Raw genomic sequence first — 229,219 nt, forward strand, 5'->3', positions numbered from 1 at the left:
CTCCCTTCTAAGGTCTTAACTGAGATTACCCCAAGCTTATCCCTCAGAGCACAGAACCTGTCTTTAGCAAGTGCTTTGGTGAAAATGTCAGCTAGTTGCTCCTCACTTTTGCAGTATTGCAGGTCAATTGTTCCTTCCTGAATTGCATCTCTGATGAAATGAAACTTCCTCTTGATATGTTTAGACCTCTAATGGAATACCGGATTCTTTGACATTGCAATTGCTGATGTGTTATCACACATCAAAGGAGTTAGTTCGATCAATTCTTCACCAAAATCATGCAGCACAAATCTCAGCCATGTAGCTTGAGTGGTGGCTTCTGAGGCACTCATATACTCGGCTTCAGCAGTTGAGAGTGTAACACTATGTTGCTTTACAGAAGCCCAAGAAAATGCACCACTGCCAAAACTGAAAGCATACCCTGATGTGGACTTCATGTCATCTTCATCTCCACTCCAATCACTGTCACAAAATCCTATGAGTAGAGCTGCATTTCCCTTTTCATACTTAATTCCATAGTCAACAGTTCCTTGCACATATCTGAGGATCCTCCTTGCAGTGCCAAGATGTTTAATGGAAGGACAGTGCATGTACCTGGCAAGTACACATGCTGAGTACAAGATATCAGGCCTTGTTGCAGTTAAGTATAGCAGGCTGCCGACAATTTTCCTATACAATTCTTCATCTGCAGCTTCACTCCCATCACCTTTCCTTAGCTTATCCATGGGAGATAAGGGTATTAAGACAGATTTGCAGTTTTTCAAACCAAACTTGTCCAGTAAACTCAGTGCATACTTTTTCTGGTGAATAAAGATACTCCCTTCTTGTTGGATTACTCCAATTCCAAGAAAATGATGCAACAAGCCTAAGTCGGACATCTCATACTTGTTCATCATATCACATTTGAAATCTTCAATCATTTCTAAACAGCTTCCAGTATAAACTATGTCATCCACATATATAGAGACAATCAGAGTTCCCTGTCCATCCACATGTTTCACATATAAGGTGGCCTCACTTGGACTCTTGTTAAATCCACTCTGCAGCAAATGAGTATCAATATTGCTGTACCAAGCTCTGGGAGCTTGTTTTAGACCGTACAACGCCTTTTTTAACTTATATACTTTGTGTTCTTCTCCCTTGACAATATACCCATCTGGCTGATCTGTATACACTTCCTCTTCAAGGATCCCATTCAGGAAAGCAGACTTTACATCTAACTGATACAGTTTCCACCCTTTCTGTGCTGCCAAAGCAATAAGTGTTCTTATAGTGTCCAATCTAGCCACAGGTGCAAACGTCTCATTAAAATCAATTCTGGGCTTTTGAGTGTACCCTTTGGCAACTAATCTTGCCTTGTGTTTTTGTACAGTGCCATCCAAATTCAATTTGGTTTTGAAGATCCATTTTACCCCAACAATTGGTTTGTCACTTGGCCTATCAACCAATCTCCAAGTGTTATTCTTCTCAATCATAGTAATCTCCTCATCCATTGCTTTCTTCCAAGCTTCATCTTGAGAAGCTTCAATGTAGTTCTCAGGTTCAATGACACTGAGTCTACACTGAGCAAACACTTCATTCAGATCTCTCCACTTCTTTGGTGTGTTGTCATAAGTTTCTGTGAGTGGAATTTCACTCTCCATATTCACAGTGTTAGGAGCATCATTGTATACACTGGAAACATACTCACTTCTTGTATTTAGGCAAGATAAATCAGAGGAACTAATATTAGTTTCTTCACACACACCATTTTCTATCTCAGTTATGCTTATACCCTCATTAGCTTCTAAGAAAGGTACAGAGAAACGCACAGTTTCCATATTCTCCCAATTAAGAGCAGCATCTTCATCAAAAATAACACTCCTTGAGACAATGATCTTGTTGTGTTTCAAATCATACACCCTGTAACCCTTTTCTCTTGTCCCATATCCAACAAATACACCTTTCTGTCCAGTTTCATCCAGTTTCTGTCTTAACTGGGTTGGCACATGAGTGTAGCAAACAGAACCAAAGATTCTCAAGTGTTTTACCCCTGGTTTTCTACCACAGAATTCTTCAAAATGAGTCTTGTTCTCTAGTGCTTTGGTAGGACACCTGTTAAGCAAGTAGACAACAGTGTGAACTGCTTCACCCCAGAACTTGAGTGGTAATTTTTTTTCATAGAGCATGGTTCTTGCCATCTCTACTATGGTACGATTCTTCCTCTCAGCAATACCATTTTGCTGGGGAGAATAAGCAACAGTGAGTTGCTTTTCAATACCAACATCTTCACAAAAATTTTCAAATTCTAGAGATGTATACTCTCCTCCTCTGTCACTTCTGAGTTTCTTCAGTTTGTAACCAGTTTGTAGTTCAGTCATGGCCTTGAACATTTTTAAAATTCTGAATACCTCAGATTTGCACTTCAGAAAATAGACCCAACACATTCTGGACTTGTCATCTATGAAGGTGAGAAAATACCTGCTACCTCCATGTGTCTCATTCATGGGTCCACACACATCTGTGTGTACAAGTTCTAAAGGCAACTTTGCTCTCCATTTCTGTTCTTTGCTAAAAGCCTCTCTGTGAGCCTTTCCAGTAGCACACCCTTCACACACCTGATTGTACTCCTTTAGATATGGCAGACCATACACCAAAGAAGTGGAGAGATCTGAATGAAGTGTTTGCTCAGTGTAGACTCAGTGTCATTGAACCTGAGAACTACATTAAAGCTTCTCAAGATGAAGCTTGGAAGAAAGCAATGGATGAGGAGATTACTATGATTGAGAAGAATAACACTTGGAGATTGGTTGATAGGGGGGAGTGTTAAACTGTCCCACATCGGTGGGGTGAAGAAAACCAAAGGGGTTTAAATAGTATTACCCCACTCTAACTAATACCGAGGCCTTTTGTGGTAAAACCCCACACCTGAGGATTGTGCAGGTGGTTAAGTGGGGACAGTATCGGTGTCGTTAGAGTGGGGCGGGCCCAGCGATCCAAAAATTCCAACATAAACTAGCATGGCCATTAGGGATGGAAGCAAATGGCAGACTTCATTTGGCTATAAAAGGCGACAATCCAGATCACCCACAATTGGTTTTATTTGATCCCGAGTCTATCCAAATTAGGGTTACTGGAATCGGGTTGAATTGCGAGTACTTAGCCTATGTTGATATCTATACTGAGAATCTAACCTTACTAAACTGAAGTTTAATTTTGACTTTGATCCTGAGTTACATTATATATGCATGTATATCTTTTTAGATTATCGTGTGTTGAAGTTGTTGAGTTTTCTAGCCGTTAACTGATAGGGTTTACTGCTAGGGTTCCTAGTTTTAGGGTTGTTAATCACGTAGGAGTCCAATAATCCCTATACTTGAGGGACAAGCTGCATTTTCATGTTTTGACGTAGTCTTTACTACGATTATAGGACCTGTAAAATCGTGGGCAGTTGCTTTTATTTCTGTTCAAGTGTAAGGCTATTTAATAGCCATGATAATTGCTTTCCATTTATTAAGAATTCTCCCTGGTTTTATGTAAGCTTTCGAACTTTGCATTACAGTAATTCTTTGCAAGTTTCTGGTTCCAACATCGTGAACCTTTAGCAAAATGTACGGTTGGTTTGGTGCTGTGTAATCGACTCGAATATTTTAATAAAAATGAAATTTTCTGCTGATACACTAAAAGAAATGGCACTTATGACTATTTTTGTCTTGCAATTTACCCATTCCATTTTAGCAATCTATACTCCAAATCGAATACTTTCCATTTTTTTTCACTCATATATAGGAGTGTGTGAGGCTAAAAGGAGTATTAAAAACTCACTAATTAACCATAGTTGTGCTTCAAAATCGTCCCTGAGTTTATGTTGGTGACTGATATACACCTTCACAATGAGGGCTTATTCAAACTTCATTAAAGAGAGAAAAGGAAAAAAACCCAAAGTAAGAGATGATGCAACGTGGAGAGGAACAGAATTATTACACAAGGTTCCAATCAGAATTTTTTTATTTTTTATTTTTATTTTTATTTTTATTTTTAAATAGGGAACAAATTCAAACAACCAAAGAGAAGGTAGTAGTAATTAAACATAGTACAAAATCCTTTTTTCTTTATAAACAGTACAAAATCCTTATGTAACCATCATCCAACTTTGGAAATATATGCCATAGTGTTAACCCGAAAAAAAAAAACGATATATATGTGATACTGTTAGGTGTAATATTTTTTATTTTTTTTAACAAACCATTAAGTGGGAGAGGGTAAACTTAGCCTCACAATGAGCTAATAATAATGTTGTTCAAATCCGCCTTTAGCGAGAATCATAAGACCTTTCATTTACAAGTGAAGAAGAATACCACTAAATCATAGAGTACTAAGTGTAATATTTATAAGCTTAAGCAATTCGTAAATTGTCTTAGTATATACGGTCATCTTTCTCTTTGACTTCACTGTGTCTAAAGTTCCAACTATATCCCTCTCCCTCTCCTTACTGAAGTATTTAGAGTAGACATATCGTTTATAATAAAAATAAAAAAAGAATTATAAGCTTAAAGTTTTCATTACTATTAGCAATGTCTGTCAAAATAAATATTGTCCAACATGAACCAAAAACCTAACAAAATAACATTGTCAGGTAAAAAAATGAGGTGTCGGATTTGGAGTTAGATGAAATAATTCGTATCGTGAATGGCCTTGGGAAAGTAAAAACAAAAAACCAATTTTGAGAAGCCTACTTCAAACCATAGAAGGGATATTGTTCTAATGACATTTCAAGTGGATGTAACATGTATTATGCATTATTTTATCTCCATGATCAAAAGCTTTTGGAACATCCAATTGATGAAAGACCAACATTGAGTAGCAACAGACACTTAGTACTACGATTTAGTAATATTTCTATTCATTTGTAATTGAGATGTCTTACGTTCGATTCTCACCAAAGACAAATTTGAACCACATCCAACCTTAGTTTGGCTATGGAGTTAGAGTCTCGTTTTCTCTCATGGTTGGGTTTTTCTCTGGGTTTTTGTTTCTATGATTCTTTAGCGCGTGTTTATATTTTAGTTCATCAATTCCTTTCGGGGTTTTGTGTTGATCATGCACTTCTCTTCCAACCTTTAAAACAGTACAGTTCCCATTTACCTACCCACACCTTATTGGCCCTTTTAATTCAATTTTTCTCCGTTGTTGGTATTTTACTATTTTTTTATCCTTCCTTTTTGGTTTGGTTTTTTTTTTTTTTTTGGGACCTTTTATCCACATTTTTTTATCTTTCGACACGAGTTACAAACACACAACCAAAGAGAGTGCTTGGTCCATCACGGGCCTACTTTCAGAAAGATCCACTTGATTGTATGGGCATACACATGACGTGGTCCTCTAGGCAAAAACAAGAGTTTCCCCCTTTGAAGGGGTCGTCAACATGTTAATTTAACACCAAACAACAATGGGTGCATAGCTTTGAACTGGAATAAATATAACCCTTCAGTTTTATAAATACAGGCTGCAACAATAGAATTTATAATATACAAATTCTGCTTTTCAATCTCTATGCATATATAGGCAACTCCAGCATTTTGTTGTCAAAGATTGTATTTTCTAAGCTCTGGAGAGGTTCTTGAGGGGCGAATTATCGATTTAGTATACGCAATAGGCAAGGCAAGTAGTTTCTTAGCTTTGCTTACATAAGCCCTTCTTGTGAAGTTGTTGTAATCGTTAGCTTCTATCTCGTCCAATATTTGGCGATACAGGAGTAGCGACGCCAATACCTGCAACGGTTTAATGTTTTGATCAGATGTTTTAGAAAAATTTGGACGGTTGATCGGATAGACACAATAATTTTTCGTGAAAGTTTAACTAGAACCAAGTAGGATCTCATATCTTTGTCAGTTTTTGTTTCATATTTACTAAACTTGCGAGGCTTACCGGCCATCTGCTGGCTTCACTCAACTCTGTCACTCCCTTCTCTGCCTCGTCGAAGAACATCCTTGCCCTCTTAATTTGATCCTTCATGAAACTCCTCCATTTGTCTGTGACCTTTCCAGCATATATATCAGCGTCGGAGAGCCCTGCTTCTTCAAGCTCATCTTGGGGTAAATAAATTCTTCCTCTCCTTGCACTGCTCAAGAGAATGTTTGTCAGTGGGATACAAACTACAACATTCATGAAAGTGATTGCTCCTAGTACTAATATCGAGAGTAAGAGATCAAGAGAGAGTGAGAGAATGAAGTCTGTTATAAGATTCCAATTGCATCTCTGTCTCTTCTCTCGCTCTAATTCAACTAAAGTTAGAGAATTGTGTCTTGCAGTCTTATGTGACTTTCGAAAGCAAGCAGCTAAAATATCAGACTTTGTCAGAGCTATCTTCAATTGAATATACCAGCTTACTCTATAGCTTTGGGCACATTTGTTTCAACAATGTTGCTAACATGACTAAAATGTTCAGTTATAAATCGTTAATGTTGTATACTTACTCCTCCCCAACATCACGGAGTATGTTTGTTAGCTGATTCGCAATCCCTAATGCCAAGGCAGCATTATATACACTCTCCGTTGTTGCTTGCGATTCAGGTGAAATGCCCATAACTGGAACACTCATTAATCCAACAGTTCCGGCAACATAATAGCAGTAAAGATATAGTTCATCGAAGTTTTGGTATCTTGACTTCCTGAGGTCCATTCTCATTCCTTCTATCATATCTTTGAATGGCTACAGAAAGAGCACAAGGTGGAGTCAGAACTCAGAAGTTACTCAAAAAGCAAAGCCTTCAATTAAATTCACAAGCTTTCCCGTTGTTTTGATTTAACTATCAATCAAATTGGAAAGGGAACTTTTCGGTGGATGAAAATGGATACGTATTCAACTCAAATGTTTCTAAGTTCCTTTTCACATTTCAAGATACAGTTTCAAAAGAAGAAAGATAAAAAGACAAAATTAGTATCACACATGCAAAAACTAAGTCTTTAAAGATGAAAGCAAAAAACTTAGGCCTTTTGACTTTATAAAATCTTTGAGCAGTAATTCTAACCTGAATGTCAACCGGAAATTTGGTGACCGTATCTGACAAAGCAGCATCAAGCATATCAAATGGACGACCTTGGAACAGATCGTCCAATCTCAATTCCCACCTATCTAAAGCTGTGGGTGTTATGTGTGAAGCATTAGGCCCATCAACAAGCTCATCCGTCCTCCTGCACCACACTATATGTGCAAGAGATCATAAGGCAATATGTTTTGTCACTTGTGCTGAAGTGAAGAGTAAGCATCCATGGAAAATATATGTTTCACAGAAAATGTATTATCTGAGAAGAACAGAAAGGACTAATCTCCTGACCACCTCTGTCATATGCTACTCAAGCAAATAATCAGTATAATATACGCTGCAGTACAATTTCTACTCCTCCTATTTCTCCTCTCAATCTCTTTTCTGTCCCTCTCTCTTCACAGAAAGGATGTACATTAACTTCGCTTCACATTGATGGTAGTGCATGGTGTTTTCGAAGTTTGAGAAGAAATTTTTGTAGCGATGCAGGAGTTCACAACTCGCAAGAAAATTAATCATTTAAGGAGAAAAGACGAACAATACATGTTCTCACTTTGGTTCATTCAGATAGGACATGTGAAGGCTGGTCTTCAATATTTAGAAGATGATGAATTTTCAAGACCTCTTGTCCTTAAATTGAATTTGAATTCGGACAAGTTGAAGACAATCAAATCATTCTTCGTAAACACAGATTCAGTGGACAAGTATTACTTTTATGATCTCACAGTTTCGCTCTCTGCTAAAGGTAACCTACCAAATATATGGAATGTACTTTTGCTACCAAAAGGAATAAACGCTTCATTTAGGATTCAGTCCAAAGTATCAGAATAACAGTTATAGTCACTCACCATATATTGCCCAGATGGCCCTTCTTCTTTCGGGCGTCATAAGCAGAGTACCTGAAAAGTGAAAAAGAATAAGAATTAGGTAACTCCAAAAGATTAGTAATTGCAGTTAGACCACTACTTTAGCTGCAAAGTTCAACCAATATGCCTTTAAACAGCCAAACTAAAAATTATGCAAGAGAGGACCAACCGAGGTAAAAAGTCTTGGCATACTCTGCACATACTTCTCCACATCGATCATAAGCTTTACTCAACAAGCTCAGATTCCCGGGAACAATAATATCCGGCTTCACATCAAGATATCCATTAGACCTCAACTGCTTCTTAACCAGGGATGCCTGCTTCAGCACCACGTCATACACCTTCTGTTCCGACGAGACAGCTGATTCTCCAAGCGGGTTGGCCACCATGCTTAATGAAACTGGAAATTTGGCTTCACTCCCTAAACCAGACCCTCCTACTGATGAATACTTCACATCTGTGCAGAGAGAGCACGATTTCCAATCCTGTTTCCCACCCATCTTTGCTCTAATCGAACTTCGATTCCCCAAAACAAACCTCGATGAATCTAAAATCCCATAGAATTTGAACACCTCGGTGTTGGGGGAAACAACCCAAACTAATGCCACAGACATGTTTGTTTCAACTTGAAAACACCAACCTCAGCCCACCAACCAAACAAACTCTAGCCAGATATGCCTTGTCGTCTTACACTTCTTTCTCAAACCTTAATTCACACAAAAACTCATTTCATTCAGTTTCATCATCCTGTTTGAAAGCAAAGTATAAGCCCACAAAAAATGGAGAAAAAAAACAGCCGAACAAACTCTAACTACTTGATTCCTCACTTACCCAAAACAGAAAAGCAAAGGCTTTTTTATTCGGCTCCCGAATCCCTCTAACTCGATTTTAATCTTACTTTCTCCCTTAAAACTCAAACTTCGCCACTCAACTCCTGTAACTCGATCTTTGTTTCACTTGTAAATAAAAAAGCATTAACAACAACAACAAACATAAATTGAAACTAAAATGGTCAACAACTTGACAAGCAGATAATCACTGAATGCCTGAAACAAATATTTGTAAGCAAAAACTGTGCCCACTTTTGTAGCATCAAAGAGGGGAAGTAGAACAACGGGTTCTCTACCTGTTTGTTGGGTTTGTAGGATGCTGCTTTTGCTTAGAGACCCACTTCCACTGTCTACTTAAAGAAAAAGCAGCATCAGCATCTTCCAAAAAACCAAGTTCAAAGCGTCACCATCTTCCCCTAAAAAAATACAAACTAACAACGGCCATTAAGACGTTTTCCTCCATAACCCGACACCTCACCTCTCCACTCTTCCAGACTCTCTCTCTCTCTCTCTCTCTAGATTCTCTCTCTAACTACAATGCGTTTGGTTCTTAACTTGTTTCTCTGTTTTCCAATTTCCTACAAAAATGTATTTTCTTCTGGTTTTCTAATTTTTGTTTATATATTTTTAACCCTAAAACTGAGATTTGGCTGATTCATTTGTTTCTTGTGCATTCCCTCAAATCTTGGTTTTTTGGATTTGGTTTGTTTGTTTGTTTTTTTTTTTTTTTTTTTTTTTTTTTTTTGGTAAGCAAGTTGCGACCTTTCGTCATAAGATAGGGCATGAAATAAAATGCTGCAAATGTTTCATCCCTTTTAAGTTTCCTTCAATTTCAACTCGACCCGTTTGCAAGTTCGGGTTGACTTGGATTTTTTATTTTATTTTATTTTTTAGAGTGCTGCTAGGTCCGTCTGCTTGATATATTTTTCCAACCACCTCATAGGCATTTATCATGAACATTTAGATGAGTCCGTTTAATGAAACAAATGCGTGGACATAGTAGCACATTTTTTTTAAGTATCTATGGACTGTTTTAATATATGAATTCTCTGCGTTTACTAACATATGTAGATCAAAACACTCGATAATCAAATACTTTGCAACAACTAAATAGTTCTCTACATCTACTTTGCAACACTTGATCGTTGGCTTTGATGAATCACACGATATTGATCGAGGGTATGCTGAAATGCGTGCATCCTTAAAAAAAACTGTCGTGTCAAGCCACCAACTAGTGCTCTTTAAAATAAATAAATAAATAAAAGAAAACTGAATTCTTCACATTTACGAACACCTAAAATAAGTGACTAGTCGAATTCTCATTACTTCCTCCATCTCCAAGTTCTCTAATTCTTCACATTTGATAACAATATTGTATGATATATTGTTATTGCAATTAGTGATTTCAAAATTTAACATATTACCTTCATAAGTTTTGTTTCTAGGGAGTTTTAACAAAAACCACATTTTTACCTTTTCCTGGTATTATTCATTAGACCTTTATTTGTTATTTTACATTAAAACTAAAGTTTTTTTTTTTAACTTTTCATTAGTTTTCCTTTGTTTTCTATGCAAAGTTATGATCACAATTTAGAGACATGTTTTGTTTTTAGGAGTAGGATTCTCTTCCCTCTTTTTTTCCCTTCTATTAGGATTCTCTTCCCCTTTTTTTTTTCCCTCCCATTACCGCTCCTCTTATTTGAACGGTTAGGCCATCTCCAACCGAAGGGTCCAGAAGGCCGAAAATAGCCCTAAAACCATCTCCAACCGAGGGCTAGGCCAGAGGGCTTTGGAATCTAGGAGGGCCCCACGGGATCGGAGAAGGCTGGAGGGTTGGAGGGCTGGCTTATTTTTTTTTTAATGTTTTCTATTGCTGTCGGTTAAAACCGACAGCATTGAAGAGGTTTTTTTTTTTTAATAGTTTGAAATGTTTTTGAATATAACGGCTAGTAGCCGTTGGATTATTAGGCCTCTTTTTTTTTTTTTTTTTTTATAATGATTTTAAACTTCTTTTTTTTTTTTTTTAATGAATTTAAACTTCTTTTTTTCCCTTTTTTTTCCTTTTCATATGAATCAAATTTTGTTTCATATTTTTTTTCCTATAACTTCTATTTCACAAAATTTGTTTCATATTTTTTTTCAATTCTATTTTTTTCGTATAACTTCCTAGGCCATTTATACAACATTAAATTGTAGTTTTTAAATAATAAATTATGTTTGGCCCTATGGCCCTTTGGCCCTCGGTTGGAGACGGTTTTTTGTGACAGGGCTAAAACGAGCCCTTTGGCCCTCTGGCCCTCGGTTGGAGACGGAGGCAAATATGGCCCTGTACTGTTCATTAAAATATTAATATATTGGGGAATCTTGGAGGGCCAGAGGGCTCAAACGAGCCCTCTGGCCAGCCTTCGGTTGGAGATGGCCTTATGTTAAGTCAAGTCAACATCTTATATTAATTTTTTTTATAGAAAAATAAAGACAAAATAGAGAATGTGAAAGAAGTTGATGGAAATATGAGGTGAGAGATTTTAAAGTATAAAAATGGCATGTCGGTTGCATATGACACTGTTTTTATTCGAAATAGGTGGACCAAATTAATAATTTATAACTTTGAAAAGTCGGTGAGTTATAAAAAGGTCCGAACCCGTACCCGGACAAGAGACCCGAGAGTAAGAGTCAGCACTTTATCCAGAAAGCAAGAAAATGGCAATCCAATAAGGATGACAACGCGGAAAAGCCGCCCAATCACTGGAGGATAACCTTATCAAATGCCAAACAACAGAAAGGTGATGGGTGGGATAGTCCACGTGGCAAATGCTGAGCATGCAATTGAATCCTTTCACTTGATTAGGGGAGAGGAAAAAGTTGTGTGTAAATGAATCCAAGTTAGGTATCATAACATTTCCCGTGTCACGAGTGTACGACAAAGTTGATACATTTCAGGTTTTAATTCACATCTTATACGCCATACGGAAGAATAAGACATTACGTAACTGTATTTTAAGTACAGTGAAAAATTGCTATAAAACTAGGAGATATTTTTGACCAAAAACCCTTCACGAGGTGTTTCTATGGCGGTGCTATGTTTATGTTTCACATTTTATAATTGAGTAAACAACCATGACTCATATATTTTATTTTAAAATATAATTAAAATAAATATATTTGTTAAAATCTAAGTGAATGATAACACCACATAATATGTTCCGGACACAACAACAACGAAAAAAAAAAATACACTCATGTAAATAGTGATGCCACATGCATAGCGACTATTGGACCAATTCGTGAACACGTGACAAATTTCTAATCAAGCGCGCAACGCGACTGAGATTATGCACTATTTGCAAGAGAACACCTCTCAAAAAAAATTAAGCGAGAAAGTGCGAGTGATGGTGTGGCGTACTGTAGCATTGTGGGTGTGAAGTCATCTGGTTGGGTGATTGTCGTTTATTATTTGCCCAACTAAATATTCCAAAGGAAAATTAATTAAAAAAATACTTGAAAACTTTGAGTTTTAACGATAAGAACAAAATAAAAAGTAAAGTAAATAGTACTAAGATTGACTTTTTAATGTAAAAAAATATGATTTTTCGTTAAAATGAACAAGATCGAAAATTTTTCGTTAAAATTCTTAATATTCAAAGACAAAAAGTGTGAGGGTGGGGATGTGAGTGCGATTGTCGTTTTGCTTTTTAGTGTTTGCGTATTTGTATTGGACATGGAGTGCAAAATTGCGTCGGAAAGGACTGACATAGCTTTGGTGTTGGGGGCCCATTGTCCACAAGTTTCGGTTGAGGATTCGAATGTCAGGTATTTGGACACGTAGTCCTTTTGCACTTTCTCTGGCCTTCTATTGTTGTATGTACCACCAATAATTCGTCACCATGCTATTTTTTCCCTAATACAATCATATATTTACGCATATCGGATGAGATGTGATTAGTCGTATAATCAGTCATAATAATTTGATTTATATTCCGTCTAAGATCGTAGTACTAGTACCGAGTTACATCCATAACCATGCATTTGATCTCATGTTAGCTAACTAGTCGTACAACCATGTGGAGGTGTGCCTAATTTATGTGTTATTTTTCTTAAAAGAGAATCAACCGGTTGAGAAGTCAAAGCAGTTCATATTTTCAGAAGTTGAGAGGAATCGCAAAGGCATTTGAACCTTTTTCTTGTCACCATCGTGTAATTTACACACATAAAAAATCGAACTCAGAACCAATCATGTGAAATATGAGTCGGAAATTTGTCCCAACCATTGAATCATCATATGGTGGTTCTAATCTATGTGATATTTAAAAATGGGGCATTGGAGAATAAACACTTGGAACCAACGAAGATGACTTTTACCAGCAAAATGCTGATTGTGTCATGTGATATGTCACGATCCAAATTGAGACAGAATTTTGAGACAGTCCAAGTTTTGTGAACTTGTTCATTTATCAAGAACTCTATATTCCAGATTATTTTCTTTTATTAACCCCTAAATCGAGATTAGGGCTCTTTTTCTTTGATGGTGCTGCTATAGTTTGATTTGATGACGTCAACTATTGTTTTGTTGGATGGTGATCCTTTGATGTATTTGTTATCAAAGCTTTCATACTTAAATTATAACACGTGTATATACTTTAAAAGTAAAATAAATCAATTATGTTATTATAATGCGTAAAATAATACACCACGTAACTTATGTTATAAGTCTCTATATCCCCCTCTACAACTCAGTCCAACCAAAAGGCTCTCTCTTTTTTCTTGAAAACCCAGAAGGCTATCTTGGATCAAGCCAGTGGGATGAAAAATGGGTCCAAGATAGAGGGAGAAAGTGAGTTGGAGAGGAAAAGGATCCGGCCCGTGATCTTACCCCGTTCATCGTACATCGTACGATCATAAATCATTTCAAAATTTAAAATTTAAGATCAAATATGAATAGTACTTAACAAAAAATGACCGCATGATATAGGATGAATATGTGAGATCATGGGATCCTTAGGATGGCTAGGAAAAAGGATCCTTTTCCGGTTGGAGAGCTCCTTCTGGCGGACTTGCGCAAACATTACACCAATTGGGCAATTAGCATGACGACCAATTTTTTATACTTGGTTGCAAAAATGATCAGGTTTATCTTTGTTGTGCAGTTGTTTGAGTACACATTATACGATATCATTATCAAAACTGATTATTTATGCAACTAAATCTCAAAATTTGATTTTCGAAGAGGTTAATTTTCTTGTCGGTGTGTGGGTTCAAATTCGGTAGGCCGACCTTAAAACACAATCTTCATTAAGCAGGATACACTCAAATTGTACCAATTCACGGTTTCTCGTCACACAACAGATGTTTTTGAATGCTCAGATTGTACCAATTCAAAACATGTGAAACAACAGCAATGTTTTTCTTTAAGGCAGATATATGAAACACATCATAGATACTACTAGATAGGTAAGGTGGAAGAGCTAATCTATAAGAAACCTCACCATCACCAGCTAGCTTCAAAGCTTCGAAAGGTCCAATAAAACGGGGAGCAAGTTTTTTGCCGTTGCCAAACAGTTTAATTCCATAACATGGCTTAACCTTAAAGAACACACGGTCTCCAGACTCCAACCTCTACGTTCGGTGATTGCCTTCTTTGTTTAGCATGACTTTTCAAACGGCTTTTGGGTTGTGTAGACTGTTTCTCTGTTTTGATAGCCTCCCTAACAAAGTCAGCACACCAAAGAAAATAAATAACTGATCGAAACTTCGTTAGCTTTTGCATACCCTACTTACAGAAGATGATGTATTTTTAAAACTAGTGGGGCACAACATAGCCAATTTATATATTTCATATTTGCATTTTGTTTAATCAGTGGGAAGTAACAATAATATGCAGGTAAACAAGTTGTATTGATCCATCGAGCAATCGGCATGCTTTTGAATCAATTCCTCAAGCGAAACATATAACTCGGTCTTTTATAAAACATAAAATAAAAAACTGATTTAAGTTCTACTAACTTCACCATCAATGATTGATACGAACAAGTGGAAGTGTAGAATCTGTGACAGAACTAGTAACCTACAGTATGACAAGCAAACGAATTTGATGCTTCTTTGAAATACCTACAGCTTTCAGCAAAATTAGTAACTCGACAGTGATCTTGTATTTTGAATCAGATGGGGTGCATTGGTTTGAATGGATTCATCAAGCAAGGTACATTTTACTAGATGCAAATATATGCCTACAAACTTCACCTTGGCTAATTGACATGAACAAGAGAAAATGCAAAACATATGCAGCAGAAAACAACCAATTACTATAGAACAAGCCAATTACAGTTTATCTAGAATTGGTCTCTATAATTTTCAAACAACGGGTTTTTTGTAGTTTTAAAAGTGTTCAAGCAGAATTTCTCTCTTATTTTTTGCCAAATGCTCATGCAGAATTGACATCCTAAACGAAAGTTAGAATTTTAAGTAACACACACATGTGGAAATGACCAATTACAATTTATCTAGAATTGGTATCTACAATTTTCAAACAACTGGTTTTTTATGTAGTTTTAAAAGTGCTCAAGCAGAATCTCTCTTTATTTTTCGCCAAATGCTCATGCAGAATTGACTTCCTAAATGAAAGTTAAAATTTTAAGTAACAGCACACACATATATATGTATATGGGTGGGTGTACATGGTGGAAGTAGATACACTCACCCAGAAGCTGATGTTGATGTTTCAGGTTTATCTGTTAGACTGAGGGACGATAGCGGCTTTGAAAGGAACTCCACAGGATCAGCTTCATGGTAACTACTAGAATCCACCGGCCATCTCATTGGAATAGCAGTGCCCTTATCAATACATTTGTGTTTGCAACGATTCATCGTATCCACTGTATAACTCCCAAAAATGACGTCAAGACGCTTTGCTAGTCTAGGTATATCTGAAGATGTCACGATAGCCCAAACCTTCATCACCTGAATGTAATCTGAATTCTCTTGAATAATATCCACAGTCCAAATGAGATTCAGCAGCCTATTGACTTTATACGTCTCTAACAGTTGAGAAGAAGTCCCGTCATGAACTATCATTCCCTTAGCCTTGTGTGCTTGACGCCATCCACTTGAAAGCTTCGTTAGTAGATTAAACACTTCTCGTTGAACCCAATTGTCTTTTATCTTTACTATGGATTTCTCAAATTGATCAGTGAAGCAAACCTATATGGAATAGATTGACATACAATATTGTAACAACCGAACATCACACTGCATTTTACAATGTAAAAAAGAAGAAATTTTCTTTAGACAGGGTTGATCTCCTTTCGTTCTCCTCATATAATTTACAGATGTTCTTCCTCTCCATCTTTAGAAATTTACAGAAAGTTAAGTAATAAAAAATCTACAGCAAATTAACAGAAAACTTTTGTAGGCCATGACGTTGTTTAGTTTAGAACAGCAACATATAGAAAATAATTAAATGGACGAATAGCAGCATACCTTCCATCTTGCATTTTTGAACAGCAGAGATTCAATATTAAGTAGACCATGAAATTGGTCAAGCTCCAGCAGGGCAATGGCAATAGCCTGTGCCAAGTTCTTGTCCTCGTCAGCATTGTGAAAACAATTGCGTCCCTTGGCATCAAGTACTAGCTTCGTCCAGATAGAGTCACTGTTAACCAAGGTCGACGCACTCCCCAATATCCAAAGACAATACCTACACAGACACAATCAAAACCACTAAATTCAAAACCTCCAGTAACTCAGACATTCCAAATTAAGCTGCAGCATGAATGATTCTACGTAACGTAATTCTATAAAAGTACTACCGTGCACGTGTAAGTGCAACATTTGCCCTTTGACGGTTGGACAAGAAACCAATTGAACCATTCACATTACATCTGACAGTGGAGATAATTATCACATCCTCTTCACCACCTTGGAACCCATCAACAGACCGCACATTTACGGAGAATCGAGCGTCACAATTTTTACTGTATTTTTTCACCCTCTCTTGAATTGCATAAACTTGAGCCTTGTATGGTGATATGACTCCAATACTAACCTTCTTCTTTGTGCCGATGAATTCTGTAGCCAAGAAAAAAAAATTAATAAGAACTAGTTTTTTTGTATATTTATATACAAACTTCCTACGATAATTCTCAAAATAAACATATCAATGAGGTTAGACAACAATAGAAATACCTTTGTAAAGTCTTGCAACTATCTCAGAGACCACAGCAACCTCCAACATATTTTTCCGACTATGACCATGATCAAATTCATCTTTTCCATTGGCTACATTTATGAAGGAGTAGGATTGGTACATCTTTCCCTCAAGGAAGCGCCTCTCATAGCTTCTTTCAGTGACATTCGGACCATCTAATATCTGATTGTTATAAAACTCCATTTTCGGAAATAAGCTGATGGATGGATGCATCCTATATTGGATATTGAGAAGATGCTTCCCGTATCCCAACATTGTCATCCTTTCGAACAAACTTCTTCCAAACTCAGCCGCTGCCGCTTTCTAATGATATGATCCAATTCATTATTATGATATTACAATAATATACAAGTTATTATAGTCATTTGAAAAAGTAAAGAACACGAAGGATAAAAGTAACACCTCGCTTATAACCATAGCAGGGAGTTGCCGCTCATCTCCTATTAGAATAGCATGGCGGAGACCAGGCAGTTGTAAAGGAATTGCGGACTCACATTCTTTAAGCTGAGCAGCTTCATCAACGACTAACAATTCCAGTGGTCTCTTCGCTGATGCGTTGTGCAATTTGGCAGAAGAAGATGCAGTACAAAATATTAAGCAAGCATTTTGCAAGCAGAAACTTCTTATTGAAGGAGGGCTAATAATTTCTGGGACACTGAATTCCTGAGGAAGCAGCTTCAGTTTACAAACACACTTTTTTCCCAACTGTGTAAAGCAACAGGCAATGCTTCCTGAAACTTTGAAATCTTTTAGGACTAAATTTAAACCTTCCTTAGCAACACTGATACTATGCATGGAAGATTTAAAGGACTTGAGCAAACCCAAAGCTTCAACCATGTCCTTCACCACCTTCAGTGAAATGCAAGAAGTTGGTAAGTGAGTGTGCAAATTTACCATACAAATCTTCAGTGGCTCAAAAATTGAATCAAATTCTTTCTTCACAAACTCCTCAAACGTCAATGGATCATCCTCTTTTACACTTTCGGTGTTTCCTTTAGTACCCTTCCCATTTCCTTGAGCACTCTCTTTGTGTTTTTCTGCTCTCTTCATGTTTTTCTTCTGATTTCCTTGAGCACTCTCTTTGTGTTTTTCTGCTCTCTTCGTGTTTTTCTTCTGATTTCCTTGAGCACTCTCTTTGTGTTTTTCTGCTCTATTCATGTTTTTCTTCTCATTTACTTGAGCACTCTCTTTGTGTTCTTCTGCTTTCTTTTGCAAATACAAAGAGTACTCTTCTTCTGGTTCCTCAAGTAGACGTATCATTGATCTTAACAGATGCTTCCATCCTGACAAGGGCGCCAAACACTTGATCAGGATTTTAATACGATGATCAAGAAATACCTCAAGAAGGTCAGCCTTATCATCAACCTTCATTCGCTTCTTGTTCCCAAAGAGAACTATATCTCCAAGTCCGTACTTTCCAAACTCAAGTGACCGATTAACCAAACTCCTGAGCCTGGCTGCAACTTCTAACACCGCAATATTGGTAGGAGCACATGTTAGTGTTCTGCACTTGAGCATAAAGAGGGCAAAGAGAGACAGACTGACTGTCTTTGTCTTCCCAGTACCTGGAGGACCCCAAATTAATTTGACATCATTCTGATGATGGCATTTACTCAAACCAATAAAGTTTAAAACTGCAGCTTCTTGGGAGTCATTTAGATTGTGAGAGGAAATAGTGGGCCAAATGGTAGAAAGGGCGGGAGAGCACCTTTGTATGGGAGAGCAAGTAGTACAAGAACTCACAACCTGTACAGAAAGAAACATAACATTTGGCGAGGAACTAATGTGAATTGTGAAGCTTAAAAATAAATGAATTGTTGAGAGAATGAATATGAGTCCAAAGACAGATACATACATATGAATTGGGTTGCAGAACTTTCTTAATAATATTTGTGTTTCCCTCTTTTGATTTCAAAGCACACCACACGCGAAGATTTGTTGTCATGTTCATGAGATAAACTGCAAAATGTTTTTGTCTCTTGCTCTTTTGTCCGTCTTGTTCTCCATAATCGATAGGCTTGGATGAGAGTATTGTGAACTCATGAGCATCAGGAAATTCTTCCGGATCAGGTACTTTACTAACATAAGCAGCAACATAGTGTCTTGGGAACCTGTTCAAATCATCAATACATTTCGGTTTAACATCCGTCAAGGCAATGAGATCTCCAACCTGTGGCTCGTACATTAATCCATTGTGCTTCTGATCCGCTTCTGTATCTATCTTATATGCAATATCATAGACCAAATTTTGGGGATTTTTATGACCTTTTGAACATTCAAGAGTCAATATTTCACAAGTAGGTGCATGCGACAGTTCCGTGATCATATTTGAGAGTAAATCAGCATGTGTTTCCTCGATGAGTGAAGGAACAAATGATTTCAAATAACTCGTCACATTCAAGAAGGTCTCAGGAATCCTAGGCACCTGTTAATTAAGTGAACAAATCCAGTAAAAATTTGACCAAAAAAAAGGAATCTCTTCAAGTTTCCATCAAACTAATACATGCCACGATCATCAAATATATACATGGTGAGAAACCAAATGTCATGCATGCTGACAATGATAAACCCTTCTTTTCAAACAATAACAAGGAATACTTATTGCTATATCTAAGCTTTTTTTTTTTTTTTTTTTTCGGAAGAGAAAGTGGCCTCAAGCAAAATAGATTGGTGGCCAAGTGGGCTAAGGATATGTGCTTCCCTTCCGCCTCTGAAGCAAAAATTTGAATCCCCATCACTTTTTTTTCACCTTAGTTTAGACAGATTTATTAGAATATCACTTGAATCAAATTCTAAAAGAGAAGGAAATTAGGAACCTGATTTTTGTAAAGTTTGTTGTTGAGAACATCGCTGAGAGACCAAGAGAAAACCAGATCGAGGAAGGCTTTTTTGTCTGTAACTTCTTTCTTGTTGCTCACGTTAGTCTTCTCCATTTCTTACACTTGCTCTATTTCTTCAGTGGAGTAGTATCATCGATTTTCTGGCATTCCCTATTCAAATTCCATGGTTTGTGGGGGAAGGGGTGAATGATCAGGTTAAAATAGAAGGCGGACAGGAAGTTGAAGAGACCAGTACACTCACCTTCCAATAGAGGGTGAGTCGCATATAACGATATGATTAAAGATAGCTTAGGGAAGACCAAGAGTCTATGTATGCCTCTCGATTTCTGTTTTTACTTTTTTATCTTCTTTACTTTGTAGCATAAATTCAGTAGAAAAATCAATAAGAATTTGGAAATAGTAGAAAGTTGTGAGAGATCAATAAGAATTAGTTCTTCAGAATCAACAAGTGAATTAATTCTTTAGGATTTTTCACACCATAATATATACGATTCACACCCAACTTTGGTTTAACTTAACAGTAACAATTTTGTCCAACTTGAAACCCTTTCCACGAAGAAAACTCCCAAGTCTTCAGCTATACCATAAGATAAAGGGAGAGCCTTCCATTATTGTCCTTTGCAAAAAGAAAAGTTGTGGAAACCGGAAAGGTATTTAAATTCCCCTCGAGACTAAGTAATCGAATCAGCGTCCAAGCTGATGTAATTGCCAGTTAGCCAGTCTTCTTTTCGTACAAATTCCACCACTAAATATTTACCACTACATATTTCCTTTAACTTTCTTATTTTACAAAAGTTTGAAAACAAAAAGAAACACAATTTAATAATTCAATTGAAATAATGCAAAGTCTTTGCTTTTCGTACAAAGCTCATGCTCCTGCACACTCATCAATTATAATTGGTTAATTTTTTTTGAAATGTCATATAAACTAATATACCTTTTTTTGGAATTTTTAGGCCATTTCAACACTTCACTGCCTTTCTAATAAGTTGCATTCGAAAAAAAAAAAAAAAAAAAAAAAAAAAACTCCAGGGTTTCTTAAAAAACACCAAAAAAAGGGGTTGATCTAAAAAACAATATTCTGAGGATTTTTCGTTCAAATAAAGGGAACGACCTGCCCTCTCTTCTCTATGTGTCATTTTCAAGATGACTAATAAATAAAATCATTGGGACCCTCCAATCTATAATTTTTTGGATGAAGAAAATATCGTGAACTTTAAGCAATCTTTTACCATTACTTAGTGCCTTTGATTTTGAACATGATAAAACAATGGACTAATATTTTTGATATGATAGCAATAAAATGAAAGAGATTGCCATGATTGACAACATTTTATTGTGTGTACATGATTGATCACGTTGAATTCTCAAAGTTTACAGTTAACCACAACTTCATGTTAGTGAGTTTAATGTACTCTTTTAATAGTTCACATAAGCTTTTAGAACAAACACAACATGTTTTTTGGCATAATTAGATTGTCATCCTTGAATAGGATGCGTTTCTCATTCAAACCAGGTGTATAAGATTGAATATTGAATTTGATCATTTTCCTTAAAATTAGCTGATTAATATTGACTTTTTGAGTTGGTTTTCTTTTACATTTCAAATTGATTCTTAATTAACGTTTGCATTTTACAAGGTCATTTAAAGGTCTAATAAATATTGGGTTTCCATATAATATGAGCTTTTGCTCTTACAATTTTGGAGGTATCAAAAAATATCGTGGCTGTGATTTTGAGAATAAGAGCAACTTGTTCAATTCAAATCCATCTTTCTCCAAATATTCATACCAAATCCCAGAATTCATGCCAGTAGATACTTCTTCTTGTATTTTTTATATTGTGCACTTGTGTATTCTTTTGTTGAGTTTCTTTCCCTATTTATGGACCTATATGTTTTTAATATTTATCTATGTACTTGTATGTCTGTACTACATATTTTTGTGTACCGAATATCCGTATCTTTTTTTTTTAGTATATTGATATTTTTACATTAAGGAGATGAGGAGTTCGGCAAAGCCACACAATGAGTAGCCTAATTTGGTATCGAATTCGTCATCCGAATATCCGTACCTTAAACATATGTGGAACTATATAGTCATCTACTAGAAAATATGCCCAAGCATTGTTGCAGGAATTGAATATAGTAGTCGCAACATGCATGAATAATTTCCACACAAACTAACTTAAACGACAGTGTAGTACCTAAGAACCAATGAAGTAAAACTTTGCTTGCTATATACGGATATGCATGCTATAAGAAAGCATTCATTTGTAGATCGTATTGTGCCATCAGTATTATACTCATAGTTTCAGTGCTTAGCCTACCATGTGGGGAAAACACACAGAAAAGGGAAAGCAGAAAAGTAGAAGACATAATATTTGAGCATCTGGCAGGAATGGTAAGTTTCTGAAAAAATTGTTAAACCGTCTCACAAATTCAATCGTTAAACATTACACTGTGACCTAAGATAAAGATAAAGTATATAGTTCGTTCACAAATCAAAACAAAGTTCTATCAAAAGAAAATGTTTAAGATGATGAAAATAAAAAACTAGACTCGGCAACCATATTTTCCATTGGTAACCAAACGAATAATTTAGAATGATACAAACCCAATTCTAGCTCATCTGGTTGCTCTCATCCTCAACTCTGTATTTCAAAGGCTAAGTAGCCATGTTTGCAGAAGTTGCCAAATAATCACCATCTGAAGATTGAGAATAACTCACATTGTTCACATCGCACAAAATTTATAGAAACGGGGACAAATTAACATATTTAAAGTAAGCATTAAGATGTAAACATATTCAAAGGCTGAGTAGCTGATTGGATTCGTTTCATTTTTCGAATCCAATGAAAATACAAAACGAAAAGGAATTAAAGAAAAGTTAACAATTTAAGTATTTCAAATTAGTGATTAATCAACCAGTTAGTCAGTCTCAATGATCTATCAATACCATGGACATCATACAGAAATTCAAGTAAACCCCGTAAACTATCAACTCCTCAACTCCATCACTCTTCCACCATTGTTTCTAATTTACCTCACCCTTACTACTTTATATAAAGCAAATTGAACTGTCCATTTCAAATCAAATATACATGGGCAGAAAAGCAAAACCTAAACTCCCACCACATAAATTAATCAATAATCAAACAAAGAAAAATTCTTGGAGACCAGAACAAATCCAATTGGATTTTCATGCGAGTGATTGTAATTGCCAAACAAAACACATATATTTAAGTGCCCAAAATTTAAGCTTTACATCATAATCTATTCTTGTAACAAAAACAGTTTCTCAGCCGTTGGGTATTTTCTGTGGCTTTTGATCAATAGTTGTACTTATATAGAAAAAAAGTAAAATAGTCGAACAAAAATGAAAGAAAGACGGATCAAATTATTAAGAAATCTAAGTTAGAGTTGTTAAAATTCACTTTCAGGTGTATGATTCAAACTTCAACACATTTATTATTACATTTTACCAACCGTCAGACATTGCTAATTGCCAAGATAGCAAGATAATGAATTCCATGAACGAAAAAAAAAATGACATGCAACTTCAACTTACCATGCCAAAGAAGCTCCATAAGAGTAGCGGCTTCCTCCTTACTGCATGTATCAAAAGCATTGCAACCGTAGATCCTGGAAATTATAAAAAAAACATCCAGTCAATAGACAATATAATAGTTGTGGGAAGGTGCAGTTGTGGGAAGGTGAGTATGCAACCAAGAATCTAAGATATACTTGGTTTGTGATTCCATTATAATTTCACACAAAAAAGATCAAATTTTGATTGAAACATCAAACAAAACAATCTCATCTGTTACAGATTGGACCAACCAAATAAAGAATCTATTGATATGGTTTTCAGCCTAACTATAAAGGAGTTTTATAACAGCGCAATCAATATCATTTGAACCCAACTAAAAAGAAACTGATTGTATGTTATAAATTCCATGGGTAATTTGATTTTGCAGATTAAAAAGAGTCGAAAAATATTGAAAATTACTAAACCCCATCACAACATCGCATCAGCAAAGAATCAAATCCAAATGTAAACTGTAGAAGAGTGACAATTGCATAAAGAATATGATAATAGGAAGCATAAATGGGATATTGAGGATCTCAAGTAAATTCGCAACAACACAAAACCCAACCAGCAACAATTCGTTCATGACATCTTAAAACACCAAATTTCGTCCCAAAAACAGGATATTTAATGCACAAAAATTAAAATGAGAGCGTTGCAATTCTTATCTTTAAAGGCATGAATGGTAAACTTAATAAAAGAATAAGAATATGCAATGAACTAAATAAAAACACAATTTCTATAAACATTATTGCACAAAAATTAATTGTATTGAGAAACTCACCATCTCACTTCTCACGATGAAGTATGATGATAAAACCAATTGGTGGGTGCACTGAAATATATTCAGAGGCCCATTAAACGCACTAACATTATACAGTGAATTGCACATAAAGTACAACATTATCAAGTATACCTCGAGGCGGCATTGGATACGATCATTATAAAGTCTTCATCTCTGACACCAAGAGCACTCAGCATCTTAGAATTCCTCATCTCCCTACCATTATATAGCAGCTGCTGCTGCTGAAGCAGCACCCGTATCTGCTCATGCGCACTGAAAAACATACCACGCATTTGTTATATATTTCTCTATTAACTAATCAACTAACTAAATTTAAAATTAGCTTCCAAACCAAAAAAGTTCTGAACTTTTAATTCTGCAATCACATTCAGTTCTTCATCTCTTACTCTAAATCCCAATTACAGAAATATCTAAGCATTACTTCAATTTAATATTGTTTTCCCCCAAAACAGCACAATCCCACAAACAAAAAAAAAATTTAAAAAAAAATTAAAAGATCATGAATTAAGTTAAACTTCTCACCTCCACCTCCAGCAGAGCTTTCACATTCTCAACCTATCACAAAAAAAATCAAATCAAATTCAAATTAAAAAAAAAAGGAGATCTTCAACTTCCAAATTAATTGAAAGAACTATAAAATCAATTAAGGGTTTCTGCTGAAGTGAAAAGTAAGGGTTTTACAGTCTTGTGAGAATTGACGTTTAAGGAGAGGATCTGTTCATCTCCGGTCATCACTGTGAACTTCATCTTCTTCAATCCGTCGTAAAAAAAACAATAATAAATCATGAATTAAATTAAACTTCTCACCTCCACCTCCAGCAGAGCTTTCACATTCTCAACCTGTCGCCAAAAAAAAAATCAAATCAAATTCAAGTAAAAATAAAAAAGAGAACTTGAATATAGCAACCCTACTCCCCCTCTTACAGTTTAATATGTAAGGATGTTGTAATCCAATCATGTTAAATTCACCCTTTTAAACGCCACAATTTATCTAATAAAAAGAGAAATTGAAAGGAAAAAAAAAACCTAAAGCGGAAAGTAGTGATTGAAAGCTCCCTCTACTGTCAATTTTTGCCTAAACTTCGTGAATTAATCGGAAACGAAAGAAAACTAAGAACTTGATTAATTGAGTGATTAAGAAAACATGGACTTGGTTAACTTGATATATGAAAGCTGAATTCATTTACAGATGCTTCACATACATCACGCATCCACTGTCTATTTCCAGAAAAATGATATATTATCTGGATAACAGCACCTGGTAATGAATTGATACTCAAAAATCCCACAAAACCATCCACAAATACATATTTCACTATAAAGCATGAAAAGAGAGATTAAGGCTCAAAGGTACCTGTTGGGTGAAGTGCAGCAAATTCGAATGATGGCGCTAGGTAAGAGGACCTTGTTTCGGAAAGGAAGGATGCTGGGGCTAGTGGGAAGCTCCACCGATTCCGCCACATTTGCAACTTGTAGTGAGAGGAAAGAAGAAGAAACAGAAAGGAGAGTCAGAGGAGGAGCTAGAGAACACAGGTATTACCATATAAGTGCCCTAAACCAAAAACAAAAAAACTTAACACAAAATTATGGATGTCGTTGGAGACCATTTTAAATGAAACAAATAAATATTGGGAAGCACTGATTGTCAAACTAACCTGACGAACTTCTCTTGTTGAAAATTCATGACTACAACTTATTTTCTAGAATCTCCAAACGGAAAGTTAACCTTTGAACGTTTGGATAACCCGAAGAACTTCCTCATGCACCACCATGTTCCCAAAAGCAATCCCTTGACAACGATTCAAAGTGAAATAAAGTGAATTCAACATAGAAACTTCTATAATTTCACATGTTTCCTAAAATTACTCGGCTACGTGTTCATAAAAGGGGAAATTTTTTCTGAAGTCCAAGAGCAATATCAAAGTGTTATTTGCCCCAATTCAAGAAGCAGAAATCACACTAATACTAAATATCCACACAAAAATATCTTCATTTGAGCAATATCCCCCTAAATTTAGCATCCACCGTTTTCATACATTCATAAATTCATTGCTAACAAAAAAATGTAATAAATAAATAAAATATAAAACAAGGTCAAAAATGGACCAACAGGACCCCCTTGGATTCAAAATTTTGAACCAAAAATCAAATAATTTCAACAAAAACATGACATTTTGGATTTCCAATTTCATATCCTTTCAAGAAAAGATCAAAAAACTAAATTGTTAACATTCCCAAAAACTGAAAATCCAATCTTTGGGGGAAATCCATGAGAGCATGCAGTTGCATCAGTCAAAATATATTCTTTACCTTAATTACACATCTAGAGTTATCAGCTATAGCGAATCTTTTATCTCCAACCTTAAATATTACTCCCTTAATTAGGGCTTCTTTTCAGACCACAACATTGAATACGGTGGTGATTTGTGAGGACCACTAGACTAATTAAATCGTACAATACAATTTCAAGATCTAATTGCAACAACTTGAAATCATAGCAAGACGATCAATCGACGTAAGAAAGAGACCTTAAGAGCGGGGATCATTTTTCCTTGAATATGAATCCACATCATGTACCCAACTAAGATATAAATCCCCATAAATCCATTTATGGAAAGAACTAAAACACCCAAAACAAATATATATATATATACACACACACATATATTATATATCAGTATGAATATGAGGGATTGGATGAGGAAGTCTAAATATACCAGTAATGGCGAGTGGTGAGGATGAGCTTGATACTGACGCCATGTTCTTGGGCTGCTTTCAGAACCTTCTCAGGTTCAACTGGATCCACAACCGCTGCGTTTTTTGGTACTCTCGTCAATAATTCTAAACACCAATAACAATTGAATTTAGAACTGATCAATATTTAAGCCTAATTAATTAATAAAACCCTAATTAGGATAATCAGAAATTGAGATGAAAAGGGTGGATACAACCTTTCTGCTTTTAAAAACATGTTATAAATTTGTTCCGCACTTAGAAATACAGGAAATTAGAGAATTTTAATCAAGTGTTCGCAAGCATATAACATTAGCTGCATCCTATTCATGAAACCAAGGCTTATACACCCAAACTAAAAGGCAAAGCCCTTGAACACATCTCCTGGGGCCAAAACCAACAGAAAAAAGTTAATACCTGATTATTCGCATTTATTTATATATCATATACCAACACGTTAAACTCATTACTAAATCGCCTATTTGGGAGAGAGAATCTAGCATTGACATCATAAGATTGCTATATAACAGTGAAAATATGCCTACATTCCCCACCATTGAGTGCAACAAAATCCATGGTCTTGGGTGTGAACTTACCCTTCACTAGCGTCGTGGGTGTTCTTGAGAAGTCGGAGCCTTTGGAACAGTTCGGGAGCTTCTCTGGGAGGCTGAAGCTTCAGCTGTCCGGGAAGCATGCTTGCAACGGGTGTATCAGAACCTCCTAGATTAAATCAGTCGCAGGAAAACATTGCCAAGAAATGAAAATCAAACAAAATGGGCAACTCAGATGTTAAAAGAGAACACAATTATCTAAGATTCCCAAACTCCTTCAAACACATAAATTTTCTAGACTAAAAGAGAACTGGTACTTAGAAATCTGTACCATGTAATTGGGGCTGTACAAGGGCTCCATTTTGTACATTGCCGTGTTGCACAGAAGCAATACTGGAATCCTTAGTGTTTATAGTGGCTACACTTGCTCTGGATTGTCCTCCATGTGCATTGTTATTATGCTACTTAAAACTGAATATTTGAAATAAAAATTATCAAACCCTAAAATTTCCAACAATCTCAAAAATTCCAAAACGCATTAAAAACCTCAATTTGAAATAGTAATCCAAAGCAATATAATTGCATAGATTGTTAAAAGTGAAGGAAAACTGATCAGGAACAAACCCTACACAAAAACACATATGTAAATATGTAGATACCGACACACACACACACACACACACACACACACATATATATATGCACCTGCGGTTGGAGGAGATGGAAGGGTCGAGCCCACCGGCGCCGGTGCCCATAGGGTAAGCAGGTGAGTATCCCTTGTGAAAAATATGAAACCTTGTGAAAAGAGCGCATGTGGGAAAGAACGATATCAGCATCGAACACATAGAAACTGCAGCAGTAATAACATTCAAAAAAGTCTTTGTTCTATACGACACAATAAAAGAAATAACAGTGACCATAAAAAGTAAAAATAAAAAATTGGGGATTGTAAATTGTAATCTAATCACCCAATAAAAAAAATAAATTAAGCACAACAATATCAAAATTAAAAGGAAGGAATAATATGAAACCTTGTGCATAGAACGCTCGTGAGAATGAATCAGACAACAATCAAGGGTGGACAAATCACAAAAGTGACAACTAAAGGGCACCTAACGGACACCGACATCCCTCTCTCTGCAACGGACACCCCCGTCTCTATCTTTCTGCAATTGCAGAAATCCCTCGAGTTTCAGGAAGCAAATGGAAAACGAAGTGCTTTTCCATCCCCTACCCATACCCATACCTCCCTTACCCGTCTTTTTACCCTCGCAGAAAATCCTCACATCTCTTTCTCACCCATGTCCCATCTCTCTATCTGCAAATCGCAGAAAAAAAACCCTAAACAAATCCATGAAATCCCTCGCATAAATCCTCCCACATCTCTCTCGGACACCCCCTATCTATCTCTTTTCAAACCCTAAACCAAATCTCCTAAATCCTATCTCGGACACCCCACAAACAGCCAAGAAGCCAAAGATATTAAAGTAATCTCTACATAATACTTTGGAACAATGAAGCAAACGGGTACTTACTTGTTCCTTGTCCAAAACCGTTGGTGGCGCCGTACATTGTTATCAATTGTGGGTTTATCAAATCTTTCATGGCTTAGACTGCATGAAAAATTAGAAACAAAAAGATGAATGTATGCTGTAAATCATCATATAAATGTAACTGCATTTGAAAAAAGAAGGGAATGAAAAAATCGAATTCTATTTCATCGGTATGTAACTGCATGAAAAGTTACATTGAATGCAGACTTAATCAATTTCCCCAAAGTCATTGTTAACCGAAAATCAATACCAAACCCATACATACCACCATTGAATTTGGCAAAACCCAAAAATAAAATACAAAAATTTACTCATATAATCACAGAAAAACATGAAATTTGAGCACCCATTTGGCCAAGTTAAAGGATAAAGGCACTCACATCATCGAAGTACTGTTTGAGAAGACCTCCTAATACTGGTTCTGCCTTTTTCGTGCTCTTTCTCAGAACTGCCATAAAAAAAGGGGAGAAGCATACAAATTCAGAAAAGGAAAGGTCCAAAACTGCCATAAAAAATCCAGAAAGCAAACAAATTTATCAAAAAGAAAAGTTCAAATTACAAAAACCAACTGATGTGAGTGAGTAGTGAGAGGTTGTGTTAGGCACCTGAGACACGTTTTGGTTTCAATTGAGAAGGCCAGAGCCTTGCATGCGAGGAAGATGACGCTAGGATTCCAGAGACAGAGAAATGAGGAGTAAGACGACGAAGGCGAGAGAAGGGAGACAACAGCGAGAGGATGATAAGACCCAATTCTCAATTCCCTTAATCAACCTGCAAGTAGCATAAGAAAGCTATGGAAGAAGAAGGAAGGAGAGATGAAGGAGCAGAGCTCCAAATATTTTTGTATTTAATTTCTTTGTTGTAAACTCTGATCTCCTCAAAATACTGAGAGCTAGTGCTCTTATACAAGTTACAAATTATCATGCCAGCTGGACAATTATAACAAACTACATTAAAATATGAATAAGCCTAATAATCCCAAGAATTAAACCCTTAATAGTGATTAAGCTAATCACTACTTACAGATCATATCATTATCCCCCCTTAAAGAACAACCTTGTCCTCAAGGTTAAAGAAAGAAAAACTTGTTTTATTTCTGCAATGGTCTAATGGGGTAGTGACTGTTGCTGCACTTCGAATTTTGACAAAATCGTGTGTCTCCAGAGTCCAACAAAATTGACAAGCAGGTCAATCGCAGAACCATCACTTTCATGGTTTGAACTGGCTGATTAGAATTTGTACCATAAAAGGCACACTCAGCTAACTCCTTCAGCTGTAATTCAGTCTCTGTGTCAGTTATGGACTCCAAACCCTCATCAGCAGTATGCACTACAGCCTATATGAGCAGTTGATACCGATTGCGCACAGAAGTCAAAGATCCTTGAACAAAGACAGGTGCAAATTTAGCATTTTCTAGTGCAGCAGTTTGGGTGGCACATGTTTCGTCAGCAAAGATCACAGGCTTCCTAGAAGACACCGTGCTCGAGCCTTCCACATGAAAGTTCTTAGTATTATAACAGTGTTTGCCATATATCTTTTCGGAGTCCACCAAATATAAAGCACAACTGCAACAATAATTGACATCCACAACTTCCCATTTGCCCAGCAGCCTTTCACGCTTTTCTTTTCCATAACCAATTCTTCCACCATAGTAAAGCAATAAAGTAATAATTCTTTTGTTAGTGAAATATGCCAACACTAAAGCAATGGACTCAATGGCAGCCCTCGATTTTATAGGTTCTTTTGAGCTTCCCACCAAATTGACCACATAGTGCATCCCAACAATTCCAAGGATAAGAATTAACAAGCAGCAGAATGCATATATAAGCTTCACACTAAACCATTGTTGGCTGAAGGCATCAAATAAGGATTCAACAAGGGAAATACTTCTGACAATATTGAATGCATATTGTCGAACAGCTTCAGAAACATCCACAACCTTACTAAGGGTTGGAGTTGGGTATTCTATCACTAATTCGAGAAACTGATAAGCTACAGTAACTAGCTTGTTAAGCTACCTGTATACATTGGTTATTTCTTCTGGGACAGTTGGAATCTGTTCAAGTGGGATCTCAACTCCAAGGTCAACTCCCGCAACCTTTAGTCCATCCAATGCCTTTATAATTTCTTCCAAATTCTAAAGGAATTCCAAGTACTTCTTGAAATGCATTCCATCCAACAAGAGAATTAAGATTGAAGCAGTTGTTGTTTCATCTTTCTTCAAAGGGAGATTAACCTCAACCTTTAAATTCAGAAAACTTGTTAGATGGTTGGTAATCATGGAAAAGATTTTCTTGAAGTAAGGGATCTGTGCATTCATGGAGGTGATTATGTCGTTGATTCTATCATGGATAGCCTGATCCGTCATAAAAAGTGCAACCCATGAATAAAAAAGAATACACGCCATTCTTAGTTGAAGTTCAACAGGACTAAGAAATTCCATTGGTGCTTTTGCAAAAGAAGTAATTCCTATAGCTTTCATCTCAGAGACCAACGGAAAAAGCAAGTCATTTGAAACCCTATGAATTAAGTAGACCACATTTATAAGCGAGTAAAACAGATAATGTGAAATACTCGAGCATATGGTTTTAGGAAGGGAATCAAGGGGTTCTTGTTGCTGAAATTCTTCCCAATCTTTTCGAATCTTCAGACACAAGTGAGCAAGCATCTGGTCCTGCATGTGTTGAGGCTGCTGGAAATATTTGACATCGAAGTCACTTGGCACACCATTTACAGTGGCTCGTAATTTTGCAATAACGACTTCATAATCCTTTTCATCTGAGACAACAACTTCATGCAAAATTGGAAACTTCTTGCAATGTCCACACCAAAGAGCATAGAATTCCAGCAACACATATTTTCCGGACTTGACGTACTCTTAGATGTTGTCAGTGACGAAGACCTTCAGATCAGTTAAATTAAGAAACAACATAGTCTTCTTATTTGGATTGGTAAAGAATTCAACCCCAACATCATCCAGCATTGAATCTACCACGTTAAGCACCTTATCGAGTTTCCCCGCATTGCCGGCATCAATAAAAGAGCTGCGATCACCCAAAATATTAAAAACACTTTCACATGTAGCAGTAGATTTCTCATATTGCATCACTTGTAGTAAACGGTAAAATGCATTGGATGATTAATGAAGTGTAGCTGTGTTTTCAAAAACTGAGGGTACTTGTCACCATGGTTCACGTGGTGCTTGGAACAGAGCATCACCTCTAGAATTTTAGCTAATCCCCCTCCCGGATCCCATCCATTCCAGAATTCACCTATATTTATGCAGAATTGAGAGCATACAACCATGTTATGAAAAAGAGGGGTCATTCGATCGAAGATTTCCTGCAGCGTCCTCGCTTTGTCTCTTAGTTATTTCATCAAGCACTTTCTCTGCATTAAAAACCATCACAAACTTGCCAACCTCATACAGGCCGACCCACCCATGAATCTTATTCAAATAAACATCATTCATCCCCACATTTCCATCAGTATAACATGCAAGTAGACTATTCAAAATCCAATGCCATTTGACCTTCCCGTGTGACAAATTGTAAATCAAAGATCGCAATACCTCATGGCGACTTTTTGTGGTGTTTGTATGAGAGAGACCTATAGATGTAGTAGCTCCTACGTTCTTAAGAGGGAAACCCAGAACATGCGCCACTGTTGTAGCTTCCGTGGTGTTCAAAACGGGTTTGTGATTGTGAGCGTGGGCTGATTCAGTGCTAAAGATTGCTGAAATCAAAAATAGCAGCGGCGTTGTGGTCACCATCACAACGGGCCTGGTTTTCTCAACATTCTGCCATGAAACTGTGACTAATACAAAATCATTTGAGTGTGACGACTGGACGGGCGAATTTGCCATTGCTTGCAACAACAGAGATGATAAGAGTAACGAAGGAATGGAATGGACTTGGATTTTCGAGGGAATCCGCTGTGGGCTGCCTTCTCTGTCTTGTATCCCAAGTTGTGGAAGTTTCTGGTGACCGAGATCTGGAATTTCAGCATCATCGAAAGACATCGGGGCTGGACCGGAACCTTCCCCAGCACCTAGAGCCAAGTCATGGCGTAACAAAGCAAGGTGACGGCGGATTGGTGCGACGGCAGACTCCACAGCCTTGCAGAGAGCGAAGTCAGAATCCCGAATTGCATGGAGGTCAGCACGCATCGAAGCTACAAGGGAGTCGATTGCAGCTGAGATGCGTGCATCCATGGTAGGAAGACGGGTCGAGTGGGCGTGCACAGGAGGGAAACCAGGAGTTGAGAAGGATGATACCATTGATAAGACCCAATTCTCAATTCCCTTAATCAACCTGCAAGTATCACAAGAAAGCTATGGAAGAAGAAGGAAGGAGAGATGAAGGAGCAGAGCTCCAAATATTTTTGTATTTAATTTCTTTGTTGTAAATTCTGATCTCCTCACAATACTGAGAGCTAGTGCTCTTATACAAGTTACAACTTATCATGCCAGCTGGACAATTATAACAAACTACATTAAAACAGGAATAAGCCTAATAATCCCAAGAATTAAACCCTTAATAGTGATTAAGCTAATCACTACTTACAGATCATATCAGAGGAGGATAGGACGGAGGCGAGACCGTCTGTGTTGTGGGTCTGCGAGACGGAAGAGGCAAGGAGGGTTTGAGAAGCAGATGGAAAAGGCCGGCTTTACCGTCGTTCTTCCCTTCCCGCGATCATCAACGCCTGTGCATCAAGATCAGTGGCAGAGATAGCCTGTGGCAGACTCGTAAATAAGGTGAAATTGAGCCACTGAAATCAGCCCGGTGGCAAACTCGTAAATAAAGTGAAATTGAGGCAAAATTGCACAGTGCCGTTCCCACTCCTACTTTAGCTGGTGGTGTATTCAATTGAGAATTTGAGAGATTTTAATAGATTTATAAATCCATGGATTTTTATGGAATTTAGGGGGGGGGTGTATTCAATTGGGATTTTAAGGGATTTTAATTCTTTTAATGAATCTAGGGGTATTCAATCATGATTTTAAGTGATTCTCTGAAATTCTAGGTGTATTCAATTAGAATTTTAAAATAGTTTATTAAAATCCTTATAAATACAGGTGTATTCAATTAAGATTTTAAAGAAGTTTATAACATTCCAGGTGTATTCAATTAGAAATTGATTTTAAAGAATTTGAGAAAGTTGAGGAATTAGAGGGAATTGGAGAGATTTCGTAGTGTATTTTAAGCATTCACAAATCTCACCTCTTCCCATGAGATTTCGAGGGAATTGAATCAAAATTTTATATGGAATCTCTACAAATCAATTAAACTCCATAAAAATCCATGGATTTATAAATCCATTAAAATCTCTCACATTCTCAATTGAATACACCCCCCTTAATTGATTTGTAGATATTCCATATAAAATTTTGATTCAATTCCCTTGAAATCTAATATGGAGATGTGAGATTTGTGGATGCTTAAAATACACTACGAAATCTCTCCAATTCTCTCTAATTCCTCAACTTTCTCAAATTCTTTAAAATCAATTTCTAATTGAATACATCTGGAATGTTATAAACTTCTTTAAAATCCTAATCGAATACACTCGGATTTCTAAGGATTTTAATAAACTATCTTAAAATTCTAATTGAATACACCTTGAATTTCAGAGAATCACTTAAAATCCTGATTGAATACCCCTAGATTCATTAAAAGAATTAAAATCCCTCAAAATCTCAATTGAATACACCCCCTAAAGTAATGTATCCACTTTGTCTACGGTTACATAACTCCATCATTTTGAAATTTGATTTGAGTATAGCTCATTTAATATGTGGAAATGTAATTCTTATTTTTAAGGATTAATTGATGATTGAGTAGAAATTTTCAGATGAAAATATTGGTAAATAATGATAGTACTATAAGTACTTTGATATGACATAACATTGAGTTTTAAATGGACAGACGGAAGTTAGATTTACAAACCATTCATGTTAGAATCTAAAGGATATCTTATTTAAGTTCTAAAGTCTAAATATTTTCTATTTCCATTAGTGTAGATAATATTGTTTATTCAAAAAATCCAAATAACCCACGTGTTTTAACTAGCGCCCAAAGTTTAAGGGTTTGTATTAAAGAGAAGTAAAGAACTTGTGAAAAGGAGGTCGAAAGTCCGAAATAACCCTAGACATAAGTCATGTGCTAGGCATATGACTTATATTGGATGAAAAACTTAACGGAGTTAAGGTAAGATGATAAATTAATGATTTCGAAAAGTTGATACGACAATTGCTTAGTGACAAATTAAAAAAAAATGTAAAATTTCACATAACATTTCTAAAAGTTTTCCATTAAGATTACAGTGTGATAACAAAGTAGAATAAACAAGTATGATCTAACATCTAATTTTTTGTGATTGGCTTATTAATTGATTTGCCCTACAAAACTGTCATTTAGTCTAATTTTACCGAAAAAAACTTGTGCACAGCACAACTTGCCACTAGATAATACTGAGTAGCAATATTATCCACTCAAAGCTTGCCACGTTATGAGTTTTTAAGTATAATTTTCACCTTTTCTTTTATATTCAAATTTATCGGTCGTGTCATATCAAATTCATTATCCTAAGGAGTTCTTAACATGTGACATAATGGCAACCTAGTTCGTTAACGGGTCATGTAGTTTCGTCTTGGATTAACGAGTCATGCAAAAATTTGTCATGCCTAATGCCTAAATTTGGTAAAACATCAGGTTCTTAGTAATGACCCAATAATGATTCGACTAATTAATAAATTCTTAATAGGTGACTCAATAACAACCTGACTTGTTAATAAGTTTAAGGCTAGAGTAGCTCAAATGCCCAGGAATATGATCATATTTGTGAGAATTTTAGAAATTACTTTATTGTGTCTGTTCATCTGTCATCTTGCTTGCGGTCAGAAATCATTTTGAATTTCTTTATTTAAAATTGAATATAAACAATACCTGACAAAAAATAAAAATAATCGTATGATAAACAGGAAATTTGGAAAAATAACCACAATTTGGACCTTATATAGAATTATAGCTACCTTTTTAAATTGATGATAATTATAACCAAAAGTTGACATAAAAATACTAATATACCCTTAAAATTACCAAAGTGCAAAATTAAAATATGCAAACCACAGTAGATGGATTCAACAGATTCCACGTATTCCACTTCCCTTTCAATTGGATTTGAAGTAAGAGCCTTTGAACACAAAATTCCTAAATCCTTTCAGCTATCACATTTCAAGCTCTTTTAGTTCTTCTTCAGTCCTTATATGAATCCAGTTGACGATTGAGAGCGGAGATGTCTAATTCAATGGTTTTGGTCTTCTGTTTTTTCTTTTTCTACTTCCCATTCTTTTACTTATGTCTTCCAAAACTTAACAACGTTCTGGACAAAAAAATTGTTAGAAGTGGGTCTTTTTATCGGCTTTCTTCCAAGTTTATGATGGAATAAATCAAAATTAACAAATTCTAATTGTTTCATCAGATTTCAAGATGGAAAATAATTTGGGGATTCACAAATGGTGCCAAAAGGAATAAGGTTGAACCCAAATCAGCAATCTAGGGACTAGGAATTTTGAAGCCCCTCTGGATTGTTTTCAAATCTTTTTTTATCTTGAAGGTCGATTTTTTTTTCACGGTTAAGAGTAGCAAACGAGGAAGGTTTTAGCCATTAGGGGTATTTTAGTACTCTTATATCAACTTTTGGTTATAATTATTATATATTTAACATTGTGGCTATAATTCTATATAGGATCTAAATTCTGATTATTTTTCCAAATATTTCACGATAAACAGACACGATGAGTGATCCTCGTAAAAAGAATCCAAAGAGGATCCTTGTCCAAATGCCAACAAACGAATAGAAAAAGATACAGTTTAGTCCACTCTAATTTTTATTTATGTTTTAGGATGAATACCTCTCTCTTTCTCCGAACCAAGAAGAAATAAAGGAGTGAAAATTGCAAGAAATGGCGAGTGGAAAAGGTGGACGCAGGGTGCTGTTACTATGTGGGGACTACATGGAAGACTACGAGGCCATGGTCCCATTCCAAGCCCTGCAGGCCTACGGAGTCACCGTCGACGCCGTCTGTCCTGCCAAGAAAGCCGGCGACATCTGCCCCACCGCCGTTGAACAATACTCTCCTGCTCACCAGGTGATCAGCTGAACTCAACTACATCTGCAAACTTTTAAATTCATACACTCAAGTTTTGGTTTAGCCATTTTACATACTTTGATTACTTGACTGAATCAATTTTTAGGATTGCTAATCTGTTTTACCGATTAATTATATTAGTAATCAAAACTTGAATCATCAATGTAATTAAATAGATGATCAATCTAGATAGGGCTTCCCTTTCTACACCCAAGTTCCAGTGCCCCATTCCCGTAGTTTATATGAGTTTAGTGGAGATTATAGGAAAAGAAAAACTGGATAAAGCTCCTCATCTCTCATGATCTTCTAGATTCATGATTCATGTCTTACAAGGACAAGTTTTATACTTTGTAATTGACTAACAATCAATCAGAAGGTGGTTATAATAGTTATAACTAAATGATTGGATGGTACTTCACTTGAATTTTTCTACTCTTACAATGTGCCCTTTCGAAGTTTGGGATCAGTTTTCGGCACTAGAAATCAGTTGCTAATCAATATTTAAGAGTGCCCTCATTGATTGGAGATACTCTAACAATGGACAAGCTTGGTTTTTTTTTGAATCATGATCTGTGTTTCATTTGTACTGTATGCATATTCAAATATTGAGAGCTATGTTCATGTGTTTTAATCCGTTTTGTTTTTGTTATTTGTATTTTTTCCGCTTACAGACTTTTTCTGAATCACGGGGTCACAATTTCACGCTCAATGCAACATTTGACGACGTTGAATTTGAGAAATATGATGGATTAGTAATACCAGGAGGACGAGCTCCTGAATATCTTGCTATGGATGCATCGGTTGTGGAATTGGTGAGAAAATTTTCGGACTCCAGAAAGCCAATTGCTGCTATTTGCCATGGTCCGTTGGTCCTAGCAGCTGCAGACTCAGTTAGAGGGCGCAAGTGTACAGCATACCCAACTCTGGGACCTGTACTTGCTGCTGCAGGTGCATACTGGGTAAAACCTGAGACCATGTCGGGGTGTGCTGCTGATGGGAATTTAATTACTGGAGCTACATTTGAAGGTCATGCTGAGTACATTGGGCTTTTCATAAAGGCACTAGGGGGTAACGTAACTGGTTCAGATAGGAGGATCCTGTTCCTCTGTGGAGTAAGTGTTCATTTCCTTTACAATGCAATGAGAAGTATAACATAGTGATTCCCATAAGTATATATAAGATATTGATAATCACTATACTGTAGAAACCCAGCATATACAAATATGTGTAAGGGTGAAAATGGTCTATGTGCCCATGAACCCTTCTTCGTGAACAGGTGAATAGTTTATACACTTGGAACACAATACACGCAATGCAATTGTAAAGAATTTTTGTTTGTCCACTGTAGATGCATGAATTGGAATTATAATAATAAACTTAAAAACAAAAGAATTAATGAAGTTCGTCCCTTCGAATAAATCACTCTGAAATTTTCTTCCTTGATTTTCTGTTCACTGTTTAATTCTTCTATCTGTTCACCCAACTAAATCTCAAAAACACCAAAGATTTCTCATATGTTAATTTATTAGTTTGCTCTCTAAAGTCCCAACAAGAGGTCGCACTTGGTGCGATGGCAAGTGCCTTCGCCCATGAGCGGTAGGTCTCGGGTTCGAGACTTGGGAGCAGCCTCTCCATAAATGGGGGTAAGGCTAGCCGACATTCACCTCTCCCAGACCCTGCGTAAAGCGGGAGCCTTGTGCACTGGGTACGACCTTTTGCTCTCTAAAGTCCCAACACTGTCCCAAATCGATAAATTAGTTATTGTCAGATTTCATTCAACCTAAATTAAGAATCAAACTAGAACTTTATGTTCCCTTTAAAACCTAAGACTTTGAAGCTTACCTAAACTCGTTTCTCTACACTGCCAAATGTTAACAGTACAAGATAAAAGCAGTAAATCCCTCCGTATAAGTGTTGTTACCTGGCAGGTTTGTTGGTTATGCTATCCCACGTCAAAATACTTCTTGTACATCTTGTACTGGAGCAAATTTGTTGTTGAACAACAGTGACATGATGATCAATTAATAAAAGATTGGCTGCTATGTTTGGTTCAGTGCAAATCAAGTAACCTGTTAACAAAAATTTGAATGGGGCTTGTCATATATGTTTGTGAGCTAAGTTTTATCTGCATATGATTTTAGTCTATGCTCAAAATGTTTATGTCTCACAGTTACTAAGCATCATTCACTTTCTCTACCTCAAAATTTCTAGGACTTCATGGAAGATTATGAGATAGGCGTGCCTTTTCAAGCCCTTCAAGCCCTAGGGTGCCATGTTGATGCAGTTTGTCCGAAGAAGAAAGCTGGTGATATCTGTGCAACTGCTGTCCATGATTTTGAAGGTGATCAAACCTACAGTGAGAAGCTGGGCCATAATTTCACTTTAACAGCTGACTTTGATGCACTTGATATCTCAAGCTACGATGCTCTTGTAATCCCGGGAGGCCGAGCTCCAGAATATTTAGCTTTGGATGAGAAAGTTATTGCAATAGTGAAGCAGATTGTGGATGCTAATAAACCAGTCGCATCCATCTGCCATGGACAGCAGATTTTAGCTGCTGCTGGTGTTCTGCAGGTAAGACTATTAACGTAGTTATTTAAAAGCTGTTTTCAACTTAGTACCTTTCTTTTTAATCTCCTATGCCAAACTACACATCAGGAAAAGCTAAATCAAACCCTCTGTCACAATGCCTCGTACCAGAAAAAACTAGATCCTATAAAAAAATTATAAGGTTATTTTGGGTATTAAAGTACACAAGATGGAAAAGCAATATCCTATGCTCACATCTGAAAACAGAACGTAATCAGATTTGAATTAGACTAAGAACTTAAGCCTGGGTAAAAGAATGTTATTGTACTATAAGCTGTAAAATAAAATGTTCGTATAAACGTTTGCTGAATTAACAACATTTAAGATCCCATTTAGGTTTAGGGTGTGCTTAAGGAACATGACTAGAGGTAAGGCTGTTATAACTGTTGCAAACACCGTGAAGTTCTAGTCTGTTTGTAATTGCTTCTAATTCTTGTGAATGGTAGTCAACTGACCTTTTGCACTTTAGGAACATTTCACAATGTCCTAATGGTTTTAAACTTGCTACATTTGTAGGGAAAAAAATGTACTGCATACCCAGCAGTGAAGCTTAATGTGGTTTTGGCGGGAGCAACATGGCTGGAACCTGATCCCATACATCGTTGCTTCACTGATGGAAATTTGGTTACCGGAGCAGCTTGGCCAGGCCACCCAGAGTTCATTTCTCAACTGATGGCGTTGCTTGATGTTCGAGTATCATTCTAGTTGCTTCTTACCAGGTCAGACGCTTGCTTGTTGTATGTGTAATTCAATAAAGAAAACGGCATGTATGTTAAGGTGACTTGCGTTTTGATGAGGGACCAAGTGATACTCTAATTTTGAACTGTATATGCCATGTTCTATGCAAGTTTTGGTTGCGGATGAAACTCGGTATTGTTAATAATATAGTTGGTATTGGAAGGACGAACTGACATCGATAGAAGACATCGCCAAAACCTAAATCTAGGGCTAACTTTAACTTTGCAGGGGCAGGTGGCCCTCTACCACGTGGAGAGGAGTGACGCCGTTGTATGACGACGTGGGTTCGAACTCCGTCAGTGGTAATTTATAACTTAAAAGACAATATTGCTCAACTCAAAAAAAAAAAAAAAAAAAAAAAACGAACTTTGCAGGGAAATGTGATCTGCTCAGCAAAATTAAACAGCGGATTTCACATGCATGAAAGCTTGAGTAGGAAAAACGAGATATGTAAAACCATTCTCACCTCCTTGCATTTTCATTGAGAGAGAGCGAGAGAGAGAGAGAGAGATTGAGAGAGGAAATGCTGGAAAAGGGCCTTATAAAAAGGGGCTTTTCGGTCTTTTCATTCCATAAAAAGTTCTATATTAGCTTAGACCATCTCTAACTTGCTGTTTAATACTATGGTCCAATAGTATTTATCTTTATTTAAAAGTGAGGGGTTTTACGTTCGATCATTGTCAAAGAGGAATTTTCCTAGTGTAAGGACGGCAATAAGGCCGGCGATGCTGTATGGCACAAAATGTTGGGCGGTGAAACATCAACACGTACACAAAATGGGTGTAGCGGAGATGAGGATGCTTCGTTGGATGTGTGGGCACACGAGAAAGGATAAGATTAGGAATGAGGATATCCGGGGTAAAGTAGGAGTAGCCGAAATTGAAGGAAAGATGAGAGAAAATCGGTTACGGTGGTTTGGACATGTGCAAAGAAGGCCTACTGACGCTCCGATTAGAAGATGCGACTATGGGACAGAGGTTCAGGGCCGAAGGGGTAGAGGAAGACCTAGGAAAACTTTGGAAGAGACTCTAAGAAAAGACTTAGAGTACTTGGATCTAACGAAGGACATGACACAGGATCGAGCACAATGGCGTTCTAAGATTCATATAGCCGATCCCACTCAGTGACTTGGATTTTCCAAGTCTCCAACCGAGAAGTTTTCCTCACTCGGAAAATTAAGGGAACACTACCCCAACCTACATGCTCCACTCAGAAAGCTTCAACATACAAGCTTCAACAAAAGAAAATTCAAAGAATTTAGCGAAGAAGGCTTTGGTGTATTTAACACAATACGTTGAAATGAAGGAAAGCTTATTTATTGATATCCCCGATAAGCTACAAATATGTACATATACATGAGTCAAAATAAACACACAAGAGGGAGCCTTCACAAAGGTTGCTTAGGAGAAGTCTCAGCAGTCGGTAGAGCCCCAGAAAGAGAAGGCACCGGAGGGGGATCATTTGGAGCCTCAGTACTGGACAGAACCCTAGAAGGAGGAGGCATCAGAGGTTGATCATTTGGAGCTTCATTACGCGGTACAGCCCCAGAAGACGAAGGCAATAAATGTCTTTGGAACAAACCCACAAATCTCTGATGATCAAGTAAAACCTGACCATCAGTTTCCTTCATCTGGTCAAGCTTCCTCTTCATGTTTGTAGCATAGTCATGTGCGAGCCGGTGCAACTGTTTATTCTCATGCTTGAGCCCTCTAATCTCCTGTTTGAGACTCATCACTTCAGCCGCCAATGATTCAACTTGGCGGGTTCGAGCAAATAGGCGTTGGGCCATATTAGACACAGAACCTGCACACTGAACACTGAGAGCTAGCGAATCCTTAACAGCTAACTCATCAGACCGTTTGGAAAGTAGTCTGTTATCTTTGGGAGTGAGAAGGTTCCTGGCCACCACCGCAGCGGTCATATCATTCTTCATCACGGAATCCCCAACGGTAAGAGGACCAGTAGGGGAGACGAAGGATGGGCGCCATATGTTGTCTGGAGAAGGCGGGGCTGCCTCTTCAACAAGGTTCAAGTCAAAACGACGGTCGGAGGGGCCAGACATTTTCAAAGGTGTTGAAGAGAGAAGAGGTCGGACAAATCAAGATCTTAGAAGTGCAAGAATGAAGCTTCTACTGGTGGAGATTCAAGTGTGCTTTGGAACTTAATGCCAGCCCCTATAAAAATCTGCACTCGACGGAGCTTCAGAAATCGAAGAGGCGTCTGCTCAGAAATCGAAGAGGCGTTTGCTTTCTCAAAAGCTGGGCTGCTTAGAGATCACGAGGGTTGATCTCAGAAATCGAAGAGACGTTTGCTTTCTCAAAATTTGGGCTGCTCAAAGACCACGAAGGCCGATCTCAGAAATCGAAGAGGCGCTCGCTTTCTCAAAAGCTGGGCTCCCCAGAGACCACGAGGGCCGATCTCAGAAATCGAAGAGGCACCTACTTTTCCAGCCTTGTCAGCACCTGTCACACGCACACTCAGCTTTGCGGAAATTATGGGCATTCTGTCGAAGACTCCTGGGGAAGTAGAAAACACATGAATCTTACTGTTCAATCACCCACTTCCCACACGCAACAATAGCTCATGGGTACCACAGAAAACTTTGCCAAAGTTCTCTGCCAAAGTTCTCTGCCAAAGTTGAGCACGTGAAGCTTGCAGCTCCCACTACATCGCTCTGACCAAGAAGGGTAAAAGAATAGCAAAGAAACAGCACTAACAAAGTTTAGACCCATAAATTTTGAAGGTCTAGCTACCATATTATTACCCACAAGGGTAAAGGAACAGTACCACTGCTGGATAATTGGAAAGTCCCTGTGTGTCAACCTCTGTGCTTCGTGGCAAGGTAGGCTAGCAAACATGCCCAACCTTTACTCACATTCGAGAAAACACTCCCAACAAGATTGCTTGCTCCAAAATCGAAGAGGCACCATCCTCCGAATCTCGAGAGCCAGACTCCCAACATGACTACTTTCTCAAAATCGAAGAGAGGGTAAAGGAACAGTACCATTGCTGGATAATTGGAAAGTCCATGTGTGTCAACCTTTGTGCTTCGTGGCAAGGTAGACCAGCAAACATGCCCAACCTTTACTCACATTCGAGACAACACTCCCAACAAGATTGCTTGCTCCAAAATCGAAGAGGCACCGCCCTCCGAATCTCGAGAGCCAGACTCCCAACATGATTACTTCCTAAAAAATCGAAGAGACACTGCTCTCCGAATCTCGAGAGCCAGACCCCCAGCATGATTGCTTTCTCAAAAATCGATGAGGCATCGTTCTCCGAATCAATCGAAGAGGCGCTCGCTTTCTCAAAAGCTGGGCTGCTCAGAGACCACGAGGGCCGATCTCAGAAATCGAAGAGGCACCTACTTTTCTAGCCTTGTCAGCACCTGTCACACGCACACTCAGCTTTGCAGAAATTATGGGCATTCTGTCGAAGACTTCTGGTGAAGTAGAAAGCACATGAATCTTACTGTTCAATCACCCACTTCCCACATGCAACAATAGCTCATGGGTACCACAGATAACTTTGCCAAAGTTCTCTGCCAAAGTTGAGCACGTGAAGCTTGCAGCTCCCACTACATCGCTCTGACCAAGAAAGGTAAAAGAATAGCAAAGAAATAGCACTAACAAAGTTTAGACACATAAATTTTGAAGGTCTAGCTACCATATTATTACCCACAAGGGTAAAGGAACAGTACCACTGCTGGATAATTGGAAAGTCCCTGTGTGTCAACCTCTGTGCTTCGTGGCAAGGTAGGCTAGCAAACATGCCCAACCTTTACTCACATTCGAGAAAACACTCCCAACAAGATTGCTTGCTCCAAAATCGAAGAGGCACTGTCCTCCGAATCTCGAGAGCCAGACTCCCAACATGACTACTTTCTCAAAATCGAAGAGATGGTAAAGGAACAGTACCATTGCTGGATAATTGGAAAGTCCATGTGTGTCAACCTTTGTGCTTCGTGGCAAGGTAGACCAGCAAACATGCCCAACCTTTACTCACATTCGAGACAACACTCCCAACAAGATTGCTTGCTCCAAAATCGAAGAGGCACCGCCCTCCGAATCTCGAGAGCCAGACTCCCAACATGATTACTTCCTAAAAAATCGAAGAGACACTGCTCTCCGAATCTCGAGAGCCAGACCCCCAGCATGATTGCTTTCTCAAAAATCGAAGAAGCATCGTTCTCCGAATCTCGAGAGCCAGATACCACAGACCACTTTTTCAAAGTGCTCTGACAGAGTTAAAACATGTGAAACTGACAGCTCCCACTACCGTGCTATGACCAAGCAGGGTAAAGGAATAACATTACTACTTGTTGTTAGGGAGACTCCTATATATGTCGACCTCCATCCCCAACGGACAGGCAGACCTGCAAAAATGCTCAACCCTTCATCATATCTGAGAGGGCACTCCCAACGAAGCCTTTCGAAATATTCAGCTTTCTTTCCCCCCGATAATACCTCTGCAAACAAGCTATACTAGAGCAAGAATATCTCATATCATCAGGGTTAAAAGCAAGAGTATCCCATATCATGCTTTTTCCCTGTCTTTTCCTTTGGCCTTGTTTTTACCTGCAAGACAAGGAGAAAGGGAGCAATCAGTCAGCACTTGGAATCAAGCTTCCAGCCAGGAACTGACTGCCTGGAACCCCTTACCTAATTACTTACCTGCCATTGCTCTCGAGTACTCATCTTCAACATCTTATGTTTCCAGGGAAGATTCCGCATCTGCTTGAGGAACAGATAGGGCAAGTGCAAAGGATACAAGGAAGCATGTGGAGACAAGCGTAACAGCACACGTGCCGATACATCCATTACTCTGTCAAAAGCAAAAGTATCCCATATCAGCAGGGTGGAACGTACTCTAGATTTGATGGACTTGTTTTGACCCTCAAATTCTTCAGTCGGCCTTATACTCTGGAGGAAACCAGAAAACCCTCCAACTCAGTTCAAGAATAAGCCTGTGGAAAGTTACTTCTTCAAAAGCAAAAGTATCTCATATCATCTCTTCTCATTTTTCTTCTCTTTATCCTTCATGCTGCTGCAAGATGGGGAGAAGGTGAACAATCAGTCGGAGCTCTGATTGCTTACCTTGTCTGTCACCTCTTTCAGCAGACCCCTAGCTTGGCGACTTGGGGGACTCCTACTACATGGTTTGTATCGCGCTTGACCAAGCCTGAAACTACAAGTAAGCTTCAAGTGAAATTGATACATTACCTTGTGCATCTCCACCAGTTAAAGATACCACCCATGGATGGAGGAAGATTACTTCCAGAGAAGATGCCACATCTACCTATGAGACAGATAAGGCAAGTCAAGACGACACCACACTCCGATACTTAGAAGTTTCGTGATTACGAGATCATTCTCCCACAATATTTCCTACTGTCATTTGTACTAAATCATTCACTTGTACTCACTAAAGGAGAGCTTGAACCTATGTACTTGTGTAAACCCTTCACAATTAATGAGAACTCTTATATTCCGTGGACGTAGCCAATCTGGGTGAACCACGTACATCTTGTGTTTGCTTTCCTATCTCTATCCATTTATATACTTATCCACACCAATGACCGGAGCAATCTAGCGAAGATCACAAAAAGCGACCATTTTCGCTACCTAGGATCTATCTTGCAAGAGAACGGAGAATTAAATGGAGATCTCAACCATAGAATACGAGCTGGATGGATGAAATGTAAGAATGCATCCGGCGTGTTGTGTGACCGTCGTAGGCCACTGAAGCTCAAGGGAAAATTTTATAGGACGACAATAAGGCCAGCGATGTTGTATGGCACAGAATGTTAGGCGGTGAAGCATCAACACGTACACAAAATGGGTGTAGCGGAGATGAGGATGCTTCGTGGGATGTGTGGGCACACGAGAAAGGATAAGATTGGGAATGAGGATATCCGAGGTAAAGTAGGAGTAGCCGAAATTGTAGGAAAGATGAGAGAAAATCGGCTTCGGTGATTTGGACATGTGCAAAGAAGGCCGACTAACGCTCCGGTTCGAAGATGTGACTACGGGACAGAGGTTCAGGGCCGAAGGGGTAGAGGAAGACCTAGGAAAACTTTGGAAGAGACTCTAAGAAAAGACTTAGAGTACTTGGATCTAACGGAGGACATGACACAAAACCGAGCGCAATGGCGTTCTAGGATTCATATAGCCGACCCCACTTAGTGGGAAAAGGCTTTGTTGTTGTTATTGTTGTAAGGCTTAACCCACTCCCTCACCTCTTAAGATAATATCGTTTGCTAAAAGAAAAAATAAAAAAAATAAAAATCTCTTACAAACTCCCTCACTCCTTAGATAATATCGTTTGCTAAAAAAAAAATTAAAAAAAAAATCTCTTACAAAAAAAAAAAAAAATCTCTAACCGAAGATTCAATTCCAAGGTGGAGAGTTATAATAGTTAAAACTAAATAGTATCATTATGATTGCTATTACTCTTTTAATTTTTCATAATAAAATAATATAATTTTTTGCATACTGGGTGGAGAAGAAGGGTAATACATATCTAATGTCAAATTGAAATGTCATCCTCAAAATTAATTTGACAATTCTTTTCGAAATGCTCTAATAAGCAGCTTAAGTTTTATTTATTTATTTATTTTGGCACCGCGTATTTGAAATCGTTCTACAACAACTAATTTTAACTTGCACTTTTCACAACCATCCTATAGCTGTAAAATAAGGGCCACATCATATGAGATATTTTTTTCGTTGGATTGACAATATGTAATGCCACGAACAAAACCATAATTGATAACACAACACAAGCAGCCGTTTTGTAACCATTTCGTTTAGTCTTTATCTTTCATATTTTTTGCTATATATAGAGGAATATATGAGAGAAATTAGATATGAAGAAAGGTGGAGGTAATTTGTTCGCCATTGTACTTCATTACAAATTTAGTAGTATTATTCTCATTCATCAGTCATGACATATTATTTGTTTGCTAATACAAATAATGCAAAAGTAAATAGATTCAACGTTGAAATTATTTTAGCTAGAAAAAGATGGAAATTTTTTGTCTTTCTCAAAACATGAGGGGCTTTGCATAGAAGCAAGTTGAGCTAATTTTCATACTTCCAATTAATTTTATGATGTAATTTCAACTTTTTTTTAAAAAAATAAAACAAGCATTGCAATGCCAATCCAAAAAAGAATTGGAATCAAATGTTAGTTCTAATTTCAGAATTTTGGATCCTTGGAATTTATAAAAAATTTCAGAGTCAGTTTTATTTTAGAATTTTCAAAACATAATTTGAATCTCTTACATTTCGCTAGACTTTTAAGATTTTTCAATTTTTATGTATCCACCATTCAAATTTTTTTTTTGAATTCTTGGACATTTAATATATAATAGTATAATTAAATATAAAAAATAACATATCTAAACATAATAATAAACATAATAAATTTCAATCGAGTAGATAGATACATTTTAATTGTTTGCTAAATCTTTCGAATTTTTTTTTTAAATAAAAAAAGTTGGGGCTCGGGGATTTTTTAGTCTGGGCCGGAATTTTCAATCCAACTTGCACCCTATCAAAAACAAAAAACAATGGGAAATTGCCACGATAACCAAGGGACAACGTGGTCCTGTCATAGATCTCCGTCCAGAAGTTTCCAAGAACGCTTCGGTCTGCGCCTGCCGAAGGCATGGGATATTTGGGTTTCATTATCCACTTTCACAATTTAGTCCACCCAGCTTCACCTCTCTCTCTCCCCCTCTCTGAAAAACCAAGAAAAAGAGAAAAGAAATGGCGAAGGGGCGCAGAGTGCTGATGGTATTGGGTGACTACGTCGAAGACTATGAGGCGATGGTCCCCTTTCAAGCTTTGCAGGCATTCGGAGTCTCCGTCGACGCCGTCTGTCCTGCCAAGAAGTCCGGTGATATCTGCCGCACTGCCATTCATGAACTTTCTCCTGCTCACCAGGTGACCTCACCTCTCTGCTTTTCATAGTCAATTAGTCATACTATACTCTCAATTCCCGATTGGTCCCTTTCTACTTTGTAATCAAAGCACGATCAATTAGATAAAAGATTTTATTGTATTGATTCTCTTTTGATACAACTTGTATGGGGAGGAGGGACCGAACTCGGGGGCAATGGTTGAAAGTTATGAACCAACTGAGCTACAAGTTGCTTGCTTTAGATAGAATGATTACTTAACTTGAATTTGTAAAACCCAAACAAGGTATTTGCCCCAAAGATTGGAATGGTTACAACTCTCACATTAATTTGGATTGGTAGAGTTTGTCAACCAATGAACTGTAGCCCTAATTTATAGACAAGAGGGGGAAAGTTTATTATTCAGTAGATTCACTCTATCAGTTTGACAAATTTCAAGATGTAGCATTTATATTAGGTCGCATAATTTCTGATACCGAATTTATTTGGCGTGGTAGAAATCAAATGCAAACATCTACCCAGTTGAGACTGTGGAATTCTCACTAACAACTTGATGCTAGTTTGTGTGGAAGGGAGCAAAAACCAGGAGGTTTGTTAGAGTGTTTGCTCACTCGTTATGAGCTCCTTAACTGACCTGTAAATAGGTCGTGTTCAGGGGACAGATAGCCTGAACAAATTCTTGGCACGATCACTTGCTACACTTGTACCTAGGTTTTCTGTATCATGATATGCTTTTCACTTGTACTGTATGCACAATTACAAATCTCAAAAGCTATATGTATTTCTATACCCTTTGTTTTAATATGCTTTTTGGGGGTAAATGTGTTTTTGCTCTTGGTTGCAGACTTATTCTGAATCACGGGGTCACAATTTTACACTCAATGCTTCATTTGATGACATTGAGTTTAACAAGTATGATGGATTAATAATACCAGGAGGACGGGCACCTGAATATCTTGCTTTGGATGCGTCAGTTGTAGAATTGGTGAAACAATTTTCTGACTCTGGAAAGCCAATTGCTTCTATTTGCCACGGGCAACTGATCCTAGCAGCAGCAGGCTCAGTTAAAGGTCGGAAGTGTACAGCGTTCCCTCCTGTCAAACCAGTACTCGTTGCTGCAGGTGCTTACTGGGTGGAGCCCGAGACCATGTCCGCTTGTGTTGTTGATGGTAATATAATTACCGGGGCCACGTACGATGCCCATCCTGAGTTCATTAGGCTATTTGTTAAGGCATTGGGAGGAATCATAACTGGTTCAGATAGGAGGATCCTTTTTCTCTGTGGAGTAAGTTCTATTTTCATTTGAAATGCAATGAGAAATATAAGTTTGTGATTGCTTATAAATATATAAGAACGTGAAATTGACTTTACAGTATTTATGTTTTGACGTACTTTGTTTATGACAAATGTTATGGTGAAGTCAAATCTTAAGCTGAAACAAAATAATTTACGAACATGAATAGGTGGAATGGTGTATGTTCTCTTGAAAGTGTGAAACTGATTAATTTCTTTGTTTGTGCATATGCATGAATGGGAATAACGATAAACTTAAAATATGATAATTGATGGAACCATCCCTTGACAATTTATTTCGAAAAAGAAAGGGGAGAAACCTGGGTAGGCTTTACCACATTGTCCACAATTTTGGTGTTGGGTTTCATCAAGCATTCCTATGTGTGTAATGTATGCTGCTTTGCCTGTTGCCTGTTGCCTGTATGCTTCAGTGCTCTGCCTATTTGGGTTGTGCTTCACATTAGAAGACTAATGTTTTGCAGGTCAATGTGTGAATTGTGAAAGTAAAACCAAACATGTATACTAACCACTTTTCAGGTCATTTGCATGAATTATGGATATGGAACATGTTAGGTAGTGAAGTCAATGGCTTATGAACTTAAATAACTCCTTTTACTTTAGTTAAGAGACTACTCCAGAATTTCAAAGTTCAGTTATTTTGAATGCATAACTTAGAGAATCTTCTCCCTTGCTTATTTCTGTACTGTTGAATTCTTTTTCATCCCCTCTTCATCACTGAAATTCCAGACTTTTCCCATATCCCGAGACAATAATTAGCTCTCCAAATTCCAGACGCAACCCCTTTGTTGCTGTCAAATGTCATACAACCAAATTTCTTGAAACCAGTCCGTTAGTTACCCTTTTAAAACAAATCTTTCAGAGCCTACCTAAACTTTTCCACTTACAATGCCAAAAGTTAGAATGCAACAAAACATACCTTAGCCCACCATGTATGCTTTAATAGGATGGTTATCTAACCTCTCCTGCATCAAATTAGTTCTTTTACTTGTTATTCAGAATCAAACTTACTGATTGTTTAACAGTGATAAGATGGTCAATAAATCAAGATTGACTCCTTTGCATTCGCGTTTTGAAAAGAAATTAAAGGGGTTTGTCATTTTTTTATGAGCTAATTCTTATGTATGTATTGTTCTAGGCAATGATCAAAATGTTAGATTTCTCATTTACTAATCACTTTCTCTCTTCAATATTTGTAGGACTTTATGGAGGATTATGAGGTAACTGTGCCCTTTCAGTCCCTTCAAGCTCTTGGATGCCATGTTGATGCAGTTTGCCCGAAGAAGAAAGCTGGTGATATCTGTGCAACTGCTGTCCATGATTTTGAAGGCGACCAAACCTACAGTGAGAAACTGGGCCATAATTTTACTTTAACAGCTGATTTTGAAGCTCTAGATGTCTCAAGTTACGATGCGCTTGTAATCCCTGGAGGTCGAGCTCCTGAATATTTGGCATTGGATGAGAAAGTTATTGCATTAGTGAAGCAAATTGTTGAAGCCAGGAAACCAGTTGCGTCCATCTGCCATGGGCAGCAGATTTTAGCTGCTGCTGGTGTTCTGCAGGTATGGTTACTGACATAATCATTTAAGAGCAATTCCCAATTAGTACCTCTCTTCCTTCAGCAAGGCGCCTTTTTCCTTAAGTTTGATCCAAATTTCATTTTGGTTCATATTTTTAAAGTTTTTCAATCAAATTCGATTATTTCCTTCTCTGATTAAATCATGTGCGGCTGTCAACCATAGTAATGTTTTTGTTACAACTTTCATGGATATTTCGGTCATTCCTTATGATGCAACCAAAGGAGTTCCTCCAATAATTTGGTTCAACTTGAAACAAAGTGAAGCTGTAATCCCTGTTTAGGTAGCTTTATTATTTTATTGCTTCTGCGGCCCATTTTTTAATATGGGATATGGGTTTTTGGGGATGAGTTCCTGGCTGTTTTATTGGGATCAATCCCATTACTGAATACGAATGCAATAACATAAAGTTTCACAAACAATGACGCAAAATTCTTTAAGAATCCAAAATCAATTTTAAGCATATTAAAATTGTAAATTTTGAAATTTCAAATTCAAAAGTAGATATACAAATACAGTGTACATTTCTGTGTTTAGCTTAGCTTTTTGCTTTTTCTGAAAAATAATATTTTAAGTTCTAGTCTCCTGTTAGATATGTCAATGCTTAATGAAAAAGAAAAAGTAGATGTTCTGTACGTGTGGTCGTGTACATTTACATTGTAGAAAAATGTAAAAGGTAACGGAAACTATGTATGCCCAAAACAGATTAGAGTTCAGATCTCTAGATCAGTAACTTAAAAGATGTTCATGAACTGTACCCAAAGTGGGCCTTGAGGCGGCAGCAAAACACCATAGGTTTAGTTTAGCAAAACAAATTATATGGGAATATTTTTTTTTGCTTTAGCATCGATTTGAATTCTTGAACCTATTATCTGCCTAGTTCATCCTGAATGAATGTTTGTTCTGACTTCTGATGGATGTGCCGATGTGATTAAGCTAGAAAGTTTCGTGTTTTTGCTTTTTGTTTGTGAGGTAACTGTGCCCCTTCAATCACTTTTTGGACACGTTGTAAGTGTTTATAAATGGCTACGTTTCAGGGAAAGAAATGTACTGCATACCCTGCGGTGAAGCTTAATGTGGTTCTTTCGGGAGGCACATGGCTGGAACCTGATCCAATAGATCGTTGCTTCACGGATGGAAATTTGGTTACTGGAGCAGCGTGGCCAGGCCACCCAGAGTTCATTTCTCAGTTGATGACATTGCTTGATGTTCAAGTATCATTCTAGCTCCATTTACCAGGTCAACCGCTTGCGTGAGTTATGTTTAACTATTATTCTGAAATAATAAGAGGTGTATGCTATGTTCGACCAGCGAAAGGCGACATGTATGTTATGTCTAAGTTGATGTCTGTATCTACGAGGGCGTACTCTTTCTTTGATCTATATATGCCGTATTTCCATGTAACTTCTTTCCTTCGATGGTTGCACATCTAACCGTGAAAAAAGCTCAGCCGCTCCATCTTTTGTTCCTATCGTCAAGCATATATATGTGTGTGTATATGTATAGAATGTTCTCTAACACAGTTAACCTCACTTTGGCCGATTGCCTGGTATCCCCAAGTGCGGTTAGCCGAATCATAGAAAACGTCGATATGTACGTACATGTGTGGGTGTATTATGGTCGAAGTCTCCGGAAGTACTGACTGGAGTGGACTGGACATGCGAAGAAAATTGGCATTGTTGTAACCCCAAATGGCCAATCTGTCGTTTGTGTGGACCACAGATTGCGGAAGGAAATCCAGAGCCATGACATCGACCAATCACTATGCTTTTAGCATGACCTATATTATACTCTCTCTCTTTCAACTATGATTTCTCGACAACTAGCTTGGAAGCATTGAGCTCCAAGCACCAACAACAAAGTTTTCTGTAAGACGTCGAATTTAATGGTCGGAAAACAGAGTGAAGATGCCCCGATGAGCGTGACGTGTTCTGCTATTTGTTGCTCAAATCTACGATGTGTTTAGTAAGCAAGCAAAGCATTGGCAGCTCAAGTGTATATACCATATACGAGTTTCCATCTCTTCTTCAATCATCCTCCATTACCCCTTTACAGCCTCAGAGTTGAATCCACCGAATTCGCTTGGATTTCTCTCTGGAAAAGAAAAACCAAGCAAGAAAAGTAAGAAACTAAGAAACGGGGAATTGAAAAGGAGAGCAGAGGAGGGTTGTGTTGCTGTGCGGCGACTGCATGGAAGAGTATGAGGTGGTGGTCCGGTTTCAAGCATTGCAGGCGTTTGGAGTGTCCGTAGATGCGGTCTGCCCTGGCAAGAAATCTGGTGACATCTGCCCCACCGCCATTCATCAACATTCTACTTCTCAGTTTCTCACCAGGTCAATCAACCACCTCTGTTCTGCAGTCTTTACTTCTATTAATTCATTTATTTGGAAGAAAGAAACTGAGTGCTAGTTTTCCCGCTCTTTTAGGAAAAAAATTAGCAAAAATTACTATGTATTTTTGCAATTTCACACTGAATGCAACATTTGATGACACAGATTTTAAATACTACGATGGACTAGTAATATCAGGAGGGCGATCTCCTGAGTATCTTGCTGTGGATGCATACGTTGTAGAATTGGTGAGAAAGTTTTCCGACTCCAAAAAGCCAATTGCTTCTACTTGTCATGGCAGCTGCAGACTCGATTAGAGGGCGGAAGTGCACAGGGTTTCCGCCTGTGAGACCTGTTTTGGTTGCTACTGGGGCTCACTGGGTAGAACCCGAGGTCATGTCGTCTGTTGTTGACGGTGATATAGTTTCTGGGGTTACGTATGAAGGTAATCCCAAGTTCATTAGGCTTTTTGTGAAGGTACTAGGAGGCAATATAACTGGTTCTGATAGAAGGATCCTGTTTCTCTGTGGGGTAAGTTGTGCTTTCATTTGTTAATCTTTAACGTCCTAAGTTAAAACCGTAACATTATGCTTCACGTTATTTGTATGTAGGACTTCGGGGAAACCAGTTGCATCCCTATGCCATGGGCCGCAGATTTAAGCTGCAGCTGGTGTTTCTGCAGGTATGGTTATTGGCATAAGCTTTTGTTTAAGAAGCTGTTTATGCCTAACTTTGCACTATCGGCCCTTGTAATCATTCTTGAGCTTAATATTTTTCCTAGATATTACTACCAGTCTTAATTATTCTTAATTATTGTAGTAATTGTCTTGGAGAAATATATTATGAGCTTAGAGATGAGGACAAAACCGAGAGGAGTTGTTCAATAAGAATATAGACTAATCGTCAGCAAAACTTCTCACAAACTTTCTGTGAAACACTAATTGCTTGACTAATCGTCAGCACGAATCATGTTTGGTTAGACAGTGGGGTTGGCAGTTGACGGACGACGACTGTCTAGTTAGACGTGGAGTCTCTCAAGTTTGACTGGCTATCTATCTTTAAGTCTCAGCCGACAAAGAGTCCTTGATTCTTTCACCGAAAGAGGTCCCTTCATCAACTTTCCTCGGCTAAGTGGAGTGTTCTATGATCAGATATTCCAGGTTACATTCAAAATTTGGCATTCAGATGGCTAAACTACTTTTATGGTACATTTTGATACCGAGTTGGCGAAGCTATGTTTTCACAAATATAGTTGAGGCTGTCGAACCTGAGGCAAAAGGCCCAGAACTTCATGCTAATTTGCATAACCTTGTCTTTAGGTTATAGAACCCAAGGCGGAGAGTGTTCTTTCCTCGGCTGAAGTCACTTGTTATAGGAATCAACAGCGCATTTCACCACACTACCACATTCAAAGGTATTCACCCAACTATGCTAGGTAGGAAATTGGCACGCCCGCATCAGCAATCAAGCCATCGAAGGAAGTAGATAACTCTTAATTGATAGTCCTGCTCGCCACGTAAATTATGTAATTTTTAGGACTAACAAAAGAAATTTCCCCATAAGCAACTAGACTTTTGTTTCCTAAAATTTGATAAAAATTTATGTTTCTTTTGATTAGTGGTTAATGTAGTATCGTCTGTTATGCTAAAAAAGTCTACTCTTTAGCATCAGAGGTTGGTCCATCCTACTAATGAAGTATTGTCTGTTATGGTAAAGAAGTCTCACATAAGTCCTGTAGTAGATAAACAATGTAATTTTTTTTTCTGATTTGATCAATGGGAAGATGTCTAGACTAGCTTTTCCTACTTAATCTACTAGATGTTTAGTACCATTTGAAGGGATTCATATTGATATTTGGGGTCCTCCAGTAAAATCCATCCAAGGGTTTAGGTATTATGTAAGCTGTGTGGATGATTGTACCAAGTTTGTATGGATCTTTCCCTTATGCAATAAATCAGATGTTTTTGGAATATTTGTGAAGTTTTATACTTTCATATCAGTTCAGTTTGGTACTCTTATTAAGTGTTTACAATCAGATGGTAGAGGTGAATTTGTTAGTAATCATTTTGAACAATTTTGGCCTCAAGGGAAGTGTATCATACGATTTCTTGTTTATACACTCCATAACAAAATGAATTTGTTGAAAGAAAGAATAGACATATAGTAGAGACAGCTATCACACTATTGTCAGAGACAAGGTTATCTCTAGGTTTATGGTTTTTCATGCTTGTGCTCATGTTATATATCTCATTAATAGAATGCCTTGTAGATCCTTACAAATGGACTCTCCTTTTTTTTGTTTTATAGAAGAAACCTCCATCATTAGGTCACTGGAAGGTATTTGGTTCTGCAGTCTATCCCTTTTTCAGACTTTACAACAGCAACAAACTTCAGCCTAGATCAGCTTTATCTATATTATTTTGGCTATGCACTGCAGTGGGGTACAAGGGTGTAATCTGTTATCATTTGCAAACCAAAAATTTGTTATTGTCAAGGCATGTAGTTCGTGATGAGACCTTGTTCCCTGCCAAACTTCAAACAATAGACTGGTTCCTCCTTTGATTGTGACATTGCCTCAAGTGTTTCAGCAAGATACAAGTACTCCAGTGATGTCATCCAGCCCAGAAGTAGCTTTATCATTATCTTTGAGATCATTAACACAGGAACCTGAAAATTCAAATGCTCATTCAAGTGCTACTCCTCCACAACCTCCTTTGTTACCTGTCCTTGATCCAAGTCATCTTCAGGTAATTTTACCTATTGATTCTTTGTCTTCTAGTATTGTGGAATCTTCTCATAATCATGTTATGCAAACAAGGTTGAAGACTGGGTCTATTTATAGGCAAGATTGTTCTGCTTATTTGACTGCATCTTCCTTGCCTAATAATTTTTTTATTGAACCTTCAGAATTATAATCTCTATTTATTACTGACAATGATATCAGTTATTCTGGTTATACATTCTTGACTAATATCACTGATGTGGAGGAACCGAAGACCTTTAGGGCTGCCTAGTTCCTTTGTGGCAACAAGAAATGAAGGAAGAGTTTGATGCTCTAAAAACTCAAGGAACTTGGGTTCTGGTTCCACCTCATGTTGATAGATCAGTTGTAGGAAGTAAATGAGTTTATAAAATAAAGAGAAACTCTGATGGTACAGTTGCTAGGTATAAAACAAGAATGGTAGCTTAGGGTTTTACACGGGAGCAAGGAATTGATTACTCATAAATGGTCTCTCAAACAATTAAACATTAAGAATGCCTTTCTTCATGGAGATTTGCAGAAGGAAGTTTATATGCATCAACCTCAAGGTTTTGTGGATCCTATTGATTCATCATATAGAGGTCGCACTTGGTGCGATGGCAAGTGCCTTCGCCCATGAGCGGTAGGTCTCGGGTTCGAGACTTGGGAACAGCCTCCCCATAAAATGGGGGTAAGGCTAGCCGACATTCACCTCTCCCAAACCCTGCGTAAAGCGGGAGCCTTGTGCACTGGGTACGACCTTTTACTGATTCATCATATGATTGTAGATTAGTCAAGTCCTTATATGGTCTTAAGCAGGCCCTTAGAGCATGGCATTCCAAGTTTACAAGAGTACTACCTTCTCTGTGATTCAAAGTTTCCTCTTCTGATGCTAGCTTGTTTGTCAAATTAACATGATGGGGTCAATATGATCTTGTTACTGTATGTGGGTGATATAATCATTAGAGGTTCTGATGCTAATTAGGTTCAATCAATCATTGGTAAACTTGGTGAACTTATTAATTTTAAGGACATGGGTGTTCTTACCTATTTTCATGGGCTTCAAATTAGTATCAATACAATGGAGACTTGTTTGTTAATCAATCTAAGTATACCAAAAAGTTAATTAAAAAGGCAGGTATTGAAAATTGCAAGCCTGCACCAACTCCATCCAAACCTCATTCTCACATTTGCATCACAGAAGGCATTCCATTGGCTGATCCTACCTTACATAGGAGTCTAATAGGTGCACTTCAGTATCTTACATTTACTAGACCTGATATATCACATGCTGTCAATGTTGTGTCAATATAAGAGTCAACCTACATACTCTCATTTTTTTCTCGGTGAAAAGAATTCTCAGATGCCTTCAAGGTTCTTGACATTTTGGCTTGAGATATAAGCTGTTTCTAGTACTACTCTCTCAACATATGTTGATTCAGACTGGGCTGCACATATAAACACTAGAAGGTCTATAACAGGATACGTTGTATTTTAGGCTCCAATCCTGTCTCATGGCAATCCAAAAAGCAGTCTTCAGTTTCAAGGAGCTCTACTGAAGCCGAGTAGAAGGCATTAACTCATTGTGTAGCTGATGTGTGTTGGTTAAGGAATATCTTGAGAGATTTACATGTAATTGTTCCTTCTCCTCCTCTGTTACATTGTAATAATTTGTCTACTCTTGCTCTCAGTACAAATCTTGTATTTCACTCTCGGATTAAGCACCTCGATATTGACTATCACTTTGTCAGAGAGAAGGTTCAAAAAGGGGATCTTTTGGTTCAATACATACCTACAAAGGAGCAACTGGCAGATTTGTTCACGAAGGGCTACAAAATTCTGATTTTATTAGACATTGCTGCAATCTTAACCTGGGGAACCCACGTTAAGATTGAGGGGAGTAATAACAGATAGGTTGCCACTAGTCACTTGTATGCTGGTTGCTTAACATGTAAGCTGAATGTTAGCTCAGTTGTTAAACTAAGATTGGCAAGCTATAAATAGATTTTGTGTAAAATAGTTTAGGTGGTTAATGAAAAGTTTTAAGTTCTGCAATTCTCTTTTCTTCTTCTTCAAGAACTCAACTAAGATATTTCATTTCTTGTTTCAGAAAACCGTAGATTTCAATATACTTAATAAGCTAGAGGAATATATACTAGTAGCTCTCCACGAAACGCATTTTCTTGACACTCTTAATATGCTATCTTCTCCACTTCATTTTATGAACCCTTCCATGAAAATAATATAGCTTTTATAGTTACAAACATGAATAACAAACAAACGTGCTTTACATGACAACCAAGTGTGAACATAAAACAGAAATTTCTGAAGCTAAGTATCTTCAAAACTTCATAGTAACGAAGAGAAACACATTACATATTAAAGCCCGAAACACCAAAGAAAGTAGAAATCGAAGAAAACTTTCAAACCTTTATGTACAAGCGTTGCAAGATTGTACTCCTTTCCTAAATAGGTTAGCATTTAACGACCTGAAAGTTGAGAAATAGATGCAGTGGCATTCGATGTGGAGGAACTAGTAGAGGTTGATGTGTCTCCCCGGACTTTCGTATCAGAATTGATAAATACCGGCCTAGTAAGCGAACTATTTTCCAAAGAGCTTGTGCCTGTGAGTAAAACAACGACTTCAGACATTGTTCGCCTCAGAGCAGCTGATGATTGAGTGCACATCAGAGCAATCTGTATGATTTTTTTCACATCTTCTGGTTTATGATCATTTGGGTCCAGGGTTGCATCGACCAACTCCACGTGCGAACCATTCTCATACAGTTTCCATGCCTAGCCAGGGATGTAAATTGTGAAAAAAAAAAAAAAAGGTAAAAAAGTTATTATACAAATGTAAGCATTACAAGATCCATTTCATAATCTCGATGGAATCTGGGAGAAGAAATAATGTAGAGTTTGGAAGTTAGCTTTTCAAGTAGAAATTCACCCATAGCATCGGATTTAAGTTCACTGCTCTTTTGGCCACTTATGATTTCAAGGACAACCACGCCGTAGCTATAGGTATCCGCCTTTTCGGACAACTGGTCGTGAATTGCATATTCTGGTGCCGTGTATCCCCTGTCACACAAGATCGAATTGTTAGAGTTGCTCTAGTGTACCGGCCCTACGTAGTAGATTCATAACATTTCTGTTTATGGACAGAAAACGTGAGTAGGTTAAAAGACCGTTATCAATATCGGTGTTCATTGCAGAAGAATCCCGAATTAGCCTAGTGCCAAAGGCGGCAAAATGAGGTTCAGTGATCCCAAACCCTGCAGGGTTCGATGCTTGGTGGGAAGTGACGTAACTTACAATGTTCCCGCAAATCTGGTACTGAGATGAGTCTGATCATCTGGTAAAAGCCTTGCCAGCCCAAAATCTGCAATTCTTGGCTGGAAACCATCATCCAAAAGGATGTTGCTGGTTTTTATATCTCTATGTATGATGCACACATGAAATTCCTCATGTAAATAGGCGAGACCCCTGGCTGTGCCGATGATTCTGTCAGTTCGTTGTTTCCATTTGAGAGAGCCTTTCTTGGACCTATTTCCCGTAAAGAATTATATCTTTAAATGAACAGCGTAAAATAAAATTCATATATGTTCAGACTAAATATGTGTATGCATATCTATACATGCATTTACGTAACTATCATATATTTAAACCTAGCTGGGCTAAAAGGCCTAAAATTACCAAATAGGAACTGTCTAGGCTGCTGTTTGCCATGTATTCATATATGAGAAGTAATTCTGGTCCTTTGCTACAACATCCAAGAAGACGAATAAGATTCCGGTGATGAACATTGCTTATAAGCTTGACTTCGCTTAGGAAATTTGCCTTTGCCCTGTCAGATTGAAGTACTACTACTTTTTTCACTGCAACTATTTTCCCATTGTTTAGAGTTCCCTGTCAAAAGATTAGGTAACATTAAGATTAGGTTTTTCGAAGTGTAATTAGAGAATACTCTTTGGAAAACATTCATGCAGAATCAAGGACTAACATTACGATTTTCCCTTTTTATGAAAACTTTATGCATGTTTGTATGCGAGGAGATATGACTGTCTTAGACTATATACTGGACTGGGCATAGTAGCTGTATTATTTGAAGATTTTCCGAGGTCTTTAGCAGAAGATAAACATCGTACAGCTCTTCGCTAAGTATGAAAACAATCTGGTTCGGTATAGCTTACTCCAATGTAGACTAGTACACCTCCACTAGACCGTGCCAAACCAGACGACTAGACGACTAGTCATTATTAATTTCACAAACACAAATATTGACTAAGTTGATATAGGAGCATAATCATGTAGCTGAATTCTGTACTTTGTTATTTATTTTACCTTGTAAACGTCTCCGAAACCTCCTTCTCCTAGTTTGTTTTCTTGACTAAATTTTTTTGTTGCGGACTTCATATCTTTATATTTGTAATTCACTGGTCCTTGCAACTCCGTTGCTCCCAATATGTCATCTCTATGATCCGCAGCGGACTTTCTTGAGAGTTTAAATTCCAACAATGAGAAGAAGAATAAGACCTCCACCTCCAACTGCCACTCCAATTATTATGCCTTTGTTTCTTGAATTACCTCCTACAAGTATTGTTTGCATTATCGAGTTTGTTCGATTAAGGAATGAGCGCTGACATGTCATTTGGGGAACAAATTCGACAACCCTAGTAATATTGAAATACATATAGAAAGGGTGTTCTTACCGCCTTTCAAGAAGTGTGCGATGTTCATAGTCTGGTTATCTGAGAAGAAAGAAGTACTAGAGTACCGCATGAAACAACCTGCGTCAACTGCCCTACCATCGGTATCTGGAAGGCAGCTCTGTAGGTTGTTGTATGCCACATTCAAGCAATCTTGGCAACCGATCTTGCTAATTGTCTCGGCACATTGTGCCACACCGTAGACGGTTGCATTTCCATTACCTCCACTACTAACAACTTCGTTCTTAGTTGCTGCAAAGAAACCGTTGATTTTGGGTGTTGCAAGCCGAAGATCAACTTGCAGTGACCCAGCAGCTGCAGTGAATGTAGTGACCTGTGATGCAGTTATATTTCCACAAAGCCCTACATTACCTGGAAGGGTAGTCTGGTCATAGAACCCAGCGCTCTCGTACCTAAGCCAAAGCATGTATCAAACTTAAAAAAATCAAAATTTTTATTTTTACTACATATTTGTACCATTATTTGTATTCCATCTCTATTAGAGAAATGATACAAATGATACTACAAATATATGGTTCTAAAAAATAATTTGTTTCCATACCAAACAATTGTATAGTCAACATATAAACATTACAACATAGTATCGTTCCTCCTAGACACCATTAGGGCCGGTCCAGAGATTTTTGAAGCTCGGGGCGACGTCAAAAAAAATGCCCTAACTTCATGTAAGAAAATTATTTATTTTCACACATAAGACATCAAAAAAAAATATACTTAGAAAAAACACTTCAAACTCAATAATTTAGAAACACAGAAAGACTAATTTATTTTGTATTGAAGAGGGAAACAAAAAAAACTTCGGGCTTACAAGTAGATAGATGATGAGTTTTGTTTTCCATCTGAACTTTGATTGTGTTTTTGAATAAATCGTGAGATGTTTTTTTCTTATTTACTAACTTGTCAATATGGGACTAAAAAATAATGATGTTTTCGAGTCTTTAATTGATATGTATTATTTATGAATGAGCACTAAATTAAACATTTTGATGACACATCATATAATTTGCAAATTTGGTCTATGTATTATTCTTTGTTGAAGATTAGACTTGAATTAAAACGAATATATAAAAATAACAACCCACATAGCTACTAGATAGTAAATAAAAATAAATTAACAACCAAACAAAAATTTGTAAAAATTGAAAAAAATAAACATGCACATAGCATTTCGAACTTAAGACCTCTTGTTAATTTTAAACAACAAAAATCATTGTTTCTAATTAAACTTATTAATCCTTTAACCAAATTTTATAAATTTATACTTAAATTTGTAAAAAATGGAAAGTAAATAAGCACACATGGTGTTTTGAACCCAAGACCTCCTCATTATTCTCAAATGACAAACCACCACTTCTAGTTAAATTTATGCGTTTTTGAACCAAATTTTATAAATTTATACTCTTATAAAAACATATATAAATATATCACCCTAATAATTTTGGTGCCCCTATTTTTTTTGGGCCCTGGACGGTCGCCCTGCCTGCACTAGGCCTGGGCCGGCCCTGGACACCATGGTTCAAAAAAATGGTGATCACCCACCATTCGATCTTAATTCAACGTTGGAGAAAAATATAATAATAGAAGTTAACTGACCACCTAACTTTAGGTTAAGATCAAACATTAGTCACCACCATTTCCTTGGACCATGGGGTTTGGGAGAACAAGATTGTGAGACAAGTGTATGTGGCACTTTAAACCCTTCGGTCTTATTTGCATATAAGATTTGATTAGGAGAGATATTATCAAGGATCCTCTCTTGATCCTCTTTGTGGAGATTGGGGAACCAATCAATCTTGTTCATTCATCGTACATCGTGTGATTAGTTTTCGTTAGATACTATTTATATTCAATTTAAAATTTAAAATTTAAAATTTAAAATGATTTCTAACCGCACGATGTATGATGAACATACACGATTGATTGATCTTCCGAATCCTCATAAAGAGAATCCGGAGAGGATCCTTGTTCTTTTAAGATAGGGTAAATCGCCAAAATGGTCCCTGAGATTTGCATAACTCATCACTTTGGTCCCTGAGATTCCAAATCGATAAAAGTGGTCCCTGAGATTGTCTACCATCCATCATTTTAGTCATTCCGGAGCTCTTGGCCGGAAGTTTGGGCAATTTTCAAAGCTTCGTAATTCAATCATTTCTTAACCAAATTCGACCCATAATATATAAAAATGAAGATAGGAAAGTGTAGAATAAGATTATACTTATTTTGAAGCCCAATGGTTGCCGGAGATTGCAAAAAAATAGCCTCAAAGTTGACTGGTTCGAGTGAAAACTTGAAAACTCACCGAAAACTGGTAAACTTTAAACGTTCATAACTTCTTCAATACTCAACGAAATCAAGTCATTCAAAAACGAAAATCATAGAACAGAAATTCCTGAAGCTATGTTTGTTAGAGGTAGATAATCAGAGACGAGATATTTCTCTAGTAAGAAAAAATCACTTTCTCGACCTAGAGGAAATTCTAAAGGTAGAAAAAGTTTGGAAAGGGATGAATGTGATTTTTGTCATAATAAAGGTCATTGGAAGAAAGATTGTCCTAGGTTGAAGACCTAAGGCAAAATGAGTTCTAAAGCTAATGTTGCTGAGCTTGAAAATGATTTTTATGATTTTGCTTTAACCACTTCCATATCATTTGATTGTGCTATTAAGTGGGTGTTGGATACGAGTTGTACTCATCATATGACTCCTCACAAGGATTGGTTTTCAAGCTTGAAAGAGTTTGATGGTGGTGTTGTTTTCATGGGAGATGACAATCCTTGTACAACAAAAGGGATCGGTACCATTTGTTTGAAGTTGCATGATTGTATGGTTAAAGAGTTGACATGTGTTCAGTATGTACCGAATTTGAAGAAAAATCTTATTTCTTTGAGGACTTTAGAATCCAAGGGCTTCAAGTTTCATTCAGATGGGTAGACATTGAAAGTTACTTATAGTGCACTTGTTGTGATGAAAGCTCCTCGATTGTATCTATTGCAGGGAAGCACTGTGACAGGTGAAGCATCTATAGTCTTAGAAAATATGGGCACATCTGATTCAGATACTACTAGACTGTGGCATATGAGATTAGGCCATGCTACTGAGAGAGCTATACAAGGGCTTGTGAAACAAGGTATTCTAAAAGGTGCCACGACTTGTAAGCTTGATTTCTGCGAGCATTGTGTCTTGGGGAAGCAAACTAGAATGAAGTTTGGTACTGTATTACATCAGACGAAGGGCATTCTTGATTATGTGCATTCAAATGTTTGGGGTCCTACAAAGATTCCCTCTTTGAGTGGTAGACATTGGTTCGTGACCTTTGTTAATGATTATTCTAGAAGGTCTTGGGTTTACACTATGAAGCACAAGAGTGAGGTGTTGAGCATTTTCTTAAGTTGGAAGAAAATGGTTGAGAACCAGATTGGGAGAAAGATTAAGATTTTAAGATTAGATAATGGTGGTGAATACACATCCGACCCTTTCTTTATAGTTTTCAAAGAGGAAGGAATTGTGAGGCATTTCAGTGTCTGAGGAACTCCTCAACAAAATGGAGTTGCAGAAAGATTGAATCGAACCTTTCTTGAGAAGGTTAGATGTATGTTGTCTTAGTCGGGTTTGAGCAAGTCATTTTGGGCAGAGGCAGTTACTTATACATGTCACATTATCAACCGGTTACCCTCAGCTGCTGTTCAGGGTAAGACACCAACGGAGGTATGGATTGGAAAATCTTATTCTGATTATGACTATATCAGTATTTTTGGTTCACCTGCTTAGTTTCATGTAACTGAAAATAAACTTGATCCTAGAGCCAAAAAGGCCATCTCCCTTGGTTTTAGTAGTGGTGTCAAAGGTTATAGGTTATGGTGCCCAGAGATGAAGAAACTCATAATCAGCAGAGATGTGACATTTGATGAAGAAAGTATGTTCAGAGACTCTGAGAAGAATGTGAAAGATGTCTAACAAGTGGAGCTTGAGAAAGTTGCCTCTAGTACTTCAAATCTTTTTTCCACTGATGTCGAAGCCACTACAAGTGAAGAAGTGGGAGACCAAAAGGATGTTGAAGAGCAAGTTTCACCTCAAGAGTTGATTGCGCTTTCGGAATTTGGCCAATGTGGAGATTGTTGAACATGTGGCCAAATTTCAATGAGCCTTTATGTTTCCCAGCAGCCCAATTGAATGGGCTTTTTTATTTAGACCTTGTGAGAGCCACATGAGGTGGCCTAGGGTTTTAATTGGCAGCAGCATCTGCCTTTGTTTGAGAACAGCAACTGCCTTTGTTTGAGAGCAGCAGAGGAAAAGAAAAAGGGTGCCGCAGCCCCACTTTGAAGAGAAGAAGAAAGTGCTCTTCTCTTTGGTTAGCAATCATCCGTCAAAGTATTAGTTGTTGTAATAACTTTGAGCTTTGTATAGAGAAGAAATTAATCACTATATTTCTTTCTCTATTTGTTTCTTTGGTGAGTGAGAGCTTTTGGGTATATTGGGGTTTTGGTTGTGAGATTGCCAACACTTTGTAAACTCCCATTTGGTTGATAGTGGATTATTGGATAAGCTCCTACTGCTCCGAGGACGTACTCCAGTTACACTAACTGTTGAGGAACCTCGTTAAAATCTTGGTGTCTTTTTCTATTTTTTGTTCTTGCATTTCATTTGATATATTTCCTATGGGTTAGCTTGAGTTGGTTCCAATTGGCTTGGTGTTATCCTAGCATAACAATCTGAGCTTACTGACCACACAATTCAGGCCCTTGAAATTTGATCAAATGGCTAAAGTTATTATAACTTTTAATGGGACCCCTTGTTTTTAACAGTTTGATCAAATTTCAATGGCCCAGATTGTGTGATTAGTAGGCTTAGATTGAAAGGGATCCGGACGGGATCCATTTCCTTAATTTATTGCATATGGTCTAAATTAGGAGAATGTTCATAAAAAATGTTATATATCTGTCTAGTCCAAACTCATAATTAGGTTGCATTATTTTAAGTTAATAACGATCCCCACCCCTGGAAATTTGGATAAATAACCAAAATTTGAACCCCATATAGGATTATAGCCACACTTTTAAAATTACAATAATTATAACAAAAAATTGAGGTGAAAGTACTAATATACCCTATTTAACCATATGTGTCTACAATGTCTTGAGCTTTTCTTTTCATGTCAAGTCTTGTCGTTGCGTTGCTCTGCACTCACATTGCAATGGAGACACAAGCTTCTTTCTTTTTATTCATCAAACACAAGGACAAGTTGCAGTAGCACCTTCTTGCCTATAATTGCTCTTCAACCAACAACGATGCCATTTCAACCAACAGCGATACGGAGTAGGGGGAGTTGGTCAGGGCTTCTTGTAGAAACCTCTTGTTCCTAAAATCAAAGCCCATGATTTGCTCCACGGCTGCCATGGATTGCTGCGTTTTTTGCAATGGTTGGACCATACGATCCACGATGGAAATCATCATTTGCCTTTTCAAATTTAATTCCACTAAATATATATTATCTCAATCATACGATATTTCTAACCATTTAGAACTTGTTTGAAAGTACTTTAAAATAATTGAATGTGTTTTTAGAAGAAATGTTTTTTTGGAACCCATTATTAATAAAAATGTAAATAAATAAGGACACAACCTGATTCACTAGAAACATTTCCAAACGAACCCTTAATTAAACAAATTAACTAGAAAATGTGACTAAATTTATCACAAATGTCTGAAATAAGAAAAATAAGTGTGTGTAGTATTTAATTACCTTAGTTCAAGTGGGATGTGTGTGCGCATTAAAAATGTGGCCGCCAGCAGCGTGGAGTACAAAACCAGGCTGCCAAGACAACGACTATATATATAGGAAGTAATATATATGTAACGGTGGGAAGCAAACAACATATAACATTCGACCGCTAACTCGTCGTGGTTTGGCTTTAAAACGGTTTGAAAATGGTTGTCTTGGTTTCATCGAGTTAGCCACTTTCGAGTCGTTTTCCGACTAAACCATAGCAAGATGGTCGTAAAAAAAAAAGAACCATTCTCTTTGTCTCGTCGAGAATTATGATTTTTGTTTTTGAATCACTCGATTTCATTGAGTGTTGAACAAATTATGAACATTTAAAGTTTACCTAGTTTCTAGCGAGTTTTCCAGTTTTCCCGCATACCAGTCACCTTTCATGCTATTTTTCGGCTATCTCTGGCAACCATTGGGTTTCCAAATGGTATAATCTTGTTCAACACTTTCCTATCTTCATTTTGATATATTATGGGTCGAATTTGGTTAAGAAACGACTGAGTTACGAAACTTTGAAAATTGTCCAAACTTTCGGCCAAAAATCTCAGTTTCCGGTATGAGCTCCGGGACCACTTAACGGAGTTTTTAACGGAAGAACCAAAATAATGGATGATGGACAATCTTAGGGAACATTTCTATTGATTTTCAATCTCAGAGACCAAAGTGATGTGTTATGCAAATCTTAGGGACTATTTTGGCTAAAAAGCACATATTATAATACTTTGTAAAACAAACATTCATTGTCATTATAAAGTGCACAAGTTAAAAACAAGTATAACTCACATGATCAAGTTTAATCAAGCAGTTAAATTAATCAATATTCAAGCATCTGCTTAAGCAAATGCCTCTATATATTATATAACAAGAAAAAGAGAAATAATGATAAATATAAAGACTTACAAAAAAGAATAATATAACATTAACATATAATATAAGATGTTTTTTTCTAGCCGGTAATCTTGTATATGAGGAAATAAATATTAAAAACAAAAAGTGAAGAGTAAGGAGATGAGCAATAAATGTCAGTAAGTGAAGATAGTGAGGTAATAAATATTAACAAAGTGTGGTAGTTAAGGCTTTAAAGATAAAAATTAAAAATTAAAAAACAACCTCAGCTTAGACAATGCTGGGTGCAGGTTCATCCACAGTCATCGGTTGAGGACTTGGATGAACTTTCAACACTTCTTCAGGTACCTCTGGTTAAACCGTGGTAGTGAAGTAATAGAAGCCGGCATGGTTGTGAATGACTGGACGACATTCTGTGGGTTAGACACCACTGCCACGGAACTCTCAGTTATCGAAAGAGTTTCAAGTTAAGGGAGGAAATCACTGTTTTTTAGCTTTATTTGAGTTACAATCTATCTGCTAGCAATCTCATGAGTAGTTATCTCTTTTCTGGCGTGTCTATTATATGGAAAGCGTTTCAAAATTCTGATATTTCATTTTTTTTAAGTCTTATTTGTAAGAGCTCAGATTTTACCTGGTGTGTGATTAAGAAGAAGAGTGGAATTTGTTCATGGAAAATTTGATGTACACCTCAAAAGTATGATTCGATCACTGTAGTCTCAGTTGTCGTGATCTAAACCTTGCAGTTTGCTAATTGTTGCACTTCAAGGATGTTTATTTACTCATTGTCACTCGTGAGCTAATTATGCAGTGAAAAAAATTGTTTAAATCAAGTTAGTCCCCTTAAATTGCTACAGTCAGTCTTTTAGGGGAATTAAAATTTGGCAACTGAAACTAAAGGCGGAACTTTGCTCAAATTACAGGAATTAAATTCAGCTAACTAAAACTAAAGGGGGAGCTTCGCTCAAATTACGCTAAGAACGTCATGCATTTTTCATCGAAACAAATGGAACCTTACGGAAAAGGTGTGCTTTTGGAAAATTGACCTAATTTTTTTCATTAAGCCTACAAGCTTACTCGTTATCAAAACTGCTCGATGTTAATAGACCGGCTTAAGAAGCTCTACTTCTTGCGATTTCCTCTACAAGCCATCATTTGATGCACAACAAAAATGCAGGAAGGAAATAAGTAAGGAAAGAATTACTTGATAGTTATATTCTTGATAAAATTTGATCCAGAACTACAACAACGTTGTCATAGCATTGTCGGATATACGATGCGTCTTTGTCCCTAGTTGCATAATCAAGCTGCAAATGCACAAAAACATGTCAACTCACTGAATCCATTTTTTGCACCAGACTAAGAGCATTCACCACCTGAAGACCCTAGTTTAATCACCCGTCCCATAATATAGCTTGTAAAGAGAAAAGAAAGACCCAAGTTTTCACAATGCATTCACACCATAGTACCACGACAAAGCTATGCCATCACTTTATATTCTTTGTAATTATCTTATCGTTTGTCAAAAGAAAAACGAATGGGGTTACTTACTCGGGTAACATTGTTGAAGAGGTTGGTATAAAGCTTCCTGAGTTGGGGCCTCTCACTTGCTGGTTTCCCTTGAATTATGGTGTAAAAATCTTGCTTCAACAACGATGAGCTCTTCCTCAGAGCTGCCTGTAATTCTCTCCACGACTCGAACTCTATCAGATCCTTCACTTCCAACAAAGCTTGTGCGTGCCCTCTGATTTTGTCCTCCGCTTCTGCAACCGTCTGATCAGGCGCTACCAGTGGTAGCTCGAACCCAGAAGCAGCTACTGTGAAAAGTGCTTCTTTTGCCAGCAGTGCCACCCAGCTTATTGCTGCCATTGCTCCTATTCTTCTTCTCTTGACATGGAACTCAAAACCCTTCAGTGGCAATGGCTTCTCCCTCAACTGCTGAAACTCATAGGGTTGTTTGAGACAGCAAGAAATTGTATGATTCATGTGTTGCAGTATGGCTGGTTTAAATGCCATTGTTGTTCTTCTGCATAAGAATACAGAGCAAACAAATAGTGGATAAGGATAGAGAGAAATGTCTGCCTGTGGGATTATGGGAAGTGGGTTGGGGTGGAGGGTTGGGCTGGGCTGGTGTTGGGATTAGGCATGGGCTAAAAATATAACATTGTCACCCTATAGAACAAACAAACAAACACACACTTGTAGTTTCCAAAAAAAAAAAAAAAAAAAAAAAACACACTTGTACGGATATAGTCATTTTCATCAAATTTTGTTTGAGTTTTTTATACAACATTTTTTTTAATTGTACAACTTTTGTTCTTAATATTCACATTTAGTTTTTAAGTTGTCTTTCTTTGGCCATCAATTATATTGTCTTATAAATGGTAAAAATCTAATATCGTTTTTTGCAATGGTTGGACCATACGATCCAGGATGGAAATCATCATTTGCGGATTTTTTTGTACTACTTTTTAAATTTTAAATTTTTATGGGTTACTTGGTTTTGAGTTTGAAGTACATCTTTTTGGATTTTCTGGAAACCTTATTTTCAGGGTATATTAGTACTTTCATCTCAACTTTTGGTTATAATTATCATAAACTTGAAATGGTAGCTATAATTCTATATGAGATCTAAATTATGGTTATTTTTCAAAATTACCACACCCCGACCCCCTTATACAAACTGGTCAATAATTAGAACTTGTTTTGGTCAGCCGCCATCATTCCAATTTTTTGTTAACCCGATTGGGCCAGTTGCGCTAATAATTGCCTTTTCAAATTTAATTCCACTAAATATATATTATCTCAATCATACGATATTTCTAACCATTTAGAACTTGTTTGAAAGTATTTTAAAATAATTGAATGTGTTTTTAGAAGAAATATTTTTTTGGAACCCATCATTAATAAAAATGTAAATAAATAAAGACACAACCTGATTCACTAAAAACATTTCAAAACGAGCCCTTAATTAAACAAATTAACTAGAAAATGTGACTAAATTTATCACAAATGTCTGAAATAAGAAAAATAAGTGTGTGTAGTATTTAATTACCTTAGTTCAAGTGGGATGTGTGTGCGCATTAAAAATGTGGCCGCCAGCAGCTTGGAGTACAAAACCAGGCTGCCAAGACAACGACTATATATATAGGAAGTAATATATATGTAACGGTGGGAAGCAAACAACATATAACATTGGACTTCTCTATCTTATAGATTTTTTTTTCCTTTCTAAATTCAATGAATCTTATCTATATATACAGGCATAATTAGGAGTATCGACAATATTTATTCAAGCAACATGATGTATAAGACTGAATACAATATGTACTAATACTAATGTTTTGATTTAGGAACATGTTATAATGTCAACCCTAATAGAAATTTAAGAGAATGGTCTGGAAGTCAACGATACAAACGCCCCTCTATTCTAAACAATTATTTAGATCCTAGTTTATAGTGTTACCAAGTGCCCCAAATAATGTAATGGCCTAAAACAAACAATAATACCCCATATATTGTAACTAATTATTATTGGATTCAATATTAAGGATGGAGAAGAAATGGACGTATTTTTAATATTTTAATTTCAACTCAGATCAGATTTAAGAATTGTGTGACCAATAGTTCTTTGTCGCACTAGGTGACCAAGAGAATGAAAAACCAAATAAATAGAATAATTTATTATAAAATTTATTTTAAGAGATATTTTAGTTCAAAAAACTCATAAATAACAGAGTTAGCAGGTATATTAGACTTAAGACTTGATTTAATATTGGGAGTTAGTGATTTTGTTTAGAAGAGTCAGAAGGGCACACCACAGACAAAAAAAAAAAAACACTTTAAAGTAAACACAATTACCGGTGGCTTGTTTAAGAGTTTGATTTAGATTTGGTGGGTTTGGTTGGAAACCACATGGACAAAATTCAAAGTAGTCACAGACTCAAAGTTGCTGGCGGCTTGTTCTAGAGACTTATTTGACCAGCAAATGATTTTGTGATAATAGTAGTAAGCATAATGCTAGTAGCAGATCTAATTTGTAAATCAAAATTTTGTAAGTTAAATAATGTGGTTGGTTATTGATAATTGAATTATTACTCAAGTGTTTATTTTTTTAGTGATGACATATAATTTGATTTGTAAATTTAATTTAAAATTTTGGTCTTCCTACCATTATCGTATTACTAATTGGAATGTATACTTTTTTGTGACAAGTAAAGTGTACCTGACGAAGCAACCATCATAGATGACACGACCACCGTTGGCAGCGGAGCAGTTGCGAATTTGAGACACGGCGGCAGTGAAGCAAGCAACGCAGTCAGCGGCGGAGAGGTAGTTCCTACACTGCACCATAGCGTAAACAGGGTTGGAACCCCTGACCTGCTGCGCCGTCGCAAAGTGGCTGCTGTTTTCCATCAGTTGCGTTCTGAGGTCGGAAAATGTGGCGTTGAGGTTGGTATAGAACTCGGACGCGTCGGTGGCATTGTATTGGCTGCAGCCCTTGTTTAATAGATTGATCTGTGGGTCTGCATCAACGGCTGTGATGATCAGACAAGTCCATGGCCACCATAGGGTCTGCATAAACTGATATATACATATTATATTATCATCTTCATCTATGACGTATCTCTCTCCCCTCCACATAAGCAGGGCCCTCACCGGGTTAGAAGAAAGAACTTACATGCATAAGTGGGTGGACTTTTGACTTTTCTCACAGTAATGCTTGCAACTTATTTATCATCGTTAAACAAGTTTAAATTTTAAAAATTTATGTCTATTCGGTACATAATGATGCCCTTCTTACAAGCCTACTATAAGACTTTGTAAAATAATATAAGAATTTACAATATTGGGGTATCACAATAATAATTTCAATTATGCGGACGAGCAAATTAGACACCAACGAGGGAGGAGCTTGTCGGGTCCAAAATATAAAACACATGAGAAAGTGACTGGCAGATGTATAAGTAATGACATTAGTATGTAATTTTTATTTAATTTAGATGCATTCGGGTCCTAATTTTTTTGTCAAAATTTGGATAAATTTGCTTTGTATTCCTAAAGTTTGTTCCTTTTTTCGTAACTTCCCAACACCATTTGCATATCATTGAAAACAATTCTATTCATAACACATAAAATTAACAATTTCTGTTTATTCACAATCCAGTTCGGTCCAGCGCTGCACAACAAATACAAGATAGAATTCTCACAGTTCAAACTTTAGTCCATAGCTTTGTTTAATCCATGGTGCCAGTATGCCTTTCTTTTTCTTTTCTTCTTGTCCAAGTTTCCTTCTTATATGATGCATGTGTATAATGTATATTTAATAATTATGGTGATTTAATTGGGCGTGAACTATGCTGAAGGACTACAATATGAGGCGAAGCTACTGTGCCTTGTCCAATAGAGGTGGCAACATCCTTGTGGGCAGCCAATTGATGGCAAAAGCTACTGTGCCTTGTCTTTGTGGGCAGCCAATTGTTGGCAAAGGCTACTATGCCTTGTCCTTGTGGGCAGCTACTGTGCCTTGTCCTTGTGGGCACACAAAGACTACTTCTCATGTCATATTCAACCGAAGGAGGACCAAAAGGTTCGTTTTAGCCCTATAGTCCTTTAATAAATTAATATTTTAATGAACAGTGTCAGGCCATATTTCTTAGGCCATCTCCAACTGAACGAGGGCCAGAGGGCTCGTTTTTTGCCCTCTGGTCCTCCAAGATATTAATATTTTAATGAACAGTACAAAGTCATATTTGCCTCCATCTCCAACCGAGGGTCATAGGGCTCGTTTTAACCCTATGACAAAAAACCGTCTCCAACCGAGGGCTAAATGGCCATGGGCCATACATAAATTATTATTTAAATTTAAAAACTACAACAACTTAAATTTAAAAAGAATGAAAATTATGTAAAAAATGGTGTAGGAATGGCTTAGGTATTTATAGAAAAAAAAAGGAATTTAAAAGAAAAAATTTAAAATTTGGCCCAACAAAAAGGACAATACTGTCGGATATATCCAACAAAAAAGCGTATTAATAATGAGGCCCGTGGCTGGCTGGATTGGGCCAGCCGGTTGGCCGTTTCGTCCTTTTTTGTCCAGTGGGGCCCACTAGCCCTCGGTTGGAGACGGTTTTCGGGCTATTTTCGGCCCTCTGGCCCTCTGGACTCTTCGGTTGGAGATGGTTTTACCATTTCCAACCGAGGGGCCAAAAGGCCATAGGCTAAACACAGCCCTGTGACAAAAAATCATCTCCAACCGAGAGGGTCAAAGGGCCATAGGCTAAACATAATTTATTATTGTAATTGAATTAATATGGTTACTTAATTTAAACTACCTCAATAATTTTTCGAGATGTAATCTCAATAATTTTTCAAATAGAATTTCGAGTGACACGTGTCGATAAGTGAGTAACTTTGCAGATTTATTGTCGTTATGGAATCTCAATAATTTTACATCTCGGATTTCGAGTGACACATGTCGATAAGTAGTAGATATGGAATCTCAATAATTTTACGTCTTAGATTTCGAGTGCACGTGTCGATATGTGAGTAACTTTGCAGATTTTTTGTTGATAAGGAATCTCAATAATTTTACATCTCGTATTTTGAGTGTCACATGTCAAGATGTAATTGGTTGTAGGAATTTTAGATAGGATCTTTATCTGCGTGACACTTCTTATCTTCAGCTTCCAATGTCCATAAATAGGGTGAATATTGAGCTATAATTCAAACACCTTCAGCTTTGCCCTCTCCAATATCTCTTTCAATTCAGTTTCTTTCAATTCAATCTCTTTCAATTCAAGTTTGCGTTGAATTCCAACGTTGGATCCTCTTTGGATTCCAACTGGGGGTCTTCATCCAATTTCGAATTGGAAGAAAAATAGGTGCAGATGAGATGAGAAGATAAGGAGTCTAATGAAGAAGATGAAGCATGGCGCAAAAGAAGCATGGAGTAGGCATTTAAGTTTTATGTTGTTAAATGTTTTTTTTTATGTTGTTTAAGTTTAATGTTATTTAATGTTGTTTAATATTGTTATATTGTTTAATGTTGTTTAATGTTATTTAATTTTGTTTAATGACTTAAGTAGTTATAGGAAAAAAATTAGAATTTTTAATTTTTTTTATTAAAAAAATTCTAAAAAAAATAATCAAATTCGACGGCTAACTGGCTTCAGCATGATGTCAGCTAGTAGCTGTTGGGCTTCAAATTTTTGGACAAGCCTGGGCTGGCTGGTTTGGGCCAATTGGTTGGCCCGATTATGCAATTGTGGCTCAGTTGGGCCCATGAGCCATTTAGCCTAGCCTTTGGTTAGAGACGGTTTTCGTGTCATCTCGAGCTATTTTCGGCCCTATGGCCCTCTGGTCAGATCGGTTGGAGATGGCCTCAGTTTCCTGAGCAATGTACAAGAAAAAGGCATTTGATGAATAGTCCCACCTAAGCGAAAGCCTTGAGGCGAGAGGTGAAGCCTCACAAGACTTAACTTTTGTACTATATATTATATATTATATATATGTATATATTATAGCCTTTTTAGCCAAAATGGTCCATGAGATTTGCATAACACATCATTTTGGTCCTTGAGATTGTCAACAATCCATTGTTTTGGTCATTCCGTTAAAAACTCCGTTAAGTGGACCCTTAGCTCATACCAGAAACTGAGATTTTTGACCGGAAGTTTGGGCAATTTTCAAAGCTTCGTAACTCAATCGTTTCTTAACCAAATTCAACCCATAATATATCAAATGAAGATAGGAAAGTGTTGAACATTATTATACCTATTTGAATGCCCAATGGTTACCGGAAAATAGCCTGAAAGGTGATTGGTCTGCGGAAAAACTAGAAAACTCGCCGAAAACTGGATAAAATTTAAACGTTCATAACTTCTTCAATACTCCATGAATTGAGTGATTCAAAAACAAAAATCATACTTCTCAATGAGACAAAGAGAATGGTACCTTTCTTGATGGCTAACACATCATGGTTTGGCCGGAAAATATCCTGAAAGGTGACTGGTTCGAGGGAAAACTGGAAAACTCGCAGGAAACTTGGTAAACTTTAAACGTTCATAACTTCTTCAATACTCAACGAAATCGAGTGATTCAAAATCATAAATCATATTTCTCGATGAGACAAAGAGAATGGTAGCTTTTTCAACTGCTAACATGTCGTCGTTTGGCCTGAAAACGGCTTGAAAATGGCTGTGTTGGTTTCATCGAGTTAGCCAATTTCGAGTCATTTTTCAGCCAAACCACGACAAGATAGTCATAAAAAAATGTACCATTCTCTTTGTCTCGTCGAGAATTATGATTTTTTTTTTAAATCACTCGATTTCATTGAGTGTTGAAGAAGTTATGAACATTTAAATTTTACCCAGTTTCTGGCGAGTTTTCCAGTTTTTCCGTAGACCAGTCCAGTCACCTTTCATGCTATTTTCCGGCCATCGCTGGCAACCATTGGGCTTCCAAATAGGTATAATCTTGTTCAAAACTTTATGATCTTCATTTTGATATATTATGGGTCGAATTTGGTTAAGAAACGATTGAGTTACGAAACTTTGAAAATTGCCCAAACTTTCGGCCAAAAATCTCAGTTTCTGGTATGAGCTCCGGGACCACTTAACGAAGTTTTTAACGGAAGAACCAAAATAATGGATGATAGACAATCTCAGGGACCATTTCTATTGATTTTCAATCTCAGGGACCAAAGTGATGTGTTATGCAAATCTTAAGGACCATTTTGGCTAAAAGGCCTATATTATAGTACTTTGCAAAAACAAACATTCATTGTCATTATAAAGTGCACAAGTTATAAACAAGTATAACTAACATGATCAAGTTTAATCAAGCAGTTAAATTAATCAATGTTCAAGCATCTGCTTAAGTGAATGCCTATATATATTATATAACAAGAAAAAGAGAAATAAGGATAAATATAAAGACTTATAAAAAAGAATAATATAACATTAAAAATATAATAAAAAGATGTTTTTTCTAGAAGCTAATCATAAGCAAATTTTGGAAAATAATAAATAAATAAATAAAAGGGTTATCTAATAATATGTATCTCGTATATGAGGAAATAAATATTAAAAACAAAAAGTGAAGAGTAAGGAGATGGTGGGTAATAAATGTCAGTAAGTGAAGATAGTGGGGTAATAAATATTAACAAAGTGAGGTAGGTAAAGCTTTAAATACAAAAATTAAAAATTAAAAAACAACCTCAGCTTAAAAAACCCTAGTCGTCGTCTTCATCTCCTTCATCTCCTTCGCTGGTTTCTTGGTCTACAGCTCAAAAATAGCCCTGCAACTAAAAGTAATCCAGATTTCTGCAACCTAAAAATGAAAAAGGGATACCCAGTTGACTGCTCAGGCGCCTAAGCGCGCCCCGATGAGCCTAGGCGAGTATTTCGCCCACTCCCACAAAACAAAGGCGAAAATGGTGAAGCCCTACCTCCAAGGCCGCCTAGGCGTGCCCTGAGGCGAGTTTTTTCAAACACCAAGATGTACTCATGGTAGAAGTTTTTAGGCAGACAATTGCTGACAACATCCTTGTGGGCAGTTATTGTGCCTTGTCCAACAGAGGTGGCTTGGTAAGAACATGTCTCCTTCCGTCTACATTTTCTGAAGGACTACCAGTATTATGTTCCGTAACCCTAACTTAGACAATGCTCGGTGCAGGTTCATCCACATTCATCGGTTGAGGACTTGGATGATTTTTCAACACTTCTTCAGGTATCTCTGGTTGAACCGTGGTAGTGAAGTAATAGAAGCCGGCATGGTTGTGAATGATTGGACGACATTCTGTGGGTTAGACACCACTGCCATAGAACTCTTAGTTATCGAAATAGTTTCAAGTTGAGGGAGGAAGTCACTGTTTGATAGCTTTATTTGAGTTACAATCTATCTGCTAGCAATCTCGTGAGTAGTTATCTCTTTTCTAACGTGTCTATTATTTGGAAATCGTTTCAAAATTCTGATATTTCATTTTTTTAAAGTCTTATTTGTTAGAGCTCAGATTTTACCTGGTGTGTGATTAAGAAGACGATTGGAATTTGTTCATGGAAAGTGTTGTACACGTCAAAAGTATGATTTGATCCCTATAGTCTCAGTTGTCGCGATATAAACCTTGAGTTGAATATCAGAGTACACATACCACAATGAACGAACGTGGAACAAACAAGACTACAAAATAAGAATATTATTAAACCAAAGAGAATGCCGAAATGGCTACAAAACTCCAAGAGGCTACATTGTAAATAACTTATTGTCAAACTAAATTACAAGCTTTATTTATAGAGCAATAAACCTAAGAAACCCTAATGCGTAAATGCCAAAAATACCCTACTACAAAATCAAATCAAATCTCTAATTAATTTCCTAAATAAACGTAATAAATTCCAACACCCCCCGTCAAACTCATGGCGGAACACGACATGGGTTTGCCAAAGTAGATGTGGATGCAAGACTCCAAATTCCAGTGCTAGTGTCAGTGCCAATGCCAGTGCCAATACCAATGCCAATGCCAATACCAATGCCAATGCCAATACCAATACCAATGCCAATGCTAATGCCAATTGCGAATTTCCAAACAAACTTGAACAAACTGATACGCAGCGGACAAACGGATGAACAAATTGATACCCATCTAGAACAGATTAAATTCCGACGAATCGAACCTGCTCTGATACCAAGTTGAATATCATAGTGCGCATACCACAATGAACGAACGCGGAACAAACAAGACTACAAAATAAGAATATTATTAAACTAAAGAGAATGTCGAAACGACTACAAAACTCCAAGAGGCTACATTGTGAATAACTTATTTTCAAACCAAATTACAAGCTCTATTTATAGAGCAATAAACCTAAGAAACCCTAATGCGTAAATGCCAAAAACACCCTACTACAAAATCAAATCAAATCTCTAATTAATTTCCTAAATAAACCTAATAAATTCCAACACCTTGCAGTTTACTAATTGTTGCACTTCAAGGATGTTTATTTATTCATAGTCACTCGTGAGCTAATTATGCAGTGAAAAAATTGTTTAAATCAAGTTAGTCCCCTTTAATTGCTACAATCAGTCTTGTAGGGGAATTAAAATTCGGCAACTGAAACTAAAGGCGAAAATTCGCAAATATTGAATGTACAACAAAAATGCAGGAAGGAAATAAGAAAGGAAAGAATTACTTGATAGTTATATTCTTGATAAAATTTGATCCAGAACTACAACAATGTTGTCATAGCATTGTCGGATATACGATGCGTCTTTGTCCCTAGCTGCATAATCAAGCTACAAATGCACAAAAACATGTCAAGTCACTGAATCCATTTTTTGCACCAGACTAAGAGCATTCACCCCTTGAAGACCCTAGTTTAATTCACCCGTCCCATAATATAGCTTGTAAAGAGAAAAGAAAGACCCAAGTTTTCACAATGCACTCACACCACAGTACAAAGCTACGTCATCATTTTATATTCTTTGTAATTATCTTATCGTTTGTCAAAAGAAAAACGAATGGGGTTACTTACTCGGGTAACATTGTTGAAGATGTCGGTATAAAGCTTCCTGAGTTGGGGCCTCTCACTTGCTGGTTTCCCTTGAATTATGGTGTAAAAATCTTGCTTCAACAACGATGAGCTCTTCCTCAAAGCTGCCTGTAATTCTCTACACGGCTCGAACTCTATCAGATCCTTCACATCCAACAAAGCTTGTGCGTGCCTTCTAATTTCGTCCTCTGCTTCTGCAACCATCTGATGGCACAAACAACTTCGGGATGTGGCAATGTAAGGTCAAGGATGTGTTGGTTCAACAAGATCTACCTTGCCGCTTTGGGAGATAAGCCAGAAGCTATGTCGAAGTCGGAATGGGAGAAATTAAATTTGTGGGCTTGCTCTACAATTCGATTGTGCCTTGCAAAAACTTAGAAGTATTTTGTGATGCGGGAGACATTGGCAACTCTGTTGTGGAAAAAATTAGAAGGCAAGTACATGACGAAGAGTGCAGAGAACCAGCTACATTTGAAGAAAAAGCTTTACCGCTTCCAATACAAAGAAGATACAAAAATGATTAGACACCTTGATGCTTTTAATAAGTTGATTGCCGATTTGATGAATTTAGATGAGGATATTAAGGATGAAGATAAGGCCTTAATATTATTGAATTCCTTGCCAGACTCTTATGAGCATTTTGTTACCACTATTATGCATGGTAAAGAAACTGTGAAATTTGAAGATGTGTCGAATGCCTTGATGAATTATGAAATGAGGCATAGAGATAAAAATCATGATAGTACCTTTGAGGCTTTGTTTGTTAGAGGTAGATCATCAAAGAGGAGATCTTTCTCTAGAAAGAAAAAATCACTTTCTCTACCTAGAGGAACTTCTAAATGTAGAAAAAGTTTGGAAATGGATGAACTTGCTTTTTGTCATAATAAAAAAATTGGAAGAAAGATTGTCCTAGGTTGAAGACCAAAGGCAAAGTGAGTTCTGAAGCTATTGTTGATGAGCTTGAAAAAGATTTTTATGATTTTGCTTTAACCACTTCCACATCATTTGATTGTGCTACTAAGTGGGTGTTGGATACGAGTTGTACTCATCATATGACTCCTCACAAGGATTGGTTTTCAAGCTTGAAAAAGTTTGATGGTGGTGTTGTTTTCATGGGAGATGACAATCCTTGTACAACAAAAGGGATCGGTACAGTTCGTTTGAAGTTGCATGATGGTATGGTTAAAGAGTTGACAGGTGTTCAGTATGTACCGAATTTGAAGAAAAATCTTATTTCTTTGGGGACTTTAGATTCCAATGGCTTCAGGTTTCATTCAGATGGGCAGACATTGAAAGTTACTTATGGTGCATTTGTTGTGATGAAAGCTCATTGATGTGGTCATTTATATCTATTGCAAGGAAGCACCGTGACAGGTGAAGCGTCTATAGTCTCAGAAAATATGGGCACATCTGATTCAGATACTACTAGACTGTGGCATATGAGATTAGGCCATGCCGGTGAGAGACCTCTACAAGGGCTTGTGAAACAAGGTCTTCTAAAAGGTGCCACGACTTGTAAGCTTGATTTTTGCGAGCATTGTGTCTTGGGAAGCAAACTAGAGTGAAGTTTGGTACTGCAGTACATCAGACAAAGGGCATTCTTGATTATGTGCATTCAGATGTTTAGGTCCTACAAAGACTCATTCTTTGAGTGGTACATATTGGTTCATGACCTTTGTTAATGATTATTCTAGAAGGTCTTGGATCTACACTATGAAGCACAAAAGTGAGGTGTTGAGCATTTTCTTAAGTTGGAAGAAAATGGTTGAGAACCAGACTGGGAGAAAGATTAAAATTTTAAGATCGGATAATGGTGGTGAATACACATCCAACCCTTTCTTTAAAGTTTGCAAAGAGGAAGGAATTGTGAGGCTGAAGAACTCTATAACAAAATGGAGTTGCAAAAAGATTGAATCGAACCTTGCTTGAGAAGGTTAGATGTATGTTGTCTCAGTTGGGTTTGAGCAAGTCATTTTGGGCAGAGGCAGTTACTTATGCATGTCACAGTATATATCAACCGGTTACCCTCAGCTGCTGTTCAGGGTAAAACACCAATGGAGGTATGGACTGGAAAATCTTATTCTGATTATGACTATCCGTATTTTTGGTTCACCTGCTTATTTTCATGTAACTGAAAATAAACTTGATTCTAGAGCCAAAGGGCTATCTTTCTTGGTTTTAGTAGTGGTGTCAAAGGTTATAGGTTATGGTGCCCAGAGATGAAGAAACTTGTAATCAGCAGAGATGTGACATTTGATGAAGAAAGTATGTTCAGAGACTCTGAGAAGAATGTGAAAGATGTCCATTAGGTGGAGCATGAGAAAGTTGCCTTTAGTACTTCAAATCTTATTTCCACTGATGTCGAAGCCACTACAAGTGAAGAAGTGGGAGACCAAAAGGATGTTGAAGAAGTTGAACTTGAAGATTCTCCTCTAGATGAAGAGCAAGTTTCACCTTAAGAGTCTATTGCTCTTTCAGAATTTGGCCAAGCTGGAGATTGTTGAACATGTGGCCAAATTTCAATGGGCCTTTATGTTTCCCAGCAGCCCAATTGAATGGGCCTTTTTATGGTTTTAATTGGCAGCAGCAGCTGCCTTTGTTTGAGATCAGCAGAGGAAAAGAAAAAGGGTGCCGCAACCCCAATTTGAAGAGAAAAAGAAAGTGCTCTTCTCTTTGGCTAGCAATCATCCATCAAAGTATTAGTTGTTGTAATAGCTTTAAGCTTTGTATAGAGAAGAAATTAATCACTATATTTCTTTCTCTATTTGTTTCTTTGGTGAGTGAGAGCTTTTGGGTGTATTGGGGTTTTGGTTGTGAGATTGCCAACACTTTGTAAACTCCCATTTGGTTGATAGTGGATTATTGGGTGAGCTCTTACTGCTCCGAGGACGTACTCCAATTGCACTCACTGTTGAGGAACCTCGTTAAAATCTTGATGTCTTTTTCTATTTTTTGTTCTTGCATTTCATTTGATATATTTCCTATGGGTTAGCTTGAGTTGGTTCCAATTGGTTTGGTACTATCCTAGCACAACAATCTTAGCTTACTGACCACACAATTCAGGCCCTTGAAATTTGATCGAATGACTAAAGTTATTATAACTTTTAATGGGACCCCCTGTTTTTAACTGTTTGATCAAATTTCAATGGTCCAGATTGTGTGATCAGTAGGCTCAGATAGAAAGGGATCCGGAGAGGATCCCTTTCCTTAATTTATTGTAGATGGTCTAAATTAGGAGAGTGTTCATAAAAAATATTATATATCTATCTAGTCCTAACTCATAATTAGGTTGCATTATTTTAAGTTAATAATGATCCTCACCCCGAGAAATTTGGATAAATAACCAAAATTTGAACCCCATATAGGATTATAGCCACACCTTTAAAATTATGATAATTATAACAAAAAATTGATGTGAAAGTACTAATATACCCTATTTAACTATATGTGTCTGCAATGTCTCGAGCTTTTCTTTTCATGTCAAGCGTTGTCGTTGTGTTGCTCTGTACTCGCACTGCAATGGAGACACAAGCTTCTTTCTTTTTATTCATCAAACACAAGGACAAGTTGTAGTAGCACCTTCTTGCCTATAATTTCCTCTTCAACCAACAACGATGCCATTTCAACCAACAGCGATACGGAGTAGGAGGAGTTGGTCAGGGCTTCTTGAAGAACCCTCTTGTTCCTAAAATCAAAGTCCATGATTTGGTCCACGCCTCCCACGGATTGCTGCGTTTTTTGCAATGGTTGGACGATACAATCCACGATGGAAATCATCATTTGCTGATTTTTTTGTAATACGTTTTCAATTTTAAATTTTTATGGGTTTTTGTTGGGTTTGATGAGACTGGAACTTGGAGACTGCCAGACTAGTATGAACTTGGTTTTGAGTTTGAAGTACATCTTTTTGGATTTTCTGGAAACCTTATTTTCAGGGTATATTAGTACTTTCATCTCAACTTTTGGTTATAATTATCAAGAAATTGAAATGGTGGCTATAATTCTATATGGGATCTAAATTATGGTTATTTTTCAAAATTTCCCCACACCCCCACCTCGTTATACAAACGGGTCAGTAATTAAAATTTGTTTTCGTCAGCCACCATCATTCCAATTTTTTGTTTACCCGATTGGGCCAGTTGCGCTAATAATTGCCTTTTCAAATTTAATTCAACTAAATATATATTATCTCAATCATACGATATTTCTAACAATTTAGAACTTGTTTGAATGTGTTTTTAGAAGAAATGTTTTTTTGGAACCCATCATTAATAAAAATGTAAATAAATCAAGACACAACGTGATTCTGTGACAACCCGTCCCAAATTTTACAATTTTATAAATTTTAAAAGCGTGAATTGACGAAAATGCCCTAGAGGCAAGGACTTTGATTTCTGTTGACCATCGTCTAGAGGAATGGATGACTTATTCTTTTGGCGTATTTGTGTAGTACTCGTTGGTACGAACGCATAGGCGAAAGCCGTTTGTGAGTCCGGATTATAACGGTATAGTTACGGACATTTGAATTTGGTTATTTATATTTTGGTTTATAAGTTAATTGAAATCCCACCTTGTGAGAGAGAAGCCAATTAAATTTTAGTCACAAATATGAAGGGACCAATCAAAAACAGGAGCAAGGAGGGGAAATTGGACTTGGCCACAAGTATAAAGTTTGTTCTAATCTTTGAGATCTTCAATTCTGTAATTTTTGAGAATTTTTAAAAATAGGTGAATTTTCTGGCGAGTCGGGGCAGCCGACCGCCACCCGCGGCGGAGCGTGGCCAGTAGGCCGTAGATGCCATTTTTAGGCTAAACTTGATGCCTTAAATTCAGTTTTGATGTTTGTATGATACGGGTTGATCGTTGAACCTAAATTCCTTATGATATGTGAATAGGTCAAAATATGAATCGACGATCCGACCGTTGGATCGTCATCAAACCTTAATATGTTATTGTATGTAATATTTGAGGACCATAAAAACTTACGGATCGGTAATCCGAGGTACGGATATTCCTGAATTGGATTTGTAAGTTTATAAAATAAATATTAACCGCCACTTGGTTTTGGCAATTGGCGGAGATCTGACCGTTGGATCGCAATGAAACTTTAGTATGTTATTCTAGAAGCATAATTTGGATCTTTGGAAGTTACGGATTGGAAATCTGATATGCGGATCTTTTGGATCGACTTATAAGGGGTTGTAGACCCTACTGTCGATCTTTGATCGACGGTTGACTTGTGGTCAATGAGTCTCAAACTATTTTAGAATGTCCTTGAGGATGTGCTTTATGTGAATTTCGTATTCTATTGATAAGAGTTCTGAGATGCGATCCGATAATTGTTATAGGCGCCAATCTTTCGGGACGCCTCGATGCGCGTGCTAGAGAATCATAGTGTGGACTCCAAGTGAGTGGGTCTTTTCCTTTTCTCATAGGCATATAATTGATAGTTCCACAAACGCTTCTAAAGTGATTTATGCATGTTACCTACAATTAATTATTGTGAACTACGAATGGTTTGATCCCTATTTAGGGTACGTATGTAGTCTAACGAGACGTTAGATGCAGCTATACAATAAATGAGATTAAATAATCCATACGTATATTCCTTGCACATAATTATTGTGAACGCTCTGAAGTGAAAAGGTGAATGCAGGACACACAGGTAAGTTCAAGTAAGTTTAGGTAAGTATACGGTATGAGTTGAATCGATGGGTTAGGGTATGACTACATTTATGTTTTAAGCAACTCCGACATTGTTGTACAGGTTGCAATAGTAGACAACTTCGGCATTGTCGTAAATGTTGCTTATGAATCGTACATGTTGTATTAGATGCATTTAAAGCTCATAAACATGCACCCCGGTGTTAGTGCTCCCGTCTGTGGCCAGGGCACAGTCTTTCACGTGATGTTCACCTCCCGCACCATACGCTCACCTTGGATCCAAGTTAGGTGCATAGGTCTGTCGTATAGACCACTATAGGTGGTTCCGACTCGTAGGTGACCCACGATCACTCGCACAGCTTTCACGTGATTGTAGCACTAGAGCGTATACATTCACACCCAGGCCTATCATACAGACCACTACAGGTGATTCTGACTTGTGTGCAGATGTAGTGCCATACAGGTCACTAGAGGTGACTCCGGCTTATGTGCTAGCAATGATTGATGAGCTATAATTTCAGTCGTACAGGTCACTAGAGGTGACTCCAGCTTATGTGCTAGCAATGATTGATGAGCTATGATTTCAGTCGTACAGGTCACTAGAGGTGACTCCGGCTTATGTGCTAGCAATGATTGATGAGCTATGATTTCAGTCATACAGGTCATTAAAAGTGACTCCGACTTATGTGCTAGCAATGATTGATGAGATATGGGTGCAGTCGTACAGGTTGATGTTAGGTGACTCCGACTGATATATCATTTCATATTGATTAAGTTCATTTGGCCTACTAGTTAATGCATCGTGGAAATTGATGGACATGGCATACCCGTGGTTTTGGTCATTCATGAGTATGGTTTGGATTTACATACATAAATATATGTATATATGTAGTATTGTCTTATGAAAACGATACGGGTTTTACATTGAGGGGCATTACTTCTGGAAAGGTAATAACTTTGGGAAGCTTGGTTTTATTGCTCACTCACACTCTCTGTTTTGTGCCCTCCAGGTTTTAGCTGCTGAGTTCGTATCGATGAGGATCTGTGACGAATCATAGTATTGATGGCTACCTCTGTGGGTATGATTCATACCCACACTACTGTACTTTACTTATGCTCTGACATCGCGTGTGAAATGGATTCGCTCCTGCTCACAACGCATTCTGGTATTTAAACACTTTTAAGTTTAAATTTATTCACATTTTACAATCATCACATTCTATGGCTTCGTCACCCTCCAGGTGTCGGCCAGCAAGACTCGATTCGAGGTCCTAGTGGACATTCTGGGTCGGGGTGTGTCAGTTTGTTAACAGAGCATAAGTTGGGCAGTATTGTGTTCATCACACGCGTGATGTGAGCATTCTTGGTTTTGTGTTTAATGTTCAAATCTTGCCACCTCATCGAATACGGAAAAATATGTTAACTTTTCTTCAGTTTTGGGTAGTTTTGTGGTCTTGACGACATTTTAGAAAATCATTTTGACAATGCCCTTAGAATTAAAATGAAAATTTTACTTGGGGAGGAAAGGTGTAGATTTGAGGCAAGTTGATGGCCTAAGTTAATGTATTGATAACCATGTATCACCAGAGATATTACCAAATAATTCTATCATTATTCTTCCATCATTAGTATTGATCCTTTTTAGATTGGAAATCTCAGCTAGTCTTGATTTCTTAGCAGCAATTCACGGAAAATCATATGAGGGATAATTACTTTTGGTCCTTGTTAGCATTAATATCTTCAAGCGTACTTGTGTTCATGCTAGATCTTCTGGAGGAATATCGACTCTTGATAAAGTTCTTTTTTAGAGTAGATTTTTTTTAGCAAGGTCTTTTTCCAGCCTTGGAAATTTTCGACCAACGCTAATTTCTAGATGTTACTTTTATAGTTATACTTATTAAATGGGTGAGAATAGGCTTGCGAGTGTAGTTGTCATATCCTGGGAGTAGTAGAAATCCGAAAAGCAGTCATCAAGTCCTTCTAGGATCAATGAACTATTTCGCTTGAGCCGAATAAACTAGGATCGAGGAAGCGTAGGAACAAGCTTTGTATTAGAATAGTTAACTCAAGGTTGTTTTTACCTTATCACCTACCTAGGTAAATAAAACCTCTTTGACTAGCCACCTCTCGATCACTTTAATTTGTGTGGTAGAGTTGGTTAGTAGTATAGTGTATTTCACGAACGTATACTTTTAGCGTCATATTCCAAAATCTTAGTTGGGATATCACCAATTTGTGAAGTGAAATACATCATCGACTCACCTCCTAGTATTACACCAATTTTCCTTGCTTCATTTTGAATGTTTCTGATGTCATTGAGAAACTTAGTTACAAGTTTACCAATTAGGAATTTACCTAACCTGGAACCTAAACACTTTAGTGTAGGAACCTCAACCCTTTCGGCTATGGTGTTTTTTTTTCTTTCCATTTTATCGACGGAGGAAAGTTGGTTTTAGTTTGGGATGTAGATATGAACAAAATTTCTAATAACCGAAGTGTTGTCTCACCCCATCTTTGTTCTACGTCTTTCGTTGACGTTGATCTTTTGGGAATTTATGATGATGCGTCCTCTAGATGTTTCGACAGTGTAGAGTAGCCATATGGATTATCATCTATACTACCAATGTGTAGAACCATTTGAAATGAGTTAACTTATCCATGACTTGGAGTCGACATTGCCATCCTTGCTCGGAAATCAAATGACATTTCTCGGTGGAGAATGTGTCCAAAATCTTTATCAACCTTAGAACTTCTTAAATACTTACTTTTTGGAATGAACTAAGTTTTGACAGCGGCAGTAGAATAATTTAATCAGCAGCTATAAGTGCACTATGTGTATTTTTTCCAATGGTACGACCATGACATATTTATTTTTGAACATTTTCAGTTTGTCCTATTTTATTTCAGTTGGAAATTACGAGTATTGATATGGAGTTACCTTTAACCTATCAAGAAATGGTTCGAATGATTATAATCATTTTTGTTATATGAATGGAGTTGAGAAGTATCGTTATTCACTCTCAGTTCGAGGTAGTTTGTATGTGTAGAGAATATGAAAATCAATAATCGTGATGTTGAACCAATGTTACCATCATGTGGTGTTTCAATTGGTGGTAGCCTTACTTAAGTGGAAGTTCATATTCCTCCCGACTCAAAATTTAAAGTGTTGACAATGATTTCTTTCCTTAAAATGGGCGCTGGAATTTCAACAATAAAACACTTGTGAAGACAACTAAGATAGAAGTGGGATGTTGTTAACTATCTGTGGGACGTGATCTAAAAGTCCTCGTTCGTGATATGATCAAATGTGGAGATAAAACGGAGAAAAAAAAATTTGAGACTCTATTTGAGGTGATTGAAGAGAAATTGCAGTCTAGGCGTCTCGCCTTCGGTTAGAGTAGAAGGATGTTGAGGAAATAAAGTCCAAACTTTCTGGATAACCACAGTTCTTCTCTGTTTACTTTCAGAGGATGATGGTATTATGAAAATGCTGCTTCTAGACTTATATACAAGTTCAGGCAATCAGAAACCCAACAAGATTATCATCTTGGTGTATTTATATTTCATCATGTTACGTGTTTCACTTCCAAGCCTTTGGAAGTCTTTTAAAAGGTTGTAAGTATTAGATGTTGCTTAGTATCACAATTCCACCCCTGAACTAACGATTAAACTGAAGTAAGTTACTCAAACTTTAGTGGACGTGTTACATTTTGTTCGTCCCACGAGTACTATGGTTGTAACATACCACTATCTCTATTTTAGTTGTTTGTATTCATGGTTAGCTAAGATACCATTGTAGTCGATATACAGAGATTTTATGCACGGTACATGATTGTTGGACACTTAGCCTTGTTAGAGTTATGTGCAACTGCGGTTACATTTCTAGTTATAAGTACGATCATTTGAAATTTGGTAGTAGTATGTGAGTTGCAGCAGAGAATCGTGAATAGGTATTTTGAATAATTGAGATGGTGACATGAAGATTTTATGATATCGACGATGTTGTGTATTCCCAAAGGGATTCTCTTTTATATAGCCGTTTTAACTTGATGTCTTTCTCGTGTATGTATTTTCATGCATGTTATTTTAAATTTCGGGGACGAAATTTTTAAGGTGGGTAGATTGTGACAACCCGTCCCAAATTTTACAATTTTATAAATTTTAAAAGCGTGAATTAACGAAAATGCCCTGGAGGCGACAACTTTGATTTTTTTTTACCATCGTCTAGAGGAACATATGACTTATTCTTTTGGCGTATTTGTGTAGTACTCGTTGGTACGAACGCATAGGCGAAAGCCGTTTGCGAGTTCGGATTATAACGGTATAGTTAAAGACGTTTGAATTTGGTTATTTATATTTTGGTTTATAAGTTAATTGAACTCCCACCTTGTGGGAAAGAAGCCAATTAAATTTTAGGCACAAATATGAAGGGACCAATCAGAAACAGGAGCAAGAAGGGGAAATGAGGGAACAAGAACCCCTATTTTTGGACCCGTGTACCCGCACACACATACCCATTCGGCCAGGGCCATTCCGGCCAAATTTCCACCATTTTTCCGACGAATTAGGCCAATCCATCCCTCCCAATCATCATCTTGACTCTTCCTCTACTATTACTACACCAAATTTGGGAAGATTGGGTTCAAAATTTTGGAGAAAACGCACCGGTGGGTGCGAAAGGACTTGGACGGCGATCCACCAATTATGAAGTGTTTCTCTTCAATTACCACTACCAAAACACTCCCCTAGAACCCATGAACAAATCCTAAGCAGTGGTGGAGGCGTTGGAGCAATTTTGGAGGTCAAATCGAATCACACCCAATTTTAGGGTTCCGTACGATTTTAGCAAAATTGGAGCCTTTCCACGCAAAATTGGACTTGGCCATAGGTATAAAGTTTGTTCTACTCTTTGAGATCTTCAATTCTATAATTTTTGAGAATTTTTAAAAATAGTTGAATTTTCCGGAGAGTCGGGGCGGCCGACCGCCACCTGCGGCGGCGCATGGCTAGTAGGCTGTAGATGCTATTTTTAGGCTAAACTTGATGCCTTAAATTCATTTTTGATGTTTGTATGATACTGGTTGATCGTTGAACCTAAATTCCCGATGATATGTGAATAGGTCAAAATATAAATCGACGATCTGACCGTTGGATCGTCACCAAACCTTAATATGTTATATTACGTAATATTTGAGGACCATAGAAACTTACGAATCGGGAATCCGACGTACGGATTTTCCTGAATTGGATTTGTAAGTTTATAAAATAAATGTTAACCGTCACTTGGTTCTGGGCAATTGGCGGAGATCCGACCGTTGGATCGCAATGAATTTTAGTATGTTATTCTAGAAGCATAATTTGGATCTTTCAAAGTTGCGGATTGGAAATCTAATATGCAGATCTTCCGGATCGAGTTATACAGGGTTGTAGACCCTACCGTCGATCTTTGATCAACGGTTAACTTGTGGTCAATGAGTCTCAAACTATTTTAGAATATCCTTGAGGATGTGCCTTATGTGAATTTCGTATTCTATTAATAAGAGTTCTGAGATGTGATCCGATAATTGTTATAGGCGCCAATCTTTCGGGACGCCTCGATGCGTGTGTAGAGAATCATAACGTGGACTCCAGGTGAGTGGGTCTTTTCCTTTTATCATAGGCATATAATTGATAGTTCCACAAACGCTTCCAAAGTGATTTATGCATGTTACCTACAATTAATTATTGTGAACTACGAATGACTTGATCCCTGTTTAGGTAGTCTAACGAGACGTTAGATGCTACCATACAATAAATGAGATTAAATAATCGAGACAATAGCCTTGTTTAAGGAATTGAGCAATGTGAGGGATATTGGTGAAAAATGTGCGTTTTAACTTTATGTTTTGGTGATTAATAGTTAGTACGCTGTATTATATAATTGGAAATACTATGAAATGTTTTAATTTTAAATTTCATCATGGTATATCCATACATATATACCTTGCACATAATTATTGTGAACGCTCTGAAGTGCAAAGGTGAATGCAGGACATACAGGTAAGTTCAGGTAAGTATATGGTATGAGTTGAATTGATGGGTTAGGGTATGATTACATTTATGTTTTAAGTAACTCCGACATTGTCGTACAGGATGCAATAGTAGGCAACTTCGGCATTGTCGTATAGGTTGCTTATGAGTCGTACATGTTGTATTAGATGCATTTAAAGCTCATAAACCTGCACCCCGGTGTTAGTGCTCTCGCCCGTGGCCAGGGCACAGTCTTTCACGTGATGTTCACCTCCCGCACCATACGCTCACCTTGGATCCAAGTTAGGTGCATAGGCCTGTCATACAAACCACTATAGGTGGTTCCGACTCGTAGGTGACCTGTGATCACTCGCACAGCTTTCACGTGATTGTAGCACTAGAGCGTATACATTCACACCCAGGCCTGTCATACAAACCACTACAAGTGGTTCCGACTCGTGTGCAGATATAGTGTCGTACAAGTCACTAGAGGTGACTCTGGCTTATGTGCTAGCAATGATTGATTAGCTATGATTTCAGTCGTACAGGACACTAGAGGTGACTCCAGCTTATGTGCTAGCAATGATTGATTAGCTATGATTTCAGTCGTACAGGTCACTAGAGGTGACTTCGGCTTATGTGCTAGAAATGATTGATGAGTTATGATTTCAGTCGTACAGGTCACTAGAAGTGACTCCGACTTATGTGTTAGCAATGATTGATGAGATATGGGTGCAGTTGTACATGTCACGTTAGGTGACTCCGACTGATATATCATTTCATATTGATTAAGTTCATTTGGCCTACTGGTTAATGCATTGTGGAAATTGATGGACATGGCATACCCGTGGTTTTGGTCATTCATGAGTATGGTTTGGATTTACATACATAAATATATGTATATATGTAGTATTGTCTTATGAAAACGATACGGGTTTTACATTGAGGGGCATTACTTCTGGAAAGGTAATAACTTTGGGAAGCTTGGTTTTATTGCTCACTCACACTCTATGTTTTGTGCCCGCCAGGTTTTAGCTGTTGAGTTCATATCGACGAGGATCTGTGACGAATCTTAGTATTGATGGCTACCTCTGTGGGTACGATTCATACCCACACTACTGTACTTTACTTATGCTCTGACATCGCGTGTGAAATGGGTTTGCTCCCGCTCACAACGCACTCTGGTATTTAAACACTTTTAAGTTTAAATTTATTCACATTTTACACATCATCACATTCTATGGCTTCGTCACCCTCCAGTGTCAACCAGCACGGCTCGATTCGGGGTCCTAGTGGACATTCCGGGTCGGGGTGTGTCAGATTCACTAGAAACATTTCCAAACGAGCCCTTAATTAAACAAATTAACTAGAAATGTCTGAAATAAGAAAAATACGTGTGTTTAGTATTTAATTACCTTAGTTCAAGTCGGATGTGTGGGCGCCAGCAGCTTGGAGTACAAAACTAGGCTGCCAAGACAATGACTATATATATAGGAAGTAATATATATGCAACGGTGGGAAGCAAACAACATATAAAATTGGACTTCTCTATCTTATAGATTTTTTTTTCCTTTCTAAATTCAATGAATCCTGTCTATATATACAGGCGTTATTAGGAGTATCAACAATATTTATTTAAGCAACATGATGTATAAGACTAAATACAATATGTACTAATATTTCTTTGCTCGAAAAACATGTAATAATATGTTACTTGGTAAGCAATTATTCATTGGTAATTTTAAGATTAAATACTAATACTAATGTTTTGATTTAGGTACATGTTATAATGTCAACCCTAATAGAAATTTAAGAGAATGGTGTGGAAGTCAACGATACAAACGCCCCTCTATTCTAAACAATTATTTAGATCCTAGTTTATAGTGTTACCAAGTGCCCCAAATAAAGTAATGGCCTAAAACAAACAATAATACCCCATATATTGTAACTAATTATTATTGGATTCAATATTAAGGATGGACAAGAAATGGACGTATTTTTAATATTTTAATTTCAACTTAGATCAGATTTAAGAATTGTGTGACCATTAATTCTTTGTCGCACTTGGTGACCAAGAGAATGAAAAACCAAATAAATAGAATAATTTATTATAAAATTTATTTTAAGAGATATTTACGTTCAAGAAACTCATAAATAACAGACTTAGCAGGTATATTAGACTTAAGACTTGATTTAATATTTGGAGTTAGTGTTTTTGTTTAGAAGAGTCAGAAGGGCACACCACAGACAAAAAAAAACACTTTAAAGTATACACAATTACCGGTGGCTTGTTTAAGAGTTTAATTTAGATTTGGTGGGTTTGGTTGGAAACCACAGAGACAAAATTCAAAGTAGTCACAGACTCAAAGTTGCTGGAGGCTTGTTCTAGAGACTTATTTGACGAGCAAATGATTTTGTGACAATATTAGTAAGCACTAGAAATTAGGTTCGTGCATTGCCGCGGGAACCAGCTGTTTCAAGCGCAATCGGATGAATAAAGCACATTTAAGTTGAATAAATTTAACACAATTATGAACAAACAAAGGGATACATGAGTGAATGAAGTCGATAAAATAAGCAGTTTTGCTTTTATATACATTTAAGTAAGTTGGCATATAAACACATTGTACAATGAGTAGGAAGAAACTGAATGTTTTTTTTTTTTTTTTTTTTTGTCAAAGAGAAAATAGTATTAAATACGAATTGAAATGTTAACATCAGACGCTAGAGTGTCCTGTCCACCGCAGCCATTACAGCCAGCCGAAGAGCTTCAACTTCCGCCATAAAGTTAGAACCGCAGAACACCTTCCCCACACCGCCAGCACCTTTAAATATGCCTGCAAAATCTCGAGCAACCCACCCATATCCTCCCACACTAGTACGATTGCACCAAGCACCATCACAATTTATTTTTATCGTCCCAAACGGAGGCTTTACCCACCCATTCACAATTGTACCATCCCCAGTGCGCCCAGAACTATTAACCGAGGAATAATCCTCATCATTTTCCACAATCTCCATCCATTGCTGCCGTAGTAACTGTAGCGCCACACGAGGTTCCACCACAACCTTCTCAAACACCACACTATTACGACACTTCCAAATTCGCCATAAACCACACACTACCCAACGCATAAATGCACAAGCCTCATCCAACTTGCCATATTTCGTACACAACCACCTCCAACACTGCATAAAATCGCCACCCTCCACCACGGTCACATCTAATTGAATCGGAGAACCAAACCAAAAGACACGAGCAAAAGCACATCTGAAAAAAAGATGAACCTGTGTTTCCTCCTCACAAGCACAAAACGGGCAAACCGTATTCAATCTAACCCCTCGCCTTTGCAAATTAGTGCGGACAGCAAGGATATTCCGACATCGTCTCCATACGAAATGGCGGAGTTTAGGTGGAACCTTCAAACTCCAGAGATCCCGCCAGACCGAAGCCATAATATCATTTGTACTAGATTGCCCATCGCCTTTCCTCCCCAGTTCACCATTCCTATTCATCTCTTGGGCTACCAAATATCCGGACTTCACCGAATAGACTCCATTACGGGTATAATGCCAAATGAGACGATCAACACACCCCAATCGACTCAACGGCATGCTCAGAATGAGTTGTGCTTCATCACCAGTAAAACACCTTTGAACGATCTCACGTTCCCAAGTTCCATCAACGGACACCAAGTCTGCAACCATCTGAGGCATTACTGGATGTCTTGATAAAGGTCGAAAAGTTCTTGGTGTGGGCAACCACGGATCCACAATAACCTGAATATTGCGCCCATCACCAACCCGCCATCTAATACCCGACTTCAAAATTTTTCGGCCTTGTAAAATGCCCTTCCAACCCCAAGAAGTTCCATGTCCCACTAATGCCTCAAGGAAAAACGACGTAGGATAATACTTAGCTTTAAGTACCTTAGCCAACAGAGACTCCGGAGCACAGATCAATCGCCATCCAATCTTAGCCAACATTGCTAAGTTAAACTCAATAATGTCCTTAAAGCCAAGACCCCCAGAGGTCTTCCTTTGCGCCACCTTCTTCCAAGCAAGCCAATGAACACATTTTTTCGTCTTCTGATCCCTCCACCAAAAACGCGCTATAATCTGCTCGATTTCCTTTGCCAATTGAATAGGCAGTTGAAAACATGACATAGTATAAATAGGTAAAGCCCCGCAACACTTTTAATTAGCACCTCCTTACCTGCGACCGATAAAAACTGTTCCGCCCAACCATTAATTCGTTCATCTAATTTATTCCGAACTTCTTCAAACACCTTTTTCTTCGACGCTCCAAAATCAGCGTGTATACTTAAATATTTCCCAAATCCTTCCTGATGTTTAATCCCCAAAATCTGGGGTAGAGTAGATTTCAGCCCCGTTGAACACCCCACACTAAAATGTACCGAACTCTTATCTAGATTAATGAATTGTCCGGAGCCCTCAGCATACCGTTGGAGCAAATATTTAACATTATACGCCTCATTCTCCGTAGCTCGACAAAATAAAACTGAATCATCAGCAAAAAAAACATGTGACAAAGGCTCAGCCGAAGGAGTTACTGTCATACCTCGAATGCAACCCCTCCTCTCATCATTATGGATTAGAGAGGAAAAACCTTCGGCACAGATAAGGAATAAAAAAGGTGATAATGGGTCACCTTGCCGAATGCCTCTCCTAGGCGTTATGTAACCCGTTACCTCTCCATTCATCACCACGCTATAAGACCCAGTTTGAACACATTCCATCACCCAGTTGCAAACACATCTCCAAAACCCAACTTATGCATCATAGCATTCAAAAAAGACCATTCAACCCGATCGTAGGCTTTTGCCATATCCAGTTTGAGCGCCATAAAATCCAACCCCTCCTCATTCTCATGTTGCATAGAGTGGAGAAGTTCATGCACTACTAAAATATTGTCAGAAATTTGCCTTCCAGCCACAAACGCTGATTGAGTAGGACTAATAACTTTAGGGAGAACCTTTTTTAGTCTATTCGTAAGTACTTTAGAAATTACTTTATACACCACATTGCACAGCGAAATCGGCCGAAAATGAGACATCTTCGTGGGATGGTCCACTTTAGGAATAAGCACAATATTAGTGTGATTCAAGTCCTTCAACATTCTTCCTGAACAAAAAAAAGATTTCACCATACCAATAACAACGCCCCCAACAGTCTCCCAATGATGTTGATAAAAACCTGCATTGAAACCGTCCGGACCCGGTGATTTTGTTGGATGCATTTGATAAACAGCTGTTTCGATCTCCACATCATTCACTGGGCCACCAAGTAGACAATTATCCCGCTCATCCACCCTAATCGGTACACAATGAAGGATCTCACCGGAAGTTATAGGTGTATCCATGGTGAATAGAGTTGAAAAATACTCCACGGCAATACCATGGATTCGACTCCTATCCGTACACCAAACCCCATTCTCTTCTTCCAGTCCTCGGATGGTATTCCGTCTTCGTCGCTTCAAAGTTTGAGCATGAAAGAACCGAGTGGTTTTATCACCCTCACGCAACCATTGCACTCTTGACTTCGTACGCCAATAAATTTCTTCCCTTTTAATGGCTCGTTAAAGTTCCTCTTCCAAACCCCGAATTTTAAAACCATCAAACACCGGTTGTTGATATGCCTCACGAAGAACTGCCTTTAACTTACAAATTTCCTTGTGTTCATTCCGTGCCGTTTTTTCCTGCCATGTCAATAGCTCATGCCTTACTTGTCGAAGATTATGCAAAATATTAAGAGCATGAGATCCACCGTGATTATTCCCCCAGCAAGCCCTCACAATCTCATCACATTTAGGGTCCAGATTCCACCGTGGATCATACATAAAACGTTTCGTACGTCTAGGTTGGTCCACCTCCGTAGACACCACGAGCATGGCATGATCTGATCCTTCCAACACCACATGTTTCACCACGGTTTGCTGATAAGACTGGATCCAATCATGAGTGGCCAACGCGCGATCCAATCGTTCCTGAATAAACCCCTCATCCCGTCTATTACGCCATGTATACGGATACCCTACAAAACCCAAGTCTAGCAACTTTGTTTGAGCCACAAAATTCCGAAAAGTTCTCATACTTGCCACAGTTCTTCCATTCCCCCCAATCTTCTCAGATTCTAATAGTAAGTCATTAAAATCCCCCATTACTAAACATGGCTCCCCAAGGCTTGTTAACCGTGTCCTTAATACCTCAAACTGTTGTGCCCGAGTGCATGCAACCGTACTCGCATACACAACCACCAATCGCCACCTCAAATTCCTTACTCCATCCGCAATTAAAACTTCAATGAAGAACTCCCCATATTTTACCAAAACCACATCCTTCGCATCCCTCCAAAAAACACATAAACCACCAGCAATCCCCCTAGGCTCAATAGCATGCATACACGACATGCCGAGCCTTTGCTTTAGAAAACGGAACCGCTGACTATTATTCTTAGTTTCTAATAAAGCCACTACCTCGGGAGAGTGGAGCCGATTCTGCTCCACAAGATTGGCACCTGTCAGGTCTCTCCCAATACCCTGACAGTTCCATCATATGAGTTTCATTGCGATCGCGGAGACCCCACGCAGGTAGCCTCCGCTTGGTCCAGAATAGACCGTTGTATCTTGTGCCCACGAGTGAAACCATCCTCCAAAACCGCCAAATCATCTTCCTCATCCTCACGGCCCCTTTTTCCCCGTCCCTTAGAAACAGCCTCAATGATGGGAAGGAGATTAAACGGGTCCGAGTCTTGTGAAGCAGTATATTGGCCAACAATCTCCTCCATACCAGACATTCCAGGTGCCCAGGCAAGCCCCTCTTCAACCACTTCCATGATTGGGATATTTAGATCAATGTCCTTACTTTGTTGCAGCATTGACGGACTCTCACTATGATCCGCCCCCACTTCCGGATGATATAATAACTCTATTGGCCCCGCATCCGGAGCAACACACCCTCCTGGACCGATAAGCCCAGCATCAAAGGCTTTCTCCTGCTCAAGCCGTTGTCTCTCCTTCTCCTCGACATCCATAGTACAACGTCCACTCGACTTCCCCCCAGTGGACCTATCCAAATATCGATCAGTAGATGAAGAGGACGATACACTCCTCCCCCTTTGTCCCCGATGTCCACCTCTTTTTAACCCAAGGCAATTTCCTCTCAAATCATAGTCAGCGTCAAGGCCCTTGAACGCTACTAATTCCCCCACCTCAACTTCAGAGACCCCATCGCCCATTCGTTCCTCCTTACACCATCGAGTGACATGGCCCACCTTACCACAGATAAGACAATAGCTAGGGAGCCCCTCATACCGAAAATCCACCCACACTATTTCATCATCAGGGAAAACAACCTTTGTTCCCCGCATAAGTGATTCCCTCACATCAAAAGTAATTTTCACACGTAGAAATCTCCCAATACAATCCCTACCATCATCCCTATCCACCTTGACAACAGTACCAAGCACTCCGCCAATTGCCCGCGCCACAGCCTCCGTCATATTGAGCGGTGGGACCTTATGAAACTACACCCACATTGTTACCAAATGCAATGGATTATTCCACCGCCCATGCTTAGCCCCATCCGCAACTAACACCAGATCCTCCCGGAACAACCATGGCGTTTCTGACTCTAGCACACGGTACATGTCTCGCCGACCCACAAACCTAGCCATGAAACGTGCCCCACCCAAAGCCCTAATGGAAACACCCTCTCTTCCTCGCCACAAACTCGTAAACTGGTCGACAAAAGCATTATCATTGATAGGTTTCACTGTGAAGACCTCCGCAACAACACTGTAGTGAAACCCTAATAATGCACCTTCCACATCCTTTTTCCCAATCTTAACCCCACCCTTCTCCCTTTCCGAAAGAGACAAACTGCTATCAAACTTCGTGACCAAACCCTCCATGCTCTGCAAACTGATCTACACCGAATGTTGTTAACGGCACCAGAGCCCGTCGCCGATCTTTAAGTGCACGTCAGCCACACCGCACAGTAACCCGCTAATCAGTCACGGTATTCCAATGTTGTTTAACGTAAAACCCTACCACACGCCGCCGCAGTCTAGGGTTTACACACGAAAGTGTTTATTCCGACTTTCGCGGACAAAAGCCTCCTTACGAGGCACTGAATGTCTTTGATTAGAAAAAGATGTTTCCAAAAAAGTTCTATTTCCTTAAGAAACAGAAGAAACATTTAGTTCACACATTTAATATGTGTCCTGCAGTGTAGGCAGCCATTGAACAGGTAATTAAAAATAGAAAGTGTTGAGGACTTGTTCAAGTAGCTAATTTTGTAACCACAACTGTTCAAAGGCAAAAATAAGCAGAAGGTTTGTTTCCTTACAAAACTGAAGAAACAGAAGCAAGCTGCAGTTTACACATATTTTGCCCCTGCAGTTAAGACGGCAAAATATATGCCCTGCAGCCTACATACCTCACTTTTGCAACATATGTCTTACACTGGAAAAACATCAAAAATCGAATACAAATTTGTAAAGGCTTATTATATTAACACCCCACAAATTGTTGAATAAACCCCACATACTTAATACACCCCACATTTGTTTTTTCCCTTAAAAATTATCTTAATACACCCCACATATTTTCCCATAATACCCCCACACCCCACATTCTCAATATACACCTTATATTTTGTACATACACCCCACATCTTCTATACACCCCACATTCCTCAATATACTCCTTATATTCCTCCACAAGAAATTGATGTAAAAGGGTTACCGCCCTTTTGTACCAAACACTCAGAGTCACCCTTTTCCGTTTTCTTACAGTCAAATATGGAGCAAGTGTATGGAGTGGGTTTGCTCATTGTGTTGCTTGAGGGATTAATCTCATGTACGTGATAACCATGTTACTATCTTGTTCAAGTTTAATGGGACTGGATTGTATGCTATTGCTTCATAATATATTCTTTTCTGCCCCATTTTATTTTCTCAATCTGTGGTTTTTGTTATTGTTGCATAGATCATTTTGTGGCTGTTAGTAATTCAATCTCTTTCTCATGTTTTCTAAGTAAGCATCACGAAATGTATCAGAAAGAATTAATTATGAACTTATTATCAGAATTAAGATGATTGTGTTGGTTATGTAGGGCCATTCTATTACAAGGAAGCTTACGTCAGATGGAAAGGTGGATGTGTTGCAAACTTTACACAATTTAAATGAAGGTTTATTTGTGCAGCCCTTTATGGTTGGTTAATAAGTGTTATGTTTGAGAAGTACGAACAGAAACTGATGTTGCCATTTTGTTGCAGATGAAGGTTTATTTGTGCAGCCCTTTATGGCTTGGGGAATTAGCTCAAATATTTTGTTTTTACAAATGTACTCTTGCCTGGCAATCAATATATTTCAGTTCAGTTTGTAAAACATAAATTAGTCACAATCAAGACACATCGTTTCGATGGTGGATACATTATTTAGACCTGGTAATAGCTTAAATTGTTCCACACGATCTTGGTAGTTGGCATAAAGGTGTCGAGCGTTATTTACTGCAAAAGTATGCCAATTTTGTGCAACCGGTGGCATGGGATGTTCTGGTGCCAAATGTAGCTGTACAAAATAAAAAGAGTCAATTAGTTTTCAAAAACAACATTCAATGTTGCAAAAAAAGTAAGTCAACTCTTAGTACCTATATAAAGTGATTGTCATTACCAATTACAATCTCAGGAAGATTAGTGGGGTCATCATCTCCTAATACATATAAAGGTAAGAATGAGAGACATTGCAAATGGGATAAAAAAAATCACCACTACATGATAACATGAAGCTATAAGATGGCCCATATCTAGCATGTTCAAGTTTAATGGGACTGGATTGTATGCTATTGTTTCATAAGATATTCTTTTCTGCCCCCATTTTATTTTCTCAATCTGTGGTTTTTGTTATTGTTGCATAGATCATTTTGTGGCTGTTAGTAATTCAATTTCTTTCTCATGTCTTCTAAGTAAGCATCACGAAAGGTATCAGAAAGAATTAATTATGAACTTATTATCGGAATTAAGATGATTGTGTTGGTTAGGTAGGGCCATTCTATTACAAGGAAGCTTACGTCTGATGGAAAGGTGGATGTGTTGCAAACTTTACACAATTTAAATGAAGGTTTATTTGTGCAGCCCTTTATGGTTGGTTAATAAGTGTTATGTTTTAGAAGTACGAACAATAAAACTGATGTTGCCGTTTTGTTGCAGATGAAGGTTTATTTGTGCAGCCCTTTATGGCTTGGGGAATTAGCTCAAATATTTTTCAAGGTTGCTTTGCATGCCCACTAGATACCATTAAAAAATAAAATAAACCTTGTTTTTACAAATGTACTCTCGCCTGGCAATCAATATATTTCAGTTCAGTTTGTAAAACATAAATCAGTCACAATCAAGACACATTGTTTCGGTGGTGGATACATTATTTAGACCTGGTAATAGCTTAAATTGTTCCACACGATCTTGGTAGTTGGCGTAAACGTGTCGAGCGTCTGCAAAAGTATGCCAATTTTGTGCAACCGGTGGCATGGGATGTTCTGGTGCCAAACGTAGTTGTACAAAATAAAAGGAGTCAATTAGTTTTCAAAAATAACGTTCAATGTTGCAAAAAAAGTAAGTCAACTCTTAGTACCTATTTAAAGTGATTGTTATTACCAATTACAATCTCAGGAAGATTAGGGGGGTCATCATCTCCTAATACATATAAAGGTAAGAATGAGAGGCATTGCAAACGGGATAAAAAAAAATCACCACTACACGATAACATGAAGCTATAAGATGGCCCATATTCATCCAGTAGAATTCTGATGCATATGAATCTTCAAAATAGTCAAGTGCTTGGTCAATCTCAACACGCCTCTCTTTCCAACCAAAAGCATGCTCATATAGGAATGGGCAACCACGTACTTCCGCCAATAGGTCCTTACGTACCCTTGGCCATGAATCTTGACCAAATCCCGTTGCCTCAGCTATGACTCTATATCCACAATTACCATTTCCAAGGACATCAATCGCAATAGTAATGTATTGCTTTATTGCCTCAGGGAACTGTCTCGTATATTGATGCGTAGGGGCGGCTGGATTGTGTAAAATTAAGCTATAAGTTTGTATAGTAATCAAGGGTTACTCAGTGACTATAACATCCAAAACATAATTATTCATTATCCACAATAAAGAATGCATAATAAAGAACCATCACACCCAAAAAAATGAAAGTGAAAATCAATAAAAACTCTAAGTTTCTCACAATTTTCATGAAAGACAATAAACTTTCATGAGATATGTCTCTCTTTCTTGCTTGGTCCTCATGACAACTGAAAAGATGGACAACTATCCCGCACCACCGATGAAACATAGTTAAGGCCATAAGGGTCATGCCTCCCCTGAAAGATGTTATATATGAATCTCAACTCAATGAATGAGTGAGCCAATTATCATTTATATATATATATATATATATATAGGGTTACAAAGTAATAGTGTAGTAGGATACAGAAAACATAATTACAATCAATATAGGAAAAGAACTACTAATCAATCTTGGACTAGGCTGTTGCTCGTGTGTCCATGTGGGAATAGGAATGAATGTCCTAGTCAGAGTTGGATTGAATCTCCTTGTCCTTGTTGGAGTCGGAACCTGTCGCATGAACCAAAGAAGAGACTGGTTTATCACCCCCTTCATCCCCACCCAAGATTTCATAGTTCCCTTGACACCATAACCATGGGATAATTGTATTTCACAAATGCTACTCATACAAAACTTTCATACAGTACATAAATTGGGAAGAGTCAACCTTGTGACAACTTAATTTCTGGCATTATACTGACTAATATCCAATGTTTTAAAAAACTCGCCTCGAGGTGCGCCTAGGGCGCCCTTGAGACTGGGCGCCATGGCTAACGCCTCAGTTTTGCTGGAGTGGGCGAAAGGCTTCACCGGAGCCACCTAGGCGCGCCTCAGTGAGTATTTTTTTTTTCTTTTTCTTTACTCCCAAACCCAAATTTTGGGTAGGATTTTAACTGCCTCATACCTCTTCCTTGCACTTTTGTCTCTATGCATTTTTTCTGATTTTTATTTTATATAATGGATGTGTGTTGTTTGCATGCATTGTTATATGTGTGCTCATTGTGCTTTTCATCCTCTATTTTATGCATATATAATATAATATATGTATATATATGTGTGTATATATATATTTATAATATATGTGTGTGCTCATGGTGATTATTGATTAATAATCTTCTTATTTTTAATATAATATATGTGTACGCTCAGTGTATATATTAAAAAATTTAGGTTCCGTGAGGCTTCGCCTCACACCTCACACCTCACGCCTAGGCCGGGCTTCCCTTCGGACGCCTCGCCCACGCCTCACGCTTTTAATACACTGCTAATATCCAATGAACTTCATATATGGTTTACTTTCAGAATAAATATTTCATGCCAGTAACCAGATTATAGAGTTTCTCATAGAAAAATAAAGCCCAAAAATCAACAAAACCCTATCAGCAAAGAAACTGATGAACAGCCGCAGGGATCCTTATGATCCCTAAAAGATGAATATGAATATAGAAGTTTAAATAACGCAACAAACGCAATTTTAAATAATTATTGATGACGTCGAAATCACTAAAACAATGAAAAATATGAAGTCTTACCTCATGTGAAGCTTCCGAAACATCGATTTCGTATTCCATTCGTCAAAAGCAATTTTTCTCAATCAACATGTTTGTAGTTTCATTGGTTAGGGTTTTGTTCAACAATGCAGGGTGGGATGGTTTTGATAGTTGAAAAGATAAATAATACGCTAAAAGTGATTTAGGGTGTATTTAGGTATTTTTATTTTATTTTTTTTAAACCAATAAGGTCAAAATTGTCATTGCATAGTGGGGAAAATAAGTTATTTAATATTAAATTTTAATGTGGGGTGCATTCAACATTTTTTGGGATGCTAATAAAAAAAGCCATTTGTAAATCATGGATGGATTTTGTTTTGCATTTTTATAATCAAATCAAGTAGCAGTGTAACACGTAAAATTACAAACTTGAAGCAACTAGAGAGAGCAAAAATTAAGATGTAGAGATATCCTCAAACTTGCAACATACTGTATGGAAGCTAACCGTAGAGGATTAGAAGCAAACTGCGGCATGAGTTGCAATCAATTGAACAAAAGCATAGTAGTTTAACTTTGTAGTAAAAACCGTAGGCAAATGAAGAACAATGTTCTCTTTCATAACGAAAAAATTATTTTATCCACTATCTTCATTAGCCAAATCGTTTCACAAAACCAAAAACACAGAATTATATCTTGAACAATGCCAATTAATGATTTCCCATTTACTTAAGCCCAACATCAAAGCCAATGAACTGATGAAAGAGCGAAAAAGAGAAACGAAACACCTCAATTAAGCAATTAAATGGAGTATTACTTGATAGAGCTGGAAAATTACCCAGTTCTTCAGATAGAGGATCAAGAGTGACTGATGAGAGTGCAGAGAAATGAACGATTGAGAAATTCAAGCTCTGAGCTTAAAGTTGGGGCTTCCACTTTCCAACTGGGGGAGAAATAGCAGAGAAAACACAGAGAACCAATCCACCAAAAATATTAATCAAATGGGTTTCTTCTAATTCAAAATTTGGACCACCCAAATTCCGATGAAGCAATAACCATTCAAAATTCCAACATATTGAAGCCCTCACAGACTACAAATTATCCATACCCAGCAATAAAAATTTTGAAAACAGTAATAATGAAGGTAAAAGAAATTAAAGCTACAATCATTCTCTAAATCTCAGGCACCAATCCAAATCGCCAGTAATTTGCACATAAGATAAGAATCTAGCAGTATTTCCTTTGTTTAAAACCCAAATTCAAGAAATCATGAAAAATGTAAACTTTATATGGTAATTGAAGCTTTATCTGCAAATCAGCAGCAACAAACGGAATCCAATGGCATATACCTAAAAAGTGAGAGAGAGCTGAGAGATGAGTGAGAGAATCGATAAACAAAACCTCCAAAATCACAAAAGGAAATTTGAACAGAAAACAAATTTGCAAATCCAAAATCACAAAAACATTAAGAAAGCTGTAAAACTCACTAGGAAACGCTGGCTTTCTGGGTAAAAAAATTATTCGAATCGAATTGAAGAACCGAGGAAAGTTCTACTGGTTCAGTGGTTTTTCCATCAAGAAAGCACCTTGTTTGTAATTCGTGAGAGGTTAGACAGCAAGACTTCTCTTTCCAAAGAGGTAGCCCCCATTTCGCGATTGCCAAGCATCCTTCACAGTACTAACAGCAAAAAAACTCAAATAATTCCAAACCTCAACAAATCAAAAAAGGACCAACGCTCAAATAAAAATTTCATCAATTTGTTTATGCTCAATCTGCTATTCTTATTTCATTTCGAATTCTCTGAAAAAAATACATAAATCCATGAAATAAAAAAAAATCTACCCAAATGAAAAAAAAAAAGAAAAAAGAAAAAAAGAAATAGAAGCTTTCAACAGAGAGATTACCTCAACAACGGAAAGAAACATGTGACTTCTTCAATTTGAACAAAATTCAAGGTAAGAGGCCAAAACATTATGATTATTCAACTAGTAAATAATGGATTCACCACATTTATAACTCAGGAAATGCAATCCACCATCAAAATTCTATTGATTAAATAGTGAACCCTATATCTTTTGCTAATGAATATTCAAAGTATTTGGTGATAAAATAATGCACAATGGAATAGATTAATCATCAATTAATTTTAATTATTGTCACAGCCCGTTCCGGCTGTGAATGGACGAAATTGCCCTTAAGAAATACTAAGTATGTGAAGCTCAAGTTGATAATTATCTAGGTTCCTAAGTTTTGAAAATAAAATGGAATTTAATAAGGATGGAACTTAGATTTTTAGGTTAAAATTTTGTGGTTTGGAGTTGGGGATTGGAAAAGGACCACGTGGGATCCCCACACCCCTCAATCCTCTCCCTATTTTCTGCATGCTGTCTCTCTCTCTCTTCCCTCACGACTCTCTCACTCTCTCTGTCACTCTTCTTCTCCGTTCGAACCAAACCAACCACAAAACAACCTTAAACTTCCACCCACGACGGAGTTAAGACCACCATCGAACTCCTGGAACCTCCACGATCACGTAGACACCATTTTCAGGTAAGGAATCCTTCGTTTTCGCGTTGAAAACTCGAGGTCTGAGTTTGGCACTATTCATGAACTTTTTGTTGGTTGATTTTTAGGACAATCCAAGCTCATAGTGAGCTTAGTGAGGTCCCAAGGAAGCTCGGAGTGCTTCGTTGGAAGTTTTTGGACGTAAGAACACGGAGATTGACAAGTTCAAAGTTTGGCCGGAGCTTTCGAGGCTTTTTCCAGCGAATCCCCGGCGAGTTAGGAGTCGAGGTAGGTATCAATCTCTTCGTCTCATCAAGTACTACAACTTTCCTTTTTGTTTCACTCAATTTCGTTGAGTATTGAAGAAGTTATACTCATTTGAATCTTACCCAGTTTCCGGCGACCTCCGAGGCTTTCGAGGAAGTTTCCGGCCAAACCACGGCGAACTAGGTGTTGTTTAATGTACCATTCTCTTTATCTCTTCAAGGGCTACAACTTTCGTTTTTGAATCACTTGATTTCGTTGAGAAATGACAAAGTTATGGCAATTTGAAAAACTGCCCAGAAAACGGCCGCCGGAAAAACCAGTCCGGCGACCCAAGGAAGAAGAAGGTGCGCGTGGGGGCGCGTAGGGGCGCGTGCTACAGTAAAAATTATTTTAAAAATATGTCGACGTCCGTGACGTCGAGTAGATCACTGTGGTATATTCATATACCCAAATTGAGCACCGTATGAGAAAGTTATTAAGGATTGTTGGTTAGGTGTTCGAATAACGTTTTATAGTTTTCGCATTAGGTGAAAATGTGAATTGATGATCCGACCGTTGGATCGTTACCAAACTTTGATACGTTGTAATACGTAATATGTGAGGATTATTGGAACTTACGGATTGGGAATCCGAGTTACGGATCTTCCGGAATTGGAATTGTAAGTTCATAAAATAAAATGTTAACCGTCACTTAGTTTTGGAAATTGACGGAGATCCGACCGTTGGATGGTAATGAAATTTTAGAATGTTATCCTAGAGATATATTGTGGACCTCTGGAAGTTATGGATTTAAAATCTGAGTGGCAGATCTTCCGGATCGATCTACGTAGTGACGTATTTTATATAAGTTATATATTCTATCGATATGAATTCTAAGGTTGGAATTGATTATTGTTTTAGGCGCCGATCGTCATGACGCCTTGGTGTATTGTGCTAGGGAGTTGTAGGGCGAACTCCAGGTGAGTGGGCAGTTTTGTTTTCCGTATACATATATACTTGCCGTTTTCCCAGAAATTGAAAATGCATGAAATTATGTTTTAAATGAAAATGTATAAAAGTATATGAGATATATTAGTTGAAATGCCATGCATAGAAGTATGCGAAAAGTATATAGAATTATATGAAAAACGTGAATCGAATTGCCATGCATGAAATGATATGAATTGATATATGATGCATATGTATGAATTGGTGCGGCGGACGCACAGGTGAGTATCAGGTGAGTATTTAAATACTGTTATGATAATGTTGATGTATATTGAGCTCAAATCCTGCACCATGGTTTAGTGCTTATAGTTTTCACCGCATCGCACGCTCGCCTTGGATCCAAGTAGATGCTGGTCGCACAGTCCACGCGGAGTGGGTGCGACGGGCCAGTCGAAGAGTGTTAGTGAGATTTCGACTGGTTGGTGACCTTAGATTATGTGCACAGATGATTGATGAGAGAAGCACTAGAGCGTAATATTAACCATTAAGTCGTACAGACTACATTAGGTGGTTCCGACTTATGTGCAGAAGGCCGTACAGGTTACAGCTAGTGACTCCGGCAATAGGCCGTACAGGTCACAGTTGGTGACTCCGGCAGAGTGAGAGTAATAGATTTTAAGCTCTAGGTTCAACCGTACAGGGCTATTAGAGGGCCTCCGGTTGATTTCTTTCTTGCACCTGATATGATTATTGTTGATGCATCCATACTTAACTGTTGAATTAGACATGGCATGGCATGATTGATAAAGAAAAATGTTGAGATAGTAAAAATGAAGTTTTGAGAATATATATGTATATTTATATTTTACATTTCTGGGAAAGTATACAAGTTTTACGGAGAGGGGTTACAACGTTTTGAGAAATGTTTGGATTTGGAAAAGAATTGTTTTACTGACCCACTCAATTTTGGTTTTGCGCCCCTCCAGGTTCAGGAATCACAAAGGTGTGGTGACTACGAGGAATTCGACGGTGTTCTGACAGATTGGACAAAATTAGGACTCACCTTCGGGTGTATCAACTTATAAATTGTATCTTAAAGCTTCCGTACTGTGCAAATGGTTACGTCACTCTCACGTGACGGCCAACATGCCCTCCTTCGGGACGGGGTGTGTCAGTTGGTATCAGAGCAGGGTTGCAATCTTGGACATTTTGAGAAGTTCTAGTGAATTCTGTCAGAACTACACCGCCTCGTAACAAGCCACTTAGTTAGAGGAATTTAGTCTCCCTAATATAGCGGTTTAGGGAAAACTATTATTATGGTGATTCAGTCTATTATAAAAAGGGACATTTTAAGACGGGTTATGAGTTGAATTTGAATCACCTTATGGAATGATGAACCTGAGGGAACGAAGTAACGGTTTAACCATTTGGAAAAGATGTTTCAGATTATGCAAGTCAAAGGAATCTTCCTTCTGACAGGGGGTATTTTGGGTGACCATTATCCATTATACTTCTTACCAGGAATATACGAGATGCTGTTGAGTCTTGAGGACTCTGAGAACATGAGCAACGAGAATAAAGAAGAATAAGAATTGAATGGGAATCAAAAGAAGACGATAAAGTTAATGATTCGTCATATCAAGGATATAGAAAGATTCAGAGCTTCGAAAGAAGTGAAGCTAGAGTTAATTCTTCCAGCTGAGGTTTTAATGTCGCTGGTCAGAGTAAAAGTGATGGATATACTGGTAATCCCAGATATTTGAGACAAGGTGTCTCGAGTAAAGGAAATGTACCTTGTGCAGCAGGTACAAAATTAACACTTTGGGAAGTGTGAAATTAATGAATGTGTTTATGTGAACAGAGGGGACACAAAATTGTGAATCGTCCCTAGAATCAGTTGTACTCAACAATTTTCCATGATATCATAGTGTCGATTCAGCAGAGTTATGGACTTAGTAGTTTGGTCGGATTGACCGTGAGTACAGAGAGATTTGATGAGTTATATGTTCAGCCATACAGACCATGAGAAGTGGATTCGATTGACACATGAGAAATTGGTGAGTTATAGGCTCGGCCGTACCGACCACGCGGAGTGGATCCGGCCGACGTATTATTGAGATAAGAGTTGAATCAGCCGTATTGGTCATTCTAGTTGACTTCGGCTTATATATTTCTTATTATGTATGTTATTACCTAGAGAGTAGTAAATAAATGTAGTTGAGACGAGTGTATGTATTTTGCATTGAGTGACAAAATAGTAATGTTATATCTTTGAGAGTGGTTGCCTACTTATCGAGACAACGATGATTTATCAGTATTGCGGGATGCAGACCGTAATATTAATAACTCATTCGTGGATTCGTTAAGCAAGCAAACCGGTAGGTTATTTTATGTTAGTATTGTACTTATTTAGAATGCTTAATAATAATAGAATATATATTGTATCAGTTAATTCTGTTCCATTAGATTGGTTGGTTATAATTGTGACAAGACGAAATGTTACGAGAAACCAGTACTTTCCATCGATCTGGATGACCAGAGATTACTTTTGTAAGTATGCAAAGTGGATTGAGTCAGGCCATTATTTATGATGTGAGAGCAAAGAGATTGTTTTCGAAAGGCTGTCAAAAATATTAGCTCATGTGGTGCTAAATGATGTTGTTTGGAGTAGTGTGAATAATGTCAAAATGGGTTAGACTTTCTTGATGTCTTCCTTGAAAGTATACCTGGATTGCCTTCAGGCAGAGATATGAGGTTCACTATTGATTTGTTGCCAGGTATAAATTTATGTTAAAGATTGGTTCATGATGAGTTAAGGGAATTGGAAATTCAGTTGAGAGAATTGGTTGATAAAAGTTTTATTCAACCTAGTACAACACTGTTGAGGAGTACCAGTTTGTTGGTGAGAAAGAAAATGGACTTAGAGATTGTTCATTGATTATAGATAATGGAATCGGGTAACGAATGAGAACCGTTATCCATTGTGGTGTATTGACGCTCATTTGATCAGTTCAAAGGTGCTTGTATATTTTCAAAGATTGACTTGAAGTCTGTTTATTATCAATTGAAGATTATGAGTAACGTTGTTCCTAAGATTGTTTTTCTGGACTCATTATAGTCTTTATGAAGTTTGGTGATGCTATATGGATACTCATGCTGTTTTATGAGTTATTGGATGAAGTATTCCAATAATGCCTTGATAAATAGATATCATTTTCATTGAAGATATTCTGGCATATTCTGAGCCAGAGCAGAGCATGTAAACATATTAAGTTGGTGAAGCAAAGATTGAGAGAACGTTGGTTGTATGCTAAGTAGCAAATGTTAAAGTTAGATGAATCAGGTGGCATTCTGAGATTTGTTATATATTCTTAAGGTATTCAAGTGAATCCTTAAAAGATACCAGAAATTGAGGAATTGGAACAACCACGAGCTGTAATTGAGATTTGGAATTTCTTAGCTTACCAGGCTATCTTGGATGGTTGTGAAAGATTTTTCAGTCATTGTTTTGTCATTGACGAGACTGTTGAGAAAAGAGGTTATGTATGAGTGGGAAGGAAATTGTGAGCAAAGGATTCAACAACTGAAGTATTTCCTCACTCATGCACGTATTTTAATATTCCCAGAAGATAGCGATAATTATCGGTATATGGTGATGTTACATTAAATGTTCTTGGATATGTATTAATGCAAATGTTAGGGTGATTGCATATGTTTCATGACAAATGGAACCTCATAAGATGAATTACCCTACTGGTGATTTGGAAGTCACGATTACCATCCTTGCTGTGAAGTTATGGAGACATTCTATGTTGATAAGAATGCAAGATTTTACAAATCAAAAGAGTCTCCAATATCTGTTTACTCGGAAGGATTTTAATATGAGGCAACAAAGGTGGATTGAATTACTTAGTGATTATGATTGTACGATCAGGGTGATCGTGAATTGTTGTAGCTGAAGCACTTGATAAGAAGACTGCAGTAAGAATTAATATCTGGTACGCTTGCCATGATTATCTTCTTGTGGATTGGAAACCAACTAAAGTAAAGTTAAGAATGAAAGATCGAGAAGAAGTTATACTTGCTAAGTTTCAAGTTAGGCCTTTTGGTAAGGTCGTACTCGAGACTCAAATGGTATGTGAATACAAGCAAACGAAAAGTATGTGCCTAATGCTGTGGGTTTAAAGCAAGCAATTTTGGACGAAGTACACTGTTCAGCTTCTGCAATATTCCGAAAGTAATAAGGTTTATCATACCATTCGACATTTTTATTGGTCAGCAGATTGAGGCAAAAAGAAATAAACCTTTGGATTGAGACAGCTATTTTCTGTTTCGAAACGGAAATGGAAAGATATTACTTTGGACTATGTGTACAAGTTTCCTTGTATACAAGATGGTTACGATCGAATGTGAAGTGATGGTTGGGCAACGTAACAAGTTAGTATATTTACTCCAGTATTGAGTAATAACTTTTTCCCAGACAGGACAACGGTACTTATTTGTTTTATGGAAAGAGAATTGGATTACGGAACTGCTGAGTTTCTTAAGTATGTTGGGTGCGCAGTTTCCGAAATAACGCCATAGGGTCCCTGAAGCGTGTCGTGTGAATGAAATGCTTCTGAATAGAGAAAGATTCGATCAAGAAAGAGTTTTAGTAGACCCTGAGACTATGGATGAGTCTCCTCAAAGTATTCAGGTGATTAAGTTAACCTGAAGTAACCAGGAATGGCAAAAGAGATCAACAGATGGATATGCCACTAATCGAGTGTGTAAGGTAAATGGTTTGATATTTTTGGAATTTCACCATGAACAGAAATAGTAAGATTCAGAAAGGAAGACAAGATAAGTCTTGAACACATCAGTCCATTTTGATCATTAAAGGAATCGACGAAGTTGCATACAAGTTTGTGATGCCTTCAGAATTGGCTAAGGCACATAATGTATTTTGTGTTCGATGCGTTGTCACTAGGTGGCAGATTTGTCACATGGGATTCTGGTGTAACTATTGAGAATTAAACTGGATCTAATTAGTGAGGAGCTAATGACGACTTTGGATTGGAAAAAGAATGTACTGAGAATTAAGGCAGTGTAAGGGGTAAAAGTTTTGTGAAGAAAATCATTCAGTAAAATATTTATGTTGGAGAAAGAGAATCGGATGAGAGAGATTTACCCGAGGACATTTTATGAGTATTGGTGGATTATGATTGTATGAAATTTCGGGGACGAAATTTTATAAGGTGGGTAGATTGTCACAGCCCGTTCCAAAATATTACATTCGTGGCTGTGAATGGACGAAATTGCCCTTAAGAAATACTAAGTATGTGAAGCTCAAGTTGATAATTATCTAGGTTCCTAAGTTTTGAAAATAAAATGGAATTTAATAAGGATGGAACTTAGATTTTTAGGTTAAAATTTTGTGGTTTGGAGTTGGGGATTGCAAAAGGACCACGTGGGATCCCCATACCCCTCAATCCTCTCCCTATTTTCTGCATGCTGTCTCTCTCTCTCTCTTCCCTCACGACTCTCTCACTCTCTCTCTCACTCTTCTTCTCCGTTCGAACCAAACCAACCACAAAACAACCTTAAATTTCCACCAACGACGGAGTTAAGACCACCATCGAACTCCTGGAACCTCCACGATCACGTAGACACCATTTTCAGGTAAGGAATCCTTCGTTTTCGCGTTGAAAACTCGAGGTCCGAGTTTGGCACTATTCATGAACTTTTTGTTGTTTGATTTTTAGGACAATTCAAGCTCATAGTGAGCTTAGTGAGGTCCCAAGGAAGCTCGGAGTGCTTCGTTGGAAGTTTTTGGACGTAAGAACACGAAGATCGACAAGTTCAAAGTTTGGCCGGAGCTTTCGAGGCTTTTTCTGGCGAATCCCCGGCCAGTTAGGAGTCGAGGTAGGTATCAATCTCTTCGTCTCGTCAAGTACTACAACTTTCCTTTTTGTTTCACTCAATTGCGTTGAGTATTGAAGAAGTTATACTCATTTGAATCTTACCCAGTTTCCGGCGACCTCCGAGGCTTTCGAGGAAGTTTCCGGCCAAACCACGGCGAACTAGGTGTTGTTCAAGGTACCATTTTCTTTGTCTCTTCAAGGGCTACAACTTTCGTTTTTGAATCACTTGATTTCGTTGAGAAATGACAAAGTTATGGCAATTTGAAAAACTGCCCAGAAAACGGCCGCCGGAAAAACCAGTCCGGCGACCCAAGGAAGAAGAATGTGCGCGTGGGGGCGCGTGGACCCGTGCCTTCCTTGGCGCGTAGGGGCGCGTGCTACAGTAAAAATTATTTTAAAAATATGTCGACGTCCGTGACGTCGAGTAGATCACTGTGGTATATTCATATACCCAAATTGAGCACCGTATGAGAAAGGTATTAAGGATTGTTGGTTAGGTGTTCGAATAACGTTTTATAGTTTTCGTATTAGGTGAAAATGTGAATTGATGATCCGACCGTTGGATCGTTACCAAACTTTGATACGTTGTAATACGTAATATTTGAGGATTATTGGAACTTACGGATTGGGAATCCGAGTTACGGATCTTCCGGAATTGGAATTGTAAGTTCATAAAATAAAATGTTAACCGTCACTTAGTTTTGGAAATTGACGGAGATCCGACCGTTGGATGGTAATGAAATTTTAGAATGTTATCCTAGAGATATATTGTGGACCTTTGGAAGTTATGGATTTAAAATCTGAGTGGCAGATCTTCCGGATCGATCTACATAGTGACGTATTTTATATAAGTTATATATTCTATCGATATGAATTCTAAGGTTGGAATTGATTATTGTTTTAGGCGCCGATCGTCATGACGCCTTGGCGTATTGTGCTAGGGAGTTGTAGGGCGAACTCCAGGTGAGTGGGCAGTTTTGTTTTCCGTATACATATATACTTGCCGTTTTCCCAGAAATTGAAAATGCATGAAATTATGTTTTAAATGAAAATGTATAAAAGTATATGAGATATATTAGTTGAAATGCCATGCATAGAAGTATGCGAAAAGTATATAGAATTATATGAAAAACGTGAATCGAATTGCCATGCATGAAATGATATGAATTGATATATGATGCATATGTATGAATTGGTGCGGCGGACGCACATGTGAGTATCAGGTGAGTATTTAAATACTGTTATGATAATGTTGATGTATATTGAGCTCAAATCCTGCACCATGGTTTAGTGCTTATAGTATTCACCGCATCGCACGCTCGCCTTGGATCCAAGTAGATGCTGGTCGCACAGTCCACGCGGAGTGGGTGCGACGGGCCAGTCGAAGAGTGTTAGTGAGATTTCGACTGGTGGGTGACCTTAGATTATGTGCACAGATGATTGATGAGAGAAGCACTAGAGCGTAATATTAACCATTAAGTCGTACAGACTACATTAGGTGGTTTCGACTTATGTGCAGAAGGCCGTACAGGTTACAGCTAGTGACTCCGGCAATAGGCTGTACAGGTCACAGTTGGTGACTCCGACAGAGTGAGAGTGATAGATTTTGAGCTCTAGGTTCAACCGTACAGGGCTATTAGAGGGCATCCGGTTGATTACTTTCTTGCACCTGATATGATTATTGTTGATGCATCCATACTTAACTGTTGAATTAGACATGGCATGGCATGATTGATAAAGAAAAATGTTGAGATAGTAAAAATGAAGTTTTGAGAATATATATGTATATTTATATTTTACATTTCTGGGAAAGTATACAAGTTTTACGGAGAGGAGTTACAACGTTTTGAGAAATGTTTGGATTTGGAAAAGAATTGTTTTACTGACCCACTCAATTTTGGTTTTGCGCCCCTCCAGGTTCAGGAATCACAAAGGTGTGGTGACTACGAGGAATTCGACGGTGTTCTGACAGATTGGACAAAATTAGGACTCACCTTCGGGTGTATCAACTTATAAATTGTATCTTAAAGCTTCCGTACTGTGCAAATGGTTACGTCACTCTCACGTGACGGCCAGCATGCCCTCCTTCGGGACGGGGTGTGTCAATTATCAACTAAAAATAATATTCATTAAAATTGGGGTTTCAGCAACTCTAGATTTTGCTATTGATAAGTGCCAAAAGATGAGTGGCAGGGATGTAAACAGAGGTTAATGTTCCAGCTCAGCAGATCAGTTTATAGGTTAGTGTTTGTTAACCTGTTAAGTATGTGTCTTGAGAGCTAAGCAAGGTGTTTAGTTGTTGTATTAGTTCCTGAAACATTATATGGCAAACCAACGTCAGTTCCTATGAAAAATAAGATCACAGAATCTCAGAACAAACAATGAGAGAACATTGCAAGCAACAAAAAACATGAATAAATCCAATGTCAAAATCCAACTGACCCAAGCTTCTTTCTCACTCAATACTAAGTCATTCTTAGCTTCGTCTATTCGAGTAATCTGCACATGCATCCGGCAACCCACCTACACCATTAGGAAACAACATGTGTAAGAAGCAGATTAACAAATCAAACATATGCAACTATCTAAGGGAGGAAAAAGTTAAACAATGAAAAGTTGTTAGTTGAGGTAAATCATACTCCACAATGAAAATTAGTAAAGATTAAAGTACAAAACAATTGAGGTAAATCATACTCCAGAACGAAAAAAATTTAGAAATACAAAATTTAAATATTACCCATCATGCTAGACGCTTCTTCTAACACAATTACATTCACCTTTCTAATATCATAGTATTTTTTTCATTTCTGCAATCAATATCATCCAATCTTAGAATTTTTCATAAATTGGATGGTAGAGTGTAGAGCCTAACAAATGTTAGGCAGGCTGCTACAAAGATAGTAAAGCCCAACAGTTAGAGAACAATGGATATTCATTGTACTCAATATGCATGTATCTCAGGACCAAGAAAGTTTTGAAGAAACAGAAATGAAACTGTATAGCAGGTATCCAGCAGGGAACAAACACTATGAAACTGGCACTCAAGTACTGTAAGGAAAATCAAATTAGCATTCATCTAACCAGAGCTTCTAGCTGCTAACAATTAGTTGTTAAAACCCTAACACTAATCAAACAATCCAGCACATATATCTAGCTTTCTTCGCATCCCACCAGTAATAAAATGCATTCAAGCGCATAGTAGCAGCTTGCAAAGCAGTTTAAGTATGATAAACAGAAAAAAGGAAATGGAAACATGAAAACAGATGGAATAAGAAGTGCCATAAAGATGCGATATCTGACCATGTAAATAAGTGTTCTTGAGTGACATTACCAGTAGATCAGTAAGTTCACGATAGCGCTTCCTTAGCTCCATGTGTTCCTGCAAAATGGAAAATATAACCTATAAATAACATAGTGCTCAATATAACTTAGTAAAACTCTTCATATGAAGATATACGAAAAGAGAGGAAGCTAATATCACCTGGCGCGAGTAATGCTCTACATCCCTCTTCATGGAAGCCATCTCAACTCTCATTTTTTGGACTTCAGCTTGAAATCTAGCATTTCAAGAAGGTTGTTTGACAAAGCAAAAAATTCAAAACGCAAAGCTACAAATTGATAATAACAACACTGTTGGGCAATAAACAAAGGACACTTACCTCCAAAGAAGAAAGTTTGCCCTCTGCATCCCTCTGACCTTGGCGTGCACGGTCCACTTCTTCATGCCATGCCTGCACCTTAGTATTCACAACTATGAGTGAGTACTATAATACCATGGTGAAGATTTAAATATCCTCAACTAATTTGGGTTGGGCTGGGTGCCCATGTGACAATGACTATAGTCAAAATTTCAACAAACCAAAATAATATGCAGACAAATAAAATAGAAAATAAAGCCAGCTAATTTCATCAAAAGTTAAACAATTTGGACACATTAAGACGTCGAGGAGCAGGAAACTGACCTAGTTTCTGAAGGAGGCATCCGTCTCAGCCTCTCCAGCAGCCTTTCCCTGGTGAGCAGCATACTAGTTCTCTATCTTGTATGCTCTTTTCAGCTGGATCTTCTTAACTCGTTTCAAAAAAACGTCACACAGCCAAAAAGTAAACAGATTTGTACCAAGGAATACATAAGGAACCAATAAATGAGAAAAAGATCTACCAATAGAGGGATGAGAAGCAAACACTAGCAAATTATGAAGAAGCAGAGAAATGAGCACAGTGAAACCCAAAAATTCAAATGATGGTTTTAACAAAGCAAACGAGAACAAAATAATAAAAAAAAAGGTTTTTCAAACAGTGTATAACCTGTTGAATCAAAAGAAAGAACTGAAAACCCATACCTTCCCACACGTCCCTCCGTCACTTTGTCACTCACCCTGCTCACCAACCCATTAATTAACACCAAAAAAAGCACACAGCCATGCTTCCTCCTCTCTCTCTATCTATCTCTATATCCCTGTCCATGTCTCTCTCTAAAATGATAAATCCCCCAAAATCGGACCTAACATACTAAACAATTCCAAAAGCTAAGCTACCATTAAAGAATACAATAAAAATACACGAACTTATCTTTGATTTGAGGCATGCAGCGCAAGATCAGGCACCCACTCTCAGCAGGGTTCGTTCATGACCCCTACCCCGTTTCCCTGAAATCCCGACGACCCATTTGGTCTTCTCTGACCATACCCACTCTCCCACTTGTGAAATCCACCTGCAGCAACAGTGCCGAGAACCCTTCCCCTCCCCCTCGCTCTCCTTCCATCGCCATCGCCATCTCCCTCTCCCTCTCTCTCTCTCTCTCTCTCTCTCTCTCTCTCACACACACACACACACAGAGCCTTCATCACCGAAACCCTCATTCAACGACAGCAAATGAAACCTACCCGGTTACCCCTATCTCGCCCAAAACCGAAAGGACACAATTGTCCTTACCGATACACCATCCCCACCATCGGATTGTTATTTTTATGGGCAAAACTGTAATTTAAAATTTTGGGCCTGACCGGGGGCCGGGCTTCTTGTTGTGCTAAGATAGAACCAAACCTTTTAGAACCAACTCTTTGTAACCCACAGAAAATATATCAAATGAAATGCAAGAACAATATAGAAAAGACACCAAGATTTTAACGAGGTTCCTCCACAGTCAGTGTAACTGGAGTACGTCCTCGGAGCAGTAGGAGCTCACCCAATAATCCACTATCAACCAAATGGGAGTTTACAAAGTGTTGGCAATCTCACAACCCAAAAGCCCAATACACCCAATAGCTCTCACACACCAAAGAAACAAATAGAGAAAGAAATATAATGAATAATTTCTTCTCTATACATATAGCTCAAGGCTATTACTACAACAATTACTTTGGTTGATGATTACTAATCAAATGAAGCAGCAGCTTCTTCTTCTGTTTGGACTCACTGCAACTCTCCCTTGCTCTCTACAAAAAGAGCTCTTGGTTCTCTCTTGTTTTCATCAAACCGAAATGAGCTCTTTTTTTTTTTCTATTTGCTTCAAAGGCAACTTGTACCCATATTGAACCAACACCCACGGGTGTTGAAGAGAACAAAAAACCTTTTCCCTATTTTCCTCCCCAAAACAAGGAAAGGTGTTGTCCACCTTCTTTCTTTATAATTTTTTATAGCCAAAAGTTGTTTGGATTTTTGTGTAGCCGAAAGCATTTGCAAGTTGGCCACTATCCAACAATCTCCACCTTGGCCAAATTCCGAAAAACGCCATGACAAGCCAACCAACACAATTGATACACAACATCACTCCTAAACACTAGCAAGAGAACAACTCATGCCGAGCCAATTGCTCCAAAACTCCTACTGCTCAACGCCTTCTTTATATAGGCATAATGTGAGCCAAGTTCAAACAGTGAACAAACTTGGCTACACCAACAACCTTAGTCAACATATCAGCGGGGTTGTCTTTAGTTGGAATCTTCTGGAGAATGATTTCCCCTTCACCAACAATTTCACGAACAAAGTGATGACGCACATCTATGTGCTTGGTCCTCGCATGATGAACCTGATACTTAGCCAAATAAATGGCACTCTGACTATCACAATGTACCTCCACCTGCTTCTGATCAACCCCCAAATCTCTAATCAGCCCATGTATCCAAATGGCATCCTTTATAGCTTCAGCAACTGCCATATATTCAGCCTCTGTAGTAGACAAGGCAACAGACGACTGCAAAATGGACCTCCAACAAACTGGCCCTTTAGCCATAGTAAACACATAGCCTGTAGTAGACTTCCTTCCATCCAGATCACCTGCATAATCTGAATCAACATAACCAAATGCAAAATGACCAATACCAGAGTCATCTATCTCAAAGCATAAACCAACATCTCGAATACCATGGAGATACCTCAATATCCACTTAGCTGCTTGCCAATGCTCTTTACCTAGATTATGCATATATCGACTCACCATGCCAACTGCATGAGCAATATCCGGTCTAGAGCATACCATTGCATACATCAAACTACCAACCAAATTTGCATATGGTATATTTTTCATTTGCAGCTTCTCTTTATCATTTTTAGGACACTGTAGAGAACTCAATTTAAAATGAGGAGCCAAAGGGGTACTAACCGGTTTGGTTGAATCATGAACTCCAAACTTCCGAATCAATTTCTCAAGGTATTGTCTTTGATTCAAACTGACCAAACCCTTCTCTCTATCTCTAGTGATCTCCATGCCAAGGATCTTCTTCGCTTCACCAAGATCCTTCATCTCAAACTCATTCTTCATTTGCTTCTTCAATTTTTCAATCTCTTCAACATTCTTTGAGGCAATCAACATATCATCAACATATATCAACAAATAAATGAAAGACCCATCTTGCAACTTCTTGAAGTACACACAATGATCATATTGACTTCTAGAATAATTTTGGCCTCTCATAAATTTATCAAACCTCAAATACCATTGCCTTGGAGATTGCTTCAAGCCATAAAGTGATTTCTTCAATTTGCAAAACAAATTTTCCTTCCCTTTCACTATGTACCCATCCGGTTGACACATATAGATCTCTTCATTCAAATCACCATGTAGGAAAGCCGTCTTCACATCGAGTTGCACAAGCTCAAGATCATATTGTGCAACAAGAGCTAACATAATACGAATTGAGGAGTGCTTCACAACCGGAGAAAATATTTCATTGTAGTCAATGCCCTCCTTTTGTGCATACCCTTTAGCAACTAATCTTGCTTTAAATCTCACATTGTTTTTCTCATCAGCATCTTCCTTCTTGGCATACACCCATTTGCAACCGATAGCTTTCTTGCCCTTAGGCAATTTAGCTAACTCCCAAGTCTTGTTCTTCAAGAGAGAATTCATCTCATCACCCATGGCATTGCACCACCTCTTCTTCTCCTCACTCTCAATGGCTTCCTCATAATTGGATGGAATCTCTTCAGTGATAATAGGAAGAGCAAAAGCAACATAATCACTATACCGAGCTGGCTTGGTAATTTGTCTTTTTCCTCTGTTCTTGGCAATAGACTCTTGAGGTGAAACTTGCTCTTCAACTTGAATAGAATCTTCAAGTTCAACTTCTTCAACATCCTCATGGTCTCCAACTTCTTCACTTGTAGTGGCATCGACATCAGCGGAAATAGGATTTGAAGTATCAGAGGCAACTTTCTCAAGCTCCACCTGTTGGACATCTCTCACATTCTTCTCAGAGACTTTGTACATACTTTCTTCATCAAATGTCACATCTCTGTTGATTACAAGTTTTTTCATCTCTGGGCACCACAACCTGTAACCTTTGACACCACTACTAAAACCAAGAAAAATAGCCTTTTTGGCTCTAGGATCAAGTTTATTTTCAGTCACATGAAAATAAGCAGGTGAACCAAAAATACGGATATAGTCATAATCAGAAGAAGGTTTTCCAATCCATACCTCCATTGGTGTCTTACCCTGAACAGCAGCTGAGGGTAACCGGTTGATGATGTGACATGCATAATTAACTGCTTCTGCCCAAAATGACTTGCTTAAACCCGACTGAGACAACATACATCTAACCTTCTCAAGCAAGGTTCGATTCAATCTTTCTGCAACTCCATTTTGTTGTGGAGTTCCCCGAACACTGAAATGTCTCACAATTCCTTCCTCTTTGCAAACTTTAAAGAAATGATCGGATGTGTATTCACCACCATTATCCGATCTCAAAATCTTAATCTTTCTCCCAGTCTGGTTCTCAACCATTTTCTTCCAACCCAAGAAAATGCTTAACACCTCACTCTTGTGCTTCATAGTGTAGACCCAAGACCTTCTTGAATAATCATCAACAAAGGTCACGAACCAATGTCTACCACTCAAAGAGGGAGTCTTTGTAGGACCCCAAACATCCGAATGCACATAATCAAGAATGCCCTTCGTCTGATGTACAGCAGTACCAAACTTCACTCTAGTTTGCTTCCCCAAGACACAATGCTCGCAGAAATCAAGCTTACAGGTCGTGGCACCTTTTAGAAGACCTTTTTCACAAGCCCTTGTAGAGCTTTCTCACCGGCATGGCCTAATCTCATATGCCACAATCTAGTAGTATCTGAATCAGATGTGCCCATATTTTCAGAGACTACAGATGCTTCACCTGTCACAGTGCTTCCCTGTAATAAATACAAATGGCCACATCTAGGAGCTTTCATCACAACAAGTGCACCATAAGTAACTTTCAATGTCTGTCCATCTGAATGAAACCTGAAACCCTTGGATTCCAAAGTACCCAAAGAAATAAGATTTTTCTTCAAATTCGGTACATACCGAACACATGTCAACTCTTTAACCATGCCATCATGCAACTTCAAACGAACTGTACCAATCCCTTTTGTTGTGCAAGGATTGTCATCTCCCATAAACACAACGCCACCATCAAACTCTTTCAAGCTTGAAAACCAATCCTTGTGAGGAGTCATATGATGAGTACAACCCGTATCCAACACCCACTTAGTAGCACAATCAAATGATGAGGAAGTGGTTAAAGCAAAATCAGAAAAATCTGTTTCAACCTCAGCAACATTAGCTTCAGAACTTTCTTTTCCTTTGGTCTTCAATTTGGGACAATCTTTCTTCCAATGGCCCTTATTACGACAAAAGGCACATTCATCCCTTTCCAAAGGTTTTCTACCTTTAGAGTTTCCTCTAGGTCGAGACTGTGATTTTTTCCTGCTAGAAGATGACCTCCTCTCCGATGATCTACCTCTAACAAATAAAGCTTCAGAGGTACTATCATGATTTTTATCTCTATGCCTCATTTCATAATTCATCAAGGCATTTGACACATCTTCAAATTTCACAGTTTTTTTACCATGCATAATAGTGGTAACAAAATGCTCATAAGAGTCCGACAATGAATTCAACAATATTAAGGCTTTATCTTCATCCTTAATATCCTCATCTAAATTTAACAAGTCGGCAATCAACTTATTAAAAGCATCAAGGTGTCTAATCATTTTTGTACCTTCTTTGTATTGGAAGCGGTAGAGCTTTTTCTTCAAGTGTAGCCGGTTCTCTGCACTCTTCGTCATATACTTGTCTTCCAATTTTTGCCACAACACACTTGCTACTGTCTCCCGCATCACAAAATACTTCTGAGTTTTTGCAAGGCATAACCGAATTGAAGAGCAAGCCCACAAATTTAATTTTTCCCATTCCGGCTTCGACATAGTTTCCGGCTTCTCTCCCAAAGCGGCAAGTAGATCTTGTTGAGCCAACACATCTTTGACCTCACATTGCCACATCCCGAAGTTGTTTGTGCCATCAAACTTTTCCACTTCGAACTTTGCATTTTGCACCGTAGTTCTTGCAAACCCGGAGCTGCTTCCAAAAGGATTTTCATCTTGCCCGTCTGACATCTTTGGCAACTAGACAGTACCCAAGAGCAACTAGTGCTCTGATACCAATTGTTGTGCTAAGATAGAACCAAACCTTTTAGAACCAACTCTTTGTAACCCACAGAAAATATATCAAATGAAATGCAAGAACAATATAGAAAAGACACCAAGATTTTAACGAGGTTCCTCCACAGTCAGTGTAACTGGAGTACGTCCTCGGAGCAGTAGGAGCGCACCCAATAATCCACTATCAACCAAATGGGAGTTTACAAAGTGTTGGCAATCTCACAACCCAAAAGCCCAATACACCCAATAGCTCTCACACACCAAAGAAACAAATAGAGAAAGAAATATAATGAATAATTTCTTCTCTATACATATAGCTCAAGGCTATTACTACAACAATTACTTTGGTTGATGATTACTAATCAAATGAAGCAGCAGCTTCTTCTTCTGTTTGGACTCACTGCAACTCTCCCTTGCTCTCTACAAAAAGAGCTCTTGGTTCTCTCTTGTTTTCATCAAACCGAAATGAGCTCTTTTTTTTTTCTATTTGCTTCAAAGGCAACTTGTACCCATATTGAACCAACACCCACGGGTGTTGAAGAGAACAAAAAACCTTTTCCCTATTTTCCTCCCCAAAACAAGGAAAGGTGTTGTCCACCTTCTTTCTTTATAATTTTTTATAGCCAAAAGTTGTTTGGATTTTTGTGTAGCCGAAAGCATTTGCAAGTTGGCCACTATCCAACACTTCTTAGCTAAAACCAATACATTTGGGGCTGGCTGCAAGCCGAGCTGCTCACCTAAAGGCAACACAAAGAGCTATGACATTGTTGTAATTAAATTGAAATCCGGATTGGAACACTATCCATTTCTATAGTCCCATTTCCAGCCTTACTTTAGACTAAAGTAATGATATTTTCTCTCAAAAAAAAAAAACCAAGCAAGAAAAGTAAGAAATTAAGAAATGGAGAACGATAATACTACGTAGACCAAATTTTTAAATCAATTAATGTACCATAAAAATTTAAAAAGAAGCACGCTAATCAATACTTCCACTCATCAACAACCACATTTGATTTACAAAATTTAGTTTAAATTTTGGTTTTAAGCATTACAGGCGTTTGGAGTGTCCGTAGACGCGCTCCGTCCAGGTCAATCAGCCACCTCTGCTCTGCAGCCTTTATTTCTAATAGTTCATTTATTTGGAATAAAAAAAACTGCTTGCTAGTTTTCCCGCTCTTTTTTGAAAACAATTAGCAAAAATTACTATGAATTTTTGTAAGTTTTTGGTTGCAGACTGATACTGATTCACGTGGTCACAATTTCACGCTGAATGCAACGTTTGATGACATTGATTTTAACGACTACGATGGACTAGTAATACTAGGGGGGCGATCTCCTGAGTATCTTGCTATGGATGCATCGGTTGTAGAATTGGTGAGAAAGTTTTCTGACTCCAAAAAGCCAGTTGCTGCTACTTGTCATGGTCTATTGGTTCTAGCAGCTGCAGACTCGATTAGAGGGCGGAAGTGCACAGGGTTTCCACCTGTGAGACTTGTATTGGTTGCTGCTGGGGCTCACAGGGTAGAAACTGAGGCCGCGTCGACATGTGTTGTTGATGGTGATATAGTTTCTGGGGTTACATATGAAGGTAATCCCGAGTTCATTAGCCATTTTGTGAAGGCACTAGGGGGCAACATAACTGGTTCGGATAGAAGGATCCTGTTTCTATGTAGGGTAAGTTTTGTTTTCATTTGTTAATCTTTAACGTCCTAAGTTAAGACCGTAACATTATGCTTCACGTTATTTAACTTATTTGTATGTAGAACTTCATGAAAGATTATAAGATAACTGTGCCTTTTCAATCCCTTCAAGCTCTGGGATGCCATGTCAATGCAGTTTGCCCCAAGAGGAAGCCGGTGATATCTGCACCACTGCTGTCCATGATTTTGAAGGGGACCAAACCTACAGTGAGAAACCAGGCCATATTTCGTGTTAACAACTAACTTTGACGCTCTAGATGTCTCAAGTTACGACGCTCTTGTAATCCATGGAGGTCAAGCTCCAGAGTATTTGGCACTGAATGAGAATATCATTGCGGTAGTGAAACAAATCGCCACGAATGTTTAAGGTGTCTTCATCATCCCCCACCTTTTAATGAATCAGGATTTTTCACTCGAGCCACTGGAAGAGGAGCTTAATTTAGCAAAAGGAATATATACTGGTTGGTAGCAGCTCCCCCCGACACTATTAAGATGCTATCTTCTCCACTTCGCTTTCATGTAAATAATATAGTTTTATTAGTTATAAACATGAAGAACAAACAAACGTGCTTTACAAGACAACCAAGTGTGAACATAAAACAGAAACTCCTGAAGCTATGTATCTTAAAAACTTCATAGTAATGAAGAGAAACAAATTACAAAATCAAAGCCCGAAACACCAAATAAAGTAAAAATCGAAGAAAACTTTCAAATTTTTAGGTACAAGAGTTGCAAGATTGGACTCCTTTCCCAATAGGTTGGCATTTAACGACCTGAAAGTTGAGAAGTAGATGCAGTGGCATTCGATGTGGAAGAACCATTAGAGGTTGATGTGTCTCCCTGGACTTTCTTATCAGAATCGATAAATACTGGCCTAGTAAGCGACCTATTTTCCAAATAGCTTGTGCCTTTGAGTAAAACAACAATTTCAGACATTGTAGGCCTCAGAGCAGGTGATGATTGAGTGCACATCAAAGCAATCTCTATGATTTTTTTCACATCTTCTGGTTTATAATCATTTGGGTCCAGGGTTGCATCGACCAACTCCACGTGCGAGCCATTCTCATACAGTTTCCATGCCTAGTCATTAAATTGTGAAAAAAAGTAAAAAATTTACTTTACAGATGTAAGCAACACGTGATCCATTTCTGAATCTCAATGGAATCTGAGATAAGATATAATGTAGAGTTTGGAAGTTACCTTTTCAAGTAGAAATTCACCCATAGCATCGGATTTAACTTCACTGCTCCTTTGGCCACTTATGATTTCAAGGACAACCACGCCGTAGCTATAGGTATCCGCCTTTTCCGACAATTGGCCATGAATTGCATATTCAGGTGCCGTGTATCCCCTGTCACACAAGATGGAATTGTTAAGTTGCTCTAGTGTACCGGCTCTACATAGTAGATTCATAACATTTCTGTTAATGGACAGAAAATGTGAGTAGGTTAAAAGACCGGTATCAATATGGGTGTAACTTGCAGAAGAATCCCGAATTAGCCTAGTGCCAAGGCGGAAAAATGAGGTTCAATGATCCCAAAACCTGCAGGGTTCGATGCTTGGTGGGAAGGGAAGTAACTTACAATGTTCCTGCAAATCTGGTACTGAGATGAGTCTTATCATCTGGTAAAAGCCTTGCCAGCCCAAAATCTGCAATTCTTGGCTGGAAACTATCATCCAAAAGGATGTTGCTGGTTTTTATATCTCGATGTATGATGCATACATGGAACTCCTCATGTAAATAGGCGAGACCCCGAGCTGTGCCGATGATTATATCAGTTCTTTGTTTCCAGTTGAGAGAGCCTTTTCTTGGACCTATTTCCCATACAGAATTATATCTTTAAATGAACAGCTTAAAATAAAATTCATATATGTTGGGAGTATTATGTGTATGCATATCTATGCATGCATTTATGCAGTTTCTTATCATAAATTTAGAGCTAGCTGGGCTAAAAGGCCTATAATTACCAAATATGAATCTGTCGAGGCTGCTGTTTGCCATGTATTCATATATGAGAAGTAGCTCTGGTCCTTTGCTACAACATCCAAGAAGACGAATAAGATTACGGTGATGAACATTGCTTATAAGCGTGACTTCGTTTAGGAAATTTGCCTTTGCCCTGTCGGATTGAAGTATTGCTAGTTTTTTCACTGCAACTATTTTCCCATTGTTTAGAGTTCCCTGTCAAAAGATTAGGTAACATTAAGATTATGTTTTTAGAAGTGTAATTAGAGAATGCTCTATGGAAAACATTCGTGCAGGATCAAAGACTAACATTACGATTTCCCCTTTTTACGAAAACTTTATGCATGTTTGTATCCGAGGAGATCGGACTGTATTAGACTATACACTGGACTGGACATAGTAGCTGTATTATACTAGATTGTACTGTTATTTGAAGACTTTTTGAGGTCTTTAGCAGAAGTTAAACATTGTATAGCTCTTTGCTAAGTACGAATGCAATCTAGTTCTAGACAGTGCCAAACAAGACGACTAGTCTTTATTAACTTCACAAACACAAATACTAACTTGATATACGAGCATAATCATGTCTCTGAATTCTGTATTTTGTTATTTATTTTACCTTGTAAACGTCTCCGAATCCTCCTTCTCCTAGTTTGTTTTCTTCACTAAAATTTTTCGTTGCTGACTTCAAATCTTTATATTTATAATTCACTGGTCCTTGCAACTCGGTTGCTCCTAATATGTCACCTCTATGATCCGCCATGGGCTTTCTTGAGAGTTTAAAATAGAGAAGAAATCCAACAATGAGAAGAAGACCTCCACCTCCAACTGCCACTCCAATGATGATGCCTTTCTTTCTTGAATTACCTCCTGCAAGTGTTGTTAGGATTGTCGAGTTAGTTCGATGAAGGAATGAGTACTGACATGTCATTTGGTAAACAAATTTGACAACCCTAGTAATATTGACTTACATATGGAAGGGTGTTCTTACCGCCTTTTAAGAAGGGCGCGATGTTCATAGTCTGATTATCAGAGAAGAAAGCAGTACTAGAGTACCGCAAGAAACAACCTGCGTCAACTGCCCTACCGTCGGTATCTGGAAGGCAGCTTTGTAGGTTATTGTATGCCACATTCAAGCAATCTTGGCAACCGATCTTGCTAACTGTCTCGGCACATTGTGCCACGCCGTAGACGGTTACATTTCCGCTACCACCACTACTAACAACTTCGTTCCTAGTTGCTGCAAAGAAACCGTTAATTTTAGGTGTTGCAAGCTGAAGATCTACTAGCAGTGACCCAGCAGCTGCAGTGAATGTAGTGACCTGTGATGCAGTTATATTTCCACAAAGCCCTACATTACCAGGAAGGGTGGTCTGGTCATAGAACCCAGCGCTCTCGTACCTAAACCAAAGCATGTATCAAACTTTAAAATATTTTATTTGGATAGTCAGCATCTAAACCTTAAAACAACAGTCATGTTTCTCCTGCACACCATCGTTCAAGGAAATGGTGGGAACCCATCTTTCTAACGTAGGACAAGTACAGGGGTTTCGAGGAAACAAGGATAGAACCTGGGAATCATTTAATCAGGGCAACAAAATCACTCACGTAGTTAATCGTGAATTTACTCACACGACAAAGTCAAACATTTAATTTTAGAAAGAGAAAGTACTCACTCACTTCAATTGCACAAAGAAAATATAATTTTTTTTAATTAATCAAGCCTGTCTTAAACATACATATTGAGTCCTTTAAATAGAAAGATTACAATATATTGGTAGGATATATATTTAATACTAGGATTATAGTTACTAAGCACCTAATAAAACATAACTTTGAAATATGAAAAACCGCAGACAATCAAATTTAAGATAGGAATATTTATTGACGTGCACTTCATCACATTTGATCTTAATCCAACGGTGGAGTACAAATTCAACAACAAAAGTTAATAGATCACCCATCATTGGATTAAAATCGAACGGTTGGTGACTGCTATTTGATTGGGATATATAACTATTTTTAAGATATGAAAGAAGAAACAAAAAATTTATAGTCAACTTGGAGGTAGGAGATCATTCAAGAAGAAAAGTTATCCATTTATCTTAGTCCTGTTCTAATCTCCTCAAACATTAAAACGAAGTGTATCGGCACCTTAAACCCTTTTTGTTTGATAAGGCGTGAGTCTTAAGAGCTAATGTATATATTTTCTGACGCTTATGGTAAACTTTTCTCACCACATGGCTAACCACGAACATTACGAATATTATCCTCAGCTTAGTCATTTATTACTAGGTGTGAAAATTGAAATGATTATCAAACAAACTATTAGTATTAGGCGCTTTAATGGAAAGGACTCCTACATATACTTTTTAACCAAAAACATTCTAATAATTGTATGAATATTGTCCTCAACTTAATCATTTATTACCTGGTGTGAAAATTGAAATGATTATCAAACAAACTAGGAACTTTAATGAAAATGACTCTTATATATTTTTTTTAGCCAAAAGCATTCTAATAATTTTATTTAATAAAAATGACAAAAAATAAAGACAAATGGACTAAGCATAATAAAACCCACTCTTTAGATTTATGTAGGTGTAAATCATCTCCAAAACAGTTAACAAACACTACTTTTTGCTAAATTTGAAGTGCTACCTAAAATTTCTTTGTCCAACATGAAAGACAGTAGAATATAGTTTGTAATCTCAACTCAATGATGAGCGAGGCACTGAGCATTAATATTTATAGGAATAATACAAAGCAATCCCTGTGGAAGAGGAATACAGAAAACATAATATACAATTAGAACTAGACTGGAACTAAGAGTAGAACTTGGACTTGGATTAATCTTCAGTATTACGCGTGTCCATATTGGAGTGTATTGTTCTGCACTAATTGGAATCAGACTTGGTTTATCACTCCCTCACAAACTGACCGTGTGACCACGTACGGGAAGTTTGGACAGCAAGAAGGAAAACTAAATAGCAGATAAACCCTTTGTAAGGAGATCAGCCAGCTGGTCTGTGGAAGAGACATAGCCAACAATGATCTCCTTGCGAGTGACTTTCTCATGGATGTAGTGATAGTCAACCTCCACATGACGCATACGTTGTTGATAAACTGGATTATAAGCAACAGAGATGGCACTAATATTGTCACACCATAGTCGTGGAGGAGCAAAAGGAAGATGTAGTTCACGAAACAAAGTACGATACCAAGAAAGAGCAGCAACTTTGTATGCAAGTTGGTGATACTCAACTTCAGTACTTGAACGAGAGACAACACGTTATTTCTTTGAGGTCCAGGAGATGAGATTGTCACCCAGGAAAATGCAATAGCCACCAATAGAACGTCGATCATCAGGATCACCAGCATAGTCTGCATCAGCATAGGCAATGAGATGAAGAGAACTGGGGCGATATATGATGCAATGACTGGGGGTAGATTTAAGGTAGCGGAGGATTCACTTAACAGCAACCCAATGAGTCATGGTTGGCTTATGCATAAACTGACAAACTAATTAATGGTGAACATAATATCGGGTCGAGTGAAGAGAAGATATTGCAAGGCACCCACAACACTACGAAATTCAATGATGTCAGACAATGGTTCACCATCACTTAAACTAAGGCGACGTCCACTAATGGCTGGTGTAGAAATCGGTTTACACTCCAAAATTTTGGTGTGTTTGAGAAGATCAGCGATGTACTTTGTTTGAGTGAGATGAAGATCGGTGCTAATGCAATGAACTTCCATACCGAGAAAATAATGTAAAGGGTCGAGATCCTTCATTGAAAACACCTGACTCAATTGATGAATGAGAAGTGTAATGTGAGGTGAGCTATTTCCTGTAATAAGGATGTCATCCACATAAATCAATAGGTAAATAGCCACAGAACCATCAAAGAATGTGAACAAGGATGAATCAGCATGCGATGATACAAAGCCCAAAATTTTCATATGTTGAGAAAAACACTGAAAACAAGCACGAGATGCTTGTTTAAGACTGTAGAGGGATCGAAAAACACTGAAACCAAGCATGAGGTTCCGTAGAGGGATCGATGCAATTTGCAAACATGAGAGGGATGTTGTGGATTGATAAAGTCTGATGGTTGCCACATATATACCTCTTCATTCAACATTCCATGTAGAAACGCATTTTGGACATCAAGTTGACGAAATGGCCAATTAAAGTGAATAGCAATGGAGAGAATTAACCAGATAGTTATGATTAACAACATGACTAAACGTCTCACCGTAGTCCAAGCCGTCTTGTTGATGGAACCCATTAGCCACTGACCAGGCCTTATAACGCTCTATTGAACCATCAGAACGACGCTTGATTTTGTAAACCCATTTGCTGGGAAGAACATTCATATTGGGTTGAAATGGCACTAAAGACCACGTGTCATTCCTTTGAAGAGCATTGAACTCGTCAGCCATCGCCGTGCACCATTTTGAAACCTTATTAGCCTGACTAAAACATGTAGGCTCAACGAAGTTGTGATCGACAGTAGTAGCAAAAACATCTTTTGGATTAGATTTATGAAGAGCAGCTTTGGCCCAAGTAACCATTGGATGAGTCGAAGCATTTACCTCATAAGTATATGGAACCCTTGTACCGAAGGAGTGTGCAAATGGCAACAAGTTTACAGTTGGTGGCTGATTCGGAGAAGGAGAAGATAAGGGTGGTGGTTGGGTGGGAAGGATAGGGGCTAGACTGGAGGCACATGCTTGTTTCTGCATGTATAAACTAGCAAGGGACGCTGAGTTGCAGGCTATGAGTTAGGGGCAGTTGAGATTGTGGGAGAGGCGGTGGGGTTGCGGCATTTGGTTGTGGAGATGGCGCAAAGGCAGGGACGGGATGATGTGATGGGCCAATGTCAAAGACTGGATCCATAGACGAGGAGAGCGACAATGGCGAAGTAACAATGGATTCTTTATACGGAAAGTTGTTCTCATCAAACACAACATGGCGGGAAAGAAAGATACGTCCCGTAAAGGGATCCAAACATCGATAACCATGATGATTCAAAGAATAACCCAAGAAAACACAACGTTTAGAATGAAATTGCAATTTATTATTATTATATGGAAATAAGGAAAACATGCACTACCGAAAACCTTAAAAAAAATTGTATTAAGGAGGTCTATTAAACAATTTTTTCATACAGAGAGATATTTTGTAAAAGACGTGGGGCAAACGATTAATTATGTAATTAGCAATGTGAAAAGATTTGGCCCAATAAGAAGTGGGTAAACCAGATTGGGCTAAGAGAGTAAGTCAAGTTTGAACTAAATGTTGATGTATACTTTCGGCCAAGCCATTTTGTTCAGGATGATGGGGGCATGTGAGTCGATGTAAAATGACATGTTCATTCAGAAAATTTCAAAAACCATGATTAACAAATTCACTGCCACCATCCGTTTAAAAAGCCTTAATCTTAACACTAAACATAGACTTAATCTTCAAATTTGAGACCTTCATTTAACTCTCTAAATCTAGATACCCTTCAACTCACTTTTCAATTCCACTATTAAAATCTCTGGCTCCTCCATATGCATTCAACTTGATCCAAATCTCTCTCTCTCCTCCATTAAATGAATAAAATATTGGAATTTTGTTTATTAGTAAAATAAAATATTAAACTATTGGAATGCAAAATTGTGAAGTAGGAAGTTTCGGTATTCAAATTGCCACGCAGGTCAATAAATATATTATATATATGTAAAGAGTCTGCATCGTATAATTTATTGCAGATGGTCTAAATTAGGAGAGTGTTCATAAAAAATGTTATATATCTTTCTAGTCCTAACTCATAATTGGGATGCATTATTTTAAGTTAATATGGCCATCTCCAACCGATCCAGCCACAAGGATATAGGACCGAAAATAGCCTGAAATAACACAAAAATCATCTTCAACCGAAGGCTAGGGCATAGGGCTTGTGGGCTCCACTGGGCCACAATTGCAGAATCGGGCCAACCGGCTGGCCCTAACCAACTAGTCAGCCAGTTCGGGTAGGTCCATAAATTTGAAGCCCAACAGCTACTAGCTGACATCATGCTAACGCCAGCTAGCCGTTGGATTTGAATTTTTTTTTTTAAATTTAAAAATTCTAATTTTTTTTCCTATAATTCCCTAAGTCATTAAACAATATTAAACAATATTAAACAACATTAAATAACATTAAACTTAAACAACGTTAAAACTTAAACAACATTAAAAAAAAATATTTAACAACATAAAACTTATCAACATGTGTCATTCGAAATCATATCCGAAACATTATTCATATTACATCTCAAAAAAATTATTGAGGTAGTTTAATTTAAGTAACCATATTAATTCAATTAAAATAATAAATTATGTTTTGCCTATGACCCTTTGGCCCCCTCGGTTGGAGATGGTTTTGTCACAGGGCTATGTTTGGCCTATGGCCTTTTGACCCTCTCGGTTGGAGATGGTAAGAAATATGACCTAACACTGTTCATTAAAATATTAATTTCTTGGAGGACTATAGGGGCTAAAACGAGCCATATGGCCATCATTCGGTTGGAGATGGCCTAATGATCCCCACCCTACCCCCCTTATACAAACTGATCAATAATTAAAACTTGTTTTGGTCAGCAACCATCATTCCAATTTTTTGTTAACCCGATTGGGCCAGTTGCGCTAATAATTGCCTTTTGAAATTTAATTCCACTAAATATATATTATCTGAATCATACAATATTTCTAGCCATTTAGAACTTGTTTGGAAGTATTTTAAAAAGATTGAAAGCGTTTTTAGAAGAAATATTCTTTGGAACCCATCCTTAATAAAAATGTAAATAAATCAAGCCACAACCTTTACTAGAAATATTTCCAAACGAGCCCTTAATTAAACAAATTAACTAGAAACCGCGACTAAACTTATCACAAATGTCTGAAATAAGGAAAAACAGTGTGTTTATTATTTAATTATCTTAGTTCAAGTGGGATCTGTGTGCGCATTAAAAATGTGGTCGCCGGCAGCTTGGAGTATAAAACCAGGCTGCCAAGACAAATATATATATAGGAAGCAATATATACGTGACGGTGGGAAGCAAACAACATATAAATTGGACTTCTCTATCTTATAGATTTTTTTTCCTTTCTAAATTCAATGAATCTTATCTATATATACAGGCGTTATTAGAAGTATCGACAATATTTATTTAAGCAACATGATGTATAAGACTAAATACAATATGTACTAATATTTCTTTGCTCGAAAAACATGTAATAATATGCTACTTGGTGAGCAATTATTCATTGGTAATTTTAAGATTAAATACTAATACTAATGTTTTGATTTAGGTACATGTTATAATGTCAACCGTAATAGAAATTTAAGAGAATGGTGTGGAAGTCAACGATACAAACGCCCCTCCATGCTAAACAATTATTTAGATCCTAGTTTATAATGTTACCAAGTGCCCCAAATAAAGTAATGGCCTAAAACAAACAATAATACCCCAAATATTGTAACTAGTTATTATTGGATTCAATATTAAGGATGGAGAAGAAATGGACGTATTTTTAATATTTTAATTTCAACTCATATCAGATTTAAGAATTGTGTGACTACTAGTTCTTTGTCGCATTAGGTGACCAACAAAATGACAAAGCAGATTTTATAAATCAAAATTTTAGTAAGCGTAATGTTACTGAGATCAAATTTGTGATAATATTAGTAAGCGGAATGTTACTGAGATCAAATTTGTAAATCAAAATTTTATAAATTAAATAATATGGTTGGTTGTTGATAATTGGATTATTACTCAAGTGTTTATTTATTAGTGGGGATATATAATTTGGTTTGCAAATTTGATTTAAAATTTGGTCTCCCTATCACTATCATATTAGTAATAGGAATGTTTACTTTTTTGTGACAAGTAAAGTGTACCTGAGGAAGCAACCATCATAGATGACACGACCACCGTTGGCAGCGGAGCAGTTGCGAATTTGAGACACGGCAGCGGTGAAGCAAGCAACGCAGTCAGCAGCGGAGAGGTAGTTCCTACACTGCACCATAGCGTAAACAGGGTTAGAACCCCTGACCTGCTGTGCCGTCGCAAAGTGGCTGCTGTTTTCCATCAGTTGCTTTCTGAGGTCGGAAAATGTGGCGTTGAGGTTGGTATAGAACTCAGACGCGTTGGTGACATTGTATTGGCTGCAGCCCCTGTTTAATAGATTGATCTGTGGATCTGCATCAACGGCTGTGATGATCAGACAAGTCCTTGGCCACCATAGGGTTGTAATTGTTGCTGCTAATAGCATACACAGCTGATGTATCTTTCTGTTCATCTTCAATTATCTCTGCTTATGCCCTTATCTACGATTAAGAACAAAAGATGGCTTCGTTCATCAAAACATAGATATACATAATATGAAGACTGGCGGGTGAGCTAAAATATATATTGGGGTCAATGGAAGCAAAGACATGCTAAAATATCTTATCATCATCATCCATGACGCAATGCATTTGTATCTCTCTCCACCCCACATAAGCGGGCCCTCATTGGATTAGAGGAAGGAACTTAGGCCATCTCCAACCTAAGAAGGGTGAGAGGGGTCCCTTTAGCCCTATAGCCCTTCAAGAAATTATATTTTAATGAATAGTGTTAGGTCATATTTCATACCATCTTCAACTGAAGGGGCCAAATGGCCATATGCCAAACATAGTCCTGTGACAAAAAACCATCTCCAACCGAGAGGGCCAAAAGGTCATAGACCAAACATAATTTATTATTTTAATTGAATTAACATAGTTAATTAAATTAAACTACCATATTAAAATAAGATTTTCGAACATATTTGAAGATTATTGAAAGAGGTGGCCATTTGAAAATTATTGAAAAAATTAAAGGACAAATTATTAGAAGAGAATAGAATGTGAAGAATTGAAATAAAATGAGGTAAGATAGTATGAAATGGTAAAAAGTATGTAAGAAATGGTGTAGGAAAAAAAATAGAAATTTAAAAAAAAATTCATCCAAAAAAAAAAAGATAAAAAGTGGGTTGGGCTTATCGGGCTGGCTGGCTGGCTGGCCGGTTTGTTAAACCCCACCCTCAACTATTTGTAAATTTTACATTTTCCCTAAAGCTTATGTAAATTTTACAATTTGGTCCCCTTATCTTTTACCCAATCCGAATCCACTTTTTGGATTCCCTCAAACCTCTCACATCTTGCCATGTGGTAAGCACTCAACTCCCTCTCTCTTCTCTCTCTTTTCCCAAGCCTCTCTCACAGTTCACTCTTTATCTATTTCTATCTCACTCACTCACCTCTCTCTCTCTCGCACTCTCTCTTTCCTGGCGACACCCACACCCATGCACACCAAAGAAGGCACCTCAACGACACCATCACCCTCAAGGACCTCCCTTCCCTTTCCATCATCTCCATGGAGCTCGGTGAAGCCCAAAAACCCAGAGAACTCCCCAGCGAGCTGTGGTACTCAAACCCAGTTTCCGGTCGATTTTGTCCTTTTCACGGCAAAATGAAGGTAACAATTTGTTCCCCTCGTCTCTACCTTTGTTTTAGTACTTAGATCATAGGTTAAGGTGACCAAATGACCACGATCGGAGCTTGGAAGGCTTCAACCTTCCTTCCCGACGAGAAACGGGTCGAATGACCCAAGCTCAGTGAACCCAGGCCCTTTGGGCCGTTTAGGACTCAGACCTTAGGCCTGTTAGCCATTTAAACCCAACCCAAATCTTTTTATTTTTACTTTTATTTTATATGTTTAAAAACTCAAAAACCTATGGCCCGGGCCTTCAAGCCCAGGCCTGTTGAACCCTAAAATCCAGGGCCTTCGGCCTATTAAACCCAAAACCCTTCTCCCTTGGACGGGTTACTGGCCCACTGACCCAAAGCCCAAGCCCACTAGCCCAGGCCCAAACCCAGTTCAAAACCCTAGCCCAACCACGCGTGGCCGGCAAATTTTTCGGCGACCCACGACAATGCTAATATTTTGGAATATCATATTATATCGAACTGATGTTCTTTGTAGTATATATGCTGGATGATTATATGCTATTTAGAACATGCTTTTACACACTTCTTTATAGTATAGATGATGGATGACTTTATATTATGAAGATGTTTTGAGATATATGTACCTATGTTTAGAAAGACTATGTTCAATGGTTTTGTGCCTATCTAGTGTTCACTGTTCCTCCAACGAGCGAGGGATATGGTTGTTGGTTGCGGGCTGGGAGAAAAAATCTCTGGCTTCGGGCCAAGAGACATGGAGCTGGCATTGGGCCAGGAGAAATAATCTTTGGCTTCGAGCGCAGAGATATAGTAGTTGGCATTGGGTTGGGAGATATTGTTATTGGATACCACTATTTAGCCCACTATATACAAGATATGTTTTATGTAGGTTTTATGGCATGCTAGGGTTTTCAGAAAACCTACTACATATTATGCTATAGATGTTTTCATAAAACTTTGGGGGTTAGTATGTTGATAACTGTTTCAGTATTATATATATATATATATATATATATATATATATATATATATATATAAAAACTTAGTCCATTTATGTTTCTTTTGCGTTCCCTTAGGACTTAGGGACGAGGAATACGATCTAAGATACCAGGCATTCCTCTACTAGTGATACCACGTCATCCTCTTTGCTTTGACTTCTATTGTAATAGCACATCTTTATTTTATCTTCCGCTTGTACTCTGAATTAGATGTATGCTCTGAACATGTCATGCATTATCATTATATTCATTGTTGGCAGTTGAATATCATTATGGTATTTTGTAAGACATATATATTAGTATATTATTTTTGTAGTTCGAACGAATTTTATACGCATGTTTTACATGTTCTTAGCATATGCATTCATTAAATGGCTTGCGTCACTTTTGGGTGTCGGCCAGCACATGGCCATCCCGATGTCTCTAGGACATCGGGATCGGGGCGTGTCACGATTGGCCTGGTTGGCTGGTTTTGGCCCGGTAGGACCCACAAGCCTAGCCTTCAGTTTGAGACGATTTTCATATCATTTCGGGCTATTTTTAGCCCTATGGCCACCTCCAACCCAAGGAGGGCCAGAAGGCTCTCTTTAGCCTTATAGCCCTCCAAGAAATTATATTTTAATGAACAATGTCATGCCATATTTCATACCATCTCCAATCGAAGGGCCAAAGGGCTATATGCCAAACATAGCCCTGTGAAAAAAAACTATCTCCAACCGAGGGGGCCAAAATGTGAAACCCCGTCCCTAATTTGTATTATTTTCATATTGTTGGACTTATGAAATTACCAATTTACCCTTAAGTTGACTTTCGTTGACCGTCTCGTTGAAATGCATATTTTAAATTTTATTAATTTATTCTTATCGTACTCATCTCCACGAACGCATAGGCGCGAACAGATTCGAAATTGGTTTTGTAACGAAGATTCTGCGTTCGAAACGCCCAATGTTTTTAAATATTTTCGTGTTTTGTCCTTAGTGACCTTGTATTGTGAATCACTGGAACCCACAATGTAAAGCTTATCCTCTTGCTTTTCCCCTTTGTCCTGTGCATCCCCCCTCTTCCCTTATCTTTTCTATTTTCTATCATTATCTCTTTCTCTATAGTCTTACTCTCATTTTCTCTCCTCATTCTCTCTAACCTTCCCTCTTCAAGAAGGCAACACAACACACAACAAACAACAACAACGACAACACTCCCACCACCGCCCAAACCAAGAGCACCACGAGCTTCATCTCTTCCTCACAAGCCTAGAACACCCAAACTCACCTCGAACTTACTTTCGGATCTTTAGGATCGAAACCCAAGTTGGGCCGCGACCTTTCAAGCCATTTTTTCAGCCAAAGCACAGTAAGTTAATCATCAAGAAAGGTATCATTCTCTTCGTCTCATTGAAAAGTATGATTTTCATTTTGAATCATTTGATTTCATTGAGTATTGAAGAAGTTATGAACGTTTAAAGTTTACCTAGTTTCTGGCGACCTCCGAGGCTTTCAAGCCATTTTCCGACCAAACCACGGCAAGTTAGCCATCGAGGAGGGTACCAATCTGTTCGTCTCGTCCCGAGGTACAATTTTCTTTTTTGAATCACTCAATTTCATTGAGTATTGACAAAGTTATGAATGTTTAAAGTTTACCCAGAAATCCGGTGTGTTCCCCAATTTTCCCACGGACCAGTCACCTTTCAAGCCATTTTTCGCCCATCCTATTGTCCTTCGGACACCGGCAAGCTTTTCATTATGGGTCTCAGTGGCTCACAATACAAGGTCCCTCAGGACGAAACACGAAAATATCTTAAAAATGTTCGACATTTCAAAAGCAAAATCTTCGTTCCAAAACCAATTTCAAATCCATGCATGCCTACGTGTTCGTGGCGATGAGTACAATAAGAATAAATTAATAAAATTTGAAATACGAATTTCGACGAGACGGTTAACGAAAGTCAACTCAATGATAAATTGGTAATTTCATAAGTCCGACAATATGAAAATAAAACAAATTAGGGACGGGGTTTCACATAAAAGGCCATAGGCCAAACATAATTTATTATTTAAATTGAATTAATATAGTTAATTAAAATATTAAAATAAGATTTTCGGATATATTGGAAGATTATTGAAAGAGGTGGCCAGTTGAAAATTATTGAAAAAAATAAAAGAAAGTTTATTGGAAGAGAATAAAATGTGAAGAATTGAAATAAAATGAGGTAAGATAGTATGGAATGGTGAAAAGTATGTGAGAAATGGTGTAGGAAAAAAAATAGAAAGTTAAAAAAAAAAATGGGCTGGGCTAAAAAAAATTCGTCAAAAAAAAAAAAGTTGGGCTCATCGGGCTGGTTAGCTGGCTAGAGATGGCCAGCTCACTAACCTGATTTAGTGGTTTTGGCCCGGTGGGGCCCATAAGCCCTTTGGCCTAGTCCTCGGTTGGAGACGGTTTTCATGTCATTTCGAGTTATTTTTAGCCCTATAACTCTCTGGTCGGATTGGTTGGAGATGGCTTTACATGCATAATGGTGGGTGCACTTTTCTCACAATCTTGTGATGCTTGCAAACTATTTATCATTTAGATGAGTTTAAATTTTAAAATTTGTGTCTACCCGCTACATAGTGATGCCCTTCTTACAAGCCTACTATAAGATTTTGTAAAATAATAAAAGAATTTACAATATTGGGGTATCACAATAATAATTTCAATTATGCGGGTGATCAAATTAGACACATATGGATGCAAATTTCTTCATCCTTGTTCTTGGACAAAATTGCAACTACAAAACAAATAACACCTTAGGTCAAGGCCAAGAGCCTCACGTGTCTACGATGAATGGGGATAGTCTGCTCACGCTTCTCCTCTGCTAGATCTAAACTTGTGGCCATCTCCATATTGTTCTGCTCAATGCTTGGCAGTAGAGTGCTGATGCTTGGCACAATAATGTTGGGAGGAATGATTACTTCCGAACCAAATGCCAAAGAGAAATAAGTCTCACCGGTTGCTCATCTTTTGGTGGTGCGACATGCCCATAGACATCTAGAGAGTTCGTCTAGCCATTTTCCCTCCTTATCGGTGAGTGATTTTTTAAGGCAGTTGAGGATTGTCTTGTTGGATGCTTCGGCCTGCCCATTGCCTTGAGGATACCTCGGTGTGGACATGTGCTGCTTGATGTCATACTTTTGGAAGAACTTCGCCAGATATTTGCCCACAAATTACGGATCGTTATAGGTGATGATAGACTGAGGGATGCCAAATCGGCAAATGATGTTCCTCCATATGAAGCACTCTATGTTTGTCTGAGTTGTGGTCACCATAAGCTCTACTTCTACCTATTTGGTGAAGTAATCGGTTGCCACAATCATCATGCTTCTGCCCCGTGTAGCAGGCGACATAGGTCTTACCAGGTTGATTGCCCACTGCATGAACGATTAATGACTCATCTGTAGGTGTAGTTTTCTGCCAGACAGTGCTGGTACTGGCTTGTAGCGTTAGCAGCAGTCGCACTTTTGTACTAACTCCTTAGCATTTTGGTGCATGGTAGGCCAATAGTAACCTATATTAAGAGCTTTATATGCTAAGGATCAGCCTCCGGAGTGGTTTCCACAAACACCTTCGTGGATTGAGCTTAAAACCTTCAAGTCATCGGGAGGCGTTAGGCAACGGAGATGTGGTCAAATGTAGGATCTTCGGATGAGAATGCCATTCCACATGCAGTAGCGTGCTGCCTTTGTTTGGAGCTTTCTAAACTCCAACCTTTCTGTGGGGAGTGTGTCGTTGACCAGGTAGTCTATAATAGAACTTTGCCAGTTGGGAGTTATACTAACCTGTGACACTTCGGCTGTCAGCTCCGCCTCTATGTTTGGCTTGTCTAGATATTCCACCGGAATTGAGCGTTTGAGTTGGCGGTCAAAGGCGTAGCCTAAGCGGGCTAGCGCATCTGCGTGGGCATTGTCTGCCCGCGGAACTTGAGTGAAAATGTAAGTTTAAAATGCCTCAAGCTGCTCACATACCTTCTCTAGGTATTGCGCCATCCTCAGATGTTTTGCAATGGACTCCCCTGTAGTCTAGCCGGTGATTAGCTGGGAATCAGAATGAATTGCGAGCTTTTTCACCGCAAAGTTTTTTGCCATTAACATTTATTCTTCAATGTACTAACCCTCAGTTTAGAAAACTCATATAGCATAAGTAGTAATAGGTTTTCCGAAAACCCTAGCATGCCATAAAATCTTCATAAAACATATATCATATATAATGTGCTTAGTAGTAGTATCACAAAGACATATATATATATATGTATGTATATGTATATGTATATATGTGTGTGTGTGTGTGTGTGTGTGTATAACTTCATTAGGCACGAAGGTCCTACATCACCCGACCGAAGCCATATGTATATGTATATATGTGTGTGTGTGTAACTTCATTCGCCACGAAGGTCCTACATCACCCGACCGAAGCCATATATAAGTATCATAGCTCGTAGCCCCTACATTACCCGATCGAAACTATTTATAAGTATCATTCGCCCGTAGGCCCTACATCACTCGACCAAAGCCATTTAATGATATCATTCGCCCGTAGGCATATATATAAGTATAGAAAATCATGAACATAATACTTCCAACATATATCTCATCGACACTTAATAGCTCAAACATCATGTCATAAATCATATTCATAGTATATAATCATAAATCTTCCAAAGTACTTAAATCTGATAAAGCATGATATTTCATAAAGCATAAATCCGATAACTCATAAACGTTTCATAAAACGTAGTCATAAAATCATTCTTTTCATATATGCATTTCTAATAATAAAATCATGCATTTGGAAGAGATCCACTCACAAATACTCTGTCGGCGAAGAGCCGCCCAAACTAGAGATGACGAAATCTCCACTAACAAACACACTTAAGCACATAAAAGGAACAATTAATTAAATGGAAAACTAATGAAAATGGCTTGAAAACTTTGAGTTTTAATGATAAGGACAAAATAAAGTGTAAAGTGAATAGTACCAGGATTGACTTTTTAGTGTAAAAATGTGGTTTTTCATTAAAGTGAACAGTATCAGGTGCTTTTCGTTAAAGTTCCCTTAATTAAACTCTACTAAAATGAGTGAATTTGAGAAAATGGAGCATGGATTTGGAATCAGGACGTCAAAATTAGTCTAGGAGAGGTCCCAGCTAAAACCCGAAAAAAAGTCAACCAAAAGTCAAAGGTCAACGATAAAAAGTCAACAGATCAAGTCAACGGTCGGGGGTCAATGGGTCGGGTCAACGATCAACGGGTAGGGTCAAAGGTAAACGGGTCGAGTCAACCCGGTCACTGGAAAACACACTGGAAACTAGGTTTTTGGCCGGAACTCTGAGCAATTTTCAAAGTTTCGTAACTTCTTCGTTTCTTAACCAAATTCAACCCATAATATATCAAAATGAAGCTAGGAAAGTGTAGAAAAATAATATACCTATTTGGAAGCCCAATGTTTGCTAGAGATAGCTGAAAAATGGCTTGAAAGGTAATTTGTCCGCGAGAAAACTGGGGAACTCGCTTAATTTCTGAATAAACTTTAAACGTTCATATTTTTGTCAATACTCAACGAAATTAAGTGATTCAAAAATACAAATCATACCTCGGGACGAGCCGAACAGATTGGTACCCTTCTCGATGGCTAACTCGCCATGGTTTGGTCGAAAAATGGCTCGAAAGGTCTTGGCCCGACTCGGGTTTCGATCCCGCCAATCCGGAATGAAGTTCGAGGTGAGGTTGGGTGTTCTGGGCTCGTGAGGGCGAGAGGAAGCTTATGGTCCTCTTGGTTTAGGCGGTGGTGGGAGTGTTGTCATTGTTGTTGTTTGTTGTGCGCTTGGGGGGGATGTTTTGAGAGGGAAATGAGAGAGCCGAAAGGTGAGGGAGAGAGTTTGAGAGAGAGAGAGTGTTAGATATTTTCAGAAAAAGAAAAAAGGTGTCACATAGGGTAGGGGGAAAAGTAAGGGGACAAGGGTGTAGAGGTGGGTCCTAGTGACTCACAAATTAAGGCCACTAAAGACAAAAAGTGAAAATATTCGAAAAACGTTCGACATTTCGTAACGTAAAATCTTTGTTATAATTCCAAATTTGAATCCGTTTGCGCCTACGGGTTTGTGGTGATGAGTACAATAAGAATAAACTAAGAAAATTAGCCGTACACATTATGTTGAGACGGTCAACGAAAGTCAACATTCATGCCTCAAGGGTAATTTGGTAATTTCATAAGTTCGATAATACAAAAATACGACAAATTTAGGACAGGGTATCACAATCTACCCCCTTAAGAGAATTTTGTTCTGAAATTTACTACCTTAAGTGAATAGGTACCGATATTAACTCTTCATCAGTTCTTCTGTTTCCCATGTCGCTTCCTTGACTACGTGGTTCCTCCACAACACCTTTACCAACGGAATGACCTTGTTTCTCAACACTTTATCCTATCAGTTGACAATCGCCACTGGCTCCTCAACATAACTCATGTTCTGTCTCACTTCATGTATACGGCCTACTTGCCCACTTGCTTAGCGAATTCAACGATAAGCCATTGATATTTCAATCTGCAGCTCATAATATCGACAACACATTGTTGTCTCCATAAACAAGCAGTAACTTCCCAAGGGTGCAAAATTACCATTTTGTCCAAACTCCAAGGCGACATCATCTGAAGCATACAGTTTCCCATATCAAAATTTTGATCCTTCGAATAATAGTTCACAATACTCTTATGTCTAACAAGTGTTGCCTATAGAATCTCTCATACTATGTCTCAAATAGTGCCATAACCAAATCGAAAATAATAAACGTTGTCGTAAACAACTCCAATAGAGGTCGATGCAATTTTTAAGCATGCTGAAACCACATGATGGATGAGCACAACACGTCTTCCAAGGTCTAGATAGTTCTTCAAATTGGCCAACAGTCTGAGAAAGAAATGTGGTATAGGACAACAACTTAGTACCCATGGCCTTTAAGAAGGCTTCACAAGACTTGGAAGTGAAACACGCATCACGATGAGGTACAATAGTGATGACATGCCCTATAACTGAACAATGTGATTCACAAAGCCTAAGTGAGCTGATTCATTGAACATTTCTCTCAGATTTAGCGAAAGGCTATGCCGAGAAGGCTAAAGGAACACTCAAGAATTTAAGGGCCAAATCAAATCCATCAAATCTAGATACAAGATAACTTGATTGAATGCATAACTTTGATGCAAGAACATGTGCGAGTACCTAACTTGATTTTGTGGTGGCAAGTCGAGATGGTTGAGCACGGACTCGACTCGATTGGTAGTCTAAAGTAATCTGATAGGTGGGAACTTAGACTTTTTCCTATTCCAATATTCACAACAACTTATTACAACGATAACCTCAGGGATATTCAATCACCAGTGGTAATGATTCGCTTAAAAGGGTGTTAAAAGGTAATTGAATGACTGATGGTCACAGCTAAAACTTTCGAATCTGAGTGGTCTTCCTGAACAGTCTGTCTACTTTAGAAATGATACAAAGTGTTGTAGGGTAAACATGAACCAAAAGTTGACTAGAATGCCTTCTAGTACAAGGAGGTGAATCTGGGATTACGGATGAAATCGATGTTAATCGAGACGTCTAACAAAGTCTAGAAAGTATAGTTCTCACGGATTGGTAGGTAATATGCTGAGTGAGTTAATCAACAAATACCGAAACGTCATCATAGTCTCCACGTGTACAAGGTGGTTTGTACGAGAAATCTATGGTGACATTCACCCATTTCCATTCACATCCCCAGTGGGTCCTTGACAACCTAAAAATGACAACCATGGAAATTTCTTCCCACCTTCAAACAGGAATAGAAAGAAATTGAGATAAGCCCGATGACTTCCATCTCACCGCTTCCACTTACCAGTAAATCAGACATTTCCTCACATATTCAACCATATCCCGTTCATACAATACTAGTAGAAATTGGACGAAATAGTGGTACAATTTAGTACTACCAGTATGGATGGCATATGCTGAAATGTGAGCCTTGTCAAGATTTTTTTTTCACAGCTTTCTTACCCAATGGCAGAGCCAGAAATTTAAAGCGATGGGGGTCAAAAATAGCTTTAAAAAACCATCATACTTTCATTTATAATTGTCCAAGACGTGTTCTCATAATTTAGAAACGTCATATCATAACATTAATATCAATAGAATCAAATACATCTTTCTCAATCTACACAACCAAACTATCATTCAACCATTAATCACTCATCTTATTAAGATGTGGATTCTTCATAATTTTCATGACCGAAAAAGCTCTTTCAACTGAAGCAGTCGCAACAGTTAAAATGAATGATAATTTCACTAGCAAGTACACCAAAGGATACTGTCTATCTCTCTTTGTCTCCGCCACTTTTTTGCAAGGCTACTAATTCCTTTCAAAGCAGAAAACTCATTATGTAAATGACGTAGCTTTGTTAAATTAAAAAGGTATTAATTAAAAATTATTTTTTATATTTTTATGGATAAGTTTACAAGTAAAAGGTTATTGGGATAAGTTTACATAGCAGCGTGTTGCTACAATGTTGCTGTTGTAGTGTTGCTATACGGGTTCATAAAATTTTCAAAGGGATAACTTGACAAGGTTATTGGGGTCAAGGGATGCCAATGCTCCCGCATTGTCTCCGATAGTGTTCTTACCATTAGGCAAAAACAATTTGTTTCTTATCAACAGAGTTCTAACTCCTTGGACTTTCAAATCCCGTCTCATGTCATCCGACACTTGCTTATTCAAACTCGCACATTATTGATCAAACTCTTGGGCTTCTTACTCGAAATCTACCGATGCATGTTTAACATAAAAGTGAGCCAACAATACTCATTGTGGATCGGGCGCAGAAGTAAAGCCAATTCTTCCAAGGGAAAACAATAGTGGACATGGATAGCTCGGATAGAGGTAAGTTGCCCATGGGATTTTTGACTAGGAGCATCAACTACGACAATTGCCTGACCAAGATGGTACTCAAAAGTGCAATCAAAATCACCGACGAGTTCCATCCACCTCTTCTGTCTCAAACTTAACTATTTTTGTGTGAAAACACACTACAACTTCTTTGGTCAGAAAGGATGCAACACTTCTCACTGTAGAGGAAACGTCACTAGATTTTACAGCAAGGGAGATTGTTACCGACTCTAGGTCATGAATAGGATAATTCTTTCTGTGAGGTTTGAAATGCTCGGGGGCATAGGCGATGACCTTCCCATGCTACATCCGAAAACAACCCCAAACGTGACAAGGATGCAAAACAAGAGACCTAAAACTCACCATCAACGTCAAGCAAAACAAGGACGAAAGCAAAAAGTTATGTTCCCAACCTTCGTCCCACATAGATTCATACCAAGAAAGGGTGTCATTATGTTTTCTTCATACGTAACAGAAAACCTGCTCTGATGCCACTTGATGCAGGGAAAAAAACAGAGAGAGTATTATTGAAATCTCATGCACAACTAGACCCAAGGAACATATAGAGAACTAGTCTTTGTTTACATAAAATCATTCAAAATACATCCTCCCCCCTTCCTTAACAATTCTAGCCTTTTAATAGGCCTAGCAACAACCTAATTAAACACTAGCACAACTTCCTAGGCCACTACAACATAAGAAATAATAATCACCAAGTTCCAACCCAATCACATAACTAAAAAAACACAATATTCTAAATACTTGATTACTAGGGATATTAACTAGATTTGAAAACTTATATCAAGATCCCTACTTAATCAACCTCCTTAATACACTGCATCAGAAAAGGTGAGTTTTTGGCAAATTGATCTAATTTTTTCATTCAGCCTACAAGCTTACTCGTAATCAAAAGTGCTCAATGTTACTAGACCGGCTTAAGAAGCTCTACTACTTGCGATTTCCTCTACAAGCCATCATTTGATGCACAACAAAAATCCAGGAAGGAAATAAGGAAGGAAAGAATTACTTGATGGTTATATTCTTGATAAAATTTGATCCAGAACTACAACAATGTTGTCATAGCATAGTTGGATATAGGATGCGTCTTTGTCCCTAGCTGCATAATCGAGCTGCAAATGCACAAAAACATGGTCAAGTCACTAAATCCATTTTTTGCACCAGACTAAGAGCATTCACCCCCTGAAGACCCGAGTCTAATTTAGTCGTCCCATAATATCGCTTGTAAAGAGAAAAGAAAGACCCAAGTTTTCACAATGCACTCACACCACAGTACCACAACAAAGCGACGTCATCACTTTATATTCTTTGTCATTATCTTATCGTCTGTCAAAAGTAAAACGAATGGGGTTTCTTACTCTGGTAACATTGTTGAAGAGGTCAGTATAAAGCTTCCTGAGTTGGGGCCTCTCACTTGCTAGTTTCCCTTGAATTATGGTGTAAAAATCTTGCTTTAACAACGATGAGCTCTTCCTCAGAGCTGCCTGTAATTCTCTTCACGACTTGAACTCTATCAGATCTTTCACTTCCAACAAAGCTTACACGTGCCCTTTGACTTCGTCCTCCGCTTCTGCAACCGTCTGATCAGGCGCTACAAGTGGCAGCTCAAACCCAAAAGCAGCTTCTGTGAAAAGTGCTTCTTTTGTCAGCAGTGCCACCCAGCTTATTGCTGCCATTGCTCCCATTCTTCTTCTTTTGACATGGAACTCAAAACCCTTAAGTGGCAGTGGCTTCTCCCTCGACTTCTGAAACTCGTAGGGTTGTTTCAGAGAGCAAGAAATTGTAGGATTCGTGTGTTGCAGTATGGCTGGTTTAAATGCCATTGTTGTTCTTCTGCATAGGAATACAGAGCAAACAAACAGTGGATATGGATAGAGAGAAAAGCCTGCCTGTGGGATTATGGGAAGTGGGTGGGGGTGGAGGGTTGGGATAGGCTGGTGTTGGGATTAGGCCTGGGCCAAAAATATAACATTGTCACCCTACATAACAAACAAACAAACACACACTTGTACGAATATAGTCATTTTCATCAAATTTTGTTTGAGTTTTTTTATACAACATTTCATTTTTTTTAATTCTACAACTTTTGTTCTCAATATTCACGTTTAGTTTTTTAGTTGTCTTTCTTTGGCCATCAATTATATTGTCTTATATATGGTGTTTTTAATTAAAAAAATTAATATTCCAAAAAAAAAAAAATTATTGACAAAAATGAAATTTTTTAAAGAGGTTGTTAGTACTCTATAATTTACTAGCCAATTATCATGCGCTCGAGCATGGCACCAATTTTAATTTTTTTGTATTGGTATGGAGTTTTGTAATAATAAATATTGAATTTATAGTCCTCTTATGACTGATTTGGTACACATGATTGAATTGAAATAGATAACCAAAGTATGTTGAAGGTGGAAGTGAATGGTTATTCATTTGGAGGAGATTAGAAGAGGATTAGCTATGAAAGAAATCCATATCTTTTAATTTTACCATATTAAGGAGGATTTGAATGGATAATTATTCTTTATGAGTAATCTATCTATTATTCTCTAGGTGGTCATAATTTTATAATTTCTCTCTTTAACGCATGTTTAATTTAATATGTTAACCATTTTTCAATCCAATTATGTGTTATAAACGAACTTTTATTGCAATATAGAAACTTCGTTTCGATAGGCCTGTGTATGTGGAAGAGGATAAATAGTTACCTTAGAACATCTTCAACGCTTGTCCTTGTACCTGTCCTCACCACCGTATGTCCTTAAATTTAAGAACTTTGTGGCTTTCCAATGTGCTAGAATTACCAGTCCTTATAGTAGACGGACTGGCCGAAGACGGAAGACCCCAAAAATTTCCTCACAATTGTGGACTGCTTAGGTACTCTCAAATGTGGTGGGCCCATGTTTATTTTGAGTTAGGTGAAATCCCTATCACATGATGGGACTCTCAGAATGCTGTGCAACTTTCAATGGGCGGGTCTTACTACTTATTCTTTTATTTATTGGTGGGATATCAACGATTATGAGAGTATTTTTCTTAGTTTTTTTTTTTTAACTAATTAGACTAACAGCTGCAAAATAAACTATGATGTTTTAATCATTGATGATGCTTTTGTTACACAAAACTATTTTAGCTTGGACTAGGTTTAGTGACTAAGTTAAATGATATTAGTAAAGCGTTTGGTGCAATGTTCGATTAAAAACTTGATTATTTTTTATTATTTAATTCATATTTATTAATATTTTATTATTAATTTATCTTTTTTTTTCTAGAATCATCTCTCTATCTAAACTTATCCCTCTTTTTCCTGTGCCACTTTCTCCCTCTTCCTTTCACTATTTTCCTCCGTTTCAACTTTTTTATTTATTTATTGGAATCCTCTTCATTTCACACCTTTTTCTTCGTTTCACCATTTCTATAGAATCTGCTGCCCACTATTCCCTCACCTCCCCCTTTTTTCCTCTATCACTCTCGCCCTCACCTCTCCCTCTTTTCCTCTATCACTCTCGCCCTCACCTCTCCCTCTTTTCCTTGTGCTGAGGATTCGTCGGAGCTCTCCACCCAACGCCTCTTCTGATTTTTTTTTCTTTTTTTAGGAAAAATATCAGGATTTTCTAGAAATTTTACTTTTTTGTGGAGGATTCATCTGTAGGTGCTTCTGGGGGTTTTGCTGTTTTTGTTTCGAAATTTTTGGGTTGAATTTTGAGATTTAGGTGGTGGGTGGGGGTGGTTTCAGATCTAGGCATAGGTGGGGGAGTAGGAGTTGCAGACGACAAAGGCATTCAAACGATGTTGGAAACAGGATTAGCAATCCCATGCTTTTTGGTGGGTCTGTCTAAGTTGATGCCCTTATCTATGCTCTCACCAAACACGGATTAGTAGGCTTAGCTACCCCAATCGAGTCTAGTGAAACTTAACAAGGGCAAATTTGTTTCACCTTCTTAAGTGGGAGTGGACTAGCTAGGACTACTATCCTATGTTTGTTATGTCTGAGGACCAAGTTAAATGAGACTAGCACTGACTCGTGTGGATTTCGGGCCTCGTTAGGTCGTCAAATTAGTCTCTCGTTGAACCATGGGATTGCTAAAAGACCTAACTAAATGCCTGTTTCCCATGAACTGGTGAGAGCAATCCTTGATTAGCTTCATTTCCTTCCTTCTCTCTAAAATCCCAATCAATCTATAAATCTTGCTACAAATCTGAACCACAAAATCTTGATTTCACTGATTCCGTCCAAAAACTCTTTTCTTATTTTCCACCGAATCCCCATCAAACCCGCCTACATTCACATCAACAACACGGTGTGGTTGAGCAGCACGAAAAATGGCGTCGCAGATGATTCTGAAGGCACATAACAAGCCCAAATCGTCAAATGCGGTGCAACCGAAAATTACAGCGTCAATGACGGTTGCATTGTCGCCAACAGTGATATACGGTGACTTCGATAGAGAGACTTGGTGAAAGATTTAGTTGCAAAGAAGAAGAAAGACTTGGTGAAGCGTTTAGTTCAAGTACTTTGTCAGGATTCAGTTGTAATTTTTACTAAAGATTGGTTTCAAATACATTTTCATAAAAAACGCTTTTAATCATTTTAAAATTAGTTCTAAATGAGCTCTAATCCAGTCTAGCTTAGTCGCTGAAGTCCAGTCCGAAATAATTTGGTTCAACAAACGCACCTTTAGTCCCTAGATTTAAGGATTATAACACTTCCATTAGAGCTAATATTCTTTTAGAGACAGGTATATTCATTTTAAGTCCCTAAAATATGGTTTTGTCTTTGCAAATCCCCTATACATTGAAATCACTTTGTAGGTTTCACCACTCCGGACTTTTAATAAAAGTGCTTGCAAGCGGAATTATTTCACATGCAAATTGCATATGATGCTAACGCTATACGTTGTCTTTGCGTGTGAAATGTGTGTATGCAGTAGGTCTGACCCTGAGAATTTGGAGGCCCTAGACGAGCCTTCGAAGTGGGGCTCTAGAGTTCTCTGACTCCCGATCCTTTGTACATTGACATGTGTAAATTTACTAAATACATGAAAAGTCTATTTCTACATCAAATATCATTAACAATTAATATAAAAAAACAAAAGATATACAAATATTACTCAAATATTACATGTCTTGCGTTTTTAGATGCAAATGCACTTATTAAGTTCACATAATCTAATTTTTCAACCAATTCAAACAGAAAGAAAAGTCCATATACGCCAAATTCCAATAATTTTTCTATTGTTACAATGTGACTTATTACCTTCAATAAATGAATAAATGGTTGGATTACATAAACATCTTACAACTAGGAAAAATACTAGAGTGAAGAGGATAATAATTTTCGTATATAAACCTAGACGGACGAGGCGGATTTGAATATTGTTGTCTTCTTCCTCGCACGAGGCAGACCCTACAACAAAAATTTTCCAAATTTTGGCATTTACATATAAGCTCGCATAGTTCCCGCCAATCTCCGTCCAAACCTGCCTAGTTCCGTTTAAAATTTGAAGACCCTTTCGAAATGGAGCCCTAGACGAGCGCCTACTCGTGATGATGTGTTCATCTTCGTTCATAGTCCATAGCATGAATGAATAATACGGTCATGGGAACTTCTCTTGAAAAATAGTTACGTAAACAACTTTTATTAAAGTAAGACATGGTCCGTACTCTGACAAGGACCACTGAAGTATGGTGGCACATGGATACTGTCACATCAGTCCCATATTGAACGGTCAAGATTTACAGGTACGGATCCCTGGACGGCGATGATGGGAGGTTCCCGTATCGCTCCCAGACTCTCTCTTCTGGTATGAGGTCCAGCTCGGTCGGGACCCTTATAAGAAGGGAAAGAGTGAAGACCCCAAGCTCTTTCCCTTTCCCTTCCCTCTCTCTCCTCTCTTTCCTCTCTCTCCTCTGTTCGGCACTCTGAGTTACAACTTTCAAAGCAAAATCTCTCTCTTGCTCTTTCTCTCCCTACTTTTCTCTCTCTTTGGCTTTGGGGGTTTGAATCGAATGGACAGTGATAGACCGGAAAAGGAGGAGGAAAAAGCTTTTTGAGCAACAACAATCAGCTTTGAGTTTCTGCTTCTTCTTCTTCTTCTGCTTCCATGGCGATCTCTTAGAGGAGAGCGTGACGCTTCCATGGAGGGAGGGGAGGGGTTTCCAGTTTCCTCCATTTGGGGCTTCAAATTGTAGAAAAGGATGGATAAATTGGATAGCTTGAAGTTGTAGTAGTAGTAGTCAGGAACTCCATCCTATTTCTTCGGTTGGTGAGGGTGGTTTTGCAGATTAGGGTTTTCCTATGTGTGAATTTTTAAATATAATTAGGGAAAGGTTTAGGTTGATATTTATATATCTTTAGTGATATGAAGCTTTCAACATCAGGGTTGGGTCAGCAGGATCATGAAGGTAAAAACCATACTTTTGAATAATTTTTTTTGCTTTTAGTTTATTATATTTCTGATATTTTAGTTTTAGGTGTAGCTTTCTGAAATTTCTGTAATTGATTACTATTATTGTTGCTGTCATTGTTAGTTTTTTGTTTGTTTATTGAACTGAAAAATGGCAGAAGGAGGAGGATTGGAAAAGAAGTGCTTGAATTCGGAGCTGTGGCATGCGTGCGCGGGACCTCTGGTGTCCCTGCCGACACCTGGGACTCGTGTAGTCTACTTTCCGCAGGGCCACAGCGACCAGGTTGCTGCCACTACCAACAAGCAAGTTGATGCCCACATACCAAACTACCCGAACTTGCCACCCCAGTTAATCTGTCAGCTCCATAATGTGACAATGCATGTGGGTTCCCTTTGCCTTTTTTGAATTTTGATTCAGCTGCATCACTTTCACTTGCTTATTACTAGTAGAAGAAAGAACACAAGTTAAAAATTGAAACCCAAACTGGAATTGATTAAGCATTGGATTTCAGGCAGATGTGGAGACAGATGAAGTATATGCCCAAATGACATTGCAGCCTTTGACGCCGGTAAATGCTTATGTCCTTTTTGGTTTTATTTGTTGAATTTTTTTTAGCTTTACCATAATAAGTTGTAATGTTAATTTGAAACCACACCCATTCTCACACAGCAAGAACAAAAGGAAACATTTCTTCCAATGGAGTTAGGGCTTCCAAGCAAGCAACCGACAAACTACTTTTGCAAGACATTGACGGCGAGTGATACTAGTACACACGGAGGCTTCTCTGTTCCACGTCGTGCTGCCGAGAAAGTTTTTCCTCCACTGGTGCTTCCCTCCTCAAACTGTTATTGTCTATTCGTTTCTTCTTTATTTGACTCTAGTTGGTTAGTGCTGCTTTTTAGTTAAACCCTATTATTTTTATAATGTCTTGCAGGATTTTTCGCTACAACCTCCAGCTCAGGAACTAATTGCTAGGGATCTCCATGATGTTGAGTGGAAGTTTAGGCATATTTTTCGAGGTATGATTTGGTCTTGGAGCATTTCTTTCTTGTGTTTCATTTTAGGGTATTTTATATCTCAATTTACCATCTATTTTGCTTAACAAATATTTCTCCTATAACCGAAAAAATAATTTCTTCATTAATATACTTGCAAACTTAAAATTCGTTTAAATGCTAGTATTCTTCTAATTATTGGCAACATAAAACTATTGTTCATGAGACATAATTTGTGCAAGGAAAGCACAAATGTGCAGTTTCTCTTTCTTCTTCTGTTATTCAAGCAATGGAAGAAATTTTAGGTTACAATCAATCATGCAGCTGCAGGATTGATTAGTTTGTCAGGTTCTTGTATTTTGGGGGATTTGATCTGCTTTCCATATAGACATTTATATGGAAAGCTAAATATGGTCGCATCAATTGATTGTTTACTTAAAACCCTGGTTCAGCGGATGCCCAGTTAACTTCTTGATGGTACTGTAATTTTAAGTTTTAAAATTATGCTCATGCTGCCTTAATGATTGTAATTCAGGTATTAAGCATATTTTCAATAGTAGGTACGCTTCTAGGGTATGACTTTTGTCTGTTCAAATCATTAATGTATAACACATGTAGGTGTTATACATATATGATCACTCAGTGGACTAATCCACTTATTTGTCATGTATCCTTTATGTCGACAGTATGATTAAAGGATTCTGATGGACGTTGTTTAGCACATCAATGTATAACCCTGGTGCTGAGGAAAAAGATGTTTTTAGGATTTATTGCTGGAAGAGTTAAAATGAGAATACTATCCAAATCCTTTTAGGATTGGATTAAAACTTTCGGGCCTGGGTTTTATTATTAGTTTCCTAGTTTTCTTTAAAGTTTCCCGTTTCTAGAAGGATTCGGCTAATTTCCTATTCTATTTTGGATTAAGATTTCTTAGGTATAATGCTCTATTAAAACCCCCTTTTGTACCTCATAGAGGACAGATAAGTTTATGATAGGTAAAATTCTTGAGTTTAATTTCCTGCTATAGGAGTTTATTTGGTGTGATTTCAAATTTCAATTCTTGGTGCAAGGCCAAGAACAGGTGAAAGGCTCATCGTGCGATTCCAATTATCTTTTTACTATTGTTTTACCTTATGTTTTCTGTGTTTATACTTCCGCTAAACTATCTAATTTCTGCTGCCCTACTCTGTCCTACACTACTTGGCATGGTATACATAATCGTTTCTATAACCGTCCCACTGATGCCGCTGAATATTGAGATCCCAAGTTCCTAATGTGAACAAGACATTTTGATAAGATGCAATTATTAATGCATGAATGGGGAATTGCTTCCGAGGGACTCAAAATCTCAAACATGGAGACTTGATGTAAGCAACCCTTTGTCGTATGAGTATGTTAAGGATCACAAGACTCACCACTATGATGAAAAGTGGACTTGAATCATCATGGAACAATATTTTGTCAATGGGGTGTTGTTTGATCAGATTTTATCTACCTGGTGTGATCCTTCACACTGAGTTAGTCACCTGAATTAGTGAAGAGACAACCATTCATTGTTTTAAGGTGTGTAGCAATATCAAGGTATTTTGAATTTGTAATGAACATTGTTGTGGATAAGAGTACATGTAATCCATGCTGAAGCTCTTTTATGGAAAGGGTTGCTAATGTTGGCTGTAAGATGTTGATGAAGCTGAATTATATGGATGATTGATAAAACAATGGAGCTGTATTTGAATATGTTTGAACTGCTGTTCCTGGTATTAGCTTGACACACAATGCTGGTCCATTCATCAACGACTTAAGCTTTTGAGCTCTACTGGTTGCCGACTCCAAGTGCTTTAAGTTTGTTTTGTTTTCTTTGTATTCTTTAGTTCTCATATTTCACCAGGTTCCCTGATAGATTTGTGGCACTTAGATAACACATATCTTCTGCTATGTGGTTGCTCTTCATCTTTTGATTCATCTTGGATGAGCTGTTCGACAATCACTACTGTGTTGATAGTGCTCCATTAGATTAGCTCTTTCTGAGACCTGTGGTGCCCTTGTTTGTTGGAGCAGTTCCGTGATAGTCAGTGCATGAGGCCAAGCAACAGAACTTCTGGTGGTTTGTGGGGGAAATGTTTCCAGATGACAGAACCAGGAAACAGAGGATATATTTCCTCTGATTCTTATGATCTCTCTTATTCTTGGGGAAGGAAACTACTTATGATTAGATTGTGGCATGTATAAAATACACAGTTTATGCAGTGGTTTGTGCACGTGTGGTGGATCCGACATGGCTAATTACTAGGTTTCATTGAATACGTGATGCCTGGAATGTTTGCAAAAAAGGATGATTTGAATTTGGGATTTGATAGATGCTCTGGCACCAAATTGATGTGTAACAGGAAGTACAGAGAGAATAGAAGAACCTGGAGAGTAAGAGAGAAATAGGGAGTAGAGGTTTAAGGAAAGAAAGGGATCAAGGAGAGAGAGGCAAGGTAGGATAAACACATTTCTTTATTGTCAAATCAAAGAATGTGATCCATTGAGAAAATACTAGGCTATCCGAAACCTTTTTGGTGGTTTCCGCAATCTTCATTTTAGCTTATTTATATTTATCTTTCTTAACCCATGGTTAGATCTCTTTGTATTGAAATCTCATACAATAAAATATCCTAGATTATCGTAAACAAAGCCAAATAACTAATGAATTATTAATTATAGTAAATAAAATATAACAAAAATAAGCGTACTTTATAAATTTGTGTGCCTAAGATAAGGATAACTTTTTTTTATTTTTTGTTTCCACTGTCAATGCCTCCAGTGTTATGTGATTGTACAATAACTAAATTTCAAAAGTAAACTTTTAAAGATTTTTCAAGATTTATGCTTTATAGTTTATAAGGCAGGCTACTCTATTCTCAAAACTTGCCTCTTAAGCGAGTGCTGAGATGGTGGTGATGGTATGGCTTAGTGGAATATGAGCAAAGATACAATAAAATCTTTTTAAAGTTAGGGAGGGCTAAAGGAGGATGAAATACATGAGCGGAACAGTTTTAAATGTAATATATTTAAATGTTGTTACTTGTTCCTTTATTAGTTTTTGTTGTTGTTATTATGAAGTGGAACAGTTTTAAATGTAATATCTTCAAATTATTCCTTGATGGATAAACTACGCTTTAGTTTTCTGCATCCTCTCTTTCTCGCTTTCTTCTAATAATTAAACAAGATGGAATCTTTATTGCTGAAACCACTGTAAAGAAAAAATGCTCTGGACTGCTGACTGGATAATGCTGTCTTGGTGACCGCCTAGTACTGATTAAGGGGATTCTTGAAAACTGACCTGTTCCATTCCTTGCTATTCTTGCAGGACAGCCGAAACGACATCTTCTTACTACAGGCTGGAGTGTGTTTGTTAGTGCCAAAAGACTTGTTGCCGGAGATTCTGTTCTTTTTATTTGGTATATCTTTCGTCTCTCTTTTCCTGTGACTTCTCTATATGCATGTAAAATCATGCGTTGATATCCTGGGTACATCCTATAATAGGAATGAAAAGAATCAGCTTCTTTTGGGGATTCGCCATGCTACTCGACCACAAACTGTGATGCCGTCTTCTGTTTTGTCAAGCGATAGCATGCATATTGGACTTCTTGCAGCTGCGGCTCATGCAGCTTCAACTAATAGCTGTTTTACGGTTTTTTATAATCCAAGGTGGCAAAGAGTCCAGATATTTGTTTCCTTGCAATGCTTTTACTACCCCATCTGCTTATATGTTTATGATATCCAGGGCTAGTCCATCTGAGTTTGTCATACCCCTATCAAAATACATTAAAGCAGTATTTCACACACGTGTTTCAGTTGGGATGCGATTCCGGATGCTATTTGAGACTGAAGAGTCTAGTGTCAGAAGGTATTGTTATTCCTGGTCAAGTACAATATTCATATTGTTAACCTAATGATCACCCATGACATTTGTACAGTTTTTCTTGCAACCATAGAATAATTTATTGTTTGGTTATAACTTAGAGAATGAACAACCTACATTGATTTTGGCACTAAGTTCTCTCTCTAGAATTGAAACACCCAAAAGATCATTAATCATGATGCTTGGGCATTATTTCGAGATTGCATTGTATGGAGGGTTAGGTGGCATATTTGTGTATTTTACTGATACTGAATAAACTAGTTTAGAACAGAAAATGGACATTTGTTCCTTAATAGTGTTCACCAACTGATTTTTTTCTGTGTTGATTTGATATACTTAAATGTACACTATTGACATGCTCAATGTTTGGCTTGTCAAGGTACATGGGTACGATAACTGGCATAAGTGACCTGGATCCTGTTCGGTGGCCAAATTCTCATTGGCGATCTGTCAAGGTAATGATACATAATTTGTGCACTGTAGTTATACAATTGCATTTTCTTGTGATTTTATGCCCTGGACTCCTTTTATAATTCTATATAATGTAGTGGGTAAGAATTATATATGTGAATGCTGTTTAATGAAAGATTAAGACCTCTGATAGGAAGAACAAATCTCCATCTACTTCCAGATGTTTGTGCCTGGAATACAATGACACAACTTGTCTATGGGACCAATTTTTTTTCTTTTACTAGTTTACTGAAATTTAGTTCAATCACAACTGAGCACATCAAAATTGAGTTTCTATCAGAAGACCAGATTGTATTTTTCTTGGTTTCTTTTGTAAGTGTAAATTGTGCTAACCTCATCTCAGCTTGAAAGTTCAAGGACCTCCCTCATGCATTTGAGACGAATTCAAATATCTCAACATTCATCTGTATCAGTCCGCTCAGTTTGTTAATCACAGCAAAATTCTACAAAGAATTATGCTATTTCAAAGCCATTATCAAGAGTTTTCACTTTTTCTTTCTTTTTTAAAAGCTCAAAATAGGCCCTTAAGCAGTCTCCATCTCTTTCACCACTAAATGGTCAATGTGATAACTAGTAAACAAAATATTTGATTTGGAAAATGAAATATGGAAGAAGAAATGAAAAGGTAGACAAAAAAGGAATTCAGATTTCAAACCTTGAAAACCACCTAAACCCTTCTTCATAATCTTTTTCCATGTACTGTAATTTTTTACCCGTGCACTTTCTAGACTTGTACCAGGATTTACGAGTTTGGACCATTTTGTTTCTGCCTTACATAAAGTTTTGTTCTTAACAGTTTGTTCTTTTCTTTCTGTAGGTTGGTTGGGATGAGTCAACTTCAGGTGAGAGGCAGCCAAGGGTATCGTTATGGGAGATTGAGCCTTTGACAACTTTCCCCATGTATCCATCACTGTTTCCCCTTCGACTGAAACGTCCTTGGATTCCTGGGGCCTCATCTATGCATGGTAAAGTCTATGTTCAAATGTGGTTTTATTATTTGGTGCCTTTATCTTCTGAAAAATTCAATGCAATTTTCAATTTTTTCTTTCTTGCTTTTGGCATTTAGTTGATTAAATTTGATACACTTTTGTTTGATAGGCTAATTCTGAATTTCTGAGTGATATAGATGAGCTCTAGTAAATTTCTGCATGGAGAAGTGTAGGTTTAAAATTTGAAAATGGTCCAGTAAAATACCTTTCTTTGTGCATGATATAAGCTGTTTAATGTTGCTAATGTTATGGAGGGGCTTGTCTCCTCGGATCTACTTCATGCCATTCTAGTCTCTCTCTATGAGGCCAAAGTGATTGAGGAGATGTCTTGAGTCAGTCAAATACGATTTTAGCACGAAACTGACTTAAGGAACAAACGATTGAGTGTTCATGCATAAAGAAAAAGAGAGTTTACCTAGGTAAAGTCATAGAGGAAGGTTTAAGAAATTGAGTAATACTGAGAGAGACAATAAGACAGTTCCAAGGCTGTTGAGATTTGGACCCAAGTGGAGGATACATGACACTTGAATTAAACTTTTTGTTACATTTCTTCACTATTAGTTGCCAAAGATATCATTTCCTGTATGCCTAAGAGCTTCTCCAAGGGTTGAGGTATAGTTTGGAGGCAGTGTACAAATCTTTAACAACCTAGGTGGCAGCGGTATAGGAAGGTTCAGGAAACATGACCCAGCTGACAATAGTACTCAGAGAGACAATAAGCCAGACCCCAGGGCTGTTGAGCATTGCACCCAAAAGGACACGTTAAGCAAAACCGCATTGCTAAATTCAGTTTTTCATTATTAGTTGCAAAAAGTAACATTTCCTTATGCCTTGGAGCATCTCCAAGGGGTGAGGTATAATTTTGAGGCAAAATTGAAGTTTAACAACCTAGTTGAAGTATAATAACATTTCACCAAGGGGCGCAGTGTAATACCATTTCTTCATTAGTTGCAAAAAGTAACATTTCCTTTATTCCTCCCCATTTACCTTATCAATATTTTGCTCCCCAGCAAGTGATGAGGCAAAGTAGAAACCATTATTATAAATTTGTGTGGATGGTGGAAAGTTGGAACATGTAGAGTCACGAAATATATTGTATACTGGAAACTAGGAACAAGTAGGAGCATGTAGAGTCACTAAATATTTCTTTTATTCCTACCCATTTACCTCATGCTTTTCAACAAGGTCTATTTGCCTTATGTGAGGGATGACGAGGTAAACTTACCTTATTACTAACCTAGTTCCTTGGAGACCCAAAATGGTGGCATGGCAAGGCAAACATGGTTTGCCTCATGGGATACCTAGCCCCTTTGGAGATGCTTTAAAGGACCTCTGTACTCTGATGAAAGAAAAAAGTGTTATTAGTGCAGTCTTCAGCCATAGGGGTATTGATTTCCATTTTTATCAGGCCTTGCATATTAGACTTAAAACCTCTGGTATATTATGGGGCTTTGGACCTTGTGAAATTCACTACAAAGTTCCTAAGTTGCTCTTGCCTTTTAAATTGTAATAATACTAATGTCATTGCCTTTAAATTGTTAATACTCATGTTAAGAATCGGTGAATCATTTATGTACATCATATTGGTTTTATTTATTTCAACATAACATGCAAAAGGTTCTGTTTTCCAATGAGACAGCATGACCCATTTAAAATTCTACTTTCCATGCTTTCAGTCGAGAGAATGGTATTTGTATTGTTCTGGTCGAGACTCGAAATCATGGTATTTCATTGCATACTATATAATTCACTATAAAGGCAGACGTAATGTTTCCTTTACCCACAAAAACTCGCTTCGTAGGGGCATTAGAAAGTCCAAATAGCTTAATTGTTCTTCTTCGTTCATTGTTACTGCAGATAATAGAGATGAAGCTAATAGCTTAATGTGGCTAAGGGGGGGAGCTGGGGAGCAAGGTCTTCAGTCAATGAACTTTCAAAATGTAGGTATGTTTCCATGGATGCAACAGAGATTGGATTCAACATTGATTGGAAATGATCACAATCAGCAGTACCAGTCCATGTTGGCTGCTGGTTTGCAGAATCTAGGAAGTGGGGATCAACTAAGACAACAGATGATGCACTTTCAGCAGCCTTTTCAGTATGTTCAGCAGCCGGGTAGCCACAATCCGATGCTGCAGTTACAACAGCAAGCAATTCAGCAGTCAATCCCTCATAATATCCTGCAGGGACAGCCACAAGTTTCAATGGAGAATATGCATCAGCAACTTCTCCAGCAACAATTTAACAATCAAACTGATGCGCAGGTGCAGCAACAGCAAAATGCCTATCAGGATGCACTCAAGGTTCAAAATGAACAGCTCCATCAGAGTCATGTGCCATCTCCATCATTTACAAAACCAGACTTCAGTGATTCAAGCACAAATTTCTCCACATCTACTCCTAGACAGAACGTGCTTGGTACACTCTGTCCTGAGGGGAGCGGAAATCTTTTGAGCATGTCCAGTGCTGGTCATTCAATGCCAACTGAGCAGTCACCTCAACAATCCTGGGCTCCTAAGTATGCACATGGACAAGCCAATGCGTTTTCCAACTCAATGTCATTTCCACCATTTAATGGGAAAGACAACGCAGTTGAGCAAGAGAATTTAAATTCAGATACCCATAATCCTACTCTGTTTGGTGTTAATATTGAATCTTCTGGACTACTATTCCCAAACACTGCGCCCAGTTTTGCGACTTCGTCAAATGATGCTGACATTTCAATGCCTTTAGGGAACACAGGATTTCAGAGCTCTCTGTATGGTTGCATGCAAGACTCATCTGAGTTGCATGGTGCAGGGCAAGTTGATCCACCAACCCCCAACAATTGTACATTTGTCAAGGTGTGAGCTGAAAGTAAATAGGTGTTTTTGCTTTTTCAATTTTGTTGCTTTCATCTATTGCTGGACAGATGATACTGTGTTGCTAGTGCAGGTTTATAAGTCAGGTTCGGTTGGCCGCTCAATTGACATCTCCCGGTTCAGCAGCTATCATGAGCTGCGAGAAGAGCTGGGACAGATGTTTGGAATTGAGGGGAAGTTGGAATATCGTCTTAGATCAGGCTGGCAGCTTGTATTCGTTGACAGGGAGGATGATGTGCTTCTCCTTGGAGACGATCCATGGGAGTAAGTTCTCGGATCATTTACATATTACTCTGTTTACCATTAGATTACCTGTATACTAATTTAATTCTTTTACTAGTTAAACTACTGGATATCATATAGAAGAAAAAAAATGGAATATGGTTTACATTTTTGGGGAACAAGCAAATGTTATCATGGTATCAGAGTGACAGGTTTTAAGTTGAATTATTGAAGTGTTAAACACGAATGCATGATACGAGGTGTTTTATTATTGAAAATAATATCGAAAAGGTGTTTTGACCCGTAAGGAATAGTTTCTTTAGTCTTCTCTTGAACATTTCCTTTTAGGCAGTTACTGAAGTCTATTTAACTATACATTATATGGGGGAGCAACAAGTAATAAGACATTTTTGAGGTCTCACTAATATATGAAATCATATTCAGGTCATTTGTGAACAATGTTTGGTATATCAAGATACTTTCTCCCGAGGATGTGCACAAAATGGGGCACCAAGCAGTTGAATCCTTTAGCCCAAATACGGGTCAAAGGTTGAACAGCAGTGGCTGTGAAGGGCAAGATATTGTTTCAGGGCCACCGTCTCTTGGCTCACTTGAATATTGAAACTTGTTGGTTGTGTGAAACCGTTCCACGTTCTGCTTCTAGTCCTCTTGGAGACACTTCCAGTTGAATGCATTAGCATGCGATACGAGGCTCAATCTGGTGTTCGGCGTGCATTTTCATCGGTATTGTATGGCTTATCTTTCAGAGACCGTTAAGCTCTGATGAAAAAGATGTTTATGGTTAAATATACTTGAAGTTTGGGAAAATCATTCAACGTTAAAGATTTGTAGCATTGTATCCTTAGAAGGATTTTTCTTGTTTCTAGCAGCCAATTTAGCATCCAGAAATTATTGATTATGAGGTGCACTTTTTGTGGGTGCAGCAGCATTATTCTTGCTCCACCATTTCTTAACGATTGTGTGATGCATGCATGCATACATACATATATATATATGTGTGTGTGTGCGCGTGTGTGATATTATGAAGTGCACTTTTTGTGGGTGCAGCAGCATTATTCTAGATCTACCATTTCTTAACGATTATGTGATGCATGCATACATATATATTGATAGGATTTTTACCATCTACAAAAGTAGGGATAAAAACACCTAAAAATATTTTACAAGGTTGTCGTAGTATAGCGGCTCAAGCAAGGTTATTTTTCACAGGGATTGAATGAATAATTTGTATTTAAACTAATTCTTAGCTAATTATTTAGAACAAAGTTTCGAAAGGTTGATTTTGGAATTTAAAATAATAAAAAAGAATTTAAATAAAAATAATTAAATATTTGACAAAGTAAAAAAAGCAAACGAAAAATGTTTTGAAAACCAAATTGTAAAAGCCTAGGGTTCCCCTATCTCCCTAACAATCATATGCAATTTTACTAATTACATGCTTTGAAGGTTAGATTTTTCTAATGCATATTTTTCTCGTGATGTTCAAGTGAAAACGTATATCTAACATACAACCTGTCTGTGATGTTCAGATCAAATATAAACATACAAGACTCATTAAGTTTTGTGAAAATCCTTTGAAAAACCAGGTAACCTATAAGAGCGTGATGTTCGCCTTAAGTGAACTTACAATTACTAATCACAAGAAGCCCTCCTCAAGGGTGATGTTCCAACAAAAATTGCATCAAATTACTTGTCTAAAAACTCTAATGGTAGCAAATTAGACAATTAGACAGTTTTAATCGTGGTGATTAATAATTCAAAGCAAGCATTCATCCATTCATAAGCAAATTAATAAAATCACATATTCATGCTAAGGCTCATGACTTCGCCCTAGCAAACGGAATTTAGTTACGAACAATCATAAAACAAAATATTATTGAGAATAAGGATAGAAAACACCTAAAAATTAAACTTGAAAAACTCTCTAAAGTGTGCGTGCATTTCCTCCTCTCCTTCCCTATTTCTTGCGTTCAAAAAACCCTAATGGCTAAAAAACCTTATTTATACTACTACAAAATAAAATCCTAAAATGTCTTAGAATAAAACTAGGAAACATAATAAAATAATAAAACAGAAAATAAAATGTTTCCTATTTGAACTAAAATTTGAACTTCTCAGAAAATCAGACTTTTGACCAACCATGTCAACTTCAATTTGGTCCCAAAAGGTTTCTTTTGAAAGCTTAGGTCGTCCCCTACAAATCCTCAGAAGGAATTTTCCTCAAAATATGACATCTTGACCTCCAAAATACCCAAAATATTTAGAAACGTCAATCTGGGAAAACTGCACGCTGGGCCTTTATTTCATCGCCACGGTCAAACGGCTTGGTATAAAAATCTGAAACTTTGATACAATCATCTTGGAAAACTCACGAACATCCTCCAATTGGAATCATTCCAAAATTCATCCGTTTGATCACTTTTTGCTCCAGAGGAAGTTGAATGTCCTATATTGAAAATACATAACAAAGTATCAAAATTCTACCAAAATAACTAATATATTAATACTAAGATTAGAGTAAAATATATAGTATAATATCGACTCATATATATATGTGTGTGTGTAGACCTGTGTATGCGTCTTGCATGTGATAGAAGTTAAAATTTTTCTTTTAGTTGTAGTGTAATCCTATCATTCCAGGGAAGCCTCGCATTGGAGTTACATGTAAATGCTCGGAGGTACTGAGACCTGTACTTGTAAACAATTGAACCAAAAAGTTCACCAAGGTCCTTAGTCGAACGCGAACTCAAACATCCTCAAGGACTCATCAATTTGATCCATTGAGTTTGCATTGGCGCATGTAAGTTTGGTGGGGCGAGAAACTGAGACGACCTTAGGGTTTGAAGTTTATGTCAAGTAGGGTCGACCTCTTGGACTTCATCTTATTAAACAAAGGAAAAGACGATGTCTCATCCGATGTAAACGTCTCAAGTCTTCATCCGAGTATAGAAGATTGGGGACAAAGTAGGGCCAATCGCACATGTGAGGTTTATAAATTATATCAATTTGTGAGGGCTTGTGATTCCTTTTTTAACAAATTCACCACTTCCTCCATCCCCTGTACCCTTCAAGAGCAACTAATATGTAATGGGTTTTCAGTCATGTAGCGATGAACCACGCAAGTCCTCCTAGGTGTCTACACCTTTTTCTCTTGTTTATCCAGAAGCACTTAATAGCATGCATCTTGTAAACTTGTCATGACCACCACAATTTCTACCAGAAAGCGTTACACGCATCAGAGAAAGATAGCATGCATCGGACAACTGTACAAAGAAAGATGCTTTGTTTGTTTGTTTGTTTTGTTCTTGTTGGAATTTAAGATTATTTTATTGATTGAATTTGAGCTTAGCCCATTAGTATTAGGGTTTCATTTTCTTGCTTATTAGGATTATGTTAGTTTTCTATATATATGATGTCACGCCCCGAACCCAACATACGTCCAAGATTGACGCGTGACGTCACCCAACATCCGTATATCTAACAGATCCCGCCTCCGAGATATGTACAAGGCATAACTCAAGATCCAACTGCATAATAATTTTTCGTAAGCTTTATGGCTGCATCTAACCTCCTCATTAGACTGCCTACGTACCCTAAACAGAGATCAAGTCATTCGTAGTTCATCATTCACTACCCATCTACATTTACCACAGTACGTTCAGGCCAAAAAGATATAACATTCTTCAATCAATCATTAGAACTTGACAAGTATGGAAGTACTAGATTCAGGGCTACATAACAATCCAATATGACAAACGACACAGTTCGGCTGAAGTCTATATCTCTGAAGCTATCTCAATCCAAATTCAATAAATCCCAAGATGAACACGATCCCGGACCATCTCTCAACAGAATCGCAAAGTAGGAAGGATTCCGGACCCTCTTAACGGGATCCAAGTGGGTACGATTTCGGATCATCACTCAACAGAATCACGGAGTACAATGCATAATCACCACTAAATGAAACCCAAGTTAGATACGATTCCGGAACATCACTCAACAGAATCGGGGAGTATAAGGGATTCCGGATCATCTCTCAATGGAATCTGAGTAGATACGATTCCGGACCATCACTCAACGGAATCCAGACCAGGATACGATTCCGAATCATCACTCAACGGAATCGCAAAGTAGAATGTGTAACACCAATCAATGAAACAAGACATGGATCAAGTTCTTCAAGGTACAAAGACTCAACGAAACGAGAATGAATAATGACATGAGGGTTGAAGCATGTTTCGAAGTAACAAACCCCATAACAATGGGTTAATGGTCCATTACTAGCCCTCGCATTTCATCACATCAATCCAATCATACAATATAAACCATATTTCCAATATGCACATCAAATCACACCATAAAACAACATCAATGGCTAAATATAAAAATTAACAATTTTATAGGAAACATAATTATAAAACCATCTCATATCCACACAGGATAGTAGTTATGAAAATAAGATAATCATCAATATCACATATTAGTCATTCACATTTCTCCACATTACACCAACAATTGAATTTTGGGAAACCAAGCTAGACATAGGTTCACAAGGTCACTAGAAGGTATTTGGTACTTAGACAACACTCGTGGACGGTCCCACGCACCACCACACGCAATGGTAGCCATGGTGAAGGGTTTGAAAACCCGAATTTTCAACCTTAACCCAAGAGGCTCAAATTCACATGGTAACTAGAGCTCAACAAAGGAGACATTATTCACAACTAGACCAACGACAAATTCTAACCAGAATCATCCAAAATCTTCGGGGAAACGGGGTTTCTAGGGTTCTAAACACTCAACTCTAAAATGAATACAAAAGTACGAACCAAGCATACCAAGATTATGTAGAGTAGATGAAGTTTCATACCGCACTTGAGGGAAATGATTGCCGGAAAAATGACAAAACCGCCGGAAAACCCACGGGACTTTGCTGCTTCGAACTGGAAAAATGGATAAGAAAATGAAAAATCTAACATTACAGAGTTGTAGGGCTCGTCAAGAGCTTTCCATGAATACCAAGATCACCCAAAACAGAGATCGGATAAAGGAGATATGAGCAGGTCAAGTTGGCGGGTTAATGGGTTGAAATCTCCCCAAAAATGGGTCAAAAAAAAATCAGACCCCTCCCTTTTTTTTTCATTGGCTGGTGTCTAATCCCTTTTTTTTTCCTTCTTAGTCGGTCCCTTAACTCAAATATATGTTTTTTATGGGCCTTTTACTCATAAGTGGAAATTAAATAATTCCTACAAACTATAGTATCACAACTTCAAACGTTCGTAACTATACCGTTATAATTTGGACTCACAAACGACTTTCGCCTATGCGCTCGTAATTTCAAAATCTATTCGAATACGTTACTCGTGCCCTCGAAAGGTCAACAAATTTTAGATAAATACTTTCCAAAGAACTTCAAACTTTGTAACTAATTAATTAAAATCTAAATCCAAATGAATTAATATAATTTCTCAAAAAATAATACAAAATCTCAATAATACAAATATGTAGATTATAACAATGAAATCCAGGAACGGGATTTCATATATGATGCTTTGTAGCTCGTAGAATATCAAGTTAGTCACAATGTAGTCTCTTAGGGTTTTTTAGTCGTTTCGTCATTCTCAGTTTGTTTAATAATATTCTTATTATTTTGTTTGTCTTGTTCGTTGCGCACTCTGATATTCAACTTGGTATCAGAGTAGGTTTGATCTTTCGGGATCTAATATGTTCTTGATAGGTATCCATGTTGTTTGTTTGATATTAGTTTTCAATATTAGTTTTTGAAAAAACAAATTGAATCAGTTTGCTGCATCATGTCATCATCCTCTGCTACACTTGAAACCATCGCCATGAACCCACATCACCAGCGTGCTCGTACCATCGGAACATCACTGCGCCAACCTGCCACGCTTGCACCTAGAGCCATTATATCCCGCCTCATCTGTCGTGAAACAGAACCTTGATGCGATTAATCTTCCGTCCGCCTGAACCACGACATGACGATCGCACCCAGATTTGAACCCAACCCGATGCTGTCTAACCGTATTCGATCACCATTCACCCACACTTACATGCACCTGCACCGTGTTTTATGAAGCCCAAACCCAAATCCTTCTCGCACTGCCAGATCAACCCAGCGATCCATAGTCGTCATCCCTGCATCGTACCAGACTCGGATCCCATCTGCTTGCCTATCGCACCACCATCAATCCATCTGACCTTGCTACCTCATCCTCCTCAGCCACTTGCAGCTGCCTTGGTCCTCATCCTCCCCCTCCTGATGACTGCATCCGCTGCCCCACCACCGCTGCTGCTCGACCCTGTACTCCGCTTTAGTCTTGAACCCATTGAACCACCGCGGCAACAGAATCCCATCGCCACTGCACTCGCATCAACCAGAAACCTAGCACATCTTCTGTCCGAATGGATTGTTCTTTTGTTCGCTTGAATCGCTTGCCTTGTCGTGTCCGGCTAAAGGAGCTTGCCTTGTTGTGTCCGCCTAACGGAGATTGTCTTGTCTTGTCCGCCTAACGGAGCTTGCATCCGCATTTGCTTGTTGGCAAAGTCATGACGTGTACCGCCATGAGTTTGATAGGGGGTGTTGAAATTTAGGATTATTTTATTAGTTGAATTTGGGCTTAACCCATTAGTATTAGGGTTTTGTTTTCTTGCTTATTAGGGTTAGATTAGTTCTCTATATATATGATGCTTTGTAGCTCGTAGAATATCAAGTTAGTCACAATGTAGTCTCTTAGGGTTTTGTAGCCGTTTCGGCATTTTCCGTTTGTTTAATAATATTCTTATTATTTTTTTTGTTTTGTTCGTTGCGCACTCTGATATTCAACTGTTCTCTCCTTTTGGAGAGTTTGATTGCAACAAGAGGACCTAGAGAGAGAAAAAAACGTAGCAAAAATGGAAGCCTTCCCTCTCTGCATGATCATTGCTTTGTTATCAGTTGCTGCATATTTTTTCATCACTCGTCTCGTCCACCGCGGCAAAAATGAGAATTGGAAAAACTCCCCGCCAGGACCTGTTGGATGGCCGATGCTCGGCAACCATCTTCAACTCAGCGGCAGCGAAATACATGAACACTTGTTTAAGCTATCCAAAATTCATGGCCCGCTCTTTAGCCTGAAATTGGGCCCAAAGCCGGTCATTGTGGCAGCTTCGCCGGAAATGGCACTCATTATCCTCAAGGAACAGGAGGCTTTTCTCCAATCATATCGCCAATGAGACCTCCCTAGTCGTGTCATATGATGACACCACCCTTGTACATTCTCCCATGGGCACACGATGGAGAGTGTTCAGAAATATTGAATGAAAATGTCTTCTCTTCTAGAGCCCTTGACAAGTTTACACCACTTCGCAAGAAAAAGGTTCGTTAATTTGCGTCATCTTAACTTTTGCCGCTCGATCATGTTATATTACTTAATTGAAATAATTTGTAAGATCACATTTGAAATCATTGAAGCATCTCGGCATATCTTGATTTGATCAATAAGCCCATGAAGCAATTGCAGTAGCATCTCTTAATTTGATAAGAGGTACATACATACTAGACTGGTTTTTTTTTTCGATTCTATTTCTAGTGAATGAGGCTGTTGAGAAGTGCTTTTGAAATAACTAAGAGCTCATTTGAAAGTACTTTTAAAATAACTAAAAATGCTTTTGTTGAAATTTAACTCGTGCATTTATGCATTTAATGTCCCACAAATTATGAAATTCAAACAAATTCAAATGATATCTTTAAATATAAATAAATACTTAAAAATCAATTTTAGGGTAATATTGTTCTTCACAAAAATCATAGCAAAAAAATAATGTACCCACATAATTATTTATTAAGGGTACAAGTCAGTAATACAGTTAGAAATATAGTTAGCAATACAATTAGTAAGTTTGTTGGTATTTGGTTAGAGTAGTTAGGATTTCTCTTATAAAAACAGTATGTGTAATCTTCATTCAGTCAATCAATACAAAATCCTATTTCTCTCTCTAAACTCTTTCTCTCTAGTATCTTTGTGTTCATCCCTCTGTTCATCCTTTATTCTTGATTTTCCCTTCAATTCCCAAACATTGCAATGTAGTTAACATGTTATCAAAGCCACCAGGCTCACACCATGGATTCTGGTGGTTCCATTTCCCATTATTTTGCATCTGTTTCTAGCTTAGTTTCTTTCAAAATTTTCATTAGATGTTCAGATAAGATTCTGGGTGCTTCCACGATTGTTCTTTTACTTCTGGGTTGATTTTTCTGGACCGTGATCAGAGATTTCTCCACTAATCTTGATGAATCCTCTTTCTTTCCGGAGTCGGATCACAGATCACAGACAAAGAGACCATTCGTGCTGCTGGTTTTTGGTGTTTGTTGACCACCATCACGATGCAAACCAGATTGGGCTGCTGATCAAATTGCTATGAGAAACACCTATCAACATAGACTAATTGAAATATGATGGTGGGATATTCGCCATTAATATGGTGTTGGCTTTGGTATTCGTATGTTAGAATTAATTTCTTGATGTGTTCATCTTTCTGGTGTGGAATTCAAGCAATATAGTTCATTCTTTTTGTGAGGCACCTTCGATATAGTTTTGGTTTGCTTCCTCGGCGTTCTTTGCGTCAAGATTGAAGTTCTTATCAGGTTCTTGATTTCTGATTTTCACACCACACATAATCTTTTTGATTAAATGTTTTAGTAAGAAAATGTTCACTATTTTGTTCATCTTTCTTGTGAATCTCTTCTAGGATATTAGTGTAATATTTGAGATAATTCAAGAATATTGATTGTCGTGGTCAGTTTGAGTTTTCAAGGATATTAGTGTAATATTAGTGTAATATTACACTAATATCAAGGATTTACCTATTCACATCACGAAATTACCCTTCGTGGGATTTACCGTTTACAACTTCTTCAAACTTCATAGTATAACCAGACCTACTGTAGATTCATGCTAACAACTAAGTTTGTTGGACTCAACATATAGGCTATGATAAGGAACATACTGCACAACTCATCAGTTAGCACCTAAACACTCACTCCAGTAACCTTTGCTGAATCTAATAAACATGCATTACTGCTTGCTTCTCTGCTTTGCCCCGGCACACTATTCTGCCTAAGATTCACTGAAATTAAACTACTAGTTTCAGGAGAGTTTCCTTATCCATTTCTTACAAGTTCAGAGGCATTAAGTGCAATTTATGCTACTAAGATTGGGTGAAACTACATATACATCACCATTAGTTGAAATGTTGACAGATTGACCAGGTAACAAGGGTTCAGATCCATTTGTTTGGTAATATATAGCCAGTACTTTCATCCTCCGCACGGGCAACAACATCCTCCACTACAACAACAACAACAACAACAAAGCCTTTTCCCACTAAGTGGGGTCGGCTATATGAATCCTAGAATGCCATTGCGCGCGGTTTTGTGTCATGTCCTCCGTTAGATCCAAGTACTCAAGTCTTTTCTTAGGGTCTCTTCCAAAGTTTTCCTAGGTCTTCCTCTACCTATTCGGCCCTGAACCTCTGTCCCGTAGTCACATTTTCGAACCGGAGCGTCAGTAGGCCTTCTTTGCACATGTCCAAACCACTGGAACCGATTTTCTCTCATATTTCCTTCAATTTCGGCTACTCCTACTTTACCTCGGATATCCTCATTCCCAATCTTATCCTTTCTCGTGTGCCCACACATCCCACGAAGCATCCTCATCTCCGCTACACCCATTTTGTGTATGTGTTGATGCTTCACCGCCCAACATTCTGTGCCATACAACATCGCTGGCCTTATTGCTGTCCTATAAAATTTTTCCTTGAGCTTCAGTGGCCTACGACGGTCACACAACACGCCGGATGCACTCTTACACTTCATCCATCCAGCTTGTATTCCATGGTTGAGATCTCCATCTAATTCTCCGTTCTCTTGCAAGATAGATCCTAGGTAGCGAAAACAGTCGCTTTTTGTGATCTTCGCTAGATTGCTTCGGTCATTAGTGTGGATAAGTATATAAATGGATAGAGATAGGAAAGCAAACACAAGATGTACGTGCTTCACCCAGATTGGCTACGTCCACGGAATAGAGGAGTTCTCATTAATTGTGAAGGGTTTACACAAGTACATAGGTTCAAGCTCTCCTTTAGTGAGTACAAGTGGATGATTTAGTACAAATGACATTAGGAAATATTGTGGGAGAATGATCTCGTAATCACGAAACTTCTAAGTACCGGAGTGTGGTATCGTCTTGACTTGCCTTATCTGTCTCATAGGTAGATGTGGCATCTTCTCTGGAAGTACTCTTCCTCCATCCAGGGGTGGTATCTTTAATTGGTGGAGATGCACAAGGTAATGTATCAATTTCACTTGAAGCTTACTTGTAGTTTTAGGCTTGGTCAAGCGCGATACAAACCATGTAGTAGGAGTCCCCCAAGTTGCCAAGCTAGGGGATCTGCTGAAAGAGGTGACAGACAAGGTAAGCAAACAGAGCTCCGGCTGACTGTTCACATTCTCCCTATCTTGCAGGCAGCATGAAGGATAAATAGAAGAAAAATAAGAAGAGATGATATGGGATACTTTTGCTTTTGAAGAAGTAACTTTCCACAGGCTTATTCTTGAACTGGGCTGGAGGGTTTTCTGGTTTCCTCCAGAGTATAAGGCCGACTGAAGAATTTGAGGGTCAAAACAAGTCCATCAAATCTAGAGTACGTTCGACCCTGCTGATATGGGATACTTTTGCTTTTGACAGAGTAGTGGATGTATCGGCACGTGTGCTATTACGCTTGTCTCCACATGCTTCCTTGTATCCTTCTCACTTGCCCTATCTGTTCCTCAGGCAAATGCGGTATCTTCCTTGGAAGCATAAGATGTTGAAGATGAGTACTCGAGAGCAATGCCAGGTAAGTAATCAGGTAAGGGAAAGTAATATTACACTAATATCCTTGAATTATCTCAAATATTAACAACCAACTCATCAGACCGTTTGGAAAGTAGTCTGTTATCTTTGGGAGTGAGAAGGTTCCTGGCCACTACCGTAGCGGTCATATCATTCTTCATCACGGAATCCCCAACGGTAAGAGGACCAATATGGGAGACGAAGAATGGGCGCCATATGTTGTCTGGAGAAGGCGGGGCTGCCTCTTCAACAAGGTTCAAGTCAAAACGACGGTCGGAGGGGCCATACATTTTCAAAGGTGTTGAAGAGTGAAGAGGTCGGAAAAATCAAGATCTTAGAAGTGCAAGAATGGAGCTTCAACTGGTGGAGATTCAAGTGTGCTTTAGAACTTAATGCCAGCCCCTATAAAATATCTGCACTCGACGAAGCTTCAGAAATCGAAGAGGCGCCTGCTCAGAAATCGAAGAGGCGTTTGCTTTCTCAAAAGCTGGGCTGCTCAGAGACCACGAGGGTCGATCTCAGAAATCGAAGAGGCATTTGCTTTCTCAAAAGCTGGGCTGCTCAAAGACCACGAAGGCCGATCTCAGAAATCGAAGAGGCTTGCTTTCTCAAAAGATGGGCTGCTCAGAGACCACGAGGGCCGTCTCAGAAATCGAAGAGGCACATACTTTTCCAGCCTTGTCAGCACCTGTCATACGCACATTCAGCTTTGCAGAAATTATGGGTATTCTGTCGAAGATTTCTAGTGAAGTAGAAAGCACATGAATCGTACTGTTCAATCACCCACTTCCCACACGCAACAGTAGCTCATGGGTACCACAGATAACTTTGCCAAAGTTCTCTGACAAAGTTGAGACACGTGAAGCTTGCAGCTCTCACTACATCGCTCTGACCAAGAAGGGTAAAAGAATAGCAAAGAAACAACACTAACAAAGTTTAGACACATAAATTTTGAAGGTCTAGCTACCATATTATTACCCACAAGGATAAAGGAACAGTACCACTGCTGGATAATTGGAAAGTCCCGGTGGGTCAACCTTTGTGCTACCTGGTCAGTCTGTCAACATTTCAACTAATGGTGATGTATCTGTAGTTTCACCCAATCTTAGTAGCATAAATTGCACTTAATGCCTCTGAACTTGTAAGAAATGGATAAGGAAACTCTCCTGAAACTAGTAGTTCAATTTCAGTGAATCTTAGGCAGAATAGTGTGCCGGGGCAAAGCAGAGAAGCAAGCAGCAATGCCTGTTTATTAGATTCAGCAAAGGTTACTGGAGTGAGTGTTTAAGTGCTAACTGATGAGTTGTGTAGTATGTTCCTTATCACAGCCTATATGTTGAGTCCAACAAACTTAGTTGTTAGCATGAATCTACAGTAGGTCTGGTTATACTATGAAGTTTGAAGAAGTTGTAAACGGTAAATCCCACGAAGGGTAATTTCGTGATGTGAATAGGTAAATCCCTCAAAGGGTAATCCTACATAGATGTTGATTTTCTGTTGTTGAAATTGTGAAGGCCGGTGCCATTGTTTTGTTTTTTGATAAAATCCACAAAGGACGATCCCATGGTACTATAGTTAAGGCCGATGCCACACTATAGTTTGTTAATTTTCTGTTTTAAAGGCCGATGCTAATGTTAAATTAGTTGTTGACAGTAAATCCCATGATGGGTAATCCCGCAAGAAATTGTTATAACCGGCATGAGGGTGTGTTGAAACTTTATAAGAGGTTGTTCTTTGATTGAAGCTCATGCGAGAGGCAGAGGAATATTGGGCTTTTGGTTGTGTGCAACATAGACATGGGATGTAAAGGTTTTCTGCAACTTTGATACATGGGATTTTTCTGCAGATTTGAAACATGGGATTTTTGGTTTTCTGCCATATGATGAAAAGGTTTTTTGTAGCTTTGATTTTACCATGCCCAAATCCTTGGGATGAGAGATGATGCGAAAGTAATCAGGGATTCTCTGCTTCACATGATCAACTTGCAGTAATCTCAACAACTTCCAGTCAAGTTACCATTTGTTAATGGTCATTGTTCTTCCAATCTCAAACTGGGTTTCCCCAGTTGAGATTGAGGGGGAGTATTAAGGGTACAAGTCAGTAATACAGCTAGAAATATAGTTAGCAATGAAATATACGAAAAAATAATACACATACTTTCTGATATTGAGTTTGGTGAGTAACATACTGAAAGGATGTAAGTTCAAAGGTTCTTTTGTTGTCAAAGTAGGAAGGTTATGGGCTGTTTTATCCCCAGGACAACGTGATGTTTATGAACTGTTTGCACACTTTGGGCAGGGCCATGAAACGTCTTAAAGAGAGCGACTTAGTCTTCTATCACAAAAAAATGATGGTGCAATAATATAATTTCACAAATTCAAATTTTACTATTTTTTATTGAAGCCCCACCTACAAGTGATGTTAAAATATCTCTAATATTTAAACTCTCTCTCTCTCTCTCTCTCTTGCAATAATATAATTTCACAAATTCAAATTTTACTATTTTTTATTGAAGCCTCACCTACAAGCGATGTTAAAATATCTCTAATATTTAAACTATCTCTCTCTCTCTCTTGCAATAATATAATTTCACAAATTCAAATTTTACTATTTTTTATTGAAGCCTCACCTACAAGTGATGTTAAAATATCTCTAATATTTAAACTCTCTCTCTCTCTCTCTCTCTCTCTCTCTCTCTCTCTCTCTCTCTCTCTCTCTCTCTCTCTCTCTCTCTCTCTCTCTCTCTCTCTCTCTCTCTCTCTCTCTCTCTCTCTCTCTCTCTCTCTCTCTCTCTCTCTCTCTCTCTACAAGCATCAGAGAAAGAGAGCATGCATTGGACAACTGCACAAAGAAAGATGCTTTGTTTGTTTGTTTTTGTTTTGTTTTCTCTCCTTTTTGGGAGTTGTTTGTTTTAGTTTTGTTTTCTCTCCTTTTTGGGAGTTGATTGCAATAAGAGGACCTAGAGAGAGAAAAAAACGTATAGCAAAAATGGAAGACTTCCCTCTCTGCATGATCATAGCTTTGTTATCAGTTGCTGCATATTTTTTCATCACTCGTCTCGTCCACGGTGGCAAATATTAGAATTGGAAAAACTCACCGCCAGGACCTGTTGGTTGGATGGCCGATACTCGGCAACCTTCTTCAATTGAGCAGCAGCAAAATACATGAACACTTGTTTAAGCTAACAAGATCGCCCAAGTCGTGTCATATGATGACACCTCTCTTGTATATTCTCTCATGGGTACACGATGGAGGGCTGGTTTGGTATTGCTGTGCTTTGAAAAAAAGCTGCTGTGAGAATAAGCGGCTGTGCTGTGAGAATAAGCGGCTGTGAAATAAAGCCAGTAGAGTGTTTGGTAAACTTTTTTGTGAAAGTGCTTTTGGAAAAAAAAAGCAGGATGATAGTGTGTCTTTTCATTAAAGGAGCACTGTAGCTCCGTGTGCTTTGAAAAAAACTGGCTTTTTTTCAAAGCAGCAAATAACAGCTTCAGCTTTTCCTTTGATTTTCAGCTTATTCTCACAGCAGCTTCCAAAATAAGCCTTTTTTTTTCCAGTTTACCAAACACAAAAATGACTCTCAGCTTTTTTTCACAGTGGCTTTTTTTAAAATCACCTCAATCCCAAACGGGGCCGGAGAGTGTTCAGAAGAATATTGAATGAAAATGACTTCTCTTCTAGAGCCCTTGACAATTTTACACCACTTTTACAAGCAAAAGGTTCGTTAATTTGCGTCATCTTAACTTTTGCCTGCTCGATCATGTTATATTACTTTATTGAAACCATTCAAGCATCTTGGCACATACTAATTGCAGTAGTATCTGTTGATTTGATATATGAGGTACACTTATTAGACTGGATTTTTAATTCCATTTCTGTTTCTAGTGATTGGGGCCGCTGATAAGTTGTTTTTGAAATAACTAACGGGAATTGTTATTGATACTCCAAAAATCTCGTTTTACACTCTAAACTTTCTATATTTGGAAACAAAAATACACTTGTGAGAGAGTATAGAATGAGATTTTTGAAGTCCCAATAACACTTCCCTAACTAAAATGTTTTAAAAATCTCCGCCTAGGTGCTAGGCAACTAGTCACCGCCCCGATTAATGCCTAGACGTTTGAAAATTAAGAAAAGGCACCTAGACCAGCTAAGGCACCCGCGTAGACCGCCTAGGTACCCACCTAGCCCGTCCAGACTCGCCTAGGCACCTATCTAGGTTGCAACTCACTTAGACAGAAAATAGATAACTCTCAATTTGCATTTAATTTTTTTCAATAAATTGTAAGAGACTTGTTGAATACTTAAATGAGCACACACTATATGCTTGTTCTCCATGTTTCATTATGTTCCAATACTTCATAAAACATATGTCATTCTATTTTGTACTTTATGATGAAATTATATATATTTTAAGTATAAACAGACACTTATTTACACAAAATAAAATGGATTTACTTAAATCCGCCTAGTTCGCCTAAGCGCCAGGCCTCAGCCCCCCGCCTGACTAACGCCTAGCGTCTTTTAGAACCTTGCTAAAAACAGTGTCACACCACTTCTAACTATATCGAACATTGTTGGCAAGATAAATTTTTTATTTTGACTGTTTCATTGCCGTGTTTTGATACTAATCTGTGTGCTATAATTAGTAGTAGTGAAATACACGAGTGTATGAGTGACACCACATAACTAGACTCAGAGTTCAATTCATTCTTATAATAAAGTATTCTCCTATATGTTGAGGATATGTTCTTAAGTATTTGGGACAATAGTCAAATTTCATTTTTTTTTGTCAATAATCGTCAAATTTAATACACAAACAAATATTGGAGTAAGAAATTTTTAAATATTGGAAAAAGAAATTTTCAATTTTATATTGATATTTATATTGATACTCGCAGAAAATTAGAAATCTGAAATTGTTTATTCTTTCAATTGTTTGTAGGTCCATGGATTACTGAAGCAGCTCTACTCAGCTTCTTTGTCAAAGAATCCGGTGAACATTGCAGAATGGGTTTTCATCACCGTAGCCAACATTATAAGTAACCTTACATGCAGTAAGAGCCTTTTTGAATACACAACAAAGGAAGGGAGAGAAATGAAACAATCATTAAAAGAATTAATAAAACTTCACGGCATGGGCAATATTGCTGATTTCTTCCCATTATTCAAGCTTTTTGATCCTCAAGGGCTCAAACGGAGAACATTGGCGATCTTTCAGAAATATGATGCTTTGTATGAGAAACTTATCGACGAGAGGTTGAAAGAGAGGGAAATCGGAATCAACAATACTACTAAGAAGGAGAAAGGGGACATGTTAGATGCATTATTGAACTATAGAAGTGAAAGGCCAAGACTTCAATCTACTGCCATTTGGGTGTGGGAAAAGGATCTGTGTAGGTTGGCCGCTTGCTCATCGCATGGTGCACTTTTACTTGGCAGCATTTCTCCATGCCTTTGAGTGGGAATGCCCTTCTGGAGTTGTGGAAAACATGGAAGAATTTGTTGGGACTACAATTCAAAAAGCCAAGAGTATCATCGCCATCCCCAAACCTAGGCTCTCAACTTCTGTTTACCTGTAATGTTATGCGATACCTAGTGTTGGAAATAAGATCAATATAACAACTGTTAATCAACAGATGTTATAGCGATTTTGTAGTGAATGTTACTCTAATTTAGAGAATGGGTGGCGTACTTTTCTTCTTCTTTTTTTAAATCACATGATATTATCTACATGGAGGTGAGGAGTGGGCTGGCTAAGCTTCACAATTGGTTAGCTATAATAATTTGGTTCGGATTCGTCTCTGGTTAGAATGGATGATGTATTTAGAATTAAAACCAAGCAGAGTTTGGTCATGGGCAGCACTATTTTGTTTTATTTATTTATTTATTTTTTCATCTCCTTTCTAGAGTTTGATTGCAATAAGAGAGGAGAAAATACCCAGAGATAGAAAAAAAAAAAAAAAGTAGCAAAAATGGAAGCCTTCCCTCTCTGCATGATCATTGCTTTGTTACTAGTTGCTGCATATTTTTTCATCTCTCGTCTGGTCCGTGGTTGCAAAAATGAAAGTTGGAAAAAACTCCAGCGCCCGTTGGATGGCGGATACTCGGCAACCTTCCTCAACTCAGAAGCAGCGGCATAAATGAATTCTTGTTTAAGCTATTCAAAATCCGTGGCCCACTCTTTAGCCTGAAAATCATTTCAAAGCCAGTCATTATGGCAACTACGCCCAAAATGGCACGCATTATCCTTAAGCAACAAGAGGCTGTTTTCTTCAATAATATCGCAACTGAAACCTCCCTAGTCGTGTCATATGAAGCCACCTCCATTACATTTTCTCCGATGGGTACAGGATGGAGAGTGCTCAGAAGAATATTGAAGAATATATTGAAAATGGAATGGTGTTTTAAAGAGATTGAGGTACACAGAATCAAGAAAAAGAGTGACAAAAATGAAAGAGAAGCAGCAGAGAATGAAGAGAGAATTTCATAAAAGTTACAGACGCTATGACCTAACTATTTCATTCAATCTTTCCCACCGAATACATTTGTGTGAATGAGCCAATCACTGGCTTTGTTCTCCAACGGTTACATAGAGAGAATCTCTTTACATCGTGCCATCCTAGCCATCTACCTAATCAGCCCCCTAGGTTTAGACATCTTGCAGTTCTATTTAACAACTTAAACATGACAGATTTTCTACTACTTTGCATAGAAGCCAAGGTATTAAACCAGAATCGGTTCATACAATTATAATTCAACACTCCCCTTTAATTGATGAACTAATTTCACTCCAAATATCTCTCTGAGCTTGGTGAACTGACCCTTTGCCAAAGCCTTGGTAAAAATGTCTGCCAATTGCTCCTTGGTTGGATATTACTTCAAATCAACTGTCAGTTGCTGCAAGCTTCTTTGATGAAGTGATATCACATGTTAATGTGTTTGATTTTCTGGTGAAAGATGGGATTCTTGGTGATTGCTATTGCAGATGTATTATCACAATGCAGCGGAGTTGCTTATGTCTGAAACTCACCTAAGTCTTCCAGAACAAACTTTAGCCATGTTGCATGTGCAATGGCTTCTGAAGCACTAATGTACTCAACTTCAGCTGTGGATATTGATTCATTTCAGAGTTACATTTTATGAATCAATTAATTACAATTGATTCATTTCCCTATACAATTTACTAAATTTAACTTATTCTAGAGAATTGTGGAGTACTTACAATTAATTCATGTGTAATATTACGGTGACCAAAATATTAAACCAAATGATGTATCACCAATAAGAAATAAGTACGTTAATCAATACTTAAGTAATAATTCAATCATCAACAACCACATTAATCTAGAGATTTGTGGAGATGATAGGATTCCGCTAACGCAACCCCTCCTAGAAAACTGGACAACCTCAGGTGGACAAGTTTGGAGCAAAGTAAGCGATGACGCGGCTGATGGAAAGGCTTGGTGAGTACATCAGTTGGCTGGTAAATAGAGGGAACGAAACAGACATGGTGACTGCCTAATGCTACTTTTTCATGGACAAAGTGATAGTCAAGCTCAATATGGCGAGTACAAGCACAAAAGACCGATTGGTGGCCATGAATGTAGCACTAAGATTATCACAATAGAGAAACATCGAAAGTGGAGTGGAACTCCAAGCTCATATAACAGATAAGACAACCATGTAGTCTCAGCACATGAGTGAGCTAAAGAGCGATATTCGGATTCAACACTAGACCTTGCAATAATAGGTTGCTTTTTTTTAGCACCATGAGATGAGATTTGAACCCAAATATATAAGATAACCACTGATGGAATGGCGAGTAGCCGAACAACCAGCCTAATCTGCATCGGAATAGGCACAAAGGTGGGCAGAACGAGTTTGAGTACGGAAGACAAGGCTGTGATTAAGAGTGCCTTTGACATACCTAAGAATACGCTTGGCTATAACAAGATGAGGAACCCAAGGTGAACTCATAAATTGGGCAACAGTACTTACAGCGTAGCTGATGTCTGGACGAGTTAAAGTGAGATATTAGAGACATCCAACAATTTCGTAGAATTCAGTAGGAGAGGAAAGCAAGGAACCGGCTAACAGTGAAAGAAGTGTTGCGAGTTATATATTAGTTAGAGTGTAAATAGTAGTTTATTGTCCCACATTGGTGAAGTACATATGTAATATCAATTGTAACTCCTATATATACTCCACTTTGTAGATTAATGAATATATAAGAAATTCCCAAATATTGTTATATATATTTTTGGTATTTACCATGTTTAGTTTAATATTGGTATTTACCATGTTTAGTTCAATATGGCATCAGAGAAGTTAGCTTTTGGTGACCTGTGTGCTTTAATTTTGTGCCCATATTTTTCGTGATTTCCTTCATAAAAAAAAAAAAAAAAGTAAATAGTGGCGCGCTACAGTACAGTGCGTGAACAATAGTCTGCTTTGTAAACAGTGGTCCTCTATAGTGCCGTAAACAGTGATTGCTACAGGCGTGAATAGTCTCTACTACAGTGTCGTGAACAGTGCTTTGCTACAATATTTGGTAAATTGTTTTCATTCCGCTGCGTATCTTTTGTGCATTTATTGTTCGTGATTTTTGTTCAATGGCTCAATATAATCATAGTGTTGTTATGCATCTTGGTGGAACAAATAAATGGATAATAGATAATGGGGCCACTGATCATGTGACAAGTGACCCTAGAGTATTTGATGAGTTATGTGACTATGTTCGTGATCCGTATGTTACTAGTGCAAATGGAGCACATTCCCCTGTGAAGGGTGAATGCACTATCTCTCTGACTCCAACCTTATCATTGGTCCGTACTTTACTTGTTCCTGATCTTAAGTGCAATCTTTTGTCGGTAGGAAAACTTATTGATACCTTATATTGTTCTGCTCACTTTTACCCTACGTATTGTTATTTTCAAGATATTCAAACTCAGAAGATAATTGGTCATGGTAAAAGAATAGAGGGTTTGTACATCTTGACTATAGAGGACACTGTTGTTTCTGGTTCAAATAATCATCCAGTTTTAAATGCTAAAGTGGATGACAGACATCAAATTTGGTTGTGGCATCGACGATTGGGACATCCATCATTCAGTTATATGAAACATCTATTTCATTCTTTGTTTTGCACTTGTAGTGATTCAAAGTTCAAGTGTGAAACATGTGTCATGGCTAAGAGTCATCGTGCTTCATTTCCTGTAAGTGATTCTAAAGCTACTTTACCACTTGATTTGATACATTTTGATGTGTGGGGTCCAGCGAAAGTTACTTCTAATGGATTCCGTTGGTTTGTTACTTTTATTGATGATTGTACTCGGTTAACTTGGGTGTTCTTGATGAAGAATAAGAGTGATGTTCCGTTACTTCTTCAAGAATTTTGTACAATGGTATTTACTCAGTTTCAGACCAAAGTTAAGGTCTTCAGGTCTGATAACGGGGGAGAATATGTGAATCACACTTTGGCATGTTTTTTTCGTGATCATGGTATTATTCACCACACAACTACTCCGTTTACACCCCAACAAAATGGTGTGTCTGAACGGAAGAATCGTCAAATAATGGAAGTTGCTCGCTCATTGATGTTGGATAAATGTGTTCCTAATCATTTGTGGGGTCATGCTGTTTTGGCTGCTGTGTATTTGATCAATCGTGTTCCAAGTAGGGTTCTTGATTTTCAGACACCGTTCGATGTGCTACAAAAACATGTTTCTCTTGTTTCTGTATCAAAGCTTCATCCGAAAGTGTTTGGGTGTATTGCGTATGTGCATGTCTACTCTCATCAACGGAGTAAACTTGATGCATGTGCTCTCCGGTGTGTCTTTATTGGGTATGCTAACAATCAGAAAGGCTATAAGTGTTATCATCCTTCGACTCAAAAAACTTATATTACCATGGATGTCACCTTCCATGAGGAAGTTTCTTATTTTGTGAAGCCTTCTTCCGACTCTCCACTTCAGGGGGAGAGGGGGAGTGAAGTGCAGATTCGAAAAGATGGTATGGATGATATGTTACAGGCAGAGTTGGGAACATAACCTATTATGTTGCGTGATACTGATCAGTCCACTACAGATAGTGATCAGTCACCTGTTATTCCCGAAACTATTTCTACTAGATCAGATGTGCTTAGCGAATTGCCTGTTAGTATGTCTGACGAATTACCTTCTAATGATCGGTTGCATGCTGCTGATATGTCTAACGAGTTGCCTGATGATGGTTCGTCCAGTGATGATTCTTCTAACAGTTTGGTACAAGATGGTGGCATACATGAGGTAAATTCTGACGATTCTTCTACTTATCAGTTGCCTCCACGAGCTAATCATGGAAAACCTAAAGTACAATATGAGTCTGATATGCATGCCAAAGCAAAATATCCTATCAACAATTATGTGTCTACTGATCGTTTATCCAAACCATATGCATCTTACATATGTTAACTATCTAGTGTATCAATTCCAACAAAATTGCAAGATGCTTTGTCTGACCCTAAGTGGGTTAATGCCATGCAAGTTGAGATGGAAGCTTTGGAAAAGAATTCTACCTGGGATTTGGTTCCTTTACCAAACGGGAAAAAAACCGTTGGATGTAGATGAGTGTTTACTATTAAGCACGAAGAATATGGTTCTATTAACCGGTATAAAGCTAGATTAGTTGATAAGGGTTATACTCAAACCTATGGGGTAGACTATCAGGAGACATTTGCTCATGTTGCCAAACTTAATATTGTGCATGTTCTTCTGTCCTTAGCAGCAAACCAGGATTGGCCTCTGTTGCAGTTTGATGTTAAGAATGATTTCCTTCATGGTGATCTTAAGAAGGAAGTGTATATAGATCTCCCACCTGGTATTGGAACTTCTCCTGGAAAAGGTGTTGTATGCAGGTTACGAAAGGCCTTGTATAGTTTGAAACAATCTCGTAGAGCGTGGTTTGGAAGGTTTACAAGTTCAATGAAGAAGTTTGGGTATATCCAGAGTCATTCAGATCATACTTTGCTTCTAAAGCGACAAAATGGTAAGCTAACTACATTAATTATTTAGGTTGATGGCATGATAATGACTGGTGATGATCAGAAGGAGATAAAACGTCTTCAAAAGTACCTAGCTACTGAGTTTGAGATGAAAGAATTGGGTGAATTGAAGTATTGTCTTGGAATCGAGGTTGCACGATTCAAGCATGGTATTTTTTCTGTCTCAACAGAAATATGTTCTTGATTTGTTAGCTGAAACAAGTATGTTAGATTGCAAACCTGTTGATACTTCGATTGAGCAAAATCATCGTCTGGGCTTATTTCCAGATCAAGTTCCTACTTATAAAGAACAGTATCAGAGGCTTGTGGGGAGATTAATTTATTTGTCTCACACTCGCCCTGACATTGCTTATGCAGTTAGTGTGGTAAGTCAGTTTATGCACTCACCTAATGAAGCTCATATGGATGCAGTAACCCATATTTTGAGGTACTTGAAGACGGCTCTTGGCAGAGGCCTGTTTTTCCCTAAGAATGGTCATTTGAATGTCGAAGGGTATACATATGCAGATTGGGCAAGTTCTATCACTGATCGGCAATCTACATCTGGATACTTTACGTTTGTGGGTGGTAATTTAGTTACTTGGAGAAGCAAGAAACAAAAAGTGGTGGCTAGGTCAAGTGCAGAAGCTGAGTTTCGTGGTATGTCGCATGGTGTATGTGAGTTGTTGTGGTTGAAAAAATTGTTGAGAGATCTTGGGTTTAACCCCAAAGGTGCTATAAAACTTCATTGTGATAACAAGGCTGCTATTGAGATTGCTTATAATCCAGTGCAACATGATCGAACAAAACATGTGGAGATTGATCGACATTTCATTAAGGAAAAATTGGATGCTGAAATTATTATGTTTCCGTTTGTGAGATCTGAAGATCAACTTGCTGATGCTCTTACTAAGACTATGTCTAATAGTGTGTTTTCCAACTCACTTGACAAGTTGGGCATGCGTGACATCTTTGCACCAACTTGAGGGGGAGTGTTGCGAGTTATATATTAGTTAGAGTGTAAATAGTAGTTTATTGTCCCACATTGGTGAAGTACATATGTAATACCAATTGTAACTCCTGTATATACTCCACTTTGGAGATTAATGAATATATAAGAAATTCCCAAATATTGTCATATATATTTTTGGTATTTACCTTGTTTAGTTTAATATTGGTATTTACCATGTTTAGTTCAATAAGGACTTTGGCAACCAAGGGGGTCGATGCCGGTTTGCAGTGAAGGAGATTGTGTCTTTGTAACAAATCATGAGCATACTTCAACTGATTTATGTGCAAAGAACCACCATGGGAGAGAACCTGTAAGCCCCAAAAATAGTGCACGGGGCTAAGAATTTAATGTCAAATCCACGACCAAGGGCATCAATGAAACTTTGGAGTAAGCAAGAGTCACTGCTGTGGATGCAAATTTCTTCCTCCATGATCTTGGACAATTTTGCACCTACAAAACAATTAACACCTTAGGTTAAGGCCAAGAGCCTCACGCGCCCACGATGAATGGGGGGGGCTTTGGCTGAAGAACCTCCGATGCCAAAGTTAGAATTTAGAGAGAAAGAGTGTTTAGAGAATTTTAGGATTTTTGCCAAAGTGTTGGAAATTGGCTTTTTGGTGAGAATGACAGTATATTTATAAGGATAGGAGGTGGCTAGGGTTTTTTGGGTTTAATTAGGAGTTACCAAATAATTAAAAAGGGAAAATGGTGGAAAAGGTAGAGAATATGATAGACTCTTTTTGGATAGGAATGGCCGGCCCTTGGTGTAATTTTTGGGGTATAATGGGTGATTAATGAATTAATTAGGAATTAATTCATTAATTAGCCAATTAATCTCTATTTTTATGGGATAATTTATAGGTTATGAAGTAATTACCTATAATGAGGATGTATGAGATAAATTGGAATTGGTTACCTTTTTTGGAGCATTTTTGACTTTGTTGAGGATGATTGTCCGCCGCTGGTGTAGGAATCTCGGTATGCCTCAAGGGTATTTTTGTCATTTTTTACCAAAAAATCCACGTGTCGCCTTGTGATTATTTTTGGTTCCACAAATGCCCCCACACCTGTTGGGCTGCTTGCAGGAAATGGCAGCAGGTGTAGAGATCTTCTTACTTTAGGAAACTTAAGACTGCTTCCTATTTTGATATAGATTCTCTCTTTAATATGAAATTAGATCCTTCTAGGAAAGGGAAATAAATTTCTCTCAAAGCCTATTTAAGTCCACCTTAAGTGGGTTATTAAATCAACTTTGGAAAGCGATTTATTCTACCCTACAAAAAAGAGATAGCTTAGAAGATATTTGTTCCCCCTCCTCTAGCAATTTTCTACATCTTGCCCATGCAAAGGACCGTCTTTCGTTGCTTTCTTCGTCTTCTTCATGCCGCACTGAGGTAAGAAAAAATTAATTTTCCTTGTCTTCTTTTTGGATGGTGCTACCTCGGGGCAGCCGTCGGGGTGGTGCGGCATGTCGGCTGGCATGGGCCAGGAGTCGGCTCGGCATGGGCCAATGAGGTATTGTGGCAGGGACCACTGCTTTAAGCTGCTCGACTTGGCTAGAACCAAAGGCAGCTTGTATGGCTGGGGCCACAGATTGTGGCGATGTGGCGCAGTGCTAGGCAAGTCACATGGCTCATGTCTTTTTGGGCTTTTGGACATGACGCGAGCTAGGCAGGTGATTGAGAGAAATGAAGAGGTTGCAGGCCTCATGAGTTGCTGAAATGTTGGGTTGAACTCCCCTGCTGGGTACCACGAATGGCGTTGGCTACTTTAACTCTCTTCGTCAGGAGAAACGCGGGTTGCTCCCAAAATAAGAGGTGAATAGGATCAAGGCGGATGCATTGGCTCGTCCAATCACCGTTGTGGATCCTGTTGCAAGTGAAGGTGGGAAAAGAGATCTTCCCTGCCTGCTCAAGAGATGCCGGCTAAGAAAAAAAACCAAAAATTTCTTTCGCTGCTTATGCAAAGGATGAAAAGTTTATTGCTGCTTATAATCAAGTGATCCACTTCAAGAGAATCGTCGATAGGCTTGAACCCCAAGTGTTGGAACTTCAAGGTGTACTGAAGATCAACGAAAGTTTGAAGAACGAAGTGGATGAGCTACAGTGCGTCCATGTTGGTATTGGTGAAGTAGTTTGAGAAGTTGGTGCCCAAGCTGGAGCAGTCGGGGGTGATGCCGTTGCTAAGAGCTTCACGGCTGCTGAATGTGTGGCGACCGAATAGTCGTGGGATGTCCAGGCTGCTAAAGTGTAGTCATCTAGGTAGCCTTTAAGATTTTCTTTGTTTTTTCTTGTAGCTCTTGTTTTGCTTGAACTCCTTCGGCCTTTGCTAGTCGTTTATAAACATGTTTTCCTTGGTTTTTCTTCATTTTTGCTTCTTTTGTTCATGCCCTAACCTGTAGACTTGATAGACCAGTGGCAAGCATGCTACTTTTTATAAGCAGACAAGCTCGCGTAGCCTATGCAGCTGTAGGTGTTAGTGTAGAACTTTGCAAAGTTGTTAGCCATTAGGTTGGCAGCCGGATGCCTTACTTACAGAAGCAGACAAGTCCGCGTAACCACTAGGTTGTTAACCTTGACTTTCTCCAATTCCGTAGGTTGCGTAGCAAGTATCACAACATTTTAGGACTTGGTGTAGGTTGTTCCGCGCTTGGTAGAGGTGAAGCTTATCGACTACGTAGCATGTCGGCAGTGGATAAACTTTGTATTTACGTGCTAGCTTGTTTAACCTTTCATAAGAATGTGCGGTTGTATAAGTCTAGTGCGGCTTTACTGCTTGAAGGGCAATCCGTAGGCAGTCTTCTAGAATCCGCAGGGTACCTTAGTGCACTCGGTAGCAGCTTTAGGATTCCAGGGCAGCCGTCTATCAGATGTACTGCGTAATGTGCCTTTTCCGTCTCTAGGGCCCGGTTCCTCACGGATTAGGCCAAGAGACCCAAAATCCTTCAGTTAGTTAAGCCTTGAAAAAGACCATTGCAGCTACTTCTAGGAATCCAAGCGCAAGCCATCGTGCATCTAGTTATACTAGGGCAGCCCGACTCATCCACGTCAGGATATTTGGAGTGTAAAGTTTATCCTCCCGTTCTTGGAGAGCTGACCCATGTGGGTGTCGGGGAATTGGTTTACCCTCTCGTGTTGGAGAGCAATTAGTTTATCCTCTCGTGTTGGAGAGCAATTAGTTTATCCTCTCGCACTGGAGAGCATGGTTGGTCCCTCGGGGGGGCGTAATTTCTACGGTAAGTCCCTAAGAAGGGCGCGGTCTTCTTTTGAAATGCAGGAGTGATCAGTTGTTGTAAACATGCAGCCAAGCCAAGTCGTGATTACTTCTGAATTCCTCATTGAAAAATGAGTTAAACGAACGAGAACTTAGATGTAAGGTAAGAACTGCATAACAACTGGATAATCATCGGTTGGTAAGGTAGTGCCCGTCAAGCTGCTTGAGTCTTCGAGCTTTGATGTAGCTAGAGGTCACACATGGTACTTCTTCAGATTATAGGCCATCCACTGTTTTTCGATCTTTTTACTGTTTCATGGTGGCGAGGGTGTAATTACTCTTGCCGCCCTCTCTGCTGTTCTTGTACAGACTTTCCCAGATGATATTCATCTTTTTGGAGCCTTCTCTGCGGGCAGTGATGGAGGTTTTTCTGTGTCGTCAACATGCAAATGCCAGAAATCTCCATCGGGTGGAGTAGTCACAGCTAAAGTGTGTTCGGCTACTTTTAAGGCATCGTTGGGCCACACTGTTGCGTCACCTAGGCTCGGCATGAAGGCGCAGTAGGGAGCTGTGGAGATGGGGCCATGTCATACGCAGCAGGAGATGCTCAACTGCCAGTATTGGGCCACTCTAGAATTGAATCATTGAGCAAGGGTCGGTTAGGGTCGTGTGGTGCGCAACAAGAAGTGGTACTCAACTGCCGGTACATGTTGCTCCTATATAGAATCTTTTAGGGTGACGAGGACAAAACTTGTTTCCGAGTGTGTCATTCTAGGGTTGCGTTCGTCAGAAAACTTTACATCCGCCAGGGTCTTTGCCTTTATCATCGCACGTCTGGATTGGGCAGAATAGTACGTCATGAGGATGACCGCATGCGTTTGAAAGTAAAACTTGTGCTTCCAGGTTGCAACAACTATCGCCAAAGTTAGCTTTTGAATTTTTAATAGCATCGAGGAGAGCTTTTGAACTGTATCATACAGGTAACTGTAGAATACAGGTAGTCTGGCCCCCATCTCTTCTCGTATGATGGTAAAGCTTATTGCTACTTTAGATACCGTCAAACATGCGAATAAGTCATTCGCTGCTTCTAGGGAAGTGATGTCGGGTACTTCTTCAAGTCCTTGAATGTGCATTGGCGAGCCTCATCCCAAAGTGCATGCTTCTCTGCCAAAGCAAAAGAGTCTGCCAGAGTTAGATCTTCTTTCATGATCAATTTTCTGAATAACGGGTGGTCTGCTGGAAGTCATTTTTGGAAGGCTGCTCTAGCTATCGAGTCGTTGCATCCGACTATTTTTGCCTTCTCTACTTTGAACCTCCTTACATAGTCGCGAAGCGACTCCTTTGGGTTCTTCTTGACGTCGAACAAATGGTCAGACTTCTTTTTGATCGAGCGATAAGATGAATATTCTTTGGTGAAAACCAAAGAAAGTTCGTAAAAATTCCGGATGGATTGTGGCGGCAGGGTGTAGAACCAATCTTGCGCATCGCCTTGTAAAGTGGTGGCGAATATCTTGCACATGAGATCATCGTTGTTTCGATAAAGGATCATTGTGGTTCGGTAGCACTTTAAGTGTCTCTCCGGGTCTTCATCCCCTTTGAAAGATGTGAAATGTGGCATGCTGAACTCGCGTGGAGGCTCTGCCTGCTCGATCTCGTCTGTGAAGGGTGACATGCTTATGTTGGTCATGTTCCGTCGTAGTGCCTCGTCGGTGACCTCGTTACGTTGGAAATCATGCAATCGCTTGGTTAATAGTCTCTCTACTTCTTCCTGAATTTTCCTTTGTTGGGGTAGCGGAGCTCTCGGCTGCCCCCAGCCATGACTTGCTGGTCTAGGCTGCTTTTCCATGTGTTTGGCTCGTCTATGTCGCGGATGCAGTGCATGTGGTGCGTTCCTAGCAGGCGAGCGAGTTCTTCGCAGGTTGCTGGTTGAACTTGAGCGGGATTGAGTGACTGCTTCTCTGCATCCGTCGTGCTGCCTACTCTGATGTAAGGTGGAGGATGCTCCTTGTGGGCTTAGCCGCGAACGGACACTTTGCCCAAAAGGTTGCTCATGTTGACTATCGAAGTATGACCCCAACCGTGATTGTATACTCATTCATAGGCCTAATCAAGAGTGCATGCTCTTTCGCGCGCTAAGACGGGAATGTACACTGCCCAAACATTCGGCTCGTGGTTGATCGAGTGGCTACTTACCGGGACGCTGCTGGAAAGGTCTGTCTGCCCTTGTCCTACTTCGGGATACCTCGTCCGGGGCACGTTGGATCCCAATGCGTTGCAAAAGTTGATTAACCAAGGTTGTTTGTTGTGCAAGGGCGCTCGTCAACTCTATGACTTGTCGAGACAAGTGGTGTTCGCTATTTGGATTGGAAGAGCTTGGAAGGAATGCACCTCATTGGGCAGTGGAAGGGTGGTAGACTCCGGGCGTGAGATTTGAGTTGGGAAATGTCAAATCCACGAAAAAAAATGGTGAGAATACCCTTGGCTCGATGGTAGGTCCAGATGGTTGAGATAGTCTTGGGCCGACTTGGGCTGCTTGGAAAGCCACGAGAGCAGGCTAGGCCGTGATAGTGGGCTGCTCGACTAGAGCTGGCTGGGCCACGGGAGTGGGCTGCTCGACTAGAGCTGGCTGGGCCACGGGAATGGGCTGCTCAACTGGAGCTGGCTAGACCACGGGAGTGGGCTGCTCGTTGGGAGCAAGCTGGGTCACGAGAGCAGGCTGCTTGGCAGAAGTAGGTTGGGCCACGGGAGTGAGATGCTCGTCGAGAGTAGGCTGGGTCACGAGAGCAGGCTGCTTGGAAGGAGCATGCTAGACCATAGGAGTGGGCTGCTCGTCGGGAGCAGGCTGGGTCACGAGAGCAGGCTGGGCCGTGAAAGCAGGTTGCTTGGTGGGAGCAGGTTGGGCCACAGGAGCAAGTTGCTTGGTGGGAGCAGGCTGCTTAGTATGTGATGCAAGCGAATACGAGGCTTGGGCCCGGGCAAACTTGGATGGCACGACTTGGGCCGTGGCCTTGGTGTCGTGAGCCTTGGATGGCACAGCTCGAGCCGTGATGAAGGCACTATGGACCTCGCCACGGGTGGCTACCGAGGTAGCCACCGTGGTGGTTCCCATGGTGAAAACTCGTGGTGGTGGTGCTGCTCCACTTATTGTCGCATTTAGCCTCACGGATCTCCGTAATCCCATTTCTTGAACATTAGAATTTTCACTTATGGAATTTTCTAAATTTCTAGCCATTATATTTTGCTTATACGTTTTATCAAAGAACCTTTGCAAGTAAAAAATTTGAATAATAAGAACGTATGAAAAATATTCAAATGGACTAGAAAATAAAGAAAAAACCTTTTTGTGCGAGAGTCTTCTACGAGTATGGATTTCAACTCTTAATGAAAGCACCAATTTGTGGATGCAAATTTCTTCCTCCTTGATCTTGGACAATTTTGCACCTACAAAACAATTAACACCTTAGGTTAAGGCCAAGAGCCTCACGCGCCCACGATGAATGGGGGGGCTTTGGCCGAAGAACCTTTGATGCCAAAGTTAGAATTTAGAGAGAAATAGTGTTTAGAGAATTTTGGGATTTTTGCCAAAGTGTTGGAAATTGGCTTTTTGGTGAGAATGAGAGTATATTTATAGGGATAGGAGGTGGCTAGGGTTTTTTGGGTTTAATTTAGGTTTAATTAGGAGTTACCAAATAATTAAAAAGGGAAAATGGTGGAAAAGGTAGAGAATATGATAGGCTCTTTTTGGATGGGAATGGCCGACCCTTGGTGTGATTTTTGGGGTATAATGGGTGATTAATTTGGTGATTAATGAATTAATTAGGAATTAATCTCTATTTTTATGGGATAATTTATAGGTTATGAAGTAATTACCTATAATGAGGATGGATGAGATAAATTGGAATTGGTTACCTTTTTTGGAGCATTTTTTACTTGGTTGAGGATGATTGTCTGCCGCTCGCACGTAGGAATCTCGGTATGCCTCAAGGGTATTTTTGTCCTCTTTTACCAAAAAATCCACGTGTCGCCTTGTGATTATTTTTGGTTCCACAACTGCCAATGACAGCAATATCATCTACATAAAGTAGGAGAAAAATGATTTTAGAGCCTTGACGAAAAATAAAGAGTTAGCGGAATCCTATCAACTTACTAAACAACAACAACAACAAAGCCTTTTCCCACTAAGTGGGGTCGGCTATATGAATCCTAGAACGCCATTGCGCTCGGTTTTGTGTCATGTCCTCTATTAGATCCAAGTACTCTAAGTCTTTTCCTAGGGTCTCTTCCCAAGTTTTCCTAAGTCCTCATCTACCCCTTCGGCCCTGAACCTCTATCCCGTAGTCACATCTTCGAACCGGGGCGTTAGGAGGCCTTCTTTGCACATGTCCAAACCCATTTTGTGTACGTGTTGATGCTTCACCGCCCAACATTCTGTGCCATACAGTATCACCGACCTTATTGCCGTCCTATAAAATTTTCCCTTGAGCTTCAGTGGCCTACAATGGTCACACAACATGCCGGATGCATTCTTCCACTTCATCCATCCATCTTGTATTCTATGGTTGAGATCTCCATCTAATTCTCCGTTCTTTTGCAAGATAGATCATAGGTAGCGAAAACGGTCGCTCTTTGGCCTTCTTCACTGAGTGGGGTCGGCTATATGAATCTTAGAACGCCATTGTGCTCGGTCCTGTGTCATGTCCTCCGTTAGATCCAAGTACTCTAAGTCTTTTCTTAGAGTCTCTTCCAAAGTTTTCCTAGGTCTTCCTTTACCTCTTTAGCCCTGAACCTCTGTCCTGTAGTCGCATCTTCTAACCGGAGCGTCAGTAGGCCTTCTTTGCACATGTCTAAACCACCGTAACCGATTTTCTCTCAGCTTTCCTACAATTTAGGCTACTCCTACTTTACCTCGGATATCCTCATTCCTAATCTTATATTTTCTCGTGTGCCCACACATCCAACGAAGCATCCTCATCTCCGCTACACCCATTTTGTGTACGTGTTGATGCTTCATCGCCCAACATTCTGTGCCACACAGCATCGCCGGCCTTATTGTCGTCCTATAAAATTTTCCCTTGAGCTTCAGTGGCATACGGCGGTCACACAACACGTCAGATGCACTCTTCCACTTCATCCATCAGCTTGTATTCTATGGTTGAGATCTCCATCTAATTCTCCGTTCTTTTGCAAGATAGATCCTAAGTAGCGAAAACGATCACTCTTTGGTATTTCCTGATCTTCGATCCTCACCCCTAACTCATTTTGGCCTCCATTTGCACTGAACTTGCACTCCATATATTCTATCTTTGATCGGCTTAGGCGAAGACCTTTAGATTCCAACACTTCTCTCCAAAGGTTAAGCTTCGCATTTACCCCTTCCTGAGTTTCATCTATCAACACTATATCGTCTGCGAAAAGTATACACCAAGGAATATCATCTTGAATATGTCCTGTTAACTCATCCATTACCAACGTAAAAAGATAAGGACTTAAGGATGAGCCTTGATGTTATCCTACAGTTATGGGGAAGCCTTCGGTTTGTCCTTCATGAGTTCTTACGGCAGTCTTTGCTCCTTCATACATATCCTTTATAGCTTGGATATATGCTACTCGTACTCCTTTCTTCTCTAATACCTCCAAAGAATGTCTTTTGGGACCCTATCATACGCTTTTTCCAAATCTATAAAGACCATGTGTAAATCCTTTTTCCCATCTCTATATCTTTCCATCAATCTTTGTAAGAGATAGATTGCCTCCATGGTTGAGCGCCCTGGCATGAACCCAAATTGGTTGTTCGAAACCCGTGTCTTTTGCCTCAATCTATGCTCAATGACTCTCTTCCAGAGCTTCATTGTATGACTCATTAGCTTAATACCCCTATAGTTCATGCAATTTTGTGTGTCGCCCTTATTCTTGTAGATAGGCACCAAAGTGCTCTTTCACCACTCATTTGGCATCTTCTTCGTTTTCAAAATCCTATTGAAAAGGTTAGTGAGTCATGCTATACATGTCTCTCCCAAGATTTTCCACACTTCGATCAGTATATCGTCTGGGCCCACTATTTTTCTATACTTCATCTTTTTCAAAGCTCCAACCACTTCTTCCTTCCTAATTCGACGATAAAAGGAGTAGTTTCTACACTCTTTTGAGTTACTCAACTCCCCTAAAGAAGTACTCATTTCAAGTCCTTCATTGAAAAGATTATGAAAATAACCTCTCCATCTCTATTTGACCGCGTTCTCTATAGCAAGAACCTTTCTATCCTCATCCTTGATACACCTCACTTGGTTTAGGTCCCTTGTCTTCTTTTCCCTTGCTCTAGCTAGTTTATAGATATCCAACTCTCCTTCTTTGGTATCTAGTCACTTATACATATCGTCATAAGCCGCTAACTTAGCTTCTCTCAAAGCTTTCTTCACCTCTTGCTTCGCTCTTCTATACCTTTCATCATTTTCATCGGTCATGTCCTTGTATAAGGCTTTACAACATTCCTTCTTAGCCTTCACTTTTGTTTGTATCTCCTCATTCCACCACCAAGATTCCTTTTGGTGTGGAGCAAAGCCCTTGGACTTTCCCAATACCTCTTTTGCTACTTTTCGGATACAACTAGACATGGAATCCCACCTTTGGCTAGCTTCCCCCTCTCTATCCCACACACACTGGGTGATTACTTTCTCTTTGAAAATGGCTTGTTTTTCTCCTTTTAGATTCCACCATCTAGTCCTTGGGCACTTCCAAGTCTTGTTTTTTTTTCTCACTCTTTTGACATGTACATCCATCACCAACAAGCGATGTTGATTAGCCAAGCTCTCTCCTGGTATAACTTTGCAATCCTTACAAGTTATACGATCCCCTTTCCTCATTAGAAGAAAATCTATTTGTGTTTTTGACGACCCACTCTTGTAGGTGATCACATGTTCTTTTCTTTTCTTAAAGAAGGTGTTGGCTAAGAAGAGACCATATGCCATTGCAAAATCCAAGATAGCTTCCCCATCCTCGTTTCTCTCCCCAAAACCATGGCCACCATGAAAACCTCCATAGTTGCCTGTCTCCCTGCCCACGTGTCCATTTAAATCTCCTCATATAAATAACTTCTCCGTCTGGGCAATTCCTTGCACCAAGTCTCCAAGGTCTTCCCAAAATTTCTCCTTCGAACTCGTATCCAACCCTACTTGAGGTGCGTACGCACTAATCACATTGATGAGTTCTTGTCCTATTACAATCTTGATTGCCATAATTCTATCTCCTACCCTCTTAACATCTACAACATCTTGTGTCAAGGTCTTGTCCACGATGATGCCAACACCGTTTCTCGTTCTATTTGTGCCCGAATACCAAAGTTTAAACCCTGAGTTTTCTAGATCTTTTGCCTTAAGACCAACCCACTTAGTTTCTTGTAGACACATAATATTTATCCTTCTCCTCACCATAACTTCCACTACTTCCATAGATTTTCCCGTTAAGGTTCCTATATTCCACGTTCCTAAACGCATTCTACTCTCTTGAACTCTACCCTTCTGTCCTAGCTTCTTCACCCTCCCCTGTCCAATAGGATCAAAGTACTTCCTTTGTGTGTCTTGTGTAAAGTTGATAAGAGCATATGCTCCCAAACAACTTTGAGTGGAGTCGTTTGAAAAAAAGTTTCTATGGCCCCCTTGCTCATTTAACACTGCATCCGGGTGCCGATGGAGATACAGCGACCCTTGCTCACTTATCACTGTGCTCGGGCCACACAGCGCGCCACTTACGGGTGACGCCCTAGCTTTAGCGCAATTTCGTTTTAGATTCATTTTCATAAGGATTCGACGTAACTGAGGAGTGCCGGCTGTCGACTACCTGACGCCCTCCCCCTCCTCCTTTACCCGAGCTTGGGACCGGCAATGTAAGATAAACTTACACAGGTGGAGTTAATCCTATCAACTTACTAAATTAACTTAATCTGGAGATAAATTTGTGGAGATGATAGGATCCTGCTACAACTTACAAGTCTTGTGCCGAATCCATAGAATTTTTTGTGCTGGTTTGGTTCCTTCAGTTAAACATCCATTCACAATAGTTGAATAGTATAGAAAATTTTTAATAATGTTTTCAGTGGATGCCAGTTCTTAATAGCAAATTCTTGTGCTTGTTAATGAAGTGAGTGAAAACAACAGCACAGCTATAAGAAAAAGCAAATTACCAAAAACGATGTGAATTTGTAAGCACCAATGAGGATTTTATGACTTCATCTTAGAAATGACATTTAGAAGGTAACTAATCCAAGGATTCATTTGATATTGTCGTACTTTAATTATTGTTTTGTATCCGCTCTTGTATCCGCTCTCCTTTCCTCGTATATGGACTCTCTATTCCTAACCCTGAAGCCTACAAGAAAACTATACTAAGGGAATTTTTTTTCAAATTTAAGAATTTAATGGTTTTATCGTGGTGAAAACTATCAATCACGTGTATTCAATATGAGATATGTGTGTAAATTTGATACTCACATCAAAATATATATGGGAAGCTATATATTCAATATGCTCCTATTCTTGGCTTTGGAAACACACATGCAGTTCACTCGTGCTCCTTGTTTTTAGTTACGCACTGACTTAGTTCAGGCATAGTTGGTTCTAAATTACTCAGGGAATATAAACACTAGGGTTTTTATCACAAATGGTCCTTGAAATTTACTCTCACTATCTCACCATCAAGATGGTCCCTGAAATTGAAAAGCAATCAATGTAGTCCTTGAAAATAGGTGTCGCAAATCAACGTGATCATTCCGTCACAATTCTATTAAAAATTCCGTTAAGTGCTGATGTTGCACGTCAATAAGGCTCATAAGATTTATAGGTTTTTATCACAAATCGTCCCTGAAATTGAGTCACACCATCAAGATAATCCCTGAAATTGACCCACTACATCAAGATGGTCCTTGAAATTGACCCACTACATCAAGATGGTCCCTAAAATTAAAAATCGATGAATGTAGTCCTTGAAAATATGTGTCGCAAATCAATATGATCCTTCCGCCACAATTCTGTAAAAAAAAATTGTTATGTGCTGATGTAGGTTTAATAATTAATTAAGTTGATTGCAGGACTGAGTTTTTGGTTTCACAACTTTTTATTAACTATTAAATTATTAAACCTATTTGTAATTTTTTTAAATTTAATTAGACTTGTATGATCCATTTATGTGTCACGTCAGCACATAACAGAATTTTTGATAGAATTGTGATGGAATGATTACATTGTTTTGGGGCACTTACTTGCAGGACTACATTGATCAATTTTCAATTTCCGTGATCATTTTGATGTCTCGGGTCAATTTCAAGGACCACTTATGAGAAAAAAGGACTTATAGGACCTATTTATGTACCATATCAGCACTTAACAGAATTTTTAACATAATTGTGACAAAATGATCATATTGATTTGCAACACCTATTATTCAAGGACTACATTGATTGATTTTCAATTTCAGAGACCATCTTGATGATGAGAGTCAATTTCAGAGACCATTTGTGATAAAAACCCTAAATACTAATATGGTGAATTTTTTCAGAATAAGAAGAATATTTATATGTTTAATGTCCTCTAATGTGCTTCTTGACTAATGAATTCACATTTGGTTATGACCTATATGTTCCGTAAGGAAGATTGGAAGGGCCTTTTAAGTAATATCTGACCCTCTTTCATATCGTTTTTGGTAATTTGCTTATGCTTCTTTTACAATTGTGCAGCGAATTTGCTATCAAACTTGATGTAAATCAAATAATGTATGTTTAAAATTTTTTTTCTCATGATTTGCAACATGCCATATTGGGCCTTTTCTATTATGTTCTCATAACTCTCATGATTTGCAACATGAAATACAATCCTGACACTAACAATGCTATCTGCACTGGAGTGAAGAAGATTGTAAAGGAAGGACATAAAAACTTTCCTAGTGTAATACTTCAGTTTTACTTGCAGATCTTGGTTTTCTTGCATGGTGTTTGTCTTGGAAGATCAAAGTGTTTGGTCACAGAGGCCATTCGCAAAGCTCTGCATTGTATTCCTTCCATTTCTATGTGCTGCTCTATTGGGAATCTCTCGTGTGGATGATTACTGGATCATTGGTAGGACGTCTTCGCTGGAGGTCTTGTACGAATTGTCATAGCTTCGACTTGTTACTTGCAGTCCTTCCCTCTCCTAAACCAGCAGGATGGGTGGGCACCTCAAGTGTATTTCCACATGCTGGGTGCAGAGAAGAATGTTGGTGTGTCCTTGTCACCGGCCACGAGGTTAAGCTCTCTCTTATGCGAAGAAAAGATATTGAGATTCCAGATTCGAGTCCACAAGTCCACCAGTTACCGGAAGAAGGGAGAAGATCCTGAGTTTGAGTTTGTATGTCAAATAAAAATCATACATAAGGTATATATACGTATATATTTTGAATACTCGACGGAGTATTTCATTTGATGATCATATCGTATGTGTAGCTCCTAACATCATTCTTTATTCAATGAAAATTTTATAAATTAAAAAAAAAAGTACGATTTTTGTTATGAATTGCTTTGTTGGTCTTGTTGGTGATTATGAATGTGATATGGGTTTTCGTTATCTTGCTCAACACTACACCAAATGATTTACTAATTTAGTCTAACTTAAGTTAATTTAAGCTAATCTAGTTTAGACCATTAAGCTAGTTCAGTCCGAGATAGTACGTTGGAACAAACGCATCTTTTTGTCTTCTTTTTTTTTTTGAAAAATTAGTATCTGGTCCCTAGTTCTTACTGTTCATTGACTAAGACCTTATTAGTTCTTAAATTTTGATTCAAGTCCCTAGCAATAATGTGATAATGCATTTACATGCTTATTATATAATTTTTTAATATAAAAATTAGTAATTAATTTAGGGTTTAATACTCACACATCTATTAAACTTCTAATTAATTTTCAATTCAAACATTTCCAAAATAATAAAAAATTAAATTAAATTAAGTTTGTACCTAATAGTTTTTTTATATATATCAAAAGATTCTCAAATTTTTAATCACCCATTCATATAATTTTTCAATTTTTTAAATCTTAAATGTATCCATTCTCAAATACATCAATTTGTTATATGTAAAATGAACATTTTTTTTAATATAAAATTCATTCAAATTTTTTAATCTATGTTTAAACTTATGTGGGTACATTCTTTTTCGTTGATTTGAGAATGTATCCATGTTTTGGTACAATAACTTTTTTTGTTAATTTTGGTTAATGTAACCATACATATATGTATACATATATACACACACACACACAAAATATAATAGAGAGTATAATTTATATTTTATTATTTTTAATCCCATAAATTATGGGTTTTATTTAAAATCTCATTAATATAAACAATTAAAATTTTCAATTTTCAATTTTTAATTTAAAAAATATAGTAACTTACATTATTACATTAATGTCAGGGATCTCAATTAAAAACTAAAAACTAACAAGGTTTCAATAAAAAAATATTGATAGTTAGAAACCGTATCCAAAGTGTCCTTTTTTTTTTATCCGAAATCACTTTATTGCATGCATATTGTAAACTTGTCATCACCACCACAATTTCTACCAGAAAGCGTGTCATGTATCAGAGAAAAACAGCATGCATATCGGACAACTGTCTAAAGAAAGATGCATAGTTTAGAAGGATGCATAGTTTGTTTGTTTTGTTCTCTCTTTTTGAGAGTTTGATTGCAAGAAGAGGACCTAGAGAGAGGAAAAAAAACGTAGCAAAAATGGAAGCCTTCCCTCTCTGCATGATGATTGCTTTGTTATCAGTTGCTGCATATTTTTTCATCACTCGTCTTGTCCACGGCGGCAAATATGAGAATTGGAAAAACTCCCCGCCAGGACCTGTTGGATGGCCGATACTCGGCAACCTTCTTCAACTGAGAAGCAGCCAAATACATGAACACTTGTTTAAGTTATCCAAAATTCATGGCCCGCTCTTTAGCCTGAAATTGGGTCCAAAGCCGGTCATTGTGGCAGCTTCGCCGGAAATGGCACGCATTATCCTCAAGGAACAGGAGGCTGTTTTCTCCAATCATGTCGCCAACGAGACCTCCCTAGTCATGTCATATGATGCGACCTCCCTTGTATATTCTCCGATGGGTACACGATGGAGAGTGCTCAGAAGAATATTGAATGAAAATGTCTTCTCTACTAGAGCCCTTGACAATTTTACACCACTTCGCAAGCAAAAGGTTCGTTAATTTCCATCCTTTTTAACTTTGCCTATGGATCATGTTTTTTTTTTTTTTTTTTTTTTTTTTTACGAGGGAAATTTATTGATAAGAAAAAAAAAGATACACCTAGACAGGGAGGGACATAAACCTAACCCCTCATAGAACAAGAGAAAAGAAATACAAAAAAGGGGGGGACATGCACCTTACCCCTTTTGAGAAAGGAAATACAAAAGAGGGGGGGACATAGACCGTACCCCTCTTGGAAAAGAAAGTACAAGGAAAAGACTGGGCGGACATAAGCCCAAACCCCTCTATAAAATACAAAAGAGGGGGGGACATAGACCGTACCCCTCTTGGAAAAGAAAATACAAGGAAAAGACTGGGCGGACATAAGCCCAAACCCCTCTATAAACCTAAAAGGTAAAACCTGCAAGACAAGTTGCAAAACAAAAGGGAATCCGAAAAGGTTAGGAAAAGAAAGGAGAACACACATCAAGAAGAGGAGACAAACCTGTGGGTTGGCATGCCCAAGAAATCTGAGTGCAGAGGAGGAAGGATCTCTATAGGGGGAGTGGAATGCCAAACAAGAGAAGATGATAGAAGCCCTAAACTGGCTAATTTGTCAGCAACAACATTCCCTTCTCGAAAAATATGAGAGCAACGAAAGACCATGTTCTGCAAATGGAGAGTACAATTGTTCCAGCGTGTCTGGAGAGACCAAGGGGGAGAGAAAGATCCAGAAGCAAAACATGATATTACACTAGAAGAGTCGCTTTCAAGCCATAAATTTTTCCAGCCCCGCGCGTGGGCCAATTCGATAGCAAGGATGACAGCATGGAGCTCCGCATAGAAAGAAGTACGATGGCCCAAGCTTAGGGAGAAACCACCAAGAAAATAACTTGTAGAGTCACGAAAAACCCCGCCACAGGCCGCAGGACCCGGATTACCTTTAGCAAGGCCATCAGTATTCACTTTAACCCAAGAAAAAGGAGGGGGGAGCCAAAGAACAGGGACAATAGAAGGAGCTTTACAGGAGTTAGGCGATATTCCAAGGGAAACTAAAAGTTGCCTATCCAAAATGCCTCGTACATGGCCAGGGGTGAGAGCTCCAACCTGCCTAATCCAGGTCGAGGTGGAGCGGCAGAGACGAGAGAGGGAGGGAGGTTTGCCTTCAAACTTCACTTTATTACGCATCTTCCAAATAGCCATTAGTAAGAAAAACCCTGAAGCTATCCAGACATTGCGAAGATGTGGAGAAAACTGCTTTGACAGAAAAACAAGCCATAGATCAGAGATGGAGCCCGTAGGTGGTATAGTAGTGCCAAATTGGGTAGCTAGCCAACGCCAAGCACATTGTGCAAATTCACAGCTAGAAAATAAGTGGTCAATAGATTCAGAATTCTTGTGACATAGTTGGCATATTGGAGCCAGCGGGATGCCTCGGCGCTGAAGTTGATCCTCCGTTGGGAGCTTGTTGAAGAGAATCTTCCAAACTAAAATAGAGTAACGAGGTGGGATGAAAGGACGCCAGATAATGGAAGCCCAACTCTTAACAGGAAATCGATGACGAACAATTTCATAGCCATCGGAGAACGAAAAAACACCAGAAGTAGAGACTTCCCAAATTAAAGCGTCCTTATCCTCATCAATTGGAAGAGGCATTTCTAAAATCTCTTTAGTTAGGTCTCGGAAAGTAGAAGAAAAAATAGAAGGAATAACCCATTTTCCCATACGAATAATATTTGAGACCTTAGTACGAGATAAAGAATGAGCAATCTCTGTTGCACCAACTGAAGGAATTATTTTGTAAAACATGTTCATTTGAGCAACATCATATAGCATGCAATTAACAATTAAAGGCGGAATCATGCTTACATGCACTCAAAAACAAAACATTTACCCATGAAATTCAAAGCCTAGTAGATTGGTGAACCAATAATCAACTCAAAACATAAGTGAGTTGAAATTAATACCTTTGTAGATTCCTCTTTGCATAAGCAAAGGCTAATCACCCAAAGAGATAAGGGCCTTCATTCCTTGCTTCTTAGATCCATGGATTTGGATGGAAGAATAGGTTCTCCAAGTTCCCAAAATTGAGAACCTCTAATTCTCGACACCAAGGTTCGATTGTAGAAGAAATGAGTGACCTTGGAGTAGTAGGATTGCTAGATGTACCCTCCAAGGTGTTGGCCTCTTTAGAGAGAAAATGGAGAGACAATTCTCACCTATTTTCCCCCAAAATAAACCCATTTTTCACCTAATGAATATTTGGCTATAAAATCATTTATATAGTCACTTCTTTAAGTGACCTAAACAACCAAAACCCTAATTCATTTCATCATGGCTGGCCATTTAGGGGATTTTGGGCTTTTGGGCTTTAATGAATCTTCATTCATTAAATTGTCATACAACTTAAGTTAATGGGCTTGACGTTCGAAGCCCATTGGGCCTTAAGGTCCAAAACTATCCCGAAGTCTTTAACGAACTTATTCGTTTGATTAATTAACATATTAATTAATCCTTGCCATAAATAAATGATTAAACCATTTAATCATTCTTACTCATTTCCGTTTAATCTCCAATCTCCACCTTTCACGGTGTGCGATCCATTTGGTTCCTTTTAGCGAGGTAGTGGGCGATTAAAACCATTTTACATCGATTGTGAATTGAAACTATTTTCAATTCACCCTTTAGTGATTATACACGTTTAGGGCTTCCACAAACCATGAGTGACACCTAGCAGCATATCATGGTTACCCAAGCTAATCAGAAGAGGTTAGAGAACTTATTCAGTTCGAGATTACAAATGCAATACGGTCCTTCTCTAATCTAATACTCTTGACCACATTGTTTGGTTTGATAGTTTATTTTCTCATGTCTACTATCCAATGTGTGTCTTGTGCTTATATGATTACCTTGAATGTGATTAGGAACGCATTCCCAAATCTCATTCATACTCTGGCCAGAGATTCAAATCATATCAGAGAGTATTCTCCTTCAAACGGTTTGAAGGTTAGAGATCCCTTGTTGCGCATTCACTTGTCTCCATAGCTAAGCGGCTTGACCCCAACGATGCCGTGGACACCCTCCTGGTGGGATGACTTTGACATAATCAAAGATCAAGGTCTTAACCACAAGACAACTATGATGCCTCAGGTCAAAGGACTACTTTGCATTATCCCAACCATGAGTTCTCATGTGACATGGAATATGAGAACTCTTCGTTGATCGCGTTCAGTGAACTCATTCTCTATTGAGCACCTACCGCACTTGTCTTGATGTCACACACACCAATGACTAGAGACTAATCACTCTCCCTGAGAGAAGACATAGTACGTACCGATCTTGACGGACTGTCAATGCCCAATTGGCAATCCTATGATCAGGAACGTTTAGGATGTGTCTACGAAAGAATGGTCTCAAGAATCTAACTTCATTAGATTACATTCTCCCAATCACAAATTCCTTGGACTTTATCGTTTTAAGCATATAACATTTATATGAGACGACTCAAACAATAATTTATGCCCTTTATATGTTAAACTAGATTAGTTTAACATGTGAAATGTCCGTAAAGTATCATCACATGATTGGCTTTAGGGCACATTTCCAACAATCTCCCACTTGCACTAGAGCCAATCAGCTTGATCATCAATGATGATATCTCTTCTGTAGTCATTTCATAAATGGCTGAATAGTAGGCCTAGACAGTGGATATCTATATGTGTTATCCACAGAAGCAACCTTGAGAATAACGACGTCACCATTATACATGATTCTCAATCATGTGGTTCAGTCTCTCATTTGTGTTCGGATCTTGATGAGACCTTGATTCCCAGGCTTGAGCTATCGCCCTATTAGTGTCATACACTTTCTGGTTGGAACCGAATAGAGAGTTCATAAATGAACTTTCCCATCCAAACAACATTGTTGTAAACTTCTATATGGCAATATATATTGCATTCATAATGGAACACACTAAAGTCATTACTTTAATGTTTCCATCCAAATATCTCTTTAGTCATAATAAAGAGATATCTGTTTATCTCTTCATTCATAATGAAGAAACATCCAATGATGGATTAGATTCATAATCTAATACATTTACGCTTCCATTACGTTACTTTGATTCTTCCTCGATCTTTGAGGAATTTATCTTTTAGTATTTCTTAAATACTTAAGGACTTACTTGACAGTTGCCATGGTTCTGATCCTGGGCTTGCACTGATATTGTCTTGTACCGTTCTAGGTACAACTCATATCAATGTTTTTCATACAATATGAAATACATAAATCACCTTTCTGCGTATGCATAAAGGATTCAATTTACGCATTATTTCTTTGGGAGTCAAAGGGACACATTCCCTTTGAGAAGGGCAACTTGCTAGTCTCACTAGAATCGTCATTCTTATTGAAGTTTATCATCATATGAGAAACTTCCTAGCATCCATTGTCTATTATTAGGGATTGATATAATCCAATTATATCATGAAATATATCATTATAGATTTCCATCCCATGTATATAGACTATATCTCCCATATACATTCTATCTTCATATAATGTATTAAAGTCATAACTTTAACGAAGAAGCTTTCTTTTTATTTCCAAAATTAATATATCATATATACTTAAATTTTAGGAACATGATTAACTCCCACTAATCTTTTGTAAAACTAGTAAACAAAAGATTCATTTACATCTATATGAGAAATCAAACGATTTGATCCTTTTTCTCATAAAATGCAAATAGCTCCCACTAACTTGCTAAGATCCATGATGGATGGATCTCTACAACTTACATGTCTTGTGATTTATAGTTTTAGACATATATTATCAAGACTGTCTTAATAATGGTTTCGGAAACCCATATTATGTCCAAACATTGAATCACCATTTAGTTGTAGCTAGCAATCTTCGAATTTATTGAAACTAAGACTACGTCAAAAATGGTTCCTTTAAAGTCAACCATTCTATTTGATTGTAGTCACCTTAAGCTACCAATTAGCTTTGAAGGTTTCATTATTTCGAGTCAAATGGTACTTTACCATTTCCTTGAGTATATATCGTATATGCACTCAATGTAGTCATAAGGATTTTCATTCTTATTTCTTTCGAATTAAGAGGTGCAACTCTATGACATAGTCATAAAGTTCAAAACCATTCAACTGAGACGGTTTATAAATCCTTATCGACTACCTTGGAGCTTGTGGTATAGGAACTAGGTTGTTATATTTGTTGATTACTTTCTTGTCTCTCAAAGAACTCATTCTTCGAGTTCTATCTTTCGTTCATTTGCTTTTAGGCAAATCACATTGTAGAATTACAATGAACTACCCAACAAAACAACATTTGTTAGTTGGTTTATAGAAGCGATATCCAAAAGTTATTTTAAGGATATCCTACAAGATTATTATCAAACAAATATTGCTTGTTAGCACACAACCCCAAATCTTTAACATGCTTAAGATTTGTCTTTCTTTCCAATTACATCTTATGGAGTCATGAAAATATTGGAAGATCTTCTCATTGACAATCATATTGTTTTTAGAAGTATATATCCTATATATGGGTAAGAGATAACATCTAACGAACTAAATCTTATTCAAGTTCGTTCTTCTCCTAATGGAGAAATACATTATCTTATGATGCTATTTTCCTTGATATCTTTCAAGGAAACTTATCTAAAGTGTTACCTTTCCTTGGATCAAATCTAAGGAGGTAAATACTTTAGATGTCTTACTCATCAACTTACATTACTTGAATTCTTTGAAACATTTTGCAAAGTATTCGGACTTGTGTTTATTCAAAATAAACTATAGTCCAACCGAGAGTGATCTTCGGTGAATGTTATTCAACATGAGTAGTATTATGTTTGTGGACAAGTGCCACTAACATTTAAGTGAATTAACCTCAACAACTTTGTGATTCTTTCTTCTTTCCAAAAGAATAAAGATTCGAACATTTCGCCTCTATACAATTTTAACAAGAAGGTATTGGATCCGGATCTTACGATCCAAAGCATCCATCTTTCACCAACTCATAACTTATGTTTTTAGAGGAATCACAACTTAGTTGGGATTAGTCACTTCCTTGCAACCTTTTGGGTTTTAAGCATCATTATTTTCTAAACAGTTAACACTACCATATTATCTCTATTATAGAGATAATTAATTAGATTACCATAATCCAATCATTGATTAATAAAGAACATTGTTTTGTCAAACAAAACATTTATCCATTTCACATAGTGACGGAATTTAGTTCCTTAAAATTGGAATACAAAGACAATCTATGTTTTTCCAATTTCTTTGGTAGTTCATATGAGGAAGTAAGTACCATCTGCTTTCGCAGAGATCTACATTTGATTCACGCTTCGAATGTGAAGTACTTTCTTTTCTCTCATTAATCTTCTACTTCTTATTAGCCACACTTTTACAACGATTGTAAAACATAGTCACTAATACGGAATCATGCATTCAAGTAGAAGAACCAACTGTTTTGAACTATTCAAGAACAATTTACAACACCTTCGAAAGGTGTGTTCTTGACACTTGCAAGACATTTCTTGCAAATACCCCTTCCAATATCCATCCTTTCATAAAGAAAGTTTGTTCCCTTGGAGTTATTTATCTTCTTTATTTGACTTTCACCTTTGACTACATTAGTCATGGTCCCTAAACTCCCACTATCTCTCTTGAAACCTTTTTTCAATTGTGTTATACACATCAAACATTTTGGAGAGCATGTGGTTATTGTTCACTATATAGTTTACAATAAACTTAGTGAACCATTAGGATAGGGACACAAAGGTGAAGTCCTTGCCTAGTTTCCGTCTCGTTAAGTGGTTTATCACTTCAACATTCAATGATTCAAAATCATCATAAGTCCATGTTAATGGACTATTTTTGTCAACCAACCATTATGTTCTAAACATAATTACAAACCTTCAAGAGTTGTACAAGGCAACTCTCATTTCTTCATACAACAATTTGTAAGTGAAGAAACATGGCACATAAAGTGTTCATGCCTTTGTGCTTTCTTCTCAAGTTCTTTGTTCATTTAACAAAGAAATAAGCACTAGTGTTTGCATTGACTAAGAGTTGTTCAAAGCAACTCCTATTTCTTCATACAACAAATTGTAATTGAAGAATTATGACATTAAAAGTGTTGTCCTCTTTATGATAGACCTTTTCTAACATATTCTTCTAATGATACATTATCAATAGTAAGATTGTGAGGATGAGACTACTTTGGTACTTTTACAAGCCATTAAAGACAATCTATGGTTTTGTAGTACCAAGTCCGTAAACTAAACGTTCGGCTTTTATCAAGTGTTGGATAGCGTTTGCAAATATATATTGGTAATCAAATACATAACGAATATAAATTGATTGATTTTAAGCCATTTGATTTGGGTCTTTAAATCAAATAGCACCACCCACTATTTTTGGCAAATTCCATATCCCTCATAGGAATTCGAGAGTTTTGGATGAAACTCCTAGTAGGTTATGGGAGGCTCACTATTACCAAGCCCACCTCACGATGATACGATATATGGCTAGCAACAATAATAATGAGAGAGTACGCTTACTCATTTGCAACTCATGCAAGTACCCATCTTATTTAGCCTCTAGAGAATGTAACCTCACAATGATATGATATTGGTTCCATTGCACTTAGTTAAGTTCTTCCCACCATGCTTAGTGTGTGAAGGGGTTCAAGAATAGCCTCACGATGATACGATATATAGCTATCCTCGTTGCCTACACTCACCTCATCATATGTATATGGATTCCTCCTGAGTATAAGCATGCACTGTGTACTCTCCCATGATAGGGTGAAGCCGGTGTACAAGTCATAAACGATTGGATCCCACCACGGTGGAAGGCCACGAAGAGATATTCTAAACATCTCTCGCTTATCAACTTAATATTGGTTTGGTTGAGGGTTTTAGGTCTCATCACATATAAACATACATTTTAATCTCTATTAAAACTATTTTGGTCCTATAACAACTATTGGTCCATCTCTTTGTTTTAGTTGTACATAATACTCCCACTATGCTTTTAAAACGATTTTTAAAGCAAGAGTATATGATACTACTAACATAAACTTTGCATTCATTTGATGGACTACATAGTTGCCTTAGGGCCTAAGGATGATTATGAACCTTTGTTTAGATTCAACACGAGCCTTGTGTTGAACCTCGGTCTAGGAATGAAGATTGATTTTAGTTACGCGTTTAATCACATTAAGGCGTGTTGTCTTATGGGCGTTGGACCCAACTACTTCATTTTCATGCATATCGTATAAAGCAAGAAAGAAGTACTTCAAAGTAAAGGTGAGCTTATGCTCATTACAACATTTGCATATAACAAATTACTTTAAAGTAAAGAAGAGCTTAAGCCCTTTTACAACATTTGATCAAATCAAATTACAACCAAAATCTAATCTACACATTCCCATGGTTCAAACAAATTTGAAACGCCTTTCACATAGCTCAATTATATTAGGCTTAGGTTCATAATCACCCTTTAATTAATTAACACTTTAACTAATTAATGAATGCAACATTTTCATTTGGTTTTTGTATCCATAAAATTGATTTAAATGGAGCTAAACAAAATGAAAATCCAATTCTCATTTAAAGAGACAAAACAATTTTGTTCTCATCCTATTTGGGCCATCTTGCAATTAACCTCAACTTTTGGGCCATATTGCAATAACAAAAACTTTTGGGGTCACTTTGTATAATACACAAAAGTCACAACTTCATGTAAATACAACTAGAACCCAAACTTTTAATAATGCAAAAACATCATTAAAGGATCAAAACAATTTGTCCTTTAGCGTTTTTGGACCTAAACGTAAAAACGTAAACTTTTGGGCCAAAGTGCAAATACACAAAAGTATCAAAACTTTATGTAATTGCATAAAAGCCCCAAAAGTACTCCCTTTGAGGGAGTGGCCGGTTTTAGGGAGAGATAAGGTTGGTGTGTGTGTTGATTTGTGAGTTTTGTCAAAAACATGCAAGTGTATGTAAGATAAGTTTATGAAATAATTCAATCACAATTATTTCAATCACCTTTCATAAAAATAATATATGTTTTGATGATAGATATTTCTATCATCATTTAATCAAATATTTAACACTTTAAATACATGATAAATCATTTAAAAAACATATCACATAAACTTTATGAAATAAATCAAAACTTTGAATCAAAACACCAAACCTTTTTGTTCTTGGCAAGAACATCAAGAACAATGAAGAACATCCATGAAAAACCCAAATTTTTCCATGAACTTTTTCCACCCAAAAACATTCCAAAACCATTCTTACTTAAGGGAAATAACATCTAACCAAACTAGGGTACTTAGGGGTTCCAAAGAACACATTAAAACACTTTTAACAAGTCAAACAAGAACCCAAAAATTCACCCTTTGATTTTGGCCGAATTTTCCCAAAAGTATGGCACCAAATTTTAGCTCCAATATTCATGCTCATATGAACAACATCTACAACATTTGAGATAGCAAATTTTCCAACAAAATTTACTTTCAAAGAAGCAAGAATAAAGCTTGTAACAATTACAACTTTTAGATCACAAACTTATGAACTACAAAACACAAAAGGATTCACCAACTACTAGACCTAGGCTCTGATACCACTTGAAGGAATTATTTTGTAAAACATGTTCATTTGAGCAACATCATATAGCATGCAATTAACAATTAAAGGCGGAATCATGCTTACATGCACTCAAAAACAAAACATTTACCCATGAAATTCAAAGCCTAGTAGATTGGTGAACCAATAATCAACTCAAAACATAAGTGAGTTGAAATTAATACCTTTGTAGATTCCTCTTTGCATAAGCAAAGGCTAATCACCCAAAGAGATAAGGGCCTTCATTCCTTGCTTCTTAGATCCATGGATTTGGATGGAAGAATAGGTTCTCCAAGTTCCCAAAATTGAGAACCTCTAATTCTCGACACCAAGGTTCGATTGTAGAAGAAATGAGTGACCTTGGAGTAGTAGGATTGCTAGATGTACCCTCCAAGGTGTTGGCCTCTTTAGAGAGAAAATGGAGAGACAATTCTCACCTATTTTCCCCCAAAATAAACCCATTTTTCACCTAATGAATATTTGGCTATAAAATCATTTATATAGTCACTTCTTTAAGTGACCTAAACAACCAAAACCCTAATTCATTTCATCATGGCTGGCCATTTAGGGGATTTTGGGCTTTTGGGCTTTAATGAATCTTCATTCATTAAATTGTCATACAACTTAAGTTAATGGGCTTGACGTTCGAAGCCCATTAGGCCTTAAGGTCCAAAACTATCCCGAAGTCTTTAACGAACTTATTCGTTTGATTAATTAACATATTAATTAATCCTTGCCATAAATAAATGATTAAACCATTTAATCATTCTTACTCATTTCCGTTTAATCTCCAATCTCCACCTTTCACGGTGTGCGATCCATTAGGTTCCTTTTAGCGAGGTAGTGGGCGATTAAAACCATTTTACATCGATTGTGAATTGAAACTATTTTCAATTCTCCCTTTAGTGATTATACACGTTTAGGGCTTCCACAAACCATGAGTGACACCTAGCAGCATATCATGGTTACCCAAGCTAATCAGAAGAGGTTAGAGAACCTATTCAGTTCGAGATTACAAATGCAATACGGTCCTTCTCTAATCTAATACTCTTGACCACATTGTTTGGTTTGATAGTTTATTTTCTCATGTCTACTATCCAATGTGTGTCTTGTGCTTATATGATTACCTTGAATGTGATTAGGAACGCATTCCCAAATCTCATTCATACTCTGGCCAGAGATTCAAATCATATCAGAGAGTATTCTCCTTCAAACGGTTTGAAGGTTAGAGATCCCTTGTTGCGCATTCACTTGTCTCCATAGCTAAGCGGCTTGACCCCAACGATGCCGTGGACACCCTCCTGGTGGGATGACTTTGACATAATCAAAGATCAAGGTCTTAACCACAAGACAACTATGATGCCTCAGGTCAAAGGACTACTTTGCATTATCCCAACCATGAGTTCTCATGTGACATGGAATATGAGAACTCTTCGTTGATCGCGTTCAGTGAACTCATTCTCTATTGAGCACCTACAGCACTTGTCTTGATGTCACACACACCAATGACTAGAGACTAATCACTCTCCCTGAGAGAAGACATAGTACGTACCGATCTTGACGGACTGTCAATGCCCAATTGGCAATCCTATGATCAGGAACGTTTAGGATGTGTCTACGAAAGAATGGTCTCAAGAATCTAACTTCATTAGATTACATTTTCCCAATCACAAATTCCTTGGACTTTATCGTTTTAAGCATATAACATTTATATGAGACGGCTCAAACAATAATTTATGCCCTTTATATGTTAAACTAGATTAGTTTAACATGTGAAATGTCCGTAAAGTATCATCACATGATTGGCTTTAGGGCACATTTCCAACACCAACGACGTCCACAATAGGCTTATCCAGCCATTTATCAACCCAAAGGGAAGTAGTAGAACCATTTCCAATCACCCAACGACAATTCTGAAACAAGATATGAAGAATGGATTTAATACCAGGCCATATAGAAGATTGCTTATAACTACAAGAATATAGGCGACCATGAAGCTTGAAACGTTCCCGAAGATAAATACTCCAAGGGGAATCAGTAGTAATAATAAGTCATCCAAGCTTTAAGAGAGCAGTAGTGTTAAGAGAGCCAAGATCACGCAACCCCAAACCACCTTCATTCTTTGGAGCACATATCTGACGCCAAGAAACGGTAACAGACTTCTTGGAGGTTACGTCACCAGACCATATAAAATTGCGAGCACATCTTGAAAGAGGCCTTAGCAAGGAAGAAGGCCACTTATAAACAGAGAAGCTATGCAAGAGCATACTTTGAAAAACTGATTGAGTGAGTTGAACTCTTCCTGCCATAGATAAAAGCTTCCCCTTCCAACCAGTTAACTTAGCTTTAGCTTTATCTGCCAAGACTTGAAGATAACTCCTTTTAGGCTTGCCACAGAAGATTGGAACTCCTAAGTAGACAAAAGGTGCTTTGCCTTCTTTGAAACCCAAGTAACTCTCAACCACAGCTTTGAGATGCCTTGAGGTAGAGCCCAAGTAGAAAGTACTTTTTGCCTTATTGATAAATTGACCAGAGGCTCTACTATATCTATCGAAGAAACCTTGCAAATTACGCAGAGTGACACCATCACTTCTACAGAAAATGAATAAGTCATCTGCATAGAGAACGTGAGAAGGAGAGATACAACCTCTTGGAGCAAAAGTTGGCTTAGTAAGCCCATCAAGTTGAAGACGACTCAGGCCCCTTGATAACGCCTCCTCAGCTAGAAAGAAAAGTAACGGAGAGAGAGGATCCCCTTGGCGCACTCCTCGGGAACAAGAGAAAAAACCATGCGGGGAACCATTGATTAGGATGGACAATTTAGCAGATCTTAAGATGGTAGAAACCCAGTCTATAAAACAAGTGGAGAACCCAAAGTTAGTAAGCACCCGCAAAAGAAATGACCAATCTAAAGTATCAAAAGCCTTAGCTATATCAACTTTGACTCCCATATTGCCACCACGAGTTTTTTTGTCAAGCACATTGAAACATTCTGAAACAAGGCCAATACAATCTGTGATACGACGGCCAGGTATAAAAGCAGCCTGATGCGGGGAAATAATGCGTTGAACAACATGAGAAAGACGAACTGCCAAAATTTTGGGAATAATCTTAAAGAGAAAGTTTGCCAAAGCAATAGGTCTAAAATGAGTCATGGAAATAGCGTCTTCCACCTTCGGAATCAAAACTAAGAAATTACTATTGGCATTGGGGTATAACCAATTTGATTGAAAGAATTGCTTCACAAATTGAATAACGTCAAAGCTGACAATATCCCAACAATGGTGATAGGAAAAACCTGGAAAACCATCTGGCCCTGGCGCACTGGAAGCACTTAAGGAGAAAAATGCCTCCTTAATTTCCTCATCAGTAGGTAAGGCAGATAAGAGATCATTTTCAGAGTCTGTGACCATCGGCTGGATGACTTCACAAACCACATCAATACCTGAAGGGGTGAAAGAAGAGCCGAACAAAGTCTGATAGAAATTAACAATATGGTTCTCAATTGCCAGCGGGTCAGTAAGAAGATTGTTTCCATCAAGAATACAACTGATATGAGAGCTGGATGATTTAATACGAGCATAGGCATGAAAGAAAGAAGAATTTCTATCCCCTTTAGTTAACCACTTAACACGAGCTCTATCTTTCCAAAATGCCTCCTGCATTTGGAGAGACTCCATTACTGTAGTCTTGGCGACAATCTCCTCCTCGAAAAGATCATTATTTATACCCTCAGTTGAAATTCTTTGTTGAATCATAGAAAGATTATGCCGAGCATTAGCCACTCTATTATGGACGTCACCAAAGACCGAAAAATTCCATTGGCGCAAGCAGGTTTTTAGAGCTTTCAATTTTTGCAGAATGATAAACATAGGACAACCATAGACAACTGTATTTCTCCAGCAATGAGTTACAGTTTCTCGAAAAGATGGATGTTGAACCCACATTGATTGAAAACGGAAAGGACGATGACCATTGCTCAAAACTCTAGAACCAGAGAAGATAAGGGGGTTGTGATCTGAGACTACCTTTGGCAATGCTATGCAGTTAGAGTGGGGCCAAGAATCAAACCAACTAATATCACACAAGGAGCGATCTAACCTTCTTTCAGTGCGACCACGTGACCTCCAGCCATTAGACCATGTAAAGGCTGCCCCAGATGTGTTCAAGTGGGTAAAGTTACAAGTGTCAGACATATTCCTAAACTGAGCGCATGAAGCTTGGGACGGTCTGCCTCCTCCCATCTGCTCGTGGGCGCCCAGGATAGCATTGAAATCACCAATAGCCATCCATGGAACATGTGTTTGTGGGCGCAGAGAGATAAAATCAGCCCACAAGTCTCTTCTTTTGATAGGTGAAGTGCTTGCATAAACAAATGTGAACTGGCTCGGGATATGGTCAAAAGTGCAGCGAACCGTAACCTGTTGATCCGAGATAGAGATAACTAAAGGGTCTGCACAAGCTGAAGATGTTAGTAACCAAAGGTTGGGAGCAAGAGTTCCTCTAGAATTAAAAGTAAGAGCAGATAGATTTAAAGAATCCCAATAAGCAGCTGAAATAGAATTAAAAGTCACCATAGGCTCTGCAATGCAAACCAAATCCGGGTGATGCAACCGACATATGTTAGAGAGCTCCGTCCGAGAGTCATCGTTACCAATGCCACGGATTTTCCAGAAGAGAACCTTCATTTATAACGAGCTGGTATTCCTCGGACCCTACTTGGATATGGTTTATCAGAGGGTTGATTAAGATTGGCAAGCTGCTTTTGTTTTTTCCGTTGACTATTAGATAACACAGGAGTAAAACCATCCATATCACAGCCTTCTATGTGATTGACAATATCGATGACATCTTTAGCTAATGTCGCAACATGTTCAAAACCAGGGGGAATGCTATGGTTGTCATGAGGATCCTGCATGCCAAAATTATTTGGGACATCTGTGTTGCCCAGCTGCTGACTATTATGAGCTACCGTCTCGACCTGCTCAAAGCCAGGAGGAGAGCTAGAGTCGTCACAGAGATCATGTGGGCCAAGATTGTTTGGGACAATGGTGTTGCCCAAATGCTGACCATAAGAAAGACCATTAAGAGGATATGATCCATCTGGAGACAGCGATCCGGTCATAGAATTGCTAATATGCGAAATCCCAGGGGATTAAATACTAATATGCGTATCAGCGGTGTCAGTCTCTGGTATGACATTACCAGAAACAGCTGGCGTTATTCCAAGAGGAGACTGAAGAATGGGCTCAGCACTACCATCATCCGCTGCCTTAATACCTGCAGGCAACAATTGATCAACCTGTTGAAGAGGTTCAGGTTCAGAAGCATGTGACCCACAAAAGACATTAACCGGTATTGTTGTATCTTTTATGGGACGATATTCCATGTGCAGTTAGCTGCGAGAGTGATCTCCGATTTTGTTGTCCCCCATGTTACCACCCTTTCGCGTCCGGCTACGAGAACGACCTCTCGACATCTGTTTAAGTTGTCTGCAGCTATTAGCCAAGTGCCCTATCAAACCACAGTGACTACATTTGGGCGGTAAATTTTCATAAACCACCTCAACCGGGAAGCCATGACTTTCTCTTTCAACCATAAGAGATGTAGGTAAATCATCTGCAAGATTGACATCAACTAATATGCGTGCATAATAACCATATTGCCTTTCCCTTGTAGCTGAATCTAGTTGCAAGGGAGTGCCGACCCCTCTCGCAATTTCCATCAAGTGTCTAGGATGCCAATATTCCTGACTTAAACCAAAAATTTTGATCTATACCTGAGCATGAGTTTGAGGGAGAACATCACCTGGTTTAAAATCTGGCGTCCATTTTGATAACCTGAATAAACCAGTAGCAAGAGTACACGTACCGCCACCCCATGCCCGTCGCATATCATCTTCCTTATTGAAATGGATATCAAAATAACCTTTACCTATAGGAACCAGGTTCCATGGTGCAGTAGGGCGCCATGCATCTTCTAAGCAAGATTTTAGAGCACCGGTCTTCATTGGCGTAGAAGCCTTTTTTAGGAGCAAACGCCCAAGGAGGTTATTTTGAAACAACTTCAACTGTTCTTGGTATAGATCCTCGCTAATTTTGACATATGTTTTGTCCCCACGCACAACCGGAGTTGGAAGTTGGATGAGATGGACGTCTTCAATTGGGATGGAAACGACAGAAGCAAAAGTCCTTGCCTTCAGAGTTGGTTGAACGGGGGGCATATTAGTTGTCGGCATAACCGTCTCTGCAAGAAAACCCCATGGACAGACGATATTTGTGCCCATGATAATTCAGTTTAGAGTTGTCAACACCATAAAGTAAGGTTGAACGCCGAATATCCTTGGGCGGTTGAACGCAGAATCACCTTGGGCACCCTGAGAAAAAAAAAAAAAAAAAAAAAAAAAAAAAAAACGCAGATTCTCTGGAGCAATTCGTCGAGCAGGTACAAGGCACCACAGCCAAGCAACCAGAGGCAGATCAAGCTTCCGGCAGGAGGAGGTGCTAGTACCGAAAAGAGCTTTCAGATTGACTGGGGCAATTCGTCGAACAGGTACAAGGCATCCTTTAGCAGAGAAACAATCTTGGAAATTTGGAACAAGGGATGGTTGCTGTCGATGGTTCAAGAGTTGGTGATTTGTTACCGTGGGATTAGTTCGGGAGTGCAGAAGGGACAGGTGGGAATAGGCATGATCTTGGCAAACAGCTTGCAAATGGAAGGGGAAGTTGTGGCAGATTGCCAACTTGTTCCTGCTTTTGACACTTTGCAGAACTGTTACTCTAGCATTATGTTTAACGAGCCCAAGAACCTCTGCAACTCTAGCATCGTGAGCATTTGCTCGGAGGGGATTAGCATGCAAGAATCGCTTATAAAATTTAAGCTAGGTCAAGAACTAACTTTCTCATCTCAAAATATGGATCATGTTAGATTACGTAATTGAAATAATTTGTAAGATCACATTTTAAATCATTGAAGCATCTCTGCATATCTTAATTTGATCAATAAGTTCATGAAGTAATTGCAGTAGTATCTGTTGATTTGATAAGAGATGCACACTTACAATACTGGTTTTTTTTTATTTTTCTAGATCGAGTGATTGAGACTTTTAAGAAGTGCTTTTGAAATAATTAAGAATATTTTAAGAAGACCAAAAGTAATTTTGACTATATTCAGCAGAAAAAGTTAAGGCAAGCATTAACATTTTTTTGTGCTTCCATCAAAAACACTTGTGAAAAGAACTGTTCTTTACATTGAACGCTGTTGGCAAGAAATTGTTTATTTGGGCAGTTTCATTGCCTCGTTTTCATACTAATTTATGTGCTATAATTAATAGTGGTGAAATACATGAGTGTATTAGTGACACCACGTAATGAGATTGTGAGTTCAGTTCATTCTTATAATAAAGTCCTCTCCTATATATTGAGGATATGTTCTTAAGTATTTGGGAAAATCGTCAAATTTAATACACACACCAAATATTGGAGAAAGAAATTTTCAAATATTGGAAAAAAGATTTTAATTTTTATATTGATATTGATACTCTGAATATGGTTTATTCTTTCAATTGTTTGTAGGTCCATGGATTACTGAAGCAGCTCTACTCAGCTTCTTCGTCAAAGAATCCGGTGAACATTGGAGAGTGGGTTTTCATCACCGTAGCCAACATTACAAGTAACCTTACATGCAGTAAGAGCCTTTTTGAATACACAACAAAGGAAGGGAGAGAAATGAAAGAATCATTAAGAGAATTAATAAAACTTCTTAGCACGGGAAATGTTGCTGATTTCTTCCCATTATTCAAGCCCTTTGATCCTCAAGGGCTCAAGCGGAGAACATTGGAGATCTTTTGGAAATATGATGCTTCGTATGAGAAACTTATTGACGAGAGGTTGACAGAGAGGGAAATTGGAATCAACAATAATACTAAGAAGGAGAAAGGGGACATGTTAGATGCATTGTTGAACTATAGAAGTGATAAAGATGTTGACCTGAGAACGCTTTCTAGAAACATGATCAAAAGCTTGCTTTCGGTAAGTCAATATATAAGCTTGATATACATTGTTGGCCCATTGTTTAAAACAGTTTTAGCTTTTGAGTCCGGTGGCTGTAGGCTTTTGGGACTACTGATTGTGTAACAAATCAAACCTATTTGAAATTGATTCATTTTAAGAAATTAAGAATTGTCTTGATTTTGATTTTGTAGGACATGTTCATTGCAAGCACGGAGACAAGCACAAGCACTGTTGAGTGGGGAATGGCAGAGATCCTAAAAAACTCTGATGTACACAAGAAAATAGTTCTGGAATTGGACCAAGTTGTTGGAAAGGACAGATTTGTTGAAGAAAGCGACATTGCGAATTTGCCTTACCTTCAAGCAGCAGTGAAAGAAGTTTTCCGACTCCACCCAGCAGCCCCACTCATTACTCGTCGCTCATACGAGGCTTGTGAGGTTTCTGGGTATCATTTTCCTAAGGATTGCGTTGCGGTGGTGAACATTTGGGGGATGGCTAGAGATCCAAGCATTTGGGAAGAGCCTTGCAAATTCAAACCAGAAAGGTTTATTGGTTCGAAGATTGATGTGAAAGGCCAAGACTTCAATCTACTGCCATTTGGGTGTGGGAAAAGGATCTGTGTAGGATGGCCGCTTGCTCATCGCACGGTGCAATTTTACTTGGCAGCATTTCTCCATGCCTTTGAGTGGGAATGCCCTCCTGAAGTCGTGGACAATATGGAAGAAATTGTTGGGATTACAATTCAAAAGGCCAAGAGTATCATTGCCATTCCCAAACCTAGACTCTCAACTTCTGTTTACCTGTAATCTGTGATAGCTAGTGTTGCATCATTAGCCTGTCAAATTAAATAAATGTTGTTGGACGTATAATGTTATAAAAAAGTTATCAAAATAAACAAGGGATTTGACAAGTTCAGGGGCATTGTAAAATTCCCCATAGCCTCTTCGGGTCAAAAATGAGTAGATAACTGTGACTTGCCACCAGTTGTTCTTATTTTTTAAAAAGAAAAAGAAGTTAAATTCAAGTGATTAGATATGTCTTCCTGAAAGTGGTGCCTCTTAACGAAGGGTGCAAACAAAGTGATGATATGACGTTTCTGAAGGGTTGTTTGGATTTGGATCCTCGTCGGATCCCCTCCCTGGGGATCTTAGGGATCAACGAACACGGACCGTTGATAAAAAATCGTGCGGTCCCAATTAAATGTTTTTTATTTTTTTTAAAGTAAAACAACATCGTTTTACGTGAAAAATATAGAAAAGGAAAAAATTATGACTACACGATTTTTTATCAACGGTCCGTATTCGTTGATCCTTAAGATCCCCAGGAAAGGGATCCGGCGAGGATCCAAATCCGGGTTGTTTAACCTAATCAGAATGGGGCACTTAAACCTCTATAAATAGAGGACAAGCTTTAGAGTTTTTTCTCACTTACTTCCCTATAAAATCTCGTACAAGTGTTATAAGAAATAACCTTCTAATCTCTCCATCTTTTCATTGAAAAATAAAAGTGAATGTTAACCAAACATGGTTTGGTGATGGCGGCAGCGCTATATGCAATGCATATATAACATCTATAGGGTTTAGTTTATATCCCTCAACCTTAAGCAATAGACTGTGTCCTTGATTGTTAAAAATATGTTAATAGTTAATCGTCTTTGGTCAAAGTGTCTTCATGTGTCGTATATATTGTTAGTTTGTTACTGTAAATTGTCAATTCATAGTAAAACACGAAGTAGTTGAGTTTGTGATTCTCATATACTAGGATATCCTTAGATAATGTTATCACTAAGCATAACAATTGTGTTTAAAAGATTCCTTAATTTACTTAATTAGGGCTTAAACCTTCGAAACTCATGCACCAGATAAAGACAACGGAGAAAAACTGTCAAACAAAAATGTAAGCACATACATGTGATGTTTGGTTTGTTTTTTTCCTTTCCCCGTTACGATTTTCAAGGAGAAAACGATAAACAATTATATACATATACTCAGAGAGGAGAAGAATCAGAGGAGATAGAGAAATAAGACCATGAATTACCTGCGTTTTACTTCAATTTCAGCAGCAACAGCTTCAACCTTCCCTCTCTGCATTACCAACATTGCAGTACTACTTCTTGCAGCTATATCGTCCTCGATTTTTGCATATGTAGAATTATCAGAGAGACGGACAACCCACTTCCAACAACATCGATATTGTCCCCAATGTCTTAATTACCACCTGCATAATCCGTCAAGTATAGGGCTTTATCACAAAAGGCATAGGTATTAGTTGGAGTAGGGTTAAGATATTTAAACTCTTATTTTCTCATAAAAGAGCGACATAGGATATTTCAACACGCTCCCTCACATGGAACCAATTAGTGGGTCACACGTGAGAGATCCACACATCGGCAACCACGCAGAGTCAATGGGACTTACCCTACACACGGGGCCAAGGGACCCACCATCAACGCACGAGGCCAATGAAACTCACCCATCACGTGGCAGTACAGCCCGCTCCCTAGCTCTGATACCATGTAAAATTATATAATTATTAGAGAGACAGGTCAAATGCCTACTTCCAACAACACCGATATTGTTCTTAACTTAGTAATTAATTACCAAGTGCACATCAGGTGTGGGGTTTTATCACAAAATGCCTCGGTGTTTGATGAAGTGGGGTTATGATATTTAAACTCTTCTTTTCTTAGAGATACAGTCGATATGGGATATCACGTGGAGCCAAGGCGACTAACAAACGAAATATACTATGAATATTATTGATTAAACGAGACTGCTGAGACGGCTATAATCGAACAACTTGTTTGGATCAAAACTTGAACTTTGGGCTCAGGAAAAGGGCTGGCCCAAAAGGATGCCCAAAGGAAGAGTCGGCCTAAGCCCAGCCAAAACCCAGAAAGCAGAAAAGGGTTTTCTGACTTGGTGCAACTCATGAAGACCACTTGCTCACCTACCCAAAGGCCAAGTGGTATAGACTGACCAGCTATACAGTCCATAAAGTACTTTATAATGGCAGGACAAGTAAAATAGTTGATGAGTCACTGTCTCTTAAGTTGCATTCGGGCAAGGCTGCTCCCACAAGAGACCAAGCTGAGTTGTCTATAAAAGAAGAAAGAGAAATCAGGAATAAGGACACTCAATCAAACAAACAAATGCAAGCACAAACTCTGCTCAAAGCCAGATTTGCCTTCAAAACGAAGCTGTAGTCAGCCCAAGCCTTCATCCCTCTCGGGACAAGCTTTCACTCAAACCTTTGTAATAGCTCTACTACCCTGTTCAACCTTGTTGTAGTATCGATTTCTCTTTGTAAACTCATCTCATTACCCCTCTCTAAAGCTCTCAGACCCTTGATAAGCCACAAAGATAGGGACCTGCAAGACGAGCAAGCTTGCCCGACAAGGTTAAACCTTGCCCGACCTTCTTTGTTTTTGTCTTTTCATTCATTAGCCTAGCAATATGTTGTATACTTCCAGTTGTATTCAAGTTATTTCTAGTAAGATGACTACTAAAAGAATCTCTCAGCACTTGGATCTGATTTGAATATATCTTCATTGTTCAAACTAGATCTAAGTTCTAAGCCCTCGGGCATGTAAATTTGATCAGTTGAAAGTCCTTGGCCTCAAGGCATAAAAAAGAACCTTATGTGGACTTAACCCATCCACGATAGTCCTTGATAAACAAGAAGTCTGAAGTTACTTGGGGCGCAAGTAATCGACCTACCCCTTAGTTTTATTTCTATTATATTGTGATTATCATAGAACGCTTAAGCATGGAATGGATTCTAATAGGAAGCCTCAAGGCCTACACCTAAGGCCCTACAAAGGCACCTATTTGGATTCAATCTGTTCCGCGGTCTAGAACGTTTGAGTATAAAGAACGAATTCTGATGGGAAGCCTCAAGGCCTACACCTAAGGCCCCACAAAGGCACCTATTTGGGTTCGTTCTATCTCTCGAATTCGAGTAATCAGAAGTATAATAGTTGTAAGACTCCTGCAATCAATGGAACAAATATTATGTGTTCGAGCACTGGTTTAATTATTGATGGGAAGTCTCAAGGCCTACACCTAAGGCCCCACAAAGGCACCTGTTATAACTAACATGGTTTCTCAGGCATATATATATATATATACAACTAAAACTCGACATCCATTTACATCTGCCATGCTAAAGATGGCAGTGGCACGCCTGAATACTTAGAAGTTAATCTTGATTGTGAGCCTCAAGGCCTACAACTAAGGCCCCACAAAGGCACATCTCAAAGTTAACGATGTCCTTCTCTTCCAGCCTTGCCTGACGATTCTTGCCCGATAAGTCTTGCCCGACGAGCCTTGCCCGACAAAGCCCGACAGTGAAGCAGAAGCCCAACAGCAGCCCTCAACCGGCGCCAACCTCCCGGGGAGCTGTGTGCTCGTCGGCCAGGAAACGTCCCCGACGGAAATTCCTGACGCGAACACAACTACATCTTGACAGCTTGTTCTAAGTACATAACAGGCATTCTATTTATAATAAACTAAATCTTAATCTCTAACAAAACCTAATTCAAACGGGCTGAGCCTATGTCCTAAATTTATTATTTTCCAACAATTTTTTCGTCACTCATGCAGTCCATGGTTACATTCATATGCATATTGAGTGCTTGCAGTCGGATGGGTTTGGTGGATTCGGGACTGCGAGTCTTTGAAAGTATAACGCTGATACAGCCCAAGGTACAACACTGTGGTTGTTTGGTGGATTTACTAGGACAAGCTGGTATGCTAGAATAGGCAAAGAAAGCAGTGAGAAAGATGCCCGTGGAACCAGACTCGGAAGTCTTTTGTTGCATTGCTCAATGCATGTGGAGTTCATGGATATGTTGAGTTATAAAAAGAAATGGTCGAGCGTTTGTCTGGGAAAAGTTTAGAGCACAGTGGAGTGCATGTTCTTCTTCCAAACATGTACGCCTCCACCAACCAGTGGGACGATGTGGTTCGCAGTACTTGCTTTACGCCTTTCCTTCTTACTTTCCTGAGCGAGGAAGGGAATCGCTACTTCGGATGCGGCTGTCAGATAGGACATCGGGAAGAACATAGCACAATGCTAAGTAAATGGAGGAGAAAATGGTGAGAAAGGTTCCGGGATGCAGCTCAGTCGAAGCCAATGTCGAGGTTTTTGAGTTTGTCGCTGGAGATTGGTCGCATGTGTTCATGGACGATATCATGTTGGTGTCGCTTCCGATTGATAAGCATTTGAAGTCTCATTGGTTTGATAGGGATGTGACACACTAACTGAATAACTCGAGTTTTAGCAAATAGTTGGTTTTCATACTCGATGCCAAAGAGGAAAGTTTAAACCTTAGGATGTCCAACATTTGGTGGATGTCTCTGAAGGATTGCCATAGGAGGTAATTTCAAAAATCAGAGAAACCAAAATTTGTCAACAACTTGGATGTTGCACCGTTGAAATTAAGCATGTTGTTGTCAAAGCTGGAGAGTTTGCTTCTTGATTCGCGGACAAAGCGAGAGGTCGTGGAGGTGGTTGTATGGATGTCACTATTAGCTCTTATAAATGACTGGTCCACCATGGATCGTCGCGTGTCAGCTTTACATTGGTGATGACTTAAGCCTGCAACTAGCTTTATAAACCAGGATTTGTAGGTTCTTGTGTACTCGGGGGTTTAACAGTGGTTGGGTGGTGGCTCACAATGGTTATTGGTGACAGTGGATTTGGGTTCACGGTCGATGGAGAGGGGCAGAGGCTGCAAGCCTAGGGGTTCTTGGGGTTTAGATTTCGTTGTGCAGTGGATGGTTGGGACATGGACAACTCTTACATTGTGTTCCAAGGACGAAAATGCAATTCAGCAATAATCTAGCAAAGTGCTTTTCGTACACCCTTTTCCCCCTGCTTAGGGCACTTCCAGCTTGTGCTCTCCCCCGAGGAACAGGCCCGTAAACAATGGCAGAGAGCCCGAGCAATCAATCCCAATGTGTGCTAGCGATGGAGCCCGAGCGCGCCCGAAGAGAGACCCGGCACGAGTTGTCAGCCCAAGAGCCCGAAGGCAACATGATGTAGGCTGACATCAGCCATAATATAAAATTAATAAAAATAAGTAAAAACAATTGTAAAACCCAGGCTGCGAACTCAACGGCTCTCGCCGGAGTTCTTCGTCGAGGTTGATGAACACCCACAGACAAATGACAGAGATCCAGTCCCTCCTCCGCCGCAGCTGCCGCCGCACCCCAAACCGCCTTCACCCCCACACACTCGCGATCCTCTTCCTTCCACTGGCACGCCCAAATCGCACGATTTGGGATTTGTTTTAGGGGGAAAGAGGAGAGAGAGAGTTTGGTTAGGGAGCTGGGAAGATCGAGACCGTTGATGGAGGCTGAGGTGGGTGGGATGGTGAAGATGGAGGAAGAGATGCGATGATGGGTGGTGAAGATGGAGGAAGAGAGGCGATGAGGATTTGGGTGCGTTAGGGGGAAGGGGGACACGGGTTGAAAAGAAGGGGTTTGGGTGCTTTTGGAATGGTGCGTTAGCACCATGTGAAAAGAAGAAGAAAAATGATTTTGGAATGGTGTGTTGCACCATGTGAAAAGAAAAAATAAAAATAATAAAATAATTTTTTAATAGAAAATGGCATAACGAGACCGATTAAAAATTATATCCGAAATTACAAATAAAATTATTTTGTATTATTTAAAAAACAACTAATGTTTTATTACCTATTACCAGGGCTATTGAAGTGCAACGGTGGAGATGCAAAAGGAGATTATTGTTCATTAAGGGCAATTACTGTTCACTGGATGGATAGCATAGTATAGTACCTGAGAGGAGGGTTCCCACGCTGGAACTGCTCTTAAGGAGTGCAAACGGGCGTGTGAAAATAACTACCCGTGATTTATGAAGTAACTCTATATTGTTCCTCACATACAAATTCAAATCAGAAATATCACCTGGAAGAGTGAAACTCACGGACACCATGATTACTTGCAAGAGGAAGGCTAACCGATTACACCAGTCTAGCTAACAAGTACCTTCCACAATTGTCGATTATTAGAGCTATCATCTGCCTTCCCAACGGTCACAACTCAACCTCTCCATTTATAGTTCACCTGCAACCCATAACCCATCTCTAATGACCTAACAATTTGTTGTTAATTCGACACCATAACCTAACTAACCCAACAACTATCTACCATATACCGCCAATCAATTACCATGTTCCAACCTATGTAAGACTCTAATTTGCTCAATATTTGCTACAACTTAAATAACCCATAAACACCTCTATTAAGCATTCCTAGTTATGAACCACCATATTGAGCAACAATATCTTAGAGTATTACTAAAGATTATTCTAATGGAAGCCATCCTCTTCTGTCGAAGATGCTCCACTCACCATGGACAGCATGTCATGGACAGCAGTCTCCACATGGATGCCCTGACAGCAGCGTAGTGGACAGCAAGGGTGTCATTTCAATATTCTTGTTTACTGCATGCGTATGCAGTAAGATGTATATAAAACACTAAACCTTTGTTGTAATCTAATGAATGAATTATTAGATCATCTCCCATTCTTCTTTTACTCGATCAAAACCTAGCAACAGCTAGTTCATATTTTAACATGGTATCAGAGCGCCGTTTCTGGTGACTCTGAATACCCCAACGCTTCCGCACCACAACAAACAATACCAACATCATGAGTGAATCAGAAGTCAACACAAGATCATCAGAGATGACGACTGATCTCTCTAACCCGTTCTTGTTACATCCCTCTGATCAACCTGGGAACATCTTGGTCTCCAAAACCCTTCAAGGAGACAACTACAATACATGGAGCCGTGCTATGCGTATCAGTCTAAGTGCTAAGAACAAGCTAGGTTTGGTTGATGGAACCGTTGATCCTCCTGTTAAAACAGATAAACAATTTGCACTGTGGCAGCGGTGCAATGACATGGTTCTTGCGTGGATCCTGAACTCTGTGCATGAAGACATTGCAAGCAGCGTTTCCTACTACACGTCAGCAACAGATGTATGGGCTGACTTGCGTGATCGTTTCTCTCAAGGGAATGATTCACGTGTTTATCAAATTAAGAGAGAGATTGTTGAGCACAGACAGGAGCAACAATCCATCTCAGCATACTACACAAAACTGAAGGCATTGTGGGATGAATTAACGTCCTACCATGAACCCCCAACATGCACCTGTGGGGGTTTGAAGAAGATCAATGAACGTGATGAAAAGGAAAAGGTGATGCAGTTCCTCATGAGACTCAATGAATCTTATACCGCGGTACGTGGGCAAATCTTGTTGATGCAGCCACTCCCAGACACTCGGAGCAAGTGGAAGTTTCTCTCACCCGCAATAGCAACAATCTGCATGCGATGAATGTGACTAGTCACAGGGAACCTGCTGCACAACGAGGTAATTCATTTCTTAAATGCTCATATTGTGATCAGAAATATCATACTGTGGACCGCTGTTTCTACCTCTACGGCTTCCCACCGGGGCACAAGTACCATGGCAAAAGGGTGACGCCTCCTAACAAGAAGAAACCTGCGGAAAACCATGTGAAGGCAGGCGATGAAGTTGCAAAGGGGACTGATCAGCATCACCTTGGAACCCCCAGTGACGGGCCCAAATTCACTGTTGAAGAGTATGCTCAAATCATGGCCATGCTCAAGAAAACCAACCTTGATGGTAATACACAACATTTTGCAAATGCCGCAGGTATTATTAAGCCATTATCTAATTTGTCAGGAGCTTTAGCACAGAAAACTCTATATTGGATCATTGACAGTGGGGCAACGGATCATATTTCTCCTTCTCCTCACTTACTTGACAAGAGATCCATGATAAATTCTGTGCACATGCCGAATGGGGGCAAAGCCACTATAGAGTCTGTTGGTTCCATTCAAGTCACTCCTCTCATTAAAATTGATGATGTGTTGCATGTTCCAAATTTTCGAGTCTATTTATTATCCGTTAGCAAACTCACAGAGTCTCTGAGATGCATAGTGATTTTCTTCCCCACTTTCTGTGTAATACAGGACATGGATACGAGGAGGACAATTGGCCTGGGCAAACGATATAATGGGCTCTATTACTTGTCGACGGACCAAAACCCACATTTTGCTCACAACATCAACTGTCATTCCAACCTTTGGCACCAACGCTTAGGGCACCCCTCCACTGGACCTTTACAATCTTTGACCAAGCAAGTTCCAAATATTGTGTTTGATTCCAACCATCCATGTGATATTTGTCCTCTTGCTAAGCAAACTCGTTTATCTTTTCCATCTAGTTTTATTTCATCACAAGCACCTTTTGATTTGATACATTGTGATATTTGGGGACCTCATCGAGTCAATTCCCATTCGGGGGCTCGATATTTCCTTACCATTGTTGATGATTATTCACGGTTTACTTGGATTCACCTTATGCGTTTAAAGTCTGAAACACAAGGGTTGTTGTGCTCTTTCATTGCTTGGGTTCAAACACAATTCAAATGTGTGATCAAAACAATTAGGGCAGATAATGGGGCTGAATTCACTTCTTTACGACCATTTTTTGATAGCAAAGGCATTGTGTTTCACACTTCTTGTCCCTCTACTCCTCAACAAAATGGGGTAGTTGAAAGAAAACATCGCCATCTTTTAAATGTTGGAAGAGCACTCCGTTTTCAAGCCAACTTACCTTTAACCTTTTGGGGGGAAAACATTCAAACAGCATGTTATTTAATCAATCGCTTGCCCACACCACTTCTTCACCACAAAACTCCTTTTGAACTTTTACATCGTACCCTTCCTGATTTTAATCATTTACGTGTGTTTGGTTGCTTATGCTATGTCACGAACCTCCATCCTGCACGCAAATTTGATCAACGTGCTCACAAATGCATATTTGTGGCTATCCTCTCGGACAAAAGGGGTACCGTGTTTATGATCTCACTTCCCACAAATTTTCCACTTCCCGTGATGTGGTTTTTCATGAAAACACATTTCCTTACATTTCCCAGCCCCCTGATCACCAACTTGATAGTATTGTCCTACCTTTACCCCTTGACCCTCATCCTTCACCTGACCCTCATCCTTCACCCGACACTCACCTCTTCCCTAACCCCATACCATCTCACCGTGATTCTGATCCCCCACCTGATCCTATCACATCTCTTAACCTCGACACCCCACTTTCCCCGGATCCTGCCCCTCCGCCACTTTCCATGGTTCCTCGCCACTCCCACCGTATCCCTAAACCCTCCGTGCGACTTCAGGGCTACCATTTATATCATGTCAACTCTCTTGCCCCTGGTGCCACCTCCTCTTCCATGTCAGGTACACGCTATCCTTTATCTCACTATGTTACTCATGCTCATCTTTCTCCTTCACATCGCTCTTTTGCTTGTGCCATTTCTACCATTGTCGAACCCACTACTTTTGAACAGGCCAACAATGATCCTAAGTGGCAAGCTGCCATGCAATCTGAACTTCTTGCCCTTGAACAAAATCATACTTGGACTCTCACTCGCCTCCCTCCCGGTCATCGGGCCATTGGTTGCAGATGGGTCTTTAAGGTCAAGTACCATTCTGATGGGTCTATCGAACGTTATAAAGCTCGTCTTGTTGCCAAGGGTTTCACTCAGCGTGAAGGTATCGACTACAAAGAAACATTCGCCCCTGTTGCCAAACTCATTACCGTCCGTTGTCTTTTGGTCGTGGCTTCGGTTCGCAATTGGTCTCTTCACCAAATGGATGTCCAAAATGCCTTTCTCCATGGGGATCTTGGGGAAGAGGTCTATATGCAGCTGCCTCCCGGTCTTCGTCGGCAGGGGGCGTATGATGCATGCCGACTCAACAAGTCCATCTATGGGCTCAAACAAGCTTCTCGTAGCTGGTTCCACAAGTTTTCCACTGCCATACACCAAGCAGGATATCAACAATCCAAGGCCGATTATTCCTTGTTCACCAAGGTACGTGACCATTCATTCACGACCGTACTAATCTACGTCGATGACATGATTATCACAAGTAACGACGAGGAGGCCATTCGTGATCTCAAATTGTTCCTTCACACTCATTTTCGAATCAAGGACCTTGGACCGTTGAAATATTTTC

General features: G+C 38.3%; 9 protein-coding genes, 3 long non-coding RNA genes and 5 pseudogenes across 26 annotated transcripts; 10 read left to right on the forward strand and 7 right to left on the reverse strand.

Annotated features, from left to right (window-relative positions):
- Positions 1-5,437: 5,437 nt before the first annotated feature.
- LOC126582124 (phytoene synthase 2, chloroplastic) lies at positions 5,438-9,477 on the reverse strand. Of its 7 annotated transcripts, none has more exons than XM_050246138.1 (8): positions 9,018-9,477; positions 8,723-8,837; positions 8,061-8,597; positions 7,874-7,924; positions 7,011-7,183; positions 6,456-6,691; positions 5,908-6,100; positions 5,438-5,750 (listed from the first exon to the last, which is right to left on the reverse strand). In XM_050246138.1, exons 3-8 carry the CDS (start codon positions 8,503-8,505, stop codon positions 5,565-5,567), a joined length of 1,284 nt encoding a protein of 427 aa, XP_050102095.1. In that variant the 5' UTR covers positions 8,506-8,597; positions 8,723-8,837; positions 9,018-9,477; the 3' UTR covers positions 5,438-5,564. The 7 variants fall into 7 exon arrangements, with proteins under 7 accessions (XP_050102095.1, XP_050102093.1, XP_050102094.1 ...); XM_050246136.1 differs by having other exon boundaries at positions 8,061-8,638; XM_050246137.1 differs by having other exon boundaries at positions 8,723-8,847.
- Positions 9,478-13,993: 4,516 nt separating this feature from the next.
- LOC126582118 (uncharacterized) lies at positions 13,994-20,214 on the reverse strand. The gene is made up of 8 exons (XM_050246128.1): positions 19,738-20,214; positions 18,777-19,346; positions 17,324-18,667; positions 16,900-17,224; positions 16,524-16,782; positions 16,195-16,411; positions 15,416-15,915; positions 13,994-14,423 (listed from the first exon to the last, which is right to left on the reverse strand). Exons 1-8 carry the CDS (start codon positions 19,852-19,854, stop codon positions 14,303-14,305), a joined length of 3,453 nt encoding a protein of 1,150 aa, XP_050102085.1. The 5' UTR covers positions 19,855-20,214; the 3' UTR covers positions 13,994-14,302.
- Positions 20,215-31,122: 10,908 nt separating this feature from the next.
- LOC126582120 (uncharacterized) lies at positions 31,123-33,565 on the reverse strand (annotated as a pseudogene).
- A 3,292-nt stretch (positions 33,566-36,857) lies between these two features.
- On the forward strand, positions 36,858-40,640 carry LOC126582125 (protein DJ-1 homolog D-like). The gene is made up of 4 exons (XM_050246142.1): positions 36,858-37,148; positions 37,820-38,260; positions 39,360-39,722; positions 40,254-40,640. Exons 1-4 carry the CDS (start codon positions 36,963-36,965, stop codon positions 40,440-40,442), a joined length of 1,179 nt encoding a protein of 392 aa, XP_050102099.1. The 5' UTR covers positions 36,858-36,962; the 3' UTR covers positions 40,443-40,640.
- Positions 40,641-48,143: 7,503 nt separating this feature from the next.
- Positions 48,144-52,691, forward strand: LOC126582126 (protein DJ-1 homolog D-like). Its single transcript, XM_050246143.1, has 4 exons — positions 48,144-48,424; positions 49,244-49,684; positions 50,910-51,272; positions 52,325-52,691. Exons 1-4 carry the CDS (start codon positions 48,248-48,250, stop codon positions 52,511-52,513), a joined length of 1,170 nt encoding a protein of 389 aa, XP_050102100.1. The 5' UTR covers positions 48,144-48,247; the 3' UTR covers positions 52,514-52,691.
- Positions 52,692-53,243: 552 nt separating this feature from the next.
- Positions 53,244-125,149, forward strand: LOC126633990 (protein DJ-1 homolog D-like; annotated as a pseudogene).
- LOC126582133 (protein DJ-1 homolog D-like) lies at positions 53,482-58,412 on the forward strand. Of its 8 annotated transcripts, XR_007609273.1 has the most exons (6): positions 53,482-53,620; positions 53,783-54,062; positions 54,229-54,299; positions 55,925-56,364; positions 57,856-57,989; positions 58,109-58,412. XR_007609273.1 is itself a non-coding variant. In XM_050246152.1 (5 exons), exons 2-5 carry the CDS (start codon positions 53,912-53,914, stop codon positions 56,070-56,072), a joined length of 270 nt encoding a protein of 89 aa, XP_050102109.1. In that variant the 5' UTR covers positions 53,482-53,620; positions 53,783-53,911; the 3' UTR covers positions 56,073-56,166. The 8 variants fall into 8 exon arrangements, 4 of the variants coding, with proteins under 4 accessions (XP_050102109.1, XP_050102106.1, XP_050102108.1 ...); XR_007609271.1 differs by having other exon boundaries at positions 57,856-58,412; XR_007609272.1 differs by lacking the exon at positions 57,856-57,989 and having other exon boundaries at positions 58,049-58,412.
- Positions 68,732-72,344, reverse strand: LOC126582129 (uncharacterized). The gene is made up of 3 exons (XM_050246146.1): positions 71,926-72,344; positions 69,252-69,726; positions 68,732-69,007 (listed from the first exon to the last, which is right to left on the reverse strand). The coding sequence occupies exons 1-3, from the start codon at positions 72,342-72,344 to the stop codon at positions 68,912-68,914; spliced, it is 990 nt and encodes a 329-aa protein (XP_050102103.1). The 3' UTR covers positions 68,732-68,911.
- On the reverse strand, positions 78,879-79,411 carry LOC126582137 (uncharacterized). The gene is made up of 2 exons (XR_007609278.1): positions 79,235-79,411; positions 78,879-78,995 (listed from the first exon to the last, which is right to left on the reverse strand). It is a non-coding gene; the product is annotated as an uncharacterized LOC126582137 (long non-coding RNA).
- On the forward strand, positions 105,741-115,314 carry LOC126582135 (uncharacterized). Of its 2 annotated transcripts, none has more exons than XR_007609276.1 (5): positions 105,741-106,112; positions 106,196-106,355; positions 106,461-106,861; positions 113,696-114,127; positions 115,082-115,314. It is a non-coding gene; the product is annotated as an uncharacterized LOC126582135 (long non-coding RNA). The 2 variants fall into 2 exon arrangements; XR_007609275.1 differs by lacking the exon at positions 106,461-106,861 and adding an exon at positions 113,271-113,339 and having other exon boundaries at positions 114,069-114,127.
- Positions 125,150-125,295: 146 nt separating the features above from the next.
- On the reverse strand, positions 125,296-135,176 carry LOC126582121 (cold-responsive protein kinase 1-like). Its single transcript, XM_050246131.1, has 7 exons — positions 134,686-135,176; positions 127,740-128,149; positions 127,368-127,618; positions 126,751-126,964; positions 126,366-126,597; positions 125,983-126,133; positions 125,296-125,862 (listed from the first exon to the last, which is right to left on the reverse strand). Exons 1-7 carry the CDS (start codon positions 135,084-135,086, stop codon positions 125,548-125,550), a joined length of 1,974 nt encoding a protein of 657 aa, XP_050102088.1. The 5' UTR covers positions 135,087-135,176; the 3' UTR covers positions 125,296-125,547.
- Positions 135,177-136,031: 855 nt separating this feature from the next.
- Positions 136,032-137,541, forward strand: LOC126582139 (uncharacterized). Its single transcript, XR_007609282.1, has 2 exons — positions 136,032-136,285; positions 137,352-137,541. It is a non-coding gene; the product is annotated as an uncharacterized LOC126582139 (long non-coding RNA).
- Positions 137,542-146,742: 9,201 nt separating this feature from the next.
- LOC126582132 (psbQ-like protein 3, chloroplastic) lies at positions 146,743-148,507 on the reverse strand (annotated as a pseudogene).
- A 3,584-nt stretch (positions 148,508-152,091) lies between these two features.
- Positions 152,092-163,164, forward strand: LOC126582119 (auxin response factor 8-like). The gene is made up of 13 exons (XM_050246129.1): positions 152,092-152,635; positions 152,796-153,019; positions 153,150-153,206; positions 153,308-153,463; positions 153,573-153,657; positions 156,986-157,076; positions 157,162-157,326; positions 157,403-157,525; positions 157,920-157,995; positions 158,829-158,976; positions 160,858-161,843; positions 161,935-162,125; positions 162,528-163,164. Exons 1-13 carry the CDS (start codon positions 152,593-152,595, stop codon positions 162,703-162,705), a joined length of 2,523 nt encoding a protein of 840 aa, XP_050102086.1. The 5' UTR covers positions 152,092-152,592; the 3' UTR covers positions 162,706-163,164.
- A 5,852-nt stretch (positions 163,165-169,016) lies between these two features.
- On the forward strand, positions 169,017-178,454 carry LOC126633991 (ferruginol synthase-like; annotated as a pseudogene).
- A 4,450-nt stretch (positions 178,455-182,904) lies between these two features.
- On the forward strand, positions 182,905-198,601 carry LOC126633992 (probable lipid phosphate phosphatase 4; annotated as a pseudogene).
- Positions 198,602-199,911: 1,310 nt separating this feature from the next.
- Positions 199,912-219,027, forward strand: LOC126582122 (cytochrome P450 76T24-like). The gene is made up of 3 exons (XM_050246132.1): positions 199,912-200,458; positions 217,688-218,143; positions 218,317-219,027. Exons 1-3 carry the CDS (start codon positions 199,991-199,993, stop codon positions 218,929-218,931), a joined length of 1,539 nt encoding a protein of 512 aa, XP_050102089.1. The 5' UTR covers positions 199,912-199,990; the 3' UTR covers positions 218,932-219,027.
- Positions 219,028-229,219: the final 10,192 nt, after the last annotated feature.

The sequence above is a fragment of the Malus sylvestris genome, chromosome 9, assembly GCF_916048215.2.
Source record: "Malus sylvestris chromosome 9, drMalSylv7.2, whole genome shotgun sequence".
Classification (NCBI taxonomy): Eukaryota; Viridiplantae; Streptophyta; class Magnoliopsida; order Rosales; family Rosaceae; genus Malus; species Malus sylvestris.

Excerpts from the sequence above, each read along its gene's own strand:
- LOC126582121 (XM_050246131.1), bottom strand. The coding sequence starts at position 135,086 with ATGAACAGAAAGATACATCAGCTGTGTATGCTATTAGCAGCAACAATT. Across the intron at positions 126,598-126,750 it reads CCTCGACAGATTCATATTTG|GTCCAAGAAAAGGCTCTCTC; the intron begins GTAATTATAGGC and ends TATGGGAAATAG. Across the intron at positions 125,863-125,982 it reads GTGAATTTCTACTTGAAAAG|GCATGGAAACTGTATGAGAA; the intron begins GTAACTTCCAAA and ends TTTAATGACTAG.
- LOC126582118 (XM_050246128.1), bottom strand. The coding sequence starts at position 19,854 with ATGGAGAAGACTAACGTGAGCAACAAGAAAGAAGTTACAGACAAAAAA. Across the intron at positions 19,347-19,737 it reads ACAAACTTTACAAAAATCAG|GTGCCTAGGATTCCTGAGAC; the intron begins GTTCCTAATTTC and ends CTTAATTAACAG. Across the intron at positions 17,225-17,323 it reads CTGCTATGGTTATAAGCGAG|AAAGCGGCAGCGGCTGAGTT; the intron begins GTGTTACTTTTA and ends TCATATCATTAG.
- LOC126582125 (XM_050246142.1), top strand. The coding sequence starts at position 36,963 with ATGGCGAGTGGAAAAGGTGGACGCAGGGTGCTGTTACTATGTGGGGAC. Across the intron at positions 37,149-37,819 it reads AATACTCTCCTGCTCACCAG|ACTTTTTCTGAATCACGGGG; the intron begins GTGATCAGCTGA and ends TTCCGCTTACAG. Across the intron at positions 38,261-39,359 it reads GGATCCTGTTCCTCTGTGGA|GACTTCATGGAAGATTATGA; the intron begins GTAAGTGTTCAT and ends CAAAATTTCTAG.
- LOC126582124 (XM_050246141.1), bottom strand. The coding sequence starts at position 8,505 with ATGTCTGTGGCATTAGTTTGGGTTGTTTCCCCCAACACCGAGGTGTTC. Across the intron at positions 7,184-7,873 it reads GGCCATCTGGGCAATATATG|TGTGGTGCAGGAGGACGGAT; the intron begins GTGAGTGACTAT and ends TTGCACATATAG. Across the intron at positions 6,692-7,010 it reads AATTTCCGGTTGACATTCAG|CCATTCAAAGATATGATAGA; the intron begins GTTAGAATTACT and ends CTCTTTCTGTAG.
- LOC126582126 (XM_050246143.1), top strand. The coding sequence starts at position 48,248 with ATGGCGAAGGGGCGCAGAGTGCTGATGGTATTGGGTGACTACGTCGAA. Across the intron at positions 49,685-50,909 it reads GGATCCTTTTTCTCTGTGGA|GACTTTATGGAGGATTATGA; the intron begins GTAAGTTCTATT and ends CAATATTTGTAG. Across the intron at positions 51,273-52,324 it reads CTGCTGCTGGTGTTCTGCAG|GGAAAGAAATGTACTGCATA; the intron begins GTATGGTTACTG and ends GCTACGTTTCAG.
- LOC126582133 (XM_050246149.1), top strand. The coding sequence starts at position 53,912 with ATGGCAGCTGCAGACTCGATTAGAGGGCGGAAGTGCACAGGGTTTCCG. Across the intron at positions 54,063-54,228 it reads TTCTGGGGTTACGTATGAAG|GACTTCGGGGAAACCAGTTG; the intron begins GTAATCCCAAGT and ends ATTTGTATGTAG. Across the intron at positions 54,300-55,924 it reads TGCAGCTGGTGTTTCTGCAG|AAGAAACCTCCATCATTAGG; the intron begins GTATGGTTATTG and ends TTTGTTTTATAG.
- LOC126582129 (XM_050246146.1), bottom strand. The coding sequence starts at position 72,344 with ATGTGGAGGGGAGAGAGATACGTCATAGATGAAGATGATAATATAATA. Across the intron at positions 69,727-71,925 it reads TATGATGGTTGCTTCGTCAG|AAGAACAACAATGGCATTTA; the intron begins GTACACTTTACT and ends ATTCTTATGCAG. Across the intron at positions 69,008-69,251 it reads TCTTCAACAATGTTACCCGA|CTTGATTATGCAACTAGGGA; the intron begins GTAAGTAACCCC and ends GTGCATTTGCAG.
- LOC126582122 (XM_050246132.1), top strand. The coding sequence starts at position 199,991 with ATGGAAGCCTTCCCTCTCTGCATGATGATTGCTTTGTTATCAGTTGCT. Across the intron at positions 200,459-217,687 it reads CACCACTTCGCAAGCAAAAG|GTCCATGGATTACTGAAGCA; the intron begins GTTCGTTAATTT and ends AATTGTTTGTAG. Across the intron at positions 218,144-218,316 it reads TGATCAAAAGCTTGCTTTCG|GACATGTTCATTGCAAGCAC; the intron begins GTAAGTCAATAT and ends TTGATTTTGTAG.
- LOC126582119 (XM_050246129.1), top strand. The coding sequence starts at position 152,593 with ATGAAGCTTTCAACATCAGGGTTGGGTCAGCAGGATCATGAAG. Across the intron at positions 153,020-153,149 it reads TCCATAATGTGACAATGCAT|GCAGATGTGGAGACAGATGA; the intron begins GTGGGTTCCCTT and ends ATTGGATTTCAG. Across the intron at positions 158,977-160,857 it reads TGGGGCCTCATCTATGCATG|ATAATAGAGATGAAGCTAAT; the intron begins GTAAAGTCTATG and ends TTGTTACTGCAG.